This window comes from Tyto alba, unplaced genomic scaffold (genome assembly GCF_018691265.1).
Source record: "Tyto alba isolate M040663 unplaced genomic scaffold, T.alba_DEE_v4.0 Super-Scaffold_1000006, whole genome shotgun sequence".
NCBI classification, from domain to species: Eukaryota; Metazoa; Chordata; class Aves; order Strigiformes; family Tytonidae; genus Tyto; species Tyto alba.
Window position 1 is genome coordinate 35472515 of NW_024881272.1, and position 288358 is coordinate 35760872.

Consider the following 288358-nt stretch of genomic DNA (forward strand, 5'->3'; position numbering starts at 1 on the left):
GCACTGCGGTCGCATTTAGGAACCCCTTTTATCGACCAGGGCCTTCTTCGCACTAACTTAACAAAAAAAGAGATTCCTCCCTGAATCCACAATCTGAACCTATTGTATTAATTCCCGTGAGGGCTCAGGGAGTTTTGGGGGTGCCTTTTAGGCGGTTAGGCTGCAGCTGGGAGCGGATTGCCGCCTGGCACAGCACGAGCTGGCGTTACCCCTTCCCAGAGGGGGCAGCCCCACACCCCGGGGACGGGCTGGGTGTGCCGGACCACTCGCAGCTGTACCCCCACGAGCGCAAGGGCCGTACCACATCCCCACCGCCACCTCGCCAAAACCCGTCCTGGCTCGTCCTCGCCACAACACGACGAGCGACGGTGCAGCTGGTGCGCCCCGCCCCTGCCCAGTGCTCCCCGTTTGCTTCCCTTGGAGAAGCACCTGCCTCCCACTGGTGAAATGGGACCGGCTCTTGGCTGCTCTGCTTCACACCCTCACCGCGAGCCCTGTCCCTCAGCACGAGACCGGCTGTCGGGTGACTTTCACACCAGAAACTTGGGCGATTACGCCAGTAACATACTTTTAATCCAACAAAGAGCAAAGGCAGGCAAACCCAGAGCCAGGTTTCCCTGCTCGGCTCTAGCAGCTATTGCAGAGCATCCCTTCCCTGGGTGGGGAAGAGGCCACCACTACAGCCTCAAGTGCTGGTAAATCACAAAAAAAAAAAAAAAAAACAAAAAAAAAAAAACAACAAACCAACCAACCAAAGAACCTGCTACTAGCCTTGTGCACTCAAAAGCTAAGTCTTAAACTTTTAAAGTATTTTCAGCAAAATAGAGCTCTTCTGCAAATGTAAGACTTTTTCATGCATTTTTTTTCCCATTGTGCTAGGGATTCTGCTTCCCTAGAAAAAAATTAATCCAGCAAAATGCACCCGGTTTAGTCACAAGTGGCAAAGTAAAATCTAGGTGTTTTTTTTTTTTTTTCAGTTTATGCCACAGGTTATTAATTTTTAAAAAGCAATTTCAGATTTTAAGGCACTTGCCAGTTTACTTTCTGTACTGACATGCCATCCCAGGTTCACCACTGTCTCCCCTGGCCATCCCACACCTGGGCAGGTCCGTGTGCGAGCATCCCCCCGCTCCCCTGCCCACCCACCCCCCCACGACCATCCCCCCACTCCCCTGACCACCCACCCCCCCACGACCATCCCCCCACTCCCCTGACCACCCCCCCGGCTGCAAACCTCCACCCTTCAGCTGCACAAACCGCTCCCCACTTACACCGCTCACAATGAATCACAGTCACCGTGAGTGTGGAAATGATTTTTTACGCCCTGGGAGGGAGCGCGAATGGACGGGTGCTATTTCATTTTTACGTGGCAGTTCCCGGGACGGCGCTGGAACGCCGTGGCACGTCTCCAGGGCCTGGGCCACCCAGCACAAATCACAGGAGGGGGACGCGGGGGGAGGCCAGGGGGAGAGACAGCCTGGCAGCAGAGAGTGTCTCTAATGGGGATTTTAACAAAGTTATCAGTTTTGTGTTTAAGCCACTAAAGACAACAGCACAAATAATTTGGTTGTCTGTTACATAAACACTCCTGAAAATTTTATATTTACATGGCAACCGGCTTATTATATTTACATGAACATCTGCTGCAGGTTCACTAAAATCTTTAAAACAGATGGACACGAAGAAAGAGCGAGTAATTAACAAAGCTATATGTTGATTAAATCAGCGTGTGGTTAATTTTAATGATTACTGATCCTTATTGGGGTCCATAAGACTTCTCAAAATCAAATCCACTTTAGCTGACGTGTTGATTAGCTGCCGGGCCACGGACACCAGCACTGCTCGCCCACGTGCCACGGCTGGGCAGCACCCTGCGCTCCTCCGCGGGGTGAGGGTCTGGTCCTGCTTCCAGCGAAATTAATTGGAGCAAGTAATTGTGGGTCCGTAGCCAGGAAGGGCTGTTATGAGCAGCCATTGTGGCTTGGACATAACACTTCCCAGGATTAATTCCTTTCCAAGTAGATCACCCTTTCAGAAAACCACAAACCCACCTCCATTAAGGCATTTTCGCAATGTGGTGTCAGCCCTGGTAGGGTGCTCCACTGACCAAATTACCCCCATTTTACATAAAATGTGCGTTTAGCTCAGCTTCCAGCTTTAGATCTCCTAATATCCCTGTCCACTAAATTGGAAGGCTTTCTGTTCCGCTCCCTGCCTCCACGCTCGCCGGCTGAGATCCAATCCCGCCGTGCCCATCTCATTCCTGAATGCAGCAGACACTCCCGCGAGCCGCTCGGCTTCTTCCCCTGGCCCTGGCCCCGCTGCTACCCGCGGCCTTGCATGATCCCTCTGTGTATTCCCTCTCCCCGATGTGATCCCTCTCCCCACGCTCATCCGCAGCAGCCGCAGGGGACAAGGCTGCCGGCACGTCCCCCGCATCCCCTCCCTGTGGGCGCAGAGGTGCCGGCCATGCACCCGCCTCTGCCTGACAGCCCAGCAGCCTCCCAGTTCCTCCCCAGGTAACACACGGCTGTCGGAGCAAGCGCCGCACAGACGGCTGATGTATCAGTGCCCTCCTCAGCTACGGCATTTGTCATCTCATTAAAAAAAAATGCCACTCTTATCTACTGGTCCTATGTTCCATACTCGCAAGTTGATTGACACTAATTAGAATACACTCTAATTAATTATTCATTAATCAAGTCTCATATCAGCTATTCTGTTACAGTGCCTGGGATCAGTGATGTGCTAACAGGCCTCGACTCACCCGTGTCGCACAGATCAGCCCCCGAGCACTGGCAGAAATCCGTGTTCCTCCGCCCCCTGCCACATCCCTCCACGTCCCTCCAGAGCCTTGCCCGCTCGGAGCCCGCACTGCAGCCTCAGCCATCACCTTCCCACCTTTTTCTGGCCAGTGGTACTGGTGAGGAGAGAGCAACCAGGAGATGGGAACTTTAGAAGAACTTTGAATTTGTATGGTTCAAAACTGACATACAGACGAAGAGTACCAGTACAACTTCATGGCACCCACCAGGGAAAAACTGGCCACGGTTTAATGGTCTGAAGCAGAGCACTGCCCAGTTATTTAGGCCATTGCTTAAATACCACTGTGACCAAGAAAACTGACTGTGTTAGTGCCAGCTGCTTATGGAAGAGGAGAGAACATATGACTACCTGGGTAGACTACGTCCAAGATAAAAGAGGTGGCTCAGCTACTCTGACTCATCTTGCTTGTAAAAATTAAGGAGTTATTGAGCACAAGGAACACAATTTCTGGTGATGTCCAGAAAATGATGGCAATTCAGCAGTACAAATCAGCTGGCCAGTACAAGGTACCAACACAGACTCAGAGCTACTGGTCAAGCCACCCTACTTCTCTAAAAACACGTGTAGCAGACAGGACAGTTTCATCTATCTTCCTATCACTTATTTTGGGTGAACAAGGGCAAAAAATACTTCTGGAGGAAAAAGAAAAATTAAATTTAACAGGAAATCTAGACCAGGATCTGAAAAAAAAAAAAAAAACCAAAACCTTTTCATGCTATCTGACTATGATTTCAAATGAACAAACTGCAAAAAGGGAAGGCCAGTATCATAGGGTTAATTTATGTCTAGGCAATTATAATTTTTCTGTGGAAAACAAAACAAAATTCCACTCCCACACTGACTGGATCTTCTCCAGGGCAGCAATCTGCTCTACCCCAGCAAATTTGCCGGTAGGTCTGTTCATCAAGTCACATTCACAGGACACCACACAAGCAGAAGCTTCTTTTAATAATTGGTGGAAGCGTGCTGAACAGCCGTATAAGCATTTTGGGATAAAGCATAAAAGAAAAGTCTCTTGAGGCAATTTCTGCCACACAATGTCTCCAGATAGCATTGTAGGGCTTTCTGCACATCCCAGAGAAGAGATGTAGAATAAAACTGGCCCATCCCTGGGGGGATAAAAAAAAAAAAAAAAAAAAAAAAAAAGTCTTAAATATATGCAGACTGATTCTCTGTTTTGTGAGTGAAAACCAAACCAAATGGGAGTAAATTTTTGACTGGCTATTCTGCCACCAACATAAACAACTACCCCAGAGTCAGAACAACGGGCGGGCAAAGCCGCTGGTGTGCAGGTGCAGCACAACACATTGCAACAGCGACGACACAGCCCCCCACTGCAGCAGGAGAAGTACAGCGCGGTGTGCTGGCGTGGCCCAGGGGAGAGGTTGTCACCCCTCGGCATCAGCAGCACCAGGAAAGGCACCGACACAGAGGCAACGGGCCCGCCTCGGGCTCACGCGGGATGTGGCCGGTCCCTCGCTCCACCAGCCCAAGGGATGGCCATGACCCACGTCAACCGACCGCTGAGTTACTCGCCGCCGTTTCCGTAGAGCTGGGAGAACACGTGGAATCATCCAAACAAAATCAGTGTTTGCGCTTTAGATGTTTTAAAGTTTGATATACTTGAAGTAGGATGGCTTAAACAGACTTGCAAATCCAGCCTGGTGTTACACTAATTACTCTAAACGAATTCACCAAACTGTGCAAACTGCTGAGTCTGTACTATAAAAACCCTCTGTAAATACCAGGCACTGGGATCCAAAACGCTTCAGCGCGTCCTTGGAAGACAGTATTATCATTGCAACTCTTAACTCACTGGCAGTTTATAAGTAAAGAAACATTACCAATATGAAATTAGCGTTGGTATAACCACTGAGGGCCTGGAACCATACAACCGCCATTTCTGGGAGTAATCCTGGATTAATCTAACCATGCACTTATTTTAAAAGCATTTTTCTTTCTGCAAACATTTAAAAATAAACAGCAAATTCTAATATTTCAAAAAAAAAGCCCACGTATCACACCACTTCTGTGCATTTCACTGTAGCAACGTCCTGTGGTTTTGTGTATGAAGTTTGTTCCTGCAAGGGTCTGTGGGAACACAATAGGATTTTACAGAACATTAAAAAGCATAGTTTTATCAATGAAGAAGTGCACAAAAATGTCCTAATCTAAACAAATAGACAACTCTGATTAAAAGAAAAAGGACTAAAAAAAAAAAATCTAAAATGCTAAACTTAGCCATCACAGATAAGAAATACTGCCATATGCTGCTGCATACCTTCACTCTCATTCACCAGTCACAGGGATCAGCAAAACATTGTCAGGAATTATTTCAGTTAGCATGGATGATACTGCAGAGATTAGATTAATTAAAGAGATAAATCCCAAGAACAGATCAAAAGCATCCAATATGGAGAAAGCAAGCCGAGTGAAAGACGGGAAGCGCTGCCAAGAAGATTTGCAAAGGTCCCACCAGTCCAGCGCAGCTGGCAAACCTTGAATGCTAAAATAAAGAAATAAAGAGAAGGAAAGGGAGGAGGTGCCAGGTACGGAGGGACGTGGGGCTGGTGCTGGTCCGCAGCAGGGCTCGCACAGCCCCTCCGGGCCGGGTCCCTCCTGCTGCGCGGCCGCGGCGAAGGGGTCAGCGGTGCAGGGGACCCCCACCCCAGGGCAGCCCCACCCCGCCTCCTCCTCCTCCTCCTCCTCCTCCTCCTGCAACCTGGCGTTTTCAGCCTGTCATTTTCAGAGGAGTGGTGCAATCGTCGGGAAGAGTGAATTAAAGAGGTGTCATCAGGAACATTCAGAGGTAACGGAAAAAGTAAAAGGGAAACATGCAGAGAGATTCTTTTTATGCAGGTACTTTTCCCTTTGCAAGCCAGCTACATACCAAAAGATGGCAATGCAAAAGAGCTGCCAAAAAGAAAGAGGTCAGTAATTCCAGCCACAGATTTCAGAGAAAGGCCTTTACAATATACTCTAAAACATGTTTTATACAAATATACTTTAAAAATTAGAAGGAGAATGTGTACTGTAATTCATTTTACACAGCAACCTCCTTGCCACTCAAAAGGAAGTGACATTTAGCTTATTAATGGCAATCACAAGTGATGACACTTTGGAAAATTAGCAAACTAGAAAAAAAAAAGATAAATAACACCAGTATCATCAGAAGAAACACAAGTGCAGGCAGGAACAACCAATAAACCTCCAGAATAAGCCTGTGGAATTCATTGCCAATGGCTATCACTGAGAGTGAACATTTAACAGAATTCAGAAAAATATGGATATGTATATAGGTGTTGAGATGAACTATTTCAGCTGAGTATTATGGAAGAGGATATAAATCCTTCTACATCAGCACAGAAATACACTATGGATTTTTCCTATGGACAAAGGCTTCCATAATGATCCATTTCTTTGTTTTTTCTGTGTGTTTTGAAACATCTGAACATGGTAAATTATAGAAGAAAGAATAATAAAATGGATGCATTGTCAGTCCAATCTCATATATCAGTCCCTAAATTTTTGAGTAATAAGATGAGATTTAACTGGGAAAAAATGAAAACTATTAAGCAAGGGGGAAAAGCACATATTGAATAGGAAATGGAAACCTAGAAAGGTAGTAAAAGCTGGAGACCTTGGGGCTGGATTGGACAGTAAATTAGAAATGAAAATGCAATAGAATTTGGCAGCAAAAAAGGTCAATGCAATTTGGAACTGTATGTGCCAAGACTTTCTGTCACAGAGCAGGAAGGATAGAGCCTATTACCAGTTTTCTAGATTTAAGCAGCTTGAATATGTTTCAAATAAATATCCAAACATTTGGGTGCTTAACCAAATCAAGCCTCAAAACCCTTTTGGATTTTCTCTTTGATTTCTAACATCTTTATGTTTGGCCTCTTTTCTGAGAATTCAATCTGTTGTGAAAATGAATCTTTCAAGATAAGCATCTGCAGTTGCCAAGAGACTATTGTGTTAAGACCAAGGATGATTTAGCATCCTCGCAAACTGGGATTTTGGAATTAGAAAAAATAGCTTTGCTCTCAGTAGCAGATACATTTCAGATGCCTGAGAACATGGCCGTTGCTTCTCAGAACTTCTGATTTAGTTATTCTCCCCCAAAGCACAGCTATTTCACTTAAACAACACTTTCTTCTGAGGCCCATTACCCCAGCCACTGGATAACACACACCAATAAATAAAGAGAAGTCTCTAAACGAGACACAAAATAGTCCTTTCATTTCCAAATGCCCTGCAGCGTCCTTCCCATTGCCAGAGCTCCATTTACTGCCATTTACTGATCTGTAACGCAATGAAAAGCATGACCGAAGAACAAGATTTCTTGCACAGTTTTTCCTCTGAAACCCAAGGATCTGACAGACTGAGTGGGGACTAAGCTTCAGAGCCATCAGCTGCCTCTAAAAATAAGTCTTACTAATATTTAATGCCAGAAGTATTTAAATATTATGCTGCAGTGAATAGTAAGAATTATTTTGTCTTTGAACTCGTAGTTGCTGCACTCTTTTTATAACCAAAATTACATCTTTCAGCTGTTCATTATTGTTTGATGTAACTAAATCTTCCATGTCAAGGAAGTTAAAATCACTTCAGCCTCAACATTCACTAGTAATTTTCTCTGAAGAAGGTAGAAATTTATTTGGCTTGACCTAATGATTGAACTAAGTAGGTTTTCTTCAAGCCGTCTGCCAAGCTAGACATATTTACTTTGTGTACTCTAAAGTTGCATTAGAAATGTTCCTTGTAAGTACAAACAGCTCAGGAAGCTTTTAAATGACTGTGCATTCTGGAGATAAATCCAGTGCTAAAACCTGGGTATTTTTTTGAGAGCGATCTTAAATCAGGAGGGAGGGACTTCCCACTATTTCACTTGAAGCCTACAGAAGCACATTTTTCCAGGCATTTCACTTAAAGGCTAAGAAGCAAGTGCAGTCATTTAGAAAACGTAATCATCTGTAAACAGCGTATTTCCTAACAGGATGGGGAAAACATGAGAAGTAACACTTATTGCAGAGATCATTCGTAAAATCTCAAGTCAGACCGGGACGGTAAATGTAAGGTGCGCTCTGAATCGCGGAGCGCCGCGGGGGCCGGGGCTCGGAGCCGCGCGATGCCGGGACGGGCACCGGCCTCCCCCCTCCTGCCAGCACCCGCCTGTCCCACCGCCTTCCGGGGGGCTGCAGGAACCCGGGCCCGAGGGGAGGTCTCCCTCCTCCCCAGCGTCACCCCGACCGGCGTCGGCCCCATCGCCCCGCTGTCCTGCCCTGCTCCGGAACAGCCGCGCCGCGCCGCCTACCCGGGAGAGCGCAGGAGAGGATCGGGCTTGCCGGGAGGGGTTTGATCGGGATGGAGAGGGGGAACTGCCCTAAAAATACGGGGGGGTGGGCACTACAGCTCCTCATGCGTGGCAAGCCCGTGAAAGCTGAGGGATGGCGCGAGGTGTTTGCTGGTGACCCAGCAGGCTTTGAACATCTGAGGCGCGCGGTTGCCAAAGCCCCTCAAAGCCTCCACAGTCTGGCTCCACAGCTGCACTTCTTGCTCTCTTTCATCCACTTGGTAAGAAACTCACAATTATTTCTTGCTGGTCGAACTCTTTTAATTTTCCTGTTATTCCTTTTGACCTAAACTACAGGTTAACCGAGACCCAAATTATGTCTGTTGGATACAGCAAAGCACGTAGCAAGTAACCTTAAGAAATGGGAGATTTTTTACAGATCCAAAAGGCTTGATGTTGCTAGTTATCCTCAGTATTTAATTCTTGGTCATTACACCAATAAATGATAGGTTCAGATAAATGTACTTTTTTCTGGGTTCTTGGAAGACAGCAACAATAACCTGAGAAATGTATTATCCTGCTCAGTACAATAATAAATGGAAATTTGTATTTGGCATCCAACTACTGGAAAAGAAAATGATGCTGAAGGAGCTCTTGCTCAGAATTGCCCCAAAGTGTTCACCTTCACACCAGCTGCGGAGACAGCTAATGATGATGCTAAAACAGTTTGCTGACTATTACAGAACAGTCTGAAGTACCTTAAATTGTCCCAAATGGCAACAGTTGCGCTATGATGTGGACAGAAAGGTCGGAAATAATGGAACTTCTCTGCTCAGCTGTTCACAATAACGCACAGCAAACCCAGGGGCAGCTCCCTCTGCTTCGCTGGGAAAACAAAGCTTTGCCTCATTCCCTGACTCTGCACCTTTGGCGACTACAGAGGTTCCTGCTCTCCGCGTTGCATTCAGGTGAGTCTAATTACTGGTAGTTGCAAAATGTATATGAGAAGTCCGCCCATTAAAAATTCCACATAAGTCACGATATTGAGCATTTAGTGGAAATCAGAATGAAGATGCATTACAATGAGGACGTCAATCTAAAAAACAAAAAATAAATTTAAAAAAATATTGCTCAGGAGGAAGGATTGACTAGAGTGTATTCCAAGTTAATTTTTAAGACAACTGCAGTGAAATAATGCTGGTTGCTATACAGATCAGAGTGAGGCAAACAGGAAATTAAAAACTAAGGTTTGTACCTGAACTCATCTCATACCCGTGGAATGTCTATTCATTATGGTGTCAGACAAATGGGAATTTGTCAGCCCCTCAGGTGGTGTAAATTAAGAGCCCCTCCGTTTGTTTCAGTGCAACGATACCTGTTTACACCAACAGAGAAAGCATGGCTTGAAGTCCTCCTCCTTGTATTTAATCTTCTGACTTTTGCTAAGCTATCAAAAGATGTTTTTACTAAAAGTTATTCCTGCTAATTTTATCAGGCTGCATTCAGATGCCAGGAGCACTGAGCCCGATTTTTATCTTGGCTGAGTTGGTATAAAATCAGAGGCACATGCTGCTCTGGTGGCAACACCCTGAACTTGTGCAGCACGGCGGGGATAATCCTCTGACAGCCTCCGGGGCTGCTCTTCCAGCTGGGAGCCCACATTCAAACCCCTCGGAAGGGCAAGTGCTGCCGGGCTTCCTTCGCGCTGAAAATCCACCTAGTTCGGGTGGGTCTAGCCCTGCTTACTGTTCCTGGACCCTAAAATAATAGTTTCTTCTCCGCAAAACTTCACAGCAGGGATCAGTCTGTAAATTGCAGACATAACCAAATATATACCCTTTAGATAAACCTTTGAATAAGACTTTCTAAATCCCATATTTATGGCAGAGGGAACTTGGTTCTTTTTTTGCATTTAAAACTCAGATCCACCAGTCATCCATTTATTCATCCCATTATTTCTTCCATGTAAGCCACTGAGCAGCCGTGTAGCTGTTCAAAAATAATTTTAATCGTACTGTTTTAGTGTCTGAGCGCAATCATTTCAGAATCAAACAAACCGGGAAATGAGCAGGTGAAAGAAAATGGTCTGAGCATACCCGGGGTGGTAAGTGGTGACAGCCGCCGAGGAAACACCGGCCGGGAGATGGAGTGCCAAAAGCAGGGATAGGGCTGGAACAGGAAGGGGAAGGGAAGGGGAAAGGGGAAGGGGAAGGGGAAGGGGAAGGGGAAGGGGAAGGGAAAGGGAAAGGGAAAGGGAAAGGGAAAGGGAAAGGGAAAGGGAAAGGGAAAGGGAAAGGGAAAGGGAAAGGGAAAGGGAAAGGGAAAGGGAAAGGGAAAGGGAAAGGGAAAGGGAAAGGGAAGGGGGATGTGGCTGCTGCAGCAGAGCCGAGCGCTGGAGGCCGCAGAGCCCTTCGCGGGGCCGCAGACTCCCCGCTCACAGCGCGTCCCGGCTCACCCCTGTCCTGTCCCGCGGCCCCGCTGCCACCTCCCCGGGCAGGGGCTGGCCGCCAGGTCTCCCCCTGCACCCCTGAAACCGGAGCAGCCTGGCCAAGCCTCCCACGGGCGAGCGGGGCCTGCAGCCTACGGGCATTAACTCCTGTGCATTGCCTTGAGAAATGAGAGAGTGGCGTGCCCCTAAATGGGATGCCCAGTGTCACGCAGGCAGTCCGTAGCAGAGCAAGGCATCGAACGCGGGCAGGAGAAGAAGGTTGGTGATGGACTCACCTGTGACTGCTGCGCTGCTGCTTCGTTCAGCTGATAATCAAGCACACAATAGTCGCTTTGTAGGAAAGTCTGTTTCCACTGGGTTGGAAGACCTCCGTAACACAGAAGCAGCAATACAGTCAACGATGGCATCAGTAGGAGCAAAAAGAGTGACAGTATGAAACTGGAAAGCCAGTGAGCAGTGGGCATGCAACTGGGATTTCAGAAAAGCGATTAATTGGAATTTATATTAGTTAGGGGAATCACAAACCTATTTAAAACATGCTTATCATACACAAATGTGAAGTGCCATCTACTCCGTGGTTGCACACTGGGGTTCATAGTGGTGCCACAGAGACAAAATTCTGCCATACTGGAGTATGCCCATCTGCTCTGGTATGGAAATCTCATTGAAACACATGCTATGGAAATACAGCATATGGTTACCTTCACTCAAAAAACAGCGATGCTATAAAGCGAGCAGGAGCTCCATCCGTAGCCAAGATAATATATTCAGAGACAAATCCACTACGGTCCCCGCCTCCTTTCATTCGGTCGGAGGCTTCTGGAAGAGGAAAGCCGCGAGATGCCCGCAGCCAGCACCCGCACGGCGCACCGGCCACGCCGCACTGGCTGACGGTCGTCCCCGGAGTTTGCCCAAGGGCTGTGACGGGGCCGCGACCCTCATGATGCCAACGGCCGCCCTGGGCAGCGCGGGAGGGGAGGCGGGGGAGGACTGCCTGGGAGCCAGCCCTGCCTGGGGGACCCCCGGGATGGGGACCCCCGGGATGGGGACGGGGACCTGCGAGGGGGCTGGCGGCCGCTGACGCTGGGCGAGGGCGCGAGCGTCCAGGGGGAGCGAGCTGCACGACAGTCACCGTCTGCACGGCAATGTACGCTTACCCCGGGATAAACCCTTCTCTGCCTCTGCTGAGGCTCAGCTCCTTCAAGCGCTGGCTTCAGCTTCAGAGCCCTTCCCCTCTTGCTGCTGGAATAAGAAGGGGGTTTAAAGGACGTGGCAGCAATTTTTTCACAGCTGCTTTCCATGCCAGGGTTGCTTTGCTGAACATCAGCTGTGCGCTGCTGCAGTAGTGGCTGCTCTTAGCTGCTGTTCTTGATAATTCTGTTCTCCAGCCATGCCCATCACATCCTCACGATCACATTCAAGCAGTTCTTGAGATACACTACACATATAATTTTCTCTCCAAGAGTCCTGATGGCTTTGCAAGTTAATTAAAATAGAACTTCAAAGGCTTTTTGTAATAGATTATAACATCTTTGGTTTCATGACATCTGTTAAAATTTACAACTAAGGATGTCATTTTTGGTGAAAAACATGTTCTTTTACACACAGCCCATTTATTTGTGTATTTATTTAGTGACAGAGCATCTCATTTATAAGAAACATGCAAAAGCAATCATTAATCATACATTTGTCATAAAGCAGCTTCTCCAGCAGTTAACTAAAAATCCACAGACAAGCTGCTCAAATGCAGGTGGGCTGAGGACAGTTAAAGAAACCTCTTTTTCTCAAAGTCTAGCAGAGATTTGGTAGAGGAAAACAAAGAATTAGCAAATTAGACACTGGTATTATCTGGAAAGTATACAGCACTATGGATGAGAAAGAAAAGTAAATCAAAAGTGTGATTAGGATTTTCAGTGTATCAGAACCATTTCAGGATAAATTAAAAAGTGTTTCTGTATCACTTACACAGCTCACAGGCTGTATCATAGCAGCAATGTGGTGCATTCCTCCTCAAGTGGGAAACAAGTGCTCGCAGCCACAGCCAGCCCCATTGGACAATGTCTCCGTGCTCGAGGCCAGGCTTAATTTAGTAGACAGGTCTTGTCCAACCGCTCCTGCCTGCTGATCTCTGCCCAGAGCCTCGCACAAGCCCGGGTGGATTTGCGGGGGGCACGGCTGTGACGGAGCCCCTCGGGCACAGTGCAAGGTCAGCATTTCATTGTTTCCCCTTGTTTCTCCCTGCCATGACTAGCTCGCCTCAGACCTCCACCAACAACATCAACCCTTGACATGAAGTAACTGATCTCGTATTCACCTGGGGATTTGCATTCGCAACACACCTCCCCCACCACCACCACAAAAACACCCCAGCAGGGGAAAAGGAGAAGGAAAACTCCAGAAAAAAAAAAAAAAAAAAAAATGAGAAAAGGCAGAAGGTTGTGCTGAACGTTAAGGTTTGATGTCAGTCTGACAGACACAGGCAATGATCCAGTTGACCTCTGTGGTAGAGGATTTGGCTGAATACCCACACCCCACCAGCATAAGGACCCGTGGGGGAAGCTGGGTCAGACCCACAGCCCCCCGTTAGCCTAAGCGCTGGTTTTGTACCTTCACGGAGCATCCTCAAAATCACCCCTCTGTGTGGCCCGCGCTTTGGCTCTGGCTCCCCGCTGAGCACCCATCCTGCCCATCCCTGCCCGACGCACGGGCTCCCCGAGGCACGCAAAGCGAAGCCCACCTTCAGCTCTGCACCTCGGTCCCCTCCGGAGCGCTCATCCCCACGCCACAGGTGAGGAGGGGGCACACGAGGGAAGCACAGACCCTCCTTCTGAAGGGCACGGGACCGTGCTGGGGTACGCAGGCTGTAGCCCTGCAGAATCACAAGCCAAAGATTGCGGCACAAAAGCTCTGATGTAAGGGATCAAATTGCTCTTCAGCATCAAGCAGCGAGTCCCTGAGGTTGTAGGGATGCTGGGTTTGGCAGCTACCACGGGCCATAGTCTCCTCTTCACGAGGCCCCGCCGTGACTGAGGCAGCCCACTGCCGCAGCAGTGAAAGACAAGGCACCAGCACAAACAGCAAGTTCACTCAAGCTAAACATCTTCTTATGGCTGTCCTGTTTTTGCAGACAGCCTTTGCACTCTGTTATCAGGATAGCTGCAGAAAAGGTTTCATGCTTTTGCACATGATTTCTTTTAAAGAAATATGTTCTGCCTTGTTATATGCTGTAACCACTATTTTAAAATGCTGGCATAATCACTGAAAGCACAACACGTCTGTTCATTTGATTTCCAGTTTGCCTTAATGGTCATTGCTAGCCACTGAAAAGGACTCTGGACGTGGAACAGTCTATGCAAATAAGTTGTGAGCAATCTGTACAGGAGTTAATTTCTGTACATCAGAATGCTTGGCTCTTCTCTCAGCGGGTATCAGCGTTTTAAGGAACACCACCAGCTGCTTCTGCTGGTGAAGACCTCTCGGCGCTGCACGTCCCCCACGGGCACCCCCCGGTCCCACAGCGAGGGCCAGGTCCTGCACGGGCGCTGACGGGAGTGGAGGTGGCAGCGGGGGCTGCTGGGACCGACCACGCTCCCCCGGCCGTTTGCTTTTGGTCATACTCTTTATGCCCTGGGATGATCTCCGTGCATGCTCACCCCGTCCCTCGCGGGACGCTGCTCCTTCCGTGGCCACCTCCCACGGGCACATTGTCCTGCGGCTCGCCCGGCCGAGAACTAGCACGTGTTGGCGTTGCCACTCAGGCTGACATGGCTGGCCACGGTGACACAGAGGCATGAAGGTCATTCTATGTGCAAGTGATTAATGGACTAATGTCTTTCTTGAGTTCTTCTCTACGCTTTAATGAATATACTCAGTATCCAGCAGGAACCTAGAGGGTATGCAGCTCGGCTGATAAAACCCATCTTGCAAAAATCAATGAAAGATGAAAAGACCAGTGTCCGTTACCAGAAGGGTTAGATGCAGTGCATCATCTTCACAACAGCATAGCAGGACTAGTCTGTAAAGCACCATCTTATATCTGCAGGTTGCTGTTTATTAAACACAAATAAACAACAAAAAAACAACTTTGTGTCTGCACTGTGCTGCAGCAAAATAGAAATTGTCCTTGTCAGTCACTGATTTAAAGGTAAAAAAAACTCAACCAATCCAAACTCCTCCATTATTGTGATTTTTTTCTTAAACATTACCTCTTCATTCGGGATAATCTAGACTTTAAAACAGAAGACCCAACTGACTTACAGAGACTTGCAAAGAGGTGAGTGACCAGGAAGTAGGACAAGGACCGGGTGGCAGTTCTACAAGATCACTCTTCTGAGATGTTTGGTCAACAGCAGGGACTGCTCCCAGGGCCCTTAGGATTTTGAGCGAACATCCCAGAGTCAGGGCAAGCAAACCAAACCTTCGTCATGGGTGGCTGTCTCAGGTGACCAGCCTTTATCACTAAGTATGGACTTCTTCTTGGTAAGTGCAGAGGAAGAATCCAGAGCAGGCTGACAAACACCGTTATTCCCTGGTCATTGCTGTGGCAAACTCTGCATCGGGATGACCAAAGCAGCTGGTGTGAGAGGACAAGAGCAAAGGCACCCGCGAGAGTCCCGGGCCGTGACGAAGCCCCAGCGGGGTAAGTCAGACCTTGGCCAAGGCTGCCCAGGGCACGGGTGGAGGGAGAGGAGCTCCAACCCCCTTCCTGCCCCGGCTCTACCACCACCTTCAGCCACGGAATACAGCTCACATCGTGTGCAGCTGTAATTGCCACTCTGCTTCATAAAAAGCTAAAAATATCAGCCGTGTTGTAAGTGAACCTCTGAAAAGTAGTAAAGATTCATGCTAGTGCTGTAAAAATGTCCTATACATCCCATTTTAAAAGGCTGTTTTCAACCTCTCACACTTTGATTTCTGAACTTTTGTGTTTTTAATTACATAGCAGTGAGAAAACAGCAATGTCCATCTCAAAAAAAAAAAAAAAAAAAAAAAAAAGGTTTGAAAGTGAAAATAGGTTAGATCACTGCTATTCTCAAGTACAAATATAGACGGTACCAGATTGCCTAGGCTACCTACACCACCTCCATGCATCACAAAGCTCAGATGGCCTTAAACTAGCCAGATCCAGTTGAAAAACATTATAAAAGCATAATTTTACTTTAGCTATTTTTTGCTAAACTGTCTGGGATATTCACAGCCTCAAATACTTTGAGCTCATTGTAGATAAGGGACTTTTTGCATTATGACATGGGGTGAATTGATACATAACTTTCCTTGACTATCTTTCCACACTCCATACAATGCTGCAAATGCAAGATATGCCAAGTAGCACACAGCTAAGGCAATTTTTTGGAATCTCTCTAGAATACTACTGTGAAGTGAATTGCGACTTCTTTTGAGGTAAAACCCTCTTGTAGAAATAAAGCAGACTCCTGAAGAAGAAGGATGGTGCTATTACATTAGTTCAGTGTGGCGCAGGACTTTCTCCCAGAAAGTGGCATTTAGCAAACCTTGTATTTCCTTTATCATATTAGAGAAGACAGAAATCCGGTAACATTCACACATTTTCATAATCTGTTGCAAAGCGCATATATCTATGTGGTATCAGCATGGGTTAGAAATGAGTATCTCAACATCTGGAACTGTGTTGGAAATGAACACTACTGAATGTGAGAATTGCTGTCAAAGTACAACATTGAGAAAGGTCTTGATTCGTCATGACCTTGAACCTGTCAATATCTTCATGTAAATGAGTGGGTATCCCAACTCTCTATTGTCATCATTAACCATTAGCACAAGGATGACCAAACAACCCCTCTTTCATGGGATTCTTACAGACTCACTCCCACTTGACACTTCCACATGACCTGCTAGGTACGAAGGCCCGAGATACACCATGGTCATTGCTCAAGCCATCCACCATCAGCAACCCGCTTCAGTCTCATGTACATTGTATTCTTCACATAAAACATAACTTCAAACACTCTGTGACCTTCACTTGGTGCATGTAGCCAGAGTGAGGAATTAAGAAGTGGGGATCCATCCTTCAGGAAGGTCTTTGCTACTCCTCCCTCGTCTGCAATGCTCGGAACCAGCGACCTTCCCTACGGGACTGCTCATGTGCTTTCTCAAAGCACCTCTTCAACAACCAAACATACTATCAGAATGACAATCACCTAACGTAACATGACAGAGCAAAGGACCTTTCTTAGGTAGTGCTTCGAGAGCGCCTCTGCAGCATCATCCAAATGTAGGTTATTTTGGTTTTCAGTCTGCCCCTAATACATTCAACCCAAAGTAAAACTGTTGTGAATTAAAGGCTTTCATTCAGTCTTGTAAAATTAGCTTTTATCACACCTACCAAATACAGTTCATGCATTCGTAAGTACAGAAATGTGTTATTAAGATGAGATGGCTTGGTAAAAAGTCAGTCATCAATGCAGGGAGTAGATCTACTGAACCAGAAATGCCATGGAGCAAGGCTTGCCAGGACATTCTTACCTTCACCTTCTTCCTTCAGCAAAGTGCCTCTGGGGGCAGGGGGAGCTATTCATGCCATGATGTTTTGTAGAATCAGACCACCATTTCTGCAGTCTAGGGCAAAATGTATCTGAATCAAAGGGCATCTGTAGCAATGATATCGAATATGACAAGGCAAGTATGAACTGGGTCTAATAGCTAAAGACTTTTTGACTTTTTAAGATGTTCAATTGAACATTTAAAAGGTTTAGTCTCATATCAGGTCTAGAAAACACCCTGGGGGCAGGCTTAAGTAACTACACCATTAGGCAGTGAGCTGCAAATTGCCTATTAAGTCTGACTGAAACTGTAAAATTGCTTTTCACAATGCAAATTAATGTAAATAAGAACAATTGGTTACACATATCACAGACTATCAAATTGACGACAGATGATGCATACTGGTTTTTCCCCCTGAATTAGCATTGCTTTAAAGTTAAATTTAGTGTGTGTTTAAGAGGTCTGGATGTTCCTATGATAAATTCTACCGATGCATTATAAACAGCATGAACATCCGAATGTATATCCTCTATTATATGAAATATAAACCTCTTCTTAGGCAAGTCAGTGATACTTTCTTTCAAGCCTAATAGAAATACCACAAAGCAAGCCATTTTCTCAGCAACATACTCAGCCATACCTCAACCTCATTCAGAAGAGTCAGATTATGACCCAGTTACAAAGTCATTAGGACAGGTGGAGAAAAGCTGTGCATTTCAAAAGCATGGACAAACGGTCAAAGCCCCCACGTCGAGCCCCGGGGCTCCAGTCAGTCACCGGTGGGAGCCACCGCGCAGCAGCCAACGCCGTCATCGCCAGGAGCTTTGACTGGGCATCATACTTTTTAAATTTGTTTCCCAGAGATGCAACACGATGTAAATCAGAAGGGCCCCCTTCTCTGCCTCATCTCAGGTTACAGAGTCACCGTACACAGGCACAGCCGACAACTGCCTGGGAAGGACACGGTCTGTGTCAGGGCACGGACACCCGCAGTGCTGGTGGCTTACCTCTACCCCACAGATGAACCTTTCCGGAAAGTTCCTCTCTGACAGCAAGGGGCAGAGGCACTATAGGAGTCACAGCAGAGTTTTCCTATTCAGTAGTGGTGCTGGGGTGTTCTTATCAGAGATTTTGCTTATCAGTATTAACATATGTTATCTGAATTTTTACATTCCCATTAGCTACAGAAATAACTGTCATAAGTTTATTACAGACTCCTGCATAAATCAGATATCCTGATAGCTCCCTGAGGGTTGCAGCGTACCTTGGTGAGGGGTGTAAAGCTGTAAATGAGGCACAGGCAACCGCAGCCACGCGATAGCAGCCGCCAAGCCAGCAGACCTCCCTGGGAAAACAGGGCAGAGGCACCACGCAAAGGAAAGGCGAGACCATCCTTCAGCAACACGCCTGAGGGCTGGGGTGTTCGGGAAGAAAACAGCAGATGTCAGGAGACCCGTGAGGAAAATCAGCAGGGCTGGAAACTCAGTCCACGTCTTGCGTGGCCACGGACAAGGGTGATGAAGATCTTGCTGCAGCAACTGCTGTAATTGCAAGCCCGGTTCATCCCCTTCCTTCACTGCAGTGCTGCTGTGTTTCCAGCAGCATTTTCTCCTCTTTTTCTATCATTTTAATTGCTGCTTTAAAGAACAGCATTTGGAAAAAGAGTCTGGTACAAGGTGCACAGGTCAAATAAACATCATGTTTGCTTATCTTTCAGGGTACAAGTTTTAAGGAAAAAATAATTAGCCACAAGCTGGGACTGTTTTCTTTCAGCCTTGGGGACCTTTCAGTCGCAGCCAGCTTTCTGTGTCTCCCTCTCATTAACATATTGGTAGGTATAGATTAATTAGACAAAAAGAACTTACACCAAATTTGAAAACATTGACCTATATTTTAGGTTGGCTGTCGTGGTGTCCTCTGGGGTTTGTTCAGGTCTTGCTGTGTTGGGCTTGGCTGAATGCATTTGAATCTTTTTAGACCGCATTACTCACTATCTGGACGTAACATTAAAAGATTTTAATCCCTGGATCAGCCAAGCCACCCTTCTTTTCCTATAATATTATGGCTTTAACCGATACGTTACAGATAAAGGCTTCATTTAAATAAACCACAGCTCACCAGTGTTCCAGAAGAAGATAAAATGGCTTGCCCGTGCTGTATTGAGCAGCACCCCTTTGGGGTCAATCCCCCAGGAACTGGGGGAAGCTGGTGGCGATGAGCGGCCGGAACCCGCCCAAAGGGGCAGGGGGGAGCAGGGCCCCCCCCCAGCCCTGCAGCAGCTGCCAAGCGCCAGCGTGCCTGCAGCCTGCCTCCACCCTGCCCCGGGAACTCCTCCTCCTCTCCTGCACCTGCCGCGGATCCACGGCCATGGAGCTGCGCCCCCGGTGCCGACCTGCAGCCCGGGGGAGCTCTGCGGGGGGGTGGGAAGGGGGTCTGAGGGCCGAACCCCCCCAGCTTCCAGCCCCGGCACGGGCAGGGGCTCAGCCAGCGCCCAGTCTCCTCGCCCTGCCCGACCGGTGTCGGCTGGTGGCAGCGGCTCCTTCACGGCCCCCAGCTCTTGCACGGCGTCTGCCGGTGCAAACAGCGCTCTGATCGGCTTCTGCAGAGGATGGAGAACGGTCTCCTCTCCTTCAAGGGTCATCCCGTCCTTCCCCACGGAAAACTCAGCAGCCCAGAAACTAACAAATGTCTGGATCAAGGGCATTTCCACAGCCCCAGGTCTCAGCTGGGATCTTCTTTACAGTCAAGCAATAATTCAGTGGAAGCTGTTGCTGTACTCCGTATCTGAATATATTTCTTTGATAATACTGTTCAGCACATGCACCTGGTCTGAAAACCTGTATTACCCAACAACAAAGTATAAAATGCATTCTGAAAACCACCAAATTTGAATGTTAAAAGGCTGTTTTCTAAGCATCATGGCACTGTCTGTAAATCACTAATGATGAAATACAAGACTTTATGATACTGTTGCTAACAGACACTGTTATTTATTAGGATTTTTGAAATGCTGGAAACAGGATCCCTGTGCACATAAAATCATAGTGATTTATTTTAATGCATTTTGTAAGTAAATTCTTAACAGATGGATGGAGCACCAGAAGGGTAACACAAGGGAGTCAGCAGGTGGACAGAGAAGCCAAGAATGGACTGGCACTGATCAGATTATCAAATCCAAATACCTTGAGACAAGCACAAGCTGCCCACAAAATGGGCTGGCGCTGACCAGATAAACAAGCAAAAATAGCATGGAACTGCAGACTTTCACAGCATCCTTTCCCAGAGCCGGGGCTCCTCCCTGGGGGCTAAGGCACTGCCACAGAGACTCCCGGCAGCCGGTCCCCGTGTGCCCGGGGCCGAGGAGGCTGCACCATGGGAGACAAAGTGCTGCTGATTCCCAGGACTCACGGCAGGAATTCGCTGCCTCGCACGTAGGCAGGAGCACATGCCCAGTCCCTTTGGCACGATTCTATACCCACACACGTACACGTGTTTTGAGAGCTCCCCTTCGTGTCCTTGTAAACACTCTTGCCAGAGCAAATCAAAGTTGAATTATCAGGCTGTCATTCAGCTGTTACAAATAATCCTTGTCATTTTGCCCAACTAACAAAAATGGGGTTTAGAGCAATTATAACGCTAATGACCAGATATGCCTCTGTCTTCTCCCACTTTCTGACATTACCTGTCCTGCTCCACCCTTGCGTTGACTTCTCCGACTGCCCGTGCCTGGCATGCAGCTCTCACCTAGCTCCAGCTGTCAGTCCAGAGGTGGGGCTTCACCAAAGGTCACACCAGCATCGCTGCGGGAAGGTACCTTCACTCTGGTCTGAAGGGCTGGCCAGGACTCAGGCCTTTGCTGCTGGGTAGCTGGATGATGTGAAATATATTCCTGACCTTCAGCCTGCATTCAGAACAACCAAATTTGGCATGTTCAGATGAGGTCGTTCCATGTACACATTAGGCCACAATTCATAACAGGTCTCTTCACCACTTTTATTGCCTTATCATCCCATTTCCCTACTGAAAAAAAAAAAAAAGAAAAAAAAAAAAACAAAAAAAAAAAAAAAACTTTGATCTTCCCTGTAACATTATCTTTAAAAAATGAGGGAATACTAACTCTGGCTCCAGACCAGCAGAGCTCTCGCCCACACACTTAGCTCTTGTCATGGATGCTGGCCCGTCGGACCCACGGAGGGACTCAGTGTGCATAAGGCACAGCAACGGCCTTGCTGAGAAACAAAGAGACAGAAAATTCACAGTGTTAAGTGCTCCAAATAAGAAGACTCAAAACCTGCAGAAGAAATCAATCCTTCTGGGTCTCTTTACTGCTATAATGATCGTAGGTGTTGATGTAACAACTACAAAAAAAACCCCTTGCCATAAAAACTTGTAATATGTACGTCAGTAGTACCTTCTAACAAGAACAGCCTGAGGGACAGTCAATGTGTGCCCTTCCACTTCTTACTTCACATCTTTATATATGTCTCTTGATAGGCCCTTCTACAGTTGAAAAGATTGTTTATGATGTTTTAGAGGAAGAGGAGCTTTGACTGGCGAAACCAAAATCCTAACCATAACCGAAGGTTTGGTTTCTTCCTCCTACCCTTGAAAATAACCATTTACTCGAAACACATTCCCAGAGATCATTATATCCATGTTACACACCTGCAAAAAGTCAAGGAGTTATGCTTGTCAGAAGAGAGGTAAGAGCCTCACATAATAAAACGTAACTGAAACAACCTTTTGCTGTCTTATAAACATTTCCTGGATTAAATCTTACCTGGTCCCTTGCTGTTCTGAAAGCAGTTGCACAGTTCAATAGCATCTAGATGGGATTACTGCAATTCCTGGTCTGCAGTTCTGCCAGCAGCGCCGTGGCAGAGGCTGCAGTTTGTGCCCAGGGCCGCGGCTCGAGCCGTCTAAGAGCGGGTCCGTCGTGAGGCTTCGCCACCAGACCCTCCCCTCACCGCAGCACAACCTCCCTCCCTCCCAAGCTTTCCAGACAGAAAGAGGCTTGAGAATAGATTACCGAAGTGAATTTTTAGCTACACACTAAGATCATTAAGGTCTCATCTTGTAGTCCGATGAGAATCATTAAATACAAGTGAAGGCAGCTAAAGACTGAGTGCCTTGTTTCATTAGTACTTAACTATTGCTCACCATAAATCTCAAACGAGATATTTTGGACAGTGTGCTTTACCCTTCTATTTTACAGATTTACTCCTTGCCTGTGGCTTCTCCCAGAGCTTCTTTCCTGTGTTTGCTTTGCTTTATTTTACTTTTTTTAACAGAAAAACTTGCCTCAGCTGCCTGAAATGTAATTTTCAGCCACAATCTATTTAAAACCTTAAATGGGATTGTGGCAACATTTTTTGAGTAACAATACAAATAAATAAATCAACACCTTTTTACGGTTGCTGTAAGGACCGATTTTTCGCCTTGGCTGAGTTTTCTACACATCCGTGTACTGACTTAATTCTCAGTGATCAAAGCACATATTGGCTTCTGGATACAGCACTGATACGTGTAAACTGAGATGTGTCTAAGAAGCCAAAAACTGCTGGTCAAGATTTCCAAAAATGACTGGCTGCTTTGCGTGGTCAGCTTGCAACTTTTTCAGCAGGTCATTTCTCAGGTTTTGGTTTGTAATTTTTTTTTTTTTTTTTTTTTTAAATTGAGGCCCTCAAAATAACTATACATTACAAAAAATACTGGCTGCACTCTTTGTGCAAGCCGTGTTCCCACTAAAATGAAACACGAGCAAGTGTTACCACCAGCCTTAACACAAAACAACCAACAGGTCCTTCAGCACCCAGGCCACAACGAAAGAGTGTGGAGCACCTGCGCATCCATTGCAAACAGCCTTGGGACTGCTCTTGTGGCAACCAGGGTAGCGAAAGGATGTGAAAGGAGGCAAAATTTGCAGGAAGGAATAACGCGTTTTAGTAAGTCAATGAATAGTTGACTTCTGGTATAGCTGGAAAAAATGCACACAACTCCTACCTGAGAACGAAAACAGAAGCTGTAAATGTTATTCATTGTCACCATTTATGGGAGCAATGGAAGCTCTAATGAAGACTTGAAGTCAGGCACAAGGATGTCTCATGTTACAATACTGCTGATTAAGTGTTTTAATAACACTCAGCTGAAACATTCGATACCTAGTTGATAACCAGGTGTTTGGCTGCCTGAAGTTTTACCAGTGAACTGAGAAACCAAGGCTCAACCTACTGGAAAGCCCATGGCAAAAAAAGAGCACCTTGCTGTCCTTATCCTCAGGTTCATAACAGGAACAGACCCTGGATTGCCACTGCAGCCACACATCGACCACACTAAGTGATATTATCCAAGCTTGAAGTTTACCAGGACCAGCTTAACTTCATGCTGAGGATTTGCTCCTGGATTATACCCACCTAATTAGGATTACAGTCTGGCCAGAGAACTTGGCTAAGCATGGTGAGGGGAAAATAACTCCTCAGACAATGTGGCCATACTTCTAATCTCTTGGCCCAGATCTCCAATTTCCTTTCGTGTCTCGTGGAAACAAGCACAAGATAAAATGTCATTCTGCTAGCGTAAATACACCTGACCTATCATGTTAAGTAGCATCTTCTTTTACAAACTTAGATTTTATTTCTTTGAAAATCCCCCAAAAGTGAGATTCCTGGTAGCTATTCACTGCTGTAGCACAGAGAACCGGCCCCACCCCCAGCCCGTGCCCGGCTGAGCACCCGTTAATAAGCCTTTGCTGAGTGGGACTCATCAGCACGGGCGCTGTGCTCGGGACGGCACCGCGCCGCGAGCGCGCCGCGAGCCGACGCTTGGGTCAGCTGGGCCACCGTATGGAAACGGAAGATTTTCATGAGAACGGCTGCCCAGGCAGCGAGGGAGAGAGAATCGCTGCTTCGCCTCCTGAGGAAGAGGAGGGGGCCCGCCGGCGCGGGGGGCAGGGGGGAGCTGGCTGATGCTCAGCGGTCCAAGGTGGATCCCTGCAGCTGGGGTGAGACGTTGAGCAAGAAGGCTACAGAGCCAGTGTCTCAGTCCCAGTTAGTAATTCATTTTTTATAGACGGTGGGAGTTGTGTGACTCTGAAAATGTAATTAGAGTCTTGGTCTGGAATATAGTTCAGAATCGGGATATAAAATTGTTCCAAAATAAAGAAGTGAGCCTAGGTTTTCTTAATCCCCAAGGATGCCCTAGCAGAAAGCCTGCTCCAGTTTTCTTCCCTCCTCCCTCCCGTTTGCAAGGTGTCCAAGGTCCCACTACTGCAGGGCCAAACAGACATGAGTCTCACAGCCCAAGCAAATGTGAAAGTTCTGGCTCTATTCTCAATTTTTGCTCTTAAGCCCTGGCTTTAATTTGCCAGCCTGGCATTTCACAGGTGATGGAGTGGATTGCTGTGTTCGAGTCTGCAGGCACCATGTTCACAATGCTTGTGTCCAAGGACAGCGGGAGCAGGGTGACTCTTTGAAAACCCACGCTGGAGATCCAGGGGGAAAGCTGTGACCAAAGCGTAGAGGCAGAGGTGAGGACAACGTGTGCTCTTGCATCTGTTTAAATCAAAATCCGCCCCCAGCAGCTTGTTGCCTAGGCAAAACAAGGCACTGAACCAGTGTTTGACCTTACCTCTTTTTAAGCACTCAAGTACTTACATAAAGCGTGGACGTAAGTGTTTCGCCAGACCAGCCCTTCCCAGCTTGATCTCTCTGCGGCTCCAAGCACACAGCCAGGTAAAATGCAGGTGAAATTGCTCCCTCGGTCAGGGCTCGGGAGCAGTGGCAGAAAATAGCATTTAGTTTGCGTGCGGTGCGGGGGGGAGCTGGGTGGCATGAAGTGAAAAGTTAATCAGTCGTGCTAGATAAGATGCCAGGAGAAAAGTTCACCCTGGCACAGGTGCCGCAGGAGGGCTGGAAGATGCATCTTTGAGATGGCAAGCCTGTCACTCCTTCCAGCCTTAGAGATGTATCTGCTGGGAATACAGCCAGGGACGCCATTAATGGGTTAAACGTGTTAACAGTGGACACCTTAGGGAACCACCCCCCTACCAAAAAAAGAAAGAATAAAATAAGAAAAGAAGCCTCCGTAAGCCCTGTAATGGGCCAAAGCACACCAAAAATCAGCATGAAGGCAATTTCCACATGCGTGCCGTCACTGCACTTCCCCTGCATCTTGCAATGGGGCGCTTAAAAGGTCGCATAAAAAGACACTGTCTGCAACGTGGAAGCCAGTGGCTTTCGAGCACGTTGGGCAGCAGCGAGCACCGGGGTGCCTGCCTCGCAGGGAGAGGGGGGCACGCACAAGAGAGGACATCTCCCAGGGAAGGAGCTTTCATCGGCTGCTAACTCCAGCGGCCACCTAAAGCAGGCGGCTGGAAGTGAGGGGGGGGCACGAATACAGGTTTCACTGTGATGCAGGACACTCCCAGCAGCCATCTAATTAATTAGGGGAAACGAGGACTGGACGGCTGCCTTCTGCCCAAGGAGAGCCGGGAGCCCCCGCCTCATCCCCGAGCTTTGAAAATCCCTCCGGCTGGGGAAAGTGGGGCACCTTTAAAAAGTGCTTTTCCAGTAGACGCCGAATACAGCCTGCAGAGAGGGAAGGGCAGGGTCAGGCCGTGCGCTGCCACAGCGGCACCCCGGCAGCGTCGCGGGGGCACGTCGGGATTAGCAGGCAATCCAGAGCCGCGACTGTTAGGGTCGATCGAGCTTCAACTCCTTCTTTCTCCGTGTCCCTACCGAGACAGCCCTTGGGCCAGCTACCACGGCATTTTACAGAGACCAAGCAAATACTGTCCCCGCCTAGCTCAGGCTTGCAGCGTGCCTGCAAATAGGTAGAGCAAGAACAGATTGAAGAGAGAAGCTAAACTAGCTGGCTAAATTTACACGCAAGCCATCAGTGGCAGATTGCCACTCTCTGGCCTGGCGGTTGCTCTCCTTTCTTGTACCCTATCACTCCTAGCTGATAGGGAGCATTTTAACGCTACACCAAAATCTAGACTAGAGAAATATACCTGCTTGCTTAGCCACCACCAACAAAGATTCCTCGGGTTCCTCGGATAGCAATATCAGACAATACCTTAGCATAATTCACAAACTTATGACAAAGATTTAATATTATATGTGTACAAATGAGTCTAGTAAAATAAAATAAAGGCTAACAAGCCACCTGCTTCATGACACAGATTTCCATAAATGTCATGAAATTTTATGCGCTCATAAAATACTGCAATGGAAAAAAACTTCCATTATTTCACTGCAAGGGGCAAAAGCTTTCATGGTACTTGCCAGGGCTTGTTCAGAGAAACACAAAAATAAGCATACAAAAACCTATCGAGAAGGACAAGGCAGTAAAATTCCCCAGAAAGCAGGCTGATAATTGAGGCTTACCAGCATGTCTTTGCATGATGGTGCTCTCACATCACAGTTTTTGATTGCAAGATTTCTGGGACACAGACTGTGTCATCCTCCCTCCTAATAATGATTCACATTTCTTACCACCAAATTTATCCTAGCCTGAGCAAGAGTCATGAATCACACCTGTGAGGAGGAAGAAATCAACATTAATGCATTTCTTTTGCAGAGAAACTGAAGCCAAGCTGGGGCACAGAGAGGAGGGAAACCCAGTCAGTGGTCCACTTCATCCCAGCAATAATTTTGACACAAATATTGACACAACCACAGCCCGTATTGCTTGCCTTCTCTCCTGCCCACCAGCCCGGGCATTGCTGTACTCACAGTCAGTTCCTGGAAAAAAAAGCAACAGGAGAACAGCACCGCAAGACAGCAAAACATTGGTGGTTTGTCACCATTTTCTGTATTGTTTGGAAATTTTCCGTTGAAACTTTTCTGTTCACAATATCATTTATATGAACAAGGGGAAATATGCAAAATTTGAAGTAATCAGGCTGCAGAAAAATAAAAATTAAAAAAATTCGTTAATGTCAAAGTACACGGTGTTGAATATATACATTCGAGAGAGCACCTTAATCTTTCATTTCAACATTATTTTTTAACTTTATTTCACATCTGTTTCAACTACTTCATTTGCATAATTTGAGAGAAAAAAAAATATAAATAAACGTTTGCACCTCCGAATACCTTGCAGAGCAGAAAAGCGAGATGAAAACGATTTTTTCCTGAGGGAGTGCTAGCCCCCTCGCTGCGCCCCAGCAGTGCCGGCTGCCCCGGGCCCTTCGCTGCGCTGCCGCCAGCACCACAAAGCTCCCTTTGGCTTGCCGGTGGTCGGCCGAACCCGAGGCATTTCAGACAAATATTTCCAGTAACATTCCCCAGTGACCTGCTCTTTCAGTAACACCACAAAGGCAACAGCGTGACCCGCTCCCGGAGAGGACGTGGTCCATTTTACAAACCTCTCTGCGCAGGGAAAGCCGTCCCGCGCGCGGGTCGCTCGGTGTTTCTGGGGGTGACCGCTGCCCAGCAGTCGTGGAAGCTCCTAAGGCGCCTGTGAACGCTAAGGACAGTCCCAGACAGGATGGATTAATAGGGGTGGTGCAGGCAAAAATGTTAGGGGATGCAGAATAAACGCAACAGCTACGGGGTTATGCCATTTACCCTGTTAAATGTAAGGAGTGTGTATGGAATGCATATGTTATTGGTATTTAAAAAAGCAAGTGTGCACGTACCAGATACCTGAAAGGCTGTGTGTGATATATCCTTTGAAACACACTTGCTAACATAAGGTTTTATTGCGTTGTGTTCGCTAATGTAAACTTCTTGACTAGAGGTGCTTCAAGAAACACCACCACCAAAACCCCCCAGCTTCTTAGTCTCAATATTTTACCTCGATTTCTGTCAAGGGATCTGCTGCCACTGATTCCCTGAGGCTCATCAGAACTAGCTCCCCGCGTGAATTACTGCAGCAGAGCCGAGGGAACATTCTGCCCTGCCTGATAGGTAAGCGGGTGGCATCACACGTTTCAGAATCGTTTTGCATATTTCAGAATTTAAGATCTCATACAGTAAATATCTGGCAACTTTCCACACAGCCAAGAAGGGAAACAGGCACGTAGTAAATTCAGTGTATACAAGTAACGGCGATGTCTTTCAGATTTTACAGAATATTTAAATCCCAGCTCCCAGGATTCAGCACCCTGCATCAGCAATAGCGACTAAAACTATTGAAAGTCATTAAAGAACTTAGTAATCAGTCTCTTAATTGAGGCTATCTGCTTCCCATTACACAGAGACAAATTAAGGAGGTTAAAACAGTTCCCAGCAAACATCTGCTGAAGCAAGTCAAAATTAATGATAAATAGAATTGAGTTCCCTTTGTGGTTGAGTTTTCTCCCGTCGGCGCCTATCACCACGCTATCACGACTTCTCGATCCAAAACAACTCGGAAGTACAGCCCCTCGCTTCCGCCTCTACCCTTTGGTCACAGCTTTCCTCCTGGATCTCCAGTGTGGGTTTTCAGAGTCACCCTGCTCCCCGTGTCATTGCGCTCCCCGTGTCACCGTGCTCCCCGTGTCACCGTGCTCCCCGTGTCACCACCACCGTGCTCCCCATGTCACCATCACTGTTCTCCCCGTGTCACCATCACCACGTTCCCCATGTCACCATCACCATGCTCCCCGTGTCACCATCACCATGCTCCCCGTGTCACCATCACCACGCTCCCCATGTCACCATCACCCTGCTCCCTGTGTCACCATCACCCTGCTCCCCATGTCACCATCACCCTGCTCCCCGTGTCACCATCACCACGCTCCCTGTGTCACCATCACCATGCTCCCCATGTCACCGTCACCGTGCTCCCCATGTCACCGTCACCACACTCCCTGTGTCACCATCACCCTGCTCCCCAGCAGTGCCAGTGACGTGCAGCACACCGCAGATGGCCCGGCCATCCCCGTGCTGCTCCCAGCCCAGCCACCATCTAGCAGCCCAGGTGCTGGGCTTCGCACTTGCCAGCTGGCTAGTAGCAGCCAATAATTTTTTTAAAGGAAAGTCGTAAAATCCCACTACTAGACCCACTGAGAAAGTGCTAGCAACCATCCGCACTGCCTGCTCAAATGCTAATTGGTACGTTGGAGAAATAGCTGCGGTACACCATCTGGGCAGATCTCCAGAGTCATTTTCCAGAAAGGTATGTTCGGCACCGCATGTACCGGGCAAGGCTCTTCCTTCGTCCCAGCACTCCCAGCACCGCTCAGTACAGCGCACAGCGTGCTCTGCGTGCCGGCTGGTGCCCGAGCAGATAACCACGAGCATCCTTCCCCCAGAGGCAGCTCTCTCCAGACGTCAGTAAATTAGAGAGTCTCCTTGACACTGATAGACAAGTTGTCACGGAGCTATTTTTCTCTTTAGCAGAGCTGCAGAGAGCTCTGCCTGCGTATCTGGCTCATGATAAATGGCCCGCGGTATTCATTCGCTCGCTCGCTTATTACATTGTCCACTAATACCTTTGCCCCAAGTGCTCGCGCTGCTACTGCCGCACGGTGCCTGGCTCCCACCTCCCCACGGGCAGCGGCTGCTTCGACAATAAGAAATTTAAAAGGGCGCCGGGCTCAAAGACCTACTACCACAGCTTCTCGCTCTAGCAGGCAGCGACACAAATGACGCTCCCCAGCCCCGGAGGAACTTCTCCAGAGCTGGCCGAGCACCCGCGCCCGGCAGCCCTCGGGCCCCGGCGTGCAGAGCTGCCGGGCACCCGCCGGGGCAGGAACGGGGCGTAAATACACCCTCAGGACCGCACAGACAGACTTGCAAACTAGCTAGATGCCCAGCTTAAATTGAAGTTGATGAAAATACTGGAATCAGTACAAATTAAGCATATATCCAGAACAAATAAGCTCTGAAAAAATCCCACTGGGCACCTAGCTGCATCTTTAGGAGGCTATCATCTTTTAAATACTGTCTCGGTGACCAGAAATGTCTGCCTTTGTTTAACACACCCATAGAAAAGCTCAGATAAAATTCCACAGAAGATGGCCAGGGGAAAGCTGCATTCAAAATCGAGTTGCTTTAGTGAATACAAGCAAATGAACTTGGAAGGTCACTGACACCCCTTGGCTGCCAGCCCGCAGTCTGGTTTAGGAGCAGTGGACGCGAGCAGCCCAGGCACTGTGCACGGGGTGGCCCACAAATGTCGGCCAGAGCTCCCCTCTGCTGAATGAGATGTATTTATTGTACACACAGACCGATAAATTGGGAATTTTATGGTTGGTTATTGCTGAAACAAGGTCATCTGAATCTCCTATCTATTACAGAATTCTGGCATTTACATTTTAATAACAGTTTTCACCTCCCTTTCATGTTTTACATGTGCAGATGGATCCGACACATGCTACCAAATGCTTTCCCGTGAATGTAGGTTTTCGGGGTTTTTTTTTTTCCTTTTCAAACAAGAAAGCTGTTCCATGAAATCTAATGCGCGAGTTGTCTGTCCTCCAACTTCATCAGTGCCAAGTTTCCAAGCAAGAGCCATCAGGAAGCTTTCAACCATATACATTCAAGACAGAGCTTTCACCCTATGAAATGAAACAGAAATCCCACCGATGGCCCGGAGCCGGCCGGGAGAGGCGAGTGTGCGGGCACGGCTGGCAGCACTGGCACCAGCAGCACCTCACTGGTGAGCGCGGGCGCGAGGAAGAGCAGGAGCCCGAGCCCTGGGCGGCCGCCGCGCAGCAGCAGCAGCGAGGCGAGGAGGGGGAGAGCAGTCCTGGCCAGAGCAGGCTCAGAGCTTCCTCTAATTGTGTGCCCTTGAGGAGCCCAGCAGCAGAGACGCTGGTTCTGCTGGCCAGGCACAGACCCATCCCAGCGGTCCTTCTCAAGCAAGAGACCTCACACCAGGGGCCTCCCAGCAAAGCGACCCTGCTTCTACCACCCTGGCATCTGAACCCAGAAACCACTGTTTTCGATCACTGTCTTACCTCTACAAATGCGGCAATTCACAGAGGACGGGAGGATTTGCAAAACCAGCCTCAGCTCGTACAAACCGAACTCAGCAGTCCACATTAGAAAACTCCTCGGCAGCCTTGCATAAACGCGCCTTCGGGCTGGCACACAAATTGCACTGAGCTGAGCTCCTGCTTTTTGATCCTGGGAGAACAGAGAGAGGGAAGTGCACGGGAAATATGGGGATTTTTACAGTTATATCACTGCTCTGGAGAGCTTACTCAGAATCCATTATTAATGTTCAGATGATGGTTTGGACAGCTAAGAGCGCTGAGCCAAGGATGCAGACATGCAGCTTTCTGCAGGGAAAAGCAGACCAAGCCCTGGAGGTCTGCTGCAGAAGTGCTCTGCGCACCCAAAGTCTCACACTGAAAATATGTAAGGAACAGTGTTTTGGAGGCACTGCATGACCCCACTTCACAAACAAGAGTCAAGAAAATAAAGAGGGAAATACATTTTTTCTTTTCTTTTGATCTACTGCTAGCAGACTGCTAGACTGAATTCATGCTGCTGGTTGTGTCAGATCTTCTTTTTCCTCTTACTACACCTTTTGTGTGCAAGTAGGAGTATTAGCTCACCTCAAACATATCTCAGAGGCATCCCAGATTTTCTTGCACAGCTGAGACACAAAGTTTCCTAAAGAAGCTGCTACGGCATATAAAACAGGTCAAAATAGTACAACAAAAATACTTAGGTGGCAGAAACTCCCTAGTCAGAGTCGCTGCTGGGTCTTGCTATAGCTTCCATGTCTTGAGAGTTTTGTATTATCATATTTCATAGAATGTTGGATGAAAGGTGTCATCAGGACAAACAGTGAGGAAAATGAGAATAACATCAGAAAAAACAAACAAACAAACAAACAAACAAACAAACAAACAAAAACAAACCACCAAAACCAACAAACAACCCAACAGATAAATTATCAGAAAACCTAGCAAGTGACAGATTTAAAAGATAAGTTTGGCTTAATTTCTCCTGTTCTCCAGACTCAGGGGTCTCAAACAGACCCTCTGGTAATCAGCCAGTGGATTACCTTTGGCAGGCTGTGCAGAGCTGGCAATTTTCATAATACTGTATTTCTAAACCAGTATTTTAAAAGTTTTCTATTGTGCCCATCTCCACCCGCTACAACAGGGGCACTGTGCCAACGTTTTTCAGGAGGCAGCTGCTTCACAGACCTCTGGCTGGAGACATTCTATAGTGGACACTGACACCTTTAGGGGTGGTAAACACTCCCATCCGAGCAAGGCCTATGCAAAAATCTTACTCATTCTTCTGACTCTGCTCCAACTTTCACCACGTGTGGCTACGAGCACTCAAGACCAAGTATCTGACAGAAGCTCACAAAGAGCAGAAAAAGATTTGCACAAATATTTGATTGTTAGGTTTCCCAGAAAAAAGATGAAAATATGTTTGAAAAAACAGCTCCAAATTTATCCGAGACATATTTTTTTTAGCTTTCACAGTGACAATGCACGAGATGGAAATAGTCCAAGTCAGATCCAGCACAACACAGCAGTTGTCCTGCCTACCACAGAACGGTAAAAGGGGTTTGTGCTTCCCCGTGGCCATCCCATTGGGATGGAATGGGCAGCCATCATGTATCTGTACCCACTGCTTTTGATGGTTAAAAAAAAGTTAATTAGAACTTCTGAAACAATGAGACATCCAATTTTTCAACTATGATTCATCCTCCGTCTGAACTAGTCTCCCAAGGGTCATTTTCATAGTAAATTAATCTTTCTAATGTCAGACTTAAATTATCAGCAGTGACACCATGACCACGGTGTCAGCAGCAGCAATGGCCTTGCTGCAGAGAGGCGTGGCAGTGACACTGATGATATTGAGTCTGACAATATAAAAAATTAGCTCAAAATTAAAATAACTCCAATGACATCAAACGCAAAGGAGGCTCATTCAGCTCCTGACCATGCCTGCCCCTAGTCACGAGCTCTGTTGCTTCATCTTTCCCACCTGGACATGACAAGGTGATACAGGGCCAAGATAGGAACAGGGGATGTAAAGGGTTAACATGAGAATAGCAAGAAGGGGATAACAAAAGAAAATAGTTCAAGGGAAATAGTTTAGATAACGGTTAACAGTTCTGCTTAGTGAGCAGACAGTATGTAAAACACGATGAGCTCTCTAGGCTTTATCAGTACCAAGCCGGTTGGAACTAGACCCGCGGTTTGGACAACAGCCAGTAAGAAACTGAGTCTGCGCAAAACCTGGGGTCACAGAGCGGACAGGAGGAAGAGGAGCTTGACTTCATCCCCAAAGACCCCCACGACCACCACCAGAAGACACTGCGCAGACTCAACTAGGAGGAGATTATGGAAATGCTAATTATAATACGAAGCGGGGATAGGTGTTGCATATGTATAGGCGTATTGCGAAATATTATGAATATGTAATCATTTGCTCTATAAATCTAAGGTAACAGCACCCCACGTGGGGTACACAATAGGAGGAGTTATCCCCTGTGTACCTCAGCGCTGAATAAACATTACCTACTTTACAATCTATCAGATTGTGGAGTCTATTTCCGCACGTCAGAGGCTACCACCGCCAGCCTTCTCTGTACGGTGCTGAGAGGTGCTGTTGGACAGTGCTGGGCACCGAGACAAAAGCCACCCACTCCTGCTGCTCCCAGCTGGTGGAGGAGCAAGAGGTGCCATGACTACTGCTGGGAGCTTTTCGGGCAGGAGGAGGTGGACGGGTCACCAGCTGGCTGTTACATCCTCGTCGGGCACGCGTGGGTCTCACTGCCTTCTAGTCACTCAGCCACCGAGGAGACGGATCTTAACACTGCTAGAATTAAGCAAGAGTTTCTTTTAGCTTGACTTGAGGCACTGAGTATTACAGCAGAAGCTCCTGAGCTCTGTTCAGTTGTAAAATTCTGAGAGGTCACAATGTGCACTGGAAGTTAGGTAAACAAAATCTATCAAGTCACTGTTCTAACTATCCAACAGCCTTTGCCTCGGAGACCACAGTTCTCTTTCATGGAGTTTTAAGCCATGCACTGAATAAATCCTGGAAGTAATTTTGTCTGCTGCCTGTTTGCAAGCAAGTCAGATAATCTTTCACATTTTTATTGGCAAGATGAACTTCGGAACTGGGTTCTAGCAAGTATACGCTGGGATCTAAACCCTCATTCTATATGCCATCCAAATTCTACAACATTAGACCAAAACTTTCTTTTTTGGCAAGCACTCTTGCCAAGAAATTCAACTGCAAAAAGTGATGGAAAAAAAAAAATCAATATTAGCACAGGCAGAGCAAATTAATTTGCTGATTAATGCAGGTATTCCTTGTATTTTCTTTTACAGTCTCAGTTATTATTGGCAATCTAAAGGATGTGGCAACATACAGGATGCGGCAAGTTTTTAACCACATAATCTTCAGTGTCACTTGCAAATCAGGCTTAAACCATGGCCAGGCTGCAAATTTCATTAAGCCTGGAGAGGCATTTTGCTGAAGAACCCAATAGAAACATTCATTAAAAAAAAATAAGAGATGTGACTTTTTTCCTTATGCATCTCCCATTGGACTGGCAGTCCCCCTCCTCCAGCAGCCGCCTGGTCCAAAAAGGCAATGCCACGAAGAGAGGGGAACACAAGCAGAAATATTTCCCGTGACTGCCATACAAATGGTGGAAACTTCCTCCTGACAGCAAATGACCTGCGGGCGAAACACGAGCAAAGGCAACACCTCCCCGCACCAACATGCTCATCCTCAAGAAGGCGCTCAGCAAAAGCTAATCTGAATTAACAAGAGCTGAGAATCCAGCGCAGATGACTTAAATGTCATTGTATCTTTGTGTGGACGCTCTTATTCGGAAGTAAAATTCTCCTGATAGCCCTAAACATAACTATCTTACAGATTATGTTACAGTCAACTGGCAGCTTTCAGGCTCCTTAGGACGTGCGGGCACCCAGAGCTGCGGGAGGGGGGTGCTGCAGAGCGCCGCGGAGCAGGGCACGGCTGCAGACAACAGGCTGCTTTTGGATTCACTGGGCTCCCTGAAACACAGCCTGAAAAACGGCTAAGGCAAAGAAAATCCACATTAGTTCTGCCTAGGAAAGTTTATGCATTAAGTAATCTACGTTAACAGTTAATTTGGGCATTTTCCCTCAGTACCCCACCCAGATGGATGATTAGTACCAGGAGGCTGGCTGGCTTTTGGTAAGAAGCTGACAGACCTACAGATAAGTATTTTGTAAACTTCAGAAAAGCTGGGCAATTTACATTTTGTTACTTTAACAACCCCTCCCATGTTAAATCCAATGTGTGATTTAACACTGCACTCATAAATCTTGTGCACAATTAAGAGGCACATTTAAATCCTCTAGATTAAAAGTCAGGACACAACTTACAGCACTGACAAGTCACGCTGCCTCGGCAGCACTCTGCCATTTTGGTAGGAAAACCCATGCACTGTAATCGCCCCAGCTGCACTAACAATTTAAAAAGTGGTTTAAATCCCCAACACTGAGCGATGGCCCACAGGGCGGGCGGTGGGTGACGGCGGAGGGGCTGGGCGAGAGGCCCCCCCGCCGCAGCCCGGGAGCTGGCGAAGGCGCGACGCCAGGCAGAGCCAACCATCCGCCGTGCAGACTAGGAGTCAATTATCTCTCTCCGTAATTAGTGGGCAGCCCCGGGCCCGCTGGGCTCTCCCACACGGCCACGGGCTGCGCACCAGGATCCTCCCTGAGCAGGGACAGCGCGCACGGCCGCTCCCCGGGGCTGAGGGACCCTGCCGCAACACATTCGCGGTAAGTGATTAAGAGCACGCTAAACTTTGAAATCCTAACTAACTGATAGAAAGGACTGGCTGCACATATAATCCTTCAGACATAAACTGCTGACCAAGTCTGGGAGGGGGCGTGGATCCAGCCACACCTGGACTGCTCTCTGAGGAGTGAGAATGCACCGGGGTCCCTTCTGAGCCCCGTGACTCAACGGGGGGGTCTCCCGGAGGGTTCTGCCTCTGTCCTCTGTGCAGCAAATACCAAGCGAACCCACTGTCACATTTACTATCAAAATTTGTTAAATCACCATTTTCTATCAGTGAACGTATTGCTACTTCTCTCTTACGATGAAGCGTGTCACTCCACCTGCGGCTGGGTGCTGATTTTCCCCACAGCCCTGAGGTGCTGCTGGAGCACTGGGCCAGGGGCACCCGTGGATGGAGATCCGTGGATCTCCGGCCAGACCCACCCCGGGCTCACCGGCCTGGTCACGGCGGCTTCGTGGTCAAGGGGTGATTCAGCCGAAGCTACACGAAGCAGAACGGCACAGGTAGCTCTCCTTCCAACCAGAGACATCCGAGGGGCTTCGCCGGCCTTCCTCTGAGGGCGACCGAACACCCAGCGCCACGTCGGAAGCGTTCGCCGCCCCCGAGACAGACACGCGCCCGAAGGAGCCCGAGAGCCAGCCCTGCCATTCAGCAACCACCGTCATTCGATAATTACAAAACAAACTATGCAACAAAATAAATGAGGTTGGTAATTTGTTATCGTTTTACTGCTCCGCAAGTGTGCCGAAGATTGTAAATTGGGTGCTGTATTAAAAATGACAGGAGCACATTGGATCCTGCACTCAGAGAGTGATTCTACCAAGTTGTTTGTGCATTTCAGCATCTGCAGACAGTAATGGGGAGGATGCAAAGGGCAGTGCAGAGACGCCGAGAGGTAGCTACATTGCTAGATAATGCGCAGAGACATAAATCAGATGGGGAGGTGATTACGTGGTCACGGCGCGCTTTGGAGCAGAGTCCTGCCAGTGGCAGCATGGCCGGAGGGTGAAACAGGGCAGCAGCGGGTCCCCGGGCAGCAGCGGGCAGCCCGAGGAAGCCGCAGCCCCGCGGGGATCCGTCCCGATCCCCACGGCTGCTCCGGGGGGAGCAGCCCCGCGGCACCCCGGGCCGAGGGGCACCAGGAGCTCGTAACCAGGCAGGTGCAGCAAAGCCAGCGCAGGGGCAGCGTTTCGGCACGGCGGAGGATGCCGGGCCTGGAGAGCGCGAGGAGAGCCGCCACGATCCAACGCGCCTGCACAGCAGCAGCAGGAGCTGCGCGTCTGAAACAAACCCATCGCTGGCTCCAGACACTTCTTGTTTATTAGGGGTTGTTCTTCCAAAAGGTCTTTACTTCAGGGTGATGTTGCACTATAAGGCAGGATTACCCTCACTCCCTCCATTCTGCCAAGTACAAAGCACTGGTTATGAATTATTGAACTCTTCATTTGCCGTGCGCACCCTGGGTAATGGCAAGCCTGTGTGTTAAGAGAACAACCTGATGATTATTCAATTTTCATGTGCTTTATGAACATGGCACATCGAGTATATACACATCAGCAGCACACTGAAAAAAACCTGTTTGCTTTAGACTCAAATATTATGCAAAGCAAAGAAATTATTACAAAAAGGCCTCCCCCCCCCCATTTGTTAGCAGGTTCAATTATTGTGCCACTTAACCTGACTATTTTAATGTTCATCTCCTTCTTACTCCACATGAAAGCTTTATTACCAGCACTATAATCATTTAAAAATAAGCTAAAGCCCTAGACTGCTGAAGAGTTTTGCTTTTAGAGCTTAAGTAGAGGTGCATAGCAAGAATTACTAGATCGAAAGAAAGTTGGCACGTACTGCGCCTGCTGTTGGATACATTTCCAATACCATTGCAGGGAACAAATTCAACAACCCCCCAGTTTTAATTAAAGGTAAAATTATGGATATAGCTTTTCTGTTGCCAGCATGAAACAGAGGCCCAGCGGTTACCTGTGTCCCTCAGCACTGGGCAGGCAACTCGATAAGATGCTGTAATTTTTTGTTTGCATTTGCCTCTATCACTCATGCATATCTGAAGGGGTAGTAAAAAATACGGCCAAATCTTCTTTCTGGATATCAAACAGAAATTTCCAGGCACTCTTTGCATTATTTCCTCATCCAGAAGCCAGACTGCACTGAAGGCAACTGCTGCAACTACACTGCAGCAACACGTGTGGCTTCTGCACGGCACGGAGCGACGGGCTGCCCTGCCTGCACCCCAGCAGCTGCTTCCAGGCCTCTGCGCAGACTGACCAGTCGGGGCTATGTTTTTATTATCAGACGTGGTTTGATCATCAAATAAATCAGGTATCAGCAGCTCTTTGATAGCACTGGTTTGGGATGGCCACTGCAGCTTGGTTCTACATAAAACAACTGCACGCGAACACTTCGTGAAACTTATTAAAGTAGCATCAAAATTTTGACATGCCTTTGTGACTTGCTGTTCTTTGATTCTCTTACAGACTTCATCCTTCCAAGCATTTAAACAGGCACCTAACGAAGTGCATTCAGGGAAAACAATCAGGAGGGTACTGAAGGGCATGACTAATTTTCGACGTGTAGAAGCACTGCCGACATACACGGGATGGCTCGTGTGCGTAACGTTAATTGTGCGCGTAGGAATCCTGCTGGATTGGAGCCGGTGCACTCTGAATCCCAGCTGTACCGAGTAGGTCTGTGCCTCAGAGTGCTTCTGGAAAAGGCTATGCTTTAGGAACTGCCTGAGTCTAATGAGGTACTGCAGGCTTTGCTGAAATAAGGCCTACATAAAATGGATGAAAACTTCTTTCTGAATCTGAAAGGGAAGTGTATTTAATAAGATATATAAAGATGCCATCGGGAGTTAGTAAAACTATTCACACGAGATAAAATTATTCAGTATACTTATTCAATCATACGCTGTTTTTATCTGTCTTTACATATGTAGAAGAGAAAGATCTACTTCTATTTGTTAGATGCTTAGCTTTTTGAAAGAGTAACATAATAAGTGAATTGATAAGTAATGAAAGCATTAACTGTCATATAAAGATTATGACTCTGGTGCTCGGTAGTGCAATTAAATTTAATGTTTGTTTCTCTGTCTCTGTGAATAACGATAAGATTCCCCTTGTGAATATCTAAGCAGCTGACAGATAACATTAGGACAACTGCTCTGGGTAGCCAATGCAATTCATTACTAACCATGTCATTAAAACTAAGTTTTGCAATTACCTTAAGCGACCTTAAGTGCTAAGCAAGAAGATAACATTTAGGTGTGATTACCAACACAATAAACATGCATAAAACTATCTCCAAACCAGGTCACCCATAAAAAAAAAAAAAAAGAAAAAAAAAAGAAAAATAAGAACTCATTAGAATAATACTGAGATGTAAAGATGCATTAATTTTTTTTGTTTTGTTCTCGGTGATGGGCCTGTAATACAGGTATGATTACATTCAGAGATAAGAATTTATAGTTCTCAGATCTGGATAAAACCGCTGGGAAGGCATTAATAACAACTGAAGATCAATCAAAATCAGAAATGCTTTCTGAAAGAAAAGGGTAATTGAGAAACAGAAAACTTGGCACTTCCAACAAATGGTTCTTGAGGGAGAGGCATTTTTTCTGAAATATGTTGACTGTTACCAATTAAATAGAGGAAAACATTCTGGTGGCTAGACTCCCAGAACCCTAACATCACAGTTGTTCTTCCGGAATGCTTATTAGTAAGAATAGTAGTGCTGTTTCAGAGTAATGTGCATGCTCTTACAGAAGAGTTCAATATTATTCAATAAAATTCACCCTTTCAGAGACAATGGGCATCTCACAGGAAAGCAGAATTCGAAGACTTCAGGACTGCATAACTAGCTGAATCATTTAATATGGATCATTTATCTGACTCACACTGGAATTTTTGTGGAATACATTACTCACTGTTTTCTCCTATTACTTGACCAACTTCAGCGATCGGTCTCCAGTAACGACCACCCTACCCTCTGCTCATCCAAACTAAGTTCCACCGTCTCCCACAACACCACCGGGACGACCCTGGCTGCAGCTGGTGCTAACGAGAAATTAGTGAAGGCCCTAACAAGAGGAAGAAGCTGAACAGGTGTAAGTCAGGTCAGCTGTAACGGCACTGGGCTAATCACCGGGATGGCCCTCCCAGCAAAGCTGGGGCTCTGCCCTGCTCCCCGCTCCCGACAGCCGCAACGCTACCCCTGGCTCGTTTTTCCAAGTCCAAGCTTCTTGTTTTCCTTCCCATTCATTTTCACTCTTACGTGCACCCCCGTTTGCCCAGGCAAACCACCCTGCCGTCCAAAACAGCTCAGCTCCACAATGCCTATCGAACTGATCGAACGCTTCCTCGATCGCCTGAATTCTTGGTGATCAGAACTTATTTAATGTCCCCGGGAGATTCAGTTAGTCAAGGTGGTGCGATACATGATATACAGGATGTGACTGATGTTAAACTGACTACAAGATAATTAGATGCTAATGTCACCATTGTGTCAGGATGACATGAATGTCACTGCCTAACGCATCTGTGTAATTTCTGAGTGACTACGGTGTCACCTTGAAGCTTGTTTAAGGCACTCTGATGGTGGTAATGATGACAGGACTGCAATATTGCCCCACGCGTCGGGTGTGCCGCTGGGTGCAGGCAGGCACTGCAGTCGCGGCGGTGGCACAGCACTGTTTCAGCAACAGCCATCAAAAAGCCTACGGCCAAAGCAAAGCTAACAACAAAAATGAACCAAAATAACTTTCTTCACTCTCAGGTTGGTTCCCACCCGAACTCCTGCCTCACGTGCACTCACACGCCTGGAAACACTCCGTTTGCTCTGTCCTCCGAGGCCTAGGTCTGGTAACCCCGCGTTAACGACCGCAGCCCGTGCAGTACACAGAAGCTAGGTGAAGAGCAGGCAGGTTTTGGTGGCTTTTCTCTTCTTTCCTCTCTTCTCATCCTGGAGCAGCATGCTGTCCGGCGCCGGCCAGGCCGTGTGGGTGCAGCCCCCCGGGACGCTCCCGGGTGACATCCCCGTCCCACGCGCTGGCCCCAAGGCGCCAGGGGTGGGTGTGGGGCTCGCGGGGCGACACGGTCAGCAAAAAAATCCTCTGAATCTCCTACTTTGGAAGAATGGGTTAAGAGAAGTTGTGGAGATCTTTATTCTTTGGGAATTTGAAGAGGAATGTTTTCAGTCAAGAAGTTGAAGGACTGGGGGGAGGGGAGGGAAGAAAGGTGCTTGAGGACCACCAACAAAGTAAGTGGGACACGTCACGCTGAATATTCTGATGGATTAACGTAAACAGAGCTGCGTTTCACAAAACTGCATTTCTCTACCCCATTTTTTCAGCTCAGTAATCAAAATCTAACCAGATATTAATCATAAAGCTACCCATAGGACAAGAAATTCTGTCCCTTTAAAATGCGCAGGAATCCCAGTCGTTCTCCTACTGAACGTACAGTCTCTACACTGACCCGCGGAAGAAAACCACTGCTGCAGTGCACGATTCCCAGGTACCTGAAGTATTCAAAGCTCTCCTGCGATTCACTCCCACTTGCTTTTCCTTTGCGAATGGCAGAGGCGGGTCTCCCACCCCCCCTGCCCGGAGCAGCCCCCCTGCGCCCGCCCTGTGCAGCCCCTTCTCCCCAGCGCGGGGAGAGAGGCCGCTGGAACCGCCCTGGATGGACGCGCCCTCGTCCCCCGGGCACAACGCCTGCCCTCCAACAGATCGATTAACGTGTGACTGCAGAATGAGGGCACAATCCAGGATATTTTCCTACCGTGCCTATTTAAAAGACAAGCAAGCACATAAAGAGAGCATGCCATACCCATTAATTAAAAAAAAAAAAAAAATAAAATTTAAAAAAAATCACAATGCTTTATGTTGAAATATTAAGAAAGAAATAAGAAGCTGCCCTAGTTGGTGCCGCCAGGTCTCCGCCACTCTGCTCCGAGGTTTGTTTCCTGAGCTGCCTCCCGGGCCAGACCCCTGGGCATTTTCCAGGGCGCGTTTCGGAGGCAGCTCCTCGCCCTGGAGCTCTCCCCTCGGGGAACCCCGTCCGCTCCCGCCCGCGGGTCTCTCCCCGCTGGCTGCAGCCACGACACCGGAGCAAAACCACCGGAGACGGGGAAAGCCCAGCCGGCAAAACGGGCTTGGGGTGCCGGAGGAGAGGTTGTTCACAAGGAATTCCACGCCGTCAGCAAGAACTTCACGTGGATAATTACATCGCCGACTCCTCAGCGTCGGGGAAGTGTTTGTGACAAAAGGCACGGCTCGGTGTTCAAACACTGCAATAAAAGCCTTCCAATGGCCTCTGCAGCATCAGGACCGAGCACTGGCTTCCGTTCCAGGAGATATAATGAGAGGGTAAATGAGAGTTCAACACCCACCACGCATACATCTCTTCTGCTTTTATGAGATCTGATATGTAAAAACTGTTCTCTTCTGTACCACAAAACAGAATTTATTTTAAACTCAGTTGGATCTTATCAGACATGCTGTACCTATCAGCTCTTTGACACAAAAATCAAAGAAAACACTCAAAATAAAAGGAGACAAGCATAAAATGAAAAAGGCAGAGGATATCCATAAAACTATTACGAACTTTAAATGCGTAAATATATGTCTGAACCTCCATTTTTTTTTTTTTTTAAAATGTTGTTTCAGCCAGATGTCCAACTCAGACCAAAGACAATCAGGAGTGACGCCACCACCTGCAATAAAAGCATTCCTACCTACCCTGGCCTTGAATTTAATCAAGACACAATATTTGCCTCTGCGTTTTAGCTGCGTTCTGAAAACCTCCCTAGCTGGGGGGCACTCAGCAGTGCAGACAGCCTAGGCCCTCACGAGTGCACCTGCCTGTGGCCTGCTGCCCCTCGGCGGCCGGGCCGCGGCTGGGGGGCAGGGGGCCCGGCCGGGGGGACCCCCGGGCCCCCCCACAGCGGAGCTGCCACCCCGCGGGCTGGGGGGCAGCGAGCGGCTGGATCGGCTCCTCCCTGCGGGGCCGCGAGCGGGGTCTGAACGGGGGGGGCGACCGGTGGGTGGGGAACGGGCCCCCTGCAGTCAGCCTCAGCTGGAGCTCCTGGGTGCTGGGCTCGTCCAGAGGCTTGGCCCCAAAACAGTGCATTAAGGCATCGAAAAGGGTAGCTTAAAAGTCATTGCCATGGCTACGTGACAACTTATTTTGCAGTATAATATGTTTTATGAAATATGTATGATCCTATTTAATATATACCATTTGTTTTTAGCATTTCATTTCTGATAATGGCCTTTTAATGATAATCGTGGTCTTTTAATGACTGTAATAATTAGACTCTTACAAATCAACGTGTTTTATGTTAAATATGCTGAAATCCTTTAAAAATATTTATTTTTCCCTGCACTTTAGAAGCTGCTTTGCTCTTTTGCAGTGTCTGGAACCTGCTTAGAACTGCACTCAGAAGTCTTCCCGGAGCCTCATTTCCTTCCCTGACTGCGAAGGACTGCTCATACCTATTTCCTCTTCCCTTGAGGATGTGATAAAAAGGGAAAAATCCAGCATCCGTTGTTTGCGTCTATAATGCCATCCATCACATTCTTCATCTTTTTATTAACCAGAAACCATTATAGGACTAAATCTTGGAAATGAACTTATAAACAAAGGGCTCAGAACAACAAAAACAACAAAACACTTAGGAAATACTGTATCCAGTCAGCTAAAGACACTGCCTGCTCTCACGTGTCAATACAACCAATAATATTTCTTTATAGACCTCACATTTTTTCTTTCAGAGCTAATATTAGATAGCTAAGTAGCTTATAACTTTCCTTTTCTTTGAAAAACCCACATCCCCTCAGTCTTTCTTGTTAAAAAATATTGACAGCTTTCAGTAAGGTAATATATCCAGAAGGGAAATCTCATAATTCATTGGATCTTGCAGTGCCCTATATTACACAGGAAGGTTTAATTATACATCTAACAGTTACTCACCCATTTTGACATAGTTTCATTAGACTTTTATTAAAGACGGGGCTAGGAAGAGAGAGAATTATTTCTAAATCTTTTCGCTTTTTTCTTTTTTTAAAGGGAAAAGTAGCTGCCGTGAAAGCGTTTCCGTATGTCTTCCCAGCGGCCACAGATAGAAACCAGACAGATTTCCTCTGCTGGCGACGCAAGAGCAAGATGAATTTTTTTTTCAAATAAATAGGAAATTCACCAAAAAGTTTGAAATGGGCTTGACTGAGACCGTGCACGGATTTGGGTCACATTCAGGGCCTAATTTCATCGGGAGATAAACCTATCAGCCTTTGGCCGAGCTGAGGTCATTTCCCACCCACCCAGCTTCCCACCTGTTTTTGAAAGCGGGCGTGTGATTATCTGAAAGACTGCCATCCTTCTTCCAAGGTTACTCCGGCTTAGCCGACAGCTTCCAAAGTCCTTTGGGAAGGACCTAGATGAACCGAGCGTATCAGAGTTTAAATCTCATTTTTCCCAGCAACCCAGTTTACAGGAATGAATGCATCGCCACTCCCTGCCCCCGCCAGGTGCTTCGAGAGGTGCCTTCACAGGCCACGAGCGCTGCTGAGCCGCAGCTCGGGCTGCGCCCCCACCGGCTCGGCGCCCGTCCGGGTCTGCGGGCGAAGCCCCGGCCCCGCGGGCGCGGGCGTCAGCCGTGACCGGGGCGCCCCGGGAACCAGCCAAGCAAGGAGAAGATGAGGCACGTTACCCTGTTGGTTGGCCGGGCGAATAACCGGCAGGGAGGATCCTACCCCGGGTCGTGCAGACCACGCGCCGGAGCCCGGGCCCCGCGGCAGCACCCCGCGAAGCGGAGGGGGGTCGGGGCAGGGCAGCACCCCTCCGCAGCGGTGCGGGGGGAAACCCACGGGCAGCGCTTCCGCTGGCAGGGAGAAGCCTCTTAATGCTTTCTGTAGTCAGGAACAAAGGGACTCCTAAGTGAGAGAAGGAGGATGTTCAAGGTCCTGGCGAGAACCCCAGGACGAGCAAATGCGATCAAATGACAGTTTGGCCCCCGGCTTTCTCTTTGCTCAAGTTTTCCTTCTGCAGCTCCATCAAAGCAGCAATTTGACTGACTTACCGGCATCAGCTTCCCTCTGCCACCACCACCCTCTTCCAGCTGCCTGCCCCTGCAAGCAGGCAGAGACGCTGACGTGAGCCCTGTCCAGGCTGGCAGCGAGCTAACCCAGCTTTCAGGATAGCTGTATTTAAAACAGACAACACTAAACCACATTTGAAAAGCGATAGCACTCCCTATAGCAGTACGTCAGGCTGGGGCTGAGATGAGCGCGCCTCAGGTACCTCAGAGCTCAGCTGTAGCCCTGTAAAACATTGCAACGCAAGTGTCCAGTGGCACAGTCTGACTGTAAACAACCAGCACAGTTTTAAATCCCATTTCGCCAAGTAGCACAAGCACTGGGACAGCTTTACCCGGGCGATGGCTCCCCCACCGAGCAGGCAGTGCTGCTGGACCAGTGTTTTCTCGGATGTTTTTTGGCGGTTTAAACACCACGCTCCCGGGAAGGCGCCGAAGGAGAGGCGAGCCTGAGAGATGAGGCTGTCTCTCCAGAGGACGAGGAGCACTGCAGCTCTTTGTGTGTGCACGGAGGCTGCCGCTTTCCAGGCGCTGCAGCCGGAGCAGCAGCAGGTCCCCGGGCTGCGTGCACCCCCCTCCGCCGGCGCGCAGCCCGGGCCCTGTCCTGCACACCCACACCGGGGGCATGACCGAGGGGTGGAGGGAGCACCTCCGCCTGCCCCGAAAACGGCCTGTGTGGTAGATGCATTAAGCCATCATCATGCATCCGCAGATATTTTACCATTTTCAATGAAGAAAAACTCAATTCAAGCAATAATTATAGCAGATCCCCTCTCTATAGTAACAATGGAAAGAGAACATTATCGCTACTGCTTGTGGCAACAACTCGAACAAAAACGGGTTAGAGGGGAAAAAAATAATTAGATTGAGACATGCTTGCCTGACTCTGAAAGAAAGATTGTTTATGCCTAATACATTAGAGAAATTGCTCGAGAAGAGTTCAGCGAGAGCCTGGCTTATCTGTCACGTACAGGACGCTGCGCGCCGGCTCCACGGGCTGCAGAAGCCCAACGGCTGCGAGCCGACGCCGGCAGCCAGCGGGAGTCCTGGCAGCAGGAGGGCGACATCCCCTGCGGACAGGTGTGTAAAATACCCCTCACGGCTGTATCTTTAAGAGACTCTTGGGGAAAATGGAGCTGGAGGAGAGCACGAGCCTCACCTGGCGCTCCAGGCGCCTCGGGAGGCTCGCGCCGTGCTGGCCCCCACTGCGAGCAGCCGCGAAAGCCCGGCCCCGTGCCCTGCACGTCCCACGGGCACACCAGGTCACGCGGCACCGGCTTTTCAGCGCCGGCACGGGCCCCTCGTCCCGTTCTGCTCATGCAGGGGTAAGTGGGCAGAACACACCGTGACGCCTGGGGCTGCCCCCGAGCCGGGAGACGGCAGGATCCCATCAGGAAGGGCCTCAAACGAGGAGGGAAGGCAGCGAGTGGGTGTGTGCGCACGGGTGTGCCGACCCTTCCACAGGTATGCATGCAGGATACGTGACGTATTTGTTGAGGTGGGCATCGGTGTGTTTCTTATACGCCTGAGATTCCTCAGAGCTCCTCCAGCTGGCAGGGAACCCTCCCGCCCCGAGCTGTACCCGGGGGTGGATGAAGATGAAGAAGTTGCCTTCAGCAGCTGCCCTTCGGTGGCTTGAAGCCAGCGTGGAAGGAGCGGGCGACCAAATGGCATGGTTCACTGCCGCCCTGCATCGAGCCTCTTGCTCTGAAGGTCCTGCTTCAATTCCTAATTGAATCCAATTCTCGAATTCAATCAGTGGATTTAAAAAAAAATAAAAAGAAAGAAAAAAAAAAAAAGAAAACCAGAATTCTCTGCTTAATCTACAAAAGAGTCAAAAGCCTCTAGAACTACAGCTGGGGTAATCACCTTGACTCTTTCCATAAAGAAAAAAAAAAACAATGTAGACATTTACTGGTCTAAGTGCTAGTGAAAACTTATAACTCTGAGAAATGTCATGAAAATGTTGAGATTTATCTGGGCTGCGCTGCTCTCAGAATTCCAATATTTTAGAGAGGAACGTGAGTTCATGGAAACTGAATACAGAAATGCCAGTTACATCACCTGAAACCACTCACCCTCGTGCAGAGTTCATCATTTCTGTCTGCCAGGAGTTCTCCAACCCAACAGCAAATATCCCGGGAAGTGGCCGTGGGTAACAAACAGGACGCACATGCGGGACATCGAGCCCCTGGTTCTGCCGGAGACCTGGGAAGCCACTCCGAGTCCTGCCCTGCAGGCTCAGCCAGGTCATCTCCGAGGGGAAACTGTTTAGGTCTTGCCAAAGAGCCGGGATGCCCAGGGGTCCCACTCCCCACTCGTGAGCAGCGGATGACAATACTTCCCTGGCCCACACGAGAAGTACACAGCGTTCCTGCAGAAACAGAGCACCGCTTTGTGTCAGAGGCTATTTTTTATGTTTATATACTCAGTGGTGCATAGCATAGGGTTGTTGGGGTTTTTTTTGTAACAGGAGAAAACAAAAAAAGGGACTCATCTAGTTCTCTGGGTATCTGCCAAAAGCTATAAAATAAAAACAAACAATAAAGACACAAGCTGCTTCTAACTCCCCAGGCCAGGTATTAACCAGCCACAGTATATCAACCCTAACCGTTGCATCCTGCCAACACAAACATTTGTCCCTGCCTCGTTGCTGCATCCTCTCAAAACCTGAGCAATCTCACAGGCCCTGCGAGCACGTCTCCAGGGCCCAGGAAGGCAAAGCGTTTTGGAGCCGCGGGCGCAGGCAGGCGCCGGAGAACAAGGGGGTTTCTCCAATGGGTAGATCACATTATGGCTTTACGGAAAAGCGCCGCTTGGCAAGACGGGGGCTGCACCCCTCTGGCCTCCGCTGCCCCGGCACCACCCGACTGAGGCTGGACCCGTGCTGGGTCGCTTGGGAAGGGCAGGGATGAACTCGCAGAGAATCCGGGATTTTGGGAGGCGAAAGGGGAGCGACCTCGCTCCAAGAGCCGTGCCCTCGCCCGCGAGCGCAGCTCCCCACGCGCGACGCGCCCGGGACACCCGTGGGGCACCCAACGCGGGGCACCTCCTCTACCCGCACGGGCTCACGGGACGTCGAGCTCGCACCCTGGCATCCAGGTAATGCCCCGTAGCCTCACCAGTCAGAGCCGCCGACAGGCAGCAGTGTGAAGCGTGGATTCCTCCAGGAGCCGCTCGTAAAAGAAGCTGCCAACCCGCCCATCCTGCAGGCAGCACTGACCAGCCCCAAAAGCAGAAGAAAAAAGTCTTTTCTTTCCCTCTCTCCTTCCCTGCCTTTGAAGGGAAAAGTCCCCAAAAGACATCAGTGCAACCAATAGCAGGATAATGTCGTTATAATAAGTGTAAGAGAAACAAAAGCCATGTATTAAGGAAAAAAAGTACAGTATTGAAAAGGGAAAAGGGAAGCGCTAGCAATAAACAGAAAATAAGAATATTGAAACTACTGCCAAAAGCAGTACAAAATAATCATTCATGTCTTCCCGCATTAGCGTCACTCTTCAGGGAGCATACCTAGAGAATGCAAAGCACACCAGATTTTGTTACCAACCCCCCCATTTCCACAGAAGCACGCAGTTCCGAGGCTAGAGCTCTGTGGGCCAGAGCCCCCCCGCGACGCCGAGCGCCGGCCTTGCTGCGGGTCCCTGCGGGCCGGGGCCGGGGGAGCGGGCAGCAGCCCCAGCACGGCACCCCGGGGCTGGGGAGCAGCACTGCAGCACGGGCGGAGGGAAGAAAAAAAATGACAAATTCTCAAGGAGCGTTTGATCTTAGGGAACTTGAATCAAATCCTTACTTTTAGACTAAAGCAGAGGTCACAGGGCTTCATTTTCCCTGCGGGAAAAAACAGCCCCACACCCCGGCTTTCTCATCTGTGTTTCATGCCTGAAAAATACCCTACAGTCAGAAATGGAGACTTTTTTTCTGCTTACTGCACAAGCCACTGAATTTTCTCTGTTGAGGTCCTACACTGTGCATCTCAACAGCCATTTCTAAAAGGATTTATTAACACTAGGACCAATAGTTATCAAATATTCAGTGATTACATCAAAAATAGGTACTTGAAAACAACATTGTAAAAGAAATATATTTTGGACTTCTGTAAACATTTCTTTCACACATTCTACAGCTTTTACTTTTTGGGTTGTTTTGTTTTGTTTTGTTTTGTTTTTAAATAAAGACTGAATATATGCTGCCATCTACTGGAAAGTGTAACTTAAGCAAAATTTAAATGTTTTTCCCCAAAAACCTTGAGAGAGGATCAACTGTACTTCCCTAGAGTTGCTCTGCTTAATTCTGTTGCTTAACATTAAGCATATATATAAGACTAGATTTAAAACAGTGAAAAAGAACCTGAAACAGTAAACAGAAAAATTTCCTAATCTGCCTCAACGGCTTGCTCACCCTGTACTAGGTGCCGAACGCACTGCAGAGGCTCTTGCTGCACCTTCTGCAAGTTTTGACAAATAGGGAAATAACAATTTTTTTCCCGGAATACGTATCTGAGGTTCCAGGCAGTAAGGAGGCAGGTGGGATTCGTGCGTTACTGCCTGGCCGCAGTCCTCGGAGCCCGCTCACCCCGAGAAGGAAAATGGGGAACAGCTCCAAGGCGCCGCTCCACGCGTGGGATTAATCCCGGCGGAATCTCTCCCCTGCCCAGGCTGACGCGTCTCACCCAGCTCCGCGGGCCAGCAGAGGACTAGCCCTTGCCCTTCGGCCTCCGGCTCATCTTCCTCGGGGTCGGTGCCGGCTTGCTCGGCGCGCGGGGAGCCCGGGGAGGAGGGGGAGCCCAGCGAGGCGCAGCCCGGCCGGCACCCCCGGGTCTGTCGCTCCCGGGGTGGGGGCCGCGCGCAGGGGCCGCTTCTGCGGGGGGCACCCCAGGCACCCCTTGTCCTGTAACGAGAAACCTCAACGCTCCTAGCTGGCCTCCCTGAATTATGGTCTCTAAAGCACTTACTGGTGTCTCAGGAGACTCACACTCCTCTTCTGCAATTCCAGTTATTACCACATTAGTGGTAATAAGCCATTTTTTGTTTTGCTTTGGTTTTTTTCCCAGGTTAGAAGAGGCTGCAGCTGCCCGTACAACAGGATGCCAAGCAGGAGCGGTGACGCAAATGAGAGCTGGTGCAGGTCCCCGGGCGGTAACTCCCGTTCCTTTTGCGACAACCGGGGGTGTCTGCGCACGCCCGGGGGAGACCCTCCCTCACCTCAGCTCCCCGCAGCCCGAGAGGGGTGCCCGGCACCCAGCCAGCCTTTCCCGGTAAGGCAACTCAGGTTTTGTCACGCTGGGTAAAAGCTCTATTTAACTAGAAGTAGAGAACATACGGAGGACAGGCAAGACATGGCAATAAAGTCTAGAAGCTAACACCATTACAAAAGCACTAGGTATTACGTTTGTAAAAAGTACAGAAATAAGAGCTGTCTACAGATTGCTCCGCAAATTCAATATATCTGTTAAAGGACAGCAGCACAGGGGAAGAAATAGAATAATCTCTGTGAGATAAATTTGCAAAGGAAACAACAGAGAATGAAGTACAAGGATGGAAAAGCACAGAGAGAAGTGCAAGAAGTCCTTCACTTAAATATTCATTGCTGAGTAACCACAGCTGGATGATTCCAGAGGTTATGCAGGTAAAAGTATCGGTGAAAAATTTGTTTCGACAGCATCTAGGAATGTTAAGTACACAGCCCAGCATGACAGCAGAGGGGGCACCGAGAGACCAGCAAATGGCAAAGTAAGGGCGGTGAATGGCCAACAGGAGAGCCGGGAGGGCCCGGCTGTGGGCTGCGCAGTGGGAGAGCACTGACCTGTCTGACTCAGCACACGGACTGACCAGCACCAGCAGCGTGTCAGAACAAATCCTCTTACGCTGAAGAAGAGCAACAGGTAGAGAGAGAATATAGACTAATGAAAGCAGCATCTTGGCAAACGTTTGGCCTAACGCTCTTTAAAAAGGGAATTGTCTTTTCAGTGTTGGACAGCTACAACAAACTAGGCATGATTTAGCTTTAAAATATCATCACCAGGTACCTCGATTTACAGAGAAGATGAAAACAAACTGTTGTCTGAACAATTCAAGGGAAAAATATGACCAAGAAAACTGCTACAAGCAAGTAGCTATTAACTAGCAAAGTACAGTGATCGGTTTTCTCCAAATACGGAGGGTTCTGTAGAGCTCAGTCCTTAGCAAGCTGTACTTCCCCGTCCCCCCGCTGGTAACGCGAAGGACAATGCAAAATCTCACGGAAATCCCGCACGAGCGCGCTGCACCGACCCGACGGGGTCCTCCCTCCCCACCACACCACCGTGCTGGGTGCCCCTCTCCTCTCCCACCGCAGCTCCGGTGCCACCGAGCAGCGCGTCCCAGCCCGGAGAGCCGGGCTGCCAGCCCACCCCTCCTTCGGGCCGTCCTTCGGCGCCGGCTGAAAAGCAGCGAGCCCGACCCGGCGTCCGCGGGCACCCTCACCGCTGCCCAGACCCCCCTCCCGGGGGAGCAGAGCCCCCCCCAGCCACGCACCCCATGTCTGTCACCGCCGGGGCATCAGAGCTCGGGCCCCAGATCGCCACGGCGCACGGGGGAAAGGCTGTCGTGGCGTACGCTACCAAACCGCAGGACTGGAAGAGCTGCCTCCAGGTTACAGCTGCTAATTTTTCCACTGGAAATTAACTTTGCCGGTCCTTCATGAAGTTGTAACCAACTCTGTACCCACAGATAACGCTGCTCAGCGGGATTTCAATCCATTTCCAGGTTCCTACGAGTGGGCGGCTGCGGAGCCGCGGACGAACGACACGCCGAGACGGATTCAGTGTGGGAGATAGAGCATCAGTCAGCGCGTGTGTGTTTATTGGTCCAGGGTACATATATTTATACAGACAATGATAATTATTATGCCTACCAGTCACTAGCTGATTGGCTTAAGCTCTAAGGGTCGTATTCGCACGGTCCACCTACTTGCAGTGAGCTTACAGCCCAAGCTTCTCACAACACTAAGTTTCTCATGCCACTATTTCTGATTCCTCTTGACTTGTTTTCGAGACACAACAGTACCATAACACAATGTTTCTCAGACCACCGTTACCATAACACTGGGTTTGTCAGACCACTATTCCTAATTCCCCTTAACCTGTTTTTGACACACCACGGTACACAAGGCCGAAGCGTCCTTGACATCCCTCCTGTATCAGCAGCTGCGAGCAGCTGCAGGCAAACCCTAGTGAGGCTCAGCATCAGCAGCTGGAGCAGGCTCTGATCATACAACTGCTCGGGGGGCTCAGGACCCTTGTCTCTGAGCCATTCTCCAACAGGCGGCCAGCCTGTGAACTTAGAAATAAGGAGATGAGGGAGGTGCCCACCCAGCCGCCTCCCCCACCCCTCCAAAAGCGAGATGTGCTGCAGCGACCATCGCGGGGTCAGACGCAGCGGAAACCTCGGCGAGACCTCCCGGCCCTCCCACAGCGTGAGGTGGGGCGGGGTGGGGTGGGGTAAAACGGCCCGTTTCGGGCAAACCCGCGCGCTTCCATTCCGCTGACGAGCCGCCAGGGAGCGGGCACCGGCCCCGACACTGCACGGGGGGGGCTGGCACCCGTACGTGCCCCCGGCCCGAGGGGCTCCCCAAAAACCCACATCGGCCCCGCCACAGCCACGGGCAAGGCAGCCCTGCTCCTCCTCTGTGGTTCAACCCCATTGCTCAGCTTCGTATTTGTCTTAACATATATACAGTGAGATTTTTCTTCTTGTTTGTTTTTTAATTTGTAACAGGTATTAATGTATGTTTAATTTAAACATATTGCCCCGTGGGGCTCATTAGCAGTTTAACAAAATGCCTGGGTACAAACACTCAACAGATAAAAAGACAGAATTTTAAAATATTGTATGCCTACAAAAATAATCCAGATGAATGATGAAGGGTGTCAAGAGAACTGCTCGACCACATCAAACAATGAAAACATTCTTGGAGATGGGCTATTTAAATATTAAATAAATACCCAGAATTTCTGTAAATGCTGAACAGGAGATATGATGGAATGTTATTTTTCCTAATCTGTTCATAGTGTAATTATGGACTCTATACTCCAGCTAAAAAGATCATTTATCTTATGCTGAGTATTTCAATTGCTTTTTCTCCAATAAATTACAGATATTACCTTCAACTGGTAACTAAGCACAGCACAGAAGTTTCAGGCACAGATGAAATGCTTGTAAAATATTTAACATTTGTCTAACATATAACTTTTATAAAAAAAGATTATCTCTATTTTAATGAAATTTTTTTCTAACTAAATTATGTATGGCTAAAAAATTAATTGATTCTACACAGAAAGACTAATTTTAGGGAGGGAAAGGCTGTTTACAGGCAAATATTCTGAACTGTATTCCCTTTTTTTATAATGCCACCAGCAGTGCTAATACTACTAACAGTACGTAGGGGTTATTTTTCCATGATTTGGCCGGGGGCCTAGAGGAGGATTTCTGCAGCATGGCCACCAACGCGCCTCAGGTGCATTCCCACGGCGACACAGCAGTTTAACCAAGATAAACCCAAAGGGCCCGTAACGGCGTGGATGAGGACGGGGAGGGCAGCCCGGGCGGGAAGCGCGTTACTGACACCCGGCAGCCGGGGGAGCGGCCGGGAGCTGGGCCCCCGGAGGGTGCCAACGCGGCCGGGAGCGAGCGGGGCACGGCGGGCACCCCGGCACGGCGGGCACCCCGGCATGGCACGGCACAGCGGGCACCCTGGCACAGCACGGCACAGCACAGTGGGCACCCTGGCACGGCACGGCACAGCGGGCACCCTGGCACAGCACGGCACGGCGGGCACCCTGGCACGGCACGGCACAGCGGGCACCCCGGCACAGCACAGCACGGCGGGCACCCTGGCACGGCACGGCACAGCGGGCACCCCGGCACAGCACAGCACAGTGGGCACCCTGGCACGGCACAGTGGACAACCCAGCACGGCACGGTGGGCACCCCGGCACAGCACGGTGGGCACCCCAGCACGGCACAGCGGGCACCCCGGCACGGCACAGTGGGCACCCCGGCACAGCGGGCACCCCAGCACAGCACGGTGGGCACCCCGGCACGGCACGGCGGGCACCCCGGCATGGCATGGTGGGCACCCCAGCACGGCACAGTGGGCACCCCGGCACGGCACGGTGGGCACCCCGGCACGGCACGGCGGGCACCCCAGCCCCAGCACCCCTCTGCCGCCCCAGCAACGCGGGCGCTCCCTCCCACTGCCTGTCAGCGTTGGAGAACGAGTGCCAAGAAGGAGAGCTGGGCGCACCCATTTGCAGTACTTATTTTATCGGCGTAAATATTTAATGCCGCGCCGTGCAATCTGAAATACCAGACATTTACTGTTCTGGGTGGCATTACAAAAAAGTCTGAGCTATATCAGAGACCACAGTGTGGTAGCTAATTTTTTTGTTTTAGCTGGGCAAATATGAACAGTGGGTCTAGCATTACAGTTCTGTAATTTCTAAAGACGAGCACTTTTTCATTGTGTCTATATGAGAGGCCAGTCCAAATTATAAAAGTGACATCAAATTTCAGCACCTCCATAAATATTCAGAGTCTGAACATGCTTCGTCCGAGGCATCAGAGCAACTATGTGCCTTCCACGGGAAGCACAGCTTACCGCTTCTCATACTGCAAGAAACCTGTTCTGGTAGAGGACTTGGGTTTAGCCTGACTGCGTGGAATAATCATGCTCGGAAATAAATGTTTGTGCTTGTGTTAATTATTATATTATACTCTAGTACGAGAGTTAGTGAAGTAATACACCTGCTTAGGGATAAATCTAGCAGTGGGAGAAACCCGACCAAAGGGGTTTCTCCGCAGAGCTGCAACGTGTGTGCACTCAGAATCATACTCACTGACATTTGTGACAAAAATCAGCATTTCCCAATTTGATGATTTTACAGCTAGAAAGAGACTATAATGATTATCTAGTCTGACCTTCTAGATAACATAACCGATTTTCATTCTGTGATTCCCATATGAAGCCCATAATTTCTGGCTGACTAATGCAGAGACATCCATCCGATTTGATTTAGTGACTACATCTCTAAGTGAGCTGCTCCTATGGCAAATTGCACTGGCTGTTAAGTAACAGCAACTTATTCTCAAAATTTGCCTAAAGCATCAGCTTCCAGTCACAGAAGAAACTCTCTGCCAAGGCTCTCACAGACCAGGATCACGTCACCTCCCGGACAAACGAGACAAACCCAGCTTCTCCCATCAATGCACATGGCTCTCTGTAATTGATTTATCATTTGTAACCCCATTATTGGTGCTTATTCCACTTAGTCTGAAGAATAAACAGCTTGAGGGGAGTGAGCAGCACACAATTATGTTTTGTGCATTATTCATTAATTTACTACTCATCACAAGTATAAATCCAAAGAGCACAGTCGATGAGCTTTGGTGACATAGAGGTCATGAAACGAGGGATCAGTGGCACAGCTGTAGCCTACTTCATCCTACAGAACTTTTACAAACTAGTGAAACTCAAAATGGAGATGGATTATCTCATCTCTCAGATCCAACAAACACAGAACTTCACATATATTTTTAAGTCAATTTTCAGAGCAAACGGCAACTTGTAAAGCGCCTTTGAAAAGAATACTTATAAACAAAATGCTAAGAAAGCAATTTCTGGGTCTAGAGAAAAAACGCATTAGGCAATTTACTTTTACCATTCATTGAAAAAAATTAACCTTTCTGGATCAAGACCTTATCCTAGCTGAACCAGGATATATTCCAAAATACACAGTCACATGCTTGACTCTTTTTTTTTTTTTTTTTTTTTTTTTTTTTTTTGGCACCCAAAATGGCTCAAGTTAGGAAACACTTGACGTTTTGCATCACTAATTTCAATTCAGCTTTCAATTTAACAACACACTGTGCAACACACAAACAGATTAAAGTGCTTGTGTCCAACCTAAGCAAGATACTGCTAAGCAAATATTTTCAGCAGCAGCATGGCAGAGTACAAGTATCCATCATGAATTTCTGTTACTCAAAGATGCAAAGGAAAGAGGGAGCCACCTGCTTTGTTTTTAAGCGAAGCTCCAACCCTGGGACCTCCCGGGGTAGGGGCGCAGCACGGGGGCCCCTTCCCCCCGCCCTGCCGGGGGCAGGAGCCCCACCACCACCGCGGGCACTGGGACCCAGGCCCCTCGGGGGGGGGGGGGGGGGATGCCCCCCTGGGCACGCCCCGGGCTCCACCGCAGAAGCAGGCGTCTAACTACGAGCTACTCCAGTCCTGAAACGATCTCACTCCTTTGGTTTACCAGAGTAGAAAGCACTGTGTTTCTTTGGGGTTTCTATTTTTTATTTTATCAGAGCCTTCTCTCTACAATAATATAGTCCAAATGTTGATCTATTTGTGCAGCTGGATATGATTTATCTGTGGTTTGGTTTATTCAACAAGCAAATACTGAATATATCCTTCAAGCATACAGATGCATTTAAGTATACAAAAACAATCTTGTGCAATACATTCACATTTACAGTATGGGCTGTTAAGAGACATACCTCTCATCCTGAAATTTTTTAATCAACTGCTAATATTTATTCATTTGTTCTCTGTTTTCCTCACCAGTTCTTTGTCTTTTCTTTATGGTACCTTCATGTTTCCTCCATCTGTCAAGTCTTAACCGAGCCTGCATCAAAGCAACATGTTGAGCACTGAAGTTTTGACCAAATGACCACTCAAATGGTTTTTGTTTCTTGCATCCAAAGAAGTGAGTGTGCCTTTGCCTCACGTTTTCAATAACCTTGATCTTTTAATTTAATGCTGTTGTAAAGCTCTTTCAGTTCTCAAGACCTCTTCTTCACATGTTTTCTGAAACGTGCTTACCTCATCCCCGCGGGGAACGGGAGAGGTGAGGGAGAGGCTGGCTGTCAGAAACCGGCCGTGGAAAGGACAAAGTTCAGGAGGATCACCGAGTGAGGGGCTAGCCAAGGCTAATACTTCAGAATTGCCTGGCTGCTTCACACGCATCTTCATTAAAATAGTTTTACGAACTGGTATTTGCCATATATCTCCAAGCGCCTCCCTAACAGAGAATCATAGAATCGTTTAGGTTGGAAAGGACCTTTAAGATCATCGAGTCCAACTGTTCTCCAATGAAAGCTTTCTGTTAGCCTGGAAGATGATGCACGGTATGACACACATCAAGCATGAATGTGAGGTTGGGTATGAAGAAGAACTAAACACGGTTAGAAAGTCATTTTTTTGCAACTGAAAGGACAATCATCATCATCTCTTCAACACTTAGGTAACTACAGCTGTATGTTTTATAAGCGTCAGCACAGTTGTGATACCTGTATCCAAATGTTTTCCTTTTCATTAACAGAACATAAAAGAACATCAAAGGCCGCAATACTCAGAAGCGATCGGCGCAGTCAGCTCCGGAACAACCTCCCTTCCCACCCGCCCCGGGCACGGCCCTGGCGCAGGACACGCACCCGCCGGGCGTGGGGACGTCCCCGGGGGCACGGCCAGGCGAAGCTCCGCAGCCGGGACGTGGCACTGCAGGAACAGCGACGGCTTCAAACCCCGGTAGCTCACGACAGGTCGACAGAACCTGCCCCTGTGACCCTGTGCATCACGGGGAAGTTCTGCTGTCCGCCTGCTTCTCCCTGCCCTTTACTTCAACTCCCACCGCAGCACAGGTGCCACAAACAACAGGTTAAGAGCAAGGCAACGCATATGTGGAACCCCTAAGTCACTTGGCCGTGAATGCTAGAGCCTGACCTACTGAAGCCAGCGACCAAACTCCTCAGAGTAATGCACAGATCTGCTCCTCTCCTGCTCCATCATACACCTGCTAAAATACATGAAGTGGATCCAGGGGAAGAAAGAGCAAAGTCTTAATAGAGACTGTCTGCTACTAAGGCCGGGTATTTCATAACTTATCAAAGGTTCAGAAGGAATGCTCTGTGGACTTTTGTGCTCTTCTTAGAGCACTGGAAAGAAATGCAACAGACTTTCTCTGGAAAGACACGTGACAAGAAAAAAACCCTGACTTTAAAGACTACATAAGTGGTTACTTTATTATGCCTATCGTTGAATACTTGGTTCCCAGAAATGATGGCCAAATCCACCTCTTCAGCGACGTTTGCTTTTCAGGCTCAAATAATGAGCACTGTTAGTTCAAAATTAACCATAATCTTACTCCCCATTATGGCTGGAATTTTCTATATGAAAGTCATTATGAAATTAAAATTGTAGAATATAAGCCCATTTAAAGAGGGGACAGAGTAATGTTGTAGATAAATCACTTACAGGAAAGAGAAAAGACCAAATCCAACAATTCTACCAACCGTCTTGCTCTGAACTTTTCTTCATCTTTTTAACCTCCTTTTTCTGCCATATGGCCTACATGGTATAATTTTGTTATTTTTAAACTTAAAAAGAAAAAAATCCTAGTGCTGTTCTCTGAGGTGAAAATTATCATTAACTGGGAAGAGTAGGACAATACCACCCTACCTTGAAACTGTAAAGGGCAGAAAGGTGTTGGAAAGGCAGAAAAGCAGAAGAGTTATATCTAAAAAGGAAGCAAACTTTTTCTTCCTCTCCTAAAAGTGGATTTTTCTAATGCCCTTTATACTTGATACAACCAAGATAGCAGAGCAGTCCTTACTGAAGCATCATAAACGATGGCGCATCTCAATACGCGGCAGGACCCGCGCGGCCGCAGCCCGGGGGCGACTGCGGTGGCGGCGTTCACGACCTACAGAACACACACACCCGCGTCCCAGCTGCAGTGCCAACGTACGGTCACAGTAACAGGACAGCAGAAGTTACCCCAAAGACACGTGCCTGCAGTGACCCCCCTCAGCCTCCAGTCCCCCACCCGCTCTTCAAGAACTCACTTTCAAGCGTCAGGATGTTTAATGGCAAGTTAACTTACCAAGGCTTCACACTTCCCATGGAGAAATACAGTATTTAAACCTAGAGATCCACCTCTGTTTTTTGTATTTGCCTCCTACATCAACACAACTGTGAGGTGGTCGGCGGAGCCCCGGGGTGCGCCTGGAGGAGCGCTGCCCAGGGGTCGGGGTGGCCCATCCCCTCCGCCAGCACTGGAGGGGCCACACCGGCCGTGCCGAGTCCAGTTCCCCGGTGCAAGAGAGACAAGGACGTGCTGGAGGGAGCCCAGCGAGGGGCCCCCGAGCTGAAGGGCCGGGAGCATCCCTGCTGCGGGGAGAGGCTGCAGGAGGGGCCCTCGGGACACCCGGAGATGCTTTTTCACCGTGAGGGTGACCGAGTGGCTCCAGGGAGGTGGTGGAGGCTCCATCCTCGGGGATACGCAGAAGCAACACGGGCACGGGGCTCTGGGCAACCAGCTCGGGGGGGCCCTGCTTGGGCGGGGGGCTGGACCCCGCAGCACCTGGAGGGCTCTACCAACCTCGACAGGTCTGTGATTCTGTGACAGTTTCCTGTACGTAGTCCCTCTTTTTATCAGACTTTCCCAGAATTCTTAGAATGGTTCTTTCCTCTGTTTGCAGAGCTCATTTTTCTTAGGAAAAAAAAAAATGTTTTGAATAGTGCGCTTACTCGTTTCCCAGATGAATGCTTTTCACCCTTAGTGTTCTCTTCTGGTCTAATGATGTGGTACATAAAGTTTTTCCTATCACCCACTGAAGGTGTGCTTTGACTGTTAATTTGTTTATCTTCATCTCTGACGTAATGTCTCCGCAGTGGAAGTTCAGGCAAAGGAATTCTACTGCAAAAACAGCCTTTGTGACTATTTCACAGTATATAAAGAAGTAGGTAGTACTCAAAATTGGAATAAAGCACAGTCGATTCTTTTGTTGCAGCTGAAATTAAGTGAACCACCATACTGCGATGTTTATTTAACACTCATGAAATAGCTAGTCTGAAATTTTAGAAAACTTAAGAAAATCCATATTTGAACTCCTCAAAGCTTATTTAATATATTTCAGCAAGGTGGATGAATAATGCAGGATTTTTTCATATATAATATGAAGTGATATATGCAGAGCCAATACAAACACAAGCGTCTTCTCAGAGCCTTCAGGCAAGAAGTCTGCCAGGCTGGGGTGGACTGACTGACTGGCTGCCATCAGTAACTAAGAAAACAGGCTACAGAAAGGTCTGCTTCTATCAGCCAAAGTTAGTCCCGTCCAAACTAGCAATTGCATGGCCTTCTCACGAGGTGAACCTGTCTACTGACAAGGGGAATCTGCCCCAAGGTTACTACCTGACTTGTCATATAGTTTACTTTCTTTTTATGGATGTTAACATGAGTAATACAGTATTCCGGTAAGCATGATCAGGTCTTCCCTCCACCTATTTACACTCAACAATCCTACTTCGGTATAACGAACGTTATATATTTATTCTCACTCGAACAGCATTAGACATAACCAGTCTCACACAGCTACAGCCCACGAAAGGATGGCAGTGACAAGAAGAACTGAATCCATGTGAACGGGAGCAATTCCTCCCACAGCACTGCAGCACCATCGTCAGGCATCAGAGGAGATCTTCCCGCTCTCTGGTCCCACATTTACCCGACCTCACGGTCACAAAACCCCAAAGCTCTCTTTATGCCTCTTTCACCCTCGTCCAGGGCTCACCACTTGCACAGAGTGGATTCCCCCACGGAAATCAATCGCAGGACCTCACCCCATGGAAGCCGGTGCAGAACCACAGCATTACCCTGGGGTTCCTCTGGAGGATGATGAAGCCCAAGGGTGGGATGCTAACAGAAAATACTCTTTCTTGTTTAAATCAGTGCCTACATAGGAGTGCCTGTGTACGGCAAAAGCTGCAAGTCCTTCTAGAGTGCCAGCACTAACCCTGCAAACTCAGGACCACTAGTGAGCCCCATTTCAGTGCCAAATAAAATGACTGAAACTAAAACAGAAATAAAAGCTCCCATACGTTATGGGCAAAGCAGAAAAGTTTCTGAGCAGAAAAAAAAAACTGCCTCCTTGCTCCCTGCTGGCATTTTAACAGGGCAGCACGCTAGCAGACACAGCCGGTGTAACTCAGGGCGCGCTCTCCAGGCCTCTAAGGACAATTTATTAATCATCTTCAACAACTATCATTTTGGGAAATGGCAAAAAGTGTATCCCGTGAAGCTAATGAGATAATAGAGTCTGGAGGATCCTCAGAGGAGCCTAACAGAGGTATGCAAATAAACAAATAGCAGCTGGTGAAATTCAGTATCGATACACGCAAAATAATGCACATTTAAAGGAATATTCTGATAATATTTATATGCCCTGATATGACCTGTTACTGATAAACTTCATTGATTTCTAAAATGCCCATAAAATGATGAAAAGAAACAGTGCAGAGTCAATGAAAAAATGTAACAATCAGATGTAACAAATGTGTGGAAAAGAAATTCACTTGGATACAGTAACACTTTCAAGGTCAACCCTATATTCTCACCAAGAATACTGTTTGGTTCTGGTTATACCAACTAGAAAAGGTGTGGTGGGGGAAAAATTCACTTACAGAAAATGGAAATTATATAAGGCATAGATAAGCATTCAGATGAAGATCACAAATATTGATAAGAAATATATAAACACAAAACCACATTGAAGCAAGTATTCAAATAAATCCTGTAAGGCTCCGAAAGGAGACTGGAGATTCCTACTCTGTTTCCCATAGCGCAAAACAGGCAAACGCAGCTCCGTTTAAAAACGCCGAATCCAAAAGTGGTGAAAAGAATGCTCCTTCAGGAATGCATAATTCTGCCTGCGGAAGGGCAGCACACCAGCACGCGTGGTGATGGGGAGAGGAGCACCCGGGGAAAGGAAAGCCCGGCCTCTCCTCCCCCAAGCCCAGAGCTGCTGGGAATTGAAGGGCGGATGCTCTGGAGTAGCATTCCCCTCCTACCACAGACATACTGCCTAAAGACAGGGGTTTAACATATGAAAAGGTAAACATGTGCTTCCATATTTCATGTTCATATGTTTCCATACGTTTAGCTTAGGAAAGTAAGTTAAATTCTAGAATTATGATTCTTCATTAGTTTTCTTACACTTCTTCTCATGCAGCTGGCATTCATACATGAAAAAGACATGGTATCAGGTTCATCTTTGGTTTAATTTAAATCTGGGTTTGCTACTGAAGTAACAATCAGTCCCCAACAGCAGAAGGACCCGGAGCTGCTCGAGCGGGGCCGGAGGAGCCACAGAGATGCTGGGGGGGCTGGAGCAGCTCCCCTGGGGGGCCGGGCTGAGGGAGTTGGGGGGGTTCAGCCTGGAGAAGAGAAGGGTCCGGGGGGACCCTGAGAGTGGCCTTTTGATACATAAAGGGGACTTACAAGAATGAGAAAGACTTTTTACCAAGGCCCCTATTGACAGGACACGGGGAAATGGTCTTAAACTGAAAGAGGGTAGGTTTAGGTCTGGGCCTAAGGAAGGAATTTTTTACAATGAGGGGGGTGAGGCGCTGGCCCCGGGTGCCCAGAGCAGCTGTGGGTGCCCCCTCCCTGGAAGGGTTCAAGGCCAGGTTGGACGGGGCTGGGAGCCCCCTGGGCTGGGGGAAGGGGGCCCTGCCCGGGGCAGGGGGGGGCACTGGGGGGGCTTTGAGGTCCATTCCAGCCCAAACCATCCTACAATTCTGTGATTCTAAACTAATTTTACACAGGTATTCCTTGCTTAAATGTAGAAACTGATCTTAATGTATCAGAAATTATAAAAATTAAGATATTTCTTATAAAAAGATATTTTTTGACTTAAAGCTTTGACTCTGGTCTGGTACAGAAACAAGAGTTTAATCAAATGAAACATTGTCTGGAAGAGATCTCCAAATTTTGAGGAAACCCTTGCTAGTCACAGTTAATATTCAGTAAGTATAATGAATAAATATATAATTTTTAGAATGTAATGTACTGTACTTCAAAAAGATTGACAAAACATTATCTGCAAATGAATTCATATTAACATAATAATGAAACTGTTTTCAAGCCATTATGGAGACACTGAGGGTTTTATGGTAATACGCAATATGGCATTAGAAACCCGTAAAATGCATAAGCATGAAGAACAAAAATGTTAAAGGTCCCCGCTTTGAACAGTTACTCGTTTAAGAGTACGCCTGTGTTTGGGGATCACACCTACGCGCCTCTGTCTGCAACGATCAGGGCATCGGCACCATTTCACGTCTCTCCTGGAAGAACAACATGAGACTCGGACAGAAAAGTCTGCAAGACAAAGTCTTGTTGCTTTCTAAGAAACACGGCTTGGCTGCTACACTGGAATAAATACGACAACGTGTTTTGTGTCTAATCTGCAGAAAAACGTGCAAGCTTTGTCACTGTGGCAATGACCATATTTAATCCTGCTATCTATTTTAAGAACCCAAAATCGCGGGTGTGCAGTAACGCTCCCTGCGCCTACTCGGAGTATTGGCTATCGGGGCCAGACGCAGCTGGCAAGAATTAAGCCCCCGTCCTCCTGGGAACCACGTCGGCACACACATCGCCTCCAGCAAACGGCTAAAGCAAAGCAGCCCCCTCCTCCTTTCACAACCCCCCAGCACCTTCCAGCCGCTGGACTGAGCGCCCTCCCGGTGCGCCCCGTCCCGCTGAGGGGGACGGGACGGGACGGGACGTGGGGTGACGGGATGTGGGGTGACGGGACGTGGGGTGACAGCTCTAAGCTGGGAGAGGGCAGAGGCAGGGCAGATCTCAGGCAGGAGGTCTCCCCTGTGAGGGTGGTGAGGCGCTGGCACAGGGCAACCCAGCAAAATCAGGCAGCCCACTACAGAGGGGCAGAAAGTTCTGGAGGTGTTGTTTCTCCGTGTTGACGCTTTTTCCCCTCGGACACCCAGAAGACATTTTTAAGGGCCGGAGCCAATTAGGGAGGTGGCCTACCTCTGCTAACGAGGGCTACGGCTCTTCAGACACTGCGCATCAAAGAGCGTGAGCAAAACCCCCTCCCTCCATTTCAAACGCTGCTCCTGAGGCACCAGAGGAACCGCGGGAGGGTCCCCGGGTCCCCACGTCCTACCCACAGCACGGCGGCTCGTCACAAGCTCCCCCGGCTCTCCCCGAAGGCAGCACGCTGCTCTGACACCCAACGCATCCCCCTTCTGAGGGTGCTTTTAATTATGTACCCGGAGTGAGAAAATGTCACTCTCCCGGAGGAAAAACTTGATCTTTCAAAATCACAAAGATGCTGTCACTCTTCACAAGCTTAGTTCAAGAGAACTATCACTGGGGTACAGAACTTTTTAATCTTTTTTATTTATCCACTAAGTTAAAAACAGACTAAAATATCTCTGAAACAAACTCAAATAAGAGGGATCAATAGGCAGAAGAACAATGCCATGATCTCCTGTCTGTTTTGATTAAAATTCTAATGGGTAGACTACAAATAAAAAATGATCCTCAGGAAAGGAATGTGAGTTGAGGAAATACAAAAAAAAAAAAAAAAGATCCAATTATAGCACCAATCATGAACAGGGCATTTTTCACAAGACCATACAAAAGGCAACTCTTCCTCTGGAAAAAATAACCCAAGAGCTTTTAACCAGATATAAAGCAAACACAGTATCGTCTAAAGACTGGAGCAACCACCTCTGCAGGGTAAATTCCATGGGTCTGAGCCGTCCCTACAGAAAGGTCAGGCCCAAAACTCTGCTGTACTTGAAACTACAGCTCTGCAACAAACTGGTAACCAAAGCTAACGCAGCCCCTAAACCACCATCTGCTCTGGGGAGGGAAGCAGTAATCTAGCCTCAAGCCCAATCTTTTATTGTCAGTGAATGCTGACCGATGTTGCGTAACTGTACGCTTCACCTCCTCCACAGGATTTCTTCTGCATTTCTGCCTCATTTGCTCATAAGACACATTTTCTTTCCACTGAGAAGTGCATAAAGATATTACAGGTTACCAGAACTTGTGAGAATCAAAAGAAGTAAATTCTGTCAAATGCACTTAGCCCCCCTCTTCCCCTTTCTGAAGATTACAAACACTCTGATGTTCCATTAATACATTCTTACACTAGACAGTAGAGATGGTAAAGAAAAAGTGTAAGGTACAACCTTGTTCTGGAAAGCTGCAAGAAAACAGCCTACTTCATGAAAATAATAAGACAACAACTATATGCTAAAATGTCAACAAACTGCAGAAAGCCTCCGGGCCCAGAAAAATTACTCCAATTCCAAAAGTAAGGGTAGGGAATAGCACAAATTCTTGTGCCTGGTAAAAGCCCAGCTAACCTGCCAAGCTAGAGAGAAAAGAACACAAAATAAACCATGTCACCTACAGAGTCGGGATGCACTACACTAACTCACCAAAAAAAGGCTTGAATGAGGAAATGTTTTGACAAACAGAAGTGTAGCTATTAACATCTATTAACTTCACCAAACAGTAAAAATGTGTAGAGTCTAGATAACTTCTGTAAATAGTTTCAGCACTGGGATCTGACAAAACACTAAAATCCTGATATACAAACTTTTTGAAAAAGTCATCCAACTGAATATAGATAGGTATCAAATACTTCGTGCTTTTTAATATTATTACTGGAGTGATTGCTCTTGTAGTTATGAAGTATGGGCAGGTTTATATGCAAATGAAGTTATTTTACATCTTCCCAATGAAACAGAATCAAGTTCTTAACAATGTAAGAAATAAAATGAAAATGCAGTAATGATTTTAACTGCAGTAGACATGCTATTTACAGCACCTGTTTTCTGCCACTCACCTGACTTTAACAAATTAAACTAAATCTATAAGCAAACAAATGCTGAGACTCATCCTCAATGAGAAAAGAAATAGCTTGTTGAATGCAGTGTGCATATAATTCTAATGCATATAGTTCTAATACAATGTCTTTGCAAGCGTACGGCATGAAAGACACCAGGTTCGGAGTTGTGCAGACCCAGTGTTCTGGCTCACAGTAAGATCACTGTGTATTTTCTATTTTGAGGTAGTATCTCATGTTACCATATTTTGGGAAAAGCAAATAACATAGACATTTTCGTATCTCATAACATCCGTGAATTCACATAGCCTATAAAATCAAATTATGCTATGTTAAGTAAAAGCATGGTCTGTTCTACGCACAGAATTTTTCATCCTTTTTTGTTTTAATTTATGAAAGTGTTGTTTTTTAAATCAGTAGCACATTTAAAGCTGTATAGATTAAATAATGATTATTAACAGGCCCTTGAAATTATTTCCATAAGCAATAGTTTTGTTACATCAAAAGGGACCTGAGTTAAACTGAGTGATCATTTACAAAAATACGGTCAGAAATTTTAAAAGACAGTTTAAATGGTTTTGCTGGTGTCTTTGTTATCCTTAGTCACCAAGGCAACAATCAATTTACAAATAGCCTATGAAAAAATATTGTCTTATGGGCAAACAGTAGTATGAAAGCCCGTTTGTATTTTAGTCATGGATTTTGATGAACATTTGTAATAAAAAGTAGCTTTATTATTAAATGTCTCCAGGTAGCCAGTTTTGATGAAAGATTTATCATATGCCTACTAGCCCAGAAAATGGAAAATGTTTTGCAATAACTACTAGGCTTAGAGAACGGTTAAATGCAGAAGAATGAGTTTTTCCCTATCTGCTTTCAGGCACAGGATTGGGTTCCCCAAAGACAAAGTAACAGAAATAATAATGAAAGTGTTTAGAAAGGACACACACAAAGAATAAATGGGGGAAGTTTTAAAAAGCCCAATGGAAAGCCTTGAATATAGAGGAAAACAAATTAGTGTGATTTTGTAGTAAACAAGAAACATTTCATTTAGCTGTAAATCTAGCCAAGATGAGAAAAGGCACACTGAAAAGACTTGTAGAGAAAACAGATGAGGAATGTACAGGAAGACGGGACAATACCAGTCAGAGTCAGAAGGAAACTCCAGAAAGCAGGAAAGCGTGGGCTTCCTCTCTGTCCACATCCACGTACTTCTTGCCCAATTAAGTAAGCAGAGATCAAATTATTAAAGAAGATTTCTAAAAGATCTGCGTGCATGCCACTTGGCCCCAGGGCCAGCACAATGTCCCCAGCCTGTTTAATTCACCCCTCGGGAGGCGCCACAGGGGACTGCGCCGGGACCGAGCCTGGCCGTCCAGTTCCACCCCATCACCTGAAGAACATTACACAGCCACATCAAATAAACATTTTCGGTAACAGATCCCTAATCCTATTCGGTTGAACGCAGCTCAAAAAAAAAAAAATATTGTTTTAATGACAGCCTAATCAAACCAGAGCCATGCAATTAGAAGAATCATCCTCACAACTGAACCTTTCAGAGAACAGCATGCTACGGGCTGGCTCACCTCTCTAGCAACAGGAGAGACGTCAAGAAGACAGCAGCCAGGCAATGTCTGTCTGTCAGGAAGTTTCCATCTCCCAGCAGTGCCCTCATCAGAAATTACATAAGAACCCAATGCCTTGAGGGAGGAAATGCCATTAACAACATGCCTACAGGCTATTTTCAGGCTCAGTGGGGTATTGAACAAGGTGAGGCCTTTCAGATTAGGACTGAAAGATAATGAATGCATATTACTCATTTTTCCGACTTCACTATCATGAAGATACAGCCGACTTAATTCCTTCATGCCCCTCCCAAAACACTGGACCTGAAACATGCTGTATCTGAAATAATGATGAAAATTCATCCTTCAGAAAAATGTCATTTATTACCACCTAGGATTATAAACCATCATACGCAGGCCAGCTCAGTCCTGGAAGAAAGAGAAGTCAATTCACCGACCAGCCAGGGGCTGACCCTGGCCCTCACGGCTGCAGGGCGATCACGCAGAACTCGGAGCTGCCCACAGCAGCTGTGAAGCACCAGGCGCTCTGAGCCCTTCCACACAGCACCGTCTGTTCACACACCTACCAGAACTGGACTTACTGCAAATCACCATTAGGCTTCAATTTTGGATAAGGCTGTTCTAAGCAGCACTGCAGAATTTTTCTGTTTCTGGCTCGCTGTCTCATTTTATCTCCTGCACATACAGAGCTCAGAAGGCCAAATGCGAAACTGCAGATTAAAGTTCGACTTCTGCTCCATGAACTGAAAGATTAAATAGTAGATTAACAGTAGATAAAAACTAGGAACTGGAAAACGTGTACCAAATATCCACAGAAAAACCTTCCGAGTAAGTTTGGGGAGAGGAGAAGCAGCAGGTGCCTTCTGGTTTAACCATTTACAGAGACATATGAAGCAATCCATTGCTCAGTAGAAACAATAAATCATTACTGGCTTACAATATGTAAGCTGTCATACAGACTTCTCCTGTTGTTTATTTATGTCATTTAAAACATGTACAAAATGCCCGCAAGAAACAGTTTTATCATTTTCTCTGCACAGCAAAGATTTTTTTTTCAAATTACAGCCCTTAAGAAAAATCCATTTCAATACTGAAAAATCTTGAATTCACATGTAGCTAACCACGTTATCATCACCCTTTCTACTCATTTATAAAGGAAGGCACACCTCAAACACTGAATCTCCTGGTATCAGGCCTTCTCACCAAACAGCAAGGTAGACATGGGAAAAACACTCACCTTTTTATCAAAAAGGGCAAAAATTCAGTGAGCCACTGGTTCCTAGTAAAAAAATGAATATACGCAGTCGGAAGAGTTTCCTCCATGAAGAAATCATACTTTATTGAAAATATATATTGCTCCTAAGGAATACAATTACACAAGCCTAAAGACAAATCACCTTTGGTTTCACACCTTCACAAAGTATTATTATTATTTACCTGGCGTGCATGGAGCTCCAGCACAACACCAAGTGAATCAATATTCATAATGTAATTATTTCAGAGTTATATATTTTAAGTGAAAAAACAATACCGCAAATGCCCCACATTATTTAGTCTACAGCCCATTTCACTGAACTATGACCAGATCTTCTACCTTGCTTACAACAGAATTTGACCAACAGTTTGTCGACATTCAAGTCTCAGATTTTTTGAAGTGGAAACAAAACACTCAGTATTCAGGTAACTTCTTCATGATAAGCTCTCTTCTTTGATTCACCTCTCAGAGATGCAGGAAAAGAAAAATGCAAAGACTGCATAAAAGCCTATGTGTTCAGCTTTAAAAGGAGAATTTCAGATAACCAAAGAAAATATCCAGGTATTTGTTATAATACTACTAATGAAATACCGTATGCCCACAGGGTACAAAAAACTCCAGTGACACTAATTGTTTAAGTAAGAAATACTGTTGTGCTAACAACATATTGTATGCGACATACTGCATTCCAAACGGTCACAGAAAGTACTTTGCCAACCACTGGCACAATTCCACGACACCCACATTTTATTTACTCAACCAAATGTTCATACACAAACACAATTTGCGCGTTAATGCATTTGCTCTACTCGACACAGGCTCGCAGACCCGGGCTGGATCTCGGGCTGTTTACGCCCGATGGGGAAGGCCAAGGGAGACCTTGGGGGACGGGACGTGAGGGGACGGGAGGGGAGGTGGCTTTCAGCAGCACACAGCAACACAGGAGTTTTCTGCTGGTTTGTAACCACGATTTCCACAGAAAAATGCAATTTGGGGGCTGACTTACACTTCAGTTAAGTACCAGTGTAAATAGTTCTGCTCTTACAATAGCTCTCCCGGGATTCTCTACTAAGCGCAAACCATGAACACCTCTGCTTTCATCACTCAGACAAAATGTATTTCCTGGAGCAATTTATTGGCTCTGGCACTGAATCTAACGAATCACCAACATTACGTATTATTTGAAGTTTTGGGGGACAAAGCAATGCAGTAATGATGAAAATCTATTATTTCCTGGAATCAACTATCAGGTTAAACAATTCTAAAATACTCCTATCAAAAGTATGAATAACTACATGACTGAAATAATTTAAAAAAAAAACTATTACCGTGAATAGTTGGATCCAGTAATTACTCTAGACTTGTATTATCTTAGAGAGTGCAAACAGAAACGTATGCATTAGGAAGCCTGACTAATGATGGAAAGTTCAAAACAAAATTTCTGTTGAACTGCAGCAATATTTCATTGCAAGCATTAGGCTCCCAATTACAGCTTCAAAGGCTTGCTGCAGTTAAAAAGAAATTAGTATTATTGTCAGTAAACCATTAATTACTTTGTATCTCTAGTAGTTTCCTAAATGGCTTGTAAATTAGCATGTATTTTTAATCACACTGTGAAAACTGTGTCACTATTGAGCAAAATATGAGTTACAAAAGACACGTCCACCAAACTGTATTTATTATATACAATGTCATTAAGACTCATGAGTCAAAGATAAGACTACAAAGAGCACAGACCGTAAGGGGGAATCTACTGTAACACAACAAAAAGGTTTCCCAACTTCAATTCCTTTTTTCCAGTTCAGAAAGCTAGGAATTCTCCCTTAGCAGATAAATTACTCATAAGGAATGGGAGACAAGAAAACTTACTGGGTAATATGTGAGGGTTCCCAGCTTTGCTAAGAATCGCTCATTCTTCTGACTTAAAATAAAAAATGTTTGCTTAATGTCTATAGCACTTTTCAATGTAATCAGGGTGATGCACTTTTTCACTGGGCTCATGAAACAATCAACTGATAGGATTCATCACTAACACTACATTAGCAAGCAGGTAAAAAAGGGGAAAACAGTATTCAAAAAACCTGTAAATCTTCACCTGTTGTAACTAAACCTCACATCTTTACAGCTGACCTAGGATCCAGGAACAACCTCTCAATGAGGTCAGTAGAGTTGTCAACAATGAAAACTCAAGGCAAAAGAGCAAAAGTATAGTTCCAAGAACTGTATAGTTCCAAGAAAACAGACCGTGTTCCTTACTAGAGTAAGTTGAGAACGTAAGGGAGGATCAAACAGACCTTTGTGTTGCACGTTACTCTGATTAAGTCTGTTATCACACACATCACAGAAAAGTCTCAAACTGATAAAGCAGCAGTGACATATTCATCTTTTTTTCTTTAATCTTCTCTGTCAGTGGCTTACAATCATGAAAAATTATGGATTTTTTGTAACTTTTTTAACTTCCTAAGTTATTTTTTTCGGTTGCTCCTATAGTGCTTCTAAAGCTACCTTCTTATTGTAAGGTTTGTGCACAACGAGATCAAGACAAGCCCTCCTTTCACTTTCATTTGTTTGTATTTGGTACCTGTAGCCTCAGCAGACCCCCAATCCAGGAAGACAGATGAAGTCCACAGGTCAAAAATCACGATATCCAGGGCAAAGAACCGCGGCAGGAAAAGCTTTCAGCGGCGCGACCTCCCGCCAGCGCATGATCGCACGCAGCGAGGGGCCGCAGCGAGTCCTCGCGGGACCCCAACCCCGCTCAGCCCACGCGCTCCAGCAAACCACCCAGCTCCGGCACGCGCAGCAGACCGGACCCCCCCCAGTTCGCGTGCAATTAGGGTCCTGTCCCTAATTACGTTACCCAACGGGCGATGTGACTCCTGCCGCTCCCCGTGGAGCCGCGACCCCCGGCTCAGGGCGGTGATCTCCCCACGCGCGGCCCGAAGGCACCGGCCACGGGCAAACCCAGCCCTTCGGCCCCCCCCCCCCCCCAGCTCAGCGCCCCACCAGCCTTCGGGGGGCTCCACGCGCGAACACGCTCTCTGCAATCCGCGCGGCCGAGCTCGCCTTCCCGTAAAACCCCGGGCTGCGCTCAGCAACCCAGGGGCCACGGCCGAGCGCCGGTGGGCAGGGGCAGAGCTCCGGCGCGGGCTGGGCGCCTTCCCTCTGAACTAAACACCGCTTAGAACAACGCCCTCAGCGCCAGGACCTTCGCGGGCCGGTGCTATTTAAAACAAGCACATAAAATAAGAGCGGAGGGCGCAGGCGGCAGGGGCCTTCTCCCGGCCTGGCGGGCCCCTTGTCGCAGGGCCGGGGCCGCAGCGGCCCAGCGCCGACAGCCGGCGGGGCCCCGCGGCCGGGCCCCGGCCGCCACCCCGGGGCTTCGCTGAGGGCCCGGGCCCCGCCCCGGCTCTTCCGGCTCCGGCTGCGGGCGCGGCGGGGATGCGGGCGGCGGGCGAGCGGAGCGCGGCGCGGCGGGAGGCCACGGGCCGGCGGCTGGCGCGGCTGGCGGCGCTCAGAGGTGGGGCCGGGGGGGCGGCCGGGGGGGCGGCCGGGGGGCGGCCGGGGCCGGGGGGGCGGCCTGGGCCGGGGCCTGGGGTCGGCCGCCCCGCCGCCTGACGCGGAGCCGCGCTGCCCGCAGGGGAGGCCGCGCTGCCCGCAGGGGAGGCCGCGCTGCCCGCAGGGGAGGCCGCCCGCCCCGGCCGGTTCTGGGACGTCGTGGCGCTGACGGCCGCCGACGCGGAGCAGGCGCTGGGCTACCGGCGGCAGCTGGCCGAGAAGCTGAGCAGGAAGGAGCTGCCGTTCGGCGTTCGCTACCACGTTTTTGTGGATCCACCGGGACCGAAAATCGGTGGGCAGCCGTGGCGGGCGTTGCCCCTCGCTGTGGCCGGGAGCAGCGGCCCGGCGGGGCGAGCCCGTGTCGGCTGTCGGCGGCCGGGGCTCGGCGGGATGGAGGGGCTCGGCGGGATGCAGGGGCTCAGGGGCCAAGGCTCGGCGGGATGGAGGGGCTCGGCGGGATGGGGGGGCTCGGCGGGATGGAGGGGCTCGGCGGGATGGGGGGGCTCAGCGGCCGAGGCTTGATGGGATGCAGGAGCTTGGTGGGATGGAGGGGCTCAACGTCAGGGGCTCGGTGGGATGCAGGAGCTTGGTGGGATGGAGGGGCTCAACGTCAGGGGCTTGGTGGGATGGAGGGGCTCGGTGTCCGAGGCTTGGTGGGATGCAGGAGCTCGGTGGGATGGAAGGGCTCGATGTCCGAGGCTCAGTGGGATGGAGGGGCTCAACGTCAGGGGCTCGGTGGGATGCAGGGGCTCAGCGGCTGAGGCTTGGTGGGATGCAGGGGCTCAGCAGCCGAGGCTCAGTGGGATGGAGGGGCTCAGCGGCCAAGACTCAGTGGGATGCAGGAGCTCGGTGGGATGGAGGGGCTCAACGTCAGGGGCTCAGCGGCCGAGGCTCAGTGGGATGCAGGGGCTCAGTGGCTGAGGTTCGGTGGGATGCAGGAGCTCGGTGGGATGGAGGGGCTCAGTGGGATGGAGGGGCTCAACGTCAGGGGCTCGGTGGGATGGAGGGGCTCAGCGGCCGAGGCTCGGTGGGATGCAGGGGCTCGGTGGGATGCAGGGGCTCAGTGGGATGGAGGGGCTCGGTGTCCGAGGCTCGGTGGGATGGAGGGGCTCGGTGTCCGAGGCTCGGTGGGATGCAGGGGCTCGGTGGGATGGAGGGGCTCGATGTCCGAGGCTCGGTGGGATGCAGGGGCTCGGTGGGATGCAGGGGCTCGGTGGGATGCAGGGGCTCGGTGGGATGGAGGGGCTCGGTGTCCGAGGCTCGGTGGGATGGAGGGGCTCGGTGTCCGAGGCTCGGTGGGATGCAGGGGCTTGGTGGGATGGAGGGGCTCAACGTCAGGGGCTCGGTGAGATGGAGGGGCTCGGTGGGATGGAGGGGCTCAGCGGCCGAGGCTCGGTGGGATGCAGGGGCTCGGTGGGATGCAGGGGCTCGGTGGGATGGAGGGGCTTGATGTCCGAGGCTCGGTGGGATGCAGGGGCTCGATGTCCGAGGCTCGGTGGGATGCAGGGGCTCGGTGGGATGCAGGGGCTCAGTGGGATGCAGGGGCTCGATGTCCGAGGCTCGGTGGGATGCAGGGGCTCAGTGGGATGCAGGGGCTCAGTGGGATGCAGGGGCTCGATGTCCGAGGCTCGGTGGGATGCAGGGGCTCGGTGCCGCTGGCCAGGCATCTCTCATCCCGCTGACCCGGGGCTGCTGCAGCTGCAGGTCCCGCCCGGGGCCCGGCGGGGTTCGGTGTGGGTGGCGGGAGCAGGGAGCGCCGCGCGGGGCACCGCGCCGGCAGCACGTGCGCTGGGCAGGGTCGGTGTGGGTGTCGGTGCCGCGAGGCGCCGGCACGCCGCGCCGTGCTGCCGCGCTCGCTGGGTGCGGGGCTCCGCGCGCCCGTCGGCACGCCCGCACCGCTGCGACACGCTCGGGCGGGCAGAGGCTCTGTGCCACGACAGCTGTCTGCGGCGGTGGGAGGGCTCCAGGACGCTGCCGGAAAACCACGCGCCCAGGTTCTAGTGCCATTGAATAGCGTGTGGTTTTGATCCGGGTGTGCAACGGCTATCATCAAGGGTTGCCTGCTTTTTTGTCGATTGATTTTGGCCGTTGCACTTGCCACTGTAATATCTGGGACCCCAGCATGGTGATTCTGAGTAAGCGCGTGCTGATGGAACTGTATGGAATACTCCCGAGTGTATTGTACGGAACACAGAATAACACTAACTCCTGTTTTTTATAACTTCATGTTACTTGCCCTAACCCAGTTGTTCAAATTTAAACAATTTGAATATGTTTTAATATATTACCTAATGCACAGCTAAAACCTAGAAGAAAGTAGCCCGACTGTCCAAAATTTCACCCCATAATTCTTAATTCACATTCGCTTTGATGCAGAAAGTAATCCCAGTAGTCTCTCCGCAGTGTAGAATAATAGACAGATTAATTTTCAAAAATCTAGCCACTTTAAGTTGTAGGAGCACATAAAAATATCCCAAACCATTTCCACATTTGCATATTGTAAATGTCAAAAGTACTTTTGAATGCTTGCTTGAAGTCATTCATGAACTTTGTGTGACTGACTTCCCACTGGAGCTAGTTTTTATGGTTAAGTTACGGCCTCCTGGAATGATGAAACACTTCAAATGCCGGGGCTGTTCAGAGAATGACTGGGAGGGGAAACACGGTATTGTCCCAAGAGCTGTCTGCTCCAGATGCCCTCTCCTCTGAGCGCACAAGGCTTCCAGAGGGACTGTCCATCATCTGCTCTGCATGATTTTATCAGCTACGATACGGTAGAAAGGCTGTTCTGCCAGAACTGGTTTAGGAAATTTCAGATAGGCATCTCTGCATCCACTGGCACTCGGTTTGTTTAAAAGATCATCTCTGTAGTCATAAGGCCTTTTGAAAAATAAGTGACAACTTTTTTTCCACAGCAGAAGGCAGCATTTAAAACATGCTTCCTGGTCACCCTACCGCAGCACCAAATCCTAGTATGCTTCACAGGTCAGTGCAGAGATTATTGGTGCTCTTCTCAGGAGATACTAAAATATTTTTTCTTTAGGAAATGGTGGATCAACACTTCATGTTCTTCGGTGCTTGGAAGATCTGTATGGTGATAAATGGGCATCTTTTATTGTGCTGCTAATTCATTCTGGTAAACTCTATGACTTTTTTTTTTTTTTTTTTTCCCTAAAAATAATATCTGAAATAGAGTTCCCTCAGGAAAGTAATCCCAAATGTATTTGATCAGATCATTTGAAGTTAGATTGATACTTAGGAGATGTTAGTGTCACTTCGGCATTTCTTCTCAGCTCTTAAGTTATTCAGTCCAACAGTGGCAAAATGTAATTCTAAGTATCTGAATTAAGCTTCTGCCTTGAAACACCCATTGAAGGAGCTTGGCCCTCTCTGTGGGGACCTCAGAGACCTTGTAACTGCAGGCAGGCTGAATGCTTGCCTTCCTAGCCAGCTCAGCAGAACCCACGCGCCCAAACGGGCATCGGTTTGCAGAGGAGAAAGAGACCAGGTAAGGAGAAGTCACCTGACAGCACCACTGCTGCTTTGATTCATCTCTGACTTAAAATTCTCAGCGAGGGTGCAGGAGTCCTTTTTTCAAGCAAAAAGCAGGCGTCATTTGCTTTCTTCACTTTAGTTGCAGACAAGTGGTCTGTATTCCAGCTCTGAAGCAAACTGACGCTGGTTAAATCAGCCACGATTTTAATATAAGCTATTTAAGGCATGCTGAAGGCTGAAGTTTGGACATAAAATCAGATCTGCTTTGAGAAATGTTTGAAGAATGATTGATGATGTTCTTACATATGTTGTTTTTTGAGGAATACTTAGTATAATACCAAGCTGGGGTTTGTTTTTTTTAATACCTTTGTGTATATGTAAAATAGCAAAAACTGAACCTATACAGCTTACTTATGTACAGTGCCTCTGTATATTTAATAATTTATTTTTCTTCAAGGCGGTTACAGTCAGCGTTTACCAAGTGCAAGTGCCCTGGGAAAGGTTTTCACAGCACTGCCTTTTGGTGATCCCGTTTACCAGATGTTGGAACTGAAGCTCGCCATGTACATTGATTTCCCCAGTCACATGAAACCAGGAGTTCTCGTTACGTGTTCAGATGACATAGAACTTTACAGCACTGGAGTTGCAGAAACCGTCACATTTGATAAACCTGGATTTACCGCATTAGCTCACCCTTCAGATTTGACAGTTGGGACCACTCACGGAGTGTTTGTTTTGGATCCGTCCAGTTTTTCAGGAGAAGGAGGGCTTGAATACACGTCTTGCCGTCATTTCCTGCACAAGCCCGATATTGAGACGATGCGCCAGTGTGGCGCAGTGTGCGTAAGGGGGAATTCTTCTCAGCTGAGCTCCTCTGGAGAACGCAGGGACTCAGAAAGGGACTCGGAGTGTGTGTATACAGACAGTATATTTTACATTGATCATAGCACTGCAAAACAATTACTGACATTTTATAAGGAGGTGGGCCCTCTTTGCTGTGAAATAGATGCATATGGTGACTTCCTCCAGGCCCTGGGACCCGGAGCCACTCAAGATTACACAAAAAATACAAGTAACGTCACAAAAGAGGAATCACGGTCAGTAGAAGTACGGCAGAAGCTGTACTCTCTTCTGAAAGGAACTACGCTTAATGTCATAGTTTTAAACAACTCTAAATTCTATCACATTGGAACTACTCAGGAGTATTTGTTTCATTTTACATCCGATAGCAAACTGAAATTTGAGCTTGACTTACTGTCTGTGGCTTTTAGCATCTTTTCTGACAAAGCTGAGGCCTTGGGTCAATCGGCAAGTATCATACAAAGCATACTTGAGCCTGGATGTTGTATAGGGCCTGGATCTGTTGTTGAGTACTCTAGAATTGGACCTGAAGTCTCAGTGGGGAAGAGCAGCATTATTAGTGGATCCTACATAAACGTGAAAGTAGACATACCTCCAAACTGTTTCCTGAGTTCCTTGAGTATAAAAATGAACGATCAGGTTAAGTATGTAAGCATGGTGTTTAGTGTAGAAGATGACTTGAAAAAGAGTGTGAAATTGTTGTCAGATATACCTTCACTCCAGTTTTTTGGAGTCAGTTTACTGGAATGCTTGGGCCTCTGGGGTGTAAATGTTTCAGACCAGCTCTTCTCCAGTGAGAACACACGTTTGGGGTTGTGGACTGCTAGGATTTTTCCTGTTTGTTCTACTTTAAGTGAATCAGTTAGAATGTCATTAAAAATGTTAAATTCTGTGCAGCACATGTCAGCTTTTAAACTGAATGGTTTTAAGCTCTTGTCTGTTGAAGAAATGCTCGCCTACAAAGATGTAGAAGACATGTTGAAGTTTAGGAAGCAAATTTATGATGAAATTTGTCTACAAAAACAAAAAGAGAAGTCTGCTTTGTAGAATGAACAGTACTTGAACAAATTTCCTGTTTTCACTTGTGGATGATTGATAACTTCCCAGCTTGCAAAAATCATGAGAAAAAAAGTACACAGATCTTTTCTCTGATTTAATCAAGGTAGAAATAATTAAATGGCATTAACGTTGTTGTAGCATAACATTAATAATGCAGCAAGTGCAGATAAACAGTTCTTCTGATGAAAGAAGTAATGAAATATTTCAGATCTCTGAAAACACTAATTGATGACTTTTTTGGGGGTGCATATTATTATGTTTTGTAATCTTTGTCAGTAAGAATATGATACAGAACCAATTAGTTAGAAATTTGACTGAAAATTGCTTTGAAAGTTTTTCAAAGTAGAACATTAGCTCCAGTGACATGGAATGATACAGCAATAACTTATGTTTCTCTCTTTTCATGCTGCCTTTTTACAGCAGTGTTTCAAATAGGTAGAGATAAATTTATTAAAAATACTTTTTAAATTAAGGCCTCCTGTCTTAAACATTAATCATTTGGAAAATGGACTGTGCCATAGCGAATATCAGTGTACAAGGACTGATAATGGTATTGGCAATCCAGGCATCCATCTGTCAAGGGCTGGTGGAATTTAAAAATTAAAATACACATCCATTGCACTTTGAATCCTGTTGAAAGGATTTGGCAGACATGAGGCATAGTTTTCTTCAGGCTTTTTCGTGAGTTTTAAATGCCGAAACATGGCTTTACCCTGTCAAGCTACAAAAGGTAGCCAGTTTTGTTGACTCTCCTGTATCAGCTTGAGGATACAACCTGAAAACCTGGCATGAATACCCTGTTTGATTGAAGTCACTAGGGGTTTTGCTTTCGGTTTAAGCAGGGGCCAGGATTTTGCCCCTGGCAAGGGTGGTGACGGAGCCAAGGCTCCCGAGAGCTCTCTGAGGAAGAGCAAGGACCGCAGGGGAGTCGGGGAGCAGCCAGCCCTGCGCACGCCTGGCAGCCCCTCGCCCGCCCGCGGTGCGGCGGAGCAGGGGCGGTGGGCGAGCGGGAGCTGCTGAGCACAAGGAGAAGAGTCCACCTGCAGTGGGTGTAACGTCACTTTTGAGTTAACGGTACGTCGGTCGAAAGGAGAGAGATGACGACACAGAAGCGAGTATTTGTGTGTATCCTTGATGACACATTTGAAAAATAATGTCTTCAGGCATGAGATAACCCTTTGCTGTATGTTTTGCAGCTATTTATGAAGTGTGTGTGGTTTTTAGCTATGACAAATTACAGTCCTTACAACAAGGGCTACGTTATAGGGTGACTAGATCTTAGTAAAGTCAAAAAGACTTCAGACTGGACGCTTCCATCTAAGTTTGATGTACACAATATGTGTATGTGTTTTATTTGTATTGCATTTTACAAACTTTAATCTTTCCTTTTCACAGTCTGCTGTTAAGGTAGATGAGAAAAATTTTCTCATGCAACCAGCTGGGATAAATTTGTCCCAAGGAAACTGAAAGACTTGTGCAAGGCCACACAGTAAAACTTAGCAACAGCAAGATAGTAGTTAGGGGGTTGCTGATTTGTGGTACCAGATTCTGAAAACAAGACCATCATGGCATCCTAGCCATGGTTTTCCTCCAGTCTGAGTAATAAACGATTCAGCGCTGAAAATGCCCATCAGGTAGTGCCTTGTAAGAACGGGAGGCATCTATTGGAGTTTCACTTTGATTAGGGCTTATTGAGATTCCTAGATGGATGCAGTTTTCATATGGGCCTCAAGATCATTGCCTGGCTCCATCTCTCCTGAAATGCAGCTCAGGCTGGTACAGTCTCAAATAAAGCCAAGATGAGTGTTTAATGATTTTATTCATGTCAGCTTTCTTTATTTAATTAGTTTTGCTGTGTAGTGCAATAATAGGGCTCATAATGAACATCATCTTAATGATTTCCCTGAATGCTTTGAGAGCATGCTATAATGAACAGATATTTAGCCGTACTGTATATATTACACTACGAAATTTGATAGAGGAGGATTATTTCGGTAACCTTTTAGGCAGGAAATTGAAATCTGAGAAATTGGGCACTTAAAAAAGAACGCAAGGGAAGGCAGCTGAAGTAAAAATGAGCAGCTGAAAGGTATCTGTGCCAGAAGGATTTTAGGAACTGACAGAAGAAAGTAAGCTCCAACAATCATTTGGATCTGTGTAGAAATGTTCTTGACTCGGACAGGGAGATTGTCTGTACTGGAGCTCAGCGGTTCCAGCCTCTTCTCATTCCTAAATCTCTGATGCAACAGCTTCATTTTCTGCTCTCTGCACATGTGGAAAATTAATCCCTGTGCAAATGCCACTGCGGTATTGTGAGAACAAAAATAGCAGTACTATTCTCCTGTACGCGTCTTTTAATCCACTGCCACCGAGAAGCCATTGTAAGCACCTGTTTCCTTATATGGGCTACAGAGTACCTTGTACTTTATTTTCATAAAAATGCATTTTCCTTTAACGCCAGTTTTATTTTCTGTGTCATATCTGAATGTCACCATTGAAATGTATAGGACCAACCTACAGCCCCTAAAAGTAAATGATAGATATGGATATGTTCTAATCAATTTGAAATAAAAATAATTGCAAAAGACCTAAGCCTGTAAAGCCTCCCTGTGGAGGAGATTTAAAACCAGAAATGGGAAGGGAGTTTTTCACATTTCTCTTATAAGATTGGACATGACAACTGCATGTTCCAAACATAAAACTGCAATAAAACTTTTTAAAAATTAATCAAATTTGCCATCCAGAGGGGCCTGGGCAGGCTGGAGAGGGGATCCAGGCAAATCTCATGGAGATCAACAAGGGCAAGGGCCTGCCCGGGGGTCGGGCTGAGAGAGTTGGGGGGGTTCAGCCTGGAGAAGAGAAGGCTCCGGGGAGCCCTTCGAGCAGCCTCCCAGGGCTTAAAGGGGGGACAGGAGGGGGGGGGGGGGGACTCTGGGTCAGGGGGTGGGGGTAGGACGAGGGGTGACTGTTTTGCACTGAAAAAGGGCAGATTTAGGTGAGATGTAAGGCAGAAATCCTCCCCTGTGGGGGTCCTGCCACCCCGCCTCGCCTCACCGCTCAGCACCTCTGCTCCCGTCGCGGTGCCCCCTTGCGCTGCACCTCGCCTCACGCCATCTCAGCACGCCGTCTCGCCTCGCCGCCCCTCGCCTCGCCTCGCCTCGCCTCGCCTCGCCTCACGCCATGTCAGCATGCCATCTCGCTTTGCCGCCCCTCGCCTCGCCTCGCCTCGCCTCTCCTCACGCCATCTCAGCACGCCATCTCGCTTCGCCTCGCCTCGCCTCACCTCGCCTTGCCGCCCCTCGCCTCGCCTTGCCTCGCCTTGCCTCACCTCGCCTCACGCCATCTCAGCACGCTGTCTCACCTCGCTGCCCCTCGCCTCGCCTCGCCTCGCCACCCCTCGCCTCGCCTCGCCTCACGCCATCTCAGCACGCCATCTCGCCTCGCCTTGCCTCGCCTCGCCTCGCCTCGCCTCACGCCATCTCAGCACGCCATCTCGCCTCGCCTCGCCTCGCCTCATGCCATCTCAGCACGCCATCTCGCCTCGCCTCACCTCGCCTCGCCTCGCCTCACGCCATCTCAGCACGCCATCTCGCCTCGCCTCGCCTCGCCTCGCCTCGCCTCGCCTCACGCTATCTCAGCACGCCATCTCACCTCGCCGCCCCTCACCTCACCTCGCCACCCCCCGCCTCGCTGCCCCGTGGTCGGCCTCACGCCATCCCACCTCGTGCCTCGCCTCAGCGCGCCTCGCCTCGCCGCCCTTCCCCTCGCCTCCCTGCCCCTTGCCTCGCCTCGCTTCCTCTTCGGCTGCCGCTGGACGCCATTTCCCTCCTCCCCTCCCTGCGCCACACCGGCCGAGGGAGCGGGACAGAGGCGCTGCCCATGGCACGTGGGGCTGGCACAGCGCCGGCAGCAGCCCCGGGATTTCCCCCAGAGACGGGGAGCTGCAGCACCAAAGCCAGGCAGAAAAGGGGGGGGGGGGGGGGGGGGGGGGGCCGCCTCCCTGCACTGATCAGTTATCACAGGCATTTTCCAGGTTCTCCTGTGATTTTTACCTAAACTGACAAACTTCCAGTACTGCACATCCAAGCCCTGAGGTGACAGCAGGCTGAAGCCAAGCCCTTCCAGAGTCCCTAACATTGACGGAGCGGCGAAGTCACCGCCATGGCAGGTGCCCCAGCACGGTCGGGGTACCCCAGCTCCCCTTCCAGCGAGCCCAGGCTGAGCGGGCAGCGCTGCTGTCAGCCGTAGCTGCTCTGTGGGGATGAGCCCGGCGAGGACAGAGAAGCGTGCGGACAGCAAGCCACAGCGTCCATTCTGGTAAGTTCAGGGGCTCCGTGGGGAGATGGTTACATTTTTACGGCCTTGATCATAAGGGTTTCCTTCACAAATCCCTAAACTTCTACCAAAAAAAGGACAATATTCCTGTTTTTATTATCACTCCGGTAAAAAGTGGAGTGCTTTCGCCCAGATCATGTGGCAGAGCAGTGGCAAAGTGAAAAATCCCAGATGCATCTCCTGCCTGCGGAGACGCCGTGCGAAGGACCCAGGCAGGCTGAGCTGTCCTGGGGGGGCAGTGGGCACCAGCAGCTCCCCTGAGGGGACCGGGCTGCCTTCGGCGAGATTTTCTGCGGGCAGGCAATGGCAGCACACAGCCCCCGCGGGACCTCCTGCCCGCCGGCATGCGGGGCGACAGCAAGGGCTGCAGGGCCGTGCGGGGAGGAGGAGGCCGAGCCTCGGGAGCCCCAGGCCTGATGGAGCCGCCGCGTAAATGCTGCGGGAGTGCAAAGAGTTGGGAGGGCGGCTGTGAGAGCCGCTGGGCCGGAGCCAGGAGCCCCGCCTGGTCCCGGACCCCCTGCAGGCCCCTCGTCCAGAGCAGCTCCTAAAAGCACGGGCTGCCGACACAAAGGCTGATCCACCTTATGTGGCAATCAAAGGTGAAAATCCTAATATGATTAACACTCTCCTTCCTAAATGGATCAGAAAACGTTCAGAAAGCCCCACTGCTATAAAAAGATGAAACGCGTCCATTGCAGAGCTCCTGCTGTGGTCCAGGCCGCCGAGGGGGCTGCGTGCTGGCACTCACGTGTCCTGGCAGGCTGCCGGCCCCCAGCACTCTCTAGCAGGTGGGAGATGGCCAGAACACTTGCCTTCGGCTGCACAGCCACAGCTGCATTTTAGACATTCGAAGAAAAACAAACAGAGCTCAGCTAATGAGAGCAGTGGGAGAGGAGAGACCCTCCTCAGCGCCACATTTCCAGCTCCTCCAGTTGCTTGGCAACTAGATGTGGAGGATCACTTACCAGGCTGGCGCCTTTTTGCAAATATTTGGTTGAATATCACAAGGCATATTGTCAAAGCAGTTCAAAGTCTTCTGGAATACATCCCTGGTTTTATGTGTAAATCAGTGCAAATAAATGGATGAGCTCGTGCTGTGTCAGGAACTATCACAGGAGTGCAAGTTTGTTTACAATAGGATGCAGCAGGTTGAAGATTTTATATACACAGCTATTATATTTACATATCTTCTTGCATGAAACCCTTGACTGAGAAAACTAAGAACAGAACAGCTGCCAAGGTCAATCACCACACTTCAAGTACATAAATATATTTCTGTGTATATATATGTATAAGATCGTATAAATATATATGTGTGTGTATATATTTATACACATATAAGTAGATGTATACCAAATAAATAAACCCAAAAAAAACAATAAAAGGAGGAAAAGGAACACATGCAGAAACTAGCATGAATCCTGGACCAGTATGTGTCAAGTAGTTCCATTTGATAGAAAACACAAGGAAATGGATATGAAAAGAGTAGACAATAAATGAGCAGATCTGTGCTAACCAGATTACTGAGGAGATTCGGTTTGTGTGAGTGAAAAGCAGTGTTATTTTGCTATTAACCAATCTTTCACAGTTCTTAAGCCCAGACTCTTTCAGGAATGCGTCTGTGCGCACAGTCGAGATTAATTTTGCCACGGTTTGTTTGCATGTATGTGCATACACACAGAGCCCAGTTTGCTCAGTCTACCCTTCCAGCTAGCCAGATCGTGGGGTTTTTAGTACATTACTGCGACACTGGGTCCGAGATAAAATACTGACAAACAGGACAAATTAGACCAAGCACAGGATTTAGTTACGGATCTGTATAGATCCTGGTCCTCGCCTGTCTCTGCTTGGAATACGAACAAAGCAGGGTGATTGCGTCCTCGCTTGTTTCTGGAGAAATTCTACCTAGAGCGAGAGCAGCAGCAAAACAGCCGCCGCAGCCTCCCTCCTCCCTCCTGTGTCAGCCCGTGCGTGGTGACCAGCCCAGCCTGCGCCGGGTCCCCTCCGCCACCGACACTCCGACCGCTGGTCTAACCGGCCGAGCTGCTGCTGCCCGCCGGGGCAGGGAGGGCGGATCTCTGCGGCGGGTCCGTGTGTGCCCACAGGCGCAGAGCAGGCACCGAACGGCCGGCAGCCGCCTCGTGTCCCGCTCCGGCTCACGCCCTCAGCGTGACGCCCGGTGCGCATATGGCCGAACTGCGAAAAGGCACTGCACTCCCGTACGACGTGGTTTGCACGTGCCAAGTAAAACACCCAGACGCTCCAAAGCCATCCCCCAGGTTAGGGTACAGCTTAATGTTATCAGCTGAGATCATCTTTGGCCTCTCCAAACTGGGGACCCCCAGCACTCCTTGGGGATCCTGAATGTATGCTTGGGATTCAGCTTCTTGAATTCCTTTTTCTCTGCAAAACTGGTAGCAAGCTGCCAAATTACCTGCCTCCCATCGGTTTTGGGTGTTCAACAGATGAAAGCAAATGTTTCTGTTGAAATAAACAGTAGATTTTTAAGCAAGCTGATTAGGTACATTGATTATTTTTTCACAGTTGACAGCACAGACTGTTTTGTTCTATGTCATTGTTGCATGACATTCCATTTGACACAGGGTTTATTTTTAGCCAGAGACTATCAAAAGTATTTTTCAGTAGGACTGACACTGCTCTTGAACAAGGAATCATATTACTCTAAGAACTTTGCTGAAACAAAGAAGATATATTGGACAAATGGGAAACTATAAATCTAGACCAACCCAAACTTGCACTGGTAATTAATGTTGCTTTTTAAAATGCAATATGCCATACATCCATCTAAAAGAAGAAAATGATATTTCAGGAAATAACTCATTGCTAATTTACTATTGAGTTCAGGAGAAGGTATTGTATTGTTCTCGGTTTACAAGAAGAACGGCTTAACCCAAATCGCATATACCGTCTCTAGAAGACAAAAAGCTAGATAACTAAATTTCTTTGTGCAATTGTATAAGATCATATTAACTTAGATTATTATGTTGATTTAACTTGTACTTCGTGAGAAAAACCTTTAAACTTCCAACCTTTTTATGTTGTGTGTTTATGCTAAGATATAGGAAATGAGCTAACAAATGCAACCTGTGGTTAAAGTTTCCTCTTGCTCAAGTTAAAAATTTTTCTGATAAGGATTCATATGTATTACTTGCCTATGAAATCGGTATAGATGTGTCTATATTAGTTGCAGCAAGAATAGTTTAATAGCTGTAATATTTTAAACTTTCATACTTTAATATAAAAAGATATGAAACAGTGTGCAATTGGATCTTTAAAAAGCAAGCGCTTTGGTTACTGGGACATTATGATTTGAGATCCTGTTTTTTATAGGTTTTGAAGTGCTTTATGAATCACGGGTTTTTTTGTTGTTAGATGAATGGAAGAAGAAAGTTAGTGAATCATATGCTATAATCATAGAACGATTAGAAGATGACCTTCAAATCAAAGAAAAGGAGCTGGCGGAACTGAAGCATGTTTTTAGGTAAAATATTCTGGAAATCTGTTTATTAATTTATTTCAAACAAGTATTTTCTATTAAGCAGTATTTTCAGTTTCAGGCGTTTTCTTATGGAAGGAGTTTCTCACATATGGAATGCATGTTCTTTAATGTCTATTTTGGGGAATATGTCATTACGGTTGTGGGCTAGAGTCCCACAGCAGAGTACCAAAATTAGTGGCTGTTAATTACCAATGCCAATAGTTTACAACAAACATCTATATACTTTTGTAAATTAATTATCTTTAGTGGGATGTTTAATTTTGTTGTGTACTTTTCTAGTTTTGCTAATGTGGTTCTTCAGACAGGAACATTGCTGCAGTAACAAATTTTAAACAAACACAAAAGCAGATTATCTTCTGAAAGTGGATTTCAAATTCATGACTTTAATCACTTTCTCAGGACAGCACATGCTCACACCCAAGTTCACCCAACCAAGTAACATACTTCCATTTTCAATATCTGAAAAGATCAAATACAGAAAACATCCAGTTCATTGACTGAATAAGTGAAGGAAATGGTCAGGTAAATAATTTCAGACATCAAAACCACTTGAAAAAATAGGGAATTCTAATCAGAAATAAATCACAAGTTCAAAAAAAGCCAAATTGGTCATATAAATTATTCATCATGCTCCCTTTCAGCGAGCATAATTATCACTGTCTGAGCCTGTTAAATGAAAGATGACATTGGCCGTTCACTGCAGTATGCTGACCACTTTGGCTGTGCTCCAGTAAAATACTTCGGTATTTGCCTCATTTTAAGCCTATTTAGTAGTAAAACTAATTAACTTAACAAATTAGAGCCTGAGTACTCTTTATTTTTGATAAACAAGACAACCGAGTATATGGTAAAAGTGCTTAATTCCTGCATTAGCCAGAAGAACAAAGAAAAAATTATCTTCAAGGTTAGCAGACCTTTGGCAGTTCAGTTTATCAATCCATCTTACTGCCCCGCATAAGTCTCAATGACAGCCAAACTCTTCTTAGATAAAGAGCACTGCTCTTTCCCACAGAAGGCGTGGGAATTAATGCTACTGGTAACATTGCATTGGAAAGCCTTTTTTTTTTGGTCAGGCTTGACGAATCAGCCAATGATTTAATTTCCAAAAGCTGCCTTCACCCATGGGTAATGAAATCGGTCAAGTTTTGTGAGTATCTAAAATCCAAATATGGCCCATGTAAAAAATCAGTCTTGACTATATGAAAAACTTTTCTACAGCAGCAGTGGTTATTTTCAGAAGACTTCTCATCTCTGAAGTAGCAGAGGACTTAATAGGTTTTTTCCTATTGTTAAAACAAATCCATTTATTTTTAAAAATTAAGACTGAGAAACCAGATGGTTGTTAGAAGATAAGTCAAAGAAGGTAATTTGCCTGATGGAAATGAAATAAGTAGCTGTTAAAGTCCCTTCTCAGAAAGATTTGGAACATAAACAGGACAAAAGTGACAAAGCCTGGCAGAGGAAAGAACTGTCAGCATCCCCGTTTATACTTAGGGAACACATGCACAGGTCAATGGGTTATTGTCCAGTGCCATAAAAAAAGCTCTGTTGCAATAGTGAAAAGGAAATTTATAAGTAGCACAGCACCTGTCACTTCTTGGATAAATGTCCCTATTCTATTCCTATATCTCAGTGCCATTAGTGCAATAGCTTAAGCAAAAAGACCACCCTAAAATAAAAAGACATGATTTTGTTTCCCTAAAATATGCATTTCATTCTTAAGAAAGGAATGAATTAGGAGGACACATAGATAAAATTGGGCCCTGAGCATAGTCATTTGAGCTAGTTTTCATTGTCAATGTAAGCTTTTTCATCGCAGATTTTAGTACATAAAACTTTCTTTGCAATATTTTCCCACAAAAACATTAAAATTTTGCCAGTTTTCAAGAAGTCAAATCGTATTAAAATTGAGCATCACGAAGAAAACAAACTGAAACTTTTTTATTATTTTTCAAATGGGGAGAAGAGGAAAAGTTAAGTATCTAGCTAAAATGGTAACACCTGGATTCTTAACCATACATCAAGTACTAGGAATGTAAAGTTTTACTGTAGTTCCAAAGACAAAAATCGAAGCAGGAAACATGACTTTAGAGCATGACAATGTTCTGTGAGAGACTTGCAGAATTCACCCCTCAAACAAAGCAATCCCCCTCCAGTATGCAGTCACTGCAGTGCACCGGTACCTATGGTCGTCTGTTCGTGCACACCCAACATGCTACAGCAAAGGCAAGTTAACTAACAGGACTTGTTTCCCAGAACCTGGAACTTATTTTCCCTCAATTGCCCCTGAAGGAAAACCTGAGGAATAGGCGAGCCTTGTGTCACTGTCATTAGTCACAGTATGTCAGAGACAAATTGCACAAAGATAAAACAAATTTGAAGAATGAGATTTTATTTTTACTAAGCAAAACATTTTACACATTAGTAAAGTGGAAGTGGTAGATGAAGGGCTGTCACCAAACAAAGGTACACGTGACTATAATGTGTGAAAAAAATTGTCCCCCACAAAAGTGCTTTACATTTAGGACACTGAAAAATGACCTTCCTTAACATGTGATAGCATTCTAAGGACTGCATATGAAAATCTAGACTGATGTGACAATTAATGCCACTGAAGCACACAGTTTTGGCAAAACAAGTCCAATTTTTGCATTCATAAATAAATGCCATGCTCTAGTTCTATCAGGCCCGTATCCTTTACAAATCACACACTGTTCCTGAACATCCTAAAACTCCATATTGACAACAGGCAGCCAGGAGGCTCCATCAGAGCAGTCCTGACAGAAAAAGTATTTTCCACAAAGCTACTTTTCAAGAGGAACACCGAGCCAGAATTTCTCAGGAGGAAGATCTTTATTTTTTCCGCATTTAACCCTCAGCCAGGAGTTCGTTCGGGTGTCGCTGGAAGCCCGGGTGATTTGCCGCAGGGGAGCCCCTGGCCCCAGCTGCCCCCGGGGGGTGGGGGGGGGCGGCACAGGGTGCCCCGGCACGGCACGGGGGGGCCCCTGCCCACCGCCCCCCCCGGGCAGCAGGCCCAGGCCCCCGCGGCCCCTGCCCGGGGCTCTGGCGGTCGCTGCGCCGTTCCATAGCGCGAGCAAACCAACCGCCCCGCTGGGCCGGGAAGGGAACTTCCAAATTCGGGAGGCTAAGGGTGTTTCTTCCGAAACACAACCCAGAAGAATGCGGCGGCGCAACATTTCCAAATTAATTTGGTCGCACTTCATGAAAAAGGGTATGAACACACGGGTTTTGTTCCTGCTTTGTAATGATAACACGTATCGAACAAGAAGGATTTCTTTTAGGACAGACTTAGCAGAAGCAAAGACAAGTCTCTGGTTTGTCGGCATTTTAAATTCTATTTAAAGAATAAATTAGTGAAACATTTATTGAAATAAAAGGCCTGAGTGTCACCTTGCTTAGCAGGGGTCATCTTGCTAAGGGGAGCTTTGCATAGGTTTATATTTTAAAAGGTGAGGGAAGTATTAAAACCTTATTTTTAACTGTAGCGCCCTTAAGTATGTTTAACAGTGCTACTCACGTGGAATGGATTTACAGATATACAAATCTAAGTGTTCTTCTAAACCATGATCATTGGCATACTGATGCTGATTGAAAATAAAAACAAACTGCTAATGACAGAGCAAAATCGGCATTCTCCACAGAAATATTAATTGCTACAGGTATCTAAGTTTCAACAAATGTAATTGCTGAGGATGTTTGACAGAGCAGTAACAAGTCAATCTGTGCTAAAGGGAAACCATGAGACTTGACAACAAAAGCTAAAATGTTCAAGTATGGTAATCATTTAACAATCTGTAAGTAAAAATAGATAGAGTGATCATTTTCCTTCACACTTTTCAGAGGCTCTCTTCACTGTTTAGAAAATTAAAGTGACGATTCAGGCTTTCAGGAGTTTTTCAAGTAAAGCTATAATGCACAGTGAAAAAGGATTTATAACCAGAGGTGGGTACCGCTCTAGCTGTGGAGAGGTTACCACTCCCTCGTGATCTAACGGGCATTAACGACGTGAAATAAAGGTGTCCAGTCACATTGTCCACAAGCTTATACAAAGACACTGTTCATGTCTCTTTGTAAATCTAGAAGCATCTTTGGGTTACTATCCCTTCCCTTTGCTGCCAGCTTTTCTAGCTTTACTTTATGAAGAATGGAAAGTAATTAATTATAAAATTGCATAGGTTGTAACACTTTTATGTACGCACTTTTTTTTCTTGCTAAAAAAGAACAGAGCATCAAATACAAGTGCTGGATGTCTTTTTAATGTGTGAGACCTAGTATGAATCCTATGTAAGAGCTGTTATATTAGAAATGTATTAATAATAATTAATTCATTTTAATTATTCATTTCATCCTTGTGTGGCCTAGAAAGCACTATGAAATGTGGAAGAAAATTAAACATTAAATTGAGCTTAATTTTCTCAGCGTCACAATACGTGACATTTAGTTATCTGAGAATTTGAAGTGCAAACATGCCTTTCCTCAGTAAGATGCAAGTACAAACTAATATTGTAATTGCTTATATCAAGACCAGAAATACTTGACTACAAGTAAATGGGAAGTGAAGATGAGGATGTGTAAATTATTTTAAAATTCTATTTTATTATATCACATCCCAGTGCAATGCACCAAAGCAGAAAAGCAGTGCTGTCAGATCACACCAGGGTCCATGTTCCTACCGGTGCTTAAAGTAACAGTCAGTACTTGGTGTTTTGAGAGAGAGTGCTGCCCTGGGGGCTTCGCCCACGCCTTGCTCCAGCCCCCCCCGTCCTGCCCTCTCAGATCTCACACACGTACGGATCTTCTTAGGACTTAGTGTGCCATCAGAACTGCAAATCCTCAGCCAGAAGGGGAACTTCTGGAAAGATTACTTTATTCCTCAAAATGCTTCAGATATATTTTTCCTTTAATCATTGCCAAATTTTTGTCTGAGCTTTGGTTACCTTCCTTCCATGTATGTGCTTCCGCAGGGTTTTCATGTAAAGGTTTCCATGTATTGATTGTATAGTGTTTCTGTGATCTCATTTGGGGAACATAAACTTACTTTCTGAAAGGCTTATTCTGGTTATCCTTTTTACATAGATTGTGTGCCTCGAGTTCCATGCATGTCCTGCTCATCATTTTAGAAAGAATACATAGCTTTCAAAAATATTTCTTAGTTATTGTTGCATTAATAAACTGCTTTTGTATGAATTATACTTCTAAAGAGTCTTTCCTCTTTTCTCTCTAATTTAGCTGAATGTAGAATGTATATACTGTGACTGAACGACAGGATTGTTCAGAAAACAATAAATCTGGACTACTCACTTGATATCAGTAAAGTATTTTCAGATTTTCAGAGTGTAAATTCAGTATAAGTTTAGACCTGTGTCTCAAAAAAAGTACTTTGTGATTTCTCTTTTAATTTTTTTCCAAATTATTGATACTGTGCTAAAGGGTGAAAACAGTAATCATCTATAAAAATCTCTTTTTTCAGCTCTGATGAAGCCTTCTGCAAAGTCAATTTAAATTACCGCACAGACAATGGGCTCTCTCTTCTTCATTTATGTTGCATATGTGGAGGTATGTTTTTGAAATATTATGTTCTTTAAACATTTTATTTACATGGCTACTGATTTCTTCTGTCTGATAACTGTCAGGAAGATCATCTTTTCAGTGAATTTCTTTCTGTATTGTTTCTGCTGGCAGTTGGGTAAGCATCTATAAGCATTACTCTAAACTATTACCAAGGGTGTTGAATCGAGTTACACTGAACACCATTGTAGCCGATTCTGCGGTCCAAGAAAAGCTTTGGTTGATAACGTTTTACTACAGATGTTCAACTAATCCAAAATTACTTGCTATATGCATTAGTTAATCAATCCATGCTCATCACATAGTATTGCTCTACATTTTTGTATTCCGTACACGGTATAGACTTCAGGATAGGGACCTGGTTGTAGCAATACGTTGCCAAACATACGACACTTATTTTTCCAGTACAATGAAAATAGCTGTATTTTCTCTCATGATGCATAAAAGAAGAATAACTCAAAGGCTATAGTGACAGATATCAGCTGATGGGATTTTTGCTGATAGCAAATCAGAGTATGCAAGCAAAGAGTACAAGATGTCTTCTGGGATCTTTATAAAAACACACTCATGGTGGAATTTTCCACTCCAGTCCACACTGCTGCTCTGTTATCCACACAGTGAGTCAATAGTTCATGCACACACTTTGCACTTGTTATACAATTTTCAGCAGAAATTATCCAAGAAAGGCAAAGAGAATTTTACCCTAAGGTTTCAACTCTACAAACTACTTACTAATAACATGCATACACAATTTTCTCAGTCTTAGACGCTATCATTAAGGGGGACCTGGTCCTGCACTGCTAAACAACAAGTGGATCGTTGCTCTTCATTTCAGAGAGTTCAAGATCATGTCCAAAGATTACATCAGTACCTGGCAACATCAGGGGGGATTGGTGGGATTGTTGAGAGGAAGTTTAAGAAAGCATACAATGTTAATTAATTAGGTACAGTAGGTGAGCATGCGAAAGAGGGAGAGAAGCTATTAGATCCAACATTGTCCTTGATTACTGTCAAAATTATTTAGAAGGCAGATACATTTTTGGGGATCACCACTGTGCATCAGAAAGGTAGAAGTAAGGCTGCTTGCCCATGCTGACATTCATTAACATCCCTCAAAATGACTGTCCCTGGAACAATGTTGCGTAGAGGGCAAGAGCAGTGCTTCAGGTCTGCAAGGATGGAAAAGTTAAGTGTCTGAGAAACCAGAGATTCTGGAAGCATCTGCTCATTTATGAAGTACTCTGCAGCATGGTCTTGATGTTAAAAAAAGGAGTTTGCTTCTTTAGAAGTTTAACAAATCCTTATTATAGTGTGAACAAACATGGCCAGATCTGCAGCTGTCCTGGTGGATAAGTAAATGGTGCCCAATTCCATTGGGAGGTTTCAGGAGATGTCTTTTATGACTTGCCTCAGATCAGCAGATGAGCTACTTATTTCTCTTTGCTTTCAAACTCACACAGAAGTTTCTTGCTTCATCTGTACATTCTTTTCAATAAATGACTTTGTTTTCCAATTTTCATCATAAAGGTAACAAATCACACATTAGAACTCTTATGCTAAAAGGACTGCGCCCATCCAGATTAACAAGAAATGGATTTACAGCTCTGCACTTGGCAGCTTATAAGGTAAATTATTTTGAATAGAACTGATGAACAGAAATCAGAACTGAGCAGCTTATTTGTCTAAACTATTTAGTTGAACTTGCTAGTTACTACTTCTGATGAAAATATAAATTTCACATTTATAGTGCATAAGAAAATGACCTATAAAGAGCCCATGCACAGGAAATCAGCATGTGCTTTTGCAGTGTTTTTTTACATTAGGATATGATATTGCTTTGGAAATATTGGTTAAATCATACAATGCAACTCAAGATAGAGGAGTGTTCTTTTTATTATTGTAGCTACTAATAGAAACAATCTCAAAGGATCTTATTTTACGATTTCTCTCTTTTTATTTGCTTTTTTGTTGTTCCTCCTCAAGACCCATTCTCAGCTTCTCTTTTTTTTTTTATTCATTCTCTTCACTATTATATTTATCTTTTAAGAGTCAACAATATCAGTAGCAAGGAATAAATTGGATAAAGATAGCATTTTCCTAAAGACTTGTTATGATTCTTATTTTGAGATGGAACATCTTAGAAACCTCATCCATGTATAGACTAGCCCCGAGAGCTTTTTAGAGGGAACTCAGATCAAATGTAGGTATCATATTCTAGACTGTAATGTTCAACCCTTATATGTCCCATAGGTGCCACAAGGTCATGGCAGCCTCTTTCTTCTGCAAAGGTCTCATGGCAGATACCATTTTGATTTGCTGTATGTGCAAAGCTGATAGAAGGTTGAGCAGGTAGGCACCTGTGTGCCACTCTTGATCCATGAGTGGTGTTCTTCACTCTGTTGCAAGAGGACACAGGTGTGGTAGATGGTCTTTAATCCAAATATCCATTTCCAAATGCAGCAGGAATCATCACAGTCACAGTCATTCTCCTCCAAAAGCTCACCCGTGGAAGAGGAGATGGTTTGCCTTCTATTTGGAAATAATCTGATGATTAGAATGTTTGTCCAGAGAGAAGAGCAAAGACTCTCTTGGAGAGAATTCAAAGTGACATTGCCAAACAGCAAGCTGTGGCTGCCCTGGAGCGAGTACGCCATCAGCTTTCCTGTGGAAATGATCAGGGGGCATTCAAATGGGGAGCGTGAAGGGAAAGCCTACCATGGGTTGAGTAATGACAGTATTGCCTGGGACACGTGGTGTACAGTCATCAGTCTTATTTGTGCAAGGAAGACACTGACCCCAAAATGTAGCAATGTTTTAGCTGTTGTAGAGGAGAGTAGGAGAGGAAAGAAAAAAGAGAAGCAAGCAACAGCTTGTGTAATTTTATCTGAAGGTGGGAAGAAACACACTGCCCTATTTCCAGTGTTTGCTATGAACAAGCTAAGACAACTTCCTGCTCTAAATGCTGGATTTCATGAATCCCATCACTGGAACTCTGACGTTGCCCCGGGTGTGTTAAGAGAGGTGGTCATTAAGTAGGCTGAAGACTCAATCATGGAGCCTGGTACCTAAAAGTTATGAGATGCTGTGGATGCTGTGGATGCCTTATGCTCTGCAGCTCCATGGCTTAACTGTGTATTTGCACCATGAGCTACCTTCCTCTTCTAGACACTATAATGAGACACTGGCCCAGGGTGCCCAGAGCAGCTGTGGCTGCCCCCTCCCTGGAAGGGTTCAAGGCCAGGTTGGATGGGGCTGGGAGCCCCCTGGGCTGGGGGAAGGGGGCCCTGCCCGGGGCAGGGGGGGGCACTGGGGGGGCTTTGAGGGCCCTTCCAGCCCAAACCAGCCTGTGATTCTACAGTTCTATAATATGAGCACTTGCTATATCTTACATTATGTCTTGGTATTCCTATGTTAGTTTAATTTTACAACCACTGGTACCAATTAGCTATGCAAGCTATAAAGTGATGACAATAATCAAATCTTGTACATTATGGGATGAAGTGATGGTTTACAGCAATCATAAAAGAAACTTTCCCCCATGCGCCAATAATTAGCCAATTGCCTAGAAGAATTTATCTGCCTTTCTTTAATGCTAATCTCAGTAAATGGTTTCTATTTAATAATTTAGCTGAAAAAAAATTTCCTTCCTCTAAAAAGACTTTTATAACAGATTTCTAGGATGTTTTCATTACTTGGGAATAGTTTTGATTTTGCTATCAAATCTTGTTTTGTCTGTTTTTCCCTGCACTGTAAAGTTGATGAATCTTTTGCATCCACTTAGGCGCAAAACTATATCAGCAATTTACTTAATCACTCAGGTCATGTGATACAATCTTTTTCAGGTTGCACAAAGCTAAGCAAACTAGTGTGAATTTGGGGATGTTAAATGAAATGCAATATAACATTTCTCCCATAAGCGACATTTTAAGACTTCAAGATTTACCATGAGTTACCCAATGACAGTTTTTGTTGTATTATAGTTCTTTTCTAAGTAAAATATAAAGGAGCCTACAGATAACTTAGAAACAAGAAGGCAATGTAATTTGAGATAGGGCAACTTCTTGTGAAACTCCTTGACTACTTCTTATCTGCAATCAGAATTTTGTATGGAATTTCATAAGAGTAAAACAGAACTAGGACAACTGGACTGAATCACTAATTAGAACAGATCATTTCAAGATAATTCAAACTCAGACTCTCTTCCCAGGATGCGTAACATCCAATCCATTATGCAACCAAGTACCATGTTTCAAGGTTTAAAACTATTTGATGTGAAGTGATATAAACCTTACTGTCCACTATTACCAAAGAGAAATTCCTAATAGTTCCTGAAAATAGGAAAAACATTTCACTATGAACAAAAGTTACGCTTCCACATATTTTAACTGCTGCTTCTCTGCCACTGATTCATTCTTGCCCTTCTTTCAGTATTTGCTTTCAATGAGGTCAAGAACAATAAGGACGTTTGGAGATTTTAACATCTCTTTTACCCTTGAGTTATGTGCATTTCTTCATAGGAAACAACGAAAATTAACTGGGGAGGGCTCAATATCTATGGGCTGAATGATGATGGAAGGCAGATCTCCAAGAAGGGAAAATTATAATAACTCTGGCTGGTCCAGTTAGAACAAGTGATGGTGAAAAAGATGGCCTGGTTTCTCCTGAGAGTTCTGTCACTGCTCCCAAACAAATAATTTCACTTCTCTGTGTTTAATTTCAGTATTTGTAAAGATTATCAATTTATTAATCAATGGTCCTATCGCCTGGGCATTATGACTCTTAATGTGTTTCTCAAGTTTATTTATATTTCTATCATTTGGTAGTGCCCATTGCTGTTGTTATACGTGGAAGGAGCTGTAGCAAAAATTGTGTTCATGGCAGTAAAGAAGAGAAAGGGTATGAAAATTAAGCTCATAGTTCAGAATTTGGCACACATGCTACATATTTATCCTGGGAACCTCCCAGGTGCCCTTCTTCTGTGTTAGGTACTGTAATGTTTTGACATGCAGAACAGTTTGCATGAGCACTTAATGTGTGAGCTTGGAGACTGAGAGATCTTTAAAGACATCATAAAATCAGAATAGAAACTTTTTCGAAAGATACAGGCTTTAGTATATCAAAAGAGACACTTCTGGTGCCCAGGACAAATCTCTCCATTCCTTTCCTTGCACTCTTGTACTCCTGCGGTGACAGTCATATCCTTTTCTTGAAATGCAGCAGTGTAATAGCTGGGGCGGCCTAGACACGCACAGCTCTCTGTCTCCCTGCCTGCAACTGTTAGAGCTGTGTCCCAGAAATAACAATTTTTAAATGCATGCCTTTTAGGACAACGCAGAACTTTTAACTGCGCTGCTGCATGGTGGAGCTGACATTCAGCAAGTCGGGTATGGAGCTTTGACAGCCCTTCACATCGCCACAATCGCCGGCCACCATAAGGTGTGTTTCTCCTTTTCCGTACTGGGAATTATGTGAGTGCTAATATTAGCAGATCATCTTATTTTAGATGGTTGTCATTCAAAACAAAACTCAGAACTGGTTAAGTAGAGCTTAATTTTACTCATTTTATTAATTAATTATAAATTTATTAATTAATTTTATTTATTTATTTGTACATTTTGGGAAAACCACATCTGTGCATATATTTTCTACATTGAACAAACATGCACAAAGGGCACTGATCTGTTTGGACATCTCTCACCCTTATATAAATGTCTTTAAAGTCTTGGCAGTAAATGGCACTGTTTCCTAAGTATCAGAAGTGTTAATCAATAGATACATGATAAAACACACTCACTCATATATGTCAGGATTTCTGAACCTGGATATGGAGTGAGGCTCCCACATACTGTCTTTCTGAGTGTGAAGGAAGCGCAGTAAAAGAGTTTTATTCCCTCTTTTAGGTGTCACAGGCTCTGCTTCATAGCTCTGTGATTTTCACTTCAGAAAGGGAGAGAGGTTCTCGGTTTAGAGCTATTTTGTACTTTGGATTAGTGCAGAGAAAACTGTTGTCAGGGTAAGTCTAGCGTGAACCTCGAATATCCATATTGATAAGTCTCCTATGGGTTGGAGGCTTATCAATATGGGGAGCAGAGGAAGGAAGAGGGGGATGAGATTCCCCAGATACCCACAATCAGACCCTTCCCTTTCTAGACATGCTGTCAGTCATGAATCTGTTTTCTTATCATTTACCACCTCGGTTCAGTCATTTCACACATCATCTCATTTCTGTCACCCTGGCAACAGCTCATTCGGTGTAATTTATTTATTTTTTTAATCTCTTAAAGTACTGGGTGTGCAAAATTACCTTGGTAATGAAGGGTTTATGACTGCAAACGTACTCATGAATTCAGGTACTTTGCTTTTTATCTCCTTTAGGTCCATTAAGCAAGCAAAGATTTTGTCCTCTACTTGAGTAAAAGTTCTAACTTATATGGTGTGCTGGACTAATTCATGGAGACAGAAACATCATAATTCCTTAAAGAGAGATAATCAGCAAGAAAAGCAAGGAAAAATAACTGAGTACAAAGAAGGACATATAGGTGATATTACTTGCTTTTACACTAGGAATTTAGTTGTGCATCTTAGGCTCATTCAAGTACAAGGGTTTGACTGGATGACTAGAACAAAGTGTTTGTACAGTTTTCAATAGAAAAGAACCTCTATGTATGTTCATGGCAAGACAGTATACTTATCTTGTGAACTCCCAAATTACGACAGGAACTGAACTTACTGAAATAAAGAAAGCCATCTCTTCTGATACATTTTCAGTCAGCCAACTTGTACACACACATACAATTTACATATGCATATAGAAATAGTTACATAATTATATATTGAAAGAGAGAAAAGACTTTTTTTGAAACATGAAGTTTTGTTGGAATTCTTTTTTGTTGGAAATATCTTTAGAAATTTTCTGTACTATCTCAAGAAATCTGCTAACATTTGAATACCTAGTCTGAGAAACCATGAGGCTAGCCACTGCAGTTCAGCTGAGGAAGGGCGATACTTCTTAATTTATGCAGTTTAGATTTTCTTTAATTTATTGTTTCTGTTTAATCTGAAGAAATTATCAGATCTCTGGGTCAGTAACAATATTCTAGAGTTTCTGATTTATTTGGCTTTCAAAGATGCCAGTAGATCCCTACTGGAATTTACAGCCAGGATTTTAATTTCCAATTAATTACGTATCTGAATTACTTTGAAGCTTTTGAAAATTGCACCAGGCACCCTTTGCAAATTTTTGCACTTAGTACCTTTGAGTATTTCACCTTGTGTGTCAACTGCACATATACATAGATAGAGGCAGGACCTAATGACACAATAGCCATCACAGGGCTCAAAATTCTTTGGAGTCTATGGACACTGATGCAAATAACGATACCAACGGTAAAGTAGTCCCTGGGAGAAACAAGCCATGCATTGCAAATACAGCTCTGAACAGCTTGCACACCAGCACTTTTGCAAGTGCAGGTTAAGACCATATACCCTTAGTAAATTTTCTGCTATAGCTTGGCTGCAAAAGGCTGCTTCATTGTGAGAGCGAAGGAGGCAGAGATTTACTGGAGCAGCAGTTATAGCAGTAGTTGGTGTAATGAGTGCATGGTAAATCCCATGATGGGGAAATGTGCCCCCTTCCTCATGGAAATATATGCTATGCTGTTTCACCCTCTGACGGGATATATATGTGGTGTATGTGTATATGTATGTGTATGTGTATGTGCATGTGTATGTGCATGTGTATGTGTATGTGTATGTGCATGTGTATGTGTATGTGCATGTGTATGTGCATGTGCATGTGTATGTGTATGTGCATGTGTATATGACACAGATGGTGACAACCCTGCGTTACCTGAAGAGTCTGCGTGTGTGAAGAAGGTTAAGCTGAAAGAAGGTTAAAAAAAACAACGGTTGATCACACCAAAGAACTCAATTAAAAGCTGTTAACCTTCAGTGTTTCAGTCAGCAGCTCCAACAGGGATCAGGGGACGAATCAGTCTGTAGCATCTGTTTAAGGCAGTGCGTGAGGAGGCTTGCTAGCAGGGAAGCTAACTGTTTATATTCTGAAGGTCAGCTCTCCAGGTGGGAGAACGGGGCTCCTCGCCCAGCAATGAGGCGGAGGGTGAGCAGGGATGGGGGTGTTTGTGTTGTAGCATTACACAGGGCATCACATCGTTCCCTTCAAGTACACAGACAGCTCTTCTTATTAGCTTAATGGAAACCCTTCCTTGTGTATCCTATTACTAAAAAAACAGATAAGGAACCACCATATCTAATTGTTCTGTGCAAGAATTATAATGGAGATATTAACCAGAGCCCGAACTCTTCAATGAGTTTTTTTTTGCTTTCATGGACTGTGTATTTAATGTTTCCTCTGTGGGAAATACAAAGTACTCTTCTCTGCATTGGGGTTTCAAGTAATTTTTAAAATGTCTGAGCCTTGTCCTGCAAATGTCAAAGGAAGGCCTGCTGTTTGTCTCATGTCTTTAGCTCCTGATGAGGTTACTGAAAAGTAAGGGTGCTCAAAATCCAACAAGGATAAGACCATTAACTTGATAAGAAATAACTTATTGTGAGTGGTTTTGAAAAGCCCCTTATCTCTTCCTTGGGAATGATCAGATCTGTATCAGAAGTATTCTCTATAAATGGAGTGGGAATCTATATAACTCATTTGGTTCACCTGCTGGTCTGGGGACCGAAGATTTCTAGTCCAAGTGCAAGCTTTCTCTTTCCTTCTTTATATAGCTTTGAAATTTTCAGTCAGCTTAGAAGCTCCTCTGCTAGATTAAATAGCTTATTTTGTCCACTATTTCATTAATATTAATGGGAATATGGAATAATTTTTTCAAGCCCCCTAAAAAATAGAATAAATTTAAGAAATAAAAAATAGATTTTTGATCATCTTCCTAATTCCAATAAGATAAATAATTATTTACACCATTAAAAAAAGAAATAGCAGAGGAATACACACCAATCTATGCAACACAGTCTTTTCCTATAGAAGAGGACTGACTATACTTAAGACAAAGAGAGAGGACTGTGGAAAAAATTGCTTTGTTCCCCATTTCCCTGAAGAGTCAGCCTATGGCTTTCACTCCATCACCACACCTGAAACTAATAGAGTGATCAGTTCTCTAAAATTAGGTTACTGAAGGCCGTCAGCATCAATGGGATGTTCCAACTCATTTGAGCCAGTGTGGTGTATAAGTATTTCATGTGCCCTATGACTTAGTGCCATATTTTACTTCACCAAAACTGTGCTGTTTGCTTATTTTATCTGCTAATGGAAATTGCAGTTCTCAATGGGAAGAATGAAAAATTGCTGTGAAACTATAAAGCTGATGACCATATTAAAAACATCACCAAATAAGTTTAATAAATCTCTCATTAAGTCTGCTATTTTGAAAACATTAAATGTTTCCAGCCCAGAGTGGTCACTGCTAAATAAATAATGCATGTGGCTCATACACATTTATGTGTTGACCAATATTATCATGTTGGAAAACCAGTATCATTGCCTATTTCATTTTGTAAATGGAAGTTGTCATTCTGAGATCACAACATCTACGGACGTGTGAGCTGGACTGAGGGCTGAAGACAGGATGAATCAGTGCTACTTAATTTTTGCAATCTGCAAACCTAAGAATCTGAAGTGTGAATGTGTTTGTAACAAGGACCAGTTGGGGAAAAGGGAGTCAGTCCCATTTTAGAGATTTAATTTACAAGTCATATGTTACTTCAGCATGTTTGTCACCTCCTGTCTTCACAGCTACTTTATTAGTAATAGGAGTATGTTCAAATGATTTAAGAAGCCTTGAAAAATTACAATTATGTGAGTCTGTTTAAATGGCTCACAAAGTCCTCATTTTCTTCTTTCATTCCCTGCATTTAATGCTAGTGCTGCATATTCCCAGCCCTGTCTTTTCTCTGACATGAATTTCTCAGACCTTTTCAGAATCATTCTAGAACCAGGAGTGCAGAAATGCTATTCACACATCAATAGACGTGACTAGACACACTGCAAGATCATGGGGAATCAAAGAGCCTCAGAATTTGCCTCTCTGTGATGATCCGACCAGTGCTGAAGAGGATTGGAAGTCATGTGTTTTCAATTTAATAGCTACCAACAAACTGTCCAGACTGAATGAAACAAAGGAAACCTTCTACAGACCACGGTGGGAGTACAAGGTGTCCAGCAAACACCGGTGAAAAAGCAATGAGTTCAGCTCAGTACAGGAGCTTACACTAACCTGATGATGCTAACTGGTCTGAAAACAGCAGCAGGCTTTGGCAACACTTTTCTCCAGCTGTACATTCTCCCCAAGAATGTCCTGTGCAGCAAGTTTCTGTGTGACCCATTTTTAAGCTAGAAGAAGTCGAAGTAGATGCAACATTTTAAAATTATAGTATTGTTAAATTTACAGAGATCTCTTCGCCCAAAACAGGGTTTTTTAGTAACATTGCATAAAGACATTTTAAATATTCTCTGTCTACCATCTACCAATATTGGCAAAATATATTAAAAAAAAAAAAATCCCATTATTTGGCTACCTTGTAACAAAAGCAATCCTGGGGAGACCATTACATTTCAAGACACCAGTACTTGCATCTTTCATTAATGATATATCTGTTACCTGTGTTAAGTCTGATTGGAACTGCTAAGATAAAGTAACATGCAAAAGCTTATTGCTGGTCTGATGTTTGTCCTCTTGTCTTACAGTAGAGCATATATTAAATGTTTCAGTAGACCTTTTCCTAAGAAAGACAATTGTACATTCATCAGCAAGTTGTATTTAAAACATTCAGAATCCCTTTTATCAGTCTGATATAGTTTGTTGTAAAATTCTTACAGATACACAGAGAGTTAGGAGTTGTAATAATTTAATGCAAAGACACTTTACAGGACATGACTGATCATATCTACATTTCTTAAACTGAACTAGGCAAATGCTTGCCACTAATCATATTTTTATTTTAATAGCTTAATTAATAAAGGAACTCAAAAAATCATGATAGATTTTTTAGATATTTCGGTGTAAGGCTATACAGAGTCTAGCAGTGGTGCAAAGGTGTTAATTGTTGAAGTTGTCTTCTCATTTAAATTTTACCTGCTAAAAAGTCAATAATCGTTAGTCTTATTTGCTTAGAAGATTTCTTATTACTTGTCCAAAACACAAAGTGCCTATGTAGTTTGTCTGAAGTTTTCTTTTGTTGACTCCTTCTAGCCTTCAGAGTAGCTTAATTAATTGTCTTTGAAGAGAACATAATTGACTTGAATGTTCCAAAAGCTTCATAAGCCTTTCATAAGAGAATTTTAAGAAAAATTAGCAAGTAAGAGTATTGTTGAAAATGATCAAAGTATTGTTTTAAATCAAAAACTCATTATGGAGGAAAAGGGGAGCAGTTGTCTCCCCCATTCTCCTGCCTGTGCCCCCGGGATCTCAGGCCAGGAAGCTGCCGGCTCACATTCAGCCGGTGGCCGAGCAGGGTCCTGGGGCCCTGGCCAGGGAGCTGCTCCCCGGCCAGGCTGCCCACAGCCTGTGCTCTCGCAGTGGAGGGGGTTCGGTTTGTCATTTTTGAACTTTTTATGGGTCGTGTTGGTCCATTCCTCCAGCCTGTCTGGGCCCCTCTGGACGGCAGGCCCTCCCTCAAGCGTACTGAGGACATAGTTTGATGTCCTCTGCCAAGGTGACGAGCGTGCACTCCAGTGTTGCCTCCAGGACCGTTGCTAAAGGTGTTAAAAAGGACAGGTCCCAGTAGAGACTCCTGTAGTACTCAACTTGATCCTAACCTCAAGGCAGAGTACGTTTTTTAACTGCTACCCTCCAATACCCATCATCTAACCACTTTTTCACCCAGCTGGTTTTGCACCTGTCCAGACCATAAGATCTCAGCTATGCTACAAGAATATTTGGGAGACAGTGTTGCAGACCACGCTGAAGTCAAAGTAAATGGCATCTACTGTTCTCCCCTCGCCCAAAAATCCAGTCAGTCTATCACAGAGGACAATCAGGTTGGTCAGGCAAGACTTACCTTGGCCGAGCTGTGCTGACTGTGCCCAGGCACACGGAGGCATTGAGAACTGCTCTCTCTGCAGCCTGAAAACTTCCCCTGCGACACAAGCTGCACCTTTAGTCACAGTGTGTCTCCTGATGATAAAAACCTTTTTTTTTTTGGTCTTTCTATAAGAATTCAAAGCTCTTTTTGCATCAGAAATTTTCCCCTTACTTTCTGAATTAATTTTATCCTTACACATCACTCCAGCATACCCACCTACTTGTAATGCCTATGATGATTTTCAGTGTTTTCTAAGATTCCTTTCTTCTTTCTTAGAAAGATAGCTTGTCTGTGAAACTATCAAGATTGTCTCTGTATCCCTCTCATCATTTACAGTTGAGTGGAGTTTGCTTATTATGACTCACAAAATTCTTTTTATCAGGAGATCACAAAGTAGCTAGCAAGTTTGCCATTTCTACAGTGTGGAAAAATGTGTCAAAATTCATCTAGTTTTATATTTATCATCAGAGGTGGATCCACATTGCTCAATACAGTTTTTTCATCTTGAAGATCCACCTTGAAGCTTGTAGATGAATCTAAATTTTTAATCCTATCTTCCAAATAGATTAAGGAGAATTGGAGTTGTGGTCACATCCCTGAGTGTGTTACAGCCTCACAGTTGCATGCCTAAATTAAAACCCAGCTGATCCAAAGAAGTTCCAACCATGTTCTTATAAAAGCTACAGGTCCAAACATCTCTTTTCAGAGCCAACAGCTACAACTTCAGTTTTATGACAGTAGTTTGCTGAAAGATATCTAAGATGAACCACTTGAAAACCACCAAGCCATTAAATCAAAGACTAGTTGGATCTGTTCTCCCCACCTCTGGTCCACCAAGCTACTAGTACCCTGCAGATTGTCTGGACATGGGATGCACAGTGGAGGGAGTCCATTGTATTAACCAACCAGTAGCTGAGCATGTTCTTTATTTACTACCTGAACTCATTAACACTCATCCACTGAGTGCATGTGCGAAGGTGTTACAGAGCTGTTCTTCAGCTGATATAACCATAGGCAGCTTCTCTCAAGACCTCAGGGGATCTTTCGTATGATTTTTTTTATGGAGTCGACCTCTTCTTCGAGGTCCATAGCAAAAGGATGCACAGCAAAAGGAAATCAACACACATGAGATTTAGAAAGGGAAATTCTGGCTGTATATAAAGAGGGAAAGGGGATCATAATGAGAGTCATGCAGCACTGAAAGCTTTTCAGACAAGATGCAGAACCTCCATCCTTGGAAGTAATCAAAATTCAACTGAACAAGGCCCTGAGCAACCCGATCTTCGAAATTAGTCCTTGCTTTGATAAAGAGGGTGGACCAGACACCTCCAGAGGACACATCTAACCTAAATCATTCTATGATTCATTCCCTCTGTTTCTTTCAAATGTGAACTGTACTTTCCCTGAGGGCTGACCAGCCTGAAGGCAGCTTTGCAGAAATGGACCTAGGAGATCTGGTCAACAAGAAGTTAAATACGAACTAGCGATGTGCCTTTGCAGTAAAAGACATCCTGGGCTGCCTTAGGAAGAGTGCTGCCAGCGGGCTGAGGGGGGTGATCGTTCTCCTCTGTTCAGCGCTGTGAGGGGGTGCCTGGAGCACTGTGTCCAGTGAGGGAGTCCTGGAGAGACGTGGACATCCTGGAGTGAGTCCAGAAAAGGACTATGAAGACAGTTCATGGATTGGAGCACCTGACATACAAGAAGAAGCTGACAGAGCTGGGATTGTTCAGGCTGGAACAGAGAAGGCTCTGGGGGGGAACTTATCAATATATAGAAATACCTGAGTGGGGGGTAGTAAAGAAGGGGGAGAGAGACTTTTCTCAGAGATGCCCAGTGACAGGGCGGATGGCAATGGGCATGAACTGAAATCCAGGAAATTCTATTTAAACAGAAGAAAAGGCTTTTTTTTTACCATGACACTGGAGCAGGTTTCCAGGCATGTTGTGGAGCCTCCATCCTCAGAGACCGGACAATATTACAAACTTGACTGGACATGGCCCTGAGAGGCCTGCTCTAGGAGACACTGCTGTGTGTCGGTACATTGGGCTGGGCAGTCTCCAGAGCTCCCTTCCAGCCTCAGAGGTTATGTGATTCTGTATTACCCACGGAGTCTGGCTGTGGCTGCTTGGGATGCTGTTCATCCCCGGGATTGACTTTACTCAGGAGTCCTCTCACTCCTGACAGCTCCCACCTTCTCCCCTGCCACATGCTCAGAGCTCACGTGTCTCTGGAGCACCACCACAGCAGCCAAAGACAAGCATCAGCATTTGTGATCTAACTTACAGATGATGCTCACTGATCGTCCCATTAACATCAGAATTGCATCTGTCCCTAACTAGTGTGCTCCCAGAATGCTTCTAGCATCTGGAAAATAGTATCAGGCAGGCATGGCCAACATTCCCCATCATCTGTGCTCAGACAGGTGCTGAAGAAAGGTTCCATAGGAACACAGCAATCCTTGCCTCCTCCAGCCTGTCTTTGGTAGAAGGGCTTAGTCCTTGCACCACTTAGGTGCCTCCTGTAGTGTGCTGGACCTGTTGAAACCCTTGGGTTCTGAAGAGACAGAGTTGGCCCTGCAGTCCTACTTCCAGAGGAGGCTTAAAGCTGATACCGCAGTGAAATGGTTAAAACTAATGGGAAATAAACACACTTTAATATGTCAGGGAAGGGGCCTTACACAGGAAATGTATTCAGGCAGTCACATGGAAAAAAATGTATTTCAATTTAAATTGTGTAAAGAAATAATCCCTTTACACTAATGTTGCTTGGTAACAGGTTTTCGTTCTCTGAGTACTTGAGAATGACATGGATTTGAATGACTGGCCCCATTGTTGCGTGTGTGAAATGATGTGGTGGTTTCCGCCTAGATAACAGTTGACAGAAATGTGCATCATCGCAGGTAGCATTAATTGGCATCATCAGTGGGAGTCTCAGTGGGGACATAGGGGCATAAATAGGGTAGCAGAGAAGCTGGACATTTACCCTTCTCTGTTATTTCTTCCGATTGCCAGGGAACAATTTCCCAGTTGCTCACTGTACTGTGAGTGAATCACCATCCAGCATCTTTCATCATCATTAGACTCAAAAATTAACATTCATCGAGATTATATGTAGAACTACTCAAATAATCGGTGGTACAAGCCCCTTAGCGTGCAAAAGACTCCCTTGCGCTTCAAAAAAATTAGCAGCCCTCAGGCTTCAGTATATAATCCAAAGTGGTCTCATTCAGGCCTCTATTTTGACAGCTGTTCAGAAAGCCAGTGTTTGATAATTCATATCTGTCCAGGAAAACGTTGACCTCCTGAAAGACCAAAAAAGTGGAAATTTGAAAGAAAACACTTAGGGTTATTTATTGAAACCAAAAGGTTATTATTGTTTAAAATACAAAGAACTCTTTACACACTGGGGGAATTATGCTTGAGGATTTACCTTCACATATTTACATTTAAAAGGATCTTTCATTTCAGTGTGGTTTTTTACTTCTAAAAACTCTGATATGTTTACTGCTCTTTGTTCATAATGGTTAAGGGAAAATTAAAGGTTATTCTGAGAAAATCCAGAAAGTAATTTCTGTGCCTCTTACTTCATAAATTAGCTTTTTTACTGGCAAACAGATTTTCAAGCATATTTATAAAGCATCAGTGACATTCAGTGTTCAGTTAAAGTATTGTAAGTTAATTGCTTTTTACATGTCATGTGCAGTTCTTCACATTTATTTTCTTTTTTGCTTGCTTGGGACTTTTTGTTTTTTTTTTAAAAAAAAAAAAAAACCTGGTGATATAAGGTTTTGAAATGTTCTTTTACTATCTGACCACATATATATAGTGCTTCTAATGGGAATTTTCTGTTTGTTTCCTCCTAGGCTGTTGATATTCTTTTGCAGCATGGAGCTTATGTGAATGTTCAGGATGCAGTTTTTTTCACCCCGTTGCATATTGCTGCCTATTATGGCCATGAACAGGTAACTAAATGGGGGCGTTTCAGGAAGCTGAGAAGTGGAACACTGAGGCAACTATGGGTTTAATGTTAGATACTTTTGCTTTAGATTCCAGAGGGCCCTACCATGAAAAGGCCTCATATACTGAAGTTACACTTCTAAATCAACCTCTGGATGCTCTAAGTCTGAATATCAACAGGAAATTTCTACATTTTAATCCTCTGTGCTAGACCCCAGCAAAAACTGATGTCTTCCCCTCTAGACCTCTCGAAACAGAAGATTGTCTAGCTAGCTTTGAGAACCTATAAACAGACTTGGACCAAGAGGCATATTATAGTTCATTTGATGTTTATTCATCCCACCCTTCAGAGATTGCATAAGGAATGTGACTATGCTTTCTTAAACTTCTCCAAAGAAGTGAATATCACTTCCCAGACATAATTAAGTGTCAATTCTATTGGTTTTCCTTGGAATTCACAAACTAAATTGTGGCCACTTTAAAGTTAATGGAAAAAATTATAATTTAGAGAGCAGGATTTTGCATGAGGTGCTGTGCACATCACAGGGCCAACTGTGCTTGCTTCATTCGCACAGATCACGGACTTATTGAAACATAAGCTGAAGTTCTGAGCAAAGCTGGCATCGAACCTCCCAGTTCTCTTTCTTTTACTGAACTATAATTGACACGGTTAATCTAGCAGTTCAGTCATCTGCCCTGAATAGTTCTTTTATGTGAAATGTAATAATGGGTCTATTTTGGCTTCTGTGAGTCATTCGCTATACCTTTCTTTGGCTAAAAGCATGTATTTGGGGATATTTTCAAGTTTCAAAGGATGACCTCTATGCAGAGCGTATTTTTCATTCCAGTGACATGTTACTTCTAGTGCATTGAGGAGTTGTTGTAGCAAAAGCTTTTGAAAGAACAGAGTCCAGATGCACAGATGATTGAAAATGCTCTCCTGTGGCTGAGTCACAGCAAGGGTGTGAACCATGGATGTGTTCCCAAGGTGCTTCTTTTCACATATATGCACCTCATCATCCAGTAACATTAAGAAACTCCTTGCATGTTGGGATGAGAGATTAGTTTGCTTATTTGCCATAAGCCACTTCTGAACAAATAGTCACAGTCTTGTGAGATTGTGCTAAAATCTCCTATGGTGCTCTTGTGATAAGAGACACCGTTCAGAAAGGAAGCTCAGGCTCTGGCATTTGTGGAATTTGAAGGAATTTGCTTTGTTATACTGACTAGTCAGTTAAACACATACATGTGTCTTGTGTCTAGCTTTTTACCATACATAACATTTTAGAGAATGAATGAGTATTTACATATGAGAATTTTAATATTTTTACAGATGTGTAACTTAAAAATTAGTTTTCTATTGAATCTCCTCTCCCTGTTTTAACTTCAGAGAAGTGCCCACATACAGTATTACGCAATGCAATATTCTGTCTAATTTTGTCAAAAAATTTATTTTCATGTGATATTTTAATTAGCCTTAATGAAATATTTAGGTGACCCACCTCTTACTAAAGTTCGGAGCTGATGTGAATGCAAGTGGTGAAGTTGGAGACAGACCTCTCCATTTGGCTTCTGCCAAAGGCTTTCTCAACATAACAAAGCTCTTGATGGAAGAGGGAAGCAAAGCTGATGGTAAGAAAAGATATCTTAAAAAATCAACTTCAACATTGTATTTTATAGACAGAGTCGGGCCTTGAATCTTGAATTTAGCTTGAATTTATAAGAAAAACACACACTCTGTGTGTGTTTGTGTACCATCTTTGGGCAACTGAAACAAAAAAATAGCAGTTGGAGTTTTCTTCACTTCTTAAGTATGTTTGGTTTGTTATCTCACATGCATTCTGTTTCCATTAATAAGTGAGAGGTGAACAACAGCAGCAGGAAACAGAATTAAGATTAATACACTGAGGTAGCTTACTATTGAGTCATTCATCCAATCAGAGAACACGTGACCATGTGATATGTGTTTCCAATCAAAATTACTTAATATATAGTGAACTCCTGGTGAATGAGATACAGATGAAGGATTTTAAGTCAAAATTATACAGCAAGTAATTTAAAATAGTTCAGATGAAAAATTGAAATGGTTCACAAACAATTCCACAGAAAATTGAATCGCTTTAGCACATGCCTTATTATGCTTCACAAGCTTCATATAGTTCATTGTGGGACACTTTCCATAAGAGAAAACATGTGTGTGAGAGTTGCAATGGGTTGGACAGATACAAAAGTCTATTAGCATGCTTTAGTATTCCACGAAAGGTAGGAACCTGCTCATTCTTTTTACAGGTGATCTCACACTGATGCCAGTAAGACTATAACATTACAGTTCAGTGCTATATATTTTGCATGTGCTGCAATTTAATATATTTTCCACTGTAATTAATATTGGCATGGAACTAGCAATACTGCTGATTGCTTACACTTGCTCTTTTGCTCCCTCTCCTTATGCTGTTTCAGTAATGTCTGAGTAATGTTTCAGGCACAAAACATATCACACTCCAGCCTTACTTTTCCACTGTTGTGACACTTGCATCAGAGACATGTACACTTGTGGCTACATCATACGAAGTCTGACAAATGTTAAAACTTAGAGGTCAAATTTTATGCATATTATGATTATTAATGCAGATATTCCTAAATATTTAACATCATTACAATTATTTGGAAATTCCTTTCTTATCCCCAGAATAAGAGAAAGAGAAGTACATTGCTTGCCAAAGTGCTGCTCTTCAATACATCTTTGGACTACATAATTACTCTTGTTAACTTATATACAAGGTAAAATCTTGGTCCCCTTGAAGTCTAGGGCAAAATTTCCATTAATTTCAGCGGGGTTAGGATTTTGCCTAGGGATATCACGATTTGATCTTGGAAAAGCAGAACTGGAAAAACAAGAAAGAAAGAAACAAAGCATTTCCTGCAAGAATCCCGCATGTTATAGAAAGAACAAGAAGTTATCAATGTTCTTCAGTTTCTGCTTCTTGATCTAGTATCCTAATTGATGTTCCATTCCAGTCTATGCACACAGCTACTCATGAACTAAAGCAACAGAGCAAAACAGAGGAGGGTTAAGCAGGGACGCTGTACAGCCACATTTGAAAAGCATGTTAAATCGCCAGGATCAGTTCTTTCTTCATCTCACCTGGCCCAGTCCACCCGCTCGTGGGCTTCGGGAGAGGACAGTCAAGTGGTCGTTCTGCACAAGTTCTGTGTTCTCAAGCTACAGCCTTTGGCACTGACTCTGTAAAGCCCCAACATTCCTTAACAACTGTCAAAGCAGGAACAAGAGCCCATGGGGCTCCTGCCTCGCCCAGTAGTGCCAAAAGCAGCAGCATTCATGTACCCCTCTTCCTACACTGCTAGTGGCACAAAGACTGCATTTCTCCACAGTTTCCTCTTCTTTGCTAGATTTTAACAGTATAAATTTACCATATTCTCTGTGAGTCTTGCCTACAGTACACACATCCTACTCACACAGTAAAAAAAGTGGTGTGCACGGAACTGATATAATTATAATAAAGAGGGGATGTTCAGTCACCATAAAAAGGCAGTGGGAGCTTCACTATCAGATAGTTTATTCCAAAGGCAAAAGAATCTGGGAGATAGTTTCAGATTCTTTTCTTCAAAATCAGATCTTCAGCACTGGAAAAAGAAAAAGGAGACTGGAAGCAGGAAGCCTTTTACTCCCAAAGCAGCACAGTTTGAAACTTGGTATAAACACAGTAGTAAGGAGGAACAATTCTTAAATGACTAGGAATGAAAGTAATTGGTGAAATAACCTGAAGAAATGTTGGCAGTATCCTGTGCAGACCAGTAACTGGTGTCATAAACTTAAACCATTTCCTTTAACATAACCTGACTTGTTGATCAGCTCTGAGGCCATGGCAACTAAAGAAAAACAGTGGCCGAATCAGACTGAAAAGGTCAAAATACTGCTGAATATCATGACATTCTCAGTCTAACAATAGCCAAAGTTCTTCTTCAATCCAACCACAATATGTAAGAAAAAACATATAAAAGGAATGTATTGCCCATGTACCTATCATCACAAATGTTCATATTTTACACATGCATGTATATGAAACCAGTATGTTACAAGTACAGTCAGTTCTCCAGATGCTAATCTCATAATTTGTTTCAACATAAAACTGTAGAGAAGGACTAAGTAAATTCTGCGTATTTTTGGAAATCATATAAGGTCTTTCAAGCACATTTCTTGAGGAATTGATCAGATTCCTTTAAGCTCCAAATTAATTTTGAGATCATTATTATATCTCAAAGACCAGCACACCATTACAAGCTGCTACCACTTAGAATACCTTAACTATCCTGAGATTTTTACAAACTCAGCAGGGAATTTCTCATTTCTGTTTTTAACAATTTCTATGTCCTTCTTCCCTTTTTCACCTCTTCCAAATTCCTAAAGATTTTTTTGCATTACTGAGTCAATATGATTGCTACCAACTTACATATTTATTCTGTCAGGAAATTCAGTTTTATATTTTAGAATATCCACGTGGTAGAATGTAGCACTAATTGGGGTACAAAGTATCACTTCATAATTTTTGATTCATTCCTGTAATCTTGTAGAATTTTTTATAGCATAATTTTAATAAACAAAACAAAGATAGTTTTTTCTTCTTAAAGTAGAAAAGGAAGTTCATTACAATAAGAAAATATCAGTATTCCTAAATAACTATTCTCTTTCCTCATTTCACTGAACTGAACTCCTTTTGCCTCCTTCTTGGTTTTCTTGTAGCTCCACTATACTCACACTCACACCTGACTTTTCTCTATACAGGGGTATTTTATAGAGAATGAATATTCAGCAACACCTTAGACCCAGATGACTTGCTGGTTTCAGCAGGTCCCTGGTCATGGTCTTGACTCTGAGAGGTCTGTTAAGCAGCTGAGCCCTCTAGGTAATCAGAAGGGTACATCTTTGGGTCTCGGGAGGGCTGACTTCTGAACCAAGAAGTCCAAAACATCTAATTATTTGTTGTTTCTCACTCTCACCTGCCACTTACATGAAGGAAGGTAAACTTGATTACTGCAAATAAAGAGCTGTGGTTTTCTTCTGTTGCTGTGTAATCAGCTGGCCTGACTGTATGGCCACACTTCTGCTGGTGCCCCAACACTCCAGCAGAAAAATGAATGGGCAAATGAGAGGTGGGGGTTTGTCGTGAGAATGGGGTAATGGTAATTTAAAGTCGTCAGTCTGTTCCACTCTTCTTTTATGTTCCATTCCTTTGAAATCAGAAAGGGCCTGGAAATAATTGCTTCTCAAATGATTGAATGTTGAAGTAGGACTTCTAATGTAGATGCTTGCATGACTTCAAAAACTGTTCCTTTCAAAATGAAACAAAAAATTTATATTTAAAAAATTGTTTTATAGTCTGATGGGGTTATCTAAGAAACAGAATATCTACAGACTCAGAGAACTAGTTTCCTGGTGGCCAGAAAACAAACATTTCCTTTGCTTCACATAAGCTAAATGCTCTTTTTCATTATTCTTCAAACCGGTGGTTCTGGAGGTTCCTTCCAGCGACCACATGCTATAAAATAAATTCCTCATCCTTATAATGCCTATGGCCTTTTAATAAAGTTTGTCTGCTTTCAGGACTACAGAGCTGCCTAGAGTTGCAGGTCCTCATTTTTCAAATATCTTTGAAAGTCACTGTCACCTCTGCCAAATACAATCAATTTGAAATTTAAAAGCAAAGTTTGATATTAAAAATCCAGACACATTCAGTCATACTTCTCTGAATATTAAACAATTATCACTCACTGGCACTTGGGCAATTTCCCTTATTTTTTTAAAAACAGACTTGCATTTTCTTTTTTTCAAGCTCTTAATTACTTTATTGGTTTCACCTGTTACTTTCAACCTATGTAATGTCTCAGCACTAAGAATAATTTCTACAGTACTCCATTTTGTTCCAGATAAAAACTTAGCATGTGCTCATTTTTACTGTTTACTTGTAAGGCAACCTCAATTTTTGGTTTCTGACTGCCATGACAGTTGTACTCTCTATCCACAGTTTAATTTAAAATTACTTTAAAATCTCAATTTGAAGAACTCTCCTATACTCTTCTTATGTAATTTCTGAATCAATATGATGTGCTTTTTTGCCATAACTCTCTTCTAAAGTGCTTTTGACTGGTTTTGCTTTCTTTTGACTCGAACTTCTTCTTTTTAAGACAATATACCAGTTTACCTTTCATGTTTCATTTAAAAACCAAAAAGTTATCAATTAAAACGAAAATCATCATCCCATGTTGTAGTTATGTATCCTTCCAAAGGCAAAGGAAATGACTTGCAAGTATTTGGCATCGTTTCCAACTGCATAAACAAAGAAGATATATGTTTCCTTCCTTGTTCCACCTTACACCTTGTTCTGTTGTACAAGCTCATGGCCCTGAGACCCCTGATGTCCTTCAGGCCATTCTGCTGGTACATATTCTAAAACGCTGACATTTATTATGATAAAACTTTGACATTTATTCCCCTCTTATTTATTGCATTTCAGAATGAATCTGTGTCTGGCACCACATCATAATAAAAAATAAAGGCTAACATGTCACATGAATCTATAAAGTAAAGAATTATTTTAGAATAGAGAAATAAAACAGTTTTCTTTACTCCTTTTAATACAAGACTGCTAGGAGGGTTAATGGGAGCAGTTAATGAAATTTGCAGGCCACAAGCTTAATATAAGTTACAGGAATTCCTTTTTTCTTCTATTGATTTTTGGCCTGAAATTCATCTTTGGAAATAGCTGTCACTAGACATCAGTGAAGCTATAAATTCAGCTCATTTTAAAGGACTGTCCATTTCTGTGACCGTTCAGTATTTCTTCAGAAGGGTTTTTAAACAGGGATTTATTTTAATTTTCCTTGCTCCTTATGGTCACAGAAAATCAAGAGAAGGCAGAACCTCAGAATGTGTTTCATTTACCCTTTGTCCCAAGGAGGCTCAGCTATAAGAAAGAATTGTACCTGAGAGATGTTTGTCAAAGTTGTGCTTAAAAGCCTGTGTAGTACCAGTTTGGACACCTCTAATGGACAGATTATTCCTTAGTAGTTTATTAATTTCTTGTAAACTGTCTCAAAGATCTGGTGCTCCACTGAAATGTTGCCCAAAGTTGACTGAATTTATCAGCTCCATCAATTATAGTTGTTCTATCTTTAAACATAGAAAGAAATATACTAAGAATCACATAAATACATGCTCTCTTTTAAAAATTAATAAAAACCTTTTTTGGATAATGAAACCAGCATTTATATGTCTCTGTACCAGTGGAGAACCCTGCCTAGAGCCTTGTCCAATCTCTTCTTTGCTGCCTATTTGATAGATCAAGAGTGAGCCATGGAAGCTGTATCCGTAGCTGTTGCAGGCATGCCTAAGAAGGTTCCCAGGTGCTGGAATACAATTGCCTCCTCTGGAAACAGGCAGAAGGGTCCCTGGCACGATTATGTGGTCCAGGATAACTGGCAGTCTCAAACAGGTCCCACCTGTGGGTCAAGGACCTTCCAGGGGCAGCTCCCCAGTAGGCAGGTTGCATGTAACTGCCCTTAAAATCGTTCGCCACTATTGGTAGATACCAGCAGCTCTGAGATGCTTGGCCTCGAGGCCAGGAAGGTTCCCAGCCATCTCTGTGTTATTAGTACCCATGCAGACAGAGTCTCACACTGGTCACTTGATAATAACTATTCTCAAGAGTTTTGAGGTTTATGTTGTTCTATTACAGAAACATTTTTAAATAGAAGTTCATGATAAAAAGGGTGTAATATTAGTGTTTGTTATACTAAAATAACAACAGTCAAATTAGCTGGTTTCAGAAATGTGAATCTGCTTCTGCATGCTAACTGAAACCACACTTTTTTCTAACAGATCACATGCCGATAGGTTCCCAAGTGCTTTGCTGAACTGCCCAAAACTTCAAAAAGAATCTTGGTCTTACCGAAAGCCAGTTGAAGCAAGGAATTTTTTAAAATTCCCTCATTGCTTGCTAATATTGTCTATCCTACAACAGCCTTACTATTGCACCCAAAATGTTTGAAAAGACGATACAAGAATTGGTCTTCAGAAATTTTGAAAAAAAATACCTTTACTGTATATATTTTTATAAGTTGTGTGCTACATACACGATGCATGATTTTCTGACATAAAGCCCTGGAAGGGCAAATCTCTTATACAGAACAAGAGCTTTGTACCACACACTGCTTGTTTCCCATGTGAAATTATATTGAACAAACAGAGATAAACACCATACCCACACAACAATAATATACTATGTCTCCAATGTTGCCCATTCTTTTATATAGCTTCATGTTATGTCAAAGAATACTCCCATCCTCTTAAATATGTGAAGCTCAATGTCATCCTCACAGGTGAAAGGAGACATTGAGCAAAATGAAAACATTGGAAATCCAGATGTTTGAGTTAATTCTCCTCTTCCTTTCTTGCCTTTTCTGTATTCATATTTTAATAGTGACGACGAAAAATATGTTAAATTTCTTTTTTTGTCACTGTATAACTATATCAAGAATCCTTGATCCTGCTACTCAAGGAAGCTAACATAAACCTTAAAACCAACTGGCTTTTCCTTTCCTAAGAGCAACAATGAAGTATGTTTCTTCCTAGCATTTGTAATTAATAACTATTGTTCCATGCATTTGGAATAGCTCAGTGGATTGCTTTCTTACATATAGTAACTACTTATTTTGGGTTTGCCTCACATCGTAATATACTGACAGCAATTGCTCTGTCTAAGGGTCATATACAACTCGTGATTCAGTCATGGAAAGCTACATCAAAACATTCAATGTATCTGCTACTGGAAGAAAGCAATTATACCCCAAGTCCAAAAAATCGTCTTGACAGTGTACTAAAGATGGCAGTGAGTAATGTAGTTTTGATATATGAAAGCTCACAGAAATTTTAATTTTAAAGAAACAGGACCATAAATATTTTAGCAGGAGTTTTCAAAACATGTAGGCACAACACATAAAACATCACTAAATATCCAAAACAAGCTATGTTAAGTATAAAATACTTTCTTTGGTCTCTTTCTGGGTCAAATGGCAGTGAATGCTCAGGACAATGAAGATCACGTTCCTCTGCACTTCTGCTGCCGATTTGGACACCATGAAATTGTAAAGTTCCTACTGCAGAGCAGCTTTGAAGTTCAGCCCCATGTGGTGAACATCTATGGAGACACACCTTTACACCTGTGAGTCACGTGGAGGGGCTGTTTTACATGGTTTGGGCCTCCTTAGAAAGCTGGTGTCGTTAACAACTCTTTACTGACTTCATCTTCAGTGCGTGTTACAGTGGCAAGTTTGAAGTTGTCAAGGAAATAATTCAGCTCTCAGGAACAGAAAGTCTCACTAAGGAAAATATATTCAGTGAAACGGCTTTCCACAGGTGAGATGTTTAAGGCACCATTATCAATGAAATTCCACTTACACATGCACGCAATAAAACACCCCAAATTATCAATGTCTCGCCAACAGCCAGATGAGGAAAAAAGCTAGCAGTGAGCCCGACACAGATGTTAAGCTTGCAACTTGAGATACAGTAGAGGACATGAAGAGGTAGAACCAGACAGTGAATGGGGAGAGAGCAAGCGAGAGAGCAGGGGGTGGGAAAGGCCTCAGGTTCATCAGCATTTGGGTGAATAACAGTTTCTCTTTCTGCCCAGGAAAGCTGAGCTTAGGGATCCTGTTCTGCCTAGGAACCTGCTGGAGTCTAGATATTCTAAATCAGAAATACCTCAGAACACAGTTTGGTCATGATGCTATAAGCTTGTAAAGTGTTATTTAAGAGGCACCGTGAAAAATAAACTGTATTAATTTTGCATAATTGTGCAAAATTAATTTACACAACAGTAGTTAGAGTGTTTCTGAAAGAACAGAAATTAGCATGTTTTGGTAGATTAATCATGCCTTTGCACATTTCTAAAGTTCTTTTATTCCATTACTACATTCTAACTTCTGTGTAATTACTTCCAAATTTTTGGCTACCCAAAGTACTTGTCCTTTTATGGACTATAGCATTCACTTTCCCTTTATTTTTGCAGTGCTTGCACCTATGGAAAGAACATAGAACTTGTAAAATTTCTTCTTGACCAGAACATTGTAAGCATCAATCACCAGGGAAGGGATGGACACACAGGTAACATCATCATCCTTACTGTGTGTAAGTGCATATACCAGCACCAAAAAATTTGGAAGCCATACATACTCAGGATTTGCAGGGTCATTCCCATGGCAATCTGAAGACCAACATCCAACTACCTTTCAGACAGACCCCTGCTTCTTTGAAATGTGTTTACAGGCAGGCATAGGAGTGATGAGCTCAGTGAGGATGTGTCAAGCTCGTTAGCTTGCATGAGAGTAACAAAACCTGATGTAAGCTGATTCTCCCATACTTAGGCTTCTAATTAGTTTTAAGACTTGGGCCCAAATATTATTCAATTAGGGACCAGGCACATAGGATACAGCCTCTGCAGGGCTGCACACCTCCATGTCTCTACTACAGGCAACAAACAAAAGAGCCTTCTTTGTTTCTACTTGCTTTTGCTCGCATACAAAGGTGTTAAATGTGATTTGAAGGTGATAGAGTAAATGCTGACATGTTGTGTAGCAGGCAATAGATTGGTTCTTGCAGCATAAATATTTTATTTTCACCTATTGCCTCGGGTATTTTTTTTTATAATATATTCCTTAATCTAGGAAATCAATTTGCTGCAAGTCCTATTATGATGTTCTGACAGTTGTGCTTACCGTGCTTCTCTGATGTTCTAGGATTACACTGTGCTTGCTACCATGGTCATATTCGACTTGTACAGTTTTTACTGGACAATGGAGCCGATATGAATCTTGTAGCTTGTGATCCCAGCAGATCCAGTGGAGAAAAGGATGAGCAGACCTGTTTGATGTGGGCTTACGAGAAAGGTATTTCAATTTTCTAGTTTCTGCTACAAAATCCATAGGAACAGTAGAGGAAGGAGAGAACAGCACAGGGAGGAGAGAACACTACAAAAATAACCCCCTCAGGCCCTGTAGACTAAGAGCTCTCACCATCTGCTTTCCAGTTCCTGGCACGAAGGGTTATAAAAACCAGCCCTTTTATTTATCTTCTCAGATACTCTGTTAAACATCAGCTTAATTCATCACAAACTCAAGGATGGGAGTATTTACATGCTGCTAAAATACAAAACATACAGCCTGTTCAGAAAAGGCTATTTCTCCCTCTGGTATGTGCATGAGTTATAATTTTATTACTGAAGGAGGCATTACAAGGAGCGATGAATCAGTCAGTAATCTTAAATTCTTGCAAGTACAGATCAAAGCGAGGCATTTTCCATGGCTCCTGTTTACTGTCCTACGTGTACAGCAGTGCGACAGTTTTCTATCCTGTTTCTGACTCCATGACTTCTGGGATATTCCCCTCTCCTCCAAAAGCATTGCAGCACCATTTATTATGAGAATGTAATATAGCAAAATAATATAGCCGTAATATAGCAAAACTACAGATTTCAAAGGCTTTTCAAAAACCTGATATTGGCAAAATACTCTGTATGAAGTTACTGAGGGAAAACTCACATTTAAAAGGTTTAGAAAATAATTTTGAACACGGCCAAGCAGACCTTTGTGCATCAAACATCTGAGTTAGCATGTTGCACACACACCGCTCTCTTCTGGTTCCTTGCAAGGCAGAACGGTGAGTACAGCAGCTGCCTACAGCAACATAGTGCACAAATTTTGTCTGGTTTAGGTCACCAAAACTGACATCCTTTCAGGCTCTGGTTTTCCTTGTAAGGCTTATTGAAGACTATTGTTATCTTCCATTTTAGGATTTCTGTAGCAGGGTTTCTTCTATTGCCTTATATCACATTTTAGTATTAGGGGTGGACTCACGAGAATAACATGCTTGGTTTTATTGATAGGTATTTCCCTACATTTCTGTAGTATGTTTCAGGTCAGAGCCACTGTATCATTATTTATGTGTTTTATAGGCACACTGTACCTTTTTTTAAAAAAAAACCTTCTGGTTTTGTATAAATCAACTAAAAAAAAAAAAAAAAGTCTGTTGAGTTTACCTGCAAATCCTTATATTTCCTCTTTCTTTCTTTCTTAGGTCACGATGCCATTGTGACCCTTCTGAAGCACTATAAGAGGCCTCAGGATGAATCGCCCTGTAATGAATACTCACAGCCTGGAGGAGGTATAGTCTGAGAAATCACTTTATTCTCTAACTGAAGGGACTGATCCAAAGACAGCTGAAGTCTCTGGAAATGTTCCACGGAAGTCAGGGAGCCTTGGGTCAGTTCTGTCTGGCACAAAGACAATTAGTGTCATGAGAATCGCCATTTTCCAGGTACCCTCTATTTATGTCAAAACTCTTCCTTTATCTTAAAATAGAGTTGTCACTTCATATTACTCACTGGAAAGAAAAGCTAAAAGCTGTGAGGTGAAGATCAATCCCTAGCAATCATTACTCATAGCTTTTCACATCCTTAATACCTTGTTTAGCTATTCTTTTTGTGTTGTTTAGCTCTGATGTGTATTTTCACCCATTTATTATTCATTCTTTAAGCCATCATTGTCTCATTAATTTATCAGTACAGATGCTTATATTGTCTTTGAATTCCATAAAATTCATTCTGGTTTTCTATTTCAGATGGTTCTTATGTGTCAATTCCATCCCCACTAGGAAGGATTAAAAGCATGACTAAAGGTATTTTCAGTGGCAAGAGAAAACTTGAACTTCTATGGTCTTTTTATCCAAGGTGTTTGTCAGCATAAACTTACTATGTTGGATTCATTATTCCTGGAATTTTTGTTGTTCAGAAATATAATGATGTGCATGAGCAGCAGCTATATTTCCCTAGGATAATTTTAGGAAACAATATACTTAGCTTTGTTGCTCAGCATCATTTCAATTCCTGTATTTATCTTATTTTCATTTACCTTAAAAAATACATTTCTTTTTATTTCCTTGGAGAAAAGGATGTGATTGGGAATTAGTACTAAGGAAATACAAGCATATCCATGAATGTAAACAAATATAATATTGAATTTCACTGTAAAATGCCTGGATTTTCGTTACTAGAAAAATTCTGTCCAAAAATAATTTGTGTTAATCTGAAACACATATAGTTAAAACATTCAGGTGAAGATTTGTACTTTAATATATTTCATTTTTTGTGGTGCTTTCAATTTTCCACTTCAAATATTCACTATGGATATAATCAAAGTCTTACATCCTTTACATAGCAGCATTTAAATGTTCCATTTAGAAATATTCTGATGAACTTTATAGTAATAAACCAAAAATATCAACAAGGTAGAGATGTTTGCTAACTAAATTAAGTTGCAGAATTTAGATTCCACATGTCAGTAAAGAGTCAGTCAGGTCTGGAATACCATCCCCTGACTTAGTAATGAGTACTAGGTATACAGGAAAAAAGGGACTAATTCTCCCTGTAAAGAATTTTATGCAACCATCACATGATACGGGTGGAATAAGCTTATGGGACAGTGTTCATCGGTGATGGGATTTTAAAGCCAAGACAGCCCAAGGCAGCTGTAGCATTGCGAGTATTTATCTCTTACTGGGGCTGCTGAAAGAAAAGGCAAGAGGATTACCAGTTAACCAATTCACAGAAGGAAAATCAGCTTTTACCGTGCAACGGTTTTGTGAAGTTGAATGCTTACATTCTGGCCTTCCCCATGACCCCACATTTTACAAACAGGATAAGTCTTCTCTTTTGCAGAAAAGGCAGATGTTCTTCTCCTCCGTGCTGGTTTGCCGTCACATTTCCATCTTCAGCTCTCTGAAATAGAATTCCATGAGATTATCGGCTCAGGTACCAGAATAAGAATGCAACCATTTTAAATTTCTGATGTTCATGATAAATATCTTTGTACTTATTTATTTTAAACCATTTTAGGGTCTTTTGGAAAAGTATATAAGGGGCGATGCAGGAACAAAATTGTTGCAATCAAACGGTAAGTTTATCAGACTTTTCCATCTTGTTTGGTTAATGACCTAGATTGAAGTATTAAACCCCCCCATATTTTATTATATTTTTGCCTTATTGTTGTCTCCTGTGCAAATTCTAAGCTATCGAGCCAACACCTACTGCTCCAAATCTGATGTGGACATGTTCTGCCGTGAAGTTTCCATTCTCTGCCGACTGAATCACCCCTGTGTCATCCAGTTTGTGGGAGCTTGCTTAGATGACCCAAGCCAGTTTGCTATAGTCACTCAGTATATTTCTGGAGGATCGCTCTTCTCCCTGCTTCATGAACAGAAGAGGTATTCTGCTCCTTCTCTGCTCGGGCTTGGGGTACATAATGTGGAAGTCTAGTAAATCCATGCTGATGCAAATGTTACTCATTTCAGTATAAAACAGTAGAGAAAGGAACACACTAGAAAAATATTAGCTTTGATTCAGATTATTGTGTGTACAAGGCCAATTAAGAAGTAATCACAAGATAGTTATTGTCATTATTTTATATTACATATGTTCATATATCAATTATATAACATTATTTTGCATTTAAAACAAGGATAAATGTTTCATGATTTACAGAGAAGAATAATTTACAGATAGTTTTTGTCTGTTTATTAACTTTGAGTATTTTTTTTTTTTTCAAAATACAGAACTCTTGATCTGCAGTCTAAATTAATCATTGCTGTAGATGTTGCCAAAGGCATGGAGTACCTCCACAATCTCACGCAACCAATCATACATCGTGATTTGAACAGGTAAGATTCTTTCTTTTTCCCCAAAATTCAGGGAGTACAAAGCCTCAAAGGCACGGCAGTGGTCTGCAGTCTCACCTGTTCTGTCAGACTCTCGCAAGGGCGCGGAATCTCGTTAACACTGATGGAGGAAGGTCTGCTTGAATCAGCTGGATGGGGGGATCGCAGCACAATGCTTCCACATTCACTGGAGGTTTTAATACATTTTGGTCGAATGTCAACAGGTAGCAGTCAGCTTCATGCTCATAATAATTTAACTGACAGATATCTTATCTGGAATTTTCAAAATATTTATACCCTATTTGCATACATTAGTCCGGTGGGATAGCCTTTTTACAATCTATGCTATCTAGTCTATTTGCCCAGTATAATTTTTTTAATCCAAAACATTAATTCATTTCACCTACTTTTGTTCCTCTAAGAATTAAATGCCTGATGTAAGCTAGTCTCTAGTCCTCCTAAAATTTTACACAAATTGCTACAAGTCCTATTTGCTGAACTGTCATTGTCATTGAAGGGTGCAACTGCTAAAAAACAGCATTTTCTCACATTAATGTTCAATGTTTCTTAGAAGCAGGAAACATCTTCTCTACTGAGCAGAATTTTTTGTGTGTCATATCTACATCAGAAATCACTCAGACTAGCCATTCTGCACTTACTTCTGCTTTGGAAGTGGACTAACCAAAATTATCTATAGTTATATTTAAAGAAAAACAACTAGACAAAGAAAGTTAGTGCTGAATAGCTGTTGCACTTTTCAGTCGCAGTAGTTTGTGTGGAAACAGCTCCTTCATATGTACAAGCACTGTGGCAAGAAAGCTTCCACAGAAAAGATTTTTTTAAAAATATTTTTAAAGTGAGTTACAAAATGGGTTTTCTTCAGTGTCAGATACAGACCTCTTCATTTTCCAGTAGCTTAACTAGTTGTTTTTTTTAAAAAAAATATACAGAAATGTTCATTTTTTTTTTGTATCTCAAGTGACTGGTCCTATAAAGTTGTGGTAATACAATAAATAACATTTTCCTGCATCTTGTTATAAATTTTCATTTCCTTGTGACACTGATAGCTACAGTGAAATATTCCTTGTGAAAGACACTCATTCTTTTGGAAAAAGGAGATGAGTTTTTCCCTTTGCTGAGCAAAGAAGCAAAATGAGTGTGAGACTATGACCAGTTCAGGGTTCAGGGTATGAAATTCTGAAAAGAATAGGAGGCAGCAGCAATTTTCTGGACATTGTTGTTGGCATCCCCAAGAGAACAGCATGGCTTGCACACAGGAAAGATTCTGTTTGCTTGCTCCGAGCGTACCTGCAGTGACAGGTCTCCAAAGGGCACCTGTGAAGGGAGGGACCCCACGGGTAGTATTTATCCTTTATAAACGGGAGGTTTCTTGGCATTTGAAGCATCACAGAGTGTGTGCGTGTGTAGCACCAGTCACAGGGGTGCAAGCTGAAGCCCACCAAGCTCAGTGTCCTGCCTCTGACAGTGGCCCATGGTGACACATTTGAGAGCCAGGCATGTATACAATGATAATGTCTCTAACTCTCTCTCAGTGCCCAAGAACTTTGGGTTCAAAAGGGTATTTTCAAAAATGAGTGCCTGCTCCTGAAGTCATTTTTTAAATGAAAGAATAACTCTATTTGTGGTTACAAAAGAAAAAATATCCTTGCAGACGGAAGAAGGAAATCAGATCACTAACGCAAAAGAAACTGCACATTTCTTTATTTTAGTCTGAAAAGTGCAGTCTAAAATTGATATCACTTCAAGCCAATCTTCTGGGATTTATGTGCCCTAGGGTAGCACTATTGGCACAAATTGTGCTTTATACTCTGACCACAAATTTTAGCACACTTTGCTATATTTGTCTACTCCAAAGTTTGAGTGCATCCATCTGCTCATGTTAAAACTGCTACAAACACATAAAAATGGCCACTGTTAACCATTGCCAATTGCGTATCAAATGACTTTATTTAAATGAGCAGATATGGTGTTTCCGTATGATATGGTAAAAGCATCTCTTGACTAAGAGCTAAAATCTAGTGCACGACTGTGTGCTCATTCCATTTGTTAGGTGGCAACTGAGTAGAAACACTCAATCCTTTGTGTATGCAGAGAAAAATCTGTTCTTGCTGTTCTAGCTATGAAAATAGTCTCATGATGTGCAGATTTCAGTGAAAAGTGGGGAGATACCTAACTTTATTGAATTGTGAGATTTTAGACAAAAATGTTCCTTCTGCTAAAGACAAAACATGATTCTTAGTTCTGCTAGCCTTTGAATGCAAAGGCACATCATTCGAGCTGGGGATGGCTGGGCTCCCTCTCACACAGTGTAGCTGTGCACTGCTTTGAACAAACCACTTTCTGCCTTTGACTGTCATCTCTTCTGCCTTTACAAGGCATGCCTCGTAAATCCTGAGTATTGAGATGGACATTCACCTCTTCAATTTTGGCCCAAGTCAGGATGGCAAAGTTTCTAACTAGGTACTTTCACCCTTTTGGCATATTGATCTTAACCCATCTTGTATGACAAGGCCTGGGTTAAGAGCAAAGAGAAACTATTGGTATTACAGACTTTCAGTATATTAAATTGTGAGGAAAGGCTTGGCACAAGACAGAGCTTTTCTACATTAACCTTTCTTTCTCAAAAAAAAAAAAAAAAAAAAAAAAAAAAGCTGTTGATAGGACCAACATGGCTCTACCACTCCTAGAGGCTTTTGCAAATATTACGGAAAAAAGCTGTTTAGGTCAGATACTAGTAAGTATCCATTTTTTAAAGTATAAGGTGGATTGACTGAGATTTGCTGTGCAGAAAACAACCTGCATATCGACCTACAAAAAAGACAGGCTGGAAGAAGGTCTTCTTACTACCCCATTTTTCTTTTTCCATGGCCGTACTTGCCTCGTTTCTCCAGTGCGTACTATCCATGCCCGCCACCTCTTGTCCTCCTGCTTACAGTCAAGTCTCTCTTCTCCTCACTCCATGGGCTCTGATTCCATTCATCCTCCACTTTCTCACTGAGTCTCCTTCATAAACCCTTCACAGGCCCCGTGTGGGCTACCCAACTGTGGAGCTCAGGGGGAGATGCTTTCTTCTGAAGCTGTAGCTCTTGCCCCAGTCATGGTGCAAGCCAAGATCCCCGTGTCTCAATGCTGCACTCTGTGCTACTGGTTTAGGACAGCAAAGATCCAGACCTTACGGTTCAGCTTTATGCCTCGTCACTACTGGCTGTTAGAAAAATAGTTCTGCAGCTGAAGGATTTTAAATAATGTTTTCCACAAAAGAAAAGCCAAACCAGTATCTCACTAGAGAGCCAAAAAGCATATCACTGCCTCACAGAACTTTTACCAGATCGTATTTGTGAGGGTCAAAAGATAATTTGCTCTAAGGACATCAGCGTGGTTGATGTGTGGTGCTGAGAGTAGCTGAACTTCTGAAACTTTTTAGTGTGAGAGCAGAAGTCATGTTTTCAGCGTGAGTCCCCGTCAGCCCACAGGCACAATTACTAGATGAAAATCTTTATGACAACTTAAGGGAAAGACCAAGAGTGAAATTCTGTGTTAAGTTTTGCCAGTGGCTTCACAGGAGCCTCAAAATTTTCACATAGCTTTGTGACTCTCTTTGTGAGTTCTGAAATCTAATGCAATGCACATAATGCATTAAATAAATCTGCAATATGGCTTGACAGAACAGAGAAGAAAATTAATCTTTCATGTCTCTACCATGGAAAAGGGGTTATTCTTCTATTTTGAGAATAATTGGGAGTTTTATTTTGCTTTCCAGTTCTGGAAAAAGAAGTTCTGACAGCTATCAGCAATGGTGGCATGTATCAGCTTATTACTACTTATACCATGGTGAGGGATTGTAGCCACAATGATTACAGCACTTTAATAAAAAAGAGACCATTTTAGTAGCAATTTAATTTAAGCCGTAACAGCTGAACATGGTTGGACCAAGCCTTTGAGCAACTAACCTTCATTTGATGCCTCTAACTATCTGCAAAAGTTTCTGAGAGCTGGCTTAGTGAGAAAGATGAAAGAGAGGATGGAAGCCTGGTGGTAATGGGGATGGTGTCTGCAATTCCTCTTTGTTATAAAGTCCCTTATGAAATCTTAAAATAGCAGTTGCCTTTCATTAAACCTACAGTGTGTTAAAGATGGAAGGATCTTTCCATGGCCCTGTTGTCTGGGAGAGGGACATGCACGGAACACACGTTGCCTGTCTCTTGCCCTGAGAGGGAGAAGCCCTTGCATCTGGCAGGCTCGCAGAACTCCTTGCTTTTGTAAGAACCAGGGTGATTACACACTGCTGATTCTTTTCTTGTTTTTTTTTTTTTTTCTATTCCACGGTTTCATGAAGAGAATGATTCTTGGTCTCACCATTTCAAACTGTGTGTGGCCTTAACAGAAGACAATTAATTTCCTATTCTGCTGAACTCACTATTAACCTTCTGTCAGATCAGATCAGATCAGACTGGATCAGATTTATCTTGCTGTATTTCTCAAAACAGAGGCTCAAGAGCTCCTTTCTCATCTGTAGTTTTCAAATTTGTAAGTGCCATTGAGGCAGTAATAGCGTCTGTGAGCTGTACCTTCCAAGCCTTATTTCTGTGGGTTGCATTCCTTACTTTAGAAAAGAAAAATTAGTAACAGTAGTGTTCACTGGTGGTACCAGACAGACAAGACCCTTCCAGAGACTATGTCCTGCTTCCAGACATGGCCATACTCTCTGCACCAAGATGGGCATTTCAGCATTGTTTTATCAGAAAGACTTATGCACATCATGCATAGAAGGGATCTATTCATTGATTTCTTGTCTTCTCCACAAAAGCTGCCAACCCAGGTCTTGACTATGCATATCATTAACTTGGCTTTATTCAAGGTCTATACAATCCTTGAGTAGACTGAAGTTGAAGCTAGGGGTTAAAGTCTTTTAGTCACATTGAGAAACAGTTATAATTTTTGTCCCTACTCAGAGAAGTCAAATTTGAACCAAGACCACAGAAAAGTCCATAGTTTTGTATGATTCGTGTGCCTACATTCAACCCAGGGTACAGCCTTCAAGAGTCCCTCTAGTTTAGCCTTGCATTTGATTAATATTTTCATTTGACATCTGGTGGGGGTCTCAGAACAATTCTACATGTCATACTCAAATTACTTACATATTTTGATGGAAAATATATATGGGTGCTAAAATCAGATTAAATATAAACTAAAAGAGTCATGGCTACATCATATGAACCCACTACACTTTTATGATTCAATTTATCATCCCAAGGTTTGGGTTTAGGTGAAACTAGAAATCTTGAGGACAGTGATTTGTGGGAGTCCAGGCTGGGAGAGCTTAAATTTTTCCTGTCCTAAAAACTATTATCTGGTGAAATTTGTGTTCCTCACTTGACTGTTCTTGCTTATATCTACAGCTCTAATATGGGCAAGTTATGATTTTTTGTTGAGACCATCAATATTACTTTCATTTTCCCTTCATCATGTAAGCCATTGCCAACTTTTTCATTTCTTTTTTTCATATACTTTTCACTCTCCTGAATTTACTGGGATCAGTCAACATTTTGATAAATATCATGTAAGCATTGTTGTGTCCACATTCATACACTCTTATGTTGTAATTTGCTCAGCCCTTCAAAAGCCATGTGCCGTGAAGGCATAGTGACTGGTATATGAAAACCTTGATCTTCAGAGTTATTGGGAGCTTTTGACCTAGCTAAAGCATTTTGTGAATATTTCCCCACATTCCCAGTTTGTTTGAAAATCTATGTTTGTGATGCTAATTTCTAAAACCCTTGTTCTTTAATTGTTGCATGCGACTGGTGTTTTTCTACTTTCTCTTGTGTGTTCTTTGCTGAAAATTAAATCAATTAGAATAGCTTCAGTAAATCAATTTTCAGTAGATTCTCTATACGCTTTTCCTGCTAAGTGACATTTTGCAATAGGCAAAAGATATTTTGCCTGCATGGTCATGATCTATATTTTTGTACTGCATCTTGGATAAAGTACATGTCTTTTGCTAGCAAATATTTAAATAGCAAGTATTTTGTCTTTGTCCCTAAGCTTGATTTTGTTCAACTTTTATAGAGCTGTAAAAGATTGTAAATGCGGCAACAGCTCTCTTTTCCAGTTTTTTTTTAATGTTTTTTCTCTTATCAAGTTTCTGTACCAGGTACAGAACCACCTCTTTTCTCTAGCAAGTGTGACAGTAATTGAACAGTGTCTTGCTGTTTCAGCTAGATATCCAGCTAGACCTAGTTAAGCACAGAAGTGGGAATATGTTATTACAGCTCTTCTCAGCTTTTCTGGTTGCTAGCATCCATGGCAGATGCCTTGTCCCTGCAGCAATATGTATTTGCAGTCTGTGATAGTATCACAGTGGTTTGAAAAACAAATGAATCAGTGTGTAAAAACTGAGAATTTTCCTTTTTTCCTAGAAAAAGTGATACTCACCACACTTCAGCCTATTTTTGAGCTGCCTGGAAAAGTAGAGCTGATCCCTACGTTGTGGATCTGTCAGGAGAAGAGACTGGTGCAGCTGGGCTGTGCAGGGCACGGGGCCCGGCGTTCCTGTGCAGAGCTGGTCCTGCTCAGGGCAGCCTGTGTGCAAAAACGTGCCTCTCACCCTCCTAACCCCCCACATTTAAAGGTATTTTAGCCCCTCTTAGGCGTGTAGAACTTTCTCTGACAATTAGAGACTCAGGGATACCTTCTAAATAATCCTAATTTGTGCAGCATCGCACAGCATCACTGCCTCAATATTGCTGACAACACAAAATCTTGACATACTTGAACTGATCTTTCCAAACTGGGGTAAATGTAATCTTTTGTTTAGAACACACACACTGAGTTCTTTTTTCAGTTGGCTGCTGGCTGTGCTTCATCTTGATCAAACATAGAAACAAACAAAGAAAAATAGTTAAAGCTTCAGTTTTGTTAATTCCCGGTATCTGTTCTTCACAAATTTGCCTTCTATTTTCCATTTGATGTATTTAATACAAAGTTTCTCCCAGGAAACTGAAATCCATAAAGCTTTTTCAAAGTTTGAAAGAAAAGCTTACATCTCCAGACATCCTTCTAGCATATTAATGAATTTTGATCCATTGTTACTGTTCTGTCACAATAAATGGATTTTATTGAGCCCTTTTAGAGAGACCAGAAGTAAAAGTTAGCGCTCCTCTACATGCTGGACTGTAACCGTGCTCCCTCTTCACTGAGCATGTGTTTACTTCTTCCAGTGGTGACTGACAGAACACTGCCTGCCTCTGCCTTTGCAACCGCCGTTTTTAAAATCACAGACTCACAGAGGCACGCATCCCACCAAGACCAGTGCGCTTCAGCCCCTGCTGCTTGAGGCCACCAGTTCTCAGACTGCCTTCGGGTCATTTATAAGACCGGCCTTCGCCCCTCGCACCGCGCCGGTCCGGGGAACCCTCCAGCCAAGCAGCCTGACCAGACCACACCAGCGCCTTCCCCCCAGCTATGAGAGCCCCGGGGCTCCCTGCCCGACAAAGCAGGTGTTGGGGAGCAGGGGAGGCTGCAGCTGAGGAAAGCGTCCCTGTGGGTACCTTTGACTTCAGGTCCCTCCTCAGTGGCACTGATCTGGCAGCACCAGGCTTCTCCCGCTCTCTGCTCTTCCCAATGCCACCGGTTTTCCGGGGAATTGCCCTCCTCGTGAGCTGCACCTATCCAGGGGCCCAGGAGGGAAGATGCTGCCTTGTGGCACATCAAGATTTGAGAGAGCACCCTGGCTGGGGCATTCTTCATGTTAGGAGGTTTTCTTTGCAGTGATACCTTTTTTAAAAAAAAATAAATAAAAAACACCAAACAAAAAAAAAAAAAATCAAAGAAACAAACCAAAAAAAAAAAAAAGCAAACAAAAAAAACCCACAAACAAACAAACAAACCAAAACAAAAAAAAAAAAAAAAACAAAAAAAAAAACCAAACACACACAAATACACCAAACCATGAAGTACCAGTGTCTTCATGTCAACAACAGGCTCCTGGGCTCAACCATCTTCCTTTTGCTGTGTCTACCTATATAAAAATGTGTATGTAACCACCCGTTAAAATGCTGCCTTCCAGGTTTGGTCACAGCTACACGTTTACCTGGAATAAAACTTAGTGAAGCAGTCAGAAATGTAGAAAGGGACGGAGAGGAGCAACCCTGCTCCCTAGAGCCACGGGAAGGAGGAGCAGCCCGGCTGCCGCTGGCCAGCGCGTGTGCCCCGGGATCGGGCAGGAGCAGGCAGGAGCCACGGGCTCCTCCCCAGCAGCCCTCCTGAGCCTCCCTGCCAGGGCGTCCCCCGCTCGGTCACATCCGCTGTCTCGAGGCCTGAACGCAGCTGAGAAATCGTCACCCGGCACAGGCCTTGCCTCTGCATTTTGAGAAACTGCATTTATGTTTATGGTGCACCAATCTTCTGGGGTTTCTATTTCCATAAATAGGAGAGCAGGGAATCATAGCAAGGGTTTTAAGTCAGGATGTACTGTGTTAAACTATTAAATCTGTATTTCTACACCTGAACAAGCACAACAGTTAGAAGAGGTGTTGAAAACCTCAATTTGCAGGGAGCTCAGCGGGACTCCTGTACGTGAGTCAAAGGACAGGTACTGGCTCATGATTTATTTAGCCTGCTTTCTCTGTTACACACTGTCTGGTAACTCGTGATTCAGAAATACTGCTCAGGGTTTGGAAGAGCAGCACAGAAATGTTTTTAACTGTTTTGAAAGCCAGACTCTTTAATGGGAAGACTGTTCTGCTCACATGTATATGCTTCTGCAGAAAAAAGTCAATATTACAAGAAAAGTAATTTGGACACTGATTAAATCAATAAGTACTATGGCTCACATCACAAGTTGGTATAGAGTAATATCCCCTGGAATCAATGCCCATTGCAGGATACAACCACTTATAATTTTGCGCTGATGTTGCAATGATCCACTGCGAGGTTGAGAATAAAGGATCTCAGAAGCTGTAGAGTGGAGTGAATGAGATCACCGTTTAGTCTACCTGGTAGCTATCCTTACTTGAAAACTATTACCCTTCTTTTTTGCAAATTACTGACCTCAAATTACAGTTTCCCAAACCCTCCTATCTTACATTTCAGCTTCTTTTCTAAAATGCCTTCAACTGAGAGTGTCATGTTGCACAAGACATGAACCTGAAATAAATCTGAAGACTGGAAAACAAACAGGTTCAAAATAGTCTGTTTCTGCACAGCCAGGAATGAAAGCATATAATTTTTTCTCATATGGGGAGCATTTTTCAAACACTGTGCTCAGTCTCTTGCTCATCCCACTCTGCAGGTAATAAAACCAAAAAGAATCATTTTAGTTATCACCCAGTGTAGGACTATGAGACATTATGTGAGCCAACAAACCTAGTCTTCTGTTCTTAGAACCAACCATTTCAGAGCCTGGTATATACAATGTGGGTGATAATTTCGGTTGACTGGTGCATACATTTCAGCTGGGACACCACTATGCATTCAAGACTTTAAGGAACAGATAATCTATCAACCTTTTCATAGTTTACCTTCACTTTAAAAGTTGCAAGTGCCCTACATCTACCAACATCTATCAACTGGCCTCTCCACCTTCTCTTGGATTATCATAGGATTTTTATTCTCTTAATGCAAAGTAGGTACCTTCCAAAACTGCTGTGTTCTTTCTCTTAAGAAAAGCTTTGCATTTTTTGTCCTAGTGACAACAGCATAGGTGCTCACCTTAGTGTTTTGCCACTGGAAACCCTCATTCCAATTTGAAGTCACATAGTATTGTGACTATGGCTTATGTTCCTAACTCCTTAGTGACCTCAGTTTGGGTATATTAAATAAATGTTACATGTTTGCGCTCAGCTTTCCAAATTATAAACAACTCTGCTAAACCCTGTGGAAGTGAGTCGCACCAGGAGCTTTCCCAAGTGAAAGTCCTGCAGCTCGGATGGATGGCAATGTGAAAATACTGCAACCCTAGGAATGCAACTGTCTGGCTTTATGGCTATGGAATATCTCAAGCAGCAGTGCGCAGACAGCACCAAGACTCTGTAACGCTGAATGCATCCTCCCAGTGTGGAGAAAGACCTCTGAAACCACTGGCCTGGCTTCTCCAGCCTGCAGAACCCAGAGAGGGACCCTGGTTCTTTGTTGTCGGATAACCACCTTCTACAAAAGTGCTCATATTTGCTACACTGACACGAAAAGAAGAGTCTTTCTATAACCAGTTCTGAGCATGAGTAGCCAAAATTCATTTGTAAGTGGGGAGGGAACACTTCGGCTCTGATAACTATATTCTGTCAATATGTCGGCATTGTAGTAAAATGAGACATCACTTTGTATACTCAGTACAGTATGAAGAAGAAGAGGAGGAGGAAGTAAGTGCATTCAGGTGTTTATCGATCCACAGAAGCAAAAGCCCATATGAGCATAAATATGCATATAGGTGTTTACTCAATGCTTGGAGAATTAATGAATTCCCTTGGCAAATCCCTGTGTAGTTTGTTTCATAAAGAGCTTCTTGCATGCTGAGAGATTAAAGAGAGGCCACTAGAAAGCTGCAGTTAATGAAATCATAGAATAGTTAAGTTGGGAGAGATCTCCAAGATCATCTAGTCCAAAACCTTCCCCAAAGCTGGACTGACTTCAAAGTGAAATGCCTGTATGAAATCTAGGAATAGAATACCAAGTTGGTTCCAAATCTTATCTCTGACAGAATATTTAATTTCATATGGCAAAATCTACTAGTAGGTTAGACTGAGCCCCTTACAAAATGCAGAAGAGAAGAAATTTTGGACTAGATTCAATTTTGGTCATTTTGATTGACAGAGCTTCAATCCTTTGCTTCTCCATCCCTCGGCAAAAAGGTACCACAGAAGAGGAAGGACTGCTGCCAACAGCTTTAATTTCAAGTTCCACAGCCCAGTCAAAAGCCATGAAATGGGGACTTGTATTAGGAGAAAGAAAGATTTTCAAGATTAAGGTTTTGAAGATTCACTAAGCCATACTTGCAGTGTCACAGTGGTCATAAAAGCACTAGTGTCTCCTAAATGACCAGGGAATGTGTCTGTCTTTGTGAGACGTCAAAGAAACTTATTTGATTTAATGCTCACTGCCATTCACTGGGGACTAAAAGACTGTGAGAGGGGAAAGGGATCTCTCCTTTTATTCTGTCTCTCTTTCTTATTCCTCCTTATTCCTTTTTTCAGTCCATTAAGGCTTGTGCACATAAAAGGTACAGTAAGAATTAAAAAGGGATATATACCTGATAAAGCCTACTACTCTCAAATGGTTCAGTTCCACAACATATTGACAAGCTCAAGAAACATACAGAAGTATCTTGATTTGTCGTGCTATGTAAGATAACAGAGTTGGCAAAAAGAAAGTATTATCTACTCCAACATTTTCCATGTTTTGTAACTGTTTGCTCTTTTTCTCTATAAATTTGGCAAAGTAAATACAATTTGAATTATCTCTCCAGAATTAACATGTGCATTTAAGCTAAAATAAGTGTTGCCAAGGGGTATAATTCATCCATATCACAGAGATGCAAAATGAAAGAAAATTCAGCGATAATGTGACGTGCTTACAAATTGTGCATTGCATCCCCCTCTAGTGCCCAGTCTTCATATAAACCTTGGTAAGGCTGATGGGAAACTTTCCATCTGAAGCATTTTCTATCAGAGAAGTTATGATTTGGTTTTGTTTTCAGTAAGGCATGAAGTTCATGGAAATTATCCCTGGGAATTATAAAAATTTTCCTTTTTATATGCAGTTGTTTGATAGTTGAAGAAGGTAGGCTCCTAGGATTTATCGTCTTTTATAATGTAGTCCAGTTTAGAGGATAAACTCAGAATTAAACACTTCAGTCAGGTTATTTAGTTATTTACAGAGGAAAAAATGTCATTTTCTTTGCACAGCACATTATGAAAAGTCTGCTTTCCGTTTTAATTCAGGAAAAATCAGAAGTTGCTATCTTGAAAATTTCTGGAAATACCCGGGCTTCTTTCCCAACCCGCTCTACTAAATGAGTTTATTTCTAAGACTTTTGAGTCTTAGTTTTTCTTGGGACATTAACGCAGTCCCTGTTTGTATCTTATCAATTTTCTGCAAATGCCTCCATCCCTCTGTCCTTTTGCTAATAATTCTAGCATGCATATGCATCTTATGGATATATCTGAGTGAGCAGCAGAAAACCAGCAAGAAGTCATTCTCCTAAGCCCTGGGAGGCCGCTCGAAGGTCTCCGTGGAGCCTTCGGGCTGAGCACCCCCGACTCTCTCAGGCTTTTCTTTATATCCCTGTCTGGTTTTGCGACTGGCTTTATGCATGGCCTGGCGGGGCTTTTGCGGGGTCTGCCTGCGAGCCCAAGGCCTTCGGGCCCTCGGCTGGCTCTGGAAGGCGGAGGGCATCGCTCAGCCCAGCCCAGCCGGGGCTGCCCCACGCGCCCACGGCAGCCCCGGCGGGACGAGGAGGGGGCGGCCGGTGGCCCAGGGTGAGCCCCACGCCCGCCCGAGCCGTGCGAAGGTCAGTGGTTGCTGCTCCTCCCGTGACAAGCAGTGTGGAGCCCGGCCCGCTCTCTCCTGCAAAGGTGATCTTACAAAGTAAGGCAGCGAGGAGCAGAGTTATAGAAAATCACCTGTGCAATTCTCACAGGTCTCTCGTGGAAACAGGAACAGTGAGAGATGAGGTATTCTATTGAGATACAGATGATACAAGAACCTGACTGTAATTAGACTTTCACTTTGAAACGCCTCGGTAAATTTCAGTTATCAGTTGCTGCTTACTTAAGAAATGAAATCTCATTTCTATATTTTTCAGTTCTGGTTTTTGATGAAATTGCAAAATGATAACTAAGATCTGAGGCAGAGCTGGAAAGGTTAAGTTTAATTTGTTATAGATTGATGTTGCATGCTTAATTTGATAGCTCTTTGTTTACTCTCAGACTATGGAGTACGGCAGAGACAAGAGATTACAGCTATTTGGGTTATGGCAGTATCCTTTTAGTAACTGTTAAGGAACGAGATACCTCTGAACAAGAGTTTTACTGTGTCCTTTTTGGAGGGAAGCAAGTTCCAGCTGCCCAATAGCTCTGAATCTTTTCCTGTACGACATTCATCAGGGAGACAGAGCCGAGGGCTTGGAAGTCACTTGCTTAAGTATCTGTAGCACATCGATAGCTTCAGGGAGAATATAGGGTCCTCTTCTTTTAGGGTTTCAAATGAAAAGAAAATAAAATTCTGAGAGAACAGAGTGTTCAGCAGTGCCTGGACAGGCAGAGAACCAGAGTGTCCCCGGTGTACACTATGGACTGTACATATGGGCATCTTTACAGTACCATAACTTGAATTCAGCCTGCAGCATCTCGGAATCTCTGCTCCTAAATATGGATAAAATTCAGACCAACTCTGTTTTTATTGCCGTGGTGGAGCTGCTGTCTGTGCTACCCATGCTGGCACACTCACTTCCTCCGCAGCCCTTCCTCTCGACGGTGGTCTCAACCTCCGAAATCCAGAGCACCTTTCTGCAGGCAGTGGCCATCCAGCTGCCAGGTGGTGCTGGGGAAGTGAGGGTCTTGAGCCATGAGCTTCAACCAAGGCACAATGATTGCAGTGACTTTAGAGGAGCCATTGCTTTAAGTTCTATATGTTGCTCTGAGGAAGACAGCCTTCCCTCCTCATCCTAAATGTAAGTCGGGTATTCATTGTAAATGCCAGTCACCTCTGAGCACAGTTTGTATATCTGCTTCCCCACTGCATGGGTTGGAATAGTGCCACAGCTCTAGATGCTGAAGCCCTCCAACTGTCACTGTATGTATAGACAGAGACCTGTTGATCCTCGGACTGGTTCCAAGTCCTCTGATATATTAGTTGAAGTCTCCCTGGAAGTGCCAAATACATAGGGATGGGGTTTCCCCCCATAAGTTCCTACACAGCCAGAATTTCTTCTTATTTCCATTCTGCTTAAGCAGTAAAGTTTATGGAGACTCACCCTCAATATTTTACTTTCTATCAGCACATATTGTTTCAAACATTAATTTCCAAGTCAACAGAAGGGATTCCCATATGCTACCCCATGTGAAAGATACTTGAGCTAGTTGCAGGTGAGCTGGTACAGCAGTACCAATCACATACCCCTACTCCTGCCTGAGAATACCAATCCTGAGCTAAAAGCATTGGCATGTTGTCATGGCAGTCTGCCCAGAAGACTTATCCCTGCCCCTAAGGAGGGCTAATTAGTTCAGGCTGAGCATCCCTCCAGAGCAGATATTCAGCTTGCTCGGCTGGGAACTTCTGCCTTGTTCACTTACCTTTAATCTACTTTAAATCTCCAGAATTCAGGAGTAGATACGTTTCTCACTTGTATCTTCTAGTCTTTTATCTGTTCAATCCAAGTCCAAGAATAAAGTGCCCCCAAATGAGAATTCATTGTTTTCCAGGAGTAATGCTACTTTTTTCTGTTATTTGAAGACATCAAGGTGAAAATGTGTAATAAATGCCCATTCGGTTCTTATCTAATCTGAATATCTTCCTTTTCACAGTTTCAGTGTTAGAAATACTCTATTTTAGTTTGGTTTGGTTTGCTGGTCTCCTGCCTACCTGCTCACAAGAGGATGCTTTTATAAAATGACTAAGAAATATTTATAGTTTTATGTAGAAATCTTTTGGTAGTTATTTTATTCATAGTTGGAAGCTTATTTTTTTAAATCCTCTAATTAATAGGATGCATATGTAGGGTTAGATTTCCTCCCCATCATTATCCATATGCCTCACTGTCTTTGAACAAATAATATGTAAATAGAGCTGAATTTTCTTCACATTACCTTCAATAAATGGGTTTAAACCACCACACAAATCTCATAATTCACCTCTTTGGTTCTAGTAGTTTTAGGACAAATCCAGTAGATTTAACTTTAAGCCTTGAAATATCTCTGCTGACAATCTAAGGTAAAGTCCTGGTTATCCAATCCTTTACATTCACTGAAGTCTGCAGTTGCTATGGTTTCAAAGATTTCACAGAAATCAAAACACTTTGATAGGTGTCAATACAAGTAATTATTTTTGATAAATGATTTCTCTGATCTCTAGATGTCCCAACAGAGATTGCCTCATACATGTGCTAACCAAACAAGAATTTTCCTGCATTTATTCCCTTCTTCCTAACTTCAGAAACTGTCTGGAGCAAAGATGAAGAATTTATATTGAAATAAAAATCTAACATATATGTCTAACATGAATATCACATTTTTCTGGGATTTCTTGCTGTCTACTGTTCAGCAGGAAGATGTGAACAGGAGCCTCACCTGCTGCAGTGCACCTGAAGCCCGGGGCCTTTTCCATGGTGCAGAGGCAGTTCCAGGTGTAGCACCTGGGAACAGGCGGGGGTACAGGTACAGCTGTAGCACCTGAGAACAGGTGGAGGTACAGGCACGGCTGTAGGATGGCAGGGAACAGGCGGGGGTACAGGCACGGCTGTAGGGTGGCAGGGAACAGGCAGAGGTACAGGCACGGCTGTAGGGTGGCAGGGAACAGGCGGGGGTACAGGCACGGCTGTAGGGTGGCAGGGAACAGGCAGGGGTACAGGCACGGCTGTAGGATGGCAGGGAACAGGCGGGGGTACAGGCACGGCTGTAGGGTGGCAGGGAACAGGCAGGGGTACAGGCACGGCTGTAGGGTGGCAGGGAACAGGCGGGGGTACAGGCAGAGCTGTAGGGTGGCAGGGAACAGGCGGGGGTACAGGCACTGGGTTGAAGCAGTGCCCCAGCCCCGGCCCGGAGCAGCGCGGGCTCTGCTCTCCGCAGGGCACCAGCCTCGCCCCACGTCCTCCCTCCCCACCCTCCATGGGTGCAGCCGCCAGAGCCCGGGGTGCTGGCTGCAGCCTGCGGACCACTTTCCCCGGGACCCCAGGAAGGAGATGTCACTACCACAGGCAAAGTGCACTGTCATTTTTGCAAGTGTCATTTTTCCGGCTAAATGCAAAAACGTCATTCTTTTGATGTCTAATAAGGAACAACAATCTTGCGATTACACCCATTGACAATGACAAGGAATATGCATTTCTGGGACAATAAGGTGAAACAGTGAAAAAACACTAAGTGCTCCTGACTTGTTGAGCAGATGAAAATCTGGCGCTTTACCTGAGACTCAGTTCAGGTCCAGAGTAACCCAGCACACGTCACCAGCTGTACTCTGCCAGCCCTCAAAGGCGTTATGAAAAGGGACGCTGTAGAACGGGGACACGAATGGGGGGCAGAACTGAAATCCTACCTCTAGCGACCAAAAAATCTCCATTAGTGTGAGCAGGGAGAAGCTTTTGTCCTAGACACTGAGATAAGCTATAGGACGAATGACATGTCTTCTTTTCATAAACAAATGGAGATATTTCAAGAAACAAAGTACCTTTGTTTCATGAAAGTAGCATTCGCATTATGAACTGTGACTATTAAATTGAATAGGACTTACCATTATAGCATCTTTTTTTTTTTCCCAGCTTAATGGCTTTCTTATGGCTTCTAGTGACCCATTCTATATGGACTCTTCAGATCAGTTCCTTGCCTCCTACACACCTGCATAAATTAGAAATTACCACTACAAGCTTTAAAAGAGAAAACAATCAATCCATGTAATTTTATTTAAAGGCCACTGCTGTGTTTATATTCAAGTATCATCTTTTTCACATCATCACTGAGATTCAGTGCACGTATTGAATAAAGCTGTTATGCTTGATCTATAATTAATTACAGAACTTGTTTTGCTCTGGTATTGATTAGAAACTGAAATTCATTAGGGCCACGAAGATGCTGGGGGGGCTGGAGCAGCTCCCCTGGGGGGCCGGGCTGAGAGAGTTGGGGGGGTTCAGCCTGGAGAAGAGAAGGCTCCGGGGAGCCCTTCGAGCGGCCTCCCAGGGCTTAAAGGGGGGACAGGAGAGGGGGGGGGGGACTCTGGGTCAGGGGGTGGGGGTAGGACGAGGGGGGACGGTTTTGCATTGAAAAAGGGCAGATTTAGGTGAGATGTAAGGCAGAAATTGTTCCCTGTGCGGGGGGTGAGGCGCTGGCCCCGGGTGCCCAGAGCAGCTGTGGGTGCCCCCTCCCTGGAAGGGTTCAAGGCCAGGTTGGACGGGGCTGGAAGCCCCCTGGGCTGGGGGAAGGGGGCCCTGCCCGGGGCAGGGGGGGGCACTGGGGGGGCTTTGAGGGCCCTTCCCACCCAAACCAGCCTGTGGTTCTGTGATTCACATTTACGAAGCTACTGGGTTTGCCTTCTCAGAGTTAGTTTAATGTACTCTATAACAATAAATATGAGATGTAGCTAAAAGTGGTTTATTTACAGACATTTATCCACGTAAGCAGGTGATTTTAACTCCTCAAGAGTTTAGCTGTGAACCAAAAAATGTAACATTTTAACCATCTTTAAGGCACTATTAAACAATTACCAATAATATTTTTTCCCCCCCTAGTCACAATATTCTCCTGTATGAGGATGGTCATGCAGTTGTTGCTGATTTTGGAGGTAAGGAGTTTTTATGAAACACTTATAAATTAACCTCGAATTCTCTAAAACTAAACATGTGCTGGCTAAGACAAGGCTGAGGATGTTGCTCTTCATTTTGTTATTATGAGAGGACACAAAAGGTTTTTCAGGATAAAAAACCCCTATTTTTTGCCTCACCTTAGTTAGCAGGTGCTGTGGAGCACCCCACTGTTTATCTGAGAAGGAAGCCCAGATGGTGGTGAGATGGATGCAGCTCAGGTTAAGTTCTAGCAGTAGGTTGGAGGACGAAGTGAAGTGAAAAAGCCTGTAATAAAAGATGTGCCCTCGTCTCTCATGGCAAGCTCTCGGGATCTGAGGACGGTGTTACTGTGGAAGTCTGCCTGTTGGCAGCCAAGCCCCACAGCAGTCGGACAGGCTTCTTCCATTGCAGTTAAAAGAGCAGAAAGTCGCTGGTTATGGACCTCAGTAACTTTGTGTTCAAAATTAGGCTAGCCTATATGGTATGAATCTGTATTTCGTGCTCTGTCCTGGTGTCATCAGTCAAGCTCCCCGGGCACGCACTCCTGGTGCAAGGGTAGAGTACAGGGAGCTGGGCTTGACCTCACTCCCCAGGAACTACTTGGCTTAAGACGCGGCCGCTGTCCCTGGGCAGCACCACCACGGATGCGGTCAGCAGACACGCGTGAACGTCAGCTTAAGTCAGGAGGAGGGGGGTGGCAGCACGTCCGTGGCTGGGGGCTCCCAGGGCTGCTGCCCTGCCTGCTGAAGCAAGGAGACAGCGCGGGCCCTGGACCACATGCGAGTAGCTGCTCCTCGGGGCGGCTGCTGACAACACTCTCATTCATACAGGTGCACGCTCGACTGTATCTCGCTGATACGTCAAAGGCATCTAAGTCCTGCTCGGGGACTTGTTTATGCATCACAAAATGTAGGACCTACCACCTTCATTACACTCATGCAAGATCCTCTCATTTTTACGTGTGCTGCTTTTCTGGCATTAAGCAAGACTGACAGGCTTCTGTGGGATTGCATTTTAACGCAGGGCTCAGTGACGGTTTGTTGTAAATCTAGACACAGCTGTATTAACCAGCACAGATAACCATGAAGTCACAAACTCCGAGCTGGATCCCCAGCTGATGTAAACTGCTATTAATGCTGATGGAGCTTTGTAGATTTATGCCAGTGCTGAATTTGGCATGCAGGTTTCAGAAGCTTCATTGTTTGTACACACCCTTGTTGAAAAACAGTTATTCCAGTTCTCCTGGACTCTCAAAACCCCAGGGTTATTTAAAAAAAAAATAAAACAAAAACACTTTTTACCCAGACTTTTGTATAATAATGTGGGTATCTGTATTGGCTTGACAGTAATTTATTTTTTTGTTCTATGTGTTTCAGAATCTAGATTTTTGCAGTCCCTGGATGAAGACAATATGACAAAACAACCTGGGGTTTGTTTCTTGTTTTGTTCCATATCATTAGTATAAAATACACAGGCAAACTCAGTTTAGGAGAAAATGACATTAGAAATATTTTTGTTGGAAAAGATGAACTGGTACAGTATTTTCTCTCTCTTAATGTTTCTTTGGGTGGTTTTTTTCTTTCTTTAAGCCTCTTTAATAACAGAGATGAGTGAGCATATAATACCTGTAACAGAAAATAATGCTTTATAAGCTTGTCTTGGGAGCCCTGTTACCCCCAAAATCCTTAGTAAAATGTCCTTCTTTTAATCCACCCTTCCCCACTTACATACACATGTTGCTGGCAGGTGGCTCCTATTTCTCGTAGGGAATTAGTTATTTGACACTGATTTTCTTTCAGCGATCCTTTCTGCAGTACAAGCCTATCGTTCACAGGCTCAGCTTTACATGACAGCGGTGTTGTCTTCATGAGTTTGGGTCCAGATGCATTCTGCATGTCAGTCCTCGGCCCTGAAAGTCTGCGTCATCATAACAACTAATTGTGGAATAGGTTGGGTGATGCTAGAGCCCGGGTTTGGCAATCACCTTTCTAACAGATTGTAACACACACCCACTGTGTGAGGAGCCAGTGCTGCTGCGGGCCTGGGCCCTGCTGGCGATCCAGGACGTCTCACTGAGAAGGGCTGTCTTCTAAAGGGTGGAGGTTCCTGGGTAACAAGAAACATTACTGAGGTGCAAGGAATCTGCACAAACACCTGAACTCATCGCTCCAGCGAGGGGCTGGCTGCTGGTGAGGTGGCCTCAGAACTGGACTTCTGCAGGAAGCAGGGAGATCCCAAGAGAGGAGGCAGCAACCCCATGCCGCTGTCGTTAGTTTTAACATCTTGCAGCTGGAGTAGTAGTTAATTGGTATCATCTGGCACCCTCACACCTTATGCTGTGCCCTCCAGACTGTGAGGCTGGGTGTTCTGCTCTTATTCGAGCACTACTCTGGTGTCTGGAGCCTGATCGGTCTGGCTTTGTGGGGTTGAGACAGCTACCATACTAATGTTGCTGTGTACAGCATGCAGCAATGCGCTGCCTAAATCTTGCAAGCTAGGTGAAAGCTTTTCCTGGCAAATTTACAAGTTATTTTATGGAGCGATGAAGACAAGGAAATGAGAGAAGAAAGGAAAGCAAAGATACAAATACAGGGAAAGATGCATGTATGCGGAAATAAATGCTATTAACATATTGGTGTTTCCTGATGTGCAGAACCTCCGCTGGATGGCCCCCGAGGTGTTCACTCAGTGTACAAGGTACACCATAAAAGCCGATGTTTTCAGCTACGCTTTGTGCCTCTGGGAGCTCTTAACAGGGGAAATTCCATTTGCTCACCTGAAACCAGGTAAGACGCTCAATTGATTTTTAAATTTCTTTGAACTGGAGAAGTAGCTACACTGTATAATATTAATCAACGTTCTACAGAAGTTTGTTACTAAGTTCTAAGATTATGCACTCGGTGAAAGGCCAGACCTGTCCCGCTAGAATCTCATCCATTACTCACTACAGAACTGCGCAACGTGAAGTTCCTTCACCAGTTCTAGGATTATGAACAGGTCGCTGCAGCTGTGGGGCTTTCCTTCCCTGTATCGGTGCTGCTCTGTAAAGCCACTCCTTGACGCACCCCCTGGAGCGTATTCTCAGGCGGTTTAGGCAAGCACCTGCGCACCGTGGTGGGGCAGCAGCAGCAAACCCGCGTTTCCAGGGCCAGGCAGGGCAGCCCTGAGACACTGACCCCTCGGTGCCTGCCGGGAGCTGCCAGAGGTGGAGAGTGGCCGCGGGGAGCACCGTACCGGGCCAGCACCGTACCGAGCGGGATGGGGCCCCCGTGGCCACGCTGCTGGGCAGCGCTCCCCGCACAGGAGGTGGCCTGGAGGAACCTCGCCGAGATGTTTCACGCCTGCGAAACTCGGGGGATCTCCTGTTGTGTTTTAACTGGGCCCGGGGTACAAAGGGAACAGCTGCTGGGGGAAGAGGTGTGCAAAGCGTGTCAGAAAGATTTGAAATAGATTCTCTGATGTTCGGAGAAAGCGTGGCCTGTGGCAGCATTTTGATCTTGAAAAAGGTGAATTTCCCTTAGTGCATATAAATATTTATGCCCAAGCAGAACATACATATCACTAACAACGTATAGTGCTTTGGTGCTCTTACATCTACATGTCTGTGTACGTCTAATTCTGTCGCTTAGGTGCCTATCAATATGCTCTCCCCTTACTAGGTCAATTGCATTATAAACTACTCAAATACTAAATGAAATCTAATGTATTTTTCTCATTAGAGCATTGCTCTTATCTTTTCAAAGTTATTTTTGATAAATGCAAAGTTTTACTTATTCACTATTCCACTTAGTTATTTACTTCCTTGATTTGGTCTTTTTGCTTCTGTTGGGCGAATCATTAAATAAAGATTCACTTTTCTGCTATTTTGAGATTATACCTCAGTTAAACCCTTTAGGATGCCTTTGTGATGTCCAGAAGGTCAGCCCCCGGCATGCAAAGGCAGCTGTCATGCATATCATGGCAATTAGCGTGCCAGCTTTGTGTATGACCTTCCACACAGTATCAGCTGGTTTTCATCTCTCTTTATTTCTAACTGCTGAGGTAATGCAGAAGCCAAACACCTGACTCAATTCCACTTCAGGTTCTAGAAATAAAATACCTTTAGCTGTGAACCTGGGTTTCAGTTCCAAATCATTTTTGTGTTTGTGTTCCTTTTCCATGGTCCGTGTTTCCTGGCCATTTAACTGAAGATCAAACTGTACGTTCCTGGGTGCAATTCTAGTACTCCGTCAGCCGTATGATCAAAGCCTTCTATAAGGTTACCATTTCTAGCAATCACAGTTAATTCTGAATTGACCGTTTTCCTCTGTTCAACTTATGGTCTAGATAGGACTAGAAGACTTGAAAGGAGTTAAAGCTCACTGGGAGCATCATAAATTAAATAAAAGGCATTTTAAAAGGTATAGGAGTACTGTTTCTCTCCTCCCACCCCACAACCTTTGTTTGTTTGTTTGTTTGTTTGAAGGTATTACATCAACTGAATTATAAGGTCCCTTTATCCCAACTTCCATGGGCTTGCTGGCTCTCTGTTTCTGTGGCTTTAAAGAGAAGCATTTTCAGTCCCTTCTTTCTTTGCTGAGACACAATGCCTAGGGAGGGGCTCTTTCCTTGCCCTCCACTGTAGTGATCAGTCCTTCCTTACCTCCACATCACCAACAGTTTGTTTGGATCCTATTATAAAACGCATTTTCCAAAGACCATGTTGGTGCCCATGAATGTAGGGATGCCATTTTCCAAAGCGCCCAGGTTTGATCCAGATCTGTCCTCCTTAAAGCAAGCCCCTAATTTTGTTCCTCTTAGTGGCCTGGGTGTAATTTCCCCCCTTTCATGGATAAGGAAACTGAGAATTTGTACAAGGTCACAAAGCAGGTGATTTTTCAGATGCAATAGTCATGGTTTACGGCTAGTTCATAGTCTCTGTAGTACCTCAAACTGTTCTGCTTGTGAAAGATTTATTTACGTACAAATGAAGACATTGGATGTGTGCATCTGATTTATATATATATTTTGCAAAAAATCAGCTCTGAGGGTGTTGTATGTTTTACAGTCTATGTAAAAGTCCCTCCATTTAAGATATATATTCAGATAATGAATATGCAGTTAAATACAAACCCCATATTTTTCTCAAAGTATGTATTTCGAGGTAAGGAATTTTCTTTATGAAAATTTTGTATGTTGTTTGCAGAACACTAGCCCTACTTATGCATCGCTGACTTTTTTTCTGTTTTGTAGTTAACTTTGTGCAGGCTTAGAGGTCTAGGAAGCCATTCTGGCAAAGTTCACTGGAATAATTAGGTGCTGAAAAGCATATATGATTGTAAAATATGATTCTAATGAAAACTAGATGTCACACCATTAAAAGCAAATCCGTGTTCTCTATTGAATCTAGTGCAGTATCCAATTATATAAGGGTAAGCCCTATACTGAATCAGATACCCGTTCATCAGATTTCTCTTTGAATATGAATAAACAGCTGTACAGGTACGGAGCTGTGGCCCTGTTCTCTCCTCGTGCGCTGTACCTCAGGGGTGCTTGCACAAGGCCCAGCTGCGGAGGCATCCCCCGGTGCTCTGTGCACAGCCTGCACGTAGGTGTTGGAGTTACCCGGGGTGCAACCTTCCATTTCAAAGATTCTTTGGAAGGCCTGGGGGACAAGAGGGTGCCCTCTGATATCTGCAGATCCTCTTCCTTGGCTGTTTGTCACAGGTGACACTCAATTCACACCTGTAAAACTGTCAGCATGTAAGCTTGGGGTAGAGCCTTGTGGGGAAATACAGGCGTGTAGAAGTCTGAAAACTACAGGTGTGAAACTAGATTCAGAAACTGAACCGTTGCTTCCCACATAGCAAAAGTAATGCGAAGGTGACGCTTGCAGAAGGAAAGGGCATGTTATATAAACTTCAACATATGTATACATAGACAGATATGTGTAATATATAAACATACAGGTACCCAGTACAGGTGTTGATTAACATTCTTCAGTTACTATAGTTGTTCCCCTGATCCATAAACAAGAACAAATTGAAATTACCCTTTTTGTAGGTAGGTGGTCACTGATTCCTCTCATGGCTTTATAGGTGCTCTGAGCCAGAAGAAAGGCAGGATCTCACCAACCAGTCAAACCAGAAAACACTCAGAGGTTCAAGGATATCACACAGTAGATCTGGAAAGCATCACTAAGCTCAGAGCTTTGGGGCCCACCCAAACTCTTTTTTGTTTGATTCATTCTTGAGAAGAATGGACTCTTGTCATGTAATTCAGCCAATCTAAAATACTTTTTACCAGCTATACTTTTTTTTAGCTGAAGAAAAAGCCTACTGATAGTGAAAGGAGAGCCCAAATAATAGCGACCCAAACAAACTACGTAAAGTATTATGGAAGTATACAGTGGCACACAGTGTGTTTCTCCCTCTCTTTTTTTAACCCTGACACCATTAAATTGATGGAATAAATCCTATTAACTTTAGTAAAATGAGATTTTGTCAATAGGTAACATACCACTTACGCTACCTTTTGCAGAAAAAAAAATGGAGTGTTTTTCATTGCTGTCTTAATCTGGTCTGCATTTGCCCTGTTTTCACAGTATCTGCTAGGCAAAAGATGAATCTGCTGGTATCTGAGTCCTGCCTTCAAAACCTTGTTATAGGGGAATCAAAATTAGGCAAACTGTGTTTGCCCCTCTTGTCTACACATAGTTACAATATCACAGGATTTATCTGGTACTAACGTTCTGAAACACCATTATACAGACAAAATCTGCACAGAGGGCAGACAATGGCTGACATTAATCTATTCTTCTGATGAATACTGTGATGAGAATGGGATATGGTTTAAAAGACCCACACCATTCTTGTTACAATCTCATGGTTTCAATCTTAGAGTTCCCTGCATATCTCATATATTCTGATCACATCATTTTAAAGTGTCAGCCAAACAAAGGATTTTACTTAGCTTTTGATATGAGTTAAAAATACCTTTGTTTTGACTTGAAAAAATTTTGCTCAGGAGGAATGAGAGGTATTAACCATGTATTTGTATTCACTGAACATGTAAACCCGATTAGGAAAACATTTTGGCAATTTTGTCTCAGCCAGTAGTGGCTTGCCCTTATAAAAAAGGCACTCGCTAGTTTTTTACTAAAGAAATACTTAGAATAAATTTTTGTCTTGGGCTGTAACACAGCTAGCCGTGGGTTATTTGAAGAGATCCGGGTCTCTTCCCAATTTATCTGCAGCTGGAGTAGACTTGTCACCCTGTCTTAATAATGCCAATACTCAATTTTTTCAAAGGCAAGTTGAAGGTTAGCTCACTTTTTTCCCCCAAAAGGCTTTTTTTTTTTTTTTTTTCTTTTCCTCTTCGAGTTTAAGCGGAGTTGGGTTGTCTTCACCCGCGCTCCGCCTCAGCAGCAGTGCGCTTCGGTTCAGGGCCGTGGGGCCGCCTTCGCTGCCGTTCCAAACACCCCGCCGTGGGCAGCCTCCCCCAGCCGCGCGCGCCTCTCGCGGGGCGCTCCGGCCGTGGGCAGCCTCCCCGAGCCGCGCGCGCCTCTCGCGGGGCGCTCCGGCCGTGGGCAGCCTCCCCGAGCCGCGCGCGTCTCTCGCGGGGCGCTCCGGCCGTGGGCAGCCTCCCCGAGCCGCGCGCGTCTCTCGCGGGGCGCTCCGGCCGTGGGCAGCCTCCCCCAGCCGCGCGCGCCTCCCGCGGGGCGCTCCGGCCGTGGGCAGCCTCCCCCAGCCGCGCGCGCCTCCCGCGGGGCGCTCCGGCCGTGGGCAGCCTCCCCCAGCCGCGCGCGTCTCCCGCGGGGCGCTCCGGCCGTGGGCAGCCTCCCCCAGCCGCGCGCGTCTCTCGCGGGGCGCTCCGGCCGTGGGCAGCCTCCCCGAGCCGCGCGCGTCTCTCGCGGGGCGCTCCGGCCGTGGGCGGCCTCCCCGAGCCGCGCGCGTCTCTCGCGGGGCGCTCCGGCCGTGGGCGGCCTCCCCCAGCCACGCGCGCCTCTCGCGGGGCGCTCCGGCCGTGGGCAGCCTCCCCCAGCCGCGCGCGTCTCTCGCGGGGCGCTCCGGCCGTGGGCAGCCTCCCCCAGCCGCGCACGTCTCTCGTGGGGCGCTCCGGCCGTGGGCAGGCCGTGCTGCGGGACCGCTGTGGGCGCGGGTGCTAACGGCTGTCTGTGGGGCTGTTCGTTGCAGCGGCGGCGGCGGCCGACATGGCGTACCACCACCTCCGCCCGCCCCTGGGGTACTCGGTCCCCCAGCCCATCTCCGCCCTGCTGATGAGGGGCTGGAACGCCTGTCCCGAGGTGAGTGCCCCCACCCCACGCGGGTGGGAACGCGGGGCTCCTGCTGCGGCCGGGGGGGGGGGGGGTCCCCTCGTGGGTGGCGGTGGGTTGCGGGTGGGGAACTGAAGAGGGGAGGAAAGCGACCTCTAGTCATTCAACGAAGCTTTGAGTAATTACGTAACTTCGATCACGACTTGAGCTGTTATTGAGTAGAAAAACACTTGTTCCTCTCAGGCTTTTGCAGGTGTTTTCTACGAATTCTTGATTTTTTCCATGTGAAAAGTAACATCCATCCCGTCACAAAGAGGAGCCAAATTGTAAACCCTGGGGCCTCTTTCTTCTTCCCGGCAACTGCTCTCACTTCATGACACCCAGAACTTCTCACTGTTTTGTGGGGCTTATTTCTTAAGCTGCTATAAAATAATCTCTGTGTACTGATCTTGTGCATTTGCGTTCCATGAAAAAACCTATATGTTTACTTATCACTGTGTTTCTTGGTTTTTAGAGCAATCCATTTTTCTCCTCTCAAACGCAGGATAGGTAAGACCAGTGAGGACACATTGCCTGGTCCAGGAGACTAGTCCTCATAAGGTGATCTTTTACCGATAAATTTTCAGACCCACGGGCTTGAAAAGTGAGGAAATAAAGAGTTAGGAACATTTTGGATCTGCTCAGAACCCCTCCTGTGTTAAAATTCAGTTTCCGAGCAGCAGCTCCAGGGAAGCGCCTGGGGAGCACGCAGTGACTGGTGATGGGGTTGCCACCCAGGGATCTTAAAAGCAGCTGGGAGGGACCTGCCCTGGAGGGAGCCAGGTGTCAGTCCCTGCCGCCAGCAGCGTTAGTGAGCGGGTGCCTGTGCTTTATGAGGGAAAGGAGACCAGAAAACTGAGGGAGGGACACGAAATTGCGGTAGAACTTAATAGATGCAGGTATAAAAAAAGATTTTTGTACTTTTCCTCAAGCAAACAGTAATGAGCCAAGCACGGAAATGTTCTAAGTACTGCAACCTGTACGTTACAGAGAGCAGACGTGATTTTGAGAACTGTAAATGTAAATTTTTGCATTAAATAAAATTCATGCAAGATGTCCAAGGCCATAAAGATCACTGGATGCTCCGATCAGCGAACTTGTCATGGTTTATCTTCCTCCTGCTTATGTTCTGTGTTGTTGTTTGTCTCTGACACAACCAGATGTGGTTCCTGTCTGATTCTTTCCATTATAAAATCCACCACAATGATGCTAATAACTTTCAGGAGAGCTGGGGAAGTTTGTCTGTAGATTTGAAGAAAGAAAAAGAGCGCTGTCGTGACAGGTGTTCTCCTCACTTTCTTTTGCTTCCAGAGGTGATGCACTGGCATATTCCACAGACGGTGGGTATAATGTAGCTTTTCTAGTGGAGTTTTCAGCTTCATTTATTCTGCAAGGAATTAAAGACATCTCATTTTATGCCTCAAAACTACTGTCTCCTAATTCTGGTCACAAAGCCTATTCACGTTCTTCCAGTGACATTTCAGCTTCTTCGAGTTCATTGTTGTCTTGATAAGGTTGATTGTTTTTCAAGTCCTGCAAATCCCACATGTATTCTGTATACATAGCACTGTCAATTTGAAGACTGGTGTCACTGCCGGGTAATATATTTCTATTTTCAGTAAGACTGAGGATGCTGGCTGTACTAGGTGTAACCTGGCACTTTTTTTTTTTTTTTTTTTTTTTTTTCAGTGTCGATATATTTTGCTCTTCACATTATCCAAAATCTGTAGCATATTTTCTGTTTTGGTATTTGAGATTATTTGTGTGTCTGAAAAATAATGTTTTCAACGTACTTCCTCTTTTTCTTTAGTTATGTTTCATCTTCCCTAGTGCTATCAGTTCTGTTCAGGTTGTCTGCAATATCAATGTCTTCTTTTTACTTCTAGTTAACTGCCTGTTAACCAGAATACTCAAATGTAAACTTGGTGACTCTAACAGGGAACAGCGTTCATTTGTGTTGAAATTGTACCGTTCTTTGTAGAAACCTGGGCCACAGCAGCTTAATTACAGGATTTACAACAGGCAGACCTCATTGTGAACATTTTCATGTGCTTCCCAAATCCTTGACATTTCTACTATAGTTACATTTTTGCTCTGGATTTTATATTCCTGGCTTTGGCTGAAGTACTGTGCTGCATTTTCAAAAACTAGTCCTCACTCCCTACCCAATTCAATGCTAGGGTTTTTAATTCTGAGCTCTTTAACACTCCTGTCTCATTAGTGAGACCTGAAGAAGAATTGATATTTCTTTCCTTTTTTAAATGTCTCTGCACATGTAATCCTGTGGCCTCCATCACATCACATTCATTTCCCTCTGTGGGAAATAAATTCTGCAATTCAGGATTGAAAATAGGAGAGAGATTTCTTACAGTCTCAGGGGATGAGGACAGAGGTAAGGTGGTTTTGTTCTTTAGGACTTCTGCCTTTGGACCCTTCATCCTTCTTATGTCGGAAATACTGTGGAAAGGACGATAAACATCAGCTACTGAGACACTGCAGCCTTCTGACAGTTTTTGTGCAGCTAACACTATTGATAATAATAACTGCGCGTCCTGTGGTTTTGCTCCCAGGTAATGGCTGCCTGTCACAACACACAGAGCAACGCTTCTGGAGTAAACCTCTTCATCTTCATGAGCATGTGCTAATTGATGATTGCACAAGAGATCTGCTTTATTTTTCTTTCTGTTTTCATCAGTTGTGTTTTCAAAGCCACAGATTTCCTTCAGCAGTTCCTTGTGCGGGTGACTGATTTTCTATTCCAGCTGTGCACTACAGGACGGTCCCCCTGGTTGGATTCTAATCTTGGATGCAAATTAAATTTTATAGTCAACGAGTCATGTCCCCTTATTTTCATTTTACTTTTCCGTTTGGCTTCATCTTTTCTCACCCAGTTTTGCTTTCCAGGAAGATTCTGAATGGAGACCATTTACCTTTCCCATCTGTTGTTTCTCAACTCCTGCGGCTTCTAGTTTCACAAATAATTGTTTGGGGTTTGGTGCCAATGTTTTGCGGTTGTTTCTCCTGTGATCCTGTGTCATAGGAGCCAGTTGTAACACCCGTTTCCTTTGCTAGCTTAGGTACATAAAAGTTACCATTTTTTGGCGTTCATCTTCTCTTGACTCCAGCCGATAAGAGTAGCTCTTCATCATCAACTGCTCTTCTGTTATTCTGCTACTGATTTTTGTTCTTGTTTTTCTCCACCTTTATGGTTGTTTTCCTGTAGAATAATTCTGGAATTTATCACAGTCCCTGTGTTTGCAGGTAAGACTGTTTCCTAGTAGCAAAGAAATATTTTTACCTTTTTCTGGCAGTCCACACTGATCACTATACTGTTATCTGCAAAATGGTAACACCTTTTGCACACCACATTCCTCTGATTCCATTGCACCAAAGCTACTGGTGGTGGCTTCCAATGAAACACTTTTGCCTGTGAAGTTCTAAGCTGTCTTCTGGTTTTGATGGAGACTGCCATGCTTCAATTGTTAAACATGTTTGAAGTATTTCTTTTGCAAGGTTTTCACATGTTCTGCTAAATGTGTCACTCCCGATGTCTGCTAAACAATAAAATAGAATTTAGCACAAGGAGTATTATTCTACCAATTAAATAGCTGCTTGGGATGCTTCTCTAGTTAGTGCAAAAAGCCTTTCTAGTTGCAGCATAGCATCAACCATTTAGCTAACATCTTAACCCAGGAAGGATAAGACTTTATCACCTTAGACACTCTCATGTTACAGCCGCATTTTATAATGCTCGATAAAATTAACTGATTGAATTTTAAAGCCTTTCCTGCAATACAGAGACATCAAGATCTCCAGGAGCCAGCACTGGGGGTGAAGAGGGTCCAGAAATGCAGCATTTTAATTCCTTTACTGCCCAGTGCATAGAGGGCTGCGTAAGGATGCACCATGATTCTGCTGGAGAACACCTAATATTCTCACAGTCGTAGTGAGAGACAGTCCCGGACCAAGGTACTGCGTAAGGAAGCCTATGAAGATTCAAGCTCATGAGAAAGCTTTGGCTAAATCTTTGCTTTATGCAGTTATTTAAATCAAGCAGTAAAGTCTGATCCATGAGATGGACTGAACGAAGGACAGATAAACTACAGCAGAGCAGGTACTGTTCTACCTTCCACATAGCTCCTTTGGCAGCTGTATTTGGTGGTTTTGGCAGGGCTCAGCTGTGTTTTTTTTTCCTCTGTAACTTTTTCCTACTTGCACCAGCCCACAGTCTTGGGGTGAAGGATTGGACCAGCCTGGTCTTTGGAAAGAAAGTGAATGACATCAAGGGTGACATTTTCAGCCAGGGCCGTGTCTCACTTGGACTTGGACCGATAAGCACCCTATTTGTGAAAGACCTCTAGCCTGCAGCTGGGCGCAGCAAGGCATTTACGCTCTTTTTTTTTTCAGAGTCTCATCGTAAGATCTAAGGATGTTTTTGGCGAGATGCTGCTGTGCAAGTGCTTCTGGCAGCACAGCTCCCGTGGCATCGAGGGGCCGCGGTGGCTCGGGCAGGCTGCAGCGCTGGGCGAGTTTCCCCTCTCCCTCTGCCGAGGGGGCTCCGGGAGGGAGGGGACCCCCCCATCCTCCCCCTCCAGCCTGCACACCAGCTCCTGAGCCGAGGGGAAGGTGGTGGTGCCGAGGGGGGGCTGGGGGCTGCAGTGCTGCTCTCCGAAACCAGAATGGTTAATGTGGGAGCGCTGAAGGATGACAGGAGACGGTCAGCTTGGCAATACTCCTGCAGTGCAGTGAAAAGGCTGCAAGAGCCGTCTGTCCAGCTCTCACTATGTGGTAGAATGATACAAACTTTAAAGGATGGTTTAACGCTCGTATGATTTTCTTGAGAAGGGATTTGCTCAGAGAAGGCAGACCCTGTCTGGGGAACTGGAGAAGAACTAAGGAGGAACACAGGAAGAGGGATGTGGAAAGCAAGAAAGTCTTGCCTTTGAGATAGTGATGCAAACCAGATTCTTTTCTTTAGCAGAAATTTTTACTGACATAAATCCTTGATTTTTAAACTGCCTTCAAATTCAAAGTAGTGTGGTTCAGTGTATTATCTGGGTTCCTTTTAAAAGCACTAAAAAATTTTTTTTGCATCTCTGGCAGAAGTTTCCCAGCTACTCCATCATCCCAGTTACAAAATCACGTCATGTTTCTTGCTTTAGTTCTTAAGAAGGTAGAGGATCATCCCCTTCGTGGTGTCTTCTACAGGGAGTGTTGCAGAATGCTGTGTTAGTATTGTATTATTCTGAAGATAACCCCTCTAGTGTTAAAGTTATTCAAATGCCACTATTCTCAATGACATACTGTTATTGAGGAGTACTCTGTGTGCGTGAGTAACTTGAGAGGGTGTGAGGGGGTTTTCTGAAGATAATTTGTTGTCGATTAAAAAAAAAAAAAAAATCATCAACATTCTTAAGGATAGAGTAGGAAAATCTTGAGTTTTGTATTGTTCCTCTGCTTTTCAGTCAAACCAAATATACTACTTTCTTGTCCCTACCTCATACTAGTCCAATATATTCCTTTATAGGTTTTACTTTTAACCTGACTGCAAGATTAGGAAAGCATGACAATCTCCTACTTGGACCTGGTCATCACTACTTTGGCTTTTTTATAGCCACGTATACCAGCATACAGGAGGTATTAGATGTCCCTGAATTTTGTTTATGGCCACTGATTCACTCAGATATGTGCTCATTCAATGCATGACAATGGAAAAATCTAACTCTAATTTTCCTTCTGAATTTTGAATTTGTCTGATTCTCACCTTACAGTCCTCTCTGTTCTCTTCTGAAAGGAAATCCACCTTTATCAGTCTTTGCAAAGCTATGCAGTGCTGTAGTCTGTAAATCCTCCCACTGGCCCGGGCTGCTTGGGTTAGCTACAGCTCCATGGAAATCCCCTTTCAGGGCTCCTGCTTCATCATTCACATGCCTGTTTCTGTAAAGCTCTTGAGAGCACAACTCCTTCAACCTGCGCCTGAGCCTTGAGGATGAGCCACTCCTCTTGTGACCGGTGTCCCTCTGGACGCTCCTAAGAGCTGTCTGTAGGCATATGGGCTTTTCATTTGCCTTGAGCAGTGCGCGAGGCCTGCTTTCCTGCAGGAAGTGGCACTTTTCTTTGTCAGAGCCAACAAAAGACATGACTACTATTTCATTTTCCTGAGCTAAGCAGAGGTTACAGGATCCCATCGTGAGATCACTTCTTGGTTCATGTTCACCCTGGGATGCATCATGAGTTTTCTGATGTGTGTTCATTTGCTCTATCTTCAAGTTTCCAGGTAAAGAAGGACAAGTCTAGACAATAGAGACCAACAACTCCTGTAACAAATAACAAGTTTAAAAAACAAAGTTGCATACATAAGCATATTGTTAGGAAAATATAATTTTGAAAATGGTAGTTTTCTTGTACACTACAGTGGTTGAAAACGGAGAGAGGATGCTGAGATCAATTAAAGTCTTCTGCCATATCATCTCACAGGTAGCACAACACACACGTACCATCTTGCACCGCTGGGTAGGATTTGGCAGAGCAGCTTCCTGGATGCAGAGGAGTGGCAGCTCTGCAGGCTTGTTCTGCAGCAGTGCAGAGATCCCGACAGTTAGTCGCCCCGTGGTGACCCCTCAGACTTTCTCCAGCTCATGATGCGTTCTGGATAACTGCATGTGAGGACAAGTTTGTTCACGTGTAATTCAGGCCGTGTAGATTTTACCAAGCTTCATGCTTTTGCTCAACTGAGTTTATCACTAATGCACCTCTGCCTCCTGGCAGGGCTGTTAGCATTGTAGATGCCATAGCAGTGGAACACAATTTCCCTGCTGTTTTGAAGAATCATGCCACTAAAAAACGTCTTTGCTATCTTGTAAAGGTGACATTTTTGATTACTGACACATGGCTTAGTAGAACTAGTCTAGCCAAAGACAGGGAAGCCACATCCACAGAAGACAGAGCTTACTGGGAACACATGATGAGGAGTGCAGAAGATAAAATACTGTGCCTTTTGAAAACTCAGAACAGGTCCTTCGGCCTGTAGGGGAAGAGGGAGCAAGCCTCAGGGGACAAGGCTGCATGAGCAGCAGTAACAAATGCAAAGCCGTGATTAACCCAGGCAATAGGAAGGCTTCAAAGAAGCTACGAAACAACCACGGGGCTCCAAAATTGGGCTGACATATCTTGTTTTGCTTCCCAGCAGTCTTTGTCCAAGCACGGACTATGGAAAACCTTTCTGAGCCTGAGAGCTCACATGAGATCTCAGCCTGAGGTGATTCGATCGCAGACAGCGCTATGGCTGCAGGCAAAATTTTAAGCTGGAAGCTGGAAGAGAGTGTGTTCAAGGGTGGCTTTTGGCAGCTGTACAGAAACGGGGGTCGGCACATGGGAACAAGTGTTCCCGCGCTTTGGCAGGAGAGGGAAATGTAGGTGACAGCTGCGAAGTGCGTTCTACGGGACTTGAGCAGCAAGAGCACTGCAGCCACCACAGTAAGCCAAAAGGCGCGATGGTGACAGCGCTGCCCGGGGCGTCGCGTTCCGACCCAGCACTGAAGAGTCGCCGGGGGCTCAGGTGGCCAGTGCACTGACTGGGCACTTGCACCGAGCTCCAAGCAGGGAAACCACCTCTGCCAGGGCTCTGAGCCCTCTTTCTGCATCCTGCAGGGTCTTCCCATTTCATGGATACGCTCCTTTTGTCAGGGACGCAGAACCTCTGACTTGGAAGCATTAAGGCATTAGCATTTACAGGAGCAGCTGCAAAAGAGAAACGGGAGCGTGATTTACAAGTTGTAGAAATATTCTGGCTCTCGATCTCTCTTTCCTATTGTAGCTTTAATCATTAAAAGATCATATTTATGGCTTTTGGAGCTGGCAAACCATGTTTTTCACTTGTTTCAATGCAAAAAAAGTTGTTATTTTGGAACATTGCGGGGGGTGGTGAAATTTCTTATTGCTTTTTAATTTCTGAAATCCCATTAAGGTGTCTGTTCCTTTAATTAATCTTGCTATATTGGAGGGGCACTCGTACTGTGCTGACAGCTCTCTGAATACCCAGTGGCAAATATATTTGGGGTACCAAAGCAGAACAAATGCAGGCGGCTGCAACTCTTTCCCAAGGGCCTGGGACAGCCTGGTGCCCTCTGGGTCAGTGTCAGAGGAGGGGGCGCGCACAGGACCCCTCCCCGCCGCGGGGCCCGGGGCCGTCCGGCTGCTCGCTGCCCTTGGCCCCCTCCCGCCTGGGCTGAACTGCAGGGACCCGGCGTCCTCCAGCCTCCCGCTCTACCCAGGCACCCGGTCGTTTGGCAGAAGCATCGCCTAATTCTCCTCTGCATCTGACTATACGTTTTTTTTTTTCCTTTGCTGCGCCATGACGTGACATATTTTTTTGAAAGACTGAGAGCCATCTGTTCTATTGTATTTCTAAATTACTACATTGCTTATTATTATCATTGCTGTTGTTTCGGGACGGATTTTTCATTGCTCAGGGAAGTGAGAAAGCAATGACGCTTAGAGCCAGGCAGGGCACAAGCCAGCGGTGCCTGCATTTCACGCGCACGGCTCGCCCAGAGTAGCTCATTCTCGTCAGCTACATCACTGCTAATCCGAAAATAGGCCTCTCCAGCTGTCTAGAGTCTTTATGGGTCTTCCTATTATTTCAGTGTTCCCCCTATATGATAGGGAATTTAATTTCTGAGAGGCTTAAAATGGTAAACACAATGAATAGTTTTTCCTCAGTGGGGCTCTGATTAATGCCGATAAAGACAAACGTCAGATGTGTGTTACAATTACTAAGTTCTTCTTTACAATAGAAGGTGACTGTACTGTGCATTTCAAAAATGTGTGTTGAATCTGCTGTAACTGCTGCCTTTTGGAGCCCAGCAACATCTGCAGGACAGGAGTCTGATTTACCAAGGGGTTATTGCAGTAAGGTTGTTGCTACAGCACCTTTCTCACGTGCTGCAAGTGTGACTGGGTTGTAATGATTGGAGAGATCTGTCTGATTATCCCAATTAACTCAATAGCATCAGCATTAAGGAAAATAGAAGTGTTCCCTTCTGAGGTTATAGAACGGTGGTTAAAGAAAGATTGGTTTATGTTGGCTTTTGCACCCTGTTGCTATTTCTGCACTAAAGGGAACATGAACCAACTAAAGCAAGATGGCAAAAGCACCATCATCCTCTAGCTGAGAGCCTTTATGGGCCACAGCAGGATTTAATGGTGCTAGAGGGACAGCAGCGACCCCCCCCCCAACCAGTCTTTGTATCTGTCCTTATACTGAGGGTCAAGTCTCCCAGAGCAGGGTTGATAACCAGCACTTTTCTGATGCTACACCCCAGCTGTATCTCCCGACGGAAGGATTATACACGGGTCTGTGTATTTGCAGATGAAAACGCAGGTGCAGGTATCGGAGGGTGTGGGCCCCTGTGCGGGCTCGGCTGGGTCAGAGCTGCCTTTCTGACAGCACTGCTGTTCTGGCATTTGCAGAGCGTAAGAATGATGGGCTTGTTCATAACTCCTGGGCTTTGGCAGTGTTCCCTGGTGATGGAAAATAGAAAGCAGCCAGATGAATGTTATCCCTGTGAATCATTTCTCCCACGAAGGACTATGGAGAGAGGGACCTCGTGTGCTCTATAATGTTACCTTTGCATATGCCGCTGCAGCAATTGCATGGGTATTTTTACACCTGACTCAAAACTCTCTGAAAAGTCATGAAACATACTCTAGAGGCTGGAAATGCAGTTTGCTTAGAAAATGTTCCACAGAGTGGGCTAGCTGATTTAGGAAACACATCGCAGCAGTAGGCTTTGAGTTTGGAAACTTTGGTTGGTTGCTTGCTTGCTTTTCTGGTGCCATTCTGGTATTCAAGGCCTTCATTGGATAACGTGGAAGTTTAATTTCTGATGAATGGGAGTGGATTTTGGAACCTGTGTAATTTTCTGGTGTTAGCGGAGGCCTTGTTTCACATTACAGCTTCATATTACTGAAACAGATACTCTGAGTTTCCTACTGGAAACAAAGTCCTGGATTTGTGCCCTGGAGCCCCTTTTCTAGCTGGCCTAGCTGAGAAAGATGGGTTATCGTGTGCCGAGGCCTGCCCTCGTCATGGATGCTGAAGAGCTTTCTTACCTGGTCTAATGAACTAAAGCACGTGCTCAGGTGCTCTACCAAGGCAGGGGAGGAGGGAGGTTTGGCAGAGGGACTGCAGTGAGCTTTGCCCCCCGCTGTGTTCCCCACTGGTTACCTGCACGATATAGCCGTGTGAGAACTGCAGACAGAATGTGTTTGCAGTGCAGGGCACAGCTAGCTTATTTCATTGCTAGTTTATTCATTGTTATTAGTGTTTCCTGAATTCTTGAATGTGCTCCTGTCTTTGCAACTCATGAGCTAACGTTAGGGCGGGGGAGAGGAGTGGTTTGCTTTGCTTTCCATGTAACTATAAAGTAGCTGCTAATAATCATCAGCATGTAAATCACATTCTGTTTAAATTTATTAATAAGATGTCATATTAAATTGTTGACTTAAGCAAGCACTATGTAATGGATATAGTCACTGTATGTTGTTAGCATTTCCACAGCTCATTTAGCCCCAATAAAAAGAAAACGTCTTTTCAGAATTCTAATGCACTTTGTTACTCATCAGTATCACTCCACCACCACTTAATCTTGCTGATGTTTTAGAGCTGCGTGATAGAATTATAAGGCAATTGATAGCTCAATCAGCCAGTGGATGGCTTGAACTCCGCACAAGATATAGGCAAAAATTTACTAAAATTAGCTTTATTAAAGGTGTTTTGCTACCGTTCTCAGTAGCAAAGGTTTTGAGTTACTTCTCCGGGCCTTAGGATAGTTTCAGGAGAGCCACTGGGCAGAGGAAAATAAAGCAGCGTTATCACCCTCTCGTCAGGATTTGCAAGGTTTGCTGTGCAGCCAACAGCCCATCCTAACACAGTCGATATAAACCTACAGCACTCCTGTCAATTCACTGCAGAGATTAACAAGTAATTCTTTCAAAGTGTCTCAGTTATCCAGCATGTAGAACAATCCTGGGCAGAGTGATGTCTCCTGAGCGAACCGCTCACGAGGAGGGACTGAGTGCTATCAGTGAAACCTCATAGCAAGCAGAATAAGCAAAACATCTAAAAGACAAAAAGCATCACCGTGTCGATATCCATTTTACAGCACCTCACTGTAGAGTCATAAACAAAAACATTTACTTAAAAGAGAGGTTATCTGTTAGGGAAAATGGTGAATTTTGGGGCTCAACAAGTGTTCATAGCTCAGAATTCTCCAAGAGGTTTGCTCAGGTTTTGTGTTTTGTGTTGTTTTTTAAAGGCAGAAAATGGAGTATATCTGTATGGATTTTGCTGGGTGTCTATGAAATGCCTCCAAATTTGAAAATTTATCCTTTTATTTGTCTTTAATTTCATTCAAGGTTCATCCCAACAGAAAACTAGTTCCCATGTGTCATGTCACTTACTATTTATCAGGTACCTGAACATCTGTTTTCCAGAAACTTTTGACAGTAGTTGTTTCCAACAGCAAACTGACAACTAGAAAATGAGACAGTGTCTCTTAAGCAGCATTTTTCATTAGCTATTTTAATTTGTAAGCTTTAATTAGAATCAAAGTATTTGCCATAGTACCTGGGGCTTAGTTCCATAAAGAGAATAAACATTGGTTTATTTTTATTAAGTACAACTCTAACGTTACAGTCAGTTCTTCCGTGGTCTCCAGTGGGCTAATCCCACGGGCTCCGATCAAGCGCCACTGAAGGCGATAGAGATTCTCACGTGCAATAAATGCAGTATTTCTCAAATGCTTTATAGACTAGATCTCAGGGATACTCTAATATGGTCATATACTGCTTTATAGCAGAATCCTTTATAAAAGGAACCACTGAAATCACCTCCCCCCAGCCTGGTACTGAACTTGCAGTTCCCATCAGATTCCCCAGCAGACTGAAAGCAATGCCTCGAAATTCAGAGAAAGGGAAATGGAGAGGAGCTGTGATTCATCCTGCGTCTATGAGTCAGTTTAATCACAGAAGAGATGCTTCCCTTCTATTTTTAACACAGCTCTGCTTTTTCTATTGTGTTCACAGGGGAGACCAGAGTTTTCAGAAGTTGTCACAAAATTAGAAGAATGTCTATGCAATATCGAGGTAAGGACCTTATTTCCACGGCGGAGTGTCTGTGCGTGTGCTGCGTGGCTGGGATCTCGAGTGGGCAGAGCAGCAGCGGCTGAGGAAAGTGGTGGCTTTGGAGCCTGCAAGCTGCTAGAGCTGCTTCGTCCTATTGCTAGCCAACACACCGTATTTTTAAAGCACACTGTCAGCAGTGGTTTCTGTGGGTGCCAGGAAGAGGAAGCAGGGGCCAGATACCGCGAGGAGTGTCGGGAGCGATGCAGAGAGGTGGGTGAAGAGAGAGCGTGGCCAGTGCTGTGGGGATGCACTTCACAGCCGTCCCAGGCAGAAGTTTTTACCTCCGTTCATCCCATTCAAAACTGCTTGGCTTAAAAAGAAGAAAAGACAAACTGGCCAAGACCCTTGGGAGAAAGGCAAGAGGAGGAAACATAAGAAGGATAAATGCAGAGGCAATTCCTGCTTCAGACTGTGGCTGTGACGCAGATGGATGTATCAGCCTTCGGCCTGGTGTAAGCTAAGTGGTCAAACAGAAAGTAAATGATTCAGGGCTGCAGTTCCTGAAATTATATTTTCTCTGTGTGTTTGTGTGTGTGTATGCATTTAAGAGTTTTAAATAAAAAACAAAACAAAACAAAACAAAAAACCCCTTTAAAATGGATCGCTGCTCTTGAGCTTAAGGGTCAGAAAAGACACCCATAATCTATTATATTTCTTCATGCTCTGACTGCAGCTGGTTGCTCCATGCGTAGGTGGAAGCTTTTAAGTGTGAAAAAAAGAAAAAGTGAAGCACTATATCATAAGAAACTGTCATCTCATGGGAGACCTTGACTTCTGTGACACATAGGCAGCAACACATGCAGGAAGAAACCTGGGGCAAGAGCTTACATACAAAAAGTTAAAAAGAAGATATTATTTAGCTGAGGACCTAAGCTCCACAGTGTCCAGGGCAAAACCTTGTCTGAGAGGAGTTTTAAGGAGCAACATCCCCAGTAACTTAAGTACTGCAGACGTTGAAGGATGAAGAGAGAAAACTCTCCACCTCCCTCTATTTCCTCTCTTTTTCCTTCTTCTCTCTCAGCAAATAATTTCGGCTCCTTTTAAGTGTCTCCCAAGCCAGGAGTGGCAGGGAGCCTTTGTGCCTACCCCTGCTGCTGTATGGTTGGTCCGTGCGTCCAAACACACCTGCCCATGCGCTGCCCCTGCGTGTGCTGTGCTCGGGCAGCACTGGCGCCCTCCTACCCCCCGGGGGCAGGTCTCAGCCGGGGGCTCCGGCCGCGGAGCCGGTGATGGCTCCCAGCTGCGGACGCCCACAAGCCAAAGGACTCGCAGCGCGTCCTCCGGAAGGCCATCCAACCCCAGCTTGAAAACCCCAGGCGGTGATGAATTGACTGCTTCGCTGGCTGGCAGCACCCAGTTCTCCTCACCCGATCAAAGTCAGGAGGCACCGCTTTTTTCAGCCCGACTATAAGGGAAATGTGGCACGCGCAACTTAGGCGAGAGCACCGAGGGAAGACTTGTAAATGTATAATAAGTGACACCTTTTTTTTTTTTTTTTTTAAATCCAGTTAATGTCTCCAGCCTCCAGCAACAGCAGCGGTTCTCTGTCCCCCTCCTCATCGTCGGACTGCCTCGCTGCACGAGGTGGCCCTGGCCGCAGCCACGTCGCAGCGCTACGTAGCCGGTTTGAACTGGAGTACGCCCTGAACGCGCGAGCCTACGCCGTCTGGTCACAGAGGTGCGTGCCAGCCGTCGCGGGGCTGAGGAGAGCGCCTGCGCCGAGAGGGGGGGGGAGCACCTTCCAGGAGGCCGCGCGGCTCGCGCCGAACCGGCGAGCTCCTGCAGCGGGGCTCGTGCCCGAGCAGGGGGACGTGGCTGCGAGGGAAGCCACGGTGCAAGCGCCCCGCGGGCTGACCTGCTGCCGGGGCCGGCCGGGGAGAGCACCGCGGCAGCCTCGGCTTCTCCTCTGCGTGCCGTAGCACAGGGCGTTGCGGTTATCTGAACGCGGGGGGAGCCACCCTGCTGCCAAGACAACAGCTAAGCGCTTGCGGTTTTCACTATGAGTAACGTAAAAATAGCAGCAAATCAAGTCCTGCCGTGTACGGGCTCTGCACAGAGCACCGGCGCTTTATCACGCGAAACAAAAGGCCGACGGCTGACCGTCCCAGGGGATGGAGACAAGTGGTCACTAGATGGATGGATGGACCTTTGCTACCTGACAGCAGGTCTGGGAAGGCCAGAGTCTGTATCATAATGTGTTTTCAATATGAAAAATTTTACCAAAGAAAGGCTAAAGTACACATTTTTTTCTTTGTAAAAAAAAATAAAGAAAAAAATATTCCAGGTTGTAGCATCAGTGCCGGGATGGAAAACCCAGGATAGACCGTGGGCAGCATTTTGGAACCAAATGACGAGGCTGGAGGCATCAGGTAGCCCGTGACACGGAGCCTCACAAGCCTCCCACGCCACGCGGGCACAGCTCCCGCCTTGGCGAACTCCTCATGGAGTTACCTCTGTGAAATCATTACATTTGGGGGAGCCGACTCCGGCAGGAGCGTTTTTGCGGTTGACGGACCAGTTTGGTATACTGGAGGCAGTATAAGCTCTACGTATTGTCTGAAAAATGGAGGAGGCTGTGTCAGTGTGTCGCATCGAAATAGGAGGGCAGGATCTGCTCGTCCTCGTAAGGGCCAGAGCCACCCGGTGAGCTCACCTCCCAGCAGAACTCAGCCCCACAGAAACGCGACGCCTGTATTTGCTGACTCGTATCACAAGCACGGCTTGTTACCTCTGCCAAAACACAAGGCAGGCATGTCCTGATTAGGAGGAATAGGGCATGCTTGCAAAAACCTAGCTGAAAATCCTAGAAATAAGCAAATTTTGGACGAAAGATCACACTAAAAGGCCATAATTATTATTACGTATGAAACAGTTTGTTTCCTGTTGCATTTATATGTATAGTTCCCCTTCACGGGGTGCGCAGCTCGTGTCTGACCAACGATACTCTAACATACCCTCATCTCTATTAGAGTCTTAGTATTAGTGAAGTTTACTTAATAAGAGGGAGTTTTATGGACAGGAAGAACACCCAGTTTCCTGACAGTAAGAGACTGTGATGAAGATTAAACTTGGGGAGAGACCAGTGATCTCAGAGAGCAGCTGTGGTGGAAGGTAACTGAAGATGTTCTGATGTTGTGTTTCTCAGATCTGGATTTTAGTTTTTGGTTTTTTCATCTCGATCTCAAACTGTAACATGATGAAGTGACTGAAGTGGCCTGTGCTCCTGGCAGGTGGTGTCGCCGGACGAGGAGCGAGCGCTGCCGAGCCGTGCTGTCCCCTGCGCTCACCCCAGAGCCCGGGCTGCTCTCTGGGGAGGGCGGCGGGGGGGGGCCCGTGCTGAGGAGGGCAGGGACAGACCCACAGAAACTGGACGGGTACAGGGGCAGGAGATGCAAGCGCCGAGTCCCTTTTCCCAAAGGAAGAGGAGAAGGATCTGAGCCTCACAGAGATCTGTGGGAGTCTGCACTGCTGGGGCTGTTCCTACCAGAGTACATCCTAAAAATTGCATGTCATTCAATCTGTGACCATAGAGGGATAAGAAGACCTTCCAATAGTTTTTAAGGCAGTCACATGTGAGTTCTCTATATCATTGTACCATTAAGTCTACCCCACCATGTGGGAGACCTGGTTTTGAGGGTAAATTTAGCAATCTCCCATCTCTACCCAATGGGGAGCGAGAGTACTGTGAAAATGAAATGCTGCTCTTAATCTCTGTCAGAGGAGCGGTGCACTTAGTCTAAACCTTACCCTTTAGCACCACTTAGCAGTCAGAAACAGCCATAGCAGAGCAGCCCATGCCCTTGTGATAGGATCCTGTTAACCAAGGTGTGGAGGGTCAGAAGCACAACCAGCTAAAATGGGGAGCTGGGATAGAGAACAAAATGAATCAATCCTTTGCCTGTTGGGGGGCTCGTATGGAGAGGCAGAAGGCAAACACCTGCAGGCAGACACTGAAATCTTTTGCATGAAAATACAGATCAGACCTGAAACGTTCATCTGGCAAAATGCCGTATCCTACCAGTCGCTTTGCTGCTGGCGCAGGACATGGAGGTGGGCACAGAGGTCAGGATGAGGGCAATATGAGCCAGACTTTTATTTTCTGTACAGGGTCAGATTTTGCTGATGAATGTAAGAATTTGCATGAAAGGAATAAGCAGGTGACGAATGTAGGCTGGTGTATACGCATGCGAGAGAGAGAGAAGGGGCACTTGCACGTGGCCCCCTTGGCCTGTAACTCAGTGTTCCCAGTGAGCACTGAGGCTCGTCAGCCCGCAACAGTGGGCTCCTCTGTAACCCCAGCGGTTATTGGAAGGTGGTTTAGCCAACGCCCTGCCATACAGATGAAAAACATTCAAATCTATAAATAGCACCCAGAGAGATTCACCCAGAGGCACAACACTCAACGAAAAGGGAATGGTTTCCACAGTTGCAGTAGTTTTTCAATTATACAACACACTGAGATGATTAATGACTTTACTTCCTAATGACAATTGTTTCTCAGGGTTTCATTTTTGTAAGCGTCAACATTTTCAGCAGAAAGGGTCACACTGTTTTTTTTCCCCAGCCGGATGATGTTTCCTGGGCTGCCTCCTGTTCCCATCTGCTCCGACGACTTCACGTCCTACGGAGCACAGCAGCATGCAGCTTCACAGAAACAACCCGTCCGATGACACCTGCGTGCAGCGTGCACGGGGCGAGGCAGCCGGGGCGCTCCAGTCGCGTGCTTGGTCCTCGCCCTGCAGCTCCAGCGTCTGTTCAGCGGATCGCTCCCGGCAGGGCGGGCTGCAGGGCTCCCGTGGGGAACAGGGTGCTGGGGCGGTGCATTTTAACTGTCTGTCTGACAGCACAGCTTCGCACGTCAACTCATCACCGTGTAAGAGCTTTAACTGCTGATTTTCTGCTTCTTTACACCTTCAGCATTTCCCACAGAGCCCAAGGACAACATCTGCAAAAGAATAGTCTTTTCTTGTTTGAGTAGCTCTCGGTCAACCCAAGTCAGAAACACCTGGGGTGTTCTTTCTTTGTATCTTTGCACAGTGGTGTTAGCACGTCTGATGGGGCAGGCAGGGGCTGCGGAGCCGCAACCGCCGGGGCTGGGCCGGGAGCTGCGGGTTCTCCCGGGGACGCACCGTCCCCCCGGGCCGGGTCTGGGCTGCTTGGTTTTGCAGGCGCTCGGTTTCCGTCTGCCTGCAATCTGGGAAGAGATGGCAGAGGACAATCCTGTTCATGAAAGCTCCTCTGGATCGGGGATAAACGACCCGTTGGCAGGATGGTGGGTTTGGTCAATGACTGGAAGATAACTCGGCCATATTTCTTGCCAGAGAAACTCATTTGCAGGAATCTGTTAGCAGTGATGCATAAAATACGTTATAATGATCCTGGATTGATGCCTAGAAATGCTTCTGAAATAGCAATGCACAAACAATTGAGAAGCCCCAAGCAGTGTATTATTCGAGGGAGGTTGCTTGGAGAACGGATGCAATGTGAGCATGCACGTGTTTCATGCTTTTCCTTCATAACTGTTTCTTGGTTCCTGTGGATGTCAGTGCCTGGGCATCAGGTTGGTGTAGTTTATGGGAGTGGTTTTTCTTTCCAACTTTGTAGAAAAAGTTCTCGTGGTCTGGAGATGTGATTTTACCGGTCTTATATAAACTGACACCTCCTATTTAATTTGCAGCACTGGGCAACACCCTTCTCAGGGTCTGTCGTTGGATGACATGAGAAGAAACTTCCAGTACCCACCAATTGACAAAAACGGTGAGTTAATGCGGAATACGCTTCTGAGCACCTTGGTGTGGTTAGCCACCGCAGAGCTACCGTCTCCTGAGGTACCAAAAAGTCCCTTGAGAAGCCCCCTGTCCACGGGGCTGGCCCCGTGCTCCTCGCAGCTCGCGGCTGGTCTCACCGCCGGGCACTCCGGAGTGGGGCCGTCCTCCCGCTCGAGGCGCGTGGGGATCTGCGAGTAAGGAGAACGTGGGGCAGTACCTCCTCCGCTTCTGCAAAAAGTGGGCAAGACGGTCCTATTTCTGGAGCGCCACGGGAGCATAAGGTGACACGCCACCATACCCTTCTCACCATTTGCACGCCTCTCAGACGGCATCCCGTCGTTCTGCTCCCTCCCAGGACAGAGATGTCCTGACTGCTTCTTCCTCGTGCCTGCCTGGCTTTCTCTCCTACCACAGCCCGGTGTGTGTTTATGCATTGCCACGCAAGCAGCCTTCCAGCATTTCCTAGCTGCTGCATTTGCAACACTCCCCAGGAACCCTCTCCTGCTAACCAGCCTTTGCCCAGGTCTAGTCTCGCAGGCAGCTCCGCGGGAGCCTGTCTCTCGCCTACCCTTTCTGCATGGCTCACAAACACTAGCTGGTTCTTTACAGTGTCCCAGGCACAGAATAATTATCAGCTTAGAGGAATTTTTAGCACAGAAGCGTAATGCCTATATAAACCTTAAAATAAAGAGCACATGGAATTTATTTGGCATTAGGGTGGTACCGAGCAGCCGGGATTCAGCCACCTGGAGTAAATCTTTCTTGGTGTGGATCTGGAGGTCAGACTCTAAGTGTCACCTTTGGGCCACTCTCCGCTCGCACGAGGTTCAGCCGCTGCACCCCAGGGAGACCCACCACTGGTGCCAGGGCTCTTCCCGGACGTGCCGGCACGGCAGTAGGTGCGGGCGTGAAGCCGCAGTTTGTCCCCGCGCAGCGAGGACACTGACGGGGGCTACACCTACCGAGCGCGTGATTCTGGAAAGCCTCGGGCTGCTGCCTCCCGGTGCGGCTCCTACCACCAGCACCGGCTGATGGCTCTGCCTGAACGACCTCAGCTGCTCCACGGCCGCGTCGACAGGGCGTCACGTCTCCGGTTCAGCGCTGACACAGGGCCAGCGTCAGCCCAGCCGCTGCGGTGACCTTCGCCTGACAGCACCGCGGACCCTGCTGCCACCACCGGCCCCCAGCCGCGCGGCTGTGCCGGGGCTCGCCGCCCCCCGGGCAGGCGGGAAGTCCGGGGAGCCCTGGACACGGAGCAGTGCGGGACGGTGCCTTCTGCAGCCACTGCCGGAGGGGTCAGCGCACCGGAGCGCTGCAGGACGCCCGGCGAGAGCAGGGGCAAAGCCGGGCAGAAGTGCCTCAGCGCCGGCAGAAAGCGAGGCGCTGGCACGGCCTGGGCCAGCCGCGCCTCTTCTGAAAGCTGGGCAGAGGGGTTTGTTCATAAATACGCCTGTCGGGCTTTGGGGTGTGATGGATAGAGGAGGCAAACAAAAAGGGCAGGAGCCGCGAAGCTGCCGCGGCGGAGGACGACAGCAAGGCCTTCAGCAGGGAGGCGCGGGGCTGGGCTGGGACAGGCGACGCAGGGTCCTGAGCAGACACGTGCACCCCGGTCGCTGCCGCCCGGGCGGGCCCGGCGCGAAGGTCTCGCTGTGGCTGCGGTGAGCAGAGGTGCTCGGTGCTGCGCGAAGGCTCTTGCTTCTCCCAGGCACGCCTGCCAGGTACGGACGAGGGAAACGCGTGGTTCTCTGCGTGCTCTGCACTTACAGGTGCTTCTCTGTATGTCCAAACGGCAGCTGTGCTGAGCGGATCCACCCACTTCACAGCGGTGCTCTCCTCATTCAGAGCTTGCTGCTGTCCCCTGCCCTGGGGCCTTCTCACTCCTCTCCTGGCATCTGTTCCCTTTTCTGCCACTTTCCAACTTGTTTTCTCACCAGGAGAATTCAGTGTTTTGTCCTGCCTGAAGCATATATCAGAAGCTTAGCAGCTTTGCTGGTTTTCATGGGCCTCAGCATGATGACTCTTGCACTCCTTCCCCGCCTCTGAACTGAGCACCTTGGGTGAGAAAAAGAAAACCTGGACATATAAATATTTACAGAGTCGAACACTAATAGCCGTGTTGCTCTCATAATGAGTGGTGAGGTAGTGACCTCTGAAACTGAAAAAACAACAAAAACTTTGTTATTGCTTGTTGTTTGTGCTTCCACAGCTGCAGAGAGCAGTTCCTCAGGGCACAGCTTTCATCAGGTACCTGGCAGCTGGAAAACTCAAGGTGGGAGAAACCAAGAGCAAAACAGGACTGTTTAGTGAACTCCTAGAGTGAGGCCATCCAGGCAGGACTGGAGAGGGTTTCCTAAGTTTGTATTAAAAAGGGGCAAAAGGGAATGAAGGGCTGGCGGAGAAGAGACTCTCCATGGCTGCAGTTAAACTGTGGGATTGTCGAGTGATTTCAGACTCCACTCATGAGCCCTCAGGTTTTATTTTCAAATATACCTGTTCCTTGAATCACAGTTTCCCCAGAAGGGAACCAAAGCGTGCAAGCAGTGGCGGGGGATGGCCCCGGCCAGACCCCCACGTTGCTGGTCGGGCTACGGGGCCGTGGTGCAGCATGGCTTGGTCACAGCCTTGAGCTGGCCAAGCTGAGCCTGGCGCTCGCTCGGGTGGCAGTGCAAAGAGCCAGGATGGTACAGAGGAAGGTGAGGATCCTGCCTGCCGGACACAACAGGCCTGGAAAAGAGAGTCCTTGCCACGTACCCCATCGCATCCGGCTTACGCAGCGCGGGGGCGAGTCCTGCAGCGTCACCGGGATTCGGCCCTCGAGGAGGAGCAGCCTCGCCACCCCTTGCTGCAGAGCCCCCAGCCCCGCGGCCCTGGACGCCCACCCCAGCACCCCGCGGCCCTGGACGCCCACCCCAGCACCCTGCGGCCCTGGACGCCCACCCCAGCACCCTGCGGCCCTGGACGCCCACCCCAGCACCCCGCGGCCCTGGACACCCACCCCAGCACCCCGCGGCCCTGGACGCCCACCCCAGCACCCCGCGGCCCTGGACGCCCACCCCAGCACCCCGCAGCCCAGCCACCGCGTGTGCTGGGCCGGGAGCAGCCACCGAGCCACCGCAGTGCACAGCCGCGCGCCACAAAGCCCTCGGCCCTTTCTTACCAGAGTGCTTGGGCTAACGACTGCAAATATTTGCACTCTTTATGAATGCCACATAAACCAATTTCACTGCTGTCTCTCCCCATTCACATCCATTTTGATTTTTTTTTTCTTTCTGCTTGCTTTTTGCCTAATGTTTTCCATTATCCTAATTTGCGCTTGCAGTCTGTAAACAACAGAGAATCCATTCACTGTTTTCCTTTCTCTATAAAAGTGCCCAAAGCACCCTGCTGCCATTCCTGCAAGATCCTCTGTGATAGTGAACAGTTTCCTTCATTAAGTGTATTTGAAAATAGAAATTCTACAAGTAAACACAGCCTTGCCTTCTTCAGTGAGGGCAAAGCACCTGCTCTTAATGGGAAGTTTCACAAATGACGAGTTGAACAGTACCTCGAAAGCAGTGGAATCACACGAGGCAGATGCACGCTGCCCAAAGAAAACTGCGTAGCTTCTAGAACTTAAGATCAGTGTAAACACAGCGTTTAACTTTGGCGTCTCCTTGCTCACGGCAGCTCTCAGACACTGGCAGGCGAGTTCCTGATGCTGCTGCTGAGCATCACCAGCGTTCCCCACCGCCAGCGGGGGCCCTGGCCGGGCTGTCCCGCAGCACAAGGGCAGGCGGGCACTCACTGAGCAGTTACAGCACGGTGCAAGCCCAGGCTGTGGCGTAGCACAGCGTCACCCCGCTTGGCACGCGGGAGGGGCACCAGCCAGCCGAGGAGAGCTGCCTCCCCGGCAGGCAAGCAGGGACCCCGGCACTGACCCAAGCCAAGCATCCCCAGGGCCGTGGTCCTGGCTGCTGTGAAACTCTCGGGCACCACAGGGCCCAAAGGAACCTGTAAGGGCTGGTCGAGGGGGCTGGAAGAGGGACAGCGTCGGTTAGCGCGAAGGTTCCCTGGCGCTGCGGCAGCCGCGAGGCACACGGCGCGCCGGTGGGGCAGGGCACCCTGCTCCCTGCGCCGCGGGCTGTCCCCACGGCAGGAGAGGGCCTCGGCAGGACGCCCTGCTCCTGCAGCGTGCCCGGCACAGCCCCGTGGGGCTCTGCCCCCCGGGACGCACGGCGGCCTTGGCTGCAGCGGGGCCGCAGCCTGCCCTCACCTCCCCGCGCCCAGGGCACTCCCCGCCTGCGCCAGAGCGCGCAGCGCCAGGGCCCGGCGGCCCGAAGGTACGAGCGAGCGTCCCTTAGGGAACAGCTTTGCTGCCAGCTGTCAGAGCACAGCGGGGCCTGGGGAGGAGATAAACCAGGGTGGCTTACGGATTACAGCCGAGGGATGCCGTGGTCAGTACTGTTGTAATTAGCAGAGCCTTATTTTGGCGTGTCTTTTATGGTTGGAACTAGGAATTTGGCACGCAGGAGCCTTAGCAATGTTTTTTAACCCTCCTCCCACCCCACCCTGTGCCCCAGAAAGTTTTCGTGTACTAGTTTCTCTGCTCGTTTCCCGAGCATCCGTGTGGCTCCGTGCAATGCCTGCTTATCGAGAAATTTGAGTTGGCTCCACTGGATTTTAATGTCAGTACAGTAAAATAAGCAGTGTGGGAGCAGCTGACCGATGCACCATGTAAAGGGAGAAATGGTTTCTTCGGCATTGTTGGAGCAGCTCATTGGAAATACAGTGCTGGCAAGAGCAGTTGCTTTCTGGTTTGTAGTGTCAAGAATTAAAATATTTTAGAAGCACTGATCAGAATGCTTATAGTGAGCCCTTCGAAGCTCTAGTGGAAAGGGCAAAAGGTGTTTGGTTTGATTTTTTTTTTTTTTAATGGCAAACTTCCATTGTGTTATTAAAATATTGAGGTTCTTTTTTTTATATCAGTCACTAAAGATTCTTTGTGCTTGGTTATTGTGAAATCATTGCATGAATGACAGTGTCAGTTTACTACTTATTTAAATTTTTCCTCAGCAGATGATATTGAACGGAGAGTTGCAGACAGCAAAAAGGCATCAGCATGATCTGTGCCTATGCACCTCAAAACGATATGCACGTTGTGTTGTTGACGTGGTCGCTGCAGGGAGAGGCGGGGGAGAGTCGCTGCTGTGTGCAGCCACGCGTCACCTTCTCTCTGCCTCCTGCAGGCTACGTGTCGGATCCCATGAGCACCATGAGGTTCCACTCCTGCAGCAGCAGCAGCAGCTTTGAGGAAAGCCACTGACAGCCCGGCCCGACAGCCTGCAGAGACTCACCAGCGGCTGGCAGCCCCAGTCCTCACCCCCAGGCACCGTGTGGTACCCCAGGGGCCCTAAACTGGACACCTCGCTTTGGCGGTGGCCAACGGCCCTGGCAGAAGTTCTGCTCCAGCATCTTTCCCTGATGACCTGCTTGAGGGTTGGGTTCTTTTTTTTTTTAGTAGTGTGCTTCTACTCTTTAATGAAGTGAATGTCCACAAGGAATGCTGCACTTTCATCTTGAGCGTAAATAATCCGAGGAAGTGAAAGTCAGAAATGCCTCTGTTACAGTTTCAGGGTGCCAAGGGTCCCTTAGCTTGAGCTGCACGAAGGTGTGGGGCATCAGCCCCTCCCGGCTGGGAGGTGCCAGGGAGCTGCCAGCCCCAGCCCCATCAGGAGCAGCAGCAGCCTGACGCTCCCCATCACCATCCAGGCCGTGGTGGAGGCAAAGGTGCTCCTGCTCCCGAACCAGAGCTACCTGCTGCTTCGAGCTCCCGCAGCCCCAGGCACGGCCCGCGTCTCGCTCTCAGCACCCTGGGCTCCCGCAGGCGCCCAGCACAGCAGCCCCGTGGCTGCAGCTCTTCAGAGCCCTGATCTTCAGCTGCTTTTCTGCTCGCTGAGAACAAAGAGATGTTTGGGCAGCCACCCTAACTGTACTCTTCCAGACATTTGTGTTTTCTTACTCACTTTCTTGTTTTGGTTTGAGTGATTGTTTTTTGCCCAAAGAGTGTAAGCTTTCCTTCAGACATCTGCTTACAGAAAGTAACACAGGTACTCCAAAACAAACTTTAAACCAGAATATGCAAAACTGTGTCACAAATAGGATAAACTGAACACAGTGCAAAGTTGCATTTTTGACTCGAAGCAAAGCTGCAGCAGAGTGCCATCTAGCGCGTGCCGAGTGAGAGGAGTGCCATGAGCAGGTTTTGCAACAGCAACTCTGATCACTGGGAAGAAAACAAACAAAAAAATAAGAGGTAGGGCAGGAGAACGTGATTTATTATTCTAGAAGCAATGACAGAGTTAATTATGCTGTTATTTTCTGGGTTTTTTTTTCAAATTAGCAAAATTTAGCTGCAAGTGATCATGCTGTAATACTATTCCTTACTTGGACTCAAAGGCAGAACTGCCTTAGTGGCTCAGTAGAAACCAGTGTTCACAGTCGCTGTGTGTTGCTCTGTGGATGTTATTCAGGACGTTGGTTTCTCACAACTGTGATCCCTGACCCAAGGTCTGTGATGAGGCATCCTACAGCACGATACACATGAACTGTAAACGTGTAATAGGCTCTACTGACTGACACCTTCCGTGTGTGCCCTTGCTTTCACAAGCCTGAAGCAATAAAAATGGGAAAGATTTCACTTCGCAAGGTTTACAGGTGTTTTTTCATTTGTTTTGTTTCACTTTCTGAAAAATCCCATGGTGGAGAACTGGAGACTAAAGCTGTACATCAAGTGTTGCAGATCTGCTGTCAGCCCCTGGTACCGCCCAGCAGTTGGGCTCTGCTCTGCTGGGTTCATGGCTCGGTTTCAGAATCATTTACACCAACATCCAGCACCAGCCCCTGCAGCCCCGCTGACGCCTGCAGCTACCGCAGGGCCACCTCTGCCAACCTGCTGAGAGAAACGCATTTCTACGCTGAGCTTCACGTGAGGGGGGTCTTGCAAGGCACTGCTCTTGCTCTCAGCTCTTTCTCTCTGACTCACACCTCTTCCTTTTCTGTGGCAGAACTCAGACAGCTCCCACACGTTCGCAAGATGTTGGCGTTGCCGCTGAATCCCACCAACACGCATCACGGCAGCCTCCACCTCCCCGAGGCTGAGGCAGGTTTCTGTGACCAGGCAGCCCCCTCTGTTAAACACCCGAGCGCTGTGAAACTGAGGAATTCAGTGCAGCAGGAAAAGAAAGCATCAGTGCAGCACCCCGGCTGCAGTCCAGCGACGCGGGGGACTAAGCACTGCTCTCCTCTGGAGGGGAGCTGCTGGCAGGCTGCTGTACTGCCCTGCAAGCCGTCACAGCCTTCAGAGGTGACGAGCATTTGCTCGGGAAAAGCCCAGCGAGGGATCGGGAAAAACCCAGAGAGGGATCGGGAAAAACCCAGAGAGGGATCGGGAAAAACCCAGAGAGGGACCAGGAAATCCCAGCGAGGGCTCAGGAAAAGCCCAGTGAGGGACCGGGAAATCCCAGCGAGGGCTCTGCATCCCCTCCTTGCAAAGCTTTAGCTTTAAGGCAGTGTTGCAGCACGGGCAATGCTATGTCAGATCTCCAAGAGCTTTAATAAAACCGAGCAAGAGGAAGCTTCAGCTTTGCCCACAGATCAAAGGATATCATCAATCATCATGGTAACTTTTCAAGACGATGATTAGCTTTGTTATTCTGCAGATGCCTCCTCTGGCAGGAATATTTCCTATGATGCCTACAGAATTTGTGGAGTTTATGGCTTGAGGCAGGCTTGGCCAGTGCGACAGGAGATGCCCCCTACACAAGGACTCTGCTAAGCCTGCAGCACCCGAGCTGAGGGGCAGGCACCTCTGCACAACAAAATGCAATCAGTCAGAATTTGTTCAGGTTAAAAGCACCCCCCTTTCTCTTTTCCCATTTTTGGTTCCTGAAAGCAGAAAAAAACCCTGTAAACCATGCTGAAATTAGTATTCTGCCCCCTCAGATGAACCACGGGGGGGAACAAAAGGAGGTGTCCCTTGGGGAAATTCCAGCTCATGGCTCGCAGAGAGTTCTGACCTGGGTGCTAACACCCTCCCGGTCAAACTCAGCTTGACCAGCACACAGCGAACTCAGCCATCCTGCTGTCCTTCCGCTGTAACCACCCAACCTCCGCGCTGCAAACCGCAACCAAACACCACCCAGATTTCTTGGCAACTGGAGGAGATGTCATATTCTTTCTAGAAGTTAAAGTGACACTGAACTTGCCATGCTTTGAGGAAGGTCGCGCAGAGCAGACGGGAGAAGGTGCCTTTGGGGTGCTGACAAGAATTCCCTGCCTGCCTGCCCGGCTGTGCACAGGGTAGAGCTGCTGAAGCACCGGCAGGGCCTGAAGTGACGGGAGGGGCGGACACAGATTAGATCTCCTCCCTTGGGCGCTGCACTGGCCAGGGTAGGAGACACTGGCAGGGCAGAAAGGATCAATTGTCATATCCGAAAAAATCAGTTCCAGCATTGTTTCAACTAGAAAATTTTCTTACAGATACCTCTGCACTATGTCTTTTTCCCTTGCTTAAAACAATCATGTGATGACTCTTCATTAATACAGCAGCTGTACCTGCAAGCCAGAACCTGGATTAGAAAACAGAGCAAGGAACGTAGATTTAATTTGCATTAATACCTCTATGTACTCGCTCGTACCTGGGCTGCTTGGCCTGATCGCTGAGCACCTCCTCGGGAAGTGTCAGATGTGGCCATGCGGAAACAACAAAATCAGAAAGCTTTTGAAGGCAAATCTTTTATAGTTTAGAAAGCTCTTTACAAGGCCAACTGCTTGCAGATAATTTTACTAGTAAGTAAAATTACTGACTCCTTGAAGAAAATAGCGCCTTAGAAACATCAGGTTTAGCAGGAAAGCCTGTTTCATAGGAGTGATCAGTGATTAATACAAATGAAAACTCTGAAAAATGTCATTACTGAATAGAGCATGCTCTAAAGTTGTTTGGGGGAATAAAATTAGTTTGTGCTGTTCCAAGAGAAGCATGCTGACATATTTATAAAGAACGAGATGCTCCGAGGATTCTACCCCTATTCTAAGACCAGCCAGTGCCTGGTAGCTGTAGCACTATTTTAAACTGTTTAACATATCAGTAACAGATACTCTAGATTAATATATACCGTGCAGGTGTGCATATGTATACCAAAAAACCAAACCTCTGGAGAAGGTCATTAGCATGAATTTAAATTCTGAACACTTCACATACCAGGTGTATTCAACTGTAGAGTATGTAAACACAGATTATCTATTTACTGCACATTTATATATTGAACAACACTGAAAATGTCTTGGTCCAGTGAATAAGCCACTTCTGATTTTATGGACATTCCCTGCTTAAAGGGAAAAGACCTCTGTTGGCTGGTCGAAAGTCAAATACGTGCTTTGTAAGCAACTACTGCATATCTTGCACAGAACAAACATTTAAACCACACCACTCGGATCGCTTGATGCAACGCTTTCTTTTCAACTGCTGAGAACCATAAAGCTATTATTAGTCTTTTTTGTCTACTTTTCTGTTTCAAAGCCCTTCCTGGTATCCACACTGAAAACACAAATGGACAGACCATCTTTAGTACAGGAGGGAACAAACATGTATTATTTGATCACGTTTAAATTTCCTACCCCGTGCATGTTGATCTTCAGTGACTTACAGTAACAATCCACTCAAAATCCTGCTCATTTCAGTTCCATTTCCCAATCTGAGAACACAGTTTTAGCCCCGCCATGCAGGGGCAGAGGACGCCACGGCCTGGAAGGGTCCCGGGGACCCCTCAGAGGAGTGGGAGCGCCGAAGGGGAGACCCTGGCAGCAGAGACCCGCAGCCAGCGCTGGGCTGAGACAGCTTTACACTGACCCCCCCTCCTACACAGACCCTGTGGGCCCAGAGAGTTACTCCTGCCTGACACCAGCAAAGCAGAAGGCCAGGCTTTATTAGTTTATAAATATGACTTAGAATTATTCAAATTTAAGTTTTCAACGTTTCGAAATCCCAAGAACGCCCTGAGGTGTGGCCAGCACCACGCCTGGATCCCTGAGGAGGGAGAAGCCCTCCCTGTCCATGCTGGTGGGCTGGCTTGCCCGTAACGCAGGGTGAAGGCAGCCCCCCAACCTAAAAACCCCTGTGCAAGGCCCCCACTCCCCCCAGAGCCTGCCGTTCCACATCTCTGCTGACCACCCCCAGATGCATTCATCAGAATCAAAGCGTTCATGTGCGCAAGTGCCCTATGCACAGCAATGAAGACACAGCCCTGACTAACAGTGAAAAGTCTGTAATTCAAAAAGGCAAACAACACCACATACAACACATCTACCCTCGGCCCTCCCTCCCACCAGCCAGCAGAAGCAAGCAGTGCCTGGGGAAGGAGGGGAGGTTCAGCCAGTCCAACGTTCTTCTGTGTTTTGGGAAAAATAAGCATGACCGCTGTGGAACAATCCTTGCAATTATTGTCTTCGTAATTACAAAGGAGTGCTGTTTCCTGGGCTGGCATATACACACTTATTTCAGTTGTCTCCTGCACACTGAGAAGCTGCTCTAGTAAAACATGACAGATGGTTGTGGTACTCGGGGAGTAAAATAAAGAAGCAAACACCCCAACCAGCACAAATCCACAGCGATTTGTGTAGATGTTGCAGGACCCAGCACTGAAGGAGCTGCAGAAAAAGCTCAGAGGAGAGCTTCTTCCCCATCCCGGGGCTGTACTGAGGACACCACCACTGCGTCTGGGTTTACAGCATCCTGCAAAACAAGAAAAACAGCATTAGCTTTACAGAAAACACGCTAATCTGTGAGCTACTGAGATACCACTGCAACAGATTTCCTACAAGCAGATGCCAGAGTAACCAGGGAGGCCGAGTGCTGCCCTTGGCCCGGGTGTCAGAGCCGGGGGGGCTGCTGCCGGTGCCGGGCAGAGTAGCAGCACACTGGGTGGTGGGAGCTGCTCCGCGCGGCCGGAGGGCTGAGGCGACCCAACTGATAGTAACTTGATCAACTGATTTGATGACTGATATATTTAGTTGATATTAATCCGATTCATTGATACTAAAGATATTTGCAATGAGATTCTGGGAGCTGGAAAGACTGCAGAAACTGCCACCTGAGAGGATTATCATCCCTTACCCTGGTGCTGCAGAGACTCGCAAATAAACGAATAGCAATTGAAATTTTTCAGCACAATTAGCTAACACTCCGCAAACACAAATGGCAGGTTCTAATGCCCGCGAGAACAAAATTATCACCAAACTAACTCCTAGGGTTTAACGACGGCCCAAAACGCTCGATCACACACCTTAAAAAAAAAAAAAAGGACTCTCAGCCTCGAGGAACATCTCAGGGCAGCGTCCCAACCGGTAGGAACCCTGAGGAGGTTCCTTGGGCGGTGTCCCAACCCAAGGACCGAGTCCTTACCTGCAGCACGCTGCTCCGGGCGGGACGAGCCCCGCATGGCTCCCCCGGGACTCATTTCTACCCGAGCCCAACCTGACCCAGGGTCAGGACCAGCCCGTATTGGCCAAGGGCCCCGACTGCCGCAAAGCCCTGAGGACCCCCACCACCACAGAGCCCTGAGAACAAGGGCACGGGAGAGGTTCAAGAGCCAGGCAGCCACGCTGCCATGGGGGGTGCCCCCCGCCACTCCCAGCGACCAGCAGCAGGTATTTCAGGGGAGTGCAAGAAAGGGGAGCGGCAGTGCCTCCGCCGCTTCGGGCGGGCACGGGGTCCGCTCCCGCGGGACTCACCTCCCGGGGTCCGCAGCTCCGCTCGCCGGCCTCCGCAGCTCCCGGGCCCTCGGGGCTCCCTCCTCCGCGCCTCTCCCTGCCCCGCTCGCTGACCCCAGAAGAGCTCCAGTCACACCCCGAGACACCCGCTCTCGGGCTTTCCCAGAGGCCTGGCCGCTGCCCCTCAGCCCCCACTCCTGCCTGCTCTGCCCCCTCCCGCAGCCCGCCCTGGCCCCCCGCAGCCCCCAGCCCGCGAGGTGCTCGCTGCGGCCGGGTGTCCGGGCGTAGCCCCTCGTCCCCCGTAGCCCCTGTCCCGCTCAGCTCTGCTCCCCCGTTCCCAGGCGCAGGGGTGCTCGGGGACCTTTCTGCGGTCGGCGGTTCCCCGGGACGCGGGGACACGGGGCACACGGTGCCGCTCTCCGCCTCGCCCTGGCCCCCGGCCCCCGCCGGCCCCCTTCCTTCGCACCCCAGCGCTGCCTCCTGGTTCAGCCCCTGCCCACAGCCCACAGCACCACCGGCCACCCCCTCGCCGTCCCTCCCGGACCCCTCGCCCCCCATCCTGCTCTGTCCCCCCCACCCTGCTTCTGTCCCCCCGACCTGTGCCCCCCCCACCACAGCACACACACGCGGCCCCAGGGCCGGCAGCGCTGCTTCGGCCGCCAGCCCCTCAGCAGTTGGCCCCTGCTCCCCTCCCTCTTTAGCACACTGCAGCCGTGCCCCCAGCCCAGCTGCCAGCTCCCTCGGGCTCGCTGCTCCACCTCCTGACTCTGCTCTGGCTATCTCCGCAGATACACCCATCTCCCCTCCATCGGGTTTTTCTTCCATCGCACCCTCTGACTTTGCTTTGCTGCCTTGAGATGGGTCTCCACCCCAAAGTGCTTCTGCCGAGCCCTCCTCCTCCTCCATTGCTGTGATCTCCCCCAACTGAGATGACACAGGATCCTTGCCAGGCTCCACAGTCTCCTCCACTGTATCTTCTGCTCTCAGGAGAGAGATCTCTTCTACCTCTGATGCCTTGCCAGTCTGAGATGTTGCTGCTCCTATGGCAGCTTTCCCCATCTCCATCAACTCTTCCCCTGAGGCTTTCAGCTGGGAAAACTCATTTGGCTTTACAAAGACTTCTCCTGTGCAAACATTCATATTCACTAAAGTTTCCAGGAGAGCCTCGGGCTTCTCTGCAACCTCCTCCCCTTCAGAAATGGCTTCCTCCACAGCCTGCTCTCCCTCAGGGCTAACTATCCTAGCAATTCCTTCTTCTGTCAAGCTGGCATCCTCCACAGCCTCCTCTTCCTCAGACACACCACCCACCACCAGACCCTTCCCTGCCAAAGCTCCCTCCTCCATGGCCTCCTCCGCCTCAGGCACTGTCCCACGCGCCACCTCCTTCACCAGAGGCCCCATCGCTCCCGCAGCCTCCTCCTCGGGGGCCTCCTCCACAGCCTCTTCTCCCCCCGCCACCTCCCCAGCCACCTCCTCCTGCCCGGACACCACCCCGCCTGCCGCCCTGCCGAGCAGTGCCCCTCTCCCTGACAGCTCCTCTCCCCGTGCTGCCTCGCTCTCTGTCTCCTCCATCAGACCCTCCTGCTCCCCAGGTGCCACCTCAGTGCCAGATTCCATTCCCTTCCCTGTCCCCTTTCCTTTGGGATCTGCCTCTGCCACGGTGCTCTCCTCAGGTGCAGATTCCTCCACCACAAGCTGACCCTGTGCCTGCAGCACAGCCACTGCATCTTCCTTGGGCTGCACTCGTGACACTTCCCCTGGATCTTCAGTGTCAGCATCTCCTCCCTCAGCAACAAAATCTTCCTTCTCAAGGGCTTGTCTCCCTCCTGCCATCTGCCCTTCTCGTACCACTTGTTCTGCTGCCTCTTGCACATCAAGTATTCTTGTTAGTTCCGCCAAGACAGCTCCACCTGGTGCCATTAAGAAATAATCAAAACATTAGCTTTATTGAGAACTGTGTCAGTGCTAAGGCTGTTTTACAGGATTATTATTAAAGATGTTATCTCTCCCAAGCAATGAGGGGACATCAGCACAGTGACAAGAAGAAAACTTGCTGTGCTGCTTCTCATCACACACCTGTGCTCTGACTACATTTCTGGTGCTGCTGTTCTGGCATCTGGCGTAACTAATTTAAGCAAAAAAGTTGATGCATGACCAGCTTTCAACTCCAACAGTTCCGCCTGCCCCCCCTACCCTCCCTCCTTCCCTCACCTGCCTAGCAGGGATCTCAGGTGTGTGTACGAAATAGCTGTAAGCTTGACAGTAACATTCAAAAGTTCAGCAATAGGTGGTAAATTGCTCATGTAAAATACGCACACAAAGGAAGAGGAACACTCAGCAGCTCATGTAAAATGGGTAATTGCTTTTCATGGATTCTGTAATTACACCACAGGAATTAACACAGGGTCAATTCCTGCCCCCTGGGAATTCAATGGCAATGTCCTGACTGAATTTGGTGCTCCAGGATCTGTCCCTGGGCAGGCACCCCCAGCAGTCTGTGCTGCTGCACTGGTGTTTTGTGCAAATATGGCAGGTTCCTACTCTTTAGATGAGAAATTTTGTGCCACTGAAAGGAGCAAGGAGCAGTATCTTTCCCAAGCTACCCTTTCACAAACCGGGCAAAGCCTGCCTTGCCCCAAATCACCTCCCACTCCTTTCCACTTGTTTTACCTTCCTGCACTACTCCTGCACTCCACAGTTGCTGATTTTCGCTGCCTGCTTGGGCAACTCCCTGTGCAGCTAGACCCCATCTCTGGAACGGCAGCCAGCGAACACTCCAGGTGACAAACATGCCTGGAGACACTATTTGTCCGGCCTGTCTCTGCCGGCAGAAGGGAGCTTGTGGCAGGTTTCCCACAACCCTTCCACTGGCCCCGCTGCTGCCCGCTGCCACTCTTCCCTCCCTGCCCTTCAGCGCTGGACCTGACTCGCTGCAGGGGGAGCAGTGGGCGCACCAGGCAGCTCAAGCAGCTGCAGACAATAAAGGAACCAGGAGAAGAAAGGACAGGCTGAGAAGAGAGTTTCCAGAGAAAGGATGGAGGCCGGGGAAGGAGAGGAGAGAGCACAGCAGGTTGCTTCCCCCCACCAGACCACGCATCGCCTGAACTACAGACCACACTTTAAAATTAAAAGCTCTGCATTTTGCAATACAAGAGATCATGCCTTCATCCAAGACACATCTTGTACCAGGTTTGTTGCTTATGTCTACTACTAGCTTTCTGTACCTTGCATTTTATTTTTTTTTTCTTCTTTTATACATATATAGGTATATAAAAATCAATCACTATCATATTTTTACAGCACTCACACTAAAAAACGTACCTCCTCAATCTGGGAGAGGTCAGGCCCACTACCAAAATCGGTAACTTGTAATCATTTTAAAAATTTCTAATGGATTCTTTGGTACAAAATGAAATAAAACATCCCAAACTGTCATCCCAATTCAGAGTACACACTCCTGTCTCCACAGAAGTATGATGTCTGAACTGTCCAGCTGCTAATACTGGATGGAGTCTAACGTAATGGATTCTGCCAGTTCCTGTAAAATAGATGCGTTGTTCACTTCGTCTACAAGAAAGCAGATGCTTTGTTGTGCATGGCATAGTCTAGATGTTCACCCGCTTCATCAGCGGAAAGAGCAGTTAATTTATTCTGGCTGCTGCTTTACGAAGTATTCCCCTCTGTAAAGTGAGGTCTTGCATTGGGCAGGAATGATAACGGCAACTCTGAGGTTGTTTCAGCATTAAAGTAGTCAAAATGAGGCACCATGTGAACCTGAGAAGTTAACAACTACGAGATTCCAGGCTTTTCAAAGACCACCTTTCAACTCTCATTTGGAGGGACAATGGACACAGAAGTCAGGCTGCCCACGAACTACATGTTCACTACTCTGGTTTATGCACCAGAAACATAGATCCTTGTGAAAACCAACTCATGAAGACTACTGGACTATGAAATTAAACGTTATAAATAGTTGTTTGCAGTCATCTGAGGAGACTGAGGCAGAAGCAATCTCATCTGAGAAGGGATTACTGAGAAAAAGACAATTACTGACAGACCAGAGATGAGAAGGAACCTCCAGGATCCTGTATATACCTTCTGGATGAAAGACAACCAACCCTCAAAGACTATGTTCTTAGACTACATAGAGGAAAAAGATCAAAGGCCTCCCAGCTGACCAGGAAAAAAGAAAAAAAAAAAAGCTTAGAACACCCTGGATTAATGTGCCAAAGTACAAGACAGTGCACAACTAGCCATTTAAAAACACTATATATGACCTGTTCCTGACAGTTGTTGGGTTCTTACAGGATGGAAGAGGAAATGGAACAGCAAATGTGCAGACTGAAGTCAGTCTTACCCCGTGGTTTTCTTTGCTTTTCAGACTCACTGCTACCGTGGAGTAGACTCTCCACATTTACTTTCACTACAGCTCACTGCTGCAGCAGGCTGCCCGGCTTTAAGCCCCCCTGTATAATATGCAAGGCTCTTCTGTCAGGCAGAGCAAGTCTCCAGCAGTGAAGTGCTGGGGTTGCATGGACCAGAAACATTCTTGGAGGGAACTTTCCCCACTGCCAGTGATGCCAACTGCTACCAGGGAGGCGAGTCTGGGGGACAAACGGAGTGCAGCATGGAGATCAGGTCTGCAGTTCAGCTTCCTTCCTGGCCTGTCAGTCCCATCCCACCTGTCCTGGCAATGAATTGCCCCAGGAGGCCCCGCTCTACCTGGAAGCAGAGGGAAGCTCCCTACATTCCTGCTTTCCACTGCTATTTTCTTGACTGGCAGTCAGTTTTTTCATGGCCTGGATTCTTTACCTGGGACCATTCTAACTGCCAAAAAAGGGTTAATTATACATGACTACAGAAGCCAGCTAGTCATCACCCGATTTTATACAAGTTAGGAAAGCAAGGAGCACAAGCAGGGTTTGATAGCCTAGAAAGGAAAGGGAAAGGGCAAACACTTCTATAAAAAGACTTCAGACTAAGAAGATTTAATCCATGTCCCCGCTCGACAGCCGACCTCACCTTCAGTGGCATCACCCTCTGTACTTGCTACATTCTCATCTTCCTCATCTGCACAGGAATCACCAGGTTCAGGTTCAGAATCCACATGAGGACCATTTCCAGTTGCCTTTGGTATTTCCTCCTGGCCTGGTTTGCAATCTTCAAAAACTATCACAAGGTTACAAAAGAGGTGGCAGGAAAGAGAAACCATTAAAAAGAGGAAGGGGACTAGAAGCCATCCCACTGTCTCTGCTTGGTTTAAAATTTGAAATGTTAGGGCAGACCTGATGGGGTCTTCACCATGTAAATCTTCACCAGCTGTAATTTTTTTAGGTAGATTAAAACCAAATGGAGACCACTGTTAAAAATCCAAGAGAAAATTCACACAGGAGCATCTACTCAAACATGGAGCATCAATCTTTCACAACATTTTCACAAAACAGTGGCACTGCTTTTGTCCGTCAGTCTACAGTACAAAAGGCACTTGCTGAGCTCCAACACCTTCCTGCCTCTACCACAGGTCCTAAAGGGCAGCGATGGGTTCGCCCCTTGCTGTCACATTTCACCTGGGTGAAGCACTAGCTGCTCTGCAAGGAAGCATGAAAGTTGAGCAGGGCAGGTCCCAGGAGGGCATTTATAAGGCAAGGACCCAAGATCCTGACAAAGGTCTCTGCGCCAGAGTCCTCAACTTGCTTAGGTTTGGTGCCTGTGTTCCACTCTGGCCGGGTTTTAGGCCTGATGTCTGAGCAGCTGGCAGTTCCCGTTCTTTGCAGTTCACTGCCTGCCTAACGTTTGACAAAAGGGAATTGACAGTCTCTCGAAACACAGAGCCCAGGGAAGGATGACAAACACTGCTCACGGTAATTCTCTCTCTTGGGATCAGCAATATTTCCTTGTCACAAAGAGCACGGCGAGGCCAGAAAACACACAGCTGGAGCCATCCTGGGCATTTCCACACTCCTGACAGACCCTGTCACAGCACTGGCTGTCACTTGCCCAGACTCAGCCTGCAACGGAACAACCCCGGAGGAGCTTTGTGCACCTTCTGCTTTCTTCAGCATGTACAATTTTCTCTGATAAATTACTTCTGCACTCTTAATGACAGCACTGGTTAGGAGAAACCCTGTCACAAGCAGAGCATGACGGATCTCATCGGGGCAAAACCAAAACAGTGCCATGCCAGTCTCAACTAAATGTTGGCTGTAGGGCTGATAATGACCAGCCCTGCAGAGAAGCTCATGTGAAAAAAGCAGGGAGGCCCAAGAATGGACTGAGAACCAATTCTGCAGTCGCAGTAAAGGACCGAGCCCTTCCACCCGTCCAGGCCTCTCCGGAGGCTTTTTGCCCTCAGCCTTTTGGAGAACCGGAGCAGTGGGAGTTGTAACCATCTGGCATTTTTTCTTAAGACTACAGATGTCGTTAAATTTCGAATTAGAATCTTCATCATGGCAGCAACTGTGCTAAGTGCCTAAAAGAAGCGAAGACTCCCATGTGACCTTTGTTAACCCACAATATTTCTTTAGCATGCTCATTATATCTCAAAAATCTTTTTTTTTTCATTGTTCTACCACAGTTTCTTGGAAATCCTTTATTTGCTGTAAAATTTACATAGAAAACCCCCATCTAGGTGGAGAAAAATCTATATGCAATTGAGAAAGTCGCTCCTATCTGTAATTTTTGTGGTTCAACGATTTTTCTTGTCCTTCCTTCATCTGCACTGCCCATGAATCTCAGGTAGTCTCCTGGCAACAGAGAAGATGCAGGACTTGACTAAGAAGTAAACGCCGTTACCTACTTAACAATTGGACAGCCTGTCTATATTTGATAGAGGATCTCTTCTCAAACCTAGAGCCACGACACCATGTGCGCTGAATGTAAGCACGCAGAATTTATGCTAATAAAGAACAACACTATTGTCTTAGGCTAACTCAGTATCACATTACTAGCTTGACACATTCAACTGATCTTTCTGTGGTTTTGTATTACAGCATAATATTCTGTCCTCTAGGTTTTTAAAGTTCTTTCTTCTTACTAGTCCTTACTCAACTCATCTGAGTCTAGTGGTGAAAGTGCTTAAATTGACGTTTCTTTTGTACAAGTGAAGAGAGGGCCTCCAGAAGCAAACACCGTTGAAGACGGCAGCATTATTCAATGAATGGTATGTTACTGTCTTTACTGTCTCAATTCTGAATGTGTAACAAAGCAAAAGCAATACACAGGACAGTCACGAGTAAACCAGCAGCAACAGACTTGCACAGCATTAAGCACCAGCATTCATACTGCTTATTCCAATTCAAATTCAAATTGTGGCTATCTTAGATAGATGCACTGCAGAGAACAGAAAGCAACAGAAACTGAACCAAAACCTTCTATTAAAACAAAGGAAAAGCATTCTACATTCCACTGCAAATCCAGCATACCGAGAGACAACTGAAAATTTCATCTACCGTGGACGGTGGCTCTCCATTATGTCAGCACCAGTGCAGACAACTGTTCTTTTATACTGCCTGATTTAACAGCATCCAAGATGTTTCACCCATGACCTCAATGACACCACAAAGCAAAGGCTTACATTTTTTTCCCATTCCACAGATATAACACAAAGCCTTGCTCATGTGGCCAACCTTTTACTAATTGCCCATTATCCATAAAGGTACGGTTGAAACTGCAAGATGCCCATTTCATCAACAGTAAAAACAAGGTGTCACACAACTAACTGATTTGCTCCTTCCCAACAAATCGATGACAGAGTGAAGCAATGCAATCATGAATCAACTGTCATAGGTTTTGATCTTCATCTGCTGCACCGTGATACACATGGTAATTTTTAGCGTTCTTTTGGAGTCTAGTATTTCAACATTTTATAAAGAGATTCCCCCAACCTAGCACACAGATTCTCCCATAGGTAAGTCATGTTTGGGTTTTATAATAATTTTATGATATTTGAAACCCAGCTACAGGAGGAAAAAATAACAACCAAAGCCTTACACTGGAAACATTAGAAAAGAAACAATAAACCAAGGTTTCTTTCTTAGTAGCTATTTAGCTCACAGCGGTACAGAGTATTCTAGCAGCCAGAAAACAGCCCAGCACCTGCACCCCCCGTGCTGCCCCACGACTTAGGGCAAAGGCAACACAGCAGCGCCTGCGTGCACCGGTCACTCACAGCGGGGCAGAGGGACTGTGCTCTCCACCTCCTCCACCATTCTGAGGACTTTCCACTGCTATCCTCCCCTCCCGTCACACTGCTTCCCACAGGCACGACAGTTCCCTCCCTGCCATCCCTCCCTGTACTTGCATTCTTCTCCCCATCCTCCCCTATGTTACTTTCTACTGGCCCAGCCTCTTTAAGCTCCCCATTAACTTCAGGACTCTGACGCTGTATTGCCGTGATATTTTCATTAAAAACTCCAGTACCTTCCTTCGCTGTCAGATCTTCTGCTTTTGCCTTTTCTGCTTCATCTACTCCTTCCTTTCCCAGTGCAAAAGTTTTCCGATTTTCCTCCATTTCAAGCAGTTTATTCTGCCCATTCTCATTTCCATACTGTGCATGTGCTGCGTTATCAGATGGCCGTTGGATGTTATACTCCTCTTTGCCCTCGTCTTTCATTGTTTCAGCATGACCGTCATCTTCACTGCTATACTGAGTTCTGATGAATGACAGAGAGTGTGCAGGCCTCCTATCTAGAAATAGCAAACATAATTTTGTTTTAGTCTTTGTCACTAAAACATCTGCAGTCATTGGCCAAGAGTTCCCTTTGCTATGCACAAAGGCACAGAGGCTCATCTGACACCAATCTCCAAACTACACCATCTGAGCATACCATGACAAAATTCCCATACGTATAATAGAAGAGCATTGACCAGATGTATCAGTGTTAAAATCAAAGCCATCTAACATATTTTTTTCTGATAATGGAAAGGAACCAGATCAGCTCCATCAATCACACAGAAATACACCTCCAAAAGCACCCCTAAATATGACTCAGACATGTTTTACAATAGTTTCTTGAGTTTTGTGTGATAAAAGATTTCAACCATAGCAACGGTTCTTTAGTGAACTCCTGTTATCTCAGTGAATATGATAAATATCTCTAAAATCATGTCTAAACCATCCAAGTTAAGATGGAGATAACGCTCACTGTCTCCTCTAAAAAACCATACAGGGACCATCATGTGAAATTTATAAATGGAAAATTTGAGGAAAAAAAATAAAAGCAATAATTCTTCATCTAAGATTTAGCTGAACAGTAGAGATTACTGCTACACAGTATTGCTGGCATCCAGAGTTCACATGGGTTCAAGAAGAGAGTCATCAAACTCAAGGAAAAAAAATCCAGTTAGGCCTAATAAGTAAAAGGACACCAGCTAATTACAGGGGTGGGAAGACGCAGCGGGGAAGCAGCACAGTATTCTTGCCCTTTTCTTATATTTTCCCTAGGCATCCACAGCTGGACAAAGACCAGAGGTAGAATTTGGACCTATAGAATTTGGACCCCTGAGCAACTATTCTCAGAGCCACAGGAGAGAATCTGTGCTGCATCATCTCTTCCTGCAGCCACAATCTTCCAGCAGCCTCCATGCCTCTTCCTCTGTGGATCTGAGGAAGGCTCACTGCAATTTTTCTGTAATATTTTAAATTATCCTTGTCATCTGCAATGTATTATAAAAACTTTGCAGGACTGCTTTTAAAAAAACCTCAACTATGGAAGCTAAAACTTCTCTAAAATATCTCAACTACTCCCATTCATCTTAAAACAAGAACCAAGAAGGCATGTTTGAATGGAAACGGCCATTCTGAATTAGTGGACTGCCTTGTATAGATGCCAGACTACCAGAAAACTCCTCAATTTTCAACTACAGTAGCAAAGGAAAAGGAACAGAGTGCAACTCCACCTCCCAGCACACTTCAGTGGCAGTGTGAGGAAGCTGCCTGCACCTCTGCAGAAGTTATTCAGGTGTACGCTCATTCTAACCGTCACCTTCCAGGAGACTGGCAGCAAGAACAATGAGTGGCACCAGCTGTGAGGTGGACGTCCGTCCTGTAGGATCTCTCCAGGCACGAATCACTGGGCGGGCAACCACCACATGGTAATGACCCTCAGTCACTTCCAGTCTTCACTGGATCTGCACCTGCGTTCTCACAGTACGTGTGTTTAGACTCCTGGCAAACATCATCGCTCCCAAAGACACTTATAAGCATATTGAAATTAAAATTACGGGTCCATGGCTCGGCAGATGATTTCAAGGCAAAGTAAATGTCCAGAGCACATGGAATTTCAGGTCGCAAGGAGATGAAAGTTGAAGATACCAAGAGATAAATCCCACAGAAACACATGGTGTGGGCAATCTCCAGGTGGTCACGGGTTCATGTTTGCCTCTGGGAGCCTGACAGAATGGAAGCTTGCATGACCAGTGAGCAATACGCCCCCGCAAGCTAGGGACAACCTACCTAAATAATTTCACAGACTACAGAAATTCACCTACACTTAAAAAATTAACCTAGTAACAAAATAACAACAAAAAGAACAAGACAAAAATAACAAGGCCCTACCAAACCAACATTGCAGTGATCTGAAATGCCACCCAAAGCTAGCAGTAACCTTAAAACATCCTTATCTAACGTTACACTCTGCTGTTTACTGGAGGTAAATAAGGACTGGAGAACTCCTTCAGGCTTCCCACCCCAAGAGGATAAATGTTGGAAGCACTGCTCCTCTTGTTGGCAGTCATTTACACCTACGGGAGCTGTCAAACAGAGGTCAGAGCACAGCACCAACGTGTTCACAACATGACCAATGATCATGGAAAGGCTTTTCCACCACTATCCCCCAGTTAAATGCGTGTGCTCAGAAGGTGTAAGGGGGCTCGGATGTCGCTGACCACTGACATGAAGTGCTCATCTGCCCAACCGCTCAGAGCTACGCTGTTGGCTGGCTCCAGCTCCATTTCTGCCACGAAAGAGTTCAGCACAGTCTGCTGTGAGCTGGCACGTGCTTCCACTGCCAGTGGGTTGGGCTGCCTTTCAGTGACGGATGACAGAATTAGTAATGGACAAAAGAGCTATCTTTTACTGATTCGGTAGGAATTGCATGCCTTTTCCTATGCAGACTTAGCACGTGCACCGGACCCGCACAAAATGTGAAACATGCATCAAGTGTAAAACATGCACCAGGTCAACTTCTCTAAGCCTCGTTATGGAAAAAAAATAACCTTGTTTATCGTCCTCGGAGTCACTGTCAGAGTATCCACTGCTCTCATCTTTCTCACTGCCAGAGACCTGCAGTGCCTCCTGGGATGAGGTTTTACTCTCCCTTTCATTGTCCAAATTCTGGGTTTTGTCATCTGAGGATGACACTGGTACTTCATTCCTCTGATCCCCAGTCTGGCCCTCTTCATTAACTTTCTCATCTGATTCAGAATCTTCATCATACTCTAAAAGAAAAGAATTATATTATGAGACTGGAAACGGAATTCACAACTAAAAGTTATTATTAAGCAGACAGAGGATAAATTCACTAATCTCCTTTTGCTTTTGCACTTGCTCAGTCTTTTTAAAGCCATGAGAGAATCTAAGACCACAGGTAAGAATCACAAGAGCACATTATCATAAAAAGCATCATGTTCTTCATAGACAGAGTAGCAAAATTGCAGTGAAGTTACTGAATGATGCATCAAGTAGGATTAATACATTTTAAACAAATCAAACAAAATCATTAGCCACTGAAAGGACTGGAAATATCAAGAGCTGGGCAAACTCAGCAATAACATGCAAGACAGTCTCGTGTTACAGGAGAAAAACCTGTTGCAGTGAAAAAAATACCAGCAACAAAGAAAGCTGGAGAAAGCTAATATATTGTAGCACAAAGTAAGATAAATGTGGGTTGACGTGGCTAATTAGCAAAGAAGCAGCTACAAACTAAATGAACTAATTACATACAGACAGAGGGTGCTGCAGAGGAACATTCTGTCATCACATGCTCCTTCAGGTCCCAGCTGAAATCCTAGCACAAATGAAGCTTACAGCAGAATTGCCATTTTTACATCAACATGGTCTGGATTCCATCCCAGGCTACTAGCCTGACGAGTTGTAACATCTTTGCTCACATCTGTAGGTAAAGCCTGGCTCCATGCATACGCACTCAAGAACCCTTCCCTCTCCAGCCAAGGCTGCACTATTTTAAATCCCAGGCACCACACGCACAGGGATGTCAGTGATTGCCATGCAAAATTCCGTAATTCCACTGCTGCCACTAGCTGACTGCACATGCAGCAGAGAGGCAACAAACCAAAACTGTGAAGGAGAGCTGGAACTGCTAACACATCAGCTGTCCCTCGTGGCCATAAGTTCCCATCTTTCAGATTTTATCGTTCACCTCTTTTTCTTTCCGCCAGTGCTTTTAAAGTACCGAGGTGACAGAATGCCAAGGACAGAAATGGAGAGTACCTCATGCAGAACCAATTAGGCAAATAAACAAGTACCCAGACAATGAGAATTAAGGGAATAAGGAGATCTATTTTCTGTATTGCAAATCAATTGAGATTCCAACTGCATTGTCGGAAGTGAGGCCTCCTTAGGTAACTGTCAGAAAGGTGCCCACCTCCTGAAGGAAAAATGCTTGATTAATCGCAAACACAGATCCGCAGGGACTAATGAGGAAGCTGAGCAGTAGCACTGCAGAATTATGAAAGTAAAAATAGGAATAGGAAGCAGGAATTACAATCCCCCTCCTCTCTGAACTTGATTTACGCTGAAGCAGACGTTCCAAGGAGTGGGTGAAGGCACAGGCTGAGCTCACCGCCTCTCCCGCAGGGGCAGGCAGAGTCCCCGACGGCAACAGGGACGGGCCTGAGGTGGCACAGGGGAAACGGCACACGCTGAGAATGCAGCTGGAGCTGCCACACAGCTTCTTTTTGTACCAGAAATACTCGATTTGCCTGCCACAACAAACACCCCGTGGGCAAACCTGCAGCAAGGGCAGCCTCTCCCCAGTCTTTCTTTTTAAATCTCTCAACAGAAATGAGGTGGGACTCATGTGAAAGGGCAAGGTCAGCTAGCTACAGCAGACAATGGGGGCGATTGGTAAAGGGCAAGGACACTAGCACCAGTGGGGTCAGAGCAGGGAAGGCAAGAAAGGTGAGCTGGTAGAGCTGGAGCAGAGGGAGCAAATGCTCAAAGAAAGGTGAGCTGGTAGAGCTGGAGCAGAGGGAGCAAATGCTCAAAGAAAGGTGAGCTAGCAGAGCTGGAGCAGAGGGAGCAAATGCTCAAAGAAAGGTGAGCTGGTAGAGCTGGAGCAGAAGGAGCAAATGCTCAAAGAAAGGTGAGCTGGTAGAGCTGGAGCAGAGGGAGCAAATGCTCAGGAAGCTGGAGGTTTGGGCGGGTGTCAGGTAAGCGGTGCCTGGGCAGTGTGCTGGAGAAGGGCCTGGGGAGAACCGCAGGTGAATGAAGCATTGCACTCCATGGGCCATGGGCAGCAGAAGAGACCCAGGTGCTTTAGCTGGCCCTGAATCTTGCTGACATTCTGCTGCCGTGTGCTCCTGCCCTTCTGCGCCCAGCACTGAGCCGCCTGCCCTCCACAGTTCGTCCCTCCCTCCCTCCCCACCACCTCAGATCAGGCAGCAGGCAGCTTGCCCACCTCCTGCCCCCGTGGCCACCATCTTCTCGCCATTCAGCTGATGCTGACCTCCTGGCTCCCTCAGCAGCTCACCTCAGACTCAGTCTCCCTACCCACACCCCGTCCCATTTCTTCCTTCTGCTCTACTTGTCCTCTTCCTGCTGCCATTCTCCCTCCTCACTGCTGCCCCTTTGCTGTGCCCCACTTTCCTCCTGCTTTCCCATCTACCTCGGGCCCCTGTTTCAGCCTCTTGGACCTTCCTTACTCCCTTTCTTGGCTCTTACAAAACCACTTCTCCTGTTGCTTGGCCAAAAGAAGCCCCACTCATTTACTGCCCAGACACAGGCATCACCACCTTTCTCTCACATGAGGTGTCCTCAGAGAGGATGCCCCAGGCAAAGTTGGAGGCCCACAATCCCATACCTTCTCCAGAATCATACTCTCCCATTTTTCATCCCCTGCTTGTGTTTTAGAATACTGTACCATATTTACTGGCGTCTTCCTGACTATCTTCACTCTCACGATCAGACAGCTTTTTCCTTTCTTCTTTTCTGTACTCCTGTCCAGTCTCCATTTTGTCCTCAACAGTTGCCACAATTCCTTCATGATCTGGTAAGATGACTAACACTGAACATTTGCTTGATTTCTGATCAACACTGCTTTTACTTGGCTCACTGCACACTCCACCGCCCCCGGAACCCACATGCTTTTCCTCATGGTCCTCCTCCATCTTTCTCTTGGGAGGGCATGGCTTTCTGTCCAGACCCATTGCAACAATGCACCTATAAAATAACAAGGAGAATTGGAAAGTATAATGGTTTTGTTTCTGTTAACAATGGAAGGGCAGCAGACACAGCGAGCTATTCAGCTTGTCATCAGCAGTGAAACCACGTACGTATCTGCCTCTGCATTGCCACTCAGACCACAAGGGTACTGGTAACGACTCACTTGGAGAAGCACCCTGAAATCCTCAGGAGATCCACTAACACAGATGCGGTTCTTCGTTGAAGGAGAGCAATGCTGTCCGCACTTAAAGGTGTCAGTTGAAGTATAAACAGATTCAAATCAAAGTTATCAATCATCAGTGCACACTAATTTCAAGATACACCAAGAATGTGTGTATCTGTGAAGATACAACCATCGAGAAGGGCAGACAAGCTCAGATGTGTGCTGGATCCAAATCCTGCTGTAGCACCTAGTAAAGTGATAACTCCAGTTTTGTGGATAAGACTCTTTTTTTTTTTTTTTTTTTTTTTTTTTTTTTGTCTGATAGGTCTAATAATGGCAGGGGCAGAGGGAGATTGAAATTGAATTCTTTTCAGTTTCTGTTCTGCTTTTCCTACCTAATAGAAAGCCAAACCACTGGAAAACAAAGCAGTCTGAATGACTTGTGAGGCTGCTCCTGTTGTATAAAATGGAGTGACAGCCTCTCTGTCTTATGGTGAGGAGGCTCATATAAGGACCAGGTTTCCTACTCCTGATTTAACGTTAACCACAGACACAAAGAGCCACCCTACACCACCCACGAGGATCAGGACATGGTGCTGTATGTAGTACATGGATTCAAACCTGCAAGCAGAGGATGAAACTGAAACTGGAACTTTCACTTTAGCTGATCACAAGTCTCTCTGGAAAATCCTATTTTCTTCACAGACCACTGTGTCTTAAAATCTTTTCCTCCCCCAACATTGCTTTTTTTCTTTTTTTTATGTAAAGCTTGATTGCAATTCCCCTCACCTTCCAGCTGTTCACAAACTCCTGTGAAATATCCTGCAGCCACTTAGTCGAGAGATCTCTCAGTTTTGCAGGTATAAAATGTAAGCGTGATAATTTCTGGAAAGAGTCCTACCTTCTAATTATTTCTTCCTGGTATTTTTTTTCAGGGACCTTTGAGGTATTGAAGCAATTCTACTGTACAAAAATGCTGGACCTAGGCCAGCAGAAAACTCTTGGTGCAAGGATCTCAGCATCGGTGGAGAAATCACTGCAGTATCACCTCGTTGTGAACCAAAGCTTTAACCCAACAGGGAAAAACAACTGGGGTCTTTACCAAGAATCAGAGTGGGGATTTCATGTGAGGATGTGGTGTCATACTCAGAGAAGAAAACAAATACAATCGCATTTTACCTGAAGTAGATGTGAAAATAGTTGTCATTTATGGGAAGAATTCAATTAATGCGAATGGTTTTTAGTCACCAGATAAGCTTGGCTGGACTGACAAGAGACAGGAAAACAGAAATATCACTAAGGATAAGAGGGGAAGGGAGAGGGAGACAGAAAGTGTGGGCACCTCAGGAAGAAGCTAAACAATTTCTGGAGACTATACTAATTCAGAAAATTCACTTCAAATCTTTCTAGAAATCACAAAACAACTGAGATTTGAGTATCTCCTAAACTCTACAGCCACTCTATCTGTTCTGAATTCCGATGCTTTTCACTACTTCGAATATCCTAAGTAATGCGATTACATAAATCACGTTCAATGTTAGGTTGGAGTAGAAGAAATAATGGTACAATAAAGTAGAATATTTTCCCTTAGAACTCGGTCCTTATCTGAAAAACTAAGAGCATACCTCTGTGGAGGTTCTCTTCTTCCAGCTGCTTGCTGGTCTTTTAAAAATTACTTATAAAAAGAACAGAAAAGTTTTAAAATTATCCATGTGTGCAGAAGTTCACTTGTCTGGCATGACTTAACAATCACACAAAAGGAAGATCACCTTAAAATTAGAGCTTCTGGCAAAACCACAGCTGTTGCTCACATTGACTTTTGCCCAAACCTGAGAACCTTCTGCACAGATTTGTTTTCTGAAGCATGGCTAACATTCAGTACTGTCTTATTCTGCAGCAGGGGTATTACTGCAGAATCCCACCTGCGAGGCAGAGCTGTTTAAAAGTAAATTATCTCATTCTCACAATCACAGAGAAAACCCTGAAAACTGAAGTTAACTAAGCAGCACTTTTCCTATTTCTTTCACTAGCACCAGAAACATGCCAGTGGCCTAGGTATGGCACCCCACCCCTACCCCTCCACGCTCGACTGCTGAGGAAGGGCTGGCTGCCTCCTGACAAGCCAAGGGAGCCAGTGCCAACGTTGTCCACTGCTGCGCGTACTCGACAGCGCGCCTGGAGCGGCAGCACGGAAGCGGCTGCCTTTAATGGCATCCCTGGATGTGGGACCCTGAGGGATAAGCTCCATTCTCCACGTTTCAGGGGGCGCTGTGAAACGGACCACGTTCTACAGAGCTGTGGGCTGCCAGAAAGATGAAAAAAGAGGCAGCAAGGGATAAACTGTCCAACAGCTGGGCTGCTAAATCCTTGTGAGCAAAGTGTATTCACCTCCATACCTGCAGCAAGGAGTTGCTCCCTCCACACTGAGAAACCTGAAGTAGCCGTGTCTCTCTCCCAGCCTGGAACGCCTCTGATGTCTGTACTCACAGCAGCAGCTCAGCCTTTCCACTTGCATCCCATTGACAAAAAAGGTGAGGCTGAATGGGAAACCACGGTGCCTCCTTGAGACGAACTGAAAGGTCTCTGTAATCACAGGAAGGAAAGGGTTCAAAGGAATGGGTTACGCTTTACTGTCAGCCCACTGCAACTCTAGTATCTCATCTGCATCACCACCAAAGCACCCAGCCCTCTGAGGTCAGGGACCTTGGTTCTTGGCTGTATTAATTCATTGGTAAAACTCTACCTCCTTCCTACACAACAGCCTTGTCTCTCTCCAACCCTGGAGTGCCAAGCTGGACTCCCCTGTGACAAACAACTACATGGTCAGCTTGGCCACTCCCTGCTACAGCAAAACAGAGACCAGAGCATCCCACCTCTGAAAAGTTAACCCTGCCACTTGCCTTACAAGAGGGTGCATTATGCACAGACAGTTTAGGATTCCTGGCACGTGTCTACATGGTGCAGTGCAGCAGTACGTTAGAGCTACCGCAGCGGCACGTGCATGCTCCTCAGCAGAGTGCAACCCCGGCTCCAGATCAGTACAGCTGCAATATCAGAGGCTCTGGGCCTGCACTAATCCGGCTGGACTCTGGAACACTGAGCACCTGACAGGTGCAGGGTTTAGAGCCCTTCCAGGCTACTGCAAGGGCACTGCTCAGCATCCCTGCCTTTAGGGCACCGAGGCTGCCACCCAGCTCCGTGCTGGAGGGACGGGGTGCACTCCCTTTACTTGCAGGTCACAGCGCCCTTCCAAAGTGAAGTGGGCACACACCGGCAGGAGGGAAGCCACGCCGGGATCCAGAAGGCTCCCTAAGAGGTGCGAAGGGGCTCAGCACAGGAGGAGCACACCCGAGGACACCTTCTGCACAGCTGGGGCCCAGCCGCCCTAACCAGGCCCGCGGGCACACGGCAGCACACCCCCCGCCCCAGGGGACAGGCTGGGGTGCAGGGACCTCTGCACCTCCTTCCCACTGCCAGTGACAGGGCGAACCCAAACTCCAGGGCAAACGAGGGGCAGCATCTGCGAAATCACTCTTCCTCCTAAGTCAACCCAGCCACCGCCTCTTCCTGATTTCCCTGAACATAATTCACCTGTCACTGGCGTGATGGAATAGCACGCACATAAAAGAGACAATAATTGGGCTCCCATTATCTGCTTTTCCTTCTGGAATGGTAAATAACATGCACAGGTGTACTGTACCAAGTCAGAAAGAGAGAAGCCTTATCTGAGGACACTTCACTGCTACAACTACGTTACTAACCATACTCCTCTAGACAAAAGTAATCCAAGCTACGGTATTCTGTTGAATCAGTTCTCTGCACTCCTTCCACCATAGTGGGAAAAAGTAATTGTAACCTCACTTTCAGTCATGAAACAGTAGATCCAGGTTTAGTGTGGAGGTGGACAGTATAAAAATCCCCACATGCATATATCTTGACTGGACTCAGCTGAAATCGTTTTGATACCACATCAACATTTTAGCCAAAAATAAAAAGAAGAAAGATGTTGCCAGAATCGGTAAATCAGTACAGTCTCTTTGACTCTTCATCCTTACCTCCTTTCAATAGCCTGCCCGTATAGACACAAAGGTTTTCTCCTCCACAGTGCTGCTGATAGACTTTGATTTCATCTCTGTAATCAGCATCATTGTGAGATAAATGCACACTTTTTCCTAGAAAGACCATGGTAACAGATGCGTTGCTGTGTAACGAGGGCTTAGGGAACCCTCCAGAATTCTGCAGCAGGAAACACACAGAAAATGCATTCAGCTTCCAACCCTAACAAAAGGTGAACACAAAGATCATATGTGTGGCATATGCTTGAGGCTTCCAGCCTTTTCAGACAGGCCTTGAGCTGCTTCAATTGGAAAGTGTTCTGTAATGTGCAGAAGGGCAGGAGAGTATTTCCAACTGAAAATCCATTGCATTCAATTGCTCCAAATTGCAGGGACCGTGTTGAATGACCCATATCATCCCTCCCAATCTTGAGGTCCTACAGTTTCCTTTTCAGGAGTCAAAACTGGCTAGAGACATAGTGTAACAGATTAAGTTTTCATACAATCAAGGCATTTCATATATCCCCCCGAAGTCCTGGTACTCAGTGTGGTCAGAGACAGGATCAGATTGACTAAAATGGAAGGCTTTAAGTAAGACAACCTATGTTTTTTTTTGTCCAAGCACCCTTCTTCCCCCCAAAATGATGAAGAACACCAAATGCCTTTGTATGTAGAGAGATGGGTGGCAGTTATATATTTTAATAGTTAAAAATTTTCTTTCTTCAAAAATTCAGTGAAAGTTTATGCAAACTACATATACGCATCTTTCAGCATTAGGCAAATACACCAAGGAAAAAGGTAATATGCCTATGCATAAACAGAAAAGTAGGCTGAGATAACTTACCTTTGTTAAAAGTTGCTCTACATCATTCGGTACAGTCATAGGACGAAGCTGCCTCCGCCTGGATGTCCCACTTCTCGCTGCATTTGCGCTCTTATCTCCTTTTTGCAGGGGCGGAGGTGGCACTGGTATCAGATAATTGTTAACGACAGGGAGTTGATATGCAGACACACCAGTCCCTGAACTCATAAATCTTAATCCACTCCTCTCCCCCTGCAAAAAACATTTTAACCACGTTAAGTAAGTTATGCAAAAATAGCTACCGATCATACTGAACCAACCATAGTTTGACTGCTCTTTACATTAACCCACATACTTCTAGGACAGTTCCTTAACTCGGTGCTTGCAATTTTCTTCGTGTAAAGATTTCTGTACTAAAAGCCCTTCTTTTAATTTGCAAAGCAACAGAGGCAGATTGCTTGGAAATGTCACCCTCACAGATGTATACGACATCTTAAACCACGTACTACTCGTAACCATGTAGAGTTCTGATCACAAGCAGACAGCATCTTCCAACAGTAACACCATTTGGCATCAATTACACAAGATGTGGTTTAAAACGCTTCTTTCCCATTTCTAGTGGAGGTTTAGTCCTCCTTCAGGATGAAATGCAAACAGAAGACCAGGGCCCTCAAAAGCAAGACATCTCTAGAGAACAAATTCTGCAGACGTGGCATGCTCTGCATCTGAGCTCTGCATCATGTCTTCATAATCCATGACCGATTTAGCTCTTTTGTCAGCAGCAAGCATTAAAGAAACCACTTAAATCACCCGTAATTTGAGTAGACCTAGATAGTGCCAGCAAATTCTTGTAGAAAGGATCACGACCTCCGCAATACAGAGCAAATGCACAGCAGAAGGGAGCTATTCACACAGTGTCTGTCAGACAGTGGTAGCAGGTCCCAGTCCCAGTCCAAAATCCTCCAGTCCCACGGAACTCCTAACACAAAGCCCATTACATCACGTTTTTCTAGAACAGAAGACAAGTCCAAATCTCACCCAGAAGTAACTGCATACGTATCAAGACCATGTCTAGCTACTCCAAAGAGCTCTCATTCTCTGAACCCGCTAGTGTCACTTCATAAGAGGAATGGTAAGAAAAAGAAAGGAGGTTTTTGCTACTTTTCAGCTGTAGATGAAGATGAAAACTTGTAAGACTGTGAAAATATTCCCGAGTTATTGGTGTTAGCCAAGTGGCTGCCTCCCTCTCTACGTAACAGACAGTCAATGGAGAGGGAGAAAATTTTGCATGCAGAGAGATTTTATACAACAAAAGATAAGTCACACCATTTTTCCTAGCTGTGATCAAGAATTGGCCATTAGACCAGTAAGTCAATGTCTTGAAAATTAAGGGGAGGTTAAAAAGGAGCATTTAAAAAGCTGATAACCATTTGGAAGGCATGTTGCCTGCAGCATACAGTTCTGGGAACTACAGTACTAAAGCAGTACTATAAAGCTGTCCCTAAAATTGTATTATTTTCAGAATGAAATACGGCCTTACCCCACTGGCAAGCTGCTGACCGTGTTCACGTGCGTGGCACATTTGTTTAGAGGTCGAAGTCTTTGGTACAGACTCTACTGCAGCACAGATGTGAAGTGGCTGGAGACGAAGCGGGTGTTGTGTATTTCCTGGAGCTGTATTTGGTCGACAGGAAGTCTAGAAAAGGCAACAGCTATGAAATCTCAGTGTAGAGTTTCCAGTGCAGAGCAGCACCATAAAGACCCAAAAAAAAAAAAAAAAAAAAAAGCACTGATCAAGATATTTAGAAGTGTGATCCTCAAGTACATTCGGGAAAAGGAGTTTTCTAGTCTGCCTCCAAAGACCCAGACCCCTTTAGGCATCTCACTGAGCATCCAAATACTGGAACATCCAAAATAACTCTTGGCCATAAACACAGGTTTTGCTATTGTCTCTTCACAGTGCAGCCTTGAAGCAGACATAATGAACTCATAGGAACATAATAGTGTGCTATGTTTTGGTGACTTCAGCACATGGACACTGAGAGAATGCATGATAAAAGCATTTTTCTGCCTTTTTTATTTCACCTTTTCCTTGTATACTCTTCAGAATACCAAGGTAAAATGTTAAAACCTAAAAAAACCTGTTTAACTGAGTTAACTCACCATCTTAGAAAAGGCAGGCTTCTTGGATGGGTGTTGATGAGAAGGATGTCCACCATTATAATCAACTACAGGTCTGGGTGCCCTCTGTACGGAGAGGAGAAGGTTATTCAGGACTAAAAGTCTCTCTTCAGTTCTGCACCAATTATCATTATTGAAATGGAGGACCAGTTAAAACTGAACTATATATTTGACCTTCAACTTTAGACTTCAATATCATTGTATTTCAAGAGTATATTAACATTCCTTCTCCGCCTTTAGCAGAGAGCAAGAGGTTTCTGAGCCAGAGCTCCAAAGCAGAGCCTTCTGGAATGAGCTTTAGACTTACTTCACCCCTTCAACTCTCTTTTCTAAAAGACCTCCACTGCTTCCAGGATTTTAGAACACGTGTAAACTTGCCTACAGCCAGAGTACTCATGAACAATACTTAATGCACTGATACCAGCCTAACCTTGGGTGACAAGGCAGATCAAAGGGAAAGATTAAAGCAGATTTATCGCAAAGCACAGCTGTTTTTTTCTAGGTTCTGATGTGCCATTCCTGCAACATCAGCTTCTCAAGATTCCTCTTTAATGACACAATCCTACAAACAGAAAATTGGCCCCAAGGGATGAAGGACGAGGCCCTAATCCGGAACAATCAGGGCAGCCAATGCTCCAGACTTCAGCCCAGCTGTCATGGGTATATGTGCACACTTGGAGCTGTGTGTGCTCACGTTGTGGTCTGTGGGGTGACTGGTGAAACTCATCAGTCGGGAGTGACCGGCTGGGTCTGCAGCCACCAAAGGATGGAGCCCACACCGATTTCTCGGACCAGGTGGTGGGTGTGGCCAGCGCATACATCTGGCATCTTCCACTGATCTTCTGGACTTTTCCACCTAAAAGAAGAGAAATTTACGTCCATGAGGTACCAAATGCTCTAGCAGCAATGTTTGAGCTTGCCTTCCATCTGTCTGTCTATGACGATCAGCTTGCCTGGACCCAATGGAACACCTGGTTAAGGAAGGAAAGGAAATCACAGGGAGAATGAGAGAGGGATGAGGGATTAGCTACCAAGAAGAAAAATTAACTGTCCCAGCCGAAACCAGGACAGCAGGCTCTCCCTTACGCTTCTCACTGAAGAGAGCGGTTTTGGTTTATGTTCCAAAATGTTCCAAGTCCAGACTCCCTTAACAGGGTGCCTTAATCGCTGCTGCCACTGTGGTGACTTTCTACCAGCAGCAGTTCAGTCAGCAAACAATGCCCTTGCAAACAGCATAGTGATCAGTGTTTTTCATTAAAATCTCCTCCTTTCTTTACCTAATGAACTGCTCATAAATGTATTATTTAAAATTAAAAAGATTTGACACTGTTTTTCAACTGCTCAAAGAAGCAGCTAGCTTCTCAATGCACTCTTCTTGATGCATGCAGGCTCCTATTAAAGAAATAAGATGTTGAGCACATTTCAGCCAAAATGAGAACAACTTTTCCCATATGAGTCCAAGTGACTTCATAGGGAAAAGAAGCACTGAATTCTGTGGGATTTCCATGACTCTTAACAACTACAGAATCAAGCCCCACTTACATGACACTAAAGTGAAGACTTCTGAACCCTCTTTTCATTACTTACATGCTGGTTCTGCTAAATAGCATGTGGAGAGGGCAAGCAACTAAAACTATGAGCTCAGTGCACAGCAGCAGTCAAAAGCACATAGCGTCTAGAATTACTAGAAGAACTGCAACACGTATCTTGAATTATTCATCCTGTTCTGGTTCCCCATTTCAAAACAGAAACAGTAGAACTAGAAAAGGTTTTAAAATGGCAACAGTAATGAGAAGCCTGGAATGGCTCATGTATGAAAGCTTCAATAGACTGAGGGTCTTCAACTTGGAAAACTGAGAAGGAATATGCAAAAAAGGTATGTAAAACCACAAATGCCTTGGAACAGGAGAACAGTTATTAATTTTTTTCACAATGAGAACAATGGAGCATCAAACAGAATTATCAGACAGCAGATACTGTTATCCACTGTTAACCATTGTGCAGAAATGCAACTAAGTACCATTTCATACAACTCCTAATTAAATTCCACAACTGAGAACACCACAGAACCAAAAGAGTGAGTAGACTCAACAGGAATTACGTGCATGAATGGAAGTTCCTGAACTGCTGGACAGAGGAAGAAGATGTAACCTAGGGCAGGATCATCCACTATCTGCCTGTTTCTTGTACTTTTCCCATAAACACCAGAGACAGAACATTGGGCTCAACAAGCCTCTGGTCTGGCTCATGGCTGTTATTTAACACAGGGCAAAGCTGCCACGTCCCATCAGTATTCAGCAGCACTCAAGCCTTACCTTCATTTTCAGCAATCGCTCCTTCCTCACAGAATTTTCAAGTTTACTTTTTTTTGCCAGCTGATGATGACGCTATCAATGTAAGAGAGAAACCTCATTAGTGGCCATTACGAGATGTCAGTGCATGTAACAACACTTACTCCTGTTCCACTCACCACTTGCCTGCTCCCTGGTTGTTACCCTCGATGAGCCCTACTATAAAACTACTGCTGATTCAATCCATTTGCATTACACCTGTGTGTATTAACAATGGCAAGGGAACAACTGAGCATTTGTGGAGTTGTAGGGATCAGCTCCATTCTTCATACCTAACGGGAATGTGCGCAAATTTGGTACTCAGACAAAACATATAACCATGTTCAAACTATTTTGTTTTGATTAAAATTTTTTTAAGTAGACTAGCCCTGTGAATATCATCCCGTAATCTGATGACTGCGGAAGAGCAGTAAGCGAGCCAGGACAGCGTACACTCTAATGAGAGTATGGTTTAACAACTAGAGGCCAGTGGAGGTTTCATGTGAGGGACATCAAGCACGACAACTGTCCTTCTTCCCAGCAGGACAGAGCCTTTCAGGGGACCATGAGGGCACAGCTACAGAAAACAGTCCAGCACCAGTTAAGAGCCACTGGCTGTCAGCAGGGCAGTATCTGAAGAGGCTTACACATCACCAGTAAATGCATACCTCCATGTCAAAGACCTTACGAAATATGGTGCAAGCCAGGCACTCCTGTACATATCTTTGGTGATCCTTCCTCCTAGTATTTAACTGGTATTCTTTCTCAGGTATTATTCTTCCACTCCTCGAGATCTGCCATAATCAAATATAAATGTAACTAAAAGGCACAAGACAGGATAAAGTAGTATGTTTGTAAACAGAGTGCAACTTCCCAGAAGGACTACTTTCTCTTCCTGGTTAGCTACCACCTCTGCTTCTGCCATGGTGCTGGAACTCACCCTCCCAGCACAGAGCTGTAGCTTCTTTGACCCCATGGGCCCCATTAGCCAACTGAAGAGAGCAGGAGAGTACTTCCTAACAGCCGAGGGCTCAGCCTAAGTCAGTGGGAGGGAATTAAACACTTGCCTGCCTACCACCTAAGGGCTGCATCCACCTGTGCTGAACAGAGGCACACCTAGGACTGCGTAAGTGCTTTTAAAAATGTTCAGCGCTTTCACCTTTACCAAATCCTTCAGTTTTCCTATTTAAACAATTAGTATAGTCAAAGATGCTTAGATTTCACGGTTTTAATAAACTAAGAGAATCAATATGACTCTGTATATTTGCAAACTGAAGCATTTTGCAGAGGCAGATGCCAATGAGCAAAAAGAAAGATGGAGTAAAAACATAAAAACATTCTGAATTTATCAAAAGCTCTCCATGACATATCTTCTTCTGCCAGGTTGTGAAACACAAGCCGATTGACAAACATTCTCACATCACCGTACTTGTGCAGTAATACAGTGACATAACATACTGAAACTGCATTACTGAGCAGAAGCTTAGGGCTAAGCCAAGGCTCTCCAATGTCTACATACATCATCAATCCCTGCCAGCCACTGTTCCCAGTTTCATGCAGCTAAGCCTTAGGACTGTTGCATTGCAGAGGGTGCAGTGGAAGCCTAAATGTGATATCCTATGGAGTACGGCCTCCAAATTTCTCATGTGCAATCCTCACCCACCAGCAGCCCACATGCCAGCATCTCCGTATCCCCAGGTGGCCCTTGGACCTTGCTGTCCCGAAACGCACTCAATGCCAGCCACAGCATTTCCTCAGCTCTCACTCATGTCTTCAAAAGCCACTGAGCACATGGAGCCAAGCTCCGTTTTACCTCTCCTTCTGTCATTCTGACCCCAGTAGCACAGCCTTATGCACCACAGCCCCGTGTCCCTGCGATATCTCGCTGGCCAGCGGTAGATAATCACACAGTGGGAAATGCTCTGATTAAACAGACCTGCCCTCAGCCATGGTGTGATCATGTAGCTTTGATCTGGCACAGCATAATTGCATGTGTTTGGCTAGCTGGTCAAATTCTTACCAGTGACAACACATACCTCTAACAAATAAACAACAGGACTGTCAGTTGTTTGATTTGTGCAATATTAAGAGAAAAAAATAATTCTGTTATTTTTTTCTCAGAAAAGGAAACTTTTCCATCTCACCAGTCCTGATCTCTGAAGATGCCGTCTTATCCTGGCATTGCTGAAGTATCCAGCCAAGTGTTTGTCTGTAAGGCTGTTGTAGGTTGGCAGACATCTGAAATAAAATCAATACAGATGCATATAACCCCCCTGACAGCCAAATTATTACAGCTTAACCTGTAAAGACCCACCCAACAGTGTGCTGCACGAAATGCCACCTTGATAAACCCCGCCCAGCATTTTCCCAGATAAATGCCTATCAGCTTATGTAAAAGCAACATCTTACTGCCTTCAGAAGGCTCCTATCAGAAACAACCAGCTCCTGCCTGAGCCACCACAGCTCAGCACCCAACGCGTGCCACCCCGAGGCACAGGGCCCAGCAGAGCCCAGCCCTGGGGGTCTCCTCCAAGACCAGCTCCCGCAACAGCCCCCTCGGGGAACAGCCCGGGACCCTCGGCAGGCCGGTGCCACGCCACCCCGCCCTCGGGGCTGGATCCCTGGCAGAGCCACGGGCACCCTGGGGCGGACAGCAGCGCAGCCTCCCGGCCATCCCCGGGGAGAGACGTCCCAAAGCTCCTGCTCCACCACCCCACCGCACCCCGCGCTGCCCTGCCGCCTGCCCGCCGCTGGCCGGGACGGCAGCGACACAGCTCCTGGCCGCTTTTGCAAAGGCCCCGGAGAATCACCTGGGGGGGGAGGCACCTCTGGAGGCCATCTCGTCTGACCTCCGGCTCCAGGCGCACCACTTACCAGACCTCACCTGCACTGAGGGGCTTTCCTGTGCCCTCTGTTGCCAGCTCGCAGGCATTATTGTCTGGTATCTAACAGAAGGAATGGCTCTCTTCACTCAACCTATGGTGGCAGAAACCGCTAGCACCAGAACATATTTTGAAGACAGGACACTCTTTCCACAGTACTTTCACTGACTTGAAAGTTAGCACACACGTTAACTTGGGTGCAAATCTTGGTTCTGATGAAGACTACCTATTTGTGTTTTCAGCTAAAGCCTCCTTCAGCATTCGTGTTTCCATCCATTTCTTCACGGCATTTCCTTCTTCCTCAATGCTCCCACCATCAGATGGGCTGCATATCAACTTCATCACTTGGAACACCTACCCAGAAAACTAAGTGGCTTCCACTTCAGCTGTCAAAAAATACACAGAAGTCTTCCGGCCTGTTTCGAACCATCTTCTCAACTGGGATTCAGCTACGTCTCTGTTAAAATGTTGCCTGGCCAACCACTGATTTGTTCATGAACAAAAAAGCCTGTTTCAAGAAACAGTTCTTAATTTGGCCTTTGCACCAGCAGAACTCACAAACCACTCGGGAAATCTAATCCATGACAGCAAGATTAGAACTGTCCTGCCTCTTTCAGGGACCGTTTATTTGAACACAACAGTCACTCTGGAATATTTATTCAAATAAATGGCCAAGAATGCTTGTCCCACAAACATACTCTTAAATTCAATTGCACAAAACTTGTACGGGGCAAGATTCATCACTCTGGTGGTATTTACAGGCTAGAAAGTATCTGTTACTGTAGGATGGTTTTGCTGGCTGTCACCATATGGCAGCAGTTTGAAGTGCAGCTTGTATCAACAACAATACTTCTCCTTCTCCCCTTCTAAATGCTACCTTTAACCAGAAATTATCAGATCTACTCAATGTGATCAATTTGCTCAAGCTGAACAAAAAGCAAAGGCACGCCTCAGGAAGCCAAAGAGTTTGTGCAAAAGGCGAGCAAGCACACTCCTCCCTCCGTCTGCACGGGTCCTGGCACGCTATCGCCCTGGCACTCGGCAAGCTGCCACCAGCTCACCACCTCGGTCCTTCTCTGGAGACCATGCTCTGTGCGGGAAGGACCGGGACGAGTCCCCGTCCTGGCCAGGGCAGCAGAAGGCAGCTGAGTGGCAAGAGAAGTGCCTCTCTCAAGACCCCAGCCCCTCCTGGGCTGGAAGGCACCGAGCCCGGGCCACTCACAGCCCCGGTCAGCACCCACCTGCGCCGGCCAGAGCTGAAGACCAGCACCTCTTTCACCACACCGCGCTCCTCGGAGTTCAAAGAGCCCAACAGACAGCACGGCGACGGCTCTGAAGAGCTGCTCAGCCCAGGAGGCTCCCAGGACGACGCTCTTGGGCCGGACTGCTTCCCGTGAGCCTTCCCCCCCTTTAAAGTCCACTGACGCAGGGTGCGCAAGTCCTTCGGTAGCCAGAGCAATAAAAATGAAATGCAAGGGCCTCTCAAGTCTTTTCCAGTTCCCAAGTCAATATACTAAAGATTCTCTTTAATGCATACCTTGAACAATCCAAAGTCAAGGAATCGCTTCTATCTACTGGGGCAGAACTGTAAGGCCAACAAACACGGAGAACCAGCCCACGCGGCCCATCCCAGCAGGGCCCTGCCCTGCTCTACCCAAGGAACGGCATGCATCCCTGGAAGGCCAACACAGGTAAACCATCACGGCTCCCAAAGACCAGAGATTCCAAAAACTGAACCTAGCATACAAGAGTTGAACACAAAAACTAAAGCATCCATCACTATCAGATGCATTTTTACATAGTTCCTAGCACGACCTCCAGAAAACTTCACCCTCCTGAAAACAGGACAAAGAACAAAGGAAGTGACAGTAGGTTGAAGTTTTTATACTCTCAATCCATACACATTTATAAAATTTAAACACTCATATACATAATATTCAGCCTGACCTTCGGGCTCTAGGCAGGATACGTTTTAATTACACAGCAAGAGATTGAACTCCTTTGTTTCCTTGGGCTTTAAATGACACTCTACCTCTCTTACGTATCTTTCAATGGGATAATTCAAGATAAATGTCTGTTGCTAGGCTGAGTTACAACACACAAAAGTAAACTCAAGGAAAGGCAGATTAAAAAAAAAAAAAAAATCAAAAAACCCCCAAGAAATCATGGATTTACAGGAATTTTATCTGGGGTTTCACAATAATCTCATGGGCAGCCTATCAACAATGAATTAGACTTTAAACAAACAATTTAGCTTACCCTGTTATGCATGCTGATTAAACACTGGTACTACAGCAACTCTTCTACATTACTTTTTTAATCCACTGTTTGCATACACTTTTGAAACCACCAGACTACATCAACTGTGCTAAGTACTGACTTATGGTATCACCTGGCAATTGCACATGGAGGCAGAGGAGAAAATCAATCCAATTCCTTTTCATTTACTTCCTTCCATCTTATATTTCACGGACCATATAACTAGTTAAAATGCAACTCCCACCTGAGCAGAGGGACGTAACGACTTCCGTTTCAAAAAAGTCTCTGTACACATATTTTCTCATTTAAATTACAGACAAGCTGGTCCTCAAAACCGCTGAACGAAATTCAAAGTTCAAAAGGGTACTGGAGGAAACAAGGAAATGTCTGGAGCCTGAACCGAAACCCATTAAACCCTTGGAAAGAACGCAACCGGAGGCAGCGGGCATCGGCAGAGCCACGCTGCCAAGGGAAGCCCAAGCTCTCTGCCCAGGTGAACGCCCCTGTTGTGGCAAAAACCAGCGCAGAGCCGCACAGATACCCCGGGCACCCACACAATCAGATTCCAGTCCCACGCAGCAAGCAGGGGCTGGCCTGGCAGGCCTGTGCTCACCTGCAGCTTCGGCCAGTTTTCCTGCTTCTTCCAGCTGACCAGTTCTCCGTCCCCCAGCAGTTTAGGCACACTGAGCTGGGAGTGGGCCATACTGGTACTGCGTGTGGGCCTGGCCCAAGCGCCCCCAGGGTCAGACCCGGAGGTGGTTGGGCTCCGTCTGGGTGGAATGACCTGCTCAGCCCTCACAGCTGACCCTGTACGCAGGAGCTCGGGCTGCAGACCTCCCGCAGTCTCTTCCAGAGTGGATTATATTTTGTGATCCTACAACTCACTTGGCTGCTGGACTAGGCTAGCACCGTTCAGTGGTTTCCAGGAGGGAAACGGGTGAGGAGCACATGTTGGCCTCTCCCCATCCCCTTCAGCAAGTTCCCTGTATGATACAACGCTGTACTTTTCACCGTTTCCAGTGTCAGGTGCAGGCTGGAGGTATTCCTTGAAGTATCTGTGAACTGAATGCAATCAGACACGGCATAACTGTTTCCCAAAAACTGAGTTAGTCCAGAAGTGCCTTATGTGGCAACTATAGTGAAACAATCTTCCAAGAGTAAGTCTTTAAGTCTTTTGTTCAGAGTTCTGTATACCTCTTCACAAAAGAGATTTTCATGCACAACGCTTTTTCAAAGATTTTCAGATAAGCACACCGTGCTACAGGTGCCGATCCTGAACACAACTAGAGACGGAAATGGGAGCCAAAAGACACCTACTCTGCTACCGATTGTTGGATGGCCATGAGCAACTTACAGCACTATTTCCTTACTTGGAGCATCGCCCGCTGAAGCAGGGCACATTAAATTTTGTCCCGCAGGTCTGCAGAAATTCCCAGCGTCTCAGTGCTTGTGACTCACATCGGCTGGGGGAAGCCTGGGTGCTCCAAACCCTCACGACCTGACGACGATCTGAAGTCAGACAGCAGCCGCGGGGACCACGCGAGGCCCGCGGCCCCACCTCCCCGCGCACCGCAGGAGGGTCCCTCCCCCGGCGGGGGACCCTCGGGCGCAGGGGACTGGGGGGAGCCGGCAGCTCCCTCCCGGCGGGCTCCCGAGCTGCCGGGGTGGGGGCACCCCGACCCAGCGCTCTGCCCGCGTCGCGGCGCGGGGGGCGCACCCCCGGGTCGGCAGCGAGCCCGCGGCACTGAACGCCCGCCGCGGCCCCCGCGCAGCGCTGAAGGCCGCCGAGGGCAGCGCCGCCGCCCGCTCCGCTCCGCTCCGCGCCATTCCGGGCGGTCCGCGGGGCCGCCCGCGGGCGCGGTGCCCCGGGCACACCCAAGGGGTGACCCCGAGCCCCGCGGCCCCCACGGCGGGTGCCCCGCGGGGGGTCCCGGGGCCTGCCCCGCCGCCACACTCACCCCGTCTGCGGGCCGCTCATGGCGGGCGGCGGCGACGCGGGGAGGAGGGACGCGGAGAGGCGGCGGGAAGCGCTGAGGGGAAGCGGCGGCGGGAGGCGAGGACGAGGCGCCTGTCGGTGCCCGCCGCGTCCCCGGGTGTCGCCAGGACACGGCGGGGACGCCGAGGGGCGGGCGGCGCTCCGCCTTGCCCGTGACGTCAGCGCCGCCCGGGTGAGGACGACGCGGGGCCCCCGCGCCCCGGCCGCGCACCGGGCCCCGGCCGCGCACCGGCACGGGCCTGGCGGCCGGAGCGCTCGGGCAGCGGGGAACTGCCTGGCCGGCCGCGCCCCCAGAGCTGCCGTCGGCAGCTCCGGGTCCCAGCGCCGCGCGGTGACGGGCGCCGTCCCCCGGGGGTCGGGGCTGGTCCCGGCGCTGTTTCGCATCTTTGCTGGGACACGGGCAGCGGGACCGAGGCCCCCCCAGCAAGTGCCCCCGCGACCCCGAGCTGTGCGGTGGGGGGCACGCTGGGGGCAGGGGGGGCACCCCGAGGGACCTGGGCAGGCTGGGGAGGGGGCCCGGGCAAACCTCATGGGGTTCAACAGGGGCAAGGGCGAGGTCCTGCCCGGGGGTCGGGCTGGGAGAGTTGGGGGGGTTCAGCCTGGAGAAGAGAAGGGTCCGGGGGGACCCTGAGAGTGGCCTCCCAGGGCTTAAAGGGGGGGCAGGAGAGGTGGGGGGGGACTCTGGGTCAGGGGGTGGGGGTAGGACGAGGGGGGACGGTTTTGCACTGAAAAAGGGCAGATTTAGGTGAGATCTGAGGCAGAAATCCTTCCCTGTGCGGGGGGTGAGGCGCTGGCCCCGGGTGCCCAGAGCAGCTGTGGCTGCCCCCTCCCTGGAAGGGTTCAAGGCCAGGTTGGACGGGGCTGGGAGCCCCCTGGGCTGGGGGAAGGGGGCCCTGCCCCGGGCAGGGGGGGGCACTGGGGGGGCTTCGAGGTCCCTCCCAACCCAAACTATCCTATGATTCTATGATCTACCCACACTTTATATTGAATTGTCTTTTGTAAAGGAAGTAACTATCAAGATCAATATTCTCTTGACTTTTTATCTTTCCAATCCTGTAATTCAAGTCCCATTAACTTACTGTATCATGCTGTAGCACACAAAGAAGTCGGGAATACACACAGCGGACCATATGATTACAGTGAAGGGGGGGATACTTCTAATGACTAGAAAGCATAGGCAGCATTTCTTTTGGGCACCATGAGATTAACAAATAGCACCTGCTTTTCAGAACAATTCCACTCTTTTCTGTTTCAGAAACATGTACAGCAGCAGTTTCCAGACCACGGCATGTGTACACAACTGCACACTTTGAACCCCAAACCTTGCCAGCCTACGCAAAGGCCAGCGCACCAAGTCAGAGCCTGGGTAACCACTCCCATCACCCATGCAGCACCAAGCAGACTACCACGGGGAACCGCTGCTTCAGGAACCCCATCTGGTTAAATGAGGACAAGTTACCCAAAAATAAACAACCTAATTCAATTGTCTATGATCCTCGTCCAAGGGGACAGCACGTTCTGAAAGGAGAGCCGAACCAAGGACTCTAGGTTGACGGATTCTCTGGATGGGTGGCTTGCACAGATCAGATACACCTGAAAGATTAGCCAGAAATGTGACACGTAACGGCTCCAAGAAATTCAGCTGAAGCAGCAGATGAAGAAGTCACTAGCCAAGGTGATTTTTCCTCCACTGGACATTAGTGTCTCTCTGCCAGAGAGCAACACAGCCTGGAACACCCAGGGACATCTCAACCACTGCAGGTCACAGTGAAGGTCGGTTTGCACTAACATGCAAGGCTTGGACTGCTTACAGCTGAGTCACGGGCAAACCGATGCCCCCCACCTTCAGCATAACAGCGGTGGCGAGATCTTACCCTGCTACATACATACACCCACAGCGGGAGCCCAACGCTGTTTCTGCAGCAGCGCCAGCAGTACAGCCCTGGTCTCTCAAGCACATGTCTCCTGCCCACAGCCTGAAAGCAACCACTACAGCTTCCACACTCCTTCCTGAACTTTGTGATCAGTGCCACGTCGTTATTTTTATTCACACCACATTTCACAAAATTAAAACCACCACTCCCATTTGTATGATACATCAAAAATGAACAAAAGAATTAAATGTTATATTACTTTTCTTCACAAAGCAGCCGAAGTTATCCCATCTTATTCTGCTAGGTTACCTTTGTGGAGAGAAACCAGCAATGTCATAGAACTACTCTGACACCTTCTGGCGAGAAACCCCGTAACAAACACCGTCCCTTGTTAGCAGCGATGCGCACACAGACAGAAGAACTGCTCTGAATTTTGTCTCTAAGCATTAGCTACAATGCAGACACAGCACTAAGCAAGAAAGGAGTCATTGTAAATCATAAGCCTCTCATTCTTATAATACCCTCTGGCCAAAGGCCAAATTAAAAAGAATTAAGTATTTAAAAACATACAAAGGATAAAGAAACCGTTTTTTTTTTCATATGAATATCATACCTCCACAATTATATCCATCGTTAACTGGTACTCTTAATATTAAGGTACTAAATAGCAGGTTAAGAGATGTTTTACTTTTTCTAACAGTGCTGTCAAGTGGAATTACAGACTCCCTGCATGCCATCACTGCCTCAGCCTGCACTGTGTCTGAATGAATAGCAATAATCAGCATCTTTTACCAGAATAACCAGCTAAAGAACTACCCACTCATATCACTTACACGAGGTTAATCATTCCTAAACCTTCACATTCGGACTAAGTAGAAATGCAGATCCCTGTTCCTACGGAAAGGGCAACACACAAGGAGACCAGCTTCTATCCACTGGGGCATCTGCACAGCCTCGAGGTATGAAGTACCCTCCTGCACCTGCGGGGCACCAAGTTAATGCGTACTACAGCTGAGTCTGCCTAATCCTTCTTCCCCAGCCACTATTTTCAAAAGCTTTTATTGAAATATTAGCTTGAAATCATTAACTCCAGAAACACTCAACCTTCTTCCTGGCAAAACAATCCATTTTAATGCAATGGTTTTAAGGAACAATTAAATGACTCAGTAGAACAGCAAAATGACCTCACATTTACATTTGCACAGAACAGTACGGTGGTCTAGCTACTTTAGAAGATTGAACTCAAGAAGTTCACAAAACCAATTACGTAACAAACTGCTTGAAAGAAATGAGGACTTAACTCAGTGATCCAGCATATTCCTTTACTCCTGTGTTTAATAACGAGACTTAAAGCCATCATATCTTAACATAATCCACCCCCACCAGAAATACAAATACTTACTTAAACCCTGCTGAATGAATATTGTTGAAAAAAGTACGTATTCCTTTGTAAAGATGTGTACCTATCTATGGTAAGTTAAAAAAAATTATTCACCTACAAGTTTAAATTATCACTTAAGTAGCAATCCCAAATAAAATTAACATGGCATTAAAAGAGACCTTTCCACACCTGAAAAAACCCTGACATTGAAAACCTGAATCTTGAGTTTAGAATGGTCTCCTATCTACTAAGAAGTTAATTTAAAACACAGGAGATGCACTTCCACATGGACCGACTTGGTGCTAGACAAAATCTTCATTACATTACCTAATCCTGCATTAGAAAAACATTCCTTCCCTATTTGACACTAAGACCTTGCTCTTTTATCATCAGTGTGAATTGAATTAGTTTCGTAAGCCTCACTGTAAAGACCTTCTTTCCTTTTTCATGATACGTGTCTGGTTATTGCTCACAAGTTCATATTCTTGAAAACCATACTAATTTCCTCCCCCAGCGCACTACAATTTGCACAGTATTTGTCTCCAGGATGTCACCTGTCTCAGACCTGAGCCTCAGTTCCCAGTTTAGAGAAGTGATGAAAATACGACCCAGTGAGACCTTACTAGTGCCTTTAATGAAAACATTAACCTAGGTGTAACTGAAGGACAGATGCCACAGACATATCTGTCACCAGTCTTCCTTATCATTGCTTGCTAACCCAAAAGTGAGTGTGAGCATTAGAATTCATTTTTAAATGTAGAATACAACAAAGATTAGTACCTATGCTCAGTTATTTAGAAAAATATCAATGCTTATTATTTATCTCACATTTTCTCAAATAGAAAATAACAACATGGAACTGGGCAAAGAACAGTTACCAATAGTTTCATAACTATGCTAGCTAGATTTGAGGTAGCATGAGCACACATACTTCCATGGGTATCCTGGGAAGAATAAAAGGGATGCTGCCCAGATGTGTAGGAATGGGATTAGAAAAGGTAAGGCACAGCTGGAGCATGAATTTGGCAAGGGATGCAAAGAATAGTAAGAAGAGCCTTTACAGGTAAGTTAGCCAGAAAAGGAAGATTAAAGAAAATGTACCACCTCCAGTAAACAAGACATGAGAACTGGTGACAACTGACATGGCAAAGGCTGATGTTCTTAATCACCTCCCCCGGGAGGCCGGGCTGAGAGAGTTGGGGGGTTCAGCCTGGAGAAGGGAAGGCTCCAGGGAGCCCTTCGAGCGGCCTTTTGATACATAAAGGGGACTTACAAGAATGAGAAAGACTTTTTACCAAGGCCCCTATTGACAGGACACGGGGCAATGGTCTTAAACTGAAAGAGGGTAGGTTTAGGTCTGGGCCTAAGGAAGGAATTTTTTACAATGAGGGGGGTGAGGCGCTGGCCCCGGGTGCCCAGAGCAGCTGTGGCTGCCCCCTCCCTGGAAGGGTTCAAGGCCAGGTTGGACGGGGCTGGGAGCCCCCTGGGCTGGGGGAAGGGGGCCCTGCCCGGGGCAGGGGGGGGCACTGGGGGGGCTTTGAGGGCCCTTCCAGCCCAAACCAGCCTGTGATGTCAAATTCTATCTTGGGTATTAGTTTCCCCTGCATCACAAGGCCACACCAGCAGAGAAAATTTGCTGTTTCCACATCAGCCAAAAGATCTACAAAAATTAAAGTATATGCAACTCTGCTCATTACAAAAAGAAAACAGATTGTTAATTAATGTAATTAATTAATGTAAGTTAGCATTTGCTGTTACTGACAAACCTGATCAGAAGTACGTTCCATAACATACATTCCATGAATCATGTAAGCAAAGGTGCAGTTAGAACATCTACAAACTAAATAGTAAAAGAGTTTATGGAATGAGCACCATCTTTCCTAGGGCACCAGTACTGTGAATAATGTCTTCGTGAGCTTTAGCTACTTTCTCCAGTGGATATTCAGAGCCTACAACTGGTTTCAGCCAGCCAGCTTCTATGCCATCAAGGAGTGCTGTTGCACATTCATGCCTCTCCTCCTGCATGTAATAAAGACAGCTTTTACCACAAGGTCTTTACATTTTAGAAAAGCATTGACTATTTATGCAAGTCTTAAACAAAATTTCACAACCCAAAAATATTTTAAGATGTTCTGAGATTAAATCAAAACGTAAAGGAATGAAAAAACAAGTTAGTTACAGTGAAGTCATGCTTTTATCCCTACGAATTATTTCAAATGGAAATAAAGAGGTGTTGGAATAAGCCAACAAAATATTCTTTAAAATAAAAATGTTTCTTACCTCAGTTGCCAGAAACAGACTAACTCCAATTATGCTAGATTCTTTACTTATAGTGTCTCTTGGATTTATCTCAATAGGACCTCTACAGCCCACAACCTGTTATAAATGAATTAAACGATAGTTCAAGTTATAACCGTTGCATTGCATTGCTAAATGCACAAACTAAAGCCAGTGACAAAAAATACTTACCATCACCCTTCCTGCATAGGACAACAGTTGCAAGTCAGCAGCAAGATTGACGTTAGAGAGCATTTCTATTATTATATCAACTCCTTCCATTCCTGTGTATTCCTATACAGGACATAATGTTATTTAAATCTCTCCAGTGCTTGGGTACCACTGCTTATTTCATATGCTACAGATAAAATGTATTTTACAGTTTACTGTTTAAATTTTAAAATGCAGCCTTTGCACTAAGGCTGACAGCTAATAAGTTTAATTTTAGCATATTTTGATATGCTGAATTATGATATGCTACCATATGGGAATTTGCTGGAATGCAAGAGTTTCTAAATGCTATTGCCTGTGAAGAAAGCTCAGCTTTTCCAGCCTGGAAAAGTTTTCCCTCGTGTAGAAATGAAGAAGGCAGTACACCATTGCTCCTACATAAATCTACCTCAAAAAACTTCTGCAGACAACTGTTCGCATTTTCTTAGTAAGAAAAATACATACTGCATCGCCCAGCCTGATACAGGCTTACCTTAATTTTATCAATGTAATTAGCTTCTCTGTGATTAAATGCTTGGTGAGCACCATTTCTCAGAACCATGTTCATGCCTTCCTCAGTTCCTGCTGTTCCCAAAACCTTTAAACCACAAGCTCTGGCCATCTGACATGTTGCTATTCCCACCTGAGGGAAAAAAAAAAAAAAAAAAAAAAAGGAAAAAAGCAAGCGGAAATGTCTTTTTTTCTCTTTATTTCTTAGCATTTTAAATTTTACATATTCTACAAGCAACTTGGAACTTACCCATTTTAAAAGTTGGCCTGGTAACATTTTTTTTTAGCTATAAGTAATTTGTATCCTAAAGATAGCCAAATAGTCTTTAAAAAAATAAACTATATTTACAGAGGCATAGTAAAGAGTTTTGTGGCTTTTGTAATATCTATCAGCATTTGATATAAATCCATGTAGAATGTTGTCTGTGTGTTAAAGTTGGGCCATATATTTTTGACACAAAGCCAAGGAAATTATTCTCTTCACAGAATCACCTGCTATGGATACCAGCATTATATATTGCAAAAAAAGCTGCAAGAACAAATTTTATTAACACTACTTCTGCACCTTTCACAGACAGATTAAATGACTTCCTCAGAAACCAAATTCTCAGTGTCTCATAGCAGGTTTGCACTCCAGAGGATGTTTGAAGGCGAGGGACGCCTTCGTGAAAACCTGCTGTTCTGCTGGAGCCAGCGGTCACGCCAGGCACCCCAACGCCATCTCCCGGTTTTGCTCTGTGTCACGGCATCACTCCCTGGGACGCAGCCCCAGCCCGTCAGCTTCCCGAGGCTACAGACCTGGCAGCCCGCCGTACCAACCACACAGCTGCACACCTCCTCCAGGGCAGGCTAAAATAGGCACGCTTTGCTATCTCTGGAGGTGGACACAAACAAACCAATAAGTGCACAAACAAGGCACGCCATAAAAACTCCATTTGGTGGCTCCTGTATTTAAATTTGTATGTGTGAATAAAACACAAAATAAATGGGCAGGCTTCTCTGTCTGGCCAGGATCTAGCCAAACTGTTTGCCAAATGTGACCTGGCCTTGTTTCCTCAATAACATATCATCAGTTCTCAACTAAATGAAAAAAACAGACACCCTTAATTAAAATACTTCATGGCCAGACTGATTTTCAGAGAAAAATTCCAAAGGAGGCAGATTTTTAAGAATTATTATGGACATCAGCATCACTTGAAAGAAAATACGCAACGCAAACCATCTTTTCTCTTCAGCATGTGCTTCATGCCTATTCCTATGGCAAAGGTTACAAGACCACAGAACAACAGATTTGCATTATATGCTTCCGCAAACCAAACGCAATGTATCTTTTCAAGAAACATAAGAATAGAAACACTAGATTTAGTTCAAGAAAAAAAGAGAGGCTACGATGTCATAATAGCATCTTAGAATGAGATCTGAATTCCTCATATGAAACTGTCATAATCAACTTTTTGCTGTCTACCAAATAATTAAGGAAATTTTGCCCGTTTATAGCAGAAGCTGAGCAACAAAGTGCAAAGTATGGGGGCTAAATTAAACTAGAATGTTGTGTGAAAGAGACCTAAAGTTAGCTTGTCATGTAAAACCAAAGCAAACTGTACGTTCAATTTCACCTAGTATTCAGTCATGAATCTGTATGTTCCAGTATCTCCTTGGGCAGTAAACTGTTAGCTAATAGGTAAAAATATTCCAGAAATGCACAGTTGCTATGTACCAGTGATTACTTCTCAGAGAACTGCGAACAACTTGCACATATTTTAAAATTACAGCTTTCTGCTATTAGTTTTATCTCAGGAAGACTAGTTCTAAAGCTTCCAGACCAACTTCCAACTGCAGCAGTGTTTATTATGTGACCCTCTGTATTAGAGGCCTTGCACAATCACTCATGCAGTTCCATAGTTATTTGGAATAGCTGGGTTTGCTTCAAGAAGAAGGTATCCTAAAGTGTCTGAAATAAAAAACTAATTTTCTTAATCAATTAATTTATATAAATGTGACCTTAAATCATACCACAGACAAAAGCAGATACAAGGACAGAAAGCAGCACTTCTCGTAACTTGACTTCTCAAAATACTTACTCCCCCACTTGCACCATGCACAAGCACACTTTCCCCTGCTTTGGCATGCCCTCTGAATGGAAAAACAGAAAATATTGGCATTATGATTGCAGTACATAATCATTAAGCAACAGATTGCATATACTGACATCAAAAGTCATCTTTCACACAGTATTATTTCCTATTTATGTTATGGCTAAACAAGTATAATCAGCCTCTTTGGGAAAACAAGGAGGCAAAATAAACCATATAATTTATGAATTTAAGTAATATGCAGTTACGTCAACATGCAGCTAGCAGCAAGTTACAGTCTGGTACTGAACCTCAGTTCAAGATCTTCATCTGTTACGGATCCTAAAATAAACCACACTAGTTCTAATCATTTGGTCTGTCAAACTCAACCCGATTTCCAGTCCTAAGCTCTCCCCTAGCTGACACAGAAGTCTGGCTTTTACCCGTTGTGCTGCCCTGTGGCACCAAGCAGGACTGTGCACAGAGTCTCTCTGGCAGAGAGGCTCACAAAGAAAAGAGGTGGGGCTGCTCTACACCACATTGTCTGTTTAATTAAGCAATGAGAACTCTTCCTGGTGCCCTTCCCTAGCTAAAATACCAATGAGTACTAAAAAAGTGTTACATGCTTTATTACATGATACTTATTGAAGACGCCTTTCCATGCCCGTTCTCTGAAGAAGAAATACTCAACAGGGAAATACAGTCACTAGCTTCTAGGTAACAACTATCTGACAGTTCCATCAGCATAACAAATTTAACTTAAGTGTTTTAAATATTTCCCACTCATTGACCTCCCCCCATTTTAGAGGACAATGAAAATATGGGCTTCAGTATTTTAAATATTCAGAAATAAAATGCACAAGCTTAGATTTGGCACCTTACTTTTGGAAAAGAGCACGGTAAGCAGTGAAGTAGGGTATTCCAATTGCTGCTCCTTGCCTGAAGTCCAATTTATCCAACAAAGGAAAGACTCTATCAACTGCAGCAACCGCATAATCTGCATATCCTCCAGTGATTGTACCAATGGTAAAAACCCTGTCACCTTTCTAGAAATGAGGGAAAGAAAACAGATAAATTATCTTCCTTATTTTTAACTTAATATACATCAAGAACCAGTTCACAGAAGTTTAGTCTATTTCTAACAGCTCTCGTTAAAAATAAACAGTTATATTTGTCACAGAGAAGATTTTTATAAATGCTAATACATACAATCAATGCAACACAAACCATATAATTTCACGTACTTAGATTTAAGTGTCATAATTATAATCCCCGCTCTACAGTGTAACACACAAACCTACTGTCTCATTAATATTAACCTTAATGAACCTGAACACTGAAGAATTCCATCCACAGATTCCAAATGCAAAACCTCAAAAGCTTTTGCAAACACAGAGGAACATTTCTCAATCACCTTTGTTTAGAGCTGGAAAAAGGCGTACTCCTACGGTGCCCTAAGGCGGCTCCGGGAGGGAGCAGCGCAGCCAGGGGCTCGGCCGGTGCCAGGAGCGCCCGGCCTGGCAGCGCCGCAGGTGCAGGTGCGGGCACCGGCGCTCAGCGCTGCCGCGGGGGCCCCGGGCAGGATCCGACCCGCTGCGAGCCCGCTCCCGGACCAGCGCAGTACCCGCCAACGCCAGCTACTGAGCCCTGCTTTGACTGTGTGCCTGCCGATCCCAGTAAACGTACAGCACCGGGACCGCCTCAGCTTGGCTGGCAGACAGCGGGTATTAACTACCGTGCAGGGTGCTGCACATCAGCTTCTCAAGCATTACCAGTATGCAAACCCGTGAGCTTGGCTACTCAGCGTTTTCAGGATGTCTGGGGCACACACGGAGCTCGTCATTTCTCTCCTTCATTCAAGCAAAGAGCATCACCATTTCCATCAGAAATAAAAAGCACACAGAGCGGGTATAACAAACTGCTGATAAGAAAATATGAAAAAACATGGTTCTTCTCTCTAGATAACCAAATCTCTCATCTCTCCCACAACAGTTACATGAATTCCCAGTCAGGAAATTCCAGCACAATTTTAACTACAATGTTCGTGTTTCTCTGAGATCAACAGTCTAGCGACTTGAAAGAAAGAACAGATTTAAAAACTAAATAAGTTTCATAGATATCTTTTAGCGAACTGGTAATTGCCTTCTCCTGTCCCAAGACTTTTCCCCTGAGAAAACCTACGTAAAATTACTAGACTAGAGTAATGAAGTATTTGAACAGTATTAACGACAAATATGCAATTTATGGGGCTTTATAAGTAAGTAAAATAAAAGCTATTTCCATTTCCCAAAAAATTGTTCAGTTCTGCATGAAATTATTACCTCAAACAGGAAGCATTCAACTTCAGGTATTTCTGCAGTGCCATACAAAATAATTCTGAACCACAACTTTTGTACGCCTATCACTGCTTTAAGCAGACAAACTGAAGTGCCTCCTCTGAGACCTTTTGACTCCTGGAGACCAACAGCACTAAAGACTTCGCTACAGTTCAGTCTGCAGACTGGACTGACAATATGATCTCACTGCGTGCTCCTACCAGTCACTGAAGGTGATTTTCCCCCCTGAAGAGATTACATGATTATAAGCAATAAAAACAGGAACAGTAGCAGAGCAATCACACAAAGCAGATACAATAAACGATAATGAATTAAACCCCAAGGTATAAATACCTTGAATGCAGTCACATGTTCCCCAACACCTTCTATTACACCAGCCACATCCGAGCCAGGAGTATAGGGTAAAGCTGGTTTTCTAGCATAATTTCCGGAACGAATATACGTCTCGACAGGATTTACCCCACAGGCATGGACTTTAATTAACACCTAAAAGAAAAGATGGTTCTTAAGCAATAATTAAAAAGATTTAGAATTTTATTTCACAGCACAGTATCATGGCATTTTAACTAAATTCTTAAACAGAGAGAGTAAAAATTCTGTGTTGAATTGAGGCCATTTTCAGGAAATCCTTTATATGGAATATATAGCCCATATAACAGTAAAAAGCCACATTTCTTAAACGTGATGTCTCTGGTAGTATGAGTACACTGATCAAAAACTACATATTTAGATTAAAAGTTTTGTTTCCTATTCTTCATTCTGTTCTGAATATACCTGTTATCATTCAATATCATTATTCCAGTTCACAGAACTCATATGTACCTGATTTTCTTCTGGATTGGGAATTAAGACATTTGACTGGAGTTTAAGCACTTCAGGGCCACCAAATTCAAAAACTCTGACAGCTCTCATCACATTTCTTGTGGCTGCCATAGTGATCAGAATACCTAGGAGAAAGAAAAAAAAAAAAAAAGAACATTGTATTGCCTTCATAAATTATTTGTATTTTCAAAATAAAGAAATCAGACAACTGCCTGTCAAGCAAGTGACTAAACTGAGCCTCACTCCTGATTTAAATTTTGAGGGGTTTTTGGTTGGTTGGTGTTTGTTGGGGTTTTTTTGTCTGTTTTTTTTTGTTGGTTTTGTTGGTTTTGGTTGGTTGGTTGTTTTTTTTTTTTTTCCACAAATCTTGCAATAGGCATAAAATTAACCCTACCATTTGCAGGACTGTGTGAGTATTAAGAGAATCACATTAAAATAATTTATGCATAGAAGTATTTCTGCAGCAGCTACTGTGAACACTGCACTACTATCACATATGCAGAGATGTACAGTACTTTGGGGGAAAATACTGACAATTTGCTATCACATTATTGCAAAATAGCCTGTTGTACACTGGCTGACTGAGTAATCTAAGTGACATTCCAGTCACTGCTCCCGCTTACTATTAAATTTACATGTGAAAAACAAAGCTACAAAAAACTACTGATCAGCTATCAAAAATAGACACTAGGACATTAAAACCAGCCAGCAAAAACTGAAGTGCAGACATTCAAGATTCCAATCCTTAAATCCTGCTGGACTTTGACACTGCAGCTGCATGCAGCACAGACCATGAACCACTGCCCTCAGCTGCTGCAGCTCACAGCCTTGCATGCATTGATCAGAGCGATGACGGCTGATCCACAGATGAAGCTGTGACTATTCCAACTGCATTCATTTATGAAGTATTCTAACAAAACACCGCAAGCAACTTGCTACTACAGGAAAAGTGATACACAATTCTTTCAGGAGTCTGATCGATACAGACAGAGGAGCTTTACTGGGTATAAAGCAAATAATCACAGGACAGCAAACAGGCATACAGGAAGTTTAAGGACACCAAGAGATCATGTTTTTGATCAACTCCAGCTAAAGAACATTAGGACTATATCCAGAGGTAGGCTTCTTCTTACAGGTGATTACAGCTTTTAAAAGTACCAGACTAAGTCACTATTTTTTTCTCCTAGCTGATATGGTCTGTAAGGCTTTTTGGTTACCTGTTCAAGTCAGGTAAATTTACCTTGAGACATGACAAAAATTTACATCACAAAGTAATTTCTGAAGAATAGGTCACTTTTAGACATAGTGATAATAAACCAAATTAAAAGAAGGCTTCTGTTCTACCCAGAAAAACACCTGAGGACCTGTAGGCTTTAACAAGTGATCCTGCACCCGTTAGGATGAGGTCTTCCCTAGACAAGTGGGAGCAACCCCGGTACGTGCTGGAGGGGCAACAGGCGGGCACAAGCGATCCCGGAGGCTGCCCGAGCGCTGGAGAGGAGATGTGCCCCGTGCTGGCGAGCAGGGGGGGCCGGAGAGGAGGTGCCCCCTTATTCACAAGCAGGGGGCAGCCAGAGAGGTGCCCCCTTATTCACGAGCCGGGGGGGCCGGAGAGGTGCCCCCTTATTCACGAGTGGGGGGGGGCGGAGAGGTGCCCCCTTATTCACGAGTGGGGGGGGGCGGAGAGGTGCCCCCTTATTCATGAGCAGGGGGGCAGCCAGAGAGGAGAGGTGCCCCCTTATTCACAAGTGGGGGGAGAGCCAGAGAGGTGCCCCCTTATTCACGAGCAGGGGGAGGCCAGAGAGGTGCCCCCTTACTCACGAGCAGGGGGGGCCGGAGAGGAGAGGTGCCCCCTTATTCACGAGCGGGGGGGGCCGGAGAGGTGCCCCCTTATTCACAAGTGGGGGGAGAGCCAGAGAGGTGCCCCCTTATTCACGAGCAGGGGGGGCCGGAGAGGTGCCCCCTTATTCATGAGCAGGGGGGCAGCCAGAGAGGAGAGGTGCCCCCTTACTCACGAGCGGGGGGGGGGCGGAGAGGAGAGGTGCCCCCTTACTCACGAGCGGGGGGGGCCGGAGAGGAGAGGTGCCCCCTTACTCACGAGCGGGGGGGCTGGCGGGAGCCGCAGGCGCTGGGGCCGCGGCTGCAGCGAGCGGGAGGCGAGGGAGCTCAGGGCCGGGCAGGGGGGAGCCGGTCCCGAGGGCAGGCCCCACCGCCTCCGGGGAGCCCAGGGGATTCCGGAGAGCCCCGCGGGGTGAGGCGGGGCCCAGCCGGCCAGTCCGGAGCCAGAGGTGGAGCTCTTCGAGCCCAGCGGTGCCGCCGGCCGGGCAGTTCCTCGGACACAAAGGGCGCTGGGCGGCGAGAGGGAGCCGGGGACGGGGCCGGGAGGCTGGGGCTGAACTGCCGGGCACCGGGGCGGGTTCCGCGAGCGCCCCGGCAGCCGCGGGGACGGGACGGGGCCGGGCGGGCCCCGAGCTGCTCAGGGCCTCCCCCGGCCTCGGAGCAGCCGCCGGGAGCCCGGGCCCCGGGGCGGTCGGAAAGAGGAGCCTGGTCCTCCGTCGCAAAGCGGGGCACAGCCGGGTGACCAGAGGCCTGACCCGGCTCACGGGGGGGGGGGGGGGGGGGGGGGGGGGGCTCACCGGCTGCGCAGGAAGCGAAACGCGGCCGCGGCGCGGAGCGTCCCCGCGGCGGGAGGGCCCGGGGAGCCCGGCCCTCAGCGACCGCGGGGAAGACACGCCCAGGACACGCCCCCCGCCGCTAGGCCACGCCCCGCGCCGCTAGGCCACGCCCCCCGCCGCCGCGTCCGCCTCGTCTGGCGGAGCCCGGCCCCGCTCGGCGGGCGCGTCCCGGGGCCGAGCCCCGCGGAGCCCCCGCAGCGGCGGGAGCGGCCGGCACCGCCCCGGCACCGCCCCGGCACCGCCCCGGCACCGCCCCGGCACCGCCCCGGCACCATGTCGGCGTTCGGGCGGCGGAAGGCGCAGCGGCTGGCGCGGGCGGACGGCAGCAGGAAGGGCGGCCTGGACGAGCGCGCCGCCGCCGTGGTGCGGCTGCTCAACGGGCGGGCCCGGTTCTGCACCGCCAGCTCCTGCTCGGGCCGCCTGGTGCTGGCGCAGGGCAGCGCCGCGGTGAGTCCCGCCGGCCCGGGCCGCGGCGAGGGGAGGGGAGGGGAGGGCGCCCGGGGGCGGCGGGGTCCCTGCCCGGGGGGGGGGGTCCCTGCCCGGGGGGGGGGGTCCCTGCCCGGGGGGGGGGGTCCCTGCCCGGGGGGGGGGGGTCCCTGCCCGGGGGGGTCCCTGCCCGTGGGGGTCCCTGCCCGGGGGGGTGCCTGCCGGGGGGGTCCCTGCCCGGGGGGGGGTGTCCCTGCCCGGGGGGGGGTGTCCCTGCCCGGGGGGGGGGGTCCCTGCCCGGGGGGGGGGGTCCCTGCCCGGGGGGGGGGTCCCTGCCCGGGGGGGGTGTCCCTGCCCGGGGGGGGGTGTCCCTGCCCGGGGGGGGGTGTCCCTGCCCGGGGGGGGGTGTCCCTGCCCGGGGGGGGGTGTCCCTGCCCGGGGGGGGGTGTCCCTGCCCGGGGGGGGGTGTCCCTGCCCGGGGGGGGGGTTCCCTGCCCGGGGGGGGGGGTCCCTGCCCGGGGGGGGGGGTCCCTGCCCGGGGGGGGGTGTTCCTGCCGGGGGGGGGGGGGGCTCCCTGCCGGGGGGCTCCCCGCTCCGGCCTCAGCCGGCGGCTGCGGGGCCTGGCGGAGGCCGCGGCTTTGCGGGGCTGAGCCCGAGCCCACGCGCGGCCGTTTGAAGCGGCTTTTGCACAAACGCACTTGATGCGCTGAGAGAACCGCTGCTCGGAAAGCAGCGTTATTTACGGTTGTTTACACGCGATCAAGCATCGCCGCCCGGTAGCGCTGGTTTAATCATTTCTCCTCGTTCCTAGGATGCAAACAGCAGTGAGATCCAGAAGAAAAACTGCACGTGGCTCATGGTAACACATGAAACGTGCACCCAAGGTGATGTGGTAAGAGGACAATGCAATACAGCTCTTAATTCAGTGCAGCGTTCCTAGTGTCATGGAAAACATGCAAAACACCAAGAGGCTTCAGAGTTTCTTATTCCTGTTACTGAGATGAATTGACACTCTAATTTCAAAACAAACATTTCTCTAGGTGCTTTACTCAATACATTCTTAAGACTTGTTTTGAAGAGGATGCTTTTAAGCTTAATACCAAACCATCTGCGTAGTTGTAAATGCAGCTAATAGAAAACTTGAATACTTTCTTACTGTCAGGAGTCACGTAATCTCCACATCTCGATAGCTCAACAAGTCAGTAATTACTACTGCTTCTGTAGCATAAGACTGTCTCTCAAGAAACGGTGTCTGAAAGTCCTAACGTACAGTGATTCTTATTTTTTAAGAGTCCTTTCCTGAAGGATTACTGTTAGCATAACAATGTATTTTTCATTTCTGCAGCTTCTTGTCTTTGTTTTCCTTTCTTGTTGGATTGCCAGCAAGGTATCAACTGGAGTCTAGATTTGATTTAAAAGCCTTTCTATTCAAAAGTAAAATAAGCCTAATTTCTGTAGAATTCTTTCTGGTATTTGGACAGTGACAATCTAGGCACTAGAAGACACTGCTGGGCTAAATGGAAACAGTATATTCCTTGTTAATACGGAAGTAACAACTGATGATGAAGCTAGGTGTTTGCTTAGTAAAAGTTCTGTGTCAGGCAGCATCTGAGATGATGCTTATAACTCAAGCAACAACATTCCTGCAGGACACAGATGCAGGATAATGTGGCCTTTATCCTGTTCTCCAACAGTTAGAGCCTGACATACACATTAATTGTAATACCAATTTCAGAATGGGTCAGTTGTGATTAGCAAATATTTTGTGTTGCCCTCATTAACTGTTTCATAAGGTACAGCCATTCTTGCTTTGTTTTTGTCAGCAATTCCAGAAACAACCAAAATGAATGCCTTTGTTTCCATTAAAAGTAGGTGTGGTCAGGTGGGCGTGCCAGTGAGCATGTTTGTTTTGTATGTAATAACTCCTTCAGTTTAAAAAAACTGTCTTGAATTTAAAAATGTCTTGAGCCCAGCTTGCTGTGCTTAACAGCCTGTAATTTACGAACAGACACCTGAAACTCATGTAACAGTGAATCTCTTATACTGCATTCTTAATTTACTATCTTAAAATCCCCTGAAATTTAAAAAAGAAAAATATGTAGTAGGGGTTTTTTTTTAGGATGCTTTCAAAATAGTCTGTTCCCTGCATACATCTCTTTGCTTTGTCTGTCCCAAAAAGGAAGCGGTTTACAACGTCAAAATTCTGTCACTCAATTCATAGCTCGCTTTTCCATAGGCATGCATTCTCACACATGCACCAAAAAAGTCTCCTCCAAAATCTTTGTCTTCATTAGTATTTGTTCTAGCAAAGCAGAGCTTGCTGAAATTTCCATCAGCAAATTTCAGGCTGAGTAGGACACAGGAGGTGGTTGTTGACTATTATGAGAGGAAATACTCTGAATTTTCCTGTTCCCTTTAGCAGGTAGATGGTTTTGGTTTTTAATGCATGAATTGCAAGTGTAAGAAAAATGTTTTTGATTCATTTTTAAACTGATATGTGATAAAGCTTTGATAGTGCAGTATTTAGGAAATGGGAAGTCAGGATCTTGCATGCTGTGTGTTGTGCTTTTCAGCTGTCAGATCATTTGACCTCACTGCATATATTATTAACCTCAAGAATATGAACACAGGATATTTGCTTATTTTTATCCCTCTATCCTGCCAGTGATAAGAGAAAGAAGTATCACGTATTATGAAGTACATCTTTGCAAGGTTACTGATTTGACACAAATCTCATAATCACACAATAGTGAAAAAGTGAAATGGTGTCTATCCGATACCCACTGGGTGTTTCCCCATCAGCCTCACTGGGAGCACCTCAGACTTCATAGACCTAATAGGAAATTACTTTCGGTATTTCCCTATTAAATTGAGTTTGCAGGAAATGCAGTGAGAGAATAACAAACCTTTACTGAAAATACTTTGCTGCACTGCCAAGCTCTTCGGGAGGCGAGTGCTGTGGGGCGGCTCAGGGGCCGAGCTCACGCGCGCAGGCGTTGCAGCCAGTACGGCGTCAGCTGTATTCTCGCCGAAAAGCTGCCCCTCGCGTGTCCGCGGAATTACAACCCTCGCGGCCCCGCGCTCTCCGGTGCCGCGCGCGGGGGCGCGCCCCCGGGCCAGGGCAGGGCGGCGGGCACAGGCCCGCGCGTGGGCGCGGCGGGTCCCCGCGTGGGCTCGGGGCCGGGCCCGGCCGTGCGGAGCGCGCGGCAGCCCACGCGGGCATTTCCGTGCCGCGCGGCCCTGCGCGGGCTGACCGCGCCTGTTCCTCGTCGGCGTTAGCGCCGCGGTGGTTACTTGGGATTTTTTTTTTTTTTTTTTTTTTTTTTTTTTTTCCCCAAATCTGGCGCACAGATTACAAACTCGGCCGTTCAGAAAGACCTGCCTCTGTGCTGCATAAATACATTTAAATACTTTTCAGTGTTTAAAGGAGACGGCATTACTTCAGCAGTTTTATGCCACCGTGTCTTAAAAAAAGCATACGAATTTGATTATTTCCAGAAGATTTTGTTGAATGTATTCAGTCTACAAGAAGGATGAGACAAAACAACAAAGTACAGGGAAACAGCTTAAATTTCTCAAGCTAACAGCAAATTCTTTAGTGCTGTGAATTAAGCAACTGAAGGCAAACAAGAAGGGGGGGGGGAATAGGGCTTATGATTAAATCATCATATAATGAAATAAGTAATATAACTGCCTCAAAGCAACCTTTCTGAATGGAATAAAGTAATATCAGCCCTTAAGATTTCTCTGCATAAAGATAGCATAGAAAAGTAGAGAAATTCTAACAGTAAACCACGCAGAATGTAATACAGCTTTCTCCACACTTGCAAATCCAAGAGAAATTGCTGCTGGCATCTCAGTCTCCTAGCAGAACTGAGCGGTCTGAAGGTAACTTATTGAATTTTATAATTATGAAGTTACTTTTTTCCCTTGTCTTGTGGGTTTACACCTCTAATTTCAACCTCTGATTTTTTTATAACTCTTATACGGTAGCCTATGCATTATTATTTAAACTAGTAATCAAGTATGTTAGGCCATGAATTTAATCTGCTGAACCCCAGAAAGTTTCTGAAGTTGAGGAATGTACTTCAGAAACTACATGTCTTTGATTTTAAGGAACAGTTAAAAAAAAAAAAAAAAAAAAAGCTAAAGAAACTTGCTCAGGTTTCATGTGATTGCAGTAAAATAGTCCTCTTCCCATGCTGTACTGACTGTATTGATTCATTTGAATATACAAAGAAATAAACAGGGAAGCATACTTTTTCAAGTTTATCTTGCGATGAATTTCTATCAAACCTAATCAGTTTAGCTAACGGAATCATGGAAATCCACGGAATGTCTATATTACGAGCAATGAAAAATCAAAAACAGCTGCACAAGCTTCATTGCTTGGAAATCATTTGCTGCATTTTTAATGCTTGTTTCACAAACTGACTGGCTTTAATTTTTTTTTCCCCTTTTTTTTCTTTTTTTTTTTTTTTTTTTTGTAATAACGGTACACACTTGCAGTATTAATATAAATATTTTGGTGTATTTTCCAGATGACAGCGCTAGAGAAAGCAACTGGTGATGCTGTGTTCAAGTTTGAACCGTTTGTTCTTCATGTGCTATGTCAAGAGCTGCAAGATGCACAGCTTCTGGTAAAATTACATCAAGTAACAGTGTTCCATTGTGGTTCAGTTATATTCCTTGCTGTAAAAGTAAACGTATTGGCTCCTGAGTAAGCTTTAGCACTTAATAGTTCCAGATGTGCTGTATGTTTAATAACTAAGGTAGTAAAAGTAAGCTGATGAAGAAAACACAGCTTTAAACTTAGCAGACATTTTGCTGTACTTTTTATAAAACAAAATTACTCAGCTACAATTCAGTCCTAGAGCAGAAGCAGGCTGCCTGGTAAAAAAATCTTCCCCAGTGAGCCTGGGTTGCCTTGGCTGGCTGAAAGGGATGGGTTTTTTAGATGTCATTTTGCTACTGGCCAGGCCATTTGCCTCCTGTGTGTCAACTAACGGAGTAGTACCTTTGCCTTCGCCTTTTCCAGAATGAGACTGGAGAGTAATGCATGATGGGTCTGTTCCTTCATTAATGTAGAAGAGAGTTGATTAGCTTCTTTTATAGTACTACTGCACTTTTAGCTATAAAAGTGTTGGACAATTGTCTATATGGTTACCAGCTCTTCAAGATAAAATAGTACAGTGCCCAGAGAGACGTTAATGCCCCATCTGCGCTAACAGATTAAGATTAGACAATCAGCACTGACTGTGGTTCTTTGCAAACCAACCACGATTTGTGATACTGTGTGGGCTTCATCTTAAAAACATTTTAATGTAACCATAATTGCGTTAATTTGGGGAAATGGCTTTGAGTAAGTTTTTGCAAAACTGAGATTATAAATTGCACTGCAACCCATCCGTAATTATTTCTTGCTGCGAAAGTGTATAAGACCTTTTTAAGGCATTTATTTGTTCTGCAGCATTCAGTGGCCATCAATTCTGGGTTCAGGAACTCTGGTATTACAGTTGGCAGAGGAGGAAAAATTACAATGGTAAGAACTTTTCTACTTACATGCAAGGAATGTTATAAAATCATATCATCACTGTTAACCTTGATTTTTTTTTTTTTTTTATGAGCCAAGATATGAATTGTAGTGTGATAGACAGCTATAGCAAAGAAACAGCTTTATGCTTTAGTTGACAGCAAACTAACCAATTGTGTGGGTGTTTTCTTTTTTTTTTTTCCCTGTAATGAACTCCCCGTATTATTTAAATAACCTTAGTAAAATAAAAAACTTTATTCTAGATGAATCCTTCTGCATGTGTTTTTAGGCTGTCCGGAGTACTCATTGCTTAGAAGTTCCACTGACCCACAAAGGGAAGTTGATGGTCTCTGAAGAATATATTGAATTTCTGATACACATAGCTAATCGGAAAATGGAAGAAAACATAAGGAGGATTGACAGGTTTGTAAGAGTACACTGATCCTATTCATGGCATCTAAATCCAAAAGTGAGAGAGATTATGTTAAAAAAGAACAAACAAAAAACAAACAAACAAACAAAAAACAGACAACCCCCCCTGAAGTCTAAAATACAAGTTCAATTAATTTTTTGAGATCTGAAGACTATAAACTGTTCAAGCGAAAACCTGTAAACAGCATGAGTTTGCAGACTGTCATGAAGTAGGTTTTAAGTTTCTTTTTCTAATGATAACAGCATTTGTTCTTCTAACACAGTAACCACTTCAGAAGTATTCAGATTGCAGTGCACACTCTAATCCACTAAACGGTATCGTTTCCAAAACTGATGATATATGAAGGCAGTGGAAGGTTACATGCACTCTGGGTCTTTACGCTTGTCTCCAGCTGAAGATCAGAATAGGCAGAAGAGCCAAAGAGCACAAGGATCCAAAGGATGCTGGAGAGACACCTACGTGTACTAAGACCAGTTTCCTTTTGTATGTCCATTTAAAATCTCTCTAGTTGTTAAAAGTAATTGCCAGTAGTAGCGGTCCATCTGATCAGTAATGACATCATTCATCAGCCATTATAACCTGAAAACATTTTACAGTTTCTGTAAGATTGGCAGGGTCTTAATGGCGTGTGAGTACACCCACTGACTGATTTCTAACAAACATCACAAAGAGAAGTCTCACGGCATACACAAGGACGAGCAGCATTGGCTAGAACATTTCAGTGTTAGTAACAATTTTCTTCTCTTAGCATGTTTTGATTATGTTACAAACACATTAATTTCTCAGTTTTGCAGATCTTGAGCAAACCTTCAAAAATAACTACACAATTGTTTCTTTCTAGATTCTACAAACACTTAGAGTTAGCTTTGAAAGCGGCTGCCAGTGCAAACGACTCGCCTCCTGAGGAGACGGAGAAGAATCGCTCTGTTTACATTCACAGAAGAAAGAGAAAGACCATTCAAGAACAAGATGTACACACCTCTCCAAAGGATCACAATGAAGAACTGGAGCCTGAGGATGATATAGAAAGCAGTCTTGATATTTTTGCTGAAATCATGATATAGACTAAGGCATCTGAAAGCAAATGGCAAACTGAATAATAATTGTAATGCTCTTTGTAAGAGATGAATACTGCTCTGTTCTAAGTAGTAACACTCTCATAGACATTTACCAGGAAAAAAAAGATAAACAGAATTGTGAACAGGTTTAATTCCACAGAAGCACAGAGAACAAAACCGTAAAATGTTTTGGGTTTGTTTTTTCAAACAGCACTGTTGAATTAACAGTCTTTTACTCTGTCTGTCAGTTATCACAGAAATAACTGGTTTGCTACAGCCTTTGCCCACTTTTGCTATGGAAGCATTTCACTTCCAAATGCTGAGTTTAGGCTGCCTGAGTTTTGCTGAGCAGAGAAACTCTAAAAACTGGATTGTTACCCCTGAAGGTTTTTAATCTCTGTAGGACCCCTGCAAAACTGCGCACCAATATAGGTAGCCCTGTCAAAGGTACAGAGCCAGGTCTTAGTTGGCTGAAGAACAGCACCTGGTGTGGAGGTTAGAACAGAGAAGTAGAGGCTGGTACTGCTCTCTGCCGGCTTCAGCTGTGTGCTCCAGGATCCCTCCTGACTTGCACCGGGCAGCAGAGTTGATGCTGTTTCCCCACACTTGGCTGTGTGTCAGGCTCCAGCCCCACTGTGTTGGTGTGTTCTGCTTCCCTTGGCCCGTGGCCACAGTTACTTCGCTTTGCGTCTTTTGGCCAACTCTGTATGCTGATAGTTCGTTAGCTCTCTTGCCTGTCATTCTGTGTGGCCAGCACCCAGCTTCAGTTCCAGCTGTTGAGCCTAAAGTCAACCAAAGTGTCCAGTAATGGGTTTTCTTACCAGGCTCTGAGCCACTGACATGCAATAGATGTTAACTATAAAGCAGTGCAATAGCTTGCGCATTCCTTTTTGTACCACTGGAAAAGTCACTCCATGTTTCCTAGTGTATTTTTCAGAAAAATGGTGAATTTGTAGACCTGAGCAGTAACGAATTCTGAGCCTGCCCTTTTATGACTGAGTGATCACTAGCACTGCAAAACAAGACCCTTACTGAAGGAAATGGTTTCTTTGGTACAGTAACTCCCAGTCCATGTAGGTCATTGTTTCCATTACATAAAATGTCTTGGGGACATTTTAATTCCACTGTAAAAATCCGACATACTAGGTGGCAGCCAAAGGGAAAAGTAATTGGGGGCTTGAAATAAGTTCTGAAAGATCCGTTAGGCTGTGTTTCCAGTAGCTGGCATGCCAAAACAAATAAACTTGAGCCTTTTGTGTTGCTTGTTTGTGTTACTTGGAGCTTGCACAGTTTGGTGCACTTGCTTTCATCCTATTTCTGGTGGCTTGAAAGCCCTCAGCACCTGGTTGGGGCATGGGAGGGTGAGAGGCCAACAGGTTTCCATCCCTGGAAGAAGACTGCGGATGTGTCAAGTGAAAGGCCGGGTGGTCGATGCTGTCCTTGGCTGTTGGCTGCGAGCACAAACTGAGCAAAGAGCTGAAAGAGCAGGCTCTGCTATCTTCCTCTGTGGAGGGGGCGAGGCACTCCTGACCTTCTGAATATTAGCATCAGCTTGTGACGTGACCAGGTATGTAAGATGTTGAAATACCACCTGAAACCGTCAAAAGTAATACGCTGGATACGTTCTCAAGCCCTGTGTATTTGGGTGGGCTAATCCCTGTTCAATCTGAACTGCAGCTGGTCAGGGGAGTCACTTCTAAGGGTCAAGAGCAAGGCTGGAGTCCCACAGCCCGTGTGGGAGCCGCCGAGGGCCACCACGGTGGGCCAAAGTGAGGGCAGCTCCTGGGGGTGTGGACGTGGTCCTGCCGCACGCGTCACCCGAGGAGCACCAGCGTGGGGGGTGCTCGCTTCAGGCCCTCGCACCCCAAGTCTTCACAGACCCTCCCTTCCACCCTAAGGCACCACCACGTAGCTGAGCCGACGCCCCAAAGCTTCCATCAGCAAACAGCAACGTGGCTCAGCGCAGAGCCCGGGGGCTGGTGGGGGTCCCGCCGTCCCCCCCTCACCGCCCGGGGTGGCTCCTGTGTGCAGAGGAGGCAGCTGCCCCTTTCAGAGGCAGCACGGTGGGTTTCAGAGTTTGCTCCGAACAGTCTGAACCGCCTTCTGCCTTCAAAGCGGTTCTAACGAGGACTGGCTCTGGTCTGTTAGAGATGACCGCGAGCGACCGTAGGTGCCGTTAATGAACGTGAGCAATTTCCCCGCGCGGCAGCGCTGTGATCTTCTGCCACACACGGGAAGATAAAATTCCGCACTGAAAGAGCAGCGATGCAAAGGCACCACATCAGATTTCAGCCCCAGCCCAAAGAATCGGTAGTTTTGAGACCAGGGGAGGCCTGTGTCCGAAGTCAGAGGTTCACGCCCAAGTACATACAGTCATGAACACACCCGTGTGAGGTGGGACAGAGATCACAGATACCAACTCTGTGTATACACCGGGATTTCGCTATGCTTTCCAGGGCACACCTGTGGGGCTGTGTATTGGGAGGAAAGAGTATTCAATGAAGCTACTTAATTTTTTGGGGAAGCTTCTTTTATATTTTAACTTTTTTTTTTTTTTTTTTTTAATGCAATCCAAACACTACAGTAATGGCCCAAACCTTTACAATACGTAACAGCATGAACAGGATTGACGTTCTTAGAAATACGGGTTGTCAGAAACTGATATGTGATACGATCCCACATTCCTCTTAAAAATTATACCAAATTCACGAAAATTTTTTTACAGTCTTAAGGTAGAAAGGATGCCATAACTATTGCCATCTTGCTACTTTGTACCTTTTAACTCCAATTATTGAAGACTGTTAGGAACATCATACAAAATAAACAAAAGACACTACAACAAGAAAAATAAACAGTCGCATGATTCTCAGTGAAAGATTAGGGCATCGCCTTACTTCAGTGCTTAATATATTCAACAGTTTTTACAGTGTTTTTCTGACTTTTTTAACCTCCCTAAAGGTTTCTGAGGCGGATACTGAGGTTGTGTTCCACTGTCCTGCAGCCGTGCCAGGAAGGTGCAGAGCACCAGCACCACCCTGCTCCGCCACCCTTACTTGCCCATGTACCAGGGGATAACCTCGCTTTTCCTCAGTCTTACCCAAGTTTCACAAATGCTTTCTGAGATTAATTTTTTCAGGCTGTGTTTTATTTCCAGCTCCTATAACTAATTCTGTTACACTGTAAATGCAATATCCAGCTGCAGACTACAGGCATCCCAGTGGACAGAAAGGCTACACGCAACAGGAGGCAGCAGCCTTTGGAAAGGTAATTCTGGGGTTCCTGGCAGAAGAAAAAATTACTGATAAGCAACAAGAGTCCTAAAATTGACAAATCTTTACCATTTGTAAGCGTGCTCAGCCACTTAATTAATGAAAGGGTATTTTCAGCCAAATTTTCATATTTGCTTTTGCTACATTAAAATATCAGAACATTTAAAATTAGCATTTCATTCACCTTGCATTCAGCTGTTTCTGGAGAGACACAAGTATTCATTCACTCTAGTAACTGATTGACTTTTCTCACACATAACATCCAGCATCGATACCAGAAAATCTCTTTAAGTTGTTACTCCGCAAATTAGAGCCAAAGCATTAGCCAGTTGTGCTCACAGATGGCATCCAGCAGGCACTTCAGCATGAAAGTCACTTGACTGATTCACCAACATAATTCTTCACATGCAAATTACAGATGTCACAAGCACAAGTATTTGCTTGAAACAGGTTCTTCCCCTGAAACTTAAGTACTTAAATCAGTTTACAAGAACATAACAGTAGCAGCATCAGATTGCAGTGGAAATCATTGTTTTCGAATGGAGTTAAAACTCAGGATAGGACAGCTTGTCAGTTCTCAGTCACCACTCCTAGTAATGCTTTACCTGAATTTGCCTGAGTCTATGCATTTAACAACAAAATGCAATTGTATAAAATTTAGTCTCTTTTTTTTTTTTAATGACTTTGTTTTATTAAATATACCATGCACTGGGGTTTTAGAAGGTCCTTGGTACCTTTGGTTACTGAAAATACACAATTACTTTGCTATATCTTATCAATTTGATTTTACATAATGTGATATTAAGGAGAATGTTTAACTTCTGATCTACCGACAGTTGAAAATAACACCAGTGCAACATGCTGTACATTTTTTAAAAGAAGCTTTGAAAGGAAATTTGAGTCTTTAAAAAAATAGGTAATCATGTGCCTAAATTTTCCTAGCTGCCAGCTTAATTTCTTTACACCAAGAAAAAGTAAAGCCTGTAAGAATTACTGTCTTAAACCTGCCAGCTCTGATGTGACAACAATAGACAACTATCTAGACGTCAAGATCAGAGCATCTTCAGCTTTTTTTAAAAAAGAGAACAATACCCAAATTCCATATAGAAATGGCACATAAGCTTTTATTCTGCTTTCTGGATGCAGGTATCTGAGCAGACACAATATTTCGGTTAATTCTATACTGGGGGGGAAAAAAATTTTTTTTTTCGTTTTAATTTTCTGCATGACCCCGTGAAAAGAGATATATTTTTTCTCAAAACCAACTGCATCTTTATCAAAAGGAACATAATTCCTTTCCTCAAATAACGCTGCCATCAAGTTTTGTAGCTGTACTTAGATTTTTTTTGAGGAAGAATCCTAAAAGTTAACCACCTGATTGTTTAATTGTCAAGTCCCTTCGCCTCGCTGGTAGACACGCGAGCTCCAGCACCCCACGGCAGGACGGTAACACGTGTGGGTCACCGCTGCGCACCGCACGGGGCGAAAGCCTAACCAACCTCTCCTGGACGGCGAAAGGTGTCAGAAACAGCCCGAACCACAAGCGTGTGGCCATTCATTGGCGTGTCGGGGCTTGCTCCATATATAAGAGAACAGGCTTTATTCATTGCTCTAAATAGCTCCTTGTAAACACAATTTTACCGTATTTTTAACGTCACACAGGAAATGCAATGGTCCGTACAGCGCAGGTTCAGAGCTGTTTGTTCTGTTCCTGTAGACACCCGTGAGTTTGCAAAACTCCCCGGTTCTGTGCCCGCGGAGAGACCCTCCGGGGGTGCCCCCACTCCACCCCACGGCGGCCCGGCCCCGCCGCGCCCGCCCCGCGGGGGCCGGCGCCTCCCGGGGGTCCGGCCAGTCCCTCGGCCGCCTCGCACCGACCCCGCGCCCCGGGCTCCGGCGGGGGCAGCGGGGCCCCGGCGCGGCCCTTCCTTCTGCCCTGCCCCCCCGGCCCCGGTCCTGCCCCCCCCGGCCCGGTCCTGCCCCTCCCGGCCCGGTCCTGCCTCCCCCGGCCCCGGTCCCGCTCTCCCCCGGCCCCGGTCCCGCTCTCCCCCGGCCCCGCTCGCCCCCGGCCCGGCCCCGCTCGCCCCCGGCCCGGTCCCGCTCGCCCCCGGCCCGGTCCCGCTCTCCCCCGGCCCGCTCCCGCTCGCCCCCGGCCCGCTCCCGCTCGCCCCCGCGGCCGCCCGGAGCTCGGCGCGGCGGGGCCGCTGGGTGCCGGTGGGTGCCGGTGTCCCCGGGGCGGGCGGGCGGTGGGAGCCCCGGGCTGACCCCCCGCCGAGGAACGCAGCCCTGCCAGCGGCACGAGCAGCTCAGGCTTTAGGTTCGTTGTTTTACAGATTTTAGCAATGATACATCCGTCCGTAGCGCACAAAACGCACAGGCAACTTCGGAAAATGTAAAGTATCGTGCTTAGGGTGCTTGTAATTTTGATACTAGAAACGTCTGCAATCCGATGGTCCATTAAATAGCTTCATAAGCGATACTGGAACTTTAAACTGAGGCTCCCGGCACCTGTAACTCGCTCACAGCTAAATAAAACGACAAATTCTTTATTTGCCATATTGCACCGAAATTGCTGTAATCCTCTGGGTTCGTTCCCCACAGAGGGAGAGTGATGCCACATCGTCCCCTCCCGCACCCCGAGACGCCCCGGGCACAGCCCGGCCCCGCTGCGGACCTCCCCGCACCCCGCCGAGTCCCTGACCCGGGTGGGAAGCGTGGCAAGAGGCGAAGACCCTCCGCATCGCAGCAGCGGGGGCTCCGGCAGCGGCCCCGCTCGGCGCGCCCGGCTGCGCGGGCGAGAGGGACTTCGCGCTGCTCGTGGTTTGCCTCCCACACGCCGTGCCCCGACACTAGGAGTCATTTGGACTCCAACGCTAAGCAGCGGGACGGGAAAAACCTGCTTTCCTTGGAATGGCCACCAATTTTCCACTAATAGAGATGTAAATGGATCCCACTGCTTTCCAAGAAGTCTTCCCGTCCCTGATCAATTCTGTATCAATGTTAAACTGGAAATACTGCTCTTTTGTAGCCTGCTGATTTCAATATTTTTGCATAACAGTGCTGACAAAAATTTAGGAATTTTACAAGTGAAATGCGCCCAGAGTTTATGCATATAATCTACTTTTTTTTTTTTTCTTTTTTCTCCAGAATTTTGCATGCCTCAGTGGCATATTTAGACAGAATTTTCTTCAATTCCACCAAGACTGAACCTGGTTTTGTCTTCTCTCACTGAAAATACACTCACCTCAGAAATATTGCAGAAATATAGCAGTGATGAGAAAGTAAAATACAGCAGAAATTTTATAACAGTCCTGTGCAGGATCTACATGTTTTCCCTGCACCATCTCCACCTTGGAATGATAGACAGGACCCAGGGACGTGTTACTTTTGGAAAACATATTCAGGAACACTGTGGCTAGTTCTACACTGGATGAGAATTTGGCCCCTAATATGTAATATTACAAATGGCCCTTTCCCCCTCATTCCTATAACCTAGATATGAAAGTCCACATACAAGAATGTGCTTTCAAATCCACAGCACTCTAGGGTAATATTAAATGAACTCCATTTAATAAAACACATTCCAAGTTCTTATTTTGATTGAAGCATTATACTTTTTGTCTTGCAATAAGTAGTTTGGATTTCACTGGGTCATAGAAAACGTTTGAATCAGTCTCTCTTCAAATCATATTTAAAATATGGACTTAAATAACTGTGGCAACAGATACCTTCACAACACAAACCAGAAATAAGGGACCTAATGCTGCATTAAAGCTGTTGCTACATTTATCTTCTGAGTCAGTGAATGAAATTCTGCCATCCTCCAAAATACACTGATCGTCCCTTTCATAAAACATACAACATTCATCCAGGGAAATGATGACATCCCATTTTGTCCTCGATTCACTAAAATAAGGGGTATTTTGATCACAAATGCCTGCTATTATCAAAACACTATCATGATTTCAACAGGATTAGCTAACCCAGGTGAAGCTGCGCACAGGTCCCCCTTGGTTTTTCTGCTCTGCGTCACATTGCATCTGTTTTTAAATGCTTTGTCATTTAGAACAGAGACATCAGACAAAATCCTGTATTCTGACCCAGTTCAATTGTGGGACTCCCCAGATTCAGGGCTGAAAGGCACATTGTCTGAATCCTGTGACTCAGTGTTTTCTCCCTAGAAAATTTATATGTGAAAATCACAATCAACTTGCAGAAAATGCTGGAGTAAGTATTTACACAAATAGCGAAATATTTACGTATGCAGTTCTCCATGCTTGAAACAGGAAAATAAGTACAATAAATGCAATTAAGGTATCAGGGTTCTAGACTAATAGACCTTGCATTTCCCATTAAGGTAACCTATCAAATGATTAATATTGTTGCATTACACTGCCTGTGACGAGGCAGCACAGGCAGGATTAGGACAGTGAAGCATCAGTCCCGTCAGGCTGGGCAGCCCCTGACCACCGAAGGCAGGCACCAGGGCAGCTCCACTGCCAGGCCGGGTGAGTGGCAGCCCCTCCGTGGGGAGCCCCTTCCATGGGCAGCCACTCCGTGGGGAGCCCCTTCCATGGGCAGCCCCTCCGTGGGGAGCCCCTCCATGGGCAGCCCCCTTCCATGGGGAGCCCCTCCGTGGGCAGCCCACCCATGGGGAGCCCCTTCCATGGGGAGCCCCATCCAAGGGGAGCCCCTCCATGGGGAGCCCCTCAATGGGCAGCCCACCCATGGGGAGCCCCTCCATGGGGAGCCCCTCCAAGGGCAGCCCCTCCAAGGGGAGCCCCTCCGTGGGGAGCCCCTTCCATGGGCAGCCCCTCCAAGGGGAGCCCCTCCATGGGGAGCCCCTCCAAGGGGAGCCCCTCCATGGGAGCCCCTCCATGGGCAGCCCACCCATGGGGAGCCCCTCCATGGGCAGCCCCTCCAAGGGGAGCCCCTCCATGGGGAGCCCCTCCATGGGCAGCCCACCCATGGGGAGCCCCTCCATGGGGAGCCCCTCCAAGGGCAGCCCCTCCACCCCGCCTGCCTGCACGGGGGTAGCGCTGCCCCTCGTCCTTTGCTTGGGAAGTTTCCGAGGCAGAAAGCTTCCCACCCAAGGCAATTCACGCAGGAGCTCCTGGGGTGGGAACAGCGTCCCCGCTCAGCACAGCCCCTGATAGCGATGCAAGGCTCTGGGCACCATACCGTAACAAAGGGAAAGAGCCATTTCATCTCTTTGTGTGCCTTCATAAAAACTTTTAACACACCAAAGCTCTGTGATCAGAGTACCACTCTGAGCTTTTCTTTCTTATATATTTTCACTGTACATGGCTCTCCTTCTAGTATGGCATCAGTGAGAATCAGTGTGGTGGAAGTGGTAGAGCAGCAGCAGGAAAAAAAATATCTGACAAACAGCAACAGCCTCCCAACACCCCTTTAAAATAATAACGATTTACCAAATGGTTGGGAAGTTGTTATAATTCCTTTTCCAAATTATTACTCGCCCTTTAGATTAGAAATGAGGCCAGGGTTAGCAATCAGCCATAAATGGTAGGATTTCTGAAGTAGAAGCACTCGTCTGATTGTGAAGTGGAGGCCATTATTGCCTTGATTGAGTCTTTTTTTTTTTTCTCTCTTTTTTTTTAAGCTTGCTTGATTTGTGGCTGAGAGCGCACATTCACTACTGTACTAGGAGCAATCAGAGCTTTCCCTGCTCTTTTTGCTCAGCGATTTACGGTCCACTACTTTGGCACAGCTGCCACCTTTTAGCCTCCATCAAGCAGAGATATTTTTAAGTGAACTGCATTTTGTGTTTGTCTTTTCTCCTCCTACCCCTTCCCTTCCTCACCCATTTTCTTTCCTTTTTTTTTTTTTTTTTTTTTTTTCCCTCCCTCCTTTGGGGGAGAGGGACGAAAATATTGTCTGAACTTTAATTCCAAGTATGAAGTTGAAAGAATCCAGCTGAAGCTGGCTGGGGTGTCATCTGGACTCCACAGCACATAACAAATCTGCAGTTACATGAAAAATAGGGATGAAGTGACTTGCTCAAATGACTGAAGTCAACCCAAAGCACTGATGGGTGTCCAGGCTCTGGAGTTCAGAGGTTTGTTTTCCTGAAAACCAGATTCAAGCCAGGAACTTGTATTTATACCGTTTTATTTCCAGAAATTACCTGTTTTGACGGCGTATTGTATTTTACAACTCCTCCCAACTTCGCTCTGGAGGTGTGCAGCACAGCCGAGGGGGTCCCAGTGCAAGGGACAAACGCCTCGCCGACCACTGGTGTTCACCCCGTCCCCCCCGGCTCCTCCAGCCCCCAGCCCACGCGTCGCCCTGCCGCACACAGCCCAGAGAAGGCGACACGGCCAGCGCCGGGGCCAGCCCCGCTCGGGTGCCAGCCTGCACAACCCACAGGCACTTCGGGTTCAGGAACACATACGCACATCTGCAGGAAGCCACAAATACCTACTTTGTTTCTTTAATTGCTGCTGCTCTGAAACAGCTGAATTTTGCTTCAGAGCACATTTGCAGGCAGAGACTCAAAGTCGACTAACCAAGTAAAACATACTTCCACGGTTCACCGGCATATCCCTAAAACTAGCAGTTTAGCATTGAAACACTACCAAATCCACAGCTGCGATGGTGTGACAGGCCCTGGGAGCGCACAGGCCAGATTGTGCTATGTAATGTAATGCTGCACTGGAAAGGTAGTACTTGTAACTGTGTGTAAAAACACGAAGAGTAAAAAGAAGTAATATTTCCTTGTGCTAGAGACTGCAAATGCAGCAGCGCAGATACTTTAGTATAGGTTCATAACTCACTTTCTGTTTAGCATTTTTTTTCCAAAGCCATCATTTTGGAGGGTCCAGTATATCAAGGAGAAAATCAGCTACACAAGTGGCTCATATTTCAGCCCAATTAGCAGGCTTATGTGAATGAGGTAATGGAAGACTCACAAAAATAAATCACTTCAGAAAAGGGAAGAATCTGTTTCGGCATTATCCAGGAAAAAACCCACATTAGTCAGACACAGAGGGAACACACAGCGAAGCCAAAATTCAGTGACAGAAATTATTTGCTCTCTTAAACCTGTATTTACAGCATGTTCTTGTATAGCACCAACGTGCACCTTCCCCTGAAAGCAGCGCCAGGACAGCAGTCAGGAGAGTCGGTATAACCCAGATGAAATATTCCCCCAGGGAGAGGGGGCGTTTCTCTTGCCCTTGCTCACCCAGCCAGCTGCCCAGCGTTCTGCCCAGCCCAGCCCAGCCCAGCGAACACCGACCAGCGCTGTGCATCACCGCTCCCCCGCACCGGCAGCAGTCCTCCCACACAAGCACGTCTCTGCGGCGCAGGTGAGCAATGGCACAGATGCCCCTTTTCCTCCCAAGGCCTGGCAGCCTGCCCCTCTCCAGCACCCCCCCACTCGCCGGGCGTCCTCCCCCCCGTGCTCCCACCACCTCCCTCACCCCTCGCCCGGACCCTGCCCTCGCCGCCCTGCTAGCCCCCGGGCTCCCAACGCTCGGGCAGTGAAAAAGGCAGCATGCTCTTCTTAGTGACAAGGGGTGGGCAAGGAGACCCAAAGACTACCAGAAGGCAAAGTGGTGCTGCAAGCCCTTGGGCACAAACAGGAGAAACAGCTCCAGAAAAAGACAACTGGGTGCATGATTTACCAGTGATGAGAAAAGGCACATTTCTGAGCAGGGTATTGTATGCAATTAACAAACCATCCTTAAAACCAAAAGACTCAGAAAAACTGTGCTGCCTTGTATTTGCCTTTTTAGTAAGCACAGAGTCCCGATGTGAACAGCACAGGACTGTTTTGTGGAAATACCAAGGTAGGACAAAGACAGAGGAGAGCCTTTGGCTTTAATTCATCCTTCCTTTATGCTAGATATTGCTAGCGTAACTCTGCAGGTGAGAGCTGGTTTATTCCCAGTCGATCCCAGTGCTAAGAACCAAACCCATCCAGTCACTTTCCTTGTACTTAGCTAAATGTGCCTAGCTGCACTCGTCCATCTGAGCATCTCACCCAGTCTTTAACAGGAGCGTTTCCATAATGAAATACATTTATTCTGAAGCGCACGGGTTTCTAGGGAGGATGTGAGTATGCTGGGAGGAGTGAGGAGCTTGACCCGATCCTCATGCCCACGCTTGCTGGCAAGGTTTCTGTGCCCACTAAGCTGGCAGAGCAGCCGAGCTCCACAGAAGCTCCGGCGATGGGGAGCCAGACCCTACACAGCAGAGCAGAGCCTGGAACTGCTGCCAGACCCCCTGGCGTGGCCACCTCAGCTACGGGTAAGGGCTCAGGAAAACAACCATGAGCTCTGTCCATTTATTAGTAGCTTTGCAAACTGTGCTAATGCATCCATTACCATCAGGCCAGCAGAATCGGAGAAAAAAAAAAACAGATGTAAAATGGTGCAAAACACGACACAGAAGAATTGCCACTTGTCCATCTCTCCCGTCTAAGGCAATTAAAATTACAAGCAAGTTTGGCATGACAAAAATAACGCAAGAGCAATCAAAACGTCGAAACGTGGTTGAGAAGAAGCCCCAGGCTCTGCCTTTCTCCGTCAGAGGCTTTCCTCAGCACCTCTGAAAAACCACGGGAGCTGGCCCTGAGCAGCAGGGCCCGCGGGGCTGCCCCCTGGGTGCACGGAGCTGCCCCCCGGCCCCAGGCGTCCGCCTGCCTCGGGCACGGCAGCCAGCCGGGGACACCCTGCTCCCGGCCGCTGCCCTGCCAGCAGCTCCCCGAAAGGCAGCGGGCCTCGCTAAACGCCGCGCAAAACGAGAGGCTCCCGGGGAGAAGGGGGTGCGCTGCCGAGAGGCCGCTGCCAGGCCACCCGCGTGGGCGTGGGGACGCGCTGCCCAGGGCGCGGTGGGGGCCAGCCCGTGCCGGGGCCGCGGGGCACAGCCCTGTCCCTCCGGGGGACACTCAGAGCCCCATCTCCCCACGCCCTGTCCTCCTGCTGTCCCCACGCCCCCGCCCGTGGCCGGCTGCCACCCTTCCGCCCGCGCCACCACCTGCCCCCGTCCCCTGTCCCTTCTTCTTCCCAGCCGCTCCGGGAGCGGCACTCGGAGGTTCGACCACGTGTGTATCTTCTCTCTCCCCACACACATCCCAGCAATTCGGCTGGTCTGGCTCACCATTTCAACCATTTGGCTGCAGAGCAAGTCTCCGGTGGAATAAACTGTTTTATTTGCAAATAAATCCTAGAGTCCTTAATAAATTACTTTGGCCATCTTAAGCAAGTACACGGATTACCCTGTAAAGGTCACATGCCACAGAAAACTTACTTCAGGACAGCTTGAACTTTCAAAAAGCTGTACTTCAGTGAGTTTTCTCTTTCACGTTGCCTCAGGCAAGATCAGATCTGAGGAGCCAGATAAAAAAAAAACAGACAAACATTTTAGAGACTTAATCATGTATAGTATCTTAGTGGGGCCCCCGGAGAGAAACAGAGAGAGATTCTGGTTTCTCATCTTCCACAAAACGCAGCCTTCAGTTATCTGCCTTTTTCCCGTGGTGTAAAGGCCAGAGAGGGGGATGAGATAATCCTTGGGAAAAGGCGTGTTTTTCATAGCATGGACTGGAGATTGGCACACAGCTACACTTCCCCCTTGCGGACCCCATCCATGCAGAGCTTTAGAGAAATGTGAGTTCTGGGTGGGACAAGGAAGAAATTGCTCTGACATGTATGTGGCTCTTTCTAAGAAAAGTCTGCTTGGCGCTGTTGAGCACGCAGGGTGTGAAAACAAGCCCTGAGGGGAAGGTGTGGGGGGGCAGAGAGCAGCCAGTCACATTCACAGACTGTCCCTGCCTTTGCCACCTAACGCCACAGTCCTACAGGGTGTGTCTACTCATTTGAGAAGAACCATCACCTGAAAAAACGTTAAATTTTGAACAATCATTTGATTAACATTTCAGCTCAAAAGAAATCTTGGGGCAGAAAAAGAGGTTATTTGTCTGGTACAACTATCTATTATTTTTCTAGGGAATTTTTTCCAAATTTATATTTCAGGAGAGGTTTTGTTAGAAACAAACATTGAAAAATGCCAGCCAGTTGCCATCATCCATCAGCCGACTCGAAGTTTTATCCTGCTGTGTTTTGTCAGCTCTGAGAAAAGTTTGCCAGTGTGGTAACTCACAAGATCTACGCACTTCTCTTGCACGTTAGCTACTTTTATGAATTGAAGGGTGCTGCTCTGCGAGGACTACAGAAGGGAAAGGAAATGATCCATTCCATACATGTGTGTTCATCTTCCTTGACGATAAACCCCCCTTAACTTCCAGAAAGGCTTTGTGGCTCCAGTTGCCATAGTGAGCTGGCCGGCGGAGGATGGGTAAAGCTCTCTTCATCAACCATGAGTTCCATTGCATTAGAGAGGAATGCATGTTTTATTTCTTCCCTGAGGTCTAAAGCTGAACACATCTGACTACAGCGGTTCAGAGCTGTCACTTAATATTATCAGCTACATCTACTGTATGCCCAAGCAACTCCCCCCAAACACAGGAGGGGGAGAGCGCGCGCTGCAGGGTGGTAGCATGTCACGGTCCTCTAACGGGGAGGGATAACCATCTCTGTACAAACTTGACATCTATAAATTGATTACATAAGTGGGCAGTGGTGGTCCTTTCAAGTATGCTCCTTTTGTTTCAGCTTTACAGTAAAATTACCAGCAGCAGTTTACAATTAAGGGAAATAATAATAACTGCATATGCTTTCATCTGCACATACAATTACAATAAACTGCATGCTTTAATAGGATTGTGAAAAATCTGTGTTTGACCCATACAAAAAAGTAAACATTCTTGTTCTGGATACTATATCATTATCACAACAAAGGGAAACTCCTGAAATCTGATGATTTAAACATCTGGAGAATGTTAATCACTTCAAAATGACGGATGTTTTTTATTTTAGCTTTTGACAGACACACTCCTTTCATAGATAGATGATTATTTACATAAATTACATCACTGATGTGAAAAAAAAATCCAAAATAACTTCAAAGGATAAGGAGCTTAATTAAAAGGAGACTTTTATATTTTCTTGTAGAGTATAGAATAAATAGAAGAATTTGCAAAGGGAAAAGGTAACTCCATCGCTGTAATTATGACACAGTTGTGCTTTGTTCCTCCCCCCCCCACCTGCATGGGCTTTGGAGGTGCAATTTAAATAGAGCCAAGGTGCAGCAGCAAGGAATGCAACAGCAAAACAGGCAAACCCCTCCACTTCAGTGAACAGAGTCTATTCTGAGACAGGCATGGAGTCAAGTTTTAGCTTAGTTTTTTAAGCACATCTACAAAATTCACGGGTTTTGGTGCCATTCTGATCAGTGCCCGCAGCCCTGACTGTTCTCTTACCATAAAGTTCATACCATATAAAACCACTCACTTCAGCAGAACTATTCTCCATCAACTCGTAATTATTTGGGTTTATATATATACATAAAACAAATGATGCTATATATATGGCATATATATAATGTGTTCTGTATAACATAATGTGTTCTATATAACGTACATACATATATGGAACAGCAGCAAGTTCACCAAGAGTAGGATTACAGGATCTGCATCAGGTCCTTTACTCCTGTTCCTTGACGTTACACACGAGGAAACAAATTCAACATCAGAGCCACTGTGCAATTACAAGAGCAGACTCACTGCAAGGTTTTGGCTCCCAACTGCAGGACAACATTTCAAAGAAGGTTGCAGGAATGAGCGCGACGGAAGGTGAAGGGCAAATCGCCCCATGTAACGTCCGCGGGAAAATGTGGCCACTTTGGGTACGGCCGGGCAACTGCTCGGTTTAACACAAGGAGCCTGGGGGGCCACTGAACATGTCAGCGTTAGGCTGACAGGGCAGCTGTGCTGGTCGAATTCATTGTCACCACGCCAGTTAAAGTCACCAGGCTCGAGAACGGCCTGAACGGGCCAAAGCCCAGCACGTCGGCCCTGGGCAGGGGGCTGGGCTCTGCGCTGCGCTGGGCTGGGCTGGGAGGGGGCTGCGCGGGGAGGGGGCTGCGCTGGGAGGGGGCTGCGCTGGGCTGGGCTGGGAGGGGGCTGCGCGGGGAGGGGGCTGCGCGGGGAGGGGGCTGCGCAGGGAGGGGGCTGCGCGGGGAGGGGGCTGCGCGGGGAGGGAGCTGCGCGGGGAGGGGGCTGCGCTGGGCTGCGCGGGGAGGGGGCTGCGCGGGGAGGGGGCTGCGCGGGGAGGGGGCTGCGCGGGGAGGGGGCTGCGCTGGGAGGGGGCTGTGCAGGGAGGGGGCTGCGCAGAGAGGGGGCTGCGCGGGGAGGGGGCTGCGCGGGGAGGGGGCTGCGCAGGGAGGGGGCTGCGCGGGGAGGGGGCTGCGCTGGGCTGGGAGGGGGCTGCGCGGGGAGGGGGCTGCGCTGGGAGGGGGCTGCGCAGGGAGGGGGCTGCGCAGGGAGGGGGCTGCGCGGGGAGGGGGCTGCGCGGGGAGGGGGCTGCGCTGGGCTGGGAGGGGGCTGCGCGGGGAGGGGGCTGTGCAGGGAGGGGGCTGCGCAGGGAGGGGGCTGCGCTGGGAGGGGGCTGCGCGGGGAGGGGGCTGCGCTGGGAGGGGGCTGCGCAGGGAGGGGGCTGCGCGGGGAGGGGGCTGCGCTGGGCTGGGCTGCGCGGGGAGGGGGCTGCGCGGGGAGGGGGCTGCGCTGGGAGGGGGCTGCGCAGGGAGGGGGCTGCGCGGGGAGGGGGCTGCGCTGGGCTGGGCTGCGCGGGGAGGGGGCTGCGCCCCGCGGTGCTCGCCCCCACCAGCCGCGTGCTGCCCAGCGCTGCCGGCCAGGCCTGCTGCAATTTAGCTGATCCGCTACAATTTCCTCCTACACTCGGAGCTGATCTGCACGCTGACCTTGGACAATTTGTCTTCTTTCTGGCAGAAATGTCATCCAAAAGGAAGCTATTAAGTCAAGAAGGTAATTCGGTAAGAACAGTCCACTGTATAAACAGAACTTGACCTAGGGTAATTTATTTCTAGTCCTGAACAAAGGAATTTAAGAGACATTATCAATACATTTCAAGATCTAAATACGTCAACGAAAGTGAGAACGCAAGAATTTTAGGCAATATTTGTGAGAAGTTGTCTTTAGAACTGGAAAATGAGAAACAAGTGTAAAACACAGCCTTTAAAAACTGAAGAGATGTTGTGTCCGCACTTCACGGGATAAACATCTGGGAATAGTAGAGTTTGGTCTAAAGTTTTTTTGACCAAATATCTGTCATTTAATTCCCCCCACAAAACTATGCTGATGCCCTCAACACTTAACACTGCGACAAAGGTAGACCATTTATTGCCTTAATTGGTTACTAAATTTAGAGGCTGCTAAAAGTTGGAAACCATTTTAAAAAGGAGACAAAACAGTGGAAAAAAACATGATTTCCTGCTTTACAATGTTGAAACAAATGAATCTGGAATGCAGGAGGAGGCCTGTCTTCCTTATTAATACTGTACTAATATTCTGCTTAGCCCAAACCAAAGTAGTCTCCCTATCCAAGACTGGTTCTCAACACATCCATGAACACAAACCCTCGGCTGCTTCTCACGGGGAGCACACCGGGCACACCACACTGAAACCCAAGTTAGAGGCAAGCCCCGTCCCTGCTGAAGGTGGGGAGGCTGCCCCCACAACCGCCGGTCCTCCCCAGGCACGGCTACCAGGGCCCCTGCCATGACCACCTGCGCCCCGGGCTGGCAGCCACAGTCCCTCTCTGTCCTGCACCACAGCTGCCGGCCAGAACATCAACAAATTCGACGGTTTTCTGAGCTGGTTCTGAGTTCAGAGGTATGAAGGCAGGAAAATCACCAAGATGAGTTCTGCACAGAACCCACTGGAGCAGCCTCAGACGCCGGGGCGGGGGGTGGGGTTTCTGTTTTGTAGGCAGATGATCCTTCAAGTGTGATTTCTGGTAAAACTACAGGCAGGCAGCGCTGTCACAGCTTCATGTATTAACAGTGTATAGAGGGATCATGTCACAGGTTCTTCATCATTAAAACCCTTTTCTCGTGTGCAAAATGTATGAAATGGTTAACTGTATTTATCATTGAGAAAGCACATGACTTCCCAAGCTATAAAAGCAGTTCCCTTTCTTGCCTGGTATTTACACTTACATTAAATAACACACTTTCTAAGAGTACCAGCATTTGAAGTTCAAGGAACTTCACAATATCAAATGTTTCCTTAATGGCTGCACCTGGATCTATATGAGCTCATTGTATACACCTACACCCAAGTTCAAAAGAGCTGTCCGTTCTGTTTGTTCTCACCAGTGAAACATGAATATATGTGTCTGACAAACTTAGAATCTGCTTTTTGTTCTTGCTCTTGTCACCCAAAAGGGATTTTATAACATACTGTAGGGTCCTCAAAATCTACTTGAAAATTACTCATACTAACCAGAATAAAAAGGCAAGTTGGTTTACTAACTTCTGACCACCACATTGCTTTTGGGTCCCCCACCATCAGCTGGAAAGACTTCTTCAGATTTTGTGCCAGAGGAGTGAGTCTGTTTTTTTGGCATTATTTGTACATTCTTCCCTCCTTCACACATTTTCCATTTGAAATTGCAAATTCTTTTCACAGGGGGTTCACTTTCTCTGCTGAAGCCAAAAACCCCTGTTTTCTGTCCAAACTTTATTCCTGACACAGTGCAACAAGCTTTTGGTCATTTAGGGTCTATTTCTGGTGGAATGACTCACATCACGCAGATGCTTCTGCAGTCTGGCACAGAGTGCAAACTTTCATTTAACAAACACCATATTGCTGATACACTTGACTGGACCTAGCCCAGGGTAACAACAAGCAAGGTACTGCAAACTCTAACCTCTTGGAACTTCCCTTCGAAAAAAAAAAATAAAACATCTTTACTTCATGGGTCTGGCTGAAAGACAATTTTTATATTCTGCATTAGGCAGCATACAGGAGTAGCGTGGGACACGGGGGACAGATCCCACAACTGCCAAACAGCCTTTTCGATGGCCAAAGAGCTGATTCTTGCATTCCCTCTCCCCTGCAGTGACTCTGGTGCCTCTTTTGGCAGAAGGTCACTGCACCAAAAGCAGGGACAGAGGGTGATGCCGTGGCCATGCCCGCTCACTGGTGGTGATGTGCTGACCCAGGAGGTCCAGGTAGGTCTCTGCAGGGAGGAGACCTTGGGACTTGCCGTGGCCTCAGCACCAGCACGCTGTCTGCTGGGTCTGTGCCCACACAGAGCACTGCCGCACAGTCTGCCCACAACTCCATTTTGGGCAGCATGCTTCTACAATACCTGTCAGATCAGAGCCCTGTCAGCCGATCGGCCTGGCCTGGACCAGCCCCCACCCAGCTGTGGGACCAGCATGCTGATCACACAGAGCAGGAGCTCTGCATTCACCCATGGAGCGGGAGCCAGGCACTGGTAGCTCGGTGGGGATGGAGAGGGAGCTGGGCACTGGTAGCTCGGTGGGGATGGAGCAGGAGCCGGGCACTGGTAGCTCGGTGGGGATGGAGCAGGAGCCGGGCACTGGTAGCTCAGTGGGGATGGAGCAGGAGCTGGGCACTGGTAGCTCGGTGGGGATGGAGCAGGAGCTGGGCACTGGTAGCTCGGTGGGGATGGAGAGGGAGCCGGGCACTGGTAGCTCGGTGGGGATGGAGAGGGAGCTGGGCACTGGTAGCTCGGTGGGGATGGAGAGGGAGCTGGGCACTGGTAGCTCGGTGGGGATGGAGCAGGAGCCGGGCACTGGTAGCTCGGTGGGGATGGAGAGGGAGCTGGGCACTGGTAGCTCGGTGGGGATGGAGCAGGAGCCGGGCACTGGTAGCTCGGTGGGGATGGAGCAGGAGCCGGGCACTGGTAGCTCGGTGGGGATGGAGAGGGAGCTGGGCACTGGTAGCTCGGTGGGGATGGAGAGGGAGCTGGGCACTGGTAGCTCGGTGGGGATGGAGCAGGAGCCGGGCACTGGTAGCTCGGTGGGGATGGAGCAGGAGAAGGGCACTGGTAGCTCGGTGGGGATGGAGCAGGAGAAGGGCACTGGTAGCTCGGTGGGGATGGAGAGGGAGCTGGGCACTGGTAGCTCGGTGGGGATGGAGCAGGAGCCGGGCACTGGTAGCTCGGTGGGGATGGAGAGGGAGCTGGGCACTGGTAGCTCGGTGGGGATGGAGAGGGAGCTGGGCACTGGTAGCTCGGTGGGGATGGAGCAGGAGAAGGGCACTGGTAGCTCGGTGGGGATGGAGCAGGAGAAGGGCACTGGTAGCTCGGTGGGGATGGAGAGGGAGCCGGGCACTGGTAGCTCGGTGGGGATGGAGCAGGAGCCGGGCACTGGTAGCTCGGTGGGGATGGAGAGGGAGCTGGGCACTGGTAGCTCGGTGGGGATGGAGCAGGAGCCGGGCACTGGTAGCTCGGTGGGGATGGAGAGGGAGCCAGGCACTGGTATCTTGTCAGGGATGCGGCGCTTTGTGCAGAGCAGGAGCTCTGCAGCTCCTAGACAGCTTCACTCTCCCAAGAAGATGCCCAGCAAGGTGCCCATCAGAGGGGTTCCATTTGCATCAATCCAGCCCAGAGGGGAAAAAAAAAAGCATTACCCCAGTATCACTCTGTTAAAGTTATTATTAATACGTTACCTGACTTTTATCATAGTTTACCACAGTTTAAGCAAGTTAAGTGAAGTTCTGGGATTTAAAGACCTGCCTGCAACAAGAACCAGACCATCACCTCAAGCCTACCAGACAGTCAGGGCAGTAGTGCTTTGTGGGTTTGCCCTTGAGCTGTTTTCAACCAGTTTCTGAAGTCTGTTTTAAGACTTCAGGCTTTTCTGTGATCCAGTTACAGTTCCTGAGCTGCTCTTCATTAAAGACATTCCTTCAAATGGTCAGACCTGTCAAACTGACTATTGTCCTCCTCTTTTTTCTCCACTGACAGTGGTCTACATATTAACGAAGCCAAATCTAGACAATTTTTAGGAAACTTTCCATTACACAATTAATTTTTGTCATAATAAAAAGAAAAAATCACTTGTGCCAGTGTCTAAACATTTGAAGTTCAAAGACGTAAGAAGTGACCCCAAAACTTGTTAAGTAACAAATTTTCTGTCCCCCTTAGAATTAAAATCTGTTTTCCAAACAGCTCTTCCCATTAAGTGTTGCATTGCCAGGCCAGGAAGGTGAGCACAGCCCCTGATCCTGCTGTGCACAGAGGCAGAAATCCCAGGTCTGCGTGAGTACACACAGAGGAGCACATTGGCATGAAGCTATCATGTTCTGCTGCACATTAGGATCATCAGTGATGTCTGTTGGCCCACCAAACACAAATCTCTCTCTCTGGGGTTTCACCTTTCTCCAGGACTACAGTATTTCAAAACAGCCACCCAAACCACATCATGGCAACCCCCAGCGTCAGCTGTGCTCAGCAAGAATGTGCACTGTGCCCATGTTCTCTCCCTTAACCCTCCACTGTTTGTTGTGTCATTTGCTAATTTGTTGCCCTCAGCCACAGTAGCTTCCAGTGGGACTCCCCTGGCTGGCATTACTTAGGAAGGTCATTATTCTATCAGCCAGGGTTAGCATTTAAAGAAGTTTCCCGGAAATAATTTATAACAATGTAATTAACATGTTAGCCAGGCAGAGCTCACACATGAAGAGTATAACCATGTCCACAAACACTGAGCACGTGTGACTTCTTGGAGCAGACAGGTTACCCAAGGCCCAAGACTGGAAACCTCACACGGAAGGAAAATCCAAACCAGACAATGAAAATTCCCCTTGCTGAAAAAAGGCACCATAGCAAAGGGGGCGAACTGCCCCTGAGCAGGCAAGCACTGCCCTGTGCCATCTCCAGAGCACACGTCATGCACAGGGCTGCGGGACAAAGCTCGGCTCAGGACCGCCCAGCTCACGTCAGAGGACGGACGACTTCCCCACCTGCAGCCACCAGTACCACAGGCATCACTTCCCAGGACAGGCAGAACACTCAGACATCCCAGCTCGCTATACTTGTTTGCACACACGGGTGAGCAGCCTGGAGAAGATGAAAGAAGGCAGGGAGCAGCACACAAGCATGCTGTGCTCCCCTCGGGATGCCTGGCTCACCTGGGGGCCCTGCATCAAAGGGTCCCCCCTCTCCCAGCTGTGGGACTCTGCCCCCAGGCACAGGCACATTCCCGAGCCCTCCCCTGAGGACAGCAGCCAGCTCTTACCCTGCCAGCCTGCGTTCCCCTCAGCCTGGAGCTGCCTGGCCTCCCAGGTTATCCCCAGCAGACAAACACCAGCATCAGCTCTGGCCTGAAGAGTTTACATGCATGCAAGCTCCTGGGGGGTTCACAAAATGCCAACGCATTTCCCTATGACTCAGGACTGCCTGAGCCCCACTATAAGGCTGTTGTGGCAAAAGGCAGCATGTGGGCCTTTAGGCACCCAGTCTAAAGAGGGAAATCAGGCACTGAATCAGACGTGGACAAGGTCTGTGCAAGAGTGGGTTTTGGCAGTCACCGTGGTGCAGTAAGGGCTGCACCCCAGGCTCTGCCAGATCTCTGACAACACGGTCACAGCACAGGGCTGAATTCAAGATGAGTATTGTCACAGAGGTTAGATGTGGCAGCATCTGTTCAGCAATGCAGCCTTCTAACAAGCTTAAAGACAAAGGAGTAAGTTTTCCTCTTTGAATGGGCGTCTTGGCCAACAGCACTCAGTGACATCAGTGAGGGTCAGTATTGAACATTTGATTCTGCAAGCACCTGGAGGCAGAGCTCAGACGGCTGAAACCCACACAACAGTAGAAAGTTTCCTTGGGAAGAAGGGCCACAAAGTGTTTTAAGAAAACAGAGTTTAGTCCCATATTTTGTACCACTGAATTTATTGGTCATTTCTAGCTTCAATAAATAATATGTGAAAAAAGTCTAGATTGTATTTTCCTTTAATATGATAGCTTTACTTTGGCACTACACATAGTTGGTAAAGCACGAGACTGATGGCGATTGCCTTCAAATAACCTAACTCTTCTGGTAGCAGCCACAATCCCTGTTGAAAAATAGGTCTCCAAATAGCTAGGAAAGTGTGAGGCCAGAGAATAGGTGGAAGCAATGAGCTCTTTGAGGATCAATCTGTCACTGCATATTTCTGTGTGCAGTTAAACAAACTTCTAATGTAATACGTAGTGGCATGTAATGCCAGCTGGAGTTAACTTGAGCTTAAAAAAAGAACTAGCAACTTTCAATCAGAGAGGAAAAGTGATTCAACAAGAAGGTTCAAGATATCAGATGAACAGAATTTACTGATCACAACATACTGACCGATCCGCAGGGAGTTAAAACATAAGCAAACATGAATCTTTGCTTTTGAGGCTTTGAGAGCGCCATTCTCTCACCTTCAGTTTCAGCTTTTCTGGTTAATATCAGACTCAAAAAGTAACTGTTTCTTAGCCTGCATCCTTCCAAGAGAACATGCAGCAAGTAAGGCTGAAAATTCCTTGCAATGGTCATAGGCTATCCTAGTGAGTAGAGCTTTATGATGCTAACTAAAGCAATCTAATAAAAACATTGCCCAAGTGCCTTTACAGTCACTGCCTACATAGGTCTGAGAAAATAGTGTAAGACAGGAACATGTATTTCTAACCAAGCATATAACATCAGTGATGTTATTAATCACAGGTTTCTAAAATTGTGTGTCATGTTCTTGTTCATTGGGCTTCTTACAGACACAAGGAATTACTGGTATCACTACAAGTCAGTTGCTGAAATTCCACTATTGGTGGAACAGGAGGTATGGAGACATGTTGCTACAAAAATGTGCTGACATGCACAGGTCTCCCAAAACATTTTGGTTTATTATCATCCAATTTAATGTCAAAACTTGCAAAAGTGCTGGACACCATGTTGCAATTTTGCATTCTTAGAGAAAAGCACAGATACGACTGAAAACTAAGCTCTTAAAACTCTGTGATTGCCATGGAAGTTGCACAGATGCTGCCAGCATTTGAAGAGCCATTCTGAGTAACTTTTGATGTTCACTCTTCACCTGCACCTGAAGGACTGAACCCTGTGGTATTACCAGGTGTGACTTGGGGTGACACACCAGTCTGAGTTGCTGACTTCACCAGGAGCTTTGTGTCACTGGAAACCACACAATTAGATTGTTTCCTTTGTGTTGCTAATGCCTAATCATAAACATTTCTATGGCCACATTTTCTTTTGCACTATATTGATACAGTTGTGATAAAATCATCGTGATTATACCAGCATACTACATGAAATCTGGCCCAATTCTTTACTCGCACAGCACTCAGAGCATGTAGTAATGAACCCTCATTCAATAATTTTGAATTCACTATTCTAGCTCGCTCCCCTTGAATCTGTGATTTACTGTTGCATTACCTTTCTTTTTCCACTTTCGCTAATTTTCAAGGGTCTGCAACATATCATTGTGGAGTTCTCCAGCCTCTTTGCAGAGTTGAATAAAAAACATTTTTCATGCAGAGTTGTTTAGGAATAGGATGTATAGATACTCCATATCAAGAGTGTTCTGAGAGTTACATAAATTGCTTGCACTATTTTAGAGCTGGAACCAATGAAAAATTCAGGGTAGAAATTTCAGACATTCTAAACTGGCAGACATATTCTTATATATCTTTATAAATCTCTCAGCCAAAGTTATCATTCACTGAAGTTAATCTAAACAGAATAGCTTCTTCAAGTAAATATGTCAATAGCAGACTTATTTCAGCCTAGTTCCCCTAAACACCTTCCCTCATCCTTCGCACTACTTTAATCTAACTAGGGTCTTACACAGTGCAGGCATTGAGAGATCCTGTGATTTCCATACCAACTAACTGTTCATTGCCATTGAATTTACCTATTCTGGGAAAGAAAATGAAGTTTTTCAGCCCACTGACTCTGGAATTATCTTCTGTCATTGACTGATGGGGATCCAGGTCTGTTGATCTTCAGGGCACACTGAAAAACCTGTTTCCTCAGCCATTTTCCAAGACGAAATCTTTGTACTGAGTTTGAACTTTCTGTCATGGAAAATTTCTAGCACGTGTGTTTTCTGTGGTCAGAAAATAGTAAAGCGGAAACTTTTAAAAAACTCAAGAGGTAAACAATAAAAATAGATCAATCAAAGTGGCATATGGAGATATAAAACCTATCTCTAATAGTTAGGTAAAAAAAAAAAATCAAACAACCTTGCTGTGCCCTAAATATGCCAGCTAGTTCTAGCACTGCACAGCAAAGGTGTCTCAGTGACAAATATCAAATTCTCAATATTGACAGAAATAAGTGGTTGAAGAGAAAGAAAAACAGCTTGATGATTATCATTATTTGTTTTCACTATCTGCAGTCTATGTCATTTGACTTTAATTAATAAATAAAGCAGTTGTGTGAGCATTCCCAGTTCACACAGTTACGTCCACAGTAGCTTCAGGAATGGGCTCTAAGGAAACACGGAAAGGACTAGTAGATTAATTTTCAAGAAAGGCAGCACAGGAGAGATCTGAGCAAAAGCAGAAACAGAGGGAGTAATTTGGGTTCTGGTAACTCCAGCTCACTCCACAGAAGTAAAGCAGCCGAGGCTGTTGACATTGTAATTCAGGCATCCAAGTCCCAGTGCACACCGAGAATGCTGTTAGTAGTTTTAAACAAAAAGTGCGATATTATTAACCTTGGTTAGAAATGATGTCAAGGAAATCAGTGGTCCTGGCAGCAGCACAGCACTGCAACTCTGGAAAGTGTAACTATTCCACATAAAAAAAATGAGAACAGAGAGGCAGAGGTTGAGATCTCCCCTTTTCCATGGGGCTGGTGACTGCCTCTGCGGCAGTTACCTTGGCTGTGCACTAAGAGGACTCGCCCAAGGCACAGCCTCAGATAACTTTTCACTATGGCAGCAAAGGGCTTTAGTGACAATAATTAAAACACTTCACAAAGCTCTAACTTTCCTTTTTGATTAAGATGAATCAGACTCATCATGCCCTGAGGATCAATGTACTCCCACTCCAGCAACCTGACAGGGAGGAAACTCCAGAACTACAGCCTAGGATCAGACAGACTGGTAGAACTGTATAGTGTGTTTTTACTTTTCCAGTATTAGACGTGAATGTGTTTCTCCTCCAGAAATTAGCTGCAATTCTTCCTTTTGAACATTAACCACTGTTCAGTAACATACTGTAAAGGCACAGTCAAATAACTTCATGGCCAGCAAAGTTTCAAAGCAATTTTTTCTAGCATGGCTAGCCCACCATTCCCTTCCCCTTCCTCAAATGTTTGGTTCTGAACTCAGGCTCCCTGGTCTTTAGCATCGCAAGAAGTTCATTAGCTATGTTTTGCAGGCACATCAGTCCTTTAGTCATTTCATAAGACTAAACCAGCAGTCCATAGCTCACTACTTTCAGGATTTCACCAGATGAGTACAGCACTTGCCTTACTCTACCCAGCCATCTGAGGCTCATCTCCAGACTCCAGACCCCACCACAGCCATCCAGTAATGCCTCCTCAGTGCCTTTGTGCTGAACTGCAACTGGGATTTGTACGCCCAAATGTGTGCCTTCTCACCCTGACAACTCAGAAGACGTTTTCAGTCAGTCTTCCTTATCTTGCGAGTCAATAGAGTGAGAACTGATCTCCAAAATCCCGGTGCCTCTGGTCAACAGTGTCAGGTCTTTATAGTCCTCACCAGTATTTGAAGTAAGTGCATCAAAAAATCAAGGTGGGGTGCCCACCACCACTGGCACAGCACCAACCCCCCTGGCCTGCTCAGCTCCAAAAGGGAAGGTGCCTCTCTGGGAAGACAGGCACCCACCTCCCAGGTGGAGGGTCCCAGCAGCCACAGGCAGGGAACCTGCCAGTGTCAAGACCTGGAGGCAGCAGGGCCCCCTTCTGAGCAAAGCCTCATCCCCAGTCTTGGGCAGTAGGATGCAAAGCAGCTGAGATTTCTGTACAGTTTCATGGCCCAGGAACTATGCACATCTAGAGGAAGCAGACATCACTCCGAGCAGGACAGACAGGCCCCCACTTGGGAGGTTTAGTTTAAGATGAAATTATGGTACAGTCTGACCAACAGATGCACAAGATACCACAAGAGCAGGAGTTCCTGCTGATGCAGCAGCACCAGGTATGGCTCAGCATCTGGAAATGAGCATTGAACACGAAGCACAACAGTCAGTTTGGGCGAGGGAGAAAATGCCAGCAGGTGACAAACACTTTAGGGACCTTTGAGATCCTGCAGCAGGAGAGGAAACAAAGCCAGGGCCAGTAACACCTCTGGGTGCTGCGCAGGACCCACCAGAACTGGTGTGGCTGCAGCGGGACCGTCAGTCTGTTTTCCAGACAGTGACCCCCCCCCAGACACAGCAGTGCCCACTCTGGCTCTGCCAAGCCTGAGCCCGGTAAGAGCTAAAGGATCCAGGTGCACTTAGAGCTACCTTACCACAACACCCTCATTACACGCCCCCGAAGATCTCATCGAGGCTCCCAGAAGAGCATCCGAGTAATAAACCCAGTTCTGTCATGCGGGGGACAGACCAACAGCCGCTGCAGCCGACTTTTCTGTGCACCAGAAGAGACGAGGCGAGTCCAGCCACCGGGAACTGTGGCACTGCTGATGGGTGTCGGGCTAATGGGCATCAGGCTAACGGGCACCCCCTGAACAGCGTGGCCTCCCAGGAGAACACCACAGGAATACCCCAGGGGAAGCAGAAACGCTCTCACCCGGGATCACCGCTCCCAGCTCCACGCCACTTCTCCCGGGCTTGAGACGGAGGCATGAGACAGGGATGGGCAGGATAATTGCCAAGATGAGCTGATGCTCTGCCCAGTCAGGGAACAAACAAAACTAAGACAAAAAAACACAGTTCCCGAAGCTTGGAGTGAATTAAAAATACCAAATGAGCAGTCCCCAGGCCAACTCAAGTCTCCTCCTCAGACCCTCCCCTCCACTGGCAGCACAGTCTGGGGCCTGGAAGAATACCCAAGTGAAAAGCCAGTCTCTTGCAAAATTAAATAGCAAAAAATGAAGCAGTAAGGATGAAAATAAAATTAAATTAATTTTTCACAAAATAAGTAAAAAAATAAGTATATGAAAATTAAGAATTGTAAGAAACTGAACACTGGTTCTTACTCAAATAGCCAAATCCAGATCCACCATTTTGAACTGGTTGTCATATAGAGACATTATTTTCAGTGAGTTTCATATCAGATATGCTTCAGATTATTCCTACAATTGACAGTAACCACCAGTTCTTCATACTATTATTATAATAATTGTTTGGAATTATTACTGTATGTATTACTATATGTAACGTAATATTAGTATATGTATGCGGAGGATAGAAAATTAAAGTAGCACACAAATTTGTTGGAAAAATGCATTTTAAAAGATCAGAAGCCAAATTTGAAATGACAGGCGCAATCAATACTACCTCTCTGTGGAAAAGATGTTGATCTTCACAGCTACGGATGTGGCACTTCAGAAATGTTTGTGCAGCAGTTTCCATTTTAGTGCAAGCTTAAGATATTAAAATTAGACCTGGGTGAGAAATGTTTGGCCAAATCATTTCAGGTCTAGGTTCATAAAGTCCACTGTAGCTAGGCAAAAGCGGTTTTTGAGTCCCATAAGGAAAAAGAAAATATCTGGACGCGCACCAAGTCGTCTTCTGGTCTGACACCGACGCAGACACGGGCAGAAGGGTTTCAGCACAGGGAGCTCGTTTGCCTGCGCTGCACGCCCATGGCGGCCGGCCCCGAGAGGCCTGCGGCACAGCCCGCGGCCCCACGGCCCCAGGGCCCCACGGCCCCACAGTCCCGCGGCCCCACAGTCCCGCGGCCCCACAGCCCCGTGGCCCCTCAGCCCCACAGCCTTGCGGCCCCACGGCCCCACAGCCCCGCGGCCCCACAGCCCGGCCGGGGGTCCCCGGCGCGCGGGGAGGGGGCACGGCGCCAGGGGGCTGCGCTCCCTCGTGGCAGTGGGAGCGGCTGAGCCACGTCGTCGTCGCTCTGCGGCGCGAGCTCTTCCATCGCCTTCGTGCCCTCGCGGCGGCGGCGATGGCGGCGATGGCGGCGATGGCGGCGATGGCGGCGATGGCGGCGATGGCGGCGATGGCGGCAGGCCTGCGGCCGGGCCCTGCTGCCTGCCCCGAGGGGCCCCGCAGGGCAGCGTCTCACGGCACCCTGGCTTGACCGCACCTGACCGGGCGCCACATCGGCGTGCACAGCCCGGGGCCACTTCTGAGAACTTTTCTGTGTCACAAGTAAACCGTTCGTTACGTTTGCAAGCTACCTTCTAAAGACACTGCTGCTGCCCGAGGAAGCACACAAGCCTATTCCTCCTGTCTTTGGCAGCTCTTTAATTTCTGTGCTGTTTCTGGCAGCCTTCTCGCTTCCTTTCAGCTCAGGTGAAAAAGCAGCACTTGTATCTTCTGTAAAATTATTTCTCCCTGCATCTGAACACAGGTCACCCAGTCACCCCCTGTTATCAATTAAAGTTAAAGCTGTACCTGAAATAATTAAAAAGCAACAAAATTTTTGGTGGCTCTTTAGAGCTTCATAGTCTGGAGTGGCCACTGGACTCATCTCTCACGCGGCCAGACTTGGCAGAGCCCAGTAGATCTTCCAAACTCTTCTTCTCTGAGCTTACAAAATGCTCGCAAGAAAACAGGCGACTTCCTAAACAGTTGTTAGGCAGAAAAATGCTGTAAGGTAGAGTGGAGTCCAGAGCCCCACCTTTGACCAGGGTGGGCAGCATGCTAGCAACCATGAAATACAGTGCCAGATATCTCGCTGCCTCCTTTAATGAGCAAGAAGGCAAGGGCTAGATGAAATTAACAGGTGGCAAGCTCCAAAAACCAGAGATATTCCTCACACAACACTCAGTTCTGCTGTGGAACTTGCTGCCACTGTGGCTCTGGGTAACAAATGCATTGAACCTGGGTTCAAAAAGTGCCTACTCACATTTATAAAGAATAATACATCATGGGCTGTCAAACATGAAGCACCCAGTCCAGGATTCCCCCGGTCTGTTGTGTGAAACTACTGGACACCAAAGCCAGCTCAAGTCTGGTCACTGCTGCACTTGCATTGCTTCTTATAAAACTTGTCCTCCACTGGTTTGGGTGGCTTCTGCTATAGTAATTCCTATATCATGCAACTCAAATCATGGGTTACAACAGTTTAAAGGTATATCCATTACAGTCTCTACCCCTGGTCGCTTTGGGCCAGGTTATAGGGTTTAACATTGCAATGAACACCTCCCCTTGCCCTTGCTCCAGCTTGGACTTATCCACAGCCTGCAGTCCCTTAGGGGTGTACCTGCTCCAACTGGAGCTCTATCCGTGAGCCACAGTCTCTCCAGGGGTGTACCTGCTCCAACTGGAGCTCTGTCCGTGAGCCACAGTCTCTCCAGGGGTGTACCTGCTCCAACTGGAGCTCTATCCGTGAGCCACAGTCTCTCCAGGGGTGTACCTGCTCCAACTGGAGCTCCGTCCGTGAGCCACAGTCTCTCCAGGGGTGTACTTGCTGCAGCACAGGCTTTGAGGTACACCTGTTCCAGCATGGCCTTCTCCAAGGGCCACAATGCCTTCAGAGATGTACCTGCTCCGATACAGCCTTACCTACGGCTGCATTCCCTCCAGGGGTGTTCCTGCCCTGTCATGGGCTTATCCATGGCCACATGCTTTGAGGTGCTCCAGTGTGACCTCATGCACAGCCACTGATGCTTCAAGGTGTACCTGCTGCGACACAGACATAACCACAGCCACAGATGCTTCGAGATGTACCTGCTCTGGCGTGGACTTATTCGCAGCCACAGATGCTTCGGGGTGTCCTGCTCCCACGTGGACTCATCCACAGGTCACAGTCCCATCAACCTGAGTTCCCACCAGAGTTCCAGCCTGTCCAGTGCAGCAGCAACGCCCCGGCCATCGGCCAGTCCAGGCACATTGCCACTGCTGCTACCAGCATGTTTGAAGGTCCCACCACCCACTGCTCTCAGTGAAGCCTTTAACAGTCCATTGCATCGTTTGATTTTCCCAGAGACTGGTGCACGACAGGGGATGTGATACAGCCTGGAGCGCTGGCGGAGTCGGAGCAAGGTACGCTTCCACAGAGACAGAGCCTGGGGTCTGTACCAAAACACTCCTCATGCATAGGTCATTTTTTGAGTAAGCTGAGGATAGATGGTGGTTTCCAGTGGGATATCAAGGTTTACTTATTTGACTGAGAATGTACAACTGGAGCAAGCAAAAGTAAACTGTAAAAAGAGTTCCCTAGGTATATAAATAAACATGAATGCTAACACAAACAATTATATCAGACTATGGCAAGTACAGCAGACAACAGTGTGTTGCACTGTTTCATTCTTACTATAGGGAGCACTGTGACCTTTAGGGATTTTAATAAATCAGCTCCTGATGACAATACAAGTAAATGAGAGTAAAACAGGTTTGTGATTATAGCTGAGGCCCAGGAGTTGGGAAATTTTATTTCTATCTTTCACTTTCATGTAGATTCTCTCTGCAACTTTAAATGTATTCCCCATTTTTTGATGCCGCATTTTGCTCATCTTTCAATACACAAACTACAGTTGCCCTTTTAACATGAGCTGTAATCTCAAAGGGTGACTGTGATACACCCAAAGCAGCAGGTAAAACACATGCCAGTAACAACTGCAGTACCAGACACCTTAGGCTTATCCAGTTCTCTTGCACTGGCACAGTGCTCTGTGAAGATGTCTTCACAGCAGAGCTTTGGGTGGCCGCTTTGGAAGCATCAGGTACCAAAACTTCTCAGAGAAGTCTCTGAGGTAGGCTAAGCTCTTAAAAAGCATATCCGAATTACAGTCCTATCTAAGAACAACCTGCAAGGCAGACTGAGTCATGGGTCACTGGTGTCAGTGGCTGTGATGGGGCACCGTGAGTGCCACCTGGGAAACCCCGGGGCCACCCGGGAGGGGACAGGGCTGCCTCATCACCTTCCCAAGTACGGCACCGCCTTCGCACCAGGCACAGGCACTGGGCACCTGCCGACACACAAACGCATTATAGAGAACTACCCTGAGGTTTCTGCTGCTTACCCAAGAAAATACCAGCTGGAGTTACGGACATTTCTGAAAAGTTTACTACGTACCTACCTGTGCACGTAACCCAGAAAAAAAACAGCAGTCAGATATTTGCAAATGGTGTGTTCTGAGATGCAAAAGGCAAGTGATACTCAAAGGTAACAAACCTAACACTGCAATCCATTATTATTAGCTATTCCCTGTAGATGCAAATAGTGTGCGCTTACACTTTTCACAGCGTTTTTTTACTCAATACCTGCCAAAGACTGAAGCCAAGATGCTGTCAAGACTGTTGTTTTCAGTTTTGACTCCTTGAGAAAAAATCTGAGGGAAAAGCATGACCAGGACTCCTTTAAGCAAACTAAAAAATTATGCACACTTACAAATGAATAGAAGAGAAATCAACAGTGAAAGGAAATGTCACCAAAATCCCAGGGTCCCAACAGCCACAGAGATGGTAACCTTATAGCTTCATCAAAAGCAAGCGAGCAAGCTGCAGGCAGTATCACTGAAATGATTACTCAATTCCTCTTGGAAGTTTACATCCAATTCATGTCTTACATGCCCTACACAACAGGTAAAAGAAAACTCAGCCATGTGTTCCTGTTTTAATTACAAACCCAGACCTTTCAACTCATTCCTGGATGACTTAATCATGCCGCGAGACTGAGCAAAGACGACAGATGAATGTGAGCATAAGAAATACAAGTTGTTAATCTGAACCTTTCCTCTGCACTGAGTGACTGTGAACTCCTGCTGCAATCAGCAGAAGGAAAATGCCCAGGGGAGGCCTGATCACGGCTTCAGGACTCGTGTAGTACTTTTCATTGCTGTAGAAGCAGCATATTTGGTATATTTTTCCTTATAAAACCCCTAAGAGGTAAGGTTGTGCACCATTTTGCAGAACATGAATTGAGGCATAGCAAGTGACTGAACGATCCAGCTGAGGGCACAATGGATGTCATGCCACAGCAGGAGACTGAACTTTGATGTCCAGAGTTTTTGGCTTGATTGCCAAACACAAGCCTATTCTTCACACCTAATCTGTGCCCAAAGGCATGTGCAGTCCAGCAGGAAATAGCAGAAAAGCAGAGAAACAGAAGTGTTTAAAGGTACGCTTTAGCTGGAACCATCTCAGAGTGGTCCAGCTCAGAGTGCTCTGACACACAGCGTGGTGGTATCCCAGCTAACAAACACAGCTCCTTCTAAAGGAGAACTACAGTAAGAAAGGCAAAGGGCAATTTTGACCTTATTCAGAATATTCCATCAAGCATCCATTACCACCTACACCACAACACTCAGTATGAAATTGAGACCTCCTAGCAGGCTGACAGTGGAGTGTCCCGGGCCCTGCTCCTTGGGATGACGGAAGATACCTCTCTATTTCATAACTCAGACCAAAGCCCATGGGTTCAGAGGTATTTAATCTCTCTGCCGTGTTCTGAGCTTTTTCTTTACCAATGATGAGTATTCAATAAAACTTTGTAACTGCAACTTCATATCCACAAAATAAATCAATTTTAACTGCAGAGTCTAAGTATGTGAGCATTCTGGCAACCAGCTGAAAACAGACAGGTTCCTACTCATAGCTCCACAGCAGTGAAAAACATGACAAACTGAGGAAGATATGTTCAGAAAGTAAAATCTCACACCAATACTCATATGGAAATGATTTTTTCAAAACACTGTGGTATTGCAAACCCAGCCCAGTAAACAGCAAGGTCATGATAGCATTGTTCATCATGGCATCTCCTGTAAAATTCAGTTTATTCAGCATTTTTGACTGCCAGGCCCCTATTTGCTTTTCAGTGTTAGAAGTTAATATTAACAGCTGAACAGAAGAGTCATCCTCAAGCACCACTAATAATTTCCATTGGTTCTAAAACCCAGGAATTAGGCTATATACTCCAGAGTGCTGCAACCTTAGCTATAGAATAGTTGCCTAAATATCAACACGGAACGTTGCATACTTGCTACTTACAGTAACAAAAATTAACAATTTTCTTAGTTACTAATGCCGTGAGATATTTTTTTTCTGTGTGTTTCTCAGTGCAAACATAAAAGCTTATCTTTGCTACAAGACACCAGAAAGAAAAAAATTGAATCAACAGTGGGAAAGAAAATAAGTTTGGGTTGTGTTGTTATTCACAGCAGTGCACACACAGCATCTTAAAACGGAGCTATTCACACGTGAACCCAGCAGAGATGAATTACAGGACTCAGCACATCTCTTCTACTTTCACCATCTGAGAGCAGAGGGATCTCAGAATATGACGGTTCACACTGTCAGACTGTCACTCCAGACTATCTGGAGACTGCACCGTATTGCCAGGAGAGGAACACAGCTGGCTCAATAATGCTATCCCAGGGGTTCAGTCTTTAAAGCAAACTTGGCTCTTCATTCACCCTCTTTAAAAGTTCTCTTCAAATCAAACTGATAAAAGATTCACTTTGTGCATGTAAAGCATATTACAGAGGGACAAGAGTTAAATAAAGAAACCTAAGACTTTACTGAAGTTTTGCTTAGATAGCGCTTTGCTGAAGCGGTTTTCTAGGTTACAACCTTCCATCAAAATCAAGACCCTAAGTAAAATACTGTTACTGGAACAAGCTCCCTAGGGAAATGGTCATGGCCCCAAGCCTGACAGTGTTTAAGAAGTCTTTGGACAACACTCTTAGATATATGGTTTAACACTTACATTTCCCTGTGTGGAGTCAGGAGTTGGACTTGATGGTTCTCATGGGTCCCTTCCGGCTCAGGATACTCTATGTCTCTATGCATGGTTTGGGGCAAAGATAAAAGTACCCACAACAACTGTATTTAAAAAGCACGCAAGCTCATCAGTTTAGAAGGATGTACAGTGGTCTTCTTGAGAACTTGCTGGAGCTGCACTGGATATTTCTCTGTCTAGAGACAAAGCTATGATCAAATGCATACAATTAACTTAATAGGCATGAACAATTACACAAAACAATCCCGAGTGAAGGCTAAATTTGATCCACTTGGACATTATATAAATATAATATAGTGATGAGCAAAAATGACCAAAACAAAGAGCTCCTCTGATGTCTCTAACCATTCATCCAGCACTGAGCAAGGTGGGAAAGCTGACTACATTTAAGTGGTTAGGAAGGTCTAGAGGCTGGCTGGGCGTGCCTGAAGCTATCAGCTAGACAAGCAAGGTGGGAAGAAGCATTCCTCTCTTCACTGTACTCCAGCTTTTTGCACTGGGGGAATTTTTCAGCTGTTGCCATGCCAACCAGCCTTTTGGCTTGCATACCACTATACAAGACATTTTATCTGTTTTCAGTGGTTCCTACTCCAGGAAAATACTTTAGCATGTACTTAACCTTAAACACATACTAAAGTCCCACTGTAGCAAAGAGGGAAGCACGTGCCCTGGCTTAAGAATCAGTGCCAAAGCAAGGAGAAAGATTTGAGTGGTTTGGGAAACAATCTTGTGGTTTTGCTCTTCCCTCCCTTGCACAGAGACACAAGCACTGGCTGACACCCCAGGAGGGAAGGGAGCATGTTGCAAGATCTCTGCTATCACCCTAGGAGTTCCAGTGGTAACACCTAGCCATCCTCTGGGCCAGCAAGCCCCTGCCAGTGCAGAGAGGTGCCTAACACCCATCCTACAGTCCTCTGTAAGCAGCATCATGGGCTGAACTACAATGCCTCATTATTTTATTGTGCTTTTATCACAAACTGCAATAGACCAGGAAGCCCCAAGTATAATTCAGAAATACTCAGAGACAAAGACTACATGCTGTTTGCAGATTGGGGCGATATCATTTCCAGTGAACCCAACCTGCAACAACCATCAGAGTTCCTTCTCTGTTCATTGGAAAAACTACGCTTTTACTATATTTTTCACTCAGTGAGCTCATTGCTGAGCAAGGGGATGGTACCATGCAGGGAGAGGCAAAGGGAAGTCCCAGGAGCAAGAGAAACCAGCTGTGTCTGGTGAGCCAGAGACATCAGCTTCATCTGCAGCAAAAAGAGGTAAGGTATTGCTGCTACCAAACAATTCATACGTGGGACTGAGTAAAGGGCAGAGGACTTCTTAGATATCTGGGCAGCCTTTGAATAAGGCTACAGTGACAGGTAGGTCTCACGCTAGCCTTTCACAGAGGTGCTAGCTCATCACAGCCACAATAAGCACAATTCAGCTCATTACAGCCCTTGTACCAGTGCGTGTCCTGGATACGCACTTTTCCTCAAATATACCTCTGCCGTCTAATTAATTAGCAAATAATGAGCCTAAATTTTGGCAGGTCTTCAAGTGGTTGCAGCTTTCTATAGTGAGTAGGGCTTTCTAACTGCTCGTCACCGTCTTCTCACTGAAATGTGTAGTAAAACATGGGCAAAGATAGGGATTAAATGAGGGACTTAGTAGCATCAGGGGTGGGCCAGGGCTGAGCACCCTCCAGAGACCCACCCACTGATGTTGACGGTCAGGGATCAATCATTTCTTCCCCATACACTGTGGCAAACACTTACATGCCCCACAAGGGGCCTTGTTCACTGATAAATAACAGATTGCCTCAATATGGCTGTTCTGAGGCTTAAATTTCCTGAAAAATGCAGCTTTTATTAAAGATAATTAAGCATTGTTTTCTTTGGGGTGAGTCACTGAGCTGCATCATGTACTGCTTTCACATCTTGGAAGATCAGTGTGATGATACTGGGGAAATATAATAATTTTGATTACCACAGCAAGAGCAAGGGCAGCAAGTTCCGATCTTAAATTTCACAATGAACATCTATTATTAGTCCCATATTAACAAAGCAGAGCACTGAACATGTTCATTTGTTACTCAGGGCTCCTCGGGAATACTGGAATAACTATTGTTCCATCCCACTTGCTAGACACTACAGCTTCATAGTTCACCAGTTCAAGACAAATTCATACAGGCTCCGAGAAAGTATTAGGATATTCTAGCCAATTGTCTCATAGCAAGAAGTAATCGCTTGCGAACAGCAAGGATTAATTTTCAACTTCAATGAAGTCTAAGCATCTTTTTAGGCTCTTCTTCAGGAACAGCACATTGGAGAAGCCAAGGTTCACAAGCATACTTGTAAAAGAAGGTTTTGCATCGCCAATAAAATGTTCAAGTTATTCAATGTATTCAGTGTAGCCAAATCTTCGTCACCTTTTCAGCAGCAAGGGCACCATTCATCTACAGCCATTCAGAGGAAGGAGACACTGCTAATTTAGGGCACATCCACCTCAAACACAAAGGCAGTTCTCCAGGGTTCTAGTTCACATCTGAAATGCTTCTGGAACTGTGATGTGGAAGTGTTATGACAAAGTAGATGCATAAATTATTTGGCTTTCATTTCAGTTAAGATTGCTAGCTAACTCACTGGCAGACGTAGTCACGCTGGGTTACTGATACACTAGAGTCCACCTCCCTCAGCTCAACAGCTAGCTGCACCAAAGTTGATGGAATAAGCTAATTAACACCATCTGAAGATCTCACCCTCTGTTTTTAATTTCTGTCTTTAGGGGTTTTTTAAATTGAATTTCTATTAATTTCAAGATATTGTGCCTACTGCAAAGAAAAATATCTACCTATTATGAGGAAATAAAAGCCTTAGACATCAAAAATGATCAAGCAGCCCTTCAGAGCCTTGCAGAGGCTCTGCTGGAGCATTTTCTTGTAATCTGTTAACACATATTTCATTCCCTGAGAAGAAAGTCTCTCATTTCAGTAGTTAAATATAGCTCAGACCTATAAAACCTGTAGGAAATTCATGTCATGGTTTAAACCCAGCTGGCAGTTAAACACCACACAGCCGCTCGCTCACCCTCTCTCACCCCAGGAGAATGAGGGAGAGAGTTGAAGGGGAGAAAAGGTAAGGACACTCATAGGTTCAGAAAAAAAACATTTTCATAATTGGAATAAAATAAAATTAAAGTAATAATTATAATAATGGTAACAATAGAAAATACAAATGGGTAATGAGCAATGCGACTGCTCACCATCTGCTGACTGATGCCCAGCCCATTCCTGGATAGTGATCCCAGAGAAGAGAGAATCCTGAAACCGTCGTCCTAAAAACCCAAGTGAAGCTTCCTGATCATCAACCCTCCTCTATATACTGAGCATGACGTTAGAAGATATGGAATATTCCCTTGGCCAGTTTGGGTCCAGTGCTCTGGCCACGCTCTCTCCCAGCTTCTTGTGTGCCTGTGTATGGGTAGGACATGAGAAGATGAAAAGTTGTTTATTTCTTAGCAACAACTAAAAACATCAATGAGTTATCAACATTCTTCTTATATCAGATCCCATACTGAATCCAAAATGCAGCACTATTCTTGCTACTAAGAAGGAAGGAAAAAACCCCACAATTAGCTCAGCCAACACCAGGACAGTATGCTAAATCCAAAATAATAAAGCAGTAGATTCAATTCCACTTGCATGCAGATTTTCTGAAATTTCTGCGGTCTGATCTCCAGCTGATAAAATAGGACTATGACCATCTGTTTGAGAAGAATCTGTTGCATAACATGAAAATTAGCTGTAGTTCAGAGAAGAATGAACCTCAAAACTATAATTCTGTTTTGCAAGACTTGTAGCAGCTCACAACTTGCAGCAGTACAAAACTTCTGGGCATATCTGTTTCCAGCTGAGGAAGCTGTTGTAGGATTGCTGTAGAAGGCTAGATTCTTGGTTTCTTCTTCTTGCATGTTTAGATTTCAGAGGACTTCAGGGCTTTGCAAGTCTTTGAAACAAATGACTGATTACTTTTTTTCTTAAAGATAGCTAGAAAACGGACACCAGAAAAGTGAAGAATCTTCTAGAAAAAATAATTACAGGGTTTTTTAATTATTATAAAAAGTATGGAGACATACAGAAGAGTTAGATTTCTTGTGAAAAATTATGAATTATCTCTAAAACTTGATCATCTACAAAACACTTTGATGATTGTGACAAAGCTTTTCAAATGAGTCCAGTTAGTTTCCACAAGATGAAATCCCAATAATTTCTCAAGGGTTTGGTTTCTAAAGCTACTTTTTATTCCTAATACCTGCAATAAATTATTTTGACCCCCTTCTAAATTCCAGGCTGCCACAAATTATCAAAACCACACTAGAGGAATAAAACACTTTAAAGCTTATAATTCCTACACAGTTTTTGATTATTATATTCAACTAAACTTGAACAGAAAAAAAAAAAATATATCACAAGGGAAACTCTTGTGTGGTTTAATGCCATATTCACTTGGTTTCAGCTCTCGTCTTCAGTTAAAGCTGTACTCATTAACTTGAAACAACAAATTAAAGCATATTTGGGTTGAATTTGACTCACAGCATCCCTGGTAGGGTATTATCCACAACTTCATTTGGCTTTCACAGACGTACAGCAATTTAAAGCTCCATGGACAATGCTCTTTCCTTTGAGATAGCCCAGGTAGATTTAATTTTATATGAAAGCACTAACACTAGGCTGCCGCAGCCTTACCAAGTGTTACCTGATAGTGCCAGCATTTACACTGAAGCCCCACTGTAAATACTGGAAAGACCTTCTGTGATGAAGGAAGGTGCAAAAAGAAAGGACAAACGGGTCATGAATTGCTAAATAAAATGCTGGATTTTCTTGGAGATGCATGAGTATGCAAAGGATATTTATCAGCAGGAAGGATTTTGAAAAAGCACTCTTCTTGCTACCATCTCATTTGAGTATGAACTTCGTAGATCTACAGCGTATGCTACAAAGCCCCTGCCTGTTGAGAAAACAAGTCCTTCTTATTAGTGTTACCTGATTTTCTGAACAATTCTTTGTCCCTGCTTTCCTTCCCAGCCCCTCAACCTCAAACCAAGGTTACATTACGGTCTTAGCGCTCTTGGTCCTTGGTGACCTCTTGGTTACACAGAGGCCATTGTGGTAAAAACAGTATTTACTAACCGTTACCACACAGCAACGTCCAACACAGTGCTATATTCCCCTGAATTTAAAGCAGGAAATTATTTTTGAAGTATTGTGGCATCTCACAAAAGCAATTCAGTGTTGTCAGCATTGGATATTTTATTCTATTCTCCACACCTTTATAAGAGCTCCAATAGTTTCAGTGAAAATTCCCTGAAGTACATGTCTGATAGCACAAAAACGTAATTTAAATGCTGTTAGCTGATCACACATCATTTGTGAGAGAACTCTAGATTAAGTGATAGGGCACTACTCGCTAAACGAAAGCCAACTTCTGCCAATAATCATCAAAATATAATTGTGCAAGTGTTTAATACAGGCCCCAGTAGCTACAGGAGGAGAAACCAGACCGTAATCCCATTGCAGAGACTGGGGAGACACACACCCCACAGCCCAGTGAGCAGAGTTGCTGCTGGGATGATGCACGGTCCCCAGGATACCACGTCCCACCGCGGCCAGCTCACTACAGCAAACGCTGCCCTGAGCATCCCCGTGCTGCAGACAGCGACTGCTACAAGTGTCCACCAGTCCCTGAGACTGCGGGTAGAAAAGTGGCGTCCGAAAGCTGGGGCCAGTCACTAGCGGCTGGCAGGACCGCCGTGTCCGAACGACCACCCGCGCCAAGCCCTCGCCCCAGCACCGCGAGCCCCCGCGCGCCGCGCTGCCCCGCCGTCCCCCGGCGCTGTGCGCGCCGCTGCGGGGCCGGAGCACGGCCCCCTCCTCCCAACCGCCCCCAGGCACCGCCAGAGCCCCCCAAGGCGCCCACAGCGCGGGGGGAGCCAGCACCCCACCCTCTCTCCCGCCGTCCCCTTCCGCGCGCTTTCCCCAGAAATGCCGTGCGATTTCGCAGCAGCAGGTATCACAGACACGGCATCTTTTATGCAAATATTAGTCGAGGTTCACATCACCCAACATCCGAACTTGCAAACACAAAGCTCTCGCTCCAAAACGCTCGTTTGAGTCATTTTGTTGACGTGGCAAAAAAAACACAGTATCGCGCAACACACAAAGGCAGCCAAAAGAAGTATCTACAGAAAAGATTTGCAAAATAATTTTCACTCACAGCAAAACTGAAGAAAATCCCAACTCCCACGGTACGCATATAAAACGCCCAGTTCCAGAAAGAAATTACTATCTCTGCTTGCATGCTCTGCTCTGTACACTTATGTTGCTTGCCAAGACTTTTTAGAGAAATGTTTATTTTAAAAATATGCTGATTCATCAACACTGATTTTTTTATGTAGGGAAAAAGGTCAGTTATGACAAATTGCCATCTTCGACATCCAATTCAAAATCCAGTTTCAATAGCCTAGGTGAAAAGCTCCAAGTTTTTATTCAAAGCCAGTTTTTTACTATGTCAGTGCGATCACTTATAGTAAAAATGTAAAACAAAAAAAAAAGAGATTCAGGACAAAATATTTTTAAATATTCTATGCAAGTGGTTACAACTGACTGCCTTATTTTTTTTTTTTTTTAATTTTCAGTGGTTCTTCACATCCTAAGCGTACATCCAGAAATCTGGATAGTGGTCTTAAGTTTCTGCTTGCGATTTTTTCCCTGCAGCATTCTTCTAAGTACCATCAATAGCTGCCAAAGCTTCCTATTAGCACAATTCAGACAAACACAGAGGGCTCGCGATGCAGGTAGTCAAGCCAGACACAGCAAGGCAGTCACATCCCCATGTGTAACAAGTCTTGAGTACCTGCACTGACAAAAAGTTCCCATTACAATGCTCCTTATGTCGTGCTCTGCTAATGCTCCATCACAGCATGGCACACAGGAGACAGCACTCTGGAACCACCTCTGGATGTAAAAAATAAATTTTACTTTACCTCCCTCCAGCACTTATTTCGTTCACTCAGGAGCAGCCTTCTGCTGTGTGATCGTTAATTAATATTTGCTCCCTCCTTGGTGCTCCCCTCTCGTCCCTGCAGGGAGCACGGCGGGTGGCCGGGCTTCCCAGGGAGCCTGTCCCCGCCGGGGTGACCCCGCGGCAGCAGGGCTGGGGAAGGGGGTCCTCGCCCCCCCTCTGCTTCCCGGGGCGAGGGGCGGCGGGCAGCGGCAGCCTGCCCAGCGGCGCGCACACCTGCACGGGCTGGCGCACTTCTTGGCTCCTTGCTGGCGGGGAAATGGGCACCCTCGGGACACCGCGAACACGGAGGTGATCTTAAAGCTTTGTGAAATTACCCCGTGTCATTAAACACCGTGCAGCATGTGTTGTCCCAAACCACCAGCAGTAGCAGCCCAAGGACAGAAGCCTAGACTGTAATTTGCTTCTACAGTTTAATCAAGAAGTAAGACCTAATCAGCCTTTCTTATAACTCCCCACTAAAACAGCATCACGGAGGCTCTAACAGCATTCGCTGAAATCTCCTTCTACAACTTTGCTTTAAACAAGACAAAACAAAACAAAACCAAGGAAAGGAGTCATGGGAAATGCTTGCAGGTCCAGGTTTTAAAGGCAATTAAACTCCTTCTGCATTAAAATGTTACATTTCTTTGCTCAGCAGAGCCGGGAAGGTCCCTTTGTTCATGGGGAAAATGACAACTGGGGCTTACTTGTTTGTTTCGCTGCCTGTGAGGCACCCACTGACAAAGCACACCTACCCACCCCTGAACACGCACATCTGGGAAGGACTCTGTACTGAAAAGGAAGGACTACACGTACTGAAACACACACCCTTTGCTACCCACAATGATCAATACCAAATGTTAGAAAAAAACACATGAAGGAATTAAATCAGAAAAAGGCAGTAGTATAGAAAGGGTTTCTAGTCCACAAGATATACTTTCACACTCTAACAAACATTTTACTTTCAAAGGATGGCAATCTGGAAAGCTCAGAACATTATGTAAGGGACATAGCCAACAGAAGGATCATAAAGTTAAAAAGTCTCTGTTAATCAATGACAAATTTAGTACTTGTTGCTACAATTACAAAGATAATAGTTCCTTTATGTCAGTGCCTTTGGTTTTGCAGCTGTAAAATAGCTTTGAAATTCAGCATTTCAAGTAACAGAAATTAATAGGAGGTCATTTCTACCAGAGAAATTTTAGGGGCCCATCCTCTCTAATCATCATTAAAAACTAAATCCACAGGAGAAGAGGCACTTTACTGATTGTCAAGTGGAAGCTATTATTCATTTGATGAAGCTCTTGGCACAGTGCCATTTATTCTGCTGTAGAGCCTGCTGGTTGCTCTACTTCATCTCATGCAATCAAGGTTGTTTCTGCCTGCCAAGAGTTATTTATAGAGTGGGAAAAAAAAAAAAAAAAAAAACAAAAACCAAAAAAAAAACACCAATATGTTCTCTTGCTTCAAAAACAAGTTTCAAACTTTCTAACTGAACAACTGCCTCCCTGCTCCCCAATGACATTGTTTTATTTTGAGCCCTACTTGTACAAAAACAAAAGCACATTCCTAGATTTCATCTTCCCTAAAACATGGAAACAATTCCCATGCCATGCACGTTTTCATTGAGGACTCATCTGATTTTCTCAAGTTAAGATTCTGCATAGCCACATGCCTCTGACAGCATGCAGCCAGTTTCACCACACACCAGCCCTCTTGGCCTCCGCTGGGGCCGAAAGGGATGTGCAGAAGCACCTCCTGTGAGGATCACCTTCACTGAGACACTTCACTTGTACCTAAAGGGTGGGCAAATTTCGTTGGTGATGGGGACCACTTTGCCTGCCCTCACTAAGCTGCCAGGATGAGGCGTTTGGGCTGAGGGAGGATAAATTCCTATCCCAAAACTTGATTCTCCAGCGTTCAGATCATGTGCAATCTTTACACCGTTTGCCACTGTGTTGTGGAAGGCCCTTACGTCCCCTTCAACATGCAAATGACCATAAATTCCTAAGCAAAAGCTGAAAGCCTGTTTTTTACCTCATGGCCAATTTAAACCAGGAATCTTGACACTCTTGAATTGAAATATATGAAATCAGAAACAATCTTTAAAGTGAATGTAGTAATACTCCACTAGTGTCAAGTTTGTGCATGAACCCAGAATCAGCTCTTTAAAGCCTCTGTAGTTTTTAAGAGCAGGCCTCTATAGAGCTCAGACTAAACATCCTAAAATGGGGGAAAGTGAATTTCACACATGGTTAGAGTAGAAGTCTCACAAATGCTCAAGAAGCAGAGCACACAGGGCATGCAACTGAGTAATTTTACAGTCGAATTCTAGTTTATTCAGCTCCATGAAACAGAAAGCAAGCCATGGTCATTTTCACTCCAGAAAATATTGTTAATCCTCCATTTCCAGAAATATTAACCAGTCCCTTTAAACAGGGATGTTTCGAGTTTACTCACTGCAGTTCTGATACCTTGACTCACACAGAATATCACACAAAACCCGCCTTATTCCATGGGTATTTTCCCTGATATCATACAATTATTCCCTGACCAAACTACCCGTTACTGGTATGCCCTCCCCCCTTCACCTCAGGACTTCACACCTAGTAAAGAAAGCACAACCCCTGCACGAGTCTCCTTCACCCGTAAAGCCAAACTCTGGCTGTTCCCTAGCCCTCCGTACCTAAAGGCTCCCCAGTGCCTCACTGCAGGGGTAACAGAGCAAGGGCAGGGCAGGCTCGGCCACGTGCAAACACCAGGGCATCCGTCCAGCAGCTCTTCAGGTAAACGTGGCTCAGAGATCCCTTGTTTGGTTTGCAAACTTCGCGTGGAGACTAACAAAGGTGATTAAACCGTCCCTGCTTATAGGCTATTACTGTTATTGCTATTATAATAATTTAATGAACCTCATAGACAAAAAGCAGAGATCGGATTCCAGATCATCATTTCCTAAATAAAATACCAACCAAATGCAGAGATGCTGTTTTCCAATGGGTTCTATGCCTTTCCTTCTGACCAATGTAAAATTTGATATAGTTTAGTGGATCTTTGGTTAAACAGAATCCATAAGTCATACAGAGAGCTACTAATAACCAGCTGCTATCGCAAAGACTGCCAGGAAATCCCTTCAGTAAAGAAAATGTTGAGCAATTGTTAGCCAATTTCCTAGGGATTTTATACATAATAAGCGAAGTACATTAGGAGCTCTTGATTTAACAAAAAACCCTGAATTATGCATTTGTGTAATGACAAGTACTCTAGGCAACATTTACACAAGTATGCAAATTTTATGTGAAGTCTATTTTGCATATGGTGAAATATCTATCCCCATATAAAACATGGGATAATTCCAGGGAAGAATTTTCAGCAGGTACTACCTTCTACTCCATGGTAAGCACCACACAGCTTGATCAAAAAACCACAGGTTTCTAAAATAAACAGAAAACTATTGTTCTAACTTCTATGTGAAAAAGAGATGTATAAATCACTGGAAAATCATGTGTGGTTGGAGGATTATGTCTCCAAGCTGGTTTTCCCATTGGATGCCAAACCCCGGACACCAAAATGGGTTTTCTGAAGAGCAAATACCAGTCATTAACTTTCCTGTGGTTTAATAATTACACCTCTTCCTGGGGATGTGATTAAACCACACACAGCATTAGAAAACAGAGGGAATCAAGTCAATATGCCTCAGAGCTGAAGAGTAAGTGAATGTGTATAGTGAAAAAAAAAGCTGGATCAGATGGCTGGATGTGTATTTTCAAGGTCTGTACAGCAGTGCAACACACGAATGCAATAAGAATAACATCATTACCAGATGTAACGGCATTCTCCCCCTCCGCAAGGGAAATGCAGCATTGCATTACAGAGAGACACGAGGGGCACCAAGAGCAGCAGGGGCCTGACCCCCCACCACGAGGCCTGGCTCTCTGAATGCAAGGACGACTCCTCGCCAAAACATTTCAGTTCGCACTCTGCTTCAGCACCAACGCTGTATGTTCATATTCCTTCCTGGAACACTGCGGAAAACACCTGAAATGCCTGCCAGGCTACTGCTGCTGCTTAAAAGCCTAAATACAATCAAACCCAAGCCCGTGGAAAGAAACATTGAGCCCAAGGACAAGCACCCTCGCCCCACACGCATGCCTGGCTGAAGACAAGTTGAACGTTCAGCCACTGGTATTCTCTTCCACTTTACTCTGACATTAGCGTTGTAGTGTAAGAAACATTTCCAATCAATATAGTATTACTACATTACATAATGATTCACGTGGCACTGTAAGGTGACACAAGCCACAAGAAATGACATTTCTGAAGAACTGCATTAAACAAAGACTCTTCTATTTCTCCAGCTTTTAACTGGAGTACCTCCAAGAGTTTCACTTGAGTTACTTCTGTGTGGGAAGTGAGAAAGGAGGGCAAAAAACAGCTTCTCTGTTTCTCTCCCTGCCTGCAAGACAAAGTTGTACAGCACCCTCTCAGTGGGACACTGATACTTACCAAAGCATCTACAACAGAAATAATAAATTTTAAGTGTGATACTGGCAGGCAGAGCTTTCCAACCCCACTCTGACACTTGCCTAATCCTCCCCATGTTTCTCTCAGCCTACTTGCTTCCCAACCCACAGCCTTGCCTTTGAGCCGGAAGATTAGCTTAGCAGCAGGAGAGGTTGTAGGTGGGAGGACCACTCATTCTCCAACAGCACTTGGCTCACATTGGGCAGCTACACCACATTCCCCCAGAGAGAGCAGCTGGTGATTATCGTTCTGATCTGGATCTGAACCAGTGACACGGAGAGAAGGGACCTTGTCGGGTTGTCATTTGTCAAGCCATCCAGTGCTTACTAATCTGAGCGGAAGTTTTGCTGCCAAATGCTTGTGGACTTCAGTGAGTGTAATTTTTAATTTTTTGAAACACTGATATTACTGAAAAGATAAATGGTCTAGCAGTAAAACTTTATTTTAAAAAAAAGAAAAAAAAGAAAAAAAAGGAAAGATAGTCATGTAAGTATTATTTTCCCTTCTCCAGAGAAGAAAGCATTCATGACAGCTGGCAGAATTCAATGCAGGCAAAAAGCAGCAAATTCAAACAGGTGAAAATTAGATATTTGTCTCTAAAAACCTTCTGCCTTTATCAGACCCACTGTTAATACATAATAAAAAATACCTTCAGGCTGAGTGCAAATTTCTGGGCGAGGACAGCACTTGTTGAGAAAATGTTGCAATGCAGTGCTGCTGCACAAGCTGTTCTATCAGCTCTGTTCCCTGTATAGCCCCAGCCCAGGGCTGCATGCGCAGTCAACTGAATAGAACATTAATAAAATGTTGTAACAAAGATAATAATGCTATCATTGTGACTACTAAGAACTGAGACGTACAGAACTTGAGGTAATCGCCCTTGAAGACTAAAAGAAAACAAACAACGAAGTGGTCGGACTCCAGAACAAGATGTGAAACCCATTGTCAAGATAATAATGACTGATAAAGTATAATTCTGTGTATTCTGGATTAGGTAATGCTTTGTAGGTGCATAAATACATGTATGCGAACTCATGTAAGCTGTCACTCTCTGCGGAGGTGACCCAACGCTGCTGGACCTGAATAAAATCCTAGAGTAACCCACGACGGAGTTCGAGTCTCCTTTAACAGTTTTGGCACCCCAGATGGGACTCTAGGCTGTGACGGGGAGGACGAATAAAAGAGGATCCCGATATTACATCCTACAAACTGCCGGCTACAGAAAGGTGAGTTCAAGTCTCCCCTTGTCTGTGTTTGTGGGTTGGAATAGGAAAGGATCACTCTGAAATACCCCTCACAAAGAAAATTGCAGAATGGGAGGATATCCTTCAGTACCTAAAGGATCTCCCTTGGCAGAATTATTAGCAAATTGGAATAAACTTTCTGGGACAGCAGGGTTGAGTAAAAGTAAAATTATAGTGTTATGTCAAGATGACTGGCCATTTTTAACCAGAATTAGAGGGGCAGGTCCCCAAGAAGTATGGCCACCTGAAGGTACCTTCGATGAAACTAGGTTGAAATGTTTGAGATTGATATTAGAAGATAGGAATCCGCAGCAGATGAATTATTTATTTTTATGGCTGGAATGGGCCGATTTGAGAAATCGTATGGCTCTAAAGAAACCTATGAAAAGAGAAGAATTAATTGCCTTCCTTGATGATCATCAGGGAAAGAATCAGAACCAGAGTTCCCATCCACAATCAGAAGGGAAATCTGTTGTAGGACAATATCCTATGGTAGTGGAATTTCATTCCAATCCTAGAGTAGGCCCCAACTCAGGACCTGAAGTTCCTCCAGTTATTGCAGTTTCCACACACCAACCCTGGAAACCTGGTGATTTGATGTTGTGGCAAGAGAAAATGCCAAGGTTAAGGGACAATGCTGAAAAATGTGCTAAGTTTTTGTCTAGTATTATTAGAGACTATAAGCCCAATTGGGAGGATATGCAAACTTTATTGCAGGAGTTGTTTACAAATGAAGAGAGAGAAAGGATTATGCTGAAAGATCGTGAAATGAGTCAGAATACACCCGGGAGACCAACTTGGCCACAGGCTGATCCGAATTGGCAGATACACACACAAGATGGGTTACAGGCTTGGCGAACTGCGACTAATTTATTAATAGAAGCGGTACGCCAGTGTGAAGAGAGAGTTACCAATTGGGCGAAAGTCCAGGAATGTACTCAACGCACCGATGAACACCCTAGTGATTATTGGCAGAGATTAAGAACAGCACTGTTACAACACGGAGGGATGACTGAACAAAATTTTCAGGAAGCTTTAGCTATTAGTGTGTATGTTAATCAAGCAGCCCCTGATATTCGAAAATATTTTCAGAAACATATGCCTGGCTGGCAAAATGAAAGCTTGCAGAAAATCATTTCAGTAGCCAACTTTGTATATAATGGTAGAGATGCAGAAAGACAAGAGAAATTAGAAAAAGAAAAGAGTGAAGAAAGGAGGAGATTAGAGAAACAGCGGGAGGAGGAGAGAAGGCGAGAAAGAAAAGATAAGAGGGATGACATGTATTTACTAGCAGCTGCTTTAGCCCAAAATATGCGAGGGCGAGGTGTTCTGAGAGGAAATCGGGGACCGAGAAGGGGATTTCCCCCCGGTAGAGGTAGAGGAGGATGGCGTCCGGTTCCTCCTACCACAGGAGGTACAGTAGAATGTTATTGGTGTGGGAATGTAGGCCATATGCAAAGAGAATGTCCTATTCGCCCTAGGCAGACTCTAGAACAAGCTGCTTCACCTTACATCGGAGGAGCTGTTCCTCGTCAAAGAAGTTTCTCGCAGTAATGTCAGTACCGCTGAATTCGGATGGACAATTGATTGCTGAAGTGAATGGTCGACGAGTTATCTTTTTAGTAGATACTGGCGCTACGTTGTCTTTGTTAAATTTTGATGAATTTGAAAAATCCAGTGATAGGATAATTATAAAAGGAGTGATTGGAGCGGAGGAGAAAGCCCTGACAAAACCCTTACCCATTTCAATCGGAGATAGACATACTTGGGCTCGGTTTGTAGTTTCCCCAGGATCCCCTGTATCTTTACTTGGAAGGGATATTTTGCAAGATTTAGGAACTCAAATTGCTTTGGGAAAGAAAGGACTTTTCCTGGTTTTTATAGGGTCAGCTGTAGTTGTAAAGGGAGAAGTCCAACAAGTTCCCTCAATACCATGGGAATTGAGAGAAGTTCCCAGTGCCCTATGGAGTCAATCTAGTAAAGATGTGGGACTTCTGAAATCTGCAACCCCCGTAAAAATTAAGACTAAAGGTGGTATACCCCCAGCAGTTAAGCAGTATCCTATCGTAGCAGAAGCTATTCCTAGTATCACTAAACAAATACAGAATTTTTTGGATAAGGGCATTTTAAGACCTACTGTTAGTCCTTTTAATACTCCCATTTTACCTGTAAATAAAAATCGAAAGGATGAGGATGGAAATCCTGAGTATCGGTTTGTTCAGGATTTACGAGCTGTAAATGAATATGTAGAACCCCCACATCCAGTAGTTCCCGATCCTTCTACTATCCTTACAAAAATACCAATTTGGGCAAAATACTATACTGTTTTGGATTTGACCGGAGCTTTCTTTACAATACCAATTGACCCTGACAGCCAGAATTTATTTGCCTTTACATGGGAAGGTCGCCAGTATACCTGGACCAGACTTCCTCAAGGATTTACTGCTTCACCAACTTTGTTCTCTCAAATATTAAAGAGAGACTTACAAGATCTGGAACTACCGGCTGGGTCAGAATTGATACAATATGTGGATGATTTGTTAATTGCAAGTAAAGATTATGACAGTTGTGTAAAAGATACTAAATATGTATGTCTTAGATTATATGAGAAAGGACATAAAGCATCTCTCTCCAAATTGCAGTTTTGTGAGCCTGAGGTAAAATATTTAGGGTTTATACTAGCCGAAGGTACTAGGAAATTAGATCCAGATAGGGTACAGGCAATTCAGGAAATCGCTAGACCTTTGACTAAGAAACAAATGAGAGCCTTTCTTGGACAAGCTGGATATTGTAGACCGTGGATACTGGGTTTTTCAGAGATTGCAAAACCTTTGGTAGAGACTACTAAAGATGTGAGCCCAGAACCCATACCATGGACGGAAGAATTGGAAACAGCTTTTATGTCCATGAAGACTGCCTTGGTAAATGCTCCAGCTCTTGGGTTACCAGATTACAAAAAACCTTTTAAATTATATGTAACAGAGAACAGAGGAATTGCAAAGGGAGTATTAATTCAGAAGCATGGACCCTACGAACGTCCTGTAGCATACTATTCTGTCACCTTGGACCCAGTTATCAGAGGATCTCCATACTGTCTGCGATCTATTGCCGCAGCTGCTGAGCTGGTGGAAAAGGCAAGGAATATTGTGCTAGGCCATTATCTCATAGTTGCTGTTCCCCATGAGGTTGAACTTTTACTAACTAAATATGCAGAAAAAGCGCTTTCTGCACAAAGGACACACAGATATGAAATTATCCTTTTGCTAACAGAGAATGTCAAACTTGAGAGATCAAAGACTCTTAACCCTGCTACCTTACTCCCAGTGACTGAACCTGAAAGATCACACGACTGTGTAGCTGTCTTGAAAACCATAAGCAAGACTAGAGAAGATTTGAGGGACACTCCGGTGGAACACCCTGATTTGAATCTCTTTACTGACGGATCTTCCTTTTATCTTCACGAATGGAAGAAGATGCAAGCTGTGCAAGATAAAGGGATCTGGACCCTGAATGGTAAACCTCTATTGCCCAGAAGGTATGTACTGCCGCTTGCGCGTTGGTACCATGAGAAGGGGCATGGAGGTCCCGAAGCAGTAGCCTCAAAGGTAACGCAGCTATGGGCAGCACCAGGAATCTTTTCAGCAGCTAAGAAACTGACTGAAGGATGCTCTTTGTGTAAGAGATATGGAGATATAAGGCCAAAAGTAACGCCAGGGAAGAGGCCGCCAGCAGTCTATCCTTTTCAGAAACTTCAGATTGACTTTGCGGAAATGCCAGCCGCTCTCGGATATAAATACTTGCTGGTAATAGTAGATCAACTCTCTGGGTGGGTAGAAGCTTTCCCGACCCGGAAGAATGATTCAAAAATAGTTGTAAAAATCTTGCTTAAGGAAATCATTCCTCGATATGGCGTACCTGAGGTGATAGACTCTGACCGTGGACCGCATTTTACAGCATCTATTTTATTACAAGTTTATGTAACCCTAGACATCAAAGGACAGTTTCATACTCCGTATCACCCACCTTCATCAGGGCAAGTAGAAAGAATGAATAGAACAATTAAGGAGAAGTTAGCGAAAGTATGCAGTGAAACTGGATTAAAGTGGCCAGAGGCATTAAATTTAGTTTTATGGGATCTTAGAACTACTCCAAAGCAGCCGTTAGGAATTAGCCCAGCAGAGGTCCTATTTGGACGAGTTTTAGCTGTACCTGGTTCATATATTTCAGCAAAAACTGCACTACTGGACGGAGATGAGAATGTCACTCAATATTTATTATATTTACAAGACTCCTTTCAGAAAATTAGAAAATATGCATATTGGTATCAAGGTGTGACACCAGAAGTACAGGTTCATGATTATAAAGTGGGAGATGAAGTGTTGGTAAAAACATTTAAACGAAAGAATAAGATGTTGCCAAAATAGGAAGTAAGCCATATGATGCAAGTTGTGCAACGAGACAATGTATCCTGGGATGTTAGTGATTTATGGCAATGGGCTACTTCCTGGATTCCTGATTTTCCAACTTTAATCAAGAAGATTCTAATGGTAGTCGTTTTAGTCATAATCATTTTGATCATGGTAATGTTTGTATGTCAGTGTTGTGTCTCGTGTTTATCTCGTATACCCACCAGACCCTATTGTATCCGATAGGATAGTGAGTATCCTAAAAAAGAAAAGGGGGGACTGTTGAGAAAATGTTGCAATGCAGTGCTGCTGCACAAGCTGTTCTATCAGCTCTGTTCCCTGTATAGCCCCAGCCCAGGGCTGCATGCGCAGTCAACTGAATAGAACATTAATAAAATGTTGTAACAAAGATAATAATGCTATCATTGTGACTACTAAGAACTGAGACGTACAGAACTTGAGGTAATCGCCCTTGAAGACTAAAAGAAAACAAACAACGAAGTGGTCGGACTCCAGAACAAGATGTGAAACCCATTGTCAAGATAATAATGACTGATAAAGTATAATTCTGTGTATTCTGGATTAGGTAATGCTTTGTAGGTGCATAAATACATGTATGCGAACTCATGTAAGCTGTCACTCTCTGCGGAGGTGACCCAACGCTGCTGGACCTGAATAAAATCCTAGAGTAACCCACGACGGAGTTCGAGTCTCCTTTAACAGCACTCTTCCTAAGAACAAGTCTTTGCCCACTGACCATGCTCTCTGAACACACATCTGGAGGGAATGGGAAGAGAACTTGTTCTAAAACCATTTACAAGCAAGAGTAACAAGCCAAAAAGGTTTGGCAAAGTTTAGGAGGATGCTGGCTCAGGAGGCCAAATTAATTGGCTTTGATGGGAGTAACATCAGGGAGGAATTTAAGACTAAAGCATTTCAGTTGTGAGTCATTTAGGCTCCAATGCCACCATCTGGTTTTGGACAATTCTGTAACCGTTACTGCTCAGGGCTGCACTTCTGGGAAGAGCGTGGCAGTCTTGTGCCAGAGCAGGCAACAGCAGAGTCCTGTGGCTGGCCAAAGGCTGTTTTCAGTTCCTGAGGCAGGGGAAATGACAAAAGTGACAAAGTTTTCATTTTCTTTGAACACTTTTCTTCAATAGTTTTGGGGTTTTCTTTGAAATACTCAAGGGAAAGACATGTCATCTTTCAATTATTTGAGAAATCATTTTCCACTCAGTGGGTTCACCCTCAGAATTTAACTGTAAGCGAGTATTCCCTGTGTAAACTTACACTTTGTCAGAGGAAAAAACTGGAAGACGTTCCCCACCAAAAAAATCTCTTTAACAAATAATTTCAAACAGTCCTAGCTAATTTCTTGCTCCACTTTCATAAAAGTGCTCAGATACAGACTTGGGATATGAATGCACCTCGCCCAGCACCTCTTGGCACCTGGGCTGGAAGAAGTCATGCACGCTGCTCGCCACAGCACAGCCAGGATGAACTCATGCGACAGGCCTGGGGTTTGCCCAGATGCTCCAGTGTCAGCAACTGAGTCACCAAAGCCTCTGGGACAGCAGTTTTCTGAACTGAGGCACTACCTTTCACTCCCTTCTGCAAAAATAACTGATACCAGTGATAACCCCAAATACAGACTGTATGAGGCCGGCTGCCCATTTCTGGTTACGCAATACCATTACAGTCCTGCATTTCCTGGGGCAACCAGTCCCTCTGGGAGATCTCCCTGGATGATAACACAGCCCTTGGAAGAGGCTGAGGCTGACAAGATCAGCACATCCAGCCCAATGGCCACGTCACTTTCTTGCCCTGAGCATGCTCCTTCTCACAGAACCCTGGGCTGGCTGAGGTTGGGAGGGACCTCTGGAGATCATCTGGTCCAACCCCCTGCTCGAGCAGGGCCATCCAAGGCAAGCTTCCCAGGCCCATGTCCAGCTGGATTTTTCCTATCTCCAAGGATGGAGACTCCATAAAGAAGGAATAGGATCCTTCTTTAAGCAAAAGATACCACATTAGTCTGGGATGACCTGTCTTTGATAAATTCACTCTGCATTTTATCCCATTTGTCACTGACCTCCACACCTTTCGTCATCCTTCCCGAAGTGAAGCTACTTCTGCTCTGTTGGTCTGGTTGACAAGCCAGCAGCCATCAACCGCCTCCTCTGCACGGCTCCTCATTCTGCTGGGGGGTTACATGACCACTAGTTTCTGATCACACGGTACCACCTCAACCAGGTAGTTTTACCAAAACACACTGCATCAGTCTGCTAGAGGGAGGTGGTGACTGCCTTTGCATCACTTGGGTTTTTTTCTTTTTCTTTTTACCTCTCTTCACTTAACTGTCTTTATCTATACCCTCTCATCTTTCTTGTTTTTGCCCTTCTGATTCTCTCCTCCATTCCGCTGCAGGATGATGAGGAGTAAGCGAGAGGCTGGTAGGTGCTTAGCTCCTGGCTGGGGTCAACCCACCACAGACTGTCTCTAATGCAGGTCTTCTTCCCTACCCTTTAGCCATCCAGCATCTTCCCACAAGGCTGAAATAATATTTATGGGAAACTTGGACAAAGTGTTAGTTCATTATGACATCAGTTTATGGTCAACATATTTAAAATATATTATATATTAAACTACCTTTTACTTCTTTTTCCAGTCGCAGTGCAGACTTGACTGAAGAAACTTTGAATTTCTCTCGTAAAAATATAGCTCACACAGCCTTTGGTAATCTTCACTTTATCTTGCACTTTTTATCTCCCAGGCACAGCTTTTTTGTTAGATTAATATTTTTTCTTTTCATTATAGGATCTTTACTCATTCATAGTGTCCTTTTGAGGTATTTATCTAGTTTAGTCAGGAGTCATTCCCCACAACATCTTCTTCTCTGTCTGCCATACAGATTCTGGGTAGTTTTTACAGCTTTGATTTAAAGAAATTCCAAAGCCCTTCCACATGCAGGGAAACGTAGAGACCAACAAAAGCAGAAATATCTGGACCCTGTAATTATTCATAGCATTTGCTCTCCGATGTATATCTGGAGAGTTAAGAGTCTCCCATAATGATACAATTACTGGTACTACTTATCTCTCTAATAACATTGCTGAGATCTCTCTCAATTTCCAAATCCAACCCTGAGGGCCTACAGCAGCCACCCAGCACCACCCCAGTAAAGCCTCTTATATCATCCTTTCCCAAAATGATTTTGCCTCAGACTAATTCTGGTTTCTGTACGCATTAGCCCTTCTTTGTTGTTTACAGTCACCAGGTCATTAGTGCGCAGCACTAACCCAGATAACCACAGGCGCACACACTCCCCAGGGAACAAGAACTTGCTACCACATCAGCCCCAAGCCAACTGCTTCTGTTTGCTGCTCCCAGACTTCTGCCTTGGATTCGCTGGCTCTCCTGACCACTGAAAACCACCGACGTGGAGACCACGTTCCAGGGGAGAATACGATGGGTGGAAGAATGAGAGGGGTCTCACTGCTGGAGTTGGTACTTTCCACCAGCTGGCATTGCAACACCACTTCTGGCAAAATCACAGCTATGTATAAAACTCAAGGCGCCCATTTATGTGATAAGTAAGTAGGACTGAGATCTCTCCAATATTTGGAAGCAGTTTCCTAGATGGGTTATTCCTATTTTCAAAGTTCCCTCACTAAGGAAATATTTCATTATGTTTTGATGTGTGCAAACAGTAGCCATCAAAGTATCATAACATGGAAATGAAAGAAAATGTTGACAGTGAAACTGCTGTAGATATCCATTGTTCCCTTGGTGGCAAATGGAAATATTTTGGACCAGATGAATCTGTTGTGTCATTTATTTAAGCTGTAGGGGTTGTACCACGAGTGAAATGGGTCATATCCCTAGTGTCAGTGACGTATATTTTACAAGGAGACCCAAAGGCACACCAGTTTATTTGATAGAGTGGTCTGTTATAGATAAATTATAAATAAATAGATGTCTATTTAATAGAAACTTAATAAATACATCATTTTTAATGAAGATACGTGTGTCCGAAGTTCCTATGACCACTGAAGCAGAAATGCAATTTATCCCACCTTGAGAACCTAACCAGTGGACTTTATAAAAAAAAAAACACCACCACAACTGTTTCACTGAATGCAAGAGTCATTTCACACCCCTTATTATCTAAATCATATGGACTTAAGGCATAAGCAAGGGCATAACTAAGGAAGAGTATGTAGCTCAAATGATTTGACTGTAAGTGAGCTGCATATTGTATTGTTTTTATCTGAAAGAGTCTGAAAAATTAAATCAAAAGCACATTTCGTGTTTTAAGTTTTTTTCAAGAATCAGACTCCTCTAAAATTTAGTTGACTTCTCTACTGTCAATATCTCCTCTGCCTGGACTATCCTCACTGTTGCATTAATTTGCAAAATACCTGCTAATCATAGTTAATGAGACCACTAAGGTAGCTACAGTTTAACAGAGGATGTCATCTTTAACCAGCCATCAGAGCACACCATAACTTCTACATCCTGTAATTTACTCTGCCAAATGGCAAGATTAATTAGCAGGCACTGTCACTGAAGGGGAGACATACACAATTATTCCTGGAAAAATCACCCAGCATAGGACCCACACTGACCAGACGCATCTGCAGACATCACCCGGTGCCTGAAAGCACGTGAGAACTTGCCGTGATGCACCACAGGTGACACACATCTGTGTTTCCTCCAACAGTCATTTTAAGGGCTACCCCTCCTGTCTGGTGCAACAACCGGCTCTTTCTAACTCAGGCTGCAAACAGCAAGAAGCAAATCAGGAGACAAGATCATTAACTTTTGATTCACCACCACTTATTTTCCTTCTTTCTTCCATATTCTGCTCTCCTTGACAAAAACCTGTCCCCCACAGGCAGCAGGGTCCTGCGGACAGGAGCACAACCCAAGGCCTTGCTGTGCTTCTGCCCTCCAGGCTGCTGAGCCCTGGGGGGCACCGCTGCGAGGGGCCCCGCTCCTGCTCAGACCCCGCACCCGGGAGCCCAGAGCTCCTCAGCCAGGGAAGGTCCAAATGGACTTAAAAATGTCTAAAACAAGAAAAACATCTTCACGGCAAACGTTTCATTCATTTGAAAAGTTTCTAGTTGCTGTTGTGCAGCAACCTAAAGTTGTTCCTGTTCTGCATGCGATGTCAAGCAAGTACATTGATTCTGCTTTTTTGTGTCCTGGAGTAAGACATAAAAATCCATGTTTTACAAAACAGTTTTTTGGGCTACTTCCACAGTTACACTTAAGCATGTGTACTGAACATATTCATTTTCTCCTGAGGTTTAAGGAACTATGCATGCATGGACACTCTCATTTTGAGTGAAGCCACACTGTTCACACAGACCTGTGAATGAAAGCTTGAATGTTGCATTTCACCAAGTTCTCCTATGAACCGATTTAAACAAAGTAGGATTTACAATGTATGCTCTACAAGAAGGGATTTTTCTAGCAAATTCTGGGATTAGCCTAAAGGAAGTGTGAGACAACAGATTTTAACATTTTAATAAACATGTGATTCCCTGGGGAAATTAAAAATTTTAGAAGAGATCCGTTGCTGTGCTCTGCGTGCCAGATCGCTCCCCTTCTGCCCCGCTGCCCCCTCCTGCCGTTCTCGCAGTGTTTACACACAGAAACCCGCATCTCCCCTCCGCGTTCGCCGCAGCCCCGGCACGTCCCGGGGGGGCCCGCGGCCGAGCCCGCGCGGCGCCCCGCACCCTGCGCAGGAAAGCCGGGGCCGCGCCGCAGGCGGGGGGCCCCCCACGCCCCCCCCCCCGACCCCCCACGCCCCCCCACGCCCCCCCCGGCCCCCCACGCCCCCCCCCGCGGTGCAGCGGGGCTGCGGGCCGGCGCCCGGACGGGCTGGGGGCCAGCGGGAGGGGCGAGCGGAGGCCGCCGAGGTAGCCCCCTCCGGCCCAGGCAGGATCCGGGCAACCGTGCCGGAGCCGGAGGCAGAGCCTTGTGCTTGGCTGCAAAGGCGCGCGGGCTTATCTCCTTCGGGCTCACGTAGAGGTTCAAGGATAATTCCTTCTCCTCTGTGTTTCCATCTGCAGCTACCCGGGGAATTGAGTTACATAAACATTGACAGAGAGTTATACTTGACAAAAATATTTGTCCCTTTTGTTTCCCTCAATGTTAGGATTTTGCTTCAGGGAACAAGGTGCCTGTTTCAGTGAATATATTCATTAGCAGACAAAGCAGACAGGAGTTTTTAAACAGGACTGGTGATGCAAGCCCTTCTTTAAAAACAGCCCCCCATATCATGCTGATATCCGTGCACGAAGAGAACCTGAGCAGAGCAAGGAACCTGCCTAGGGGCAAGGTGGGAGCAGTGCCCTGTCCCCCAGCTCCCCAGCACTGCTGCTGTCCTGCGCTGGAAGACCTGACCACCCTGCTTATTGAGTGAAGAGTGCTTTTCAGGGTAGCTGCAGGGTAATAAACGTGTTTCCAAGTATCTTGTTCTGACTATGTTTAAGCAAAGCGCATTTTTTTCCTGGCCTGGGCTTCCTGGGGGATTGCACACAGACTAAAATTTGAGTAAATATTAAAATACACTCAAGGAGTCTCCAGGTAACACCACACAAACAGCATTCCCAATTCCAGTCAGAGGAATTCTGTCTACTTAGAACTGCTCATACAGCACAACATGTGGAAGCACCAAAATGCCCAAATCAGAGTAACTGGAGTTACATAGAGCCCTAAGCAAGACGTCGTTCTCAGCCCAGTAACTGGCTGCAGCTGAAACGAGAGAGAGTACACCGAGAACAGCTTTAATCTCAAATACCTGCTGCTACATCCTTGTCGGATATCATTTCACATCACCAAGAATCCGGTGAACAGGCCCAGGGGTTTGGAGGCAGACTGAGGTGTCTGGTTCATGAGAACCTGAAACAGCAGCATGGCTTACCAAGTCGGTTTTGTATCATCTGCCATAAGAAAATAAGGGAAAACATGCTGTACTTGTGTGAGGTGGCTCAATTCATATATATATCATCTAGGCAAAACAGGAGCCTATGTTATTTCTGTCATTAGTTATAATTAGAGAACTCTAATCAACCCCCTGCCTGCCCCAGTACTCTAAAGTGTTCAAATCTGCAATTTTACTTGTGTTCTTCATTAAAGAAGAGGAAAAAGGAAAAAAAATTCATTCATGAAATTCCCATCTATATCAAGGATTTTTATTTCAGGTTTTATCCGCAACATACATATTTTTAGATTTTTTAAATAGGAATACAGTTCTCCTCTTGT

At 46.1% G+C, this 288358-nt stretch overlaps 5 protein-coding genes across 8 annotated transcripts; 3 read left to right on the forward strand and 2 right to left on the reverse strand.

The window, feature by feature from the left end:
• The first annotated feature begins 71908 nt into the window (after positions 1 to 71908).
• Positions 71909 to 80025, forward strand: FPGT (fucose-1-phosphate guanylyltransferase). 4 transcript variants are annotated; one of them, XM_042784767.1, is made up of 4 exons: positions 71909 to 71987; positions 72108 to 72317; positions 75069 to 75161; positions 75978 to 80025. In XM_042784767.1, the coding sequence occupies exons 1-4, from the start codon at positions 71909 to 71911 to the stop codon at positions 77426 to 77428; spliced, it is 1833 nt and encodes a 610-aa protein (XP_042640701.1). In that variant the 3' UTR covers positions 77429 to 80025. The 4 variants fall into 4 exon arrangements, 3 of the variants coding, with proteins under 3 accessions (XP_042640701.1, XP_042640706.1, XP_042640710.1); XM_042784772.1 differs by having other exon boundaries at positions 72129 to 72317; XM_042784776.1 differs by having other exon boundaries at positions 72150 to 72317.
• Positions 80026 to 84496: 4471 nt separating this feature from the next.
• Positions 84497 to 170734, forward strand: TNNI3K (TNNI3 interacting kinase). The gene is made up of 25 exons (XM_042784752.1): positions 84497 to 84536; positions 85169 to 85277; positions 90787 to 90872; positions 92412 to 92509; positions 96210 to 96320; positions 106801 to 106899; positions 108388 to 108526; positions 115989 to 116133; positions 116223 to 116327; positions 116983 to 117077; positions 117710 to 117859; positions 119046 to 119132; positions 119589 to 119645; positions 120685 to 120777; positions 120862 to 120919; positions 121035 to 121229; positions 121578 to 121682; positions 139132 to 139184; positions 140562 to 140614; positions 141839 to 141971; positions 147360 to 147469; positions 159566 to 159625; positions 161173 to 161342; positions 165342 to 165421; positions 170658 to 170734. The coding sequence occupies exons 1-25, from the start codon at positions 84497 to 84499 to the stop codon at positions 170732 to 170734; spliced, it is 2508 nt and encodes an 835-aa protein (XP_042640686.1).
• Positions 170735 to 177494: 6760 nt separating this feature from the next.
• ERICH3 (glutamate rich 3) lies at positions 177495 to 208742 on the reverse strand. The gene is made up of 16 exons (XM_042806092.1): positions 208209 to 208742; positions 203254 to 203347; positions 201778 to 201903; positions 201095 to 201166; positions 199474 to 199635; positions 198762 to 198845; positions 198139 to 198294; positions 196641 to 196850; positions 195797 to 195977; positions 194138 to 194324; positions 191277 to 191575; positions 188392 to 188613; positions 185596 to 185862; positions 182200 to 182346; positions 177802 to 179087; positions 177495 to 177542 (listed from the first exon to the last, which is right to left on the reverse strand). The coding sequence occupies exons 1-16, from the start codon at positions 208628 to 208630 to the stop codon at positions 177495 to 177497; spliced, it is 3963 nt and encodes a 1320-aa protein (XP_042662026.1). The 5' UTR covers positions 208631 to 208742.
• Positions 208743 to 213208: 4466 nt separating this feature from the next.
• Positions 213209 to 222470, reverse strand: CRYZ (crystallin zeta). Its single transcript, XM_042786307.1, has 9 exons — positions 222365 to 222470; positions 219729 to 219853; positions 219240 to 219392; positions 217453 to 217616; positions 216580 to 216631; positions 214482 to 214631; positions 213971 to 214072; positions 213782 to 213877; positions 213209 to 213520 (listed from the first exon to the last, which is right to left on the reverse strand). The coding sequence occupies exons 2-9, from the start codon at positions 219837 to 219839 to the stop codon at positions 213359 to 213361; spliced, it is 990 nt and encodes a 329-aa protein (XP_042642241.1). The 5' UTR covers positions 219840 to 219853; positions 222365 to 222470; the 3' UTR covers positions 213209 to 213358.
• A 139-nt stretch (positions 222471 to 222609) lies between these two features.
• Positions 222610 to 231114, forward strand: TYW3 (tRNA-yW synthesizing protein 3 homolog). Its single transcript, XM_032987688.2, has 6 exons — positions 222610 to 222850; positions 223641 to 223721; positions 227371 to 227469; positions 228300 to 228371; positions 228652 to 228785; positions 229637 to 231114. Exons 1-6 carry the CDS (start codon positions 222677 to 222679, stop codon positions 229857 to 229859), a joined length of 783 nt encoding a protein of 260 aa, XP_032843579.2. The 5' UTR covers positions 222610 to 222676; the 3' UTR covers positions 229860 to 231114.
• The last annotated feature ends 57244 nt before the right edge of the window (positions 231115 to 288358 follow it).

Bases quoted from the DNA above. Each gene is read 5' to 3' on its own strand.
- FPGT (XM_042784767.1), top strand. From the start codon at position 71,909: ATGCGGGCGGCGGGCGAGCGGAGCGCGGCGCGGCGGGAGGCCACGGGC. The intron at 71,988-72,107 runs GTGGGGCCGGGG...CGCTGCCCGCAG, and splicing joins GCGGCTGGCGGCGCTCAGAG to GGGAGGCCGCGCTGCCCGCA. The intron at 75,162-75,977 runs GTAAACTCTATG...TTTTTCTTCAAG, and splicing joins TGTGCTGCTAATTCATTCTG to GCGGTTACAGTCAGCGTTTA.
- TNNI3K (XM_042784752.1), top strand. From the start codon at position 84,497: ATGGGAAACTATAAATCTAGACCAACCCAAACTTGCACTG. The intron at 84,537-85,168 runs GTAATTAATGTT...TTTTGTTGTTAG, and splicing joins ACCAACCCAAACTTGCACTG to ATGAATGGAAGAAGAAAGTT. The intron at 165,422-170,657 runs GTGAGTTAATGC...TGCCTCCTGCAG, and splicing joins CCCACCAATTGACAAAAACG to GCTACGTGTCGGATCCCATG.
- ERICH3 (XM_042806092.1), bottom strand. From the start codon at position 208,630: ATGCGAAACAGCGCCGGGACCAGCCCCGACCCCCGGGGGACGGCGCCC. The intron at 199,636-201,094 runs GTAAGGCTTGAG...CTCTTCTTTTAG, and splicing joins AGCGATTGCTGAAAATGAAG to GTGGAAAAGTCCAGAAGATC. The intron at 188,614-191,276 runs GTACAGTATTCT...CTTTTCTTTTAG, and splicing joins GGAAGACGCCAGTAAATATG to AGTATGATGAAGATTCTGAA.
- CRYZ (XM_042786307.1), bottom strand. From the start codon at position 219,839: ATGGCAGCCACAAGAAATGTGATGAGAGCTGTCAGAGTTTTTGAATTT. The intron at 217,617-219,239 runs GTATTTATACCT...CCTCATTTCTAG, and splicing joins AACATGTGACTGCATTCAAG to AAAGGTGACAGGGTTTTTAC. The intron at 216,632-217,452 runs GTAAGGTGCCAA...TTTTCCATTCAG, and splicing joins TACCGTGCTCTTTTCCAAAA to AGGGCATGCCAAAGCAGGGG.
- TYW3 (XM_032987688.2), top strand. From the start codon at position 222,677: ATGTCGGCGTTCGGGCGGCGGAAGGCGCAGCGGCTGGCGCGGGCGGAC. The intron at 228,372-228,651 runs GTAAGAACTTTT...ATGTGTTTTTAG, and splicing joins GAGGAGGAAAAATTACAATG to GCTGTCCGGAGTACTCATTG. The intron at 228,786-229,636 runs GTTTGTAAGAGT...GTTTCTTTCTAG, and splicing joins AACATAAGGAGGATTGACAG to ATTCTACAAACACTTAGAGT.